This window comes from Pseudophryne corroboree, chromosome 2 (assembly GCF_028390025.1).
Source record: "Pseudophryne corroboree isolate aPseCor3 chromosome 2, aPseCor3.hap2, whole genome shotgun sequence".
Classification (NCBI taxonomy): Eukaryota; Metazoa; Chordata; class Amphibia; order Anura; family Myobatrachidae; genus Pseudophryne; species Pseudophryne corroboree.
In genome coordinates, this window is record NC_086445.1 from 691,335,613 (window position 1) to 691,623,970 (window position 288,358).

At 46.5% G+C, this 288,358-nt stretch overlaps 1 protein-coding gene across 1 annotated transcript; it reads left to right on the top strand.

Annotated features, from left to right (window-relative positions):
* The first annotated feature begins 62,573 nt into the window (after positions 1-62,573).
* SORT1 (sortilin 1) lies at positions 62,574-229,965 on the top strand. The gene is made up of 20 exons (XM_063955210.1): positions 62,574-62,877; positions 110,381-110,437; positions 171,715-171,788; positions 171,966-172,068; positions 173,255-173,419; positions 173,712-173,785; positions 173,907-173,959; positions 180,321-180,457; positions 180,549-180,696; positions 180,872-181,027; positions 181,124-181,230; positions 185,940-186,042; positions 186,120-186,288; positions 193,204-193,394; positions 193,560-193,749; positions 193,852-193,968; positions 194,140-194,245; positions 226,349-226,464; positions 228,932-229,052; positions 229,149-229,965. The coding sequence occupies exons 1-20, from the start codon at positions 62,632-62,634 to the stop codon at positions 229,161-229,163; spliced, it is 2,448 nt and encodes an 815-aa protein (XP_063811280.1). The 5' UTR covers positions 62,574-62,631; the 3' UTR covers positions 229,164-229,965.
* The last annotated feature ends 58,393 nt before the right edge of the window (positions 229,966-288,358 follow it).

Here is a 288,358-nt window from a genome sequence, read left to right on the forward strand (position 1 = left end):
GTGTGTGTAGGATTTGGGTGTGGCCAGTCTGTGTGTGTGTGTAATCAGTGTGTGTGGGATGTACTAATGGCCATTTACCGAAGAGAGATATGTATTAAACCACGGGCACTGAGATGCCCTTCTCACTCACCATCCAGCTGGGTGGGCGAGCCGGGCGGGTGGAAAGCCAGCAGCAGGGGCAGCATGCCGGATATCAGCAGCCGAGGGTGGGGGCTGTAATGCACATGCGGAGCCCAAAGCCGGAGATCAGCAGCATGCTGACCGGCAATAAGCAGCTTCTGCTTCCGCGTTCAACATGCTGCTGATCTCCGGCTTTGGGCTACGCAGGGTTCGGGGGATGGGTGTCCTCTGCCGGTGTACTGCAGCTCCGGGGGTGCAGGCTCCGGAGGCTTTCAGCACTGTTGAATATCCAGCTGCCTCAAGTATGTACAGCCCGCACCCTCTGCTGCTGATATCAGGCATGCTGCTGCTGGCTGTCCCCCCGCCCGGCTCGGCCACACAGCTGTATGGTGAGAAGGGCATCTCAGTTCCTGAGGTTTAACACATATGCCTCAGAAAATGGCCTCTGCGGTAAACGATACTAATGCTTACCGTGACAGTAACAGCGGGGAGGAAGGCGCACATCGGGATCCTGCAGCATGAAACAAGAACCCCTTCGGAGCGCAGCAGGCCACACTGAAAAGGGTGCATACCCGGTGCGGTGCTCTGCATCCCGGGTGGTGCCGAAGATGTGGAGTGTCGGAGGTGGCAGAAGCGCCGCAGCTTGGGGTGAGAAACCGCTGCAGCCCTTCCGCTGCTAAACTCTGCAATTAGTCTATTAAGGGGGTGGGCTCCCCTCATCATAGTGCCCCACAGGCCATGTTAATTCTGGGGGTAGGATCCCCTAACTCTATAATGGGAATTTTGGCTCATATCATGTGCTGTAACATGAATTTTGGCTAATACCGTGTGCTATAATGTGAATTTCGGCTCATACTATGTGGGGTAATGTGAATTTTGGCTCATTCCGTGTGCTGTAATGTGAATTTCGGCTCATACCGTGTGCTGTAATGTGAATTTCTGCTCATACCATGTGGGGAAATGTGAATTTTGGCTCATACCATGTGGAGTAATGTGAATTTTGGCTCATACCGTGTGCTATAATGTGAATTTCGGCTCATACCGTGTGCTATAATGTGAATTTTGGCTCATACCATGTGGGGTAATGTGAATTTCGGCTCATACTGTGTGCTATAATGTGAATTTCGGCTCATGCCGTGTGGGGCAATGTGAATTTCGGCTCATACTGTGTGCTATAATGTGAATTTCGGCTCATACCGTGTGCTATAATGTGAAAGGGGCACCAGTACTAGATAGTATAAGGGGTCCTACTACACTGAAGGACACGCCCCTTTTGAGTGACCACACCCCTTTTCCGGAGCGCGCGCGCCTTCGGCGCGCGCATAATTGCTATCTGCACTCTTTCATTCCACCTTCAAAAATTCAACTTCGACCACCGCACCTACATACACATACATACACACACACACCCTGACATCTTTATATGCAGTGACACCGGTGGCGTCTGCACATACTTTCCTTTTGTATTTTTATTTTTATTATCATTTTATTAATTTATTATTTTTATTAAGAAAAAAAATTATTTTTTTTTTGGGGGGGGCCATTATTGATCTTGCCCTGGGCTCCAAAAACCCTAGTTACGCCTCTGGACTTGAATCTGGTTTTTAGATTTCTTACAGTCTTTTTATTTTTGAACCCTTACAACAAGTGGATATTAAATTTCTCACTTGGGAAAACAATTTTTCGTTTAGCCTTAGCGTCAGCAAGGCGTGTTTCAGATTTGGGTGCTTTGTCGTGCAAGCCACCGTATTTAGTGTTTCATGATGACAGAGCGGAACTTCGGACGAATTCCGCTTTTCTACCAAAGGTAGTGTCATCTTTTCACATCAATCAACCAATAGTAGTTCCTGTGTTAACAGGAGTCTCTGGTAGGTTGGATGTGGTACGCGCATTACGCATTTATGTATCCCGAACGTCGACAGTTCGTAAGACGGATACGTTGTTTGCTCTCTATGATGCTGCCAAGATGGGTTGGCCAGCTTCTAGGCAGACCTTATCCAGTTAGATTAAACTGACCATACGTCAGGCTTACCTTCATGCTAAGTTACAGCCGCCTACATCAGTAACAGCTCATTCCACACGTGCTGTGGGAACGTCGTGGGCAGCGAGTCGTGGAACTTCTACGACACAGCTTTGCCGGGCGGCTACATGGTCTTCGGTGCACATGTTTGTGCGCTTCTACAAGTTTGATACGTTTGCGGCATCAGCATCTAGCTTTGGCCGCCTAGTGTTACAGGTGCCAAACAGCTCTCCCGCCCACGGGGGAAACTTTGGTACGTCCCAAGAGTACTCCAGTGACCCCTAGTGGATGAAAAAGAAAATAGGATTTTGGTACTTACCAGGTAAATCCTTTTCTTTGAATCCATAGGGGGCACTGGACGCCCACCCAGAGCAGTTTACCTGGTTTGGGGTAGGTTCAGTAGATCTTATGGTGACACATTTTCACCGACTGGTTCAGATTAACAAGTTCTAATCGGTTATGGTGTCAACTGTTTAGTTGTCAGTAATGTTGTGTCAACTTTTTTGTTGTCCGTTATGTTATATGTAATTCTCCATTGTCAACCTCTCTATCGCTCCTGTTCGGCTCAGTAAAAAACACTGAGGTACTCAGGGATATGGAGGGGAGGTGTAGTTTCAAAATTAATTTATTCAGTGCCTTCTTCCTATGGAAGCCGTCCATATCCCAAGAGTACACCAGTGCCCCCTATGGATTCAAAGAAAAGGATTTACCTGGTAAGTACCAAAATCCTATTTTCGTTGACGTAATTAACGTTGCTTCTGAGCATGGCCGGTTCTAGACCTTGTGGCGCCCAGGGCGAAAGTTTCCTTTGCCCCCTCCCCCCCGTGTAAAAATGGGAGTGTGGCTTCATAGGGAAGGGGTGGCCACAGTTATGCCCCCAGTAGTTATGCCCCCAGTAGTTGTGCCCCCTGTAGCTGTGCCTCCAGTAGATGTGCCCCTTAGTAGCAGCGCCACTCACAAACACAAAAAAAAATACTCACCTGCCCTGCTCCTGCGTCCTGACCACTGCTGCCCTCCATCTCTGGCCGCCCACTCCTTGGATCTATGGGAGAGATGACCTGCTCTGCTGTGTACCAGTGGACAAGCATCAAGCCGTGTCCCAGCTGTCTCAGCTATCCAGCTGTTCTGCTCTGCTGCATACATGTGGTCAAGCATCAAGCCATGTCCCGGTTATCTCAGCTATTCAGCTATCCTGCTCTGCTGTGCACCTGTGGTTAAGCATCAATCCGTATCCTGGCTATCTCAGCTGTCCAGCTACCCTGCTTCTCTGTGCACCAGTGGACAAGCATCAAGCCGTGTCCCAGCTATTTCAGCTGTCCAGCTACCCTGTTTCGCTGTGCACCAGTGGACAAGTATCAAGCAATGTCCCAGCTGTTTAGCTATCCTGCTCTGATGTGCACCTGTGGTTAAGCATCAATCCGTGTCCCAGCTATCTCAGCTATTCATCTAACCAGCTATATTGTGCATCAGTGCTCAAGTATCACGCCGTACTCCGCCCATCTCAGCTATTCAGCTACCCAGCTACACTGTTCATCTGTGTTCAAGCATTAAGCTGTGTTCTGGCTATCGAAATCTCCATCCACATACTTGTGGTCAAGAACTCTGTATAAGATTATTGTTTATGATTCTGTCCAGTGCCGTTTCTTGGGGCGAGCCATGCAACCGCACAGGGTGCCTGCCGCGGCACTTCTGCGGTCCTTGCTTCCCCCTCCTCCCTCTTCCTGAGTACTCCGCTCAGGGGCCGGAGTTTCACGTAATGACACGGTTGCGTCGTGACGTCACGACGCAATCGCGTCATTCCGCAAAACTCCGCCCACCGAGCGGAGCACTGATGACAAGAGGAGGGGGAGCCAAGCTACTAGAAGGACGCGGCGGCCGGCCTGAGGAGGGAGAGGCGGGCCAAAGAGCGGGAAGAACCTCTGGAAATGTAAGTAAGTCTCTCTCCCTTCCTTTCCCCCACTTGACACTTGCCTGCCTAACGTGTAAAATGGGGACACTTGCCTGCGTAACGTGTAAAGTGGGGACACTTGCCTGCGTAATGTGTAAAGTGGGGACACTTGCCTGTGTAATGTGTAAAATGGGGACTCTTGCCAGCTGTAATGTGTAAAATGGGGACTCTTGCCTGCCATAATGTGTAAAATGGGGACACTTGCCTGTATAATGTGTAAAATGGGGACTCTTGCCTGCGTAATGTGTAAAGTGGGGAAACTTGCCTGCGTAATGTGTAAAATGGGGACTCTTGCCTGCCTAATGTGTAAAATGGGGACACTTGCCTGCCGTAATGTGTAAAATGGGGATTCTTGCCTGCCGTAATGTGTAAAATGGGGACACTTGCCTGTGTAATGTGTAAAATGGGAACTCTTGCCTGCCGTAATAAGTAAAATGGGGACTCTTGCCTGCCGTGATGTGTAAAATGGGGACTCTTGCCTGCCGTGCAGAGGCGGAACTTGCGCCAGTGCAAGCGGTGCAGTGCACTGGGGCCCAGCGCTGTGAAGGGGCCCATAGCCGGCAGCAGTATAATGAGTCAGACTGACTCATTACACGCTGCCAGCGCTGAGCTGCTGCTGCGGGTCCTAACTGAGGAAGCCTGTTTGCGGTCCCCGGCACCAGTGATGTGAGAAGGGTGATCACATCACCCTTCATCTCGGCTGCAGCTCTCAGCTTCCTGGACTGACTGGACTGGAGTCCCTGCATACTGGACAGGGGGGCAGAGGGAGGGGGAGGGAGAGGAGAGTGTCACGGCAGCAGTGTGTGTATACAGAAGAGTGAGGACTGAGGAGACGTCACGTCAGTGCACTCAGCCCCTGCACAGTGAGGAGCCTTGCAGGAGCCAGAGCTAGCCTAGGAGGTGGAAACTTGTGGAAAATGAAAACATATGTAAAGTAAAGAGTTTGTGTTTTGCTGGCAATGTGTGTGTTTAGCTATGGGTGTGTGTGTGTTTCAGTGTATACTCTATATATTTTCCTATGTCTGTTTTGCTGTGTGCGTGTGTGTTTCTGTATATACTGTATATGTATTTTGCTGTGTGTGTGTGTGTGTGTGTGTGTGTGTGTGTGTGTGTGTGTTTAGCTATGGGTGTGTGTGTGTGTGTCTGTATATACTGTATGTGTATTTTGCTATGTCTGTTTAGCTGTGTGTGTGTGTGTGTGTGTGTGTGTGTGTGTGTGTGTGTGTGTGTGTGTGTATATACTGTATATGTATTTTGCTATGGGTGTTTAGCTGTATTTATGTGTTGTGTGTGTGTGTGTGTGTTTTCTGTGGATGTGTCTGTGTATATGTGTCTTGCTTTGCGTATGTTTTACTATGTGTGTGTGTGTATCCATATCTATAGATGTAGCCACACTCATCCAACCCGAGTTCGCATCACGGCATGGATGGCGCGACTAGTGTGCCCATGTCTATGAAGCGCGTGTGTGTGTACGCATGCAAGCCATAGACATCTATGGAGTGAATGGAGGCAGCGACTAGCCACAGCACGGCGTTCACTGCAGCTTGCTGTGATGCGTACGCCAGTTCCAACACATCGCGGCAACGATAAGGCTGTCTTCATCTGTATCTGTCTCACATTCCTGGTTGTAAATGTTGACGTGTGCGTCGCTCTACTGTGTGGCGTACCATGTATAAGCCTCTCTACTGTGTGGCGTACCGTGTATAAGCTTCTCTACTGTGTGGCGCAACGTGTATAAGCCTCTCTACTGTGTGGCGTAACGTGTATAAGCCTCTCTACTGTGTGGCGTACCGTGTATAAGCCTCTCTACTGTGTGGCGCAACGTGTATAAGCCTCTCTACTGTGTGGCGTACCGTGTATAAGCTTCTCTACTGTGTGGCGCAACGTGTATAAGCCTCTCTACTGTGTGGCGTAACGTGTATAAGCCTCTCTACTGTGTGGCGTAATGTGTATAAGCCTCTCTACTGTGTGGCGTAACGTGTATAAGCCTCTCTACTGTGTGGCGTAATGTGGATAAGCCTCTCTACTGTGTGGCGTAACGTGTATAAGCTTCTCTATTATGTGGGGTATTCAATTTCGGCTAGCCGAAAAAACTGTATAATTCGACCATGGGTATTTAATTGCGGGCGTTTTCGCCCAATTTTGAATCCCTTTTCGCCCATGAGGTTTCACTTTTTTTGTCGAATTGGCATGGGAGAAAACAGACCCAAAAAACGGGCGAAAATACCTGCAAATTCGTCAAAACACATGGCTCACCAGGAAATTCACAGATCCACGTGGTTTTCGTTAGTGCTGGATTTTTTGACCAGTTGAAAAATCCTGCACATGCATTGAATAGGGGGAATGTCATTCGCCCTAAAAATGACCAATAATTGACGATTTTTAGACTGGATGAAAAATCCGGCAATAATTGAATACCCCCCTATGTGTTGTAACATGTATAAGCTTCTCTACTGTGTGGCGCACCCTGTATAAGGATCTCTACTGTGTGGCGCACCCTGTGTAAGGCTCTCTACTGTGTGGCGAACCCTGTATAAGGCTCTCTACTGTGTGACGTACCGTGAATAAGCTTCTCTACTGTGTGGCGCAACGTGTATAAGGCGCTCTACTGTGTGGCGCAACGTGTATAAGGCGCTCTACTGTGGGGCGCAACGTGTATAAGGCTCTCTTCTGTGTGGTGTACTGTGTATAAGCTTCTCTACTGTGTGGCGTACTGTGTATAAGGCTCTCTTCTGTGTGGTGTACCGTGTACAAGGCTCTCTACTGTGTGGCGTACTGTGTATAAGGCTCTCTACTGTGAATTGGGAGTACTACTGTGTGGCGACACCCCTTGTTAGTGAGATAAAACACTGTATTTTGGGCGACGCCATTTCCCTGTTTTTAATATGGGAGGGAGCCTAATGCATATTGTTGCACCTGGGCCCACCATTCTCTAGTTCCGCCACTGCTGCCGTGATGTGTAAAATGGGGACACTTGCCTGCCGTGATGTGTAAAATGGGGACACTTGCCTGCCGTGATGTGTAAAATGGGGACTCTTGCCTGCCGTGATGTGTAAAATGGGGACACTTGCCTGTTGTAATGTGTAAAATGGGGATACTTGCCTGCGTAATGTGTAAAATGAGGATTTAATGTATCAAGGGCAATGCGGTGTGTGGCATAATAAATATATATATATATATATATATATATATATATAGATAGATAGATAGATAGATATATAGATATAGCTATATATATGTGTGTATTTTTATTTCTGTATTTTTTATTTCCTGTGGTGGCCGTGATCTGTTGGTGCAAGGTCAAAAATTGGTGTAAAGTAGTCTTTTCAGATGAGGCCACGCCCATTTTAACTAGACCACGCCCATTTTAATGAGGCCACATCCCCTTGCCGGGAGCACGCACTTTTTCTTTTTAGGTCTATGGGGGACGGACACTTTTTTTTATGTCAATGGGGGTGGGGCACATTTTTAAATCTCGCACCGGGAGACAAATTAGCTAGAAACAGCCTTGATTCTGTCTCTCTTTTATCATATTCTGTATACGGAGAAGTTACATTAAACCTCCTTGCTTTACTCCAAGGCTTCAGCATCCATTTCCTGGTACAAACCCTATTTTGGGTCCAACAGATTCTCAAAGTGTAACAATAAATAGTCAGTTGCCTACATTTGTCAACTGTATAGAGTCTCACATTATCACACCCTTTTTCAATGTCATGCAAACTTTTTTTTTCTACTACTGAAGCTTATACTTCTAGTGCCACCATGTGGTTCTGTGCAATACTGTGCCTACTAGCTGTTCTACAGTAAGAATATTGACTCACCATTCTCTAGATCCTGGGCTATCTACATCTTCATTACAATTTCTCTGTCAGGATAATATAACAAAATAAGTAGCTCTTTCTTTGTCTATCTGGAATTCTTATTGCTATACCTGCTCTTTTAATCTCAGTATTACAATACATCATGAACATGAATGCTGCTAGAGGACAGAAAGCACTCAACTGAGAATAATGCAGCACCTCTCCTGTCCTGATTCCAGGTAGTCTTCAGCAGGGGCGGATTGGCAGTAGACTTCACCGAGAGTGGGGCCGCTGAAATCATCTGTTTACTTTTCAGGTGTCTATTTTATTTTATTTTAATTGCTTTAAAATTTGTGCCCTGGCCAGCACTGATCGGGAGCCGGCCACAGCCTCATCACACAGAGTCGGAGCCGCAGAGAGGCCCCGCCTCCTGTTCTCACAGGTCAGCCTCACACTGATGGTGACTGCCTGAGACAGACAGCGGGGCTGGAAACAACGTAATTTCTTTTCCTCAGGCTCCCACTGAAAAGTTCTACACCGCCAGGGTGAGGCAGTGATCACTGGTAACCACCTCACGTATGCCAGATTGCAGCAGCAGCAGCATCTGAGGGCTGCTGTGCGAGAGCGCGGTGCTGCACAGCTAGCGTGCGGGACCAGGCATGCCAGGAATGGGACACCAGCAACACCAGGTTAGTGCTCATCCCAGTGTCTACCCCTTCTCCAGCACAGTGTCCCTGTCCAGTGGCGTAACTAGAAATTTTTCTCCCCCAAGCCAAAAAATTCTTCGGCCCCCCCCCCCCCCCATAACTGGCACTAGGAAAGGGACAAACATGTGCGCGCCGAAGGCGCGCGGCGCCAAAAAGGGGCGTGGTTTTGTTTAAATGGGCGTGGCTTCGCATAAAGAGGCGTGGCATTGCAGGAATAGACTACCTTATACCCCAGTTTTGCAACCTGCACGCCCAGACGTTAGCCACCACAGGAAAGAAAAATAATCCTGATTCATGCCCCTTCCATTATTTGTCATTTTTCCTCCTTATAGTAATGCCCAGTATACATTATGCCACATACTGCAAAGGCCCTCAGACATTATGCCACACACAATAATGCACATGACACAATATGCACACACCGTAATGCCCCCGACACATTATGCCACACACCGTAATGTCTGTGACACATTATGACAGGAATCGCAATGCCCGTTATACATTATGCTACACACTGCAATGCCCCTGATACATTATAGCACATACCACAATGCCCATGATATAGTATACCACACACCGCAATGTCCGTGATACATTATGACACACACCGCAATGCCCGTTATACATTATGCCACACTGCAATGACCCTGAGACATTATACCACAATGCCCGTGATATAGTATACAGACACCGTAATGCCTGACACATTATGCCACACACCGCAATGCCCATTATACATTATGCCACACACTGCAATGACCCTGAGACATTATACCACATACCACAATGCCCGTGATCTAGTATACCATACACCGTAATGCCTGTGACACATACCGCAATGCCCGTTATACCCTATGCCACACTGCAATGCCCCTGAGACATTATACCACATACCACAATGCCCGTGATATAGTTTGCCACACACCGTAATGCCTGTGACACATTCTGACACACACCGCAATGTCCGTGATACATTATGCCACACACCGTAATGCCCATTACATATTAAGTCCTACATTAAGGCTTCTAATTACTTTTAAATTACCTGCTCGTTGCCAGGGGTTTCATGCTCTTGGTTCCATGCACGGTGCCAGGGGTTTTCATGCTCAGGGTGTCATGCTCGTTGCCAGGTGTTTCATGCACTCGGTGTCATGCTCGTTGCCAGGGGTCTCATGCACTGGGTGTCATGCTCATTGCTAGGGGGTAGTGCTTGTTGCTAGGGCTGTGCTCCCAGTGCCACATATGTCCTCAGTGCCAGATATTCCCCCACGGTGCCAGGTACTCACATGCCCCCAGTGCCAAATATAGCCTCTCCCCCCAGTGCCACATATGCCCCCAGTGCCAGATATTCCCCCACAATGCCAGGTGCTCACGTGCCCCCAGTGCCAAATATAGCCCCCCATGTGCCAGGTACACATACAGTGCCATATATGCCCCCTCAGTGCCCCCCCAGTGCCATATATGCCCCCTCAGTGCCTCCCCAGTGCCATATATGCCCCCTCAGTGCCCCCCAGTGCCATATATGCCCCCTCAGTACCCCCCAGTGCCATATATGCCCCCTCAGTGCCCCCCCAGTGCCATATATGCCCCCTCAGTGCCCCACCAGTGCCATATATGCCCCCTCAGTGCCTCCCCAGTGCCATATATGCCCCCTCAGTGCCTCCCCAGTGCCATATATGCCCCCTCAGTGCCATCTATGCCCCCTCAGTGCCCCCCAGTGCCATATATGCCCTCAGTGCCCCCCAGTGCCATATATGCCCCCTCAGTGCCATATATGCCCCCTCAGTGCCCCCCGCAGTGCCATATATGCCCCCTCAGTGCCATATATGACCCCTCTGTGCCCCCCCAGTGCCATATATGCCCCCTCAGTGCCCCCAGTGCCATATATGCCCCCTCAGCGCCATATATGCCCCTCAGTGCCACCCCAGTGCCATATATGCCCCCTCAGGCCATATATGCCCCCTCAGTGCCCCCCCCCTGTTCCATATATGCCCCCTCAGTGCCCCCCCAGTGCCATATATGCATACCTCCCGCAGTGTCCCGCGATGGGGGGGGGCAGTTGGGAGGCTCCTACAGTCACTGCTCTGCATAGCAGAGCAGTAGTGAATAGACGCTGTGCGCATGCGTACAGCGTCTATTCAGCGCAGACAGTGGGAGAGAGGGCATGCCAGCAGCTCACAGAGCGCTGGGCATGCCCCCTCAGTGACGAAACGGGGGCGTGGCGCGAAGCCACGCCCCCTTTTCATAGGACACCCCTTCCGACACGCCGGAGACTCAGAGGGACACAGGAGAGGCGCACGTTGTGCCCTCCGTGTCCCTACTTCACAGCGGGGGGCTAGTGACAACAGATTGACATGCGGACGTTCGTCCGCATGTCAATCTGCTCTAAATCAGTGGCGGCGCCCCCGCAGCCCCTCGCCCCCAAGCCACCGCGAGGGCTGCGGGGGCAGTAGTTACGCCACTGTCCCTGTCCCCCACTATTACTGACTCCCCCATCCCAGTGTCTCCCTCCCTTCCATCCTCTACCAGCCCGTTGCAGCCATCTCACTGGCCCCGTTCCTAGAAACCTACTGCCAGTCCACTCACAATGTCCCCCTTCCATCATTAGCTCAGTTTCCCCCCTTCTCCAGCCTAATGCCCCCCCTCAAATTACCATTTCACTGCCCAACTTCCCATCCAGCCCAGTCTCCTCTCAATGCAGCCCCCTATTCCACCCATTGTCCCCCTGTATATCACTTGTATTCTCCATTGTGAAATTCCATTATTTCAAATAACCATTTACATACCAGCGTTAATATATACTGTGGACGCAAGGTGCATTTTATTATCTTATACGATAATAGTGCGCTGAACGTCGCAGCACTATGGGGGTCATTCTGAGTTGTTCGCTAGCTGCTTTCGTTCGCTGCACAGCAATCAGGCAAAAAAAGGCACTTCTGCGCATGCATCGCAATGCGCATGCGCGTCGTACTATTACAACGACCGATGTAGTTTCACACAAGGTCTAGCGAAGCTTTTCAGTCGCTCTGCTGGCCGCAGAGTGAGTGACAGGAAGAGGGCGTTTCTGGGTGTCAACTGACCGTTTTCAGGGAGTGTTCAGAAAAACGCAGGCATGTCAGGAAAAGCGCAGGCGTGGCTGGGCGAACGCAGGGCGTGTTCGTGACATCAAAACAGGAACTGAACAGTCTGAAGTGATCGCAAGCGCTGAGTAGGTCTGAAGCTACTCCGAAACTGCACAAAATTATTTTGTAGCCGCTCTGCGATCCTTTCGTTCGCACTTCTGCTAAGCTAAAATACTCTCCCAGTGGGAGGCGGCATAGCATTTGCACGGCTGCTAAAAACTGCTAGTGAGCGAACAACTCGGAATGACCACCTATGTCCCTTAAGAGAAAGCAAGTAGTCACACACATGGTATACTCAGGTCCAACGCTCAGATCTATCTATCTATCTATCTATCTATCTATCTATCTATATATAATATATATATATATATATATGTGTGTATTTGATATTAAAAGTTATGCATACAAAATAACATATGTACAGTATATCATGTATAAGCCTAAGTGAGTGGTACAGAGTTACAGTTACATAAGAAACAGTTGCAGCCAGTATACATCACCCTATCCCATAGGATATTCTTCCATGTCTTCATCTCAGCAACTAACTCTCTAAGCTCCAGAAACTACATATATCAAACAGTGGGAGTTAACAGGTTGTTGGTTTCGGTCTACTTCCATTGGTCCAGGAGAGGGAGGTTTCTCATTCATTGTGTGTTAATGGTCAGTTCATATGTAAGCAATGTCCGGTTTCAAGACGCAGGTACAGGGGTTAACCACTTTGCTTCTGCCCACATGCTTTCTCAAGAAGTCTTTTGTTCTCGTGGAATGTGACTTTATATTCATACATTTGATCATAACTAATCGTTGCAATGTGCTACAATTTACCCATAGCTATCAAATTAATCCACACATTCTCCTGAACTTTTTGACACTAAGCATGACATAATTAACTTGTTCCGTCCCCATAATACATATATATCTGGTTTTACACTATATTATATAAATACAATATAATACAAGTCTAGTGCTGGACATGTTTTGTCTATGTGTAATTTATGTGTTGTATGAATATGTGTCTGTATGCGTCTTTATGGCGTTTCTCAGTGATTGCGACTTTTACCGTATATACACCCACCACGCTGCAACACGCACGCAGTGCTACTCTATGTATGATGCACGGTAAAGAAGCATGGTGCATCCATATACGTCAATTGCATCCTTACGCCACCACCAAGAAGCGCCACTCTGTGTGTAGTTTGTATTATCTTCTTTTTCCGACTTCGACACCATGTAGTCTCATTGTCATGTATATCACTACAGTATATGTATTGCTGTGTCATGTGTATGTATATCTGCATACCTCCAACTGTCCTGATTTTCTCGGGACAGTCCCATTTTTTTGGGACTGTTCCACCCACGGATCGCAGTGTCCCACAGTGAAGGGGAGGGGCAGTTGGGAGGCTCCCGTCACCCACTGCTCTGCTAGGCAGAATATGAAAAACTCATACCAAAAAATGGTAGTATGACGTTCGTTTATTGTAATTGTCACATGAAATAACAATTTTTGTACTTTTGATGTTAAGTAATTTGGTGGCCTTGTCATCAGTTTGTCCATCTACAGAGTGCGCCTGCGCAGCCGCCGCACTGCGCGTGCGCACTCAGTGAGATGCGATGGCACCTCACTTCTGTGAACGCCTCTGCTTGATTGACAGGCAGAGGCGTTCATGGGGTGGGGGTGGCATGTTAGTGAAGTGAGTTGTAGTTTTGTGAACATTGTGTGGCCTCTCCTCATCTCTGCCATGAGAACACCAGGACCAGGCCTACCACCTCTCCGGCTGAGAACATCAGGACTGCCCCCGCCCTCACCTACCCCTCAAGGTGAGCAGAGAGCTGTGGGAAAACAGCACCAGGACCAGGCTCAGCAGGAACATTTCCATTGGACATTAGAGTGCTCCCCACATTCTCACACCCACCCTTACTGCTCCAATGAGACCAGGAGATGTATAATTCTTTCAAAATAATGTTATTCCTATTTTCTCCCTTTCATTGGTTACCTGCAAATGTGTTTTTGCCATGTGCTTTTTTTTCTTCTTACAGTGTACTTCCGCGCCCACTGCGTGCTATTCCTGTAATGTGTACCTCCACTGATAAGAATGCTAAATTGATTTCTCACAAATATTTAAAATGCCCGCTCTAATATATATTGCAGACGCCTGGCGCATCTTATTACCATATACGATAAAAGTGCGCTGTACATCGCAAAACACTGTATCCCATAAGAGAAAACAATACACCCACACATTATCTGAGTTCCAAAGCTCATTGAAGTATATATTTGCTATTAAAAGGATATGGGTTCAATATATATTACAAAGTACAGTATACCTATAGTTACATGAATACAACTCACACAGTAAGCAGTTAAAACATAGTTACATAAAATTACAAGTTACATGCCAGCGATACAATACCATTATCCTTAAGTTATATCTCTCTCTTTCTGTAAAATAATGCCAGGACTCCATCTTACGCTGAGACCAAAACAGGAACAGAGCTGGCAATAACTCCATCATCGTTTCAGACCTTACAGCAACTCTGAGACCAAAACAGGAACTACCTTCCTGTGTGACCAGCAAAATGTGTTAACTAGTTTCTGGGGGAGGGATTCACGATGAGTCACCAGTTTCTTTGTATATGGTAATCAGCTTCAGCCTTGAAGACATCCAAAGGGCTGGCCTGAGTTTCCTGTCCACTACTTGTTTGGAACGTCTATTGTTCTAATAAAAGTGATTTTAGCTTTTATACATGTAATCATAACTATTTGTTGCAATGTCCTACAACTTAATAACAAGTATCAAATTAATGTACACATTAAGCTGGTTGTTTTAATAGTAAATATGACAGGTCTATCTTGCTTCGTTCAAATAATACACATTCATGACATTAATTCATTAGATATCATTTTAAATCATCATGATGTCTGGCGCTTGATATTATTATAATTATGTACTGTATGAAATAAGTGTCGAATCCATCTCTGTGGCATGTCCGTGTAAATGCGTGTGTTACCATATATTGCTGTGCTCGCTGCGCATATTTGCAAGTATAGCGACTTAAATGTGTGTAGTTTGTATGTTCTCTTTATGTAATATTTTTGACTTCGACAGTCCACCCTTTGGCAGTAAACAATAACTGCCATCAATTATTAACATAAGAAAAAAATATTTCATACCATAATCGGTGACCTAGACACAAGTATGTATGCATTTCGCAAATCAGACACTTGACTATATTTGGGGAAGACAGGGAGGAGGACGAGACATCCTCTATATGCACTCGGCGGTCACGGGACCATTGGTTGGGTGTGGGACATCATTCAACCTATAGAGTATGCTGGGACAGTGCTTTGGCCTATAATGTCTGATTTGCGACGAACATTTCACACATACATGTACCTACGTCTTTGTAAACTGATGTTTGGATTCAATTGAGGTTCTGCTGGGTAGGTGAAGAAGACACAAACAAATCGTGACAGTGACATATAAAATTTTCATGATCTACATATTCCTATCATTTTCTGTGTTTCCATTTCTGGAACGTATGCTAGGTCTGTTTATTCATTGAACAAGGGTTATAAGTGTTATGAGCCACGGCTGTGGCTCATTCCTGTTTTGCATGTCAGTTAGGTATTTTATGTTTATAAGTTGTTTCGCAGGCCAGGATTTCCCGTTGCTCTGTTTAAGAGTACTCTTGGTTGCTGCCGCTGGTGAGTCTGTGTAATTGCAGCTTGTTCCCATGTGTTCAGCCTCACCTGGCTGCTAATTACATCTTGTCAGTTTGGAGTCATGCAACAGGGCAGCTGCATGAGATTATTAATTAGGCCTCTCTGTTATATGCTGGCTCAGTGCTATTCACAGACGCTGGTGATATTTCTTGGTTTCCAGTCTGCTTGAGTTCTGAGCTTGTTCCTGCCTATTCCTGAGCTCCTGTGTAGCAGTGTCTGTCGAACAGCTTCCTGTGTCGATTCCTGTGTCAGTCCCTGTGTCGATTCCTGTGTCTGATCCTGTGTCCTGCCGTGAAGTGTTCCTGTACAGAAGTCCAGTGGCTTTGCCTATGCCTGGTCGAGTTTCTGGCTTCTTGGTGTCCACCGGTCTGTCGTTTGGGATTCTGCCTGTCCTCCAGTTCTGAGAGTCTGTGTCGGCAGCATTGGGGGTTCCTGTCCATTTGCCAGTATTCGTACCGGTTCCGTGAGTAGCGGCTCTGCCGCGTCCGTCGGCCTAGGCCGCTGTATTCCGTTATTATTTCTGTCACTGGTGTTTTGCAGAGGGTTCTGCTTATGCTGTCACCGCCGGTACACAAAAGTATTGTGTCGGCGTGTGGTCAGCATTTCCTTTGTTGTTCTTTTCCTTTGGCGGCAAGCTGCACATACTTTGGTTTTAGGTTTGTTAGTAGCCCCTGGCCTTGTTGTTTAGTCAGAGGGCCCCTTGTTATCACCCTGTCTCGGTTCACTCTTTGTCTCTCATTAAGACCTGAGGGGGCATCGAAGTTGGGCAGACGTAATCCGCCCTTCAAACGCGGCTGCCATGGGCTCAAGCAACCATAGTCTCGCAAGAGTGTACTGACAGCACGGGCGAGACAACGGAGATAGGGCGCCAGGAGCTATTCCCTTTCCATTCCCCTTTCCCAGCATTACTGGTGCTCTGGACTCGCTTCATAACATCTCCCTTGTTCTGAGCACCAGGAACCTAACAATAAGTAGTGTCCTTCCTAAATAACGTAAACCTTCGGAGTTCGGGGAGAGCCACTCATAAACCTTTCTTCCACATATATTAATGAGCTCTTTATCTGCAATGTGTGAATAGCCATTGTCTGACTGTTCCTTATTACCTCTGAACTCCATAACTACTAGACCTTTGATTTTTCTCTGACTTTAACAAACTGATCGGCTAATCCTGGGATCCTATAAGGAGATCACTTCAGAACCAGTTCCAGTCCCACACTCGACTCCTCATAAAAAAAAAACCTTGCAAAAATAGAATATCCTGAAAGAAAATGTTTGTCAGCGGGAAAGAGAGAAAAGAGAAATAGAACAAAACAACTCTTGTTCATAACAAATCAATTACAATGACTGGTCTTTCTGCAGTCCTTTAGTACGCTCAGGTAGTGTTCAACAGTGCCGCCTCTCTGTCTTCACGGAACAGAGTCTCTGGTGATACTTTTACGATCTCTTTGCCTTGCTCTTTGAATACACAGTTCACTTGGAACACACAGTTCACTTTGCTCTCCGCCTTTCTCTTTGAACACACAGTTCACTTGGAACACACAGTTCACTACGAACACACAGTTCACAAACTCGATGAATGTGAGCAATAAACTACTTTGTCACGAGTTCTCTGCGGGTCAGCGACCTTCTTGCAGTGGGACAAGTGGACCCAAATCTCTCTTTCGGCGACCTTTAGTGCTGTCAACAAATCTTGGTATGGTCCATTCCACCTGTCTATTAGGCAACCTGAGCGTAAGAACAATCACACAGTCTCTTGGGTCACAATCAAGACAGTTAGCATTTGGCATACCAGCAATCAACAGTTTCAAGTTCTTTTGTCAAGTTCTCAAATGCTGGCTCATCTCAATAAAGTACTGTACTGTCACCTCATTGGTGTATTTCTGATCATTGTGCGGATCAATCATGACATGAGGTTGTCTTCCAAAAACAACCCAAAAAGACACAAATACCAAAACAAAAACAAATTTCGAAGAGGGTGATTCGTTGAGTGAAGATCTGGGAGTGGTTCCGAAGCTACATAATACTAGTGGCAGTATCTATGATTACAATAGTACAATTTCAAGCTTTGGTCCTACTTCTAGGGGTACCATTATCTACACACAAATTTCTGCGCAATTTTTTTTGTGGTAAACACAGCAGCATCCGTGGCGGCAGGAAATGCCTCTACGCAGTTTGAGAAAACATCAGTGCACACCAATACATAACAATAATTCCTAAAGGGTGTTAACTGTACGAAGTCGATTTGTATTTCCTGAAAAGATCTGTCTGCAGGAGGGATATGGGATGGCTCTGTTGGTATTGCTTTACCAATATTCTTCCTCAAACAAGTAAGACAGGTCATTGCTCTCTTACCTGCATGAGAATGGAATCCTGGCGCACACCAGTAGGCTCTCATCAGCCTGCACTTACCCTCTTTGCCTAGATGAGTCAGACCGTGTGCCACCTCAGCTAGACTTGGAAGGTATGCTCTGGGGGCTACTGGCTTACCGTGTCCACCTGCCCACAGTCCTGAGGACTCCTGGCCATACCCCTTTGTCCTCCAGACTGCCTCTTCCTGCAGGGAACACAAATTTTTGTATCTTAATTTAACTATCGTGTTTTTGCAATGTAGAGTACCAGGAGCATAACTCAAAAAAAAAAAAAAAAAAGAAACATCTCTAGAGGAGAGAAAGAAGAAGAAAATGAAAAAGAAAATGTCAGGTTTGCCATTCACCAACAGGCATATCAGTGTCTATACAAAATTTCCCTTAACCAGTATTCCCATTCTCCACCCTTTGTGCATGACAAGGCACACTGCAGTAATACTGGTGTTATCATGCTGTTGATATATACTGGGTTCGGGCAGAACTCTTAAGGACCTAGGCATGTGGAGTTTGAACTGTACTTGGGTCCATGTATTGTACCACCCTGTGTGAACGCAAAAGATCAAGAGGAAACTGTAGAGAAACACAATAGAGGTTGGTGACAGATGAGTTTGTAGAGGTGAAGAAGATTTTATAAAAATTTGACAACTGGATTGGGCACTACGGGGAAGTGATTCTCTACTTGGTCTACTCCCCTTAAAAATAATTTCTGTGTGTCTTATCTCTACTGGGACTATCCCAGCCATCAATCCAGTGTCCTGTCCATCCTAAGTTCATAGGGAACCCGGTATCTGTGAGATAATTTCCTCTACCTGTGATGGACATGCATCTAGAACAGCAGAATGCGACATTAGTAAGTTGCATTTATTCTGTTCTTCCCATTAACCGAATCTGTGTTTTCTATATGGCTCGTGATTCCTTACTATATGTCCCTTGGTCGCGTCTATGTGTTTAATAATGTGGCTTGTGTTTTCTGTCTAGGGGATCTATATTGACTATGTGTCCTACTACTCCTACAATCTCTGGCAAAATGCCCTTCCTTCCTACAAGTGTAACATATTATTGACCATTAGGGATCTGGGGTTTGGACTGATGGGTCTTTCCTGTATGTGCCAGCATACTTACCGTACTCAACCTCTCCACCTGTTGTTCTCTGCGCCTAACACTATTCTTGTGATGTTCAATAGCACACTATCGAAGATTAGCTACTGTGACCTTTCCAATTTTGCAAAGAAGTCTGCACCCTGACACTCAATGCCTTATTGAGCCCGTCCATTTGCACAGAGACAGCCACCTCCCATTTGCCGAATTAGTGTTTACCAGTGATCTTATCCAGATGGAGAGTTTTCTATTTCTGCAAAAGACAAAAACAAAAAAAAGTTTAACAAGCTTCTAGGTCATGCAAAGTATTTCATTCAATCCTTCTCATCCCGTATTAAGGGTCTGTACATGGTCCAACAAACATTTCCAAGCTCATCTTTACTAGGGGCATTACTAGGAATGAATACTTCTTATATGGTAACTGAAAGAAATACCCTGGGGTTACCTTGTCTCTGCCCGCTTTCCTACTGGCAAATACTAAATCTGCGGACAGGTTTTTCTCCATTTCTGACGTTACTTTCTTGATTTTTTTTTTTTTTTTTACTATATATGTACACGAATGATACCATACTTACCTGTTCCACTTGGCTCAGCCACTTCCCCCACAGGCTACTGCTCTTCTTTTACCGGTTGGATACTCCTCTGGGTGCATGAGAAATGGCTGACAACAATCAGGTCACCTTCTCCTCCTAAATAAAACTTCAACATTCATTAGTACATATATAGGTTACAGTCATATTTTTATTAATTTTATTATTTTCTATAGTTTGTATGCTGGCCGTAACTGCTTCCACATCTACATAAGGCGGTGTACTTGCATTCTCTTTTTTTTCTTCCTACTTATTTATTGTTGCTACAAGTTCAAACAGTTGTTATATTTCCATTCTTGTCTTATATGACTTTGGTTAGACATACCACCTGCAATACCTTAGGATCAAACTCTCCAACCACTCTTGCTGTCACAGGTTTAAACAATTTGTATGTCTGACCCTTTGTTTTTGGGATTTTATCAGACATATTCTTATCCTTAAGTTCTGCAATACCTCTGGTTCAAAGCTGCTCACCTTAGGGAATGGTACCCTATCTTTGTCAGTCATACATACCCATTCATTGCAAAAAGCCTCCGTGTGTGACCCATATTTTTCACACATAATAAACCTCGCTGACCCCCTGGGCCGCGGCACCTCAACCTGAACCCTAGTTTCTAAACGCCCACTGCTTGTGCAATTGGATCCCATCGCAGACTTTTTGGTAATAAACGCAATCCCCAATGCACACCGCAGATAAACGGTGAAAGACACCTAGCGCTTTCACTCGCTCACGCCCACATTGGCCAGTACTACCATACACTGTTGATAGCGAAGGCAATGTACCCAACCTAGGGCCCTATCTGACCTATATTTACTGGAAGTTTTTAGGAGTGACTTACCTATTCCAGTAAATATACACCGCTGGAGATTTTCCTGAGAGAGACCAGCGAAAACTCCCTATAACCTTATACACAAATCACACTTGCGTATGCTCTATACAGCGCTTATGGTACCGTGATTTTACGCAAAAGCTCGTAAAGGGGTATCCAGTTGCGCTATATATATCGCACCCACAAATGCGCGGTGCAATCGCACAGCATATAGGTACTTGTTACCTATCTGCCGTACAACCACGGGACCTTGTACAAACTGCAACCTTCAGCCCGGAGCGTAATACAAAAACCTTTTTACTTCAATACTTCGCAATACAATGCACTATCACGCTCCTCTACAAATCACCTCACGATTTGCGTATTTCAATCTATATTAACGTGAGTCAGCCACTTCACGCCACCAAGCCTCCTCTTACTTGATGTACCACGGGACCAGACTTCCGGGGTTCAGTTCCACTCACTCCTACGTTCGCTCTCTCAAGTGCACTTTGTCTTTTCTGTACAGAAAATTTGGATTCATTCAGGTTGGCAGCTTTACACCAGAGGCAATACAGTTTTTAAACTAAATTTAGAGTAACCTGCTTTTGAAATCTGATAGTTATGTGCTATTGTATTAAATGTCTACTATCCCACCTTTGAAGTAAACGACACTATTGTATAATTTGTACTTAGCGCCCGCATTCTTACGCACTTTGCGCAAACACGCGACCGTGCGTGTCCCTTACGTTGCGTGCGCAGTCCTTTACTTTGTCCGAGACACGTGTACAAAACCCTGCGTCCGCAATAAAACAAATCACACAGCTTCTATAAATGTGAACAATACTAACTACTATTGCCCACTAGACACAACTTGTTCTGTATAAACTTTTATGCAGACCTGCGTTTGTGTCTTTATACTTACTTCCTTAAACACTGTTATTTTAGTTTTAACTATATAGCAACAAATGTATCCTATTTCACACAGATCTATAATGACTCTAGCAATAATCAATAATTTAAATGATATGATTCAGATTGTATATTTATCTTGCAGAACATACACTGATATAAACACACACATAATTATAATAATATTATATATATGTATACCATTCACTGGTCTCCTATGAGACACCTTACCCATTCAGTGCTTCTAATTTGCATATCAACAGAGGTCCATATGCCTGTTCAAGAGGGTAGTGGGACAGGTTAATTAACATTTCAATGGTTATCCTAAACTAGCAAGCAGAGTTAACTGAATCCTAGAGGTAAAAGAAAAAAAAAACTTTTTTTTATATCTGTGTGTAATTCTTACACTAAGTATTCATCTATTAACTCTCACTAGGCCCAGCTGAAACTATTTGTAATTGACTATGGCATGGGTTAAATAAATGCATTGGTAACTCATAAATGGTGTTTGATGTGACCAAGGAGAGCTGATTATTCTGAGCAGTGAAAATCAGCCATTTAGAAAAATGACCTTCCCAAAATGGCCACTGCTCCTCCCCCTTCCACATCCATGAGGGTTACACAAAATGGTGGACAGACCATGTGGTTAGTCCAAAATGGAGGACAGACCATGCGGCTTCCTTTGTCACAAAGAAATCACACATCATACAAGCACCAGAAGTTATTTTAGGCCTGAGTTAAAAATAAAAACTATATCAAGGCTATGCAGCAACTTTTAAATGTACTTTTAACCCTACTTAACAGATAAGCAATCCAATCTGAATCAAACACAATATGACTTATTTGAACCTTGTTTTGCAACAATAAAAATAAATTTTAGCATCTTAAATATTATGAGAAATGCATTGTCCCTTGAATTTCATATCAGCGGCTTACTGATAACACAACAATACATTAACGTGGATGTTATTTTCATCAGCTTCTCGATGCGTCCATCGGAGCCGGTCAATTACAGCCACGTTTGTAATGTACAGTGCATCATTAAGAACGTGATATCGCGGACCAGCCCCATCTAAGAATGCTAAATTGATTTCTCACAAATATTTAAAATGCCCACTCTAATATATATTGCAGACGCCAGGCGCATCTTATTACCATATACGATAAAAGTGCGCTGTACATCGCAAAACACTGTATCCCATAAGAGAAAACAATACACCCACACATTATCTGAGTTCCAAAGCTCATTGAAGTATATATTTGCTATTAAAAGGATATGGGTTCAATATATATTACAAAGTACAGTATACCTATAGTTACATGAATACAACTCACACAGTAAGCAGTTAAAACATAGTTACATACAATTACATACAGTTACATGCCAGCGATACAATACCATTATCCTTAAGTTATATCTCTCTCTTTCTGTAAAATCATGCCGGGACTCGATCTTACGCTGAGACCAAAACAGGAACAGAGCTGGCAATAACTCCATCATCGTCTCAGACCTTACAGCAACTCTGAGACCAAAACAGGAACTACCTTCCTGTGTGACCAGCAAAATGTGTTAACTAGTTTCTGGGGGAGGGATTCACGATGAGTCACCAGTTTCTTTGTATATGGTAATCAGATTCAGCCTTGAAGACATCCAAAGGGCTGGCCTGAGTTTCCTGTCCACTACCTGTTTGGAACTTCTATTGTTCTAATAAAAGTGATTTTAGCTTTTATACATGTAATCATAACTATTTGTTGCAATGTCCTACAACTTAATAACAAGTATCAAATTAATCTACACATTAAGCTGGTTGTTTTAATAGTAAATATGACAGGTCTATCTTGCTTCGTTCAAATAATACACATTCATGACATTAATTCATTAGATATAATTTTAAATCATCATGATGTCTGGCGCTTGATATTATTATAATTATGTACTGTATGAAATAAGTGTTGAATCCATCTCTGTGGCATGTCCGTGTAAATGCGTGTGTTACCATATATTGCTGTGCTCGCTGCGCATATTTGCAAGTATAGTGACTTAAATGTGTGTAGTTTGTATGTTCTCTTTATGTAATATTTTTGACTTCGACACCGATTGCACACCCTGCCAGCTGAAACCTACGCAGTGCACCCCGGATGGTTGACTTGGATGGTTCCTCCATGGGCAGGATGTACTTCATGTGGATCTTTCTGTACAGGGTATATCATACTACTACACAAGTGTAAATTTTTCCATATATGCATTGGGTTCTTGTATGGCTCACCTCCCACAGTGGGCTTAACATGGCTGCCTCATCTGGTACGCTTGCGGATGGGATGAAAAATACATGGATCTGAAGGTTTTGTTGGGACCTTACTCTGAGCGTTAGATGCTGTAATCACCCCATTTTGTGTCATCTCTTCCTGGGTGGACTATTCCACCCCCGGTAATCCTATGCAGTGCGCCCAAGATGGCTGCCTTACCTAGTACCTTGTGAGGGTGGAATACACAACCCATGGAAGTTATTACCCAAAATGTATACACCAGTCCTGCATTTTACTTACGCTGTGTTCCAGGTTTTCCTTTTTATGTCTGTGGGCTTGTCTACTGCTGAGTTACTTAAATCTTCTGTATTATGTGCATTGTTTTATTGTAAAGCTCCTGGTGGAGAAAGAGTGCTATTTAAATAAAATTATTATTATTATTATTATTATTATTATTAATTATTAATTATTATTCATGCAGAATTATGGGCCCCTAACAAATTGTGATGCTGCCCCACCCCCACCCTTACATCCTTCAGAGAAGATTATTACAATTGCATATCTTAAAACCTAATTGTACAAATGATATTCATGGAAAATGTGATAAATAAATAATGAATAATTAAGTTTAATTGCAGCCCCAATACTTTATAAATCAGAGCAACTTCTATGAATCACTCCTAACCTACTCCCACGTCCTAATTTTCCCCAAAAAATTCTAGAGATGAGCGGGTTCGGTTTTACTCGGGTTTACTCGGTTCTCAAAACGGCAACTTATTGGCTATCCATAACATGGGACATCCGTGAGCCAATAAGATGCCGTTTTGAGAACTGAGTAAAACCGAACCTGCTCATCTCTAAAAAAATTCATGTTACATGGGATGAACTGACTCAAAGGCACCTAGTTTCTTCTCTCTGTCCACTCCTACTTGTTCTAAGATGAGGCAAGTTATACAGTCCCAGTCGCTCTTCCTAGCTACTCAGCACATTGTGACAGTGTCATGCCCATGCAATCACGTGGCATCATTAGAAGACGCCCGTGATCCGAAAACTGCTGGGAGCCAGGTTTGTGAAGGTGTAACTAAATAGTTCTGTCACTGACCTGGATTGGGAGTGTTGTGAACTCGGGGGCTCCTCCGATGGTCGGGAAGAGGCACCACAGCTGGGTCGGAGCAGAGAAGGCCAGATATAGGTTTTCCTCATACAGGACTCTGACAATTGTGTTTGATGAAGAAATGCTGAAGAACTTTATTTAGGGAAGGGAGCAATACAGCAACACATGGAAGAAAGAGGACTGGTGGGCAATGTCAAAGGCTACTGAAGAGTTTGTGAGCGATGTTTAAAGGTACATGAATAAAGAACTTGTGAGCGATGGTGAAAGACACTAAAGAATTCGTGAGCGATGTCTAAAGTCACTGATGATTGAAGAACTTGTGAGCGATGTTTAAAGACACTGATGAATGAAGAATTTGTGAGCGATGATACAGACACTAATGAATGAAGAACTTGTGAGCGATGATAAAGACACTGATGAATGAAGAACTTGTGAGCGGTGATAAAGACTGATGAATGAAGAACTTGTGAGCGATGATAAAGACACTGGTGAATGAAGAACTTGTAAGCAATGATAAAGACACTGATGAATGAAGAACTTGTGAGCGGTGATAAAGACTGATGAATGAAGACCTTGTGAGCGATGATAAAGACACTGGTGAATGAAGAACTTGTGAGCGATGATAAAGACACTGATGAATGAAGAACTTGTGAGCGATGATAAAGACACTGATGAATGAAGAACTTGTGAGCGATGATAAAGACACTGATGAATGAAGAACTTGTGAGCGATGATAAAGACACTGATGAATGAAGAACTTGTGAGCGATGATAAAGACACTGATGAATGAAGAACTTGTGAGCGATGATAAAGACACTGGTGAATGAAGAACTTGTGAGCGATGATAAAGACACTGATGAATGAAGAACTTGTGAGCGATGATTAAGACACTGAAGATTTTGTGAGCAGTGTTCAAAGACGCTGATGACTGAAGAACTCGTGAGCGATATTTAAAAACACTGAAGACTAGGTGAGTGAGCAGCACGATATGCTGGGAAAGCTGACTGGATGCTGGAAACTCTAGGAGGTAGCACAGCGGTCACAGGAGCACTGGAGATCACCTCTGGAAAATCGACGATACTCAGGCGCCGGAGCTCTGCCAGGTGTCTGGTTTTGAATCTCCCGCCCTAACAGGATTGGTGGAGCGGTTCTGTGACGCCACCCACTCCCGCCCACGTGACGCCGGGTGCAATGGCGGCGCCCACACTCCGGGGAACCAGACGCCGGGACCCGACGACCGCCGGAGGCGGGGACCTTCAGACGGACCAGCAGACACGCAGGGGTAAGCGCGGCGGCCGTTGCCTCTGGTGTGTGTCAGTACCCCCTCCTCCAGGAGTGGCCCCCGGACACTTCCCGGGCTTTGTTGGATGTCTGGAATGGAAGATCCGCACTAGTCGGGGAGCCATGACTTCAGCAGCTTTGACCCAGCTCCTCTCCTCAGGACCATAACCTTTCCATTCTACCAGATACTGTAGATTCTTGTGAAGATAACGAGAGTCAAGAATAGCTTTAATTTCAAATTCCGTTCCAGCTTCAGTCTCTACAGAGGTTGGCCTAGGAGATTCTAAATGGAACCGATTCAAAACAAGAGGACGAAGGAGAGAGACATGGAAAGAATTTGGTACCCGAAAGTGGGAAGGCAATCCCAATTTGCAGACAACCGGGTTCAGGACTTGCAACACGGGGTAAGGACCAATGAACCTTGGAGCAAACTTCATAGCAGGCACTCTTAAACGGAGATTGCGGGTAGAGAGCCATACCCTGTCACCCACTTTGTATTGGGGAGCTGCCCGTCACTTCCTATCCGCAAAGAATTTGTAGCGGCCGGAGATTTTCTTGAGGTTAGCATGAACCCTACTCCAGATTTGACTGAAGTGCCGGAGAGTAGAGGCTGCAGCAGGAACATCTTCCGGAGGACAGATGGGTAATTCTGGAACTTGAGGATGGAATCCATAATTAATAAAGAATGGAGACTCACCAGTGGAGGAATGGTACAGATGATTATGGGCAAACTCGGCCCAGGGTAACAGTTCCACCCAATTGTCTTGCGAAGGAGAGAGATAAACGCGGAGAAAAGTCTCTAAATCCTGATTGACGCGTTCAGTTTGCCTATTGGTTTGAGGATGGTAAGCAGATGAGAACTTGAGCTTTATTTGTAAGACAGAGCAGAGGGCCCTCCAGAATCTTGCCGTGAACTGCACCCCCCGATCAGAGACTATCTCCTGAGGTTACCCGTGCAGACGGAAGTGTTCACGAATGAATAAAGAAGCCAACTTGGGAGCTGACGGTAACACGGTCAATGGAATAAAATGTGCCAATTTAGAAAAGCGGTCAATAATCACCCAGATGGTATTATGACCCTTGGAGAAGGGTAATTCGGTAACAAAGTCCATCGAAATATGGGTCCAAGGTCTCTTAGGAATGGATAGTGGATGAAGCAACCCCGCAGGAGGCAGACGAAGAGTTTTGTGCTAAGCACATTGAGGACATGAGTTGACATAATCCTGTATATCCTTCTTCATAGTATCCCACCAGTATGACCTTCGTAGAAATTCCCACATTTTTTGAACTCCAGGATGACCGGAAAACTTGGAGATATGAGCCCACTGCAACAATTTTGGTCGAAATTTAGCTGGTACAGACATTCTCCCAGGAGGAGGAGCCAGAGTGGTAGGAGCTGCCAAAATAGAGACTGGACTGAGAATCAAAGCCTTTTCAACTGAATTTTCTTCATCCGAGGCCGTTAAGGAACGAGATAGAGCATCAGCCTTAGTGTTAAAAGTCCCGGCCCGGTACTTAATGATGAACGAGAAACGAGTGAAGAAGAGCGCCCATCTAGCTTGACGGGGATTCAAGCACTGGGCCGTCTTGAGATACAGCAAGTTCTTGTGATCGGTGTAAATCGTAATTAGATGTTTAGCACCTTCCAATAAGTACCTCCATTCTTCTAGGGCAGATTTTATCGCCAGAAGTTCCTGGTCTCCAATGGTGTAGTTTCGTTCAGCGGGAGAGAACTTGCGAGAATGGAAACCACATGGATGTAACTTCCCATCAGAGGAGTACTGGGAAAGTACGGCACCGATGCCTACCGAGGAAGCATCGACCTCCAAGAAGAATGGTTTTGAAAAATTTGGTTGCTGGAGTACCGGAGCGGACATAAAGGCTGCTTTCAATCGGGCGAACGCTGCTACCGCTTCAGAAGGCCAGTGACTTGGGTCAGACCCCTTTTTGGTTAGGGCAGTAATAGGTGCCACAATGGTAGAGAATCCCTTTATGAATTTCCGGTAGTAATTCGCAAAACCCAGAAATCTTTGTACCGCTTTCAAGGAGAGAGGCTGAGTCCAGTCCCGAATGGCAGTGAGTTTTTCCGGATCCATGCGGAGCTCCGTACCTGAGATGACATAGCCAAGAAATGGAATTGAAGGGACCTCAAAGGTACATTTGGAAATTTTGCCGTAGAGATGATTCCTTCGTAGGCGAAGAAGTACTTCCTTGACCTGTACTCTGTGCTCTGTGAGATTCTTAGAAAATATCAGAATGTCATCCAAATATACCACTACGCTTAGGTATAACATGTCCCGGAATATCTCATTCACAAATCCCTGGAAAACAGCAGGGGCATTGCTGAGGCCAAACGGCATTACCAAATATTCATAATGCCCGTCCCTGATATTGAAGGCCGTCTTCCATTCACCCCCCTGTCGGATGCGTATCAAATTATAGGCTCCCCTTAAATCGAGCTTAGTGAAGACGTGGGCTCCGCGAACCCTATCAAATAGCTCCGTGATGAGCGGCAAAGGGTATTTGTTCTTAACGGTGATATCGTTTAACCCCCGATAGTCAATACACGGTCTTAACCCTCCGTCCTTCTTCACAAAAAAGAAACCTGCTCCCGCCGGTGAGGTAGAGGGGCGAATGAATCCTTTCAGCAAATTAGACTTGATGTAGTCCGACATAGCTTGGGTCTCGGGTAAAGACAAGGGGTAAGTACGTCCCCGGGGTGGCATTTTCCCTGGGATGAGCTCAATGGGACAGTCCCAGGGTCTATGGGGTGGTAGCTGATCGGCTGCCTGCTCCAAAAAGACATCTGTGAACTCCCGATAGACCTCCGGAATGAGCTCTTCATCCGACTTGGAAGATACCCGGAGCGGGTAGACAGGAGTGAGACAATTAGAATGACAAAAATAACTGCAGGACAGTATTTGTGATGACTTCCAGTCGACGTGAGGGTTGTGAATTTTAAGCCAAGGAAGACCTAAAACCAGATCGTGGGGCATCTCCCGAATCACTAGGAACTCCAGATGTTCTTGATGCAGAGCTCCCACCTGCAGCCTGATTGGCGACTGGTAATAAGACCATTAGAAATTTGGGTACCATTGATGGCGGTCAACGTAATAGGCCGTTTGACAGACTGTAACTGTAAACCTAAGTTCTGGACACAAGAAAGGGAAACAAAATTCCCTGCAGCCCCAGAGTCCAGCAAAGCTTTAACAGGTTTGGCTATTGACTCAGGAAACAGAGACACGGAGAGTAAACAGTCCACTGTCGGAGAAGGTTTAGATGTCATTCCTAACTCGACTCCTCCGGAACAAGCTAGGACTGCCCGTTTCCCGGACGGGACTTGCAGAACTTGAGAAAATGATCCGCGGCTCCACAGTAGAGGCAGAGTCTACCCTCACAACGTCGCTGTCGTTCTTCCTGGGACAGCCGAGATCGATTGATTTGCATGGGTTCGTCTGGACCTGGAGTAACCGTTTGCTTAGACGGGAGAGACCGGAATCTGGATCGATCTGACCGACTACGTTCGCCTCCCCGTTCCTGCATGCGAAGATCCACCTTTACACAGAGTGAGATCAACTGTTCTAAGGAATCTGGCAGATCCCTAGTGATCAGTTCGTCCTTTAGGCGGTCGGAGAGCCCGTTCCAAAAGGCAGCCCGGAGAGCATCATTATTCCAGCATAGTTCTGAAGCTATGGTCTGGAAGTGAATCACATACTGCCCCACTGAACGGGAGCCTTGTCGGACTCGGAGCAAGTCTGAAGAAGCAGCGGTCGTTCTGCCGGGCTCATCAAAGATCCTTCGAAATGACGCAATAAAATTGGTGTAACTAGAAACCAAAGGATCAGATCGCTCCCACAATGGTGACACCCAATCCAACGCTGAACCTTCCAGTAAGGAAATAATGTACGCCACCTTGGACCGATCCATGGGGAAGTTGTGCAAAAGAAGTTCAAAATGCACCTCGCATTGGTTGAGAAAACCACGGCAATTCTTTGGATTCCCATTATAGCGAGAGGGAGTGGGAAGCTGAAGGCGTGACCTAGTTCCAGACAAGGATTGAACATTACTAGGGACAACCACTGGAGCGGGCACTGGAGCTGGAGCCGGAACTACTGAAGCCAGAGAAGCCTGAATTTGATCCAGCCGACCGGATAATTCCTGGAGATACTGCATCACCTGGCTCTGTGCAGCCTCCTGACTCTGAACTCGGGAAACCAAGTCCTGGATGGCACTTGCCTCTGGGTTCCGATCCCCCGGGTCCATGTGGCCTGAGTATACTGTCACTGACCTGGATTGGGAGTGTTGTGAACTCGGGGGCTCCTCCGATGGTCGGGAAGAGGCACCACAGCTGGGTCGGAGCAGAGAAGGCCAGATATAGGTTTTCCTCATACAGGACTCTGACAATTGTGTTTGATGAAGAAATGCTGAAGAACTTTATTTAGGGAAGGGAGCAATACAGCAACACATGGAAGAAAGAGGACTGGTGGGCAATGTCAAAGGCTACTGAAGAGTTTGTGAGCGATGTTTAAAGGTACATGAATAAAGAACTTGTGAGCGATGGTGAAAGACACTAAAGAATTCGTGAGCGATGTTTAAAGTCACTGATGATTGAAGAACTTGTGAGCGATGTTTAAAGACACTGATGAATGAAGAATTTTTGAGCGATGATACAGACACTGATGAATGAAGAACTTGTGAGCGGTGATAATGACACTGATGAATGAAGAACTTGTGAGCGATGATAAAGACACTGATGAATGAAGAACTTGTGAGCGATGATAAAGACACTGGTGAATGAAGAACTTGTGAGCGATGATAAAGACACTGATGAATGAAGAACTTGTGAGCGATGATAAAGACACTGAAGATTTTGTGAGCAGTGTTCAAAGACGCTGATGATTGAAGAACTCGTGAGCGATGTTTAAAAACACTGAAGACTAGGTGAGCGAGCAGCACGATATGCTGGGAAAGCTGACTGGATGCTGGAAACTCTAGGAGGTAGCACAGCGGTCACAGGAGCACTGGAGATCACCTCTGGAAAATCGACGATACTCAGGCGCCGGGGCTCTGCCCGGCGTCTGGTTTTGAATCTCCCGCCCTAACAGGATTGGTGGAGCGGTTCTGTGACGCCACCCACTCCCGCCCACGTGAAGCCGGGTGCAATGGCGGCGCCCACACTCCGGGGAACCGCCGGGAGCAGCGCCAGCCAGACGCCGGGACCCGACGACCGCCGGAGGCGGGGACCGCCAGACGGACCAGCAGACACGCAGGGGTAAGCGCGACGGCCGCTGCCTCAGGTGTGTGACAAGTTCTACTTCAGGACTGTAGCAGGGTACCTCTGATGAAACCGCCCCTTTAGAGGCGGAGAAACTCGTCAGGTGACCTACACACGTCAGTGGAACGCAGGTGGAACGCATCCGGAAGCCGGAAGCCCCGAACCCGGAAGCCGCGGAACGCGGCGATTCAGCGTCTCCTGTGGTCGAACCTGCTCCCCAGCCCCGGTACCGTGCGGCGCAAAAGGCCTAAACATCCAGCATCAGGATATAGTCTGGGGGAGCCGCCGCAGAGCGGCAGTCTTGGAACTGGTTAGTGACAATCACCTAATCCTATCCCAGACAGGGGCCAGTAAACACAAGTGTGGATACCACCAATTTAGAGGACTCACGCGTTCCCATGTTTCAGTGGACTCTGTAAAGATCAGCCCCACATTGGTGAAGTATATACAGGCTCACAATTATAAGAACTGTCCTGTCACACTAACATCCTGCTTGAGCTTTATGTGCAGTACTAATCAGTGGCTTTAACCTATAGTGCATGCATGCAAATTTATGTTTAACTAACCAGCAAATTATGCCATATTGGCAAGTTTTTAGATCTAAGATAAGTGTTCTAGTTCCAGCTAGTTGTTTTTACGGTGTGTAAGGATTATAAATTGTCTAATTTTTTAATTATTGTGAATAAAATTGTGATTTACAAAACCAGCAGCCGCCATTAAAGTATTTTTTCAGTGCGCCCACAAAATCTTTTTTCTTGCTGTAGCAGGGTAGATGTATTGAGGTTGCAGGTTGCACCCTCTCAAGACCTGGTGCCCCAGGCTGCTGCCTGGTGAGCCTAATTGTTGATCATGCCCAAGAGAGGGGGTCCTGGGACACATCCCCCTGTGCCAGGCAACCCCTTAGGCCAGCTCTGTTGACCCAGTCTCCACTGGATCCTAGGCAGGAGCCTAGGCTGTATAATGGATGATCTGGCTCTAGGATAGACATAGCAAGTGCCCATAAGGAGAACGGCAGGTGAAGGGGTAATACAAGGGTTGAACGCTACAAGGAGTTACAAGTACAGAGAAAATCAGAGCAGGAACAGTATCACTGGGGGCAGAGCTTCCAAACAGAAGAGAAAAGGGCCTGTAAATTGTAATTTTAATTAAGTAACTCAAAATATGGTTATGTGAGCCAAATTGCTTAATATAAACATATAGGGGGCAGAATGACTAATAATGAGGTTTAGTGCCATAGCAGTTTTTTACTTGAGTATCTACTAAAGTCTATCTATTGATTGGAGATATATATGTATCTTATGTCACAAACACAAATGGCCGGAATTTGTGACAGTAAAAGTTCTTCATAACCGCTAATGCTTAAATAAAATATACCGACGTGGACAAATTTGTTGGCACCCATGAAAAAATATGATTTTCACTGAAATAACTTTGAAGTGACAAAAGGAACTGGTGTCCATTATTGTTTATTCCATATTTAATAGGAATCAGACTTTGCATTAGATTTTTGATTCAACTGAATATTTTAAACAATTAAACAAATGAACATGGTATGGACAAAAATGATGGGACCCTTTACCTAATAGTTTCTTTCACAACTTTTACTGCAATCAATAGATTTCTGTAGCTAACAATGAGACTTCTGTACCTGCCAACAGGTAGTTTGGTCGACTCTTCCTTAGCAAACTGCTCCAGCTGATTGGTGCTCTCTCTAGATTGCATGCTTCAGATATTTACATAGATATTTGATAGGATTCAGATCAGGGCTCATAGAAGGCCACTTCAGAACAGTTCATTGTTCTGTTATCTATCCTGGGGGCTTTTACCTGTATGTTTTCGGTAGAGGCGCTGAGATGGGGTGAGTACTCTTTATCCGGGCCTGTTGGAGGGGTTCCCCTCCCTCTCCATGCGTGCACCGCTGCAGATGACGGACTTTGGGCAGTGAGAGAGAAAATTGACATGCTGCTGTGTGCTGTCAGTCCTCTCTCACTGCATAAATCGGGATGTGTGTGTGTGGGGGGGGGAGCGATCGCATCTGCCCCCACACTGCCCACCGTACCTGTCACCATCGACCCTCCAGCACAGATTCTATTTTATTTTTTTTCTAAGAAGGGGGTGTGGTCACACCTCCCCATGTTGGCCACACCTCCTCCTAGTGCAGGGGCCCAGCAGAGCGATCGGCGCCCCTGGTTTTGGGTCTTTGGGCCTAATTCAGAGTTGATCGCAGTGGCAAATTTGTTAGCAGTTGGGCAAAACCATGTGCACTGCAGGGGGGACAGATATAACATGTGCAGAGAGAGATAGATTTGGGTGGGTTGTGTCCCAACTGAAATCTAAATTGCAGTGTCAAAATAAAGTAGCCAGTATTTACCCTAAATGTAAACAAAATAACCCACCCAAATCTAACTGTCTCTGCAAATGTTATATCTGCCACACCTGCAGTGCACATGGTTTTGCCCAACTGCTAACAAATTTGCTGCTGCGATCAACTCAGAATTACCCCCTTTATCCTATAGGAGGAACCATGAGCTTTCTGACACTGGGCAGTATGTTACACTCCAAAAAGTCTTGATAGTCCTGATATTTCATTGTGCTCTGCACAAATTCAAGGCACCCCATGCTTGATGTTAGCACTTTTCAGGAGGAATGTAGCATTGTTTCAATGAGCTGTAAGGGTGCCAAAAAATGTGTCCATATATGCAAATGCTTCACATGAATGCTGGCTGGACTGGGTCATACATATTCTTCAATACATTTTTAAAAGACTTCACCCATACATGGTATTTAAAAAGGAAAATTATTGAATGGTCAAGATAATTTGTTATCACTGTGTACTTTAGAATCAATGGGGTAAATTTGCTAAATATTCTAAAACAGAGAATTGGTGCTGTTGCCCATAGTAACCAATCAAATGCTGTCTATCATTTTCAACAGAGAAATGATAGACAGCATCTGATTGGTTGCTATGGGCAACATCACCAATTCTGTTTTAGAAGCTTTAGTAAATTGACCCCACAATCTTTATATAGCAGAAGAATAAGACTAATTGGAGGTTTGTATAAAGATTGTATAAATTGTGACAAACGAGGATATACAAGATGTGTTTATTAAATACAATAACTATTTCATATTCATCAGTACTTCCCTCACTTTTTGTTCAGCAATACCAATGTAGCTATAACCTTACTATAGATACTGAGACACTATGGTCACCAATATGGTCCCAGTTTGCGCCTCAATCCAAGTAACACAAAACCACCTCTTCTTTTTGTAACTGAATGACGTCCTTGCTTAGGCAACAGTGCAGGTTGAGTGGCTGAGCTTTACATAGACGTTGGTCAGGAATGTCGAGCAAGCTCCTTCTGGCTGAGCAGGGCCCCCTGACCTGATGAGTCACCTCTGGTTCCTCCTATGGGCACCCCTGACAATGGGAACTTTCACTTTTACTGTAGCCTGAACATTGTAAAAAGATACTGTACAACCCAGACTGAGGATGTGAAAGCTGCCTATTAACATTATATTTGATTTTATTTATAAAATGCCACAAAGTGTCCATAGGACCATTCGGGGATAACAGTACACATTTTCATAAGAAGATATATACTGTGCTTCACCTAAGGAAAATTGTGTATATAGCTGAAATAAAGGGAGGGAAAGACACAATAAGAAAATAATAGAAAAATGGTGCCGCTGTATCCCGACCATATGAGTAGTGCTAAAGTTCAGGTGAGATACAGCGCAGTTCAAAGACGAAAAACAGGGGGGAGAAAGAAAGAAAGAGAAAGAAAAAAAGAAAGAAAGAAAGAAAAGGAAGGAATGAAAAAAAATGAAACACGGAAGAAGAGAAAAAAGAAGGAAGAATAGAACCAGTACCAATAAAGGACTGCGTATCTCGTGGATAGAATGAAGAGGAGGTGCAAGGATGAGAGAGAAAAAGGCTGTGAAGGATGAGCATTTGGAAAAGATGAGTGGAATAATCACAAAAGGGTGTTTTGTGAATGAAATTTGATATGTGAAGATGTAGTATGCTGCTTCTGAATAAAATCAGTAGATGGTGTATTTAAAAGTTTGTTATAATCTGGAAACGGAGTCACAGTGCTTCTAATGAGGTGAGTCGCAATGAGACTACCCTTTTGTATACCCTCCTGAATGGTATACTCCCACTTGTTTGGTGGTGGGGGGAGGAGATGAGGAGAGGGGGACCCCACAGTTGTGGGGTATCAGGTGATTCTTTAGGAATACCTTTACCATATGCACCCTAATCCTGGAGTTTATGTTGCCCCTTTTTTGTTCTGGTGTATGATATGTCCAATACTAACATTATGAAATGAATATATAATACAGAGTTCTACTATGAAAACACAGCTGTGAATTAGAGTACATAACAAATAATGCAAATAAGGACATTAATGAGAACAGCAAGCATACATAAACACAGATAAGCAGAATAATAAATGCATGGATGCAATTAGCAGAATAAATCACAAAGCATAGAGGAACAATGGATGAGCCACAATAGGCGCTAAAAGGATATTTAACTTAGCATTACAGCAGAGGATATGGAAGCTAAACAGCTGATAATGTAAGAGGATGGTTTCAAGTATTGGCAGATCTAAGGATGCTATAGGTGGCGCAGTGTGTGAGTTTAGTCCACTCGGGAGAAAACATCACAAGGTCTTAGGTTTATTAACAAGGCAAAAAAGGTTTACAGAGTTAAAAACATCAAGTATATTAAAGGTATACAGTGCAGTATATGATGTGTGCATCAGATCAATCCAAGAATGTAAAGGGGATTGCAAGCGGTGTGCGACAGGTTGGAGCACACACCTGTGTCTGTACTTGGGCCTTTAGAACAGTATGAAATTCTCACCATTAGTCTCAACAAGCACGTGCTCTTGAAACTCCAGTAGCTTGGACCGTACAATCTAAGGGGTCAATCCTATTAGCCGCGATGTTCTCAGCCCCGCGAGTAAGTGTGAGCCCTTCCTTGTGCTCAGCCATGTCAATCCAGCAGCAGCCTTAGTGTGGCAGATAGCTGTGGTACCACCAAGCCCGCTAGTTTTGGTTGGTAGAGGGACCTAGTGCTGGTTGCACTGCGCCCCCTAGCCGGCACTGCCCCCGTGCCCTCCCTGAACCCGGCTCTCTGGCTGTGGCATCATCTGAATGGAGGCTGTCACAAGTTAGTCTCAGCCAATAAGAATAAGCCTGATTCCTATTGGCTGTGCTCTCACAGTGACAGCGTACAGGCAGCTGTGGCTTCAGCTAGCCGTGGCTGCTTCAGTTTGGTGAAGCTAGCCAATAAGAATCCACCTGATTCTTTTCAGCTGCTGCAGAATGTCCTCCACGATCAACTGGTTGCATGTTCACGGTCAACCAGTCGATTGCGGTCGTCGCTTTGGCCACCTCTAGTGTAGGGTATAGAGGGGTGAGCAATGTAGTGGCTGGTATAAAGGGATCAGTAATGCAGTATAGGGCATAAAGGGGTCAATAATGTAGTGTAAGCAGAGGCGGATTGGCCATAGGGGTCACAGGGAAGATCCCCGGTGGGCCGAAGCACCAGTGGGGCCTGTTTTGTTTGAGGCCATGTGGTCCTATTTATAGACATAATGAATAAGATGCAAAATAATTTGCTTATATGAAAATTTCTTTGCCACTTACCTGTGATTGCAGATGATCTAGTGTATGCTCTGTCTGCCTGCTTGGCTGACATATAAGATTGAGTGAATAGTGATTGGGATACTCGGTTGGTGTAATAAGCAAGAAAATATATATTTCTAAAGAATTACATCGTTTCCTAAATTCTAAAGGTATATCATATAATGTGCTCATAATATTTAATTTTATTTCCTTTAACTTCCCTCTTGATGCTGGACATGCCCACTATCTGGACAGTCTTGGGGGGAGGGTGCTGCTGCCATGTCCCATGGCTAGACCTTACACCTCTGGTGCTGCCCATGTGGGGCCACTAGTACAAATTTTTCCAGGGCCACTTTTTGTTCCCAATCCGCCCTGAGTGTAAGGTATACAGGGGTCCATATTATAGTGTCGGGTATAGAGTGAAAAGATTTTTATCAATAGGATAAATCATGGGCGCTGGTGTGGGGAGTTATTCCACTAGCGGCTGCTAAGGCGAGAGTAGTCAGTTCTCATATAACAAAAGGCAACAAATATAACAGATAGCAGTGCTCATTTTTAATTTAAAATGTACTAATGACACATTACTTAGTAAAAAGATATTCACGTATTTAATAAAGACCAAAAAAATCTAAATATACTGTAAAATAAAAAGAAGTACATTGAATATGCATACTCCAATCTTTAAGAATTCACCCCTCAATTAATATGCCTCCCAATTTTGTCCAGCCAGTAGATATTGCTTGTCCTTATTTGGTGGACAGTTCTTTTGGACCAAAAAAAGGGCATTTGATTAGAAAACACTTGATTTCAGGGTAACGTTACCACACTTATACCGCTGCAGGATTGGTAGCTTTATCCGAATGTCACCTATAGGTGAGACCCCCCTCTCCACTTCTAACAGGCCCGGACGAATGATGTGTGCCTGATGCCGTGCAGGTGTCGTCACTCCACCCACCTGTGGCAACTCCCGTCACCGACGGTACTCTGACGCGTCAGGGAACTCCGCCTTCCGGATCAATCATCAGCACGAACACCTCCCCGCAGTGGTCGATGAAGGACCTAGGAGGAAAGAGTGTACCGGTTGAGATGTGCGTGCCGACCTCCGTCCGAGGTACAGGGCGCGTCAGGGGTAGCAGTGACCTTTACCGGCTGGGCGGAAGGTCATCACTGGCCGAAAGGCCTCAGCTACCCAGTTCTCGCACTCTCGCACGTTATGTGGTGAGAGGGATCCTCACGTCCGTGAGCGAACCCCCGACCGGTATACGGGGACAATGACAAAACAGACACAGAGTAATACTCACTCCCAACTTGCTGGTCACCTTGATAGTCGCACCTCTCTGCTCCTGTTGGGGCAAGAAGAGCAGCCTCCCTAACTGCAGGCTACACTAACGGCTAACAACAACTACAGCCAACTACGCCTGCCTGAACAAACTGTCTCCAACAACTGAGGCTACTGGTTCTATTCCGAACTAGCAGAGACCGGACTAACTAAACACATTCGATAACCAACAAGTCAGTAGAACAATTCCCCGGCCTAACAGGTTAACCCCGAATAACCAATTGCACTTACCAGGTGCTGATCACAGACTACTCCTCTCTGCTCTGGGTAGGGGACGTGAACGGGGTGTCCAGGGCGGACGGCCGTCCACTCCCGACTATCAGGGAATAGTGACGTGTGGGACGGGAACGTTACTCCACACTCTCTAATCCCCTGTAGTATACACCGCGTGGGGCCAGTCGGCTCCTCACGCCCGACCACGGACCCCTCGGGAGCTGCCACACGGCCCACTCCCAACCAATCCTGTCCGGGCCGGTCCGTAACAAATCACCCTGAGTCCTGGAAGATGCAGTAGGCGGAGCCTGGGTGAGGGCGCAGGCCTAGGAGCCTGGGTGAACACAGGCCGAGGCCTGAACTGGGCACAGGCCGAGAGACCTGAACTGAACACAGGCCGAGAGGCCTGGATATGGGCACAGGCCGGAGGCCTGGATATGGGCACAGGCCGGGGGCCTGGATATGGGCACAGGCCGGGGGCCTGGATATGGGCACAGGCGGAGGCCTGGATATGGGCACAGGCCGGAGGCCTGGATATGGGCACAGGCCGGAGGCCTGAATTGGGCACAGGCCGGAGGCCTGGATATGGGCACAGGCCGGAGGCCTGAATTGGGCACAGGCCGGAGGCCTGAATTGGGCACAGGCCGAAGCCTGGACTGGGGCACAGGCCGAAGCCTGGACCTGGGCACAGGCCGAAGCCTGGACTGGGGCACAGGCCGAAGCCTGAATTGGACACAGGCCGAGAGGCCTGGACTGGGGCACAGGCCGAAGGCCTGCCTACTGTGGTCACAGGCCGAGAGGGCCTGGTTATCCCCGCAGGCCTAGTGCCTGTCCCTGGTGCTCTAGGGTGGACTATATGTATGTATAGGTGGCCCAAGGCCGCCTACCTGTCTCGGTGGGAGAGGCTGCAGCGGGGAGCTTCGTTAGCTCTTTTGCTCTCCACACGCTGCAGCACTCTCCGCCGGACTTCCGCTGCTGGGAGCCTTCCTCCGCCGACATCTTCCTCCTCGCCGCCGGTTCCGTGGACTCCGCTTCCTCCGCCGCCGCCGCCGCCCGGTCTTCAGCCTTCTGCAAGGAGTCTTCTTTCTTCTTCAGGAGCTCCTCTTCTGTCTTCGTCCGGCGCCCGACTGACTGCTCCCGCTCCGCAGCGTCTCTTATATGATGCTGGGAGCGGGCGTAGCTATGATGCGGCGAGCTCCGATTGGCTCGCCGCGCCGTCTTCCCATTGGCGGCCAAGGCGCGAGCTCTGATTGGCTCGCGCTTGGCGCGCCATTCAAAATGCGGCGACGTGATTGGAGGGGCTTGAATCCTTACGGATGCAAGTCCCTCCAGGCTCCAGGCTGGGGCCTACCCGCCGCCGCGCCGAGGCCCGCCGTGTTGCCACCCGCCGCGACGCACGGGGGAAGGGGACAACCCCCTTCACATTTCCCCCCCTTTGTCCTTTGTGGTCCCCACAAAGCAAGAGTCCGACCACACAAAGTTTGGGTCTGCGTAGCGGGGGCCCGTAACACCCCTATTTGAACGCTGAGAACGTCTTGGTAAGGGAGAAGCGACTACGTCAGTTGGGGGTTGAGTCCTTGATGACTCATCCGGCTGATTCTCCTCGACAGGCAACCACCACTCTTCGTCTGGCAGGGGACCAGGAGCTTCCCAGGCAGGAGCTTCAACTCTGTCCGCCTCTTCAGGGGACCCAACATCAATAACCGGATCCAGGAAAGGACAAGGTCGCAGTTTACTCCGATGTAACGTGCGTAGACGTCCCGTCCCGTCAGTAGACTCCACTTGATACACTGGACCACCCGGGGACAAGCGACGGCGAACAATGTATGGGGTAACCTCCCACCATTCTGACAGTTTTCCCCCCGGGCGGACCTCCCGCACCAACACCCGCTGGCCCACGGCCAGCGGCCCAGGTTCGTGGGACCTCGCAGGCGCATGTTGTTGATCCGCGATAAGCCTTCCAACCAGCTCGTGGGCCGTCTTCAGCCGTAGTCGGTGTTCCTCTACCCATTCGGCAGGGGTTAGGGGAATTTCCTCTTCGGTTCTGGACAGCTGTAAGTCGTGCGCCTCCCGCCCCGGTCGACCAAACAACAAAAAAAAAAGGGGAAAATCCGGTGGTGTGATGAACTCTGTTGTTATAAGTCCAGACCAGTTCCTGTACATGTTCGGGCCATCGCTGCTTCTTAGCTCGTTCCAACACGCGGAGCATCTGCAGCAAAGTCCGGTTAAACCTCTCACAGGCTCCATTTCCCTGCGGGTGGTAAGGCGTCGTACGGGACTTTTGAACGCCATAAAGCTGGCAGAGACGTTCCATCAGCTGCCCCTGGAAGCAGGCCCCTTGATCAGAATGAATCCGCTCGGGGCAACCGTACTGCTGAATGAAATGCTCAATGATTGCCCGTGTTGCTGATTCCGCAGTTTGGTTTCGGGTCGGGACCACTACCGTGAACTTAGTGAAATGGTCAGTCATCACCAGGGCATACTGGTGTCCACTAACAGACTCTCCAATCAACACGTAGTCAATCATCAGCAACTCCAACGGCCGACTGGTCTGGATCGTCTGGATGGGCACGTGCTGTTCCTGTGGCTTAACTACCGCACACCTCCTGCACTCACGACACACCTGATCCACGACGCTTGCAGCCGGGGGGCGAAATATTGGCGTCTCAACCAATGGTATGTCTTATGGGGTCCCAAATGGGCCCCCTGCTCGTGCGCCTCTTCCACCAATGCCCGCACCCGGACTTCCGGCACCACCACCTGCTCAACAGTACGCATTTCCTGCTCCAAATAGCATTGCCTCGGCAAGGTACCAGCACAGACCCGCAATTGGTCCCAACGACGCACCACCTTCCTACAGAATCCGGTCAGCCCATCCTGCTCTCGTTGAGATGGCAGATGACCCCTCTGTATCCACTGCCGAATAAGGTCCAAACCCTCGTCAGCCTGTTGCTCCTGTGCCCAGTCCATTTCCGTGTACCTGAGTAAGGCAGTCCGGGCGTTCTGTTGACATAACTCTCTACCAACGGGCTGCCGCACACGAGTTAGATCCGGCATTTCCTCCCCACCGTCGTCTTCTTCCTCACCAGGCTCTGGGAGTTCCACTGGGAAGCCAGACAGGGCATCCGCGTTGGTATTACTCTTCCCCGAACGATAACGAATCTTGTAGGAAAACTTGGCCAACCTGGCCACCCATCGTTGCTCTAGGGCACCCAGCTTGGCAGTCTCCAGGTACGCCAAGGGGTTATTGTCCGTAAAGATGTCCACGTGAGCGGCGGTCAAGTATTCCGCAAATTTCTCAGTTACTGCCCACACCACCGCCAGCAATTCCAGCTTGAAGGAACTGTAGTTGTCTGCGTTCCTCTCGGTCTCTCGCAAGCTGCGACTGCCGTAAGCAATCACCCGCTCCTGTCCATCCTGAACTTGAGCCAAGACCGCACCCAACCCCTGCAGACTTCCATCCATGTATAAAATGAAGGGCTTCTCAAAATCTGCATTCCCTAACACCGGAGCTTCAGTGAGACTTTCCTTCAGTCGGTTAAAGGCCAGGTCCTGCGCTTCTCCCCATGTCTCCAGGGTGGCTTTCCTCGTTGTCGCAATCCCTCTAAGCAATGCATGTAGGGGTTCCGCGATCCGGGCAAAATCTTTGATGAAGCGTCGGTAATACCCCACCAAACCCAGGAACGCCCGCAGTTCCGTGACAGTGGTGGGCACCTTCCACTCCTGAACTGCCGCAACCTTGCTGGGGGTTGGGTATACCCCATCGCGGGACACCACATGCCCGAGGTACTCCAAACTGGATTTCAACAGATGGCACTTGCGAGGTTTAAGCTTCAGACCATACTCCTCCAACCACTGGAGAACCATGTCAAGTCGAGCAAAGTGTTCTTCCAAGGTTGCTGCAAACACGATGATGTCGTCCAGGTAAATCAGTAAGGCCTCAAAATTCAAATCTCCCAAACATCTCTCCATCATCCACAAGAAAAAGGATTTGGAGAGGAGTGTACAGCGCTAAAAACCCCTTAGATTCGGATAATATCTATATGTTAAACACAGTAAAAAAAAATTTTGTCCTTTACACATAAAAAACGGAAGCATATACAATGGTAAAAATTCCTTTAAATATCTTGGTGGATAATTAGTAAAAAGTATATGATATAAAGAGTGTTAAATTGAACATTTGGTAATTATTATGCAGACTTGATATCCAGCTGATTGTCAGTAGTGAGATCGGTTTAAGCAGAATCTCTGTTTTTTGCTGTGCTCACTATGAAACTGACACTCACTTTAAAGAAACCAATACCGTTCACTGAAAGGTATCTTTATATTCTTTGATCCCATCTGGCATCTTCAGGATTCAAGACTCCAACAGACCAATCACAAATGGATAAAAAGAAGTACCCCTTAGGGAATTTATTCACAAAAACTTAACAGATTTTTCTTTAAAAAGGACACAGAACGCATACCCGCTCCCAGACAGAGGCTGTGCTTCACTACTGAGATGTCCGGAATATCTCAGTCCGCTGTAACGGCAAACAGCCTCAGGCGTGCGGGTAAGTTACGACTCTCTCCTGGATCAGCTCCCACGTCACTACAGCATCAACGCATTTCGGGGGTCCGCCCCCTTTTTCAAGATACACTGTAGCAGATACGGATCTTCCTTATATGTTCTCAAAGGGGTTCTGATTGGATCATTCTCAATGAGGTCATTGTAGGCGGGTAGTTTTAAATTCAGTCACACACCCATTCAGAACTTACGTATTTCACTATTACATTGACACTCGTCTACATGTTTAACAGATACAATATAAATGGTAAGTTACACAATTGCGAATGTTAAAAAACATGTGTTTAATTAACAATAAATACTAAGACACATACAATAAAGAACTAGCTCGCATTTCATTCCCATTCATACTATTCCTCCATGAATGGGTTCCATATGCATAGGGGAAAGAAAGGAAAAGGAGACAATTATTAGTGATGGTTGTTATAAAAACCATTTGGTCTCAAATTATTTATTAAGGCCATCAGGTGACAAGGTTCTCATCTCAAAAATCGTTTGCATTTCCAACTTAGCAAGTCTAAGTGAACAGTGCTATAGAAACTCCTAAGCCCAATATGTCAATTATAACTAAGGGCTTTCATAGATGTGGGGAATGTGCCATGTGTAAAACCTGCAAAACAGAAAGAAAGATTGTAGAAGTAACATCAAGCAGTAACAATAAAAAAGAGAGGATTAATACCTTTATTACATGTAATAGCAAATATGTAATCTATTTGTTAGAATGTCAGTGCAACAAACAATATATTGGGCGAACGACACGCCCATTAAAAGATAGGCTGACAGAGCATGTCAGGAACATCAGACGGGGTTATGAAAACCATAATGTGTCAATGCACTTTAAGACCGCACATAATTGTGACCCAAAATATATTAAAATGTTTGCAGGGATAAAAGTTGCAAGATGCAACTGGAGGACTAGTGATAGATCCGTTAGACTTGCTAAGTTGGAAATGCAAACGATTTTTGAGATGAGAACCTTGTCACCTGATGGCCTTAATAAAGAATTTGAGACCAAATGGTTTTTATAACAACCATCACTAATAATTGTCTCCTTTTCCTTTCTTTCCCCTATGCATATGGAACCCATTCATGGAGGAATAGTATGAATGGGAATGAAATGCGAGCTAGTTCTTTATTGTATGTGTCTTAGTATTTATTGTTAATTAAACACATGTTTTTTAACATTCGCAATTGTGTAACTTACCATTTATATTGTATCTGTTAAACATGTAGACGAGTGTCAATGTAATAGTGAAATACGTAAGTTCTGAATGGGTGTGTGACTGAATTTAAAACTACCCGCCTACAATGACCTCATTGAGAATGATCCAATCAGAACCCCTTTGAGAACATATAAGGAAGATCCGTATCTGCTACAGTGTATCTTGAAAAAGGGGGCGGACCCCCGAAACGCGTTGATGCTGTAGTGACGTGGGAGCTGATCCAGGAGAGAGTCGTAACTTACCCGCACGCCTGAGGCTGTTTGCCGTTACAGCGGACTGAGATATTCCGGACATCTCAGTAGTGAAGCACAGCCTCTGTCTGGGAGCGGGTATGCGTTCTGTGTCCTTTTTAAAGAAAAATCTGTTAAGTTTTTGTGAATAAATTCCCTAAGGGGTACTTCTTTTTATCCATTTGTGATTGGTCTGTTGGAGTCTTGAATCCTGAAGATGCCAGATGGGATCAAAGAATATAAAGATACCTTTCAGTGAACGGTATTGGTTTCTTTAAAGTGAGTGTCAGTTTCATAGTGAGCACAGCAAAAACAGAGACTCTGCTTAAACCGATCTCACTACTGACAATCAGCTGGATATCAAGTCTGCATAATAATTACCAAATGTTCAATTTAACACTCTCTATATCATATGCTTTTTACTAATTATCCACCAAGATATTTATTAGAATTTTTACCATTGTATATTCTTCCGTTTTTTATGTGTAAAGGACAAATTTTTTTTTACTGTGTTTAACATATAGATATTATCCGAATCTAAGGGGTTTTTAGCGCTGTACACTCCTCTCCAAATCCTTTTTCTTGTGCAGTATTAACTACAGGTGTTGGTGTATACCTGGGATTGGAGTTGAGCAGCTGATTACCAGCGCTGTGAGGGGAAATAATTTCTTTTTTCAATCTCTCCATCATCCGTTGGAACGTGGCGGGCGCATTGTTCAACCCAAATGGCATGCGACAAAATTCGAACAATCCCATGGGAGTAACGAACGCGGTATTCTCTCTATCCTGTGGGACCACAGGTACTTGCCAGTATCCACTGGCTAGGTCCAAGGTTGAAAAGAATTTTGCATTGCCCAACGCGGCTAGTGACTCCTCGATCCTAGGGAGAGGGTAAGCTTCCCGGAAGGTGCAACTGTTCAACTTCCGATAGTCTACACAGAAACGGATGGTCCCATCCTTCTTTCGGACTAGAACTATGGGTGCAGCCCATGGACTCTTACTCTCCTGGATCACGTGATTGTCCAGCATCTGACGCAGCATTGTCTTTACTTCTTGATACAAACGGGGAGGTATCGGCCGATACCGTTCTCGAACAGGGGGGGCGTCTCCGGTGCGAATCTCATGTTGCAGGTCATCCGTGTATCCGAAATCCTCCTCATGTCGCGAGAAAACTTTCTGCTGATTCCAGAGCATCTGGTCCAACTTGGCCACGTCCCCGGCCGCGCACTCTTCCAGCGACACATCCATCTGTGTTCGGATAACCGTACCGTTCCACTCGGGGCTGGCCCCTTCCAGCTCTTCCACTCGGACAGACAATGCCCATGCTTCCGAAGCCTCTGGCTGTAGAGAGAGTTTTCGCATCCCCTGAATACTACCGTCACGAATCGCCACCACCTGAGCTATGACTGCCCCTGCCGGGATTCAACAAAGCTGGTCGGTGAGGTTACAGAAGCGGACGGAGATCTTCCCCCCGGTCACCACCGACACGGTACGCGCCACCATCACCCCAGACACTACCCCCAGCACATCTGTTGGCTCTACCATTACCTCCATGCCATTTAGGCTCTAGTGAGTCCGTACCTCCAAAGGGATAAGGATCTCTTGACGAGGGGGTAACTCCAGGCACTGGTGGTGACCAACCTTCAAAAGGCCCAGGTGTTCATCGATAGCCCCTAGGCCCCTGGCTCCTTGTTGTTGTCCCACCTGTTGGAGAGCCTGCTGGACAGGACGCTGAACTCCCAGACTCTTCCAATATCGTGGTCCATTTTCCTGGAATAACAGCTGATCGAGATGTCGGAGCACATTCATCCCGAGGATCACTGGGCCATGGCTCAGCCCGGGACTACTAACTACCAGCAGCCCCTTTCTGCCCAGGTTTTGGCCACAGACTTCTATTTCCATCCACACCACCCCCACCACGGGGATGGGCAGGTTATTAGCCGCCGTGAGGGTAATGAAGCTCTCGGACACCTCACCCTTGAGGTGAGCGTAGTGTGCCAGAAAACAGGCCTCAGACATGGTGGATACCTGAGAGCCGGTATCCAACAGGCAGGACTGATCTTTTTCCCCAAGGCGGCCGACTACTATGGGACACTCTCCTACCAATTCAGCCTGTTCGTTAATGGCTGACTTCCCCTCGTCGCTCTCCCTCATGGGTGGTCCCGTTACCGCGAGGGAGGTCAGTTTAACTGTGCCTCCGGGATCGCTTCCGTGCAGGTTCGGGCAATATGCCCGTACCGATTGCAGCGGTAACAACGAGGGCCCCGGCCCTCTCCAGGACGGCTATCTGGTCCAGTGCTCCGTCCACAGGGCCGTCTGGTGTCCCTCTCTCGGGACCTGGACTCCGTACCCTGGTGGTCCCGCCGGTACACTTCGTCCCGCAGTTGGGCGACTTCTTCCCTCATCTCTTTGGTCACCCGGAGGAAGGTTTCTTTTAGATCTTGCACACAGGTTTCCAATGGGTTAGTTTCCTTGCTAGCCACTGGCGCGGACACCGGTTGCACCCATTGAGGGAACATAGCGTGAGGTCCGTAATTGGCATTGCGATCCCTGGCTACGGCGTCAATTTGTACCTGATGGAAGGTTAAGGTGTCATCCTGGGATATTTTATCCAGCATGACCTGCCTCAAGGGCACATTCCTGAGTCCCATGGCGAACTGGTCCCGTAATATCTGGCTGGTGTTGGTGAGTGCCCCAAACCCATCAGGATCCTTTCGACGCACTTCTCCCATCATCTCCTGGAGTGCGTTGGCGTACTGGGGTATGGACTCGTCCTCCCTCTGGAACCGGCCAAACAGTCGCTGCCGGAGGGTTCCCGCTGAGGAGGCGTCCCTGTAGATATCCCCCAGTATGTCGTAGATCTCCTCCAGTTCCTCACGTTCATCTTCAGGTCGTAAGAGGATCGTCCGGCGAGCCTCGCCTTCCAGGGAATTCAGGGCGAGGGGCACGCGCAGGTCGTCGGGCACCCGGTAGACAAGGAAAGTCGCCTCTAGTCGGGCTTTCCAGTCCTCCAAGGTCATATTACCCCCGTCATACCGAGGTAGGTGGGTGAGGGCTGGCCCGAAGTTGAGTCGACGGGATGACCTCCGTCGCTCATCGTCCGTCATCCCCCGGGCCACCTGAGTGGAACTGACATCTGAGTCCCTCCGGACGGATCGTCGTGGCTCATCCTCCAACGTCTTCTCGGCGGCGAGGTGTGACTGCTCTTCGTCCATCCTGCCGACTACGCCAAATGTAACAGGCCCGGACGAATGATGTGTGCCTGCTGCCGTGCAGGTGTCGTCACTCCACCCACCTGTGGCAACTCCCGTCACCGACGGTACTCTGACGCGTCAGGGAACTCCGCCTTCCGGATCAATCGTCAGCACGAACACCTCCCCGCAGTGGTCGATGAAGTACCTAGGAGGAAAGAGTGTACTGGTTGAGACGTGCGTGCCGACCTCCGTCCGAGGTACAGGGCGCGTCAGGGGTAGCAGTGACCTTTACCGGCTGGGCGGAAGGTCATCACTGGCCGAAAGGCCTCAGCTACCCAGTTCTCACACACTCGCACTCTCGCACATTATGTGGTGAGAGGGATCCTCACGTCCGTGAGCGAACCCCCGACCGGTATACGGGGACGATGACAAAACAGACACAGAGTAATACTCACTCCCAACTTGCTGGTCACCTTGATAGTCGCACCTCTCTGCTCCTGTTGGGGCAAGAAGAGCAGCCTCCCTAACTGCAGGCTACACTAACGGCTAACAACAACTACAGCCAACTACGCCTGCCTGAACAAACTGTCTCCAACAACTGAGGCTACTGGTTCTATTCCAAACTAGCAGAGACCGGACTAACTAAACACATTCGATAACCAACAAGTCAGTAGAACAATTCCCCGGCCTAACAGGTTAACCCCGAATAACCAATTGCACTTACCGGGTGCTGATCACAGACTACTCCTCTCTGCTCTGGGTAGGGGACGTGAACGGGGTGTCCAGGGCGGACGGCCGTCCACTCCCGACTTTCGGGGAATAGTGACGTGTGGGACGGGAACGTTACTCCACACTCTCTAATCCCCTGTAGTATAAACCGCGTGGGGCCAGTCGGCTCCTCACGCCCGACCACGGACCCCTCGGGAGCTGCCACACGGCCCACTCCCAACCGATCCTGTCCGGGCCGGTCCGTAACAAATCACCCCGAGTCCTGGAAGATGCAGTAGGCGGAGCCTGGGTGAGGGCGCAGGCCTAGGAGCCTGGGTGAACACAGGCCGAGGCCTGAACTGGCCACAGGCCGAGAGGCCTGGACTGAACACAGGCCGAGAGGCCTGGATATGGGCACAGGCCGGAGGCCTGGATATGGGCACAGGCCGGAGGCCTGGATATGGGCACAGGCCGGAGGCCTGGATATGGGCACAGGCCGGAGGCCTGGATATGGGCACAGGCCGGAGGCCTGGATATGGGCACAGGCCGGAGGCCTGAATTGGGCACAGGCCGAAGCCTGGACTGGGGCACAGGCCGAAGCCTGGACTGGGGCACAGGCCGAAGCCTGAATTGGGCACAGGCCGAGAGGCCTGGACTGGGGCACAGGCCGAAGGCCTGCCTACTGTGGTCACAGGCCGAGAGGGCCTGGTTATCCCCGCAGGCCTAGTGCCTGTCCCTGGTGCTCTAGGGTGGACTATATGTATGTATAGGTGGCCCAAGGCCGCCTACCTGTCTCGGTGGGAGAGGCTGCAGCGGGGAGCTTCGTTACCTCTTTTGCTCTCCACACGCTGCAGCACTCTCCGCCGGACTTCCGCTGCTGGGCGCCTTCCTCCGCCGACGTCTTCCTCCTTGCCGCCGGTTCCGTGGACTCCGCTTCCTCCGCCGCCGCCGCCCGGTCTGCAGCCTTCTGCAAGGAGTCTTCTTTCTTCTTCAGGAGCTCCTCTTCTGTCTTCGTCCGGTGCCCAACTGACTGCTCCCGCTCCGCAGCGTCTCTTATATGACGCTGGGAGCGGGCGGAGCTATGACGCAGTGAGCTCCGATTGGCTCGCAGCGCCATCTTCCCATTGGCGGCCAAGGCGCAAGCTCTGATTGGCTCGCGCTTGGCGCGCCATTCAAAATGCGGCAACGTGATTGGAGGGGCTTGAATCCTTACGGATGCAAGTCCCTCCAGGCTGGGGCCTACCCGCCGCCGCGCCGAGGCCCGCCGTGTTGCCACCCGCCGCGACGCACAGGGGAAGGGGACAACCCCCTTCACACACTGACCAGAACCTCAGCAGAATTTATTGCTTGGACCAACAATGGATATCCTTTTGGACAACCATATGGACCACCAATCACGATGACCAGAGACCGCTGCTGACATTGGACACCGCAAAGCATAGTGAGGACTACCCGAGGAACATTTGGATGCAGCTACCAATCCTTCAGCGGTACAAGTGTGGTAACGTTACCCTGAAATCAAGTGTTTTTTAATCAAGTCCACATCCTCCTCTAGGGATCAGGTTCCAGACTGTACACTTGAATTGTGTATTATATATGTTACATTATACGGTACAGGACTATGGTGTATTTTCTACAGTGCAATGCTTTTATTAATCTGGTACATTATCATGCATGCACTCAGGGCCGGCCCGCCCCGCCCGTTACGCGGGTTACGCGGCCGAGTAAGGCGCCACAGTGAGAAGGGCGCCGCCGCCGGCAGCCTGGAGTGGATTATGGCTACCCGGAAGCGGAAGCTCAAGCTGCATACACACATAGCTTTCCAGTGGCGGCTCCTGGCAGAGACCAGCGTGAGAAGCGCCAGCTGGTGAGGGGGACTGTGTGACGGTGAGTGATAGGCCGGTTGGGTCCCCATGCAGCCTGGCATAGTTGTAAGCATAGGCGTGCGCACGGGGGCACAGGCATGCCCTAATGTCCAGCACCCCCACACGCTACGCCTGCTGCTCAGTCCTTCCTGACTCCTATACCACGCTGCCAGTAGCAGGACGCGCAGCTGGAGGAGCTCTCAGCTCAGGCAGTCTGGGCAGCGGGCTTCTCTCTTACACCGTACTGCATCAGCTGCCGCCGCGTCTCTGCAGTTATCGAGGGGGGTAAGCAGAGATGCAGCGGTTGATGCAGTACAGTGTAAGAGAGAAGCCCGCTGCCCAGACTGCCTGAGCTGAGAGCTCCTCCAGCTGCGCGTCCCACAAGATCAGCAAGCATACCGGTAAATCTGCTACTGGCAGCGCGGATTTACCGATACAGAGTTTAAGATGCAGGAGAAGGGGCTCCTGCATCTCTGATTTCCCTCCCTCCTCCCGGCTGCAGCAGTGACCCCACCGGAGACTACTTCCCACCAAAGCGCCTGACTGGAAGGTCCACGGAGCCTCCTCTCAACTTCCAGGTAAACTGCTCTCCCACTCCCTCCCTCCAATGCCCCTCTCTCTATCTCCCCCCATGCCCCCTCCCTCCAATGCCCCTCTCTCTATCTCCCCCCATGCCCCCTCCCTCCAATGCCCCTCTCTCTATCTCCCCCATGCCCCCTCCCTCCAATGCCCCTCTCTCTATCTCCCCCCATGCCCCCTCCCTCCAATGCCCCTCTCTCTATCTCCCCCCATGCCCCCTCCCTCCAATGCCCCTCTCTCTATCTCCCCCCATGCCCCCTCCTTCCAATGCCCCTCTCTCTATCTCCCCCATGCCCCCTCCCTCCAATGCCCCTCTCTCTATCTCCCCCCATGCCCCCTCCCTCCAATGCCCCTCTATCTCCCCCATGCCCCCCCTCTCCATGCCCCTCTCCCCATGCCCCCTCACCCTTCATGCCTGGCGCAATCTGTGTAATGTGCTCTACCTGGCGTAATCTGTGTAACGTGCTCTACCTGGCGTAATCTGTGTAACGTGCTCTACCTGGCGTAAACTGTGTAACGTGCTCTACCTGGTGCAATCTGTGTAACCTGCTCTACCTGGCACAATCTGTGTAACGTGTTCTACCTGGCGCAATCTGTGTAACGTGTTCTACCTGGCGCAATCTGTGTAACCTGCTCTACCTGGCGCAATCTGTGTAACCTGCTCTACCTGGCGCAATCTGTGTAACGTGTTCTACCTGGCGCAATCTGTGTAACGTGTTCTACCTGGCGCAATCTGTGTAACGTGCTCTACCTGGCGCAATCTGTGTAACGTGTTCTACCTGGCGCAATCTGTGTAACGTGCTCTACCTGGCGCAGTCTGTGTAACGTGCTCTACCTGGTGCAGTCTGTGTAACGTGCTCTACCTGGCGCAGTCTGTGTAACGTGCTCTACCTGGCGCAGTCTGTGTAACGTGCTCTACCTGGCGCAATCTGTGTAACGTGCTCTACCTGGCGCAGTCTGTGTAACATGCTCTACCTGGCGTAATGTGTATATAACGTGCTCTACCTGGTGCAATGTGTATATAACGTGCTCTACCTGTGTGGTGTAATGTGAATTTGTACTGTTATGTGGCCGTGCTCTCTCCCCATGAAGCCCCTAAATGTTGGGTGCGCGCCTTCGGCGCGCACTGTCCTTGGTTTAATGTATGGCAGGGGGAGCACCAATATACTTTCTGCCAAAGGGCACTGAAATGTCTAGTTACAGCTCTGGGGCAGAGTGTCCTGTATGCTACACAGCCCAGCAGCACTGTCACCTCCTCCTCCCCCTCGCAATACTTTTGTAGTGTCCAAATCAAGTCTGTTTTTAGATTTGAATAATTAATAAGATTAATATGAACCTTCATTCCGATGGGACCCAGAAAAGGACAGATAGGACCCCAATTTTTAAAAGTGAGGGGTCCGTGGGACCCACTTTTTTTTGGCTCAGCGCGATCACTGCACCCCTTTTAAAATTTGATCCCATGAAGGGGCGCCAAAGTCTAAACTCGCTTACCAAAAAAATTAAGCTCAGGCCGGCCCTGCATGCACTAGCAGTATTTACAATATAAATGTATCAAGATACCTAGGCATGCACTCTCTAATGGTTAGCCAAGCCTCTGTGGTGGCTGGACACACAACCTCTGGAGACTGGCCACAACCCTTATCATGGGCTCTACCGCTGCATTCCCCGGTGGGCCCTTCATGCCGCAGTCCAACATTGCACTGAGCCATATGTTGTCTGATCCGGCAGATCGTAAAGACATATCAAACACATCAGCGAAAATCAGGCAGTGTGTATATGCCCAATATGCGGTTGCCCTTGGTCGATAGTGTCAAAGTCAGAAAAATATCTCTATACACACTGCCATATTTGCACCTCATACACGTCCGCGCTGCGCATGCGTACGCTCTCCCGTGCGTGCGCATACTCACAGTCGCGGGCACCCGCAGGCGCACGGTATGCGTATTTACGGTAGAGTTTATGTGATCGTAGCGTGCGACTCAATCGTTACATATTTTCACTATATAATGTATTTTGTAGATCATGGTCCCTTTGATAGATTCTGAAAGTTTAGTTAATATAGCATGTTCCTGGACAGAGGGATCCCTCTTTGTATTGTACGAAGGGTCTAACAGGAGTCATACAGTGGTGTTTAGTACCCATCGGAAGAGTATTTAATTAGCAATATTCCGGTGTTGGTTTGGAGCGGATTAATCGCTCGTGCGAATAGTTATGGACATAAGAAGTTTATGTCCATTTACTATTATTTGCTCTTACTTAGCCATGTGGCGGGAAACCCAGTATCCCACCCACCTGAGCTGTTGGAAATCGTCACAGCCCACCTGTATGAATCAACCTATGACCTTTTGTTATAATGCGAAGCCGAATTCCTGTGTCCAATGAACAATGAGATTGTAGGGACCATTGAATTGTATTGTGTGTGGGGCATAAATAGACAAGCCGATCACATCCAGCTCACTCTTCAACGGTTATCATTGCTGAGAATCGGGAGCTGGATGTCCAGAGGCGCATGCGATCGTTTCCCCTTGTGCGTAAGTGTTTCTCCGCAACCATATTGTTCTTACTGTTATTGTGAGCCATTTCTCTCTCTCTCTCTTCTCCTCTTTCCCTCTTATTTTCCCTTAAAACGTAATTGTATTGTATTGTATTTCCTGTGTAGTTATCTGGTTAGTTAGTCTATGTTATATTGTAGTGTATGACTTGTATTGTGTTAATTCTTTTGCAAGTAATATCCATAATATATATATAAGGCGTTAGACCCTAAGCCCAGGTATCCGTGTATTTTCTATATAGTGTTAAGTAATCTCAGAGCGTCTGTGACGCTCAAACAGCTTCTAAGTTAATCAGGTTACACAAGGTTGCATCTACACACTATCACTACACTAAGGTTTTACTGCATAATATACTGTTTATGGTTTAGATATAAAAGGTTTAACATTGTGAGCGTCAGCGCCGCTGGTGATCTCCTCGTGGTCCCGAGCGTCCGCTACGCTATAGCAAACCATTACGTTAGTCGGCAGCCAATAGCGTGCCTGCCTGTGATCTCTTGGCCGTAAGCGAACGTGACGCTTGAGCGTCTCGACTACGGCTAAGCGATCGTTACGCAACGTGCGTACCCTTACGGTACTTAATACGTCAATAGCGTACAGTGTTCCTAGGCCTCTTAAAGGGTTTTATATACGATAAATATTCAGCTTTATCAATTGGCGGCTCGCCCGTCCTTCACATATCTGCACTAGGTAGATTCAGCAGACATTATCCATCAGCAAAGGGCGGGAGGTTATATTCCTCGTAGTGCTGACGGGATAAGCGTCTGTTTCACTTAGTAAAGGGTGCTGAAGGAATCCGGGAACCGGAGGCAAGAACAACACGCTAGTGTCTTTTAAAACTGTTTATTTTTCTGTCTTGCGTACACACGCACGCACATATATATATATATCTGCATTTCTTTTTCATTTGTGTATTTTCGTATATCACTCTCCTGGTTGCCAGTTTTATAGTTGATAAAAGTGCTAAGAGAGATTTGCCGCTATTTCAATAGTTTGAGTAAAGGTAATATAGTTAAAGTATAGACAAACACACAGCTTTGCCTGAGAGACGAGGAGGTCAGTGTGGTGCGCGGTAGATGATCGAGGATCATCTACATTGATAAACGTATAAGTTGTGTTACAGTGGATCTTTGCTTTGCGTACACGTGTCTCTAACAAAGGACTGAGACTTGCGTACGCAACCCAGAGGCCGACGCACGCAGCGTATATTACGCAACGGAGCGTCCGTGTACGCCCATGTAACTCAAATCACAAGTGTTATTTTTAAAAGGAGATAAATAGCGCAACGCGGTAAATAACGCAAGGCGATAAATAGCACAAATTGATTTCAGTTTTTCCAAAACTTAGTTTAAATACCTTACTTTACTGTAATGCCTCTGGGGACAGCTATCAGACTACGGGAAATGATTTTTCTGATCAGAAAACTATAAGAATGATAGTGGGTTGAAAACGGTATGAGTGTATTGAATCCCGCTTTGTGGACTTTGTGATCTGTGTGATAAAACGGTATTGAATCCCGCTTTGTGGACTTTGTGATCTGTGTGATCTTTGGTGGAACGTGATGAGCACGGTCTGAGTGAAAACGTGCAACAGAGTGTGATAAAGTTTTCGTTGTATTACGCTCTGGCTGTTTTGGAGCACAGTAGGGAGACTCCAATGATCCTACCATTTATGGGCAACAAGTGTCTATAAGTGGTACGATTGGACCGCACGGTTGTATGTGTGACCAATAACGCAACGTGATATGAGGTCGTATATCCATGCGTAAATCTTGCCCTCATACGTGTTGTAGGGAGCACATGCAAGCGTGATTTGTGTAAAGAAAAAGGAAGGGAATTTTCTCAGGAAAATCTCTAGAGATAGGGCCTGCAACGGCTACACGTGTCTGCTAGAAGGCGGACCGGAGATACTCGGAGCAGAAGAAGTTCAGTGGAAGAGCTTTAAGGATTTCCAACGTAAATTTCTGTGTTTGGTGCATTTTAGGAAGTTTTTCTGTGTTAAAAAAGGTCCACAATGGAAGCCAAGTGCACAACACAGGGACATTCAGCAGTCAGGGTTCAGACTGCAGAGGCTTGCAGACCCCGAGGGTCTGCTCGGTTAGTAATGTGGAGGAAATATGGTCCCCACACTGAGACCTTTTGTGATGAATGGACACGAATGACTGCGGGGGATAAGGCACCATTTCCCGGGATAGGTAGTTTTGACACAGAGGTGTTGCATAATTTAAGGCGGAGGATCTGTCTCATAAAATGCTGGAAACAACGAGTTAAACATGATGATTGTTTGCAGATATGGCTACAGGAAAGTGACATGCAAAGAAATGTAACTTACATACCTAACTTTCATCTTGAGAGGAGAGACATGGCAATGGAGAGGATTATGGTTGCGGAGAAAGGCACGATGGGGTGCGATAAAAGTGCACTTAGTAACTATATTAAGAATGAATGTAACAAACGTAATAAGGTTTATAAAAATGAAAGTGTTAAATGTACAACTATTAACCCATGCAAGTCGCACCCCTTGTTAAACTTTCCTCAGGAACACCAACAAGAAAGTGAGCCCAGCACAATGTCGGAGCCTTTTCCAGCAGCCATCACACAAGACATCCAGGTGGACGCGACCAAATCGGTAAAGACTGTAATCAAACCCCCTAACGGAGGGTCAGGTGAGGTCGTGTCCACAGGTACGTATGGTATTATACATCACGCACAAACAAATGTACCTCATATCGTAGAACCAATTCAGAATGACGTTACTGGACTTAATCCTGTCAGGGTAATTGCAGTACCGAATGGGAAAACTGACTCTTCAGGAGTCACTCCCGTCAGGAACATCGCCATGTACTGCCCCTTTTCCCGAACAGAATTAAGAACAATTCTGTCTGAATTTCCTGATCCCAGGAAAGACTTAGTTGCTTGTCAAAAATACATTAGAGTGCTAGGACATACTGCAGAGCCAAATAACAAAGATTGGAGGACAGTTTTGAGGACATGTTTACCCCCCGATGTTGATTCATTGAAATTTATCGCTGATTGTAAGCTAGATGAGGAAGTGCCACTAACAGACGAGTATAACCAAGATAATGTAAAAAGAATTAATCTACAGTTGAAAGAATATTTTCCTACAGTAGTAAAGTGGAATAAAATCTTTACAATAAAACAAAAAGAAGGTGAATCCGCATCAGAGTATTTTCACCGGGCTCTGCAGGATATGGCTAGGTACACGGGTATAGATGACACTGACACTAATGTACACCACAGAGAGGTAGCTGTGTCTGTATTAATGAACAACTTAAAAGACACACTAAAAATTAGGGTACAAACCTCGATACCTCATTGGAGAGGTATCTCGGTCGCTGCATTAAGAGAGTCCGCTATCGAGCATGACCGAAATATCCAAAGAACCAGGGAAGCGCAGGGAGAGCGGTTAATGGCACTGAACATCCAAGCACTAGAGGAGGCATCAAGTCGACCGGAACCCCAGGCCCCTAGCACATGGAGAAAGCCAAGGATTTGTTATCATTGTAGAAGAGAAGGGCATTATGCCAGCAACTGTAATAACCCACATAAAGTTAGCCCCCCTAGACCAAGAAATGAGCAAAATTATAACACACCAAATTATAATCAGGGATCATATAGGAAAATTTTTGGCCCACACCCATAATGTGCAGTCAGGAAAGGTGATCATTAGGACTGATGGTAAGCCTGAGGTTATAGTTAATAAATTGGGAGGTCATTCCCTGAAGACACAGGAATGACCGGGTGAAACGTTGTAAATGTATCTGTGAAATGTTTCTTTTTCTCTCTCCCCATCTCTGACGATTATTAGTAAGGACTCAAACATTGCATATCCGCTTGGTCTTTGCAGAAGTCTACCAAACCCCAGCATGACCTATCCGCACCAATGTATTCTGGCCAGATACAGACAATGGAATATGGAAGTGCTGGGGGGAGGGACTGCGCAAGGAAACCATTGGACATGTAGATATGACAGCCTGATGATCTGACAATGTTTTAGAAAATGTTTATGTTTGAAAAATGTTTCTTTTTTTTCTGTTGTTTATTGATGTGTTATGTTATATATACATATATGAATTGTTCTCTCTCTCTTTTGTTTTTTTTACTCTTCTCACTCATGTTTTATGTTTTAAAGATGGTATGTCACACCTCAGTTAGACAAATGGTAATGCAAGATTTTTTTTTGCTCCTTACAGAAAGATCGCTGGTTTGGAGGGAATATTGCATCACCGGAATGTTCGTTTGGAAGACTGAGAGACAGCACCTTTGAGATGACAGCAGAACAAGAAGAACAACAAGACTAGAGAACTTAATTATCGTGACAAGTTTCTCTCCCCCTCAAACTGTTTTTCTGTACCCCCATTACAAATTTCTTCTTTTCTCCTCCTGTAAGATGGACTTGCCCAAAGAGACTGTGATATGGATTTTCCTGTTGACCATGATGTTGACCAGAGCAGTCTGTTCCGGCGAGAGTACCAGTGAGGTCGAGAAAGGAGCCAGAAAGGTTCTGATGACTGAGACGGAGGTGTAAATTTCCAATAGCAACACAACCACCAAGCAAAAGGCGAGTACCGGAAACGATCCAGCAGCCATGTTATTTGTAAACATTGTTAGCTGAAAGGAAAACTGTATCTGTAGGCTCTGTGACCATGTAGTGGAGGATGGGTGCATTAAGAAATGCCAATCGAGTTTTAATATCCATATGGACCGGCATCCATTGAGTGACTATCACTCCTTAGTGGGTAGTGTGTTAAATAAAACAGATTGTTGGGTATGCTCTCAAGTACCTCAAGGTCATAGCAAATCAGGGCTAGTACCATTTCCTTTAACGTTAGGGGAGGTACTTGAGTTAAGCGGTGGGAGACCGGTGGACAGGAGGTTTAATATCTCCAGCCCTCCCAGTTTGAAGCTCCACCAATACCATGTGGATAGGTCCCTATTATGTTTTAACATCTCCAATTCCCGAAAGCCGGAAAATTGGGAAGTGTCATGGAGTAACCAAACCATGACCTTTTCGCATAGAGCAGATAGAATGCCTACAGATACAGAGCTTATACGCCACATAGCCAGTAGAGGAAAATCTTTCCGGTATAGGTATACCTTAGGAAATAGGATTACGAGAGTTGGAGAGGTATCACCAGGATACTGTGCACATATCGTACAACCTGATACGTGCACTAAGCAGATGGAAGAATTAGGGTTAGGAGATTTCACATGGAAGGTGTGTAATATGGTAATGTCCTACTCCGTCCCATATGTTCTCCCCGATGATGCATATTTCATATGCGGGAGGAAGGCGTATAAAGTGGCTTGCCCCAAACTCTGAAGGATTGTGTTATATTGGAAAAGTACTACCTGAGGTAATGAGTCTAAGGAGTGAGGAAATTGTAATTCCAATAGATTTGATTTATGACCCAAATGTAGAAACAATGATGTGATGAAAATGCGATTTCTACGGTCCGTTTCTTTCACCTGTTTTTCCGTTTCCTCCAAGGTAAAAAGACCCACTTGGACGAGGAATTTGATGAGCCGATATACAGACAACAGATGGATTAAAGAAGAAGTTTTGACAACCCGATACACAGATTTTTGATGAACTTTGCCATAGATCCCCAGTTTCCCTAGAAATTTTAAAATTACGCTAGCCCAACACTTTTGTAAATCTATGGACATTGACAAAGCTTTTGCTCGCACCTTATGGGCAAAAGCACAAAGAAGACTGCATTCAACAGACACCGAACAAGACTTCAACCGACAAATGTTCATTTACCTGACATAGAATACCACTGCATTTACCGTAATTATGTCTTTTCTTCATCTCTACAACCTTCAGGTAATTACACACATAGTATAGGGAATACAGGCACAGATATCAGCAATCACATATTCCCCCATTCATGTATCATCAACTAAAATGTGCTCCCCCATTTTGTTACAACCAAAAGCCGAAAAGAGCTCGGTAAAGTTTGACAGCCCATCCACAGACCCGTACCACGGGATAAGAAGGAATTCAAATGTATACTTCGCAATGCCTCGAAGCTTGATGTACAACACGTACGGCACGATGATACATGACCCCCCCAAACATGGATTCATACACACTTGCTTCTACTATCTCACTAGGTCATACCCTCTTCACACCTTCTCCACTCTCCTCCCTTACCCAACCATGGAAATGTATTAACCCCTGACATATATTTTTCTCTTTTTGAAATGTTTTAGAAGGTGGCAGTTATTGTTGACTGCCAAAGGGTGGACTGTCAAAGTCAGAAAAATATCTCTATACACACTGCCATATTTGCACCTCATACACGTCCGCGCTGCGCATGCGTACGCTCTCCCGTGCGTGCGCATACTCACAGTCGCGGGCACCCGCAGGCGCACGGTATGCGTATTTACGGTAGAGTTTATGTGATCGTAGCGTGCGACTCAATCGTTACATATTTTCACTATATAATGTATTTTGTAGATCATGGTCCCTTTGATAGATTCTGAAAGTTTAGTTAATATAGCATGTTCCTGGACAGAGGGATCCCTCTTTGTATTGTACGAAGGGTCTAACAGGAGTCATACAGTGGTGTTTAGTACCCATCGGAAGAGTATTTAATTAGCAATATTCCGGTGTTGGTTTGGAGCGGATTAATCGCTCGTGCGAATAGTTATGGACATAAGAAGTTTATGTCCATTTACTATTATTTGCTCTTACTTAGCCATGCGGCGGGAAACCCAGTATCCCACCCACCTGAGCTGTTGGAAATCGTCACAGCCCACCTGTATGAATCAACCTATGACCTTTTGTTATAATGCGAAGCCGAATTCCTGTGTCCAATGAACAATGAGATTGTAGGGACCATTGAATTGTATTGTGTGTGGGGCATAAATAGACAAGCCGATCACATCCAGCTCACTCTTCAACGGTTATCATTGCTGAGAATCGGGAGCTGGATGTCCAGAGGCGCATGCGATCGTTTCCCCTTGTGCGTAAGTGTTTCTCCGCAACCATATTGTTCTTACTGTTATTGTGAGCCATTTCTCTCTCTTCTCCTCTTTCCCTCTTATTTTCCCTTAAAACGTAATTGTATTGTATTGTATTTCCTGTGTAGTTATCTGGTTAGTTAGTCTATGTTATATTGTAGTGTATGACTTGTATTGTGTTAATTCTTTTGCAAGTAATATCCATAATATATATATAAGGCGTTAGACCCTAAGCCCAGGTATCCGTGTATTTTCTATATAGTGTTAAGTAATCTCAGAGCGTCGGTGACGCTCAAACAGCTTCTAAGTTAATCAGGTTACACAAGGTTGCATCTACACACTATCACTACACTAAGGTTTTACTGCATAATATACTGTTTATGGTTTAGATATAAAGGTTTAACATTGTGAGCGTCAGCGCCGCTGGTGATCTCCTCGTGGTCCCGAGCGTCCGCTACGCTATAGCGAACCATTACGTTAGTCGGCAGCCAATAGCGTGCCTGCCTGTGATCTCTTGGCCGTAAGCGAACGTGACGCTTGAGCGTCTCGACTACGGCTAAGCGATCGTTACGCAACGTGCGTACCCTTACGGTACTTAATACGTCAATAGCGTACAGTGTTCCTAGGCCTCTTAAAGGGTTTTATATACGATTTATATTCAGCTTTATCAATAGGGACACCGGGGGTCATTCCGAGTTGATCGCTTGCTAGCTAGTTTTAGCAGCCGTGCAAACGCTATGCCGCCGCCCACTGGGAGTGTATTTTAGCTTAGCAGAAATGCGAACGATTGTATCGCGTTGTGGCTACAATTTTTTTGTGTGTAGTTTAAGAGTAGCTCAAAACCTACTCCGCACTTGCGATCACTTCTGACTGTTCAGTTCCTGATTTGACGTAACAAACGCCCTACGTTCGCCCAGCCACGCCTGCGTTTTTCCTGGCAAGCCTGTGTTTTTCTGCACACTCCCTGAAAACGGTCAGTTGACACCCAGAAACGCCCACTTCATGTCAATCACTCTGCGGCAAGCAGTGCGACTGAAATGCATCGCTAGACCCTGTGCAAAACGACATCGTTCGTTGTGCCCATACGTCTCGCGTGCGCATTGTGCCGCATACGCAGAACTGCCGATTTTTAGCCTGATCGCTGCGCTGCGAACAAATTCAGCTAGCGATCAACTCGGAATAACCCCCACTGTCAGGTTTGATGTGCTGCACATCAAACCTGACAATATTGCTAGCGTCCTGTAGTATGCTAATAAAGGATTGAACATGATCATTCCATCCTTCATTAACATCGTTCCAGTATGTACAGTCAGTCTGGGCTGGCTGGAATTCGTTAGTGTTGGAACGAAGGCCCATCACTTACTGTAACGGTATACTGGAAAGGGTGGTAACCACAGGTGCGGAACATGCACAGTTTGCAATTGCTTTCTATGGCGCACATGCAGTTTGCAGATATGTGCAGGATCCACTGGCATTTGGATAGGCAAACAAATAAAAAATCAGGCCCTTTAGATGGGTATCCGTTCAGATGGTCGACCATGTTATGGTCGACAGTCATTAGGTCGACCACTATTGGTCGACATTGACATGGTCGACATGGACACATGGTCGACACATGAAAATGGTCGACACATGAAAGGTCGACACATGAAAAAGTCGACATGGGTTTTTTTAACTTTTTTTTCTTTTGGGGAACTTTTCCATACTTTACGATCTACGTGGACTACGATTGGAACGGTAATCTGTGCCGAGCGAAGCGAAGGCACCATGCCCGAAGCATGGCGAGCGAAGCGAGCCATGCGAGGGGACGCGGTGCACTAATTGGGATTCCCAGTCACTTTACGCAAAAAACGACACCAAAAAAAGTTAAAAAACTCATGTCGACCTTTTCATGTGTCGACCATTTTCATGTGTCGACCATGTGCCCATGTCGACCATGCCAATGTCGACCAATAGTGGTCGACCTAATGACTGTCGACCATAACATGGTCGACCATTCATACCGGAACCCTTTAAATGCACCCACCGCACTCTGCTGCAAAATATACATGGAAATATTTACACAATGTTGCCAGACATGACAAGTTATCACCAAACTGATATTAAAGGTTCTTAATAAGTAATGTTACATGACACAATGTTGCAGGACACTGTCCACTCCCTGCAATCCAATTAACACCTCCCGTGTGAGCAATCAGCCTGGAACAACATGCCTGCGTCTGCCTGGCACCTGCTTAGCACGGATGTTGTCTGTAGGCGTGGCCAGGGAGTGCTGAGTAACATTGCAGCCAATCGGTGACATTACAGAGTTAGAGTGACCGGAGTCTCCGCCAATAAGCGCCGGACCGTATAGCACCTGTCAGTCTGCTGGCAGTCAGCAGTGGCTTCGGGCAGCTCGTAGTATGGGGATGTGTCCGTGTTTGGGGCCGGGTGGACTCCGGGCCCTGGTGTTCCTGCTCGCCCTGTGCACAGCCCACTCCCTTCGTTCCCGGGACCAGCTGGAACCGCGCTCCGCTGTGTGGCGCCGCGATGCGGCATGGCTCTCCCGGGTGCGGAGGAGCGCAGTGTCCGACACTTCGCCGAGCAGCGATGGGACCTGCGAGCAGCCATTGGCTTTCCATGACATCCTGGGGAAGGACACACACCAGGTGAGGCTGCGGCTCAGGTGCAGTGCCCGCCGGGGGGAAGTGGTGCTAGTGAGTGTAGAGCGGAGCTGTGTGTAAGGCAGTGTCCATACAGGACAACACTGGCCGTGTGTGTGTGTGATAGAGGGAAAGCAGTCTCTATAATGGGGCAATTTCCTGCAGGGCAGTAACAGCCTATACGCACGGCAGCTGTATTCGGTACCGGAAATAAAATACTCTCCCAGCCCCGCACCTATGGGAATGAAACTGGGAATCGGAGTTATAACAATATATCGTCCTATAATGCATCTCTGATGACTCGTCAACACACAGATGTCTGATCTGCTGTACACATACAGCTACTACTGTATGCAAACACAATATTGGGAGTCGCTGCATTAAAGCTTGTAATACTGTAAACGTGCAGCTTACTATATACTCCTAAATTTAGCTGCTGTGTATCCTGGGAAATACTCATTACTGTACAATGGAGAAAAGTGTTCTCAATTGTCCTAATATTCTAGCCCAAGATGGTCACACAATACTACATGATATATTTATATTATACGCCTTCTGTTGCATCTATGAGCAATTTTTAAATCTGTGCAGGCTTTGCAGGAAATTACATGGTAACGGTTTTAAGCTATAATTAACTAAATCGGTGATCTATTGCCTTTAAGTACCCAGTGTTTCTTTATATTATCAATAGAAAAACAGAGTAAGGTACAACTCGCAGATGTTTACAAAATACTATAGACTGAGAAACCAAGGATGGTCTAGTTTGTCAATAAATTGGTATCAATGCAAACTATAATTTTGTTCACTTTTATTTATTCTAGTTATTGGATAAATATCTATTAATTATTATTTTATTAATCTTACCTCTTTTCAATCTTTAGCTTACTGGTCCCTATTTAGGGTACATTATTTTACCTCTGATTGAATATAGCATATTGAGCATTGGTTATTGCATTAATAAAGTACCTTGATAATACATTTCTATTACTCTAATTTAAATACATGTCTAATATTTAATAAGTTTAATGTGTTACAGCAAAGTAATGCAGATAAAACATGCAAATAATAAAAAAATAGAATTAAAGCACAATGTATAACATACTGTATGTAACCCCAATGCAGAGCGTTCTAGCCAGACAGGTAAACTGAAATACAGGGACTACTGTACTCCGCTAATGGGTTTGCTCGCACAGTATGCAAGCCAAAGGTTCCCCCCACTATACTAACATTTCATATACTGGAGTGTATGTCAGGATATCCTGATACAGTATTACGGAGTGTATGTTATACTTTACATTTTTATTTCATAGTTTGTTTTATCTGTATATTTATAATAATGTATGCTAAATTTAAGTGCTCTGAAGTAATTAGTCAGGACTAAAAATTATGCTGCTGATATGAGTTGATACAATATATTGGGCACAATTTAATTGTTTCTGGGAATTTAGGTCCCATTTAAAATTCTGTGGAGCTATTCAGTTGTTCTGTACGCCCAGCTCCAAGGCTGCTCTGATTGCTGCTTGCACCCTCCTGAGGTGTGAACAGAAATCCGCATAAAGTAGGGCTATGGGGATGGTCGCAAATGTCGGGAGTGCTGTGTCTGCAGCGCGCTTGACACAGGAGAAACTGCTTAACACAGGGGGTCATTCAGACCCGATCGCACTCTGCAGTTTTTTTTGCAGCCGTGGAATCGGGTCTGAACGGCGCATGCACGTGGGCCGCAATGCGCAGGCGCAGCGACGAAAGGAACGAAGAAAGCGATTGCAAGAAGATTGACAGACAGAAGACGTTCGTGGGCGGCAACTCACCGTTTTCTGAGAGTGGTTGGAAAAACGCAGGCGTGCCAAGTCGTTTTCAGGGAGGGATCCTGACGTCCGCTTCTTCCTGGATCATCGCAGTGGTTGAGTAAGTCCTGGGCTGTGCAGAAACTGCATAAACTTTTGTTTGTGCAGCTAACTGCACAGCCTAACGCATCTCTGCAAAGCCCTAACCCCCTCCCCTGTAGGCGGCGATTACCTGGTCGCAGCAGTGCAAAAAATAGCCTGCGTGCGACCAGGTCTGAATTACCCCCACAGCTAATTCAGGGCATTTGGGTGTGAAAAAGCGCCCATTCTGGGATTTTAATTCATGAACATCGATTGAAGCGCCCCAGTTGTATCAATATATGATTATTGATTGTTGCTCTGTCCCTTTTGCATTCGATGGTTTTCCTGCACATTATCATGACCCACGTTGTTTTCTAAGGCACTGGAAAAGGCAGGATTACAAGCCATTCAAAGTGCAGTCACACATTAAAGAGAGCAAGTACAGGGGAGGATGATGAAGGATGTGCAGACTTGAGCTAGATGAGTCTAGGGCTCTAGGTAGAGGAGGCAGTGTGACAGAATGGCAGTAGGAGCTAATGCAGTGATGGGCAACAGGTGGGCAAGGGCCACATACAGCCCTCTGAGCTGCCTCTATCGTTCCCCCCCCCTTTTTTTCACATTTGTATGCTTCTGCATGTAAATCTAGCCTGCTGATTATTTTACAGTTAGATGTCTCTTTCTTAAAATTAAATATATTTATGACTACTTAACGAAATTAAGGGAAGTGTCCAGCCATTGTGAACGGATCACCTATGAGTCCCCAGAAGTATATCAGGTTGTTTATCACTGAGCAAGTGGGACAAAGGAGGGACTGATGGCAGAGTCAGCAGCAGCTGCAGCTGGTAGTCCATGCATGGTGAGTACTATCAGGTAGTGTAGGCTATCACAGAGGTTCCCAAACTCTCTCTCTCAAGTCACCCTAACAGTCCCGGTCTAAAGGATATACATGCTTGAACCCGGGTGACTTATAAGTGCCTCAGTCAATTTTGATTTTACAGTCTGTGCTCAACAATGAATATCCTTAAACCCTGGACTGTTCAGATGCCTTGAGGACCAGGCTTGGAAACCACTGGGCTATAGTGAAGAGGAGGATTCTGAGGGAGTGCATAGGAGCTCGATATGTACATATTCTATCTAACTTTGCAGGTTTTTTTTTTTGTGTGTGTGTTCCCTATTATTGATTGATCAAGGATTAGTATGCTTGCAGAACCAGGAAATCCAATCTGAAATATGCAGACTGGCAGTAACGTACTCTTTTTGCTATCACCTTTGCTCATTATGACAGTGGATTTTTAAAGCAGTAACCCCTTTTAAAGCAATTATCTTGAATTTGTCTTTTCTTCTTGGCTTGGTTTTTAATGTTTTACAATTGGAAAGCGTGTTGCATGCCACATTATGCAGTGAGCAGAGATACTTTGGAATACCACTCTGAGCTGTGGGACTGTTTCAGAGTTCTAAGTAAACCTAATGGTGTACTTAAAACTCTTATGCAAATTTCCTGATCCCAGCAGAAGAGTTCCGTCAGCTATTCAGACTTATTCTGCGTACACACTGGCCGATATATCTCCCGTTCTGTTGAACAACCGATATATCTCTGGCCCATCAGTCAGTGTGTACCAATGATATGTCTGTCTCATTCAGACATCGCGTCGGCCCTGCTGACATGCAATATTGTGTGTGTTTGTGTGTACGGGCGGTGAGCCGACCCCTCCGTACACATGCCGCAAAGGCCGCTGGTGATTAATGGCTGAACTGGGCGGATGCGGGTGTATAGCATAAGCAACTTCTTCACTGGCTCACTTCTCCACACTTTTCACTAATTCATGAATAGACCAATGGTTATTCAAACACATTGCTTTGATTTAACAAATTTATCCTAACAATTGTTTTTGTCCATTTTTGGGGTCTTAGGCATTTTTTTTTTTTTGTGTGTTTGTTTTCTTCAGACACTTAATGTTGCATTAGCATATTTTTTGCATTGCTACTGCGTCCAAAGACACAGCAGGATGCAAATAACTTCCACATCTGATTCAGGCCATATATCTGCACTGTGACATCCTCCCCTTCCATCACATGATCTGCTGAAAGCTGTGAGCACCTGTTCTTGTAGCCATGCTTGGTGTTTTTCTCACAGAGATGTTGGAAGGAGAGAATGATTTGTAGGAGGATAGTTAATTAGAAAAATAGGATGCATGGTTAAAAGGTTATTACTTGCTATTTAAAGAAGAAGAAAAAAATGAAAGCACTTTGTGACATTGCTGCTTTAACCAGAAAGACTTGATATTTGTTTTAAAATACACTTTCTTAAGATTAATTACTGGTGGTAGAGGTCATACTAACATTTTAGTGTAACCGGTGACTGCTATTTGACTTCTGAATGTGCTTTATCTCTCTATTTCCTGCGGGATGGCCATGTATGACTTGCAGTGGGAAGTCATGCTCCATTTACATGTGTTTAGATCATGTATATACACTTGCTTGTTTTGATGTGCTCTGCTGAGGTTGGATAATAAGAACACACACATTGTAATAATACCAGTAGCCTGCTTTGCCAGTGTGTTTAAGATTTGCAGATGTAGGCATTCTGGAACAATCTCTGGTCTGTTAGAGATAATTGTACGTTCACATTGTAACACTTGTGGTCAAGTGCCTCGTAACCAATTGTTCCAGCAGCACACACCTAACAGTGTGACCACATCTTGTGATAAGCACTGCATTGCATCAGTACAGTCGTTGAAGTGCTGGTGTTTTTTTTTTTTTTTTTTTTATTACAATGTATTCAGTTCCATTATACACTGAGTTCAGTAAACTGTTGTAGTGTCAAAGTTCAATAGAATGATGTTTCCATATGGAATCTTAGTTATGCAGATTATAAATTATAGCTGTTTTATAGCTGTGTGTGTGTTTGAAGCCATCTTTACTGTTCTACAACTTGTATGTCTGGTTTTGTAAGTGTTACGCAACTGACCTCTTTGCCAGATGAACTACCCTAAGGCGCTGTGCCCTATGTCGTCTGTGTGGTGATGTTTTCTATACACTATGGAAATGAAAAATTGAAAGGGGGTCTATGCTATCTGTGGTGATTGTGTATTATTTGATTGTGATCAGTTTCTTCCTTTGTGTTCTTTCTAACAACATATCTGCAGCCCTGCCTTACAATTATACAGCTATTTATAGCACAAGGAAAAAAAAAATCCTGTATTGTGTTTGTTCATTACTTACTGGCAGCATAGGCATTACTATATGGAATAGCTTAAGATATTCAAAATATAGACTGCTGTACATAGTTGCCAATTCAGCTTATAACAAGCGAAATTGGGCTTGGTTTATTTTTTTTTTTTCAAGTTGCTTTATTTTTTTGATGGTTGCTTGTTTTTGGGCTTATAATTATTTTTGCAGCTTGTTTGGGCTTTTTTTTTTTTTTTTAAAGGTACCACTGGCACCAACCGTCAAAGGTAGTCATTCATACAGTCATTCAACACAGATACCCACAAAGACATAGGTGAGAAGCTGTGGATGAATAGATGAATTGGAGGGTCTTAAATTGTGTCAAATGGGTGTGACGTGACAGTGAAAAAATTATAGTAAGCAAGTGCTTTTCTGCAAGCTAAGAAGATTATTCAGAGTTTGTCGCAGATTTTGCTATTTTAGCAAAATCTGCGACCACCAAAATCGCACGCATGTGTGGTGCTGCCCTGCAATGCGATCTCAACTCAAATAGTGATTAACCGCCGCCACCATGTTTCCAATCGCAGAAACGCAGGCGACATCATTGGCCAGCCCTGAAAACAGCCATGACACGTCTGTGTTTACTGTGACCCCCCCCCCAATGGTGCAACACTGCCCACTGACACCCATTGCCTGTCAATTATGATGTGGATGCATCCTTCCGGGATGCGATCCCATCATGATAGCATGCGCAGGTGGCTGAAAATCAGTCTGTGTCAGGGTCTGAATAAGGCCCATAATGTCTACCACTAACTGGAGGGGATGTAGTTAACCCGGCTGTCGGCATCCCGGCATTAAGTCTCCTGATGTCGAAATCCTGACAGACTGGAATGCCGACAGCGCTCGCCACGGGTTTTCCCATTCGACACCCATAGAGGAACAATAAAACCTGTGGTGAGTGCAGTGAGCCACTTTGCCATGGCGACCGCACTCTTTGCGCTTGCCTCACTGCCGGTATTCTGGCGGCCAGGATGCCGCTGTTTGTATATTGACAGCTGGCATCCTGTCCGCCGGGATATAATTATTATCCCGACTGGAGAACCAGATACCAGAAGAAAAAGTTCAAGAAACTGAAAGCTATCCACTTGACTTCAAGTTCCAGAACTTATCTTCAGTCCATGCAGCAGCCAGACATAACACTAATAATTATATGCATTTTAATTAGGAAACCAAAAACTTAAGTTGGGCTTTTTTGGCAGCTTTTTAGGAAGGGTTTGGGCTTGGTTTTTAGTCATCGGTTGCTCGTTTTTCATTTAGTAGTTGGCAACACTGCTGCTGTACAGCACATCTGAAACAGAAAAATGTGACCATCTCCTATGTGTAAAACAAGGGCAAATATAGTGTTCAGCACTGTAAATGCTTTAACCACTTAATACCCCTTTTCCACCTACTAAGCACGGGTCGCAGCTGGGAGCCTGACACGGGTGCTACCCGGCTGCGGCACGTGCTCAGCCCCCTTTCCCACTGCGCTCACCAACCCGGCATATTGCCAGGTTGGTGACGCTATTAGCGACGTGGCAGGGGCGGCGCTGAGAGATCACATGATCTCCTAGCGCCGCCTTTCCATAGACTGTGAACGGTAGCCATGTTGCATCGACACGGCTTCCGTTTACACTGCACAACTTACCGGGTTAAACTTGTGTTCAACCTGGTAAGCTACCCGGGTAGGATTCCCGGATCACTTGATCCGGGTTGACCCTTTTCCACTAGCAAAAAACACTGTTAAATGCGCGCCCCGGTGTATTTGCCCGTGTTTTTTGAGCTAGTGGAAAAGGAGTATAACTGACTGACTATTCCCCCCCCCCCCCCCCCCCCCAAAAAAAAAACACGCACAGAAATAGAAAATTGTCATTTCTTTTATAAGTGAAGAACATGAATTTAACCTTTTATCCAAAATCATTATAGTTAAAGTGTGTGTGTGTGTGTGTGTGTGTGTATGTGTGTGTATATATGTGTGTGTGTGTGTATATATATGTGTGTGTGTGTATGTATATATATATATGTGTGTGTGTGTGTGTGTGTGTGTGTGTGTATATATATATATATATATATATATATATATATATATATATATATATATATATATATATATATATATATATATATATATATATGTGTGTGTGTGTATATATATATATATATATATATATATATATATATATATATATATATATATAAAAAAAAAAAAAATTCTAGGCATAAAATTATATAATTTTTTAAACATCTGTAACATCGCGCGACCACCACAACATTACTTTGTGCAACACACACAGCTGCCAGGTTTACAGGGGGGGGGGGGGGGGGTTTGGTTTACACTTCTCCAGTGGCTGCTATTGTCTGCAGCTGCTGGGTGGGGATCCTGCTGTGCTTACTGATCAGCAATGATTGGCATCACAGCAACACTGGCATCACGGCAACACTGAGCGGAGGGTGCTGGGAGGCCAGAGGGACCCTCTGACAGCAGCAGTGGAAGGAAGTTTCCCTTCCCTGCCGCTGCTAATACTGTTTATTTGACTTAACATTGTAGACTGTTTTACTGCCAACATGTGCTTTTTTTTATGGTCAATGATCGCAAAAACGCGCTATAGCGCGTTTTTTACCCCAAAATGAGGACTGGGGACTCACTTTGTAAGAATGGGCGGGTCCCCGGGGACGCGCTCCGTTGAAATTGCTCTCTGGCGCCTGATTGGTTACTAGCTGACTTTTCTCTGACCTTATTGGTCAGAAGTCAGCGGCGGCTGCTGCTGCTGCTGGGCGGGAAGATGCGGTGCCGGGAGTCAGACAGGAACACGCTGAGAGGACTGACAGGAAGCTGCAGCGCGGCGCTCCCGGGCTTGATCCACACTTCTCACCCTCTCCCCGGCTGCACTAGTCCACGGGAGGGGGGAGGGGAGAGCCCGCTAGATTACAGATGATACGGGAGATGCCGGAGCCGCCGCAAGATGACATCACCCAGCAGAGTGATGAAGTCGGACCCGCCACCTGTGAACAAATCCCTGCTCAGAGCTGGCAGGGCAGAGGTAATTTAGCTGAGCCAGTGTGCGGGGCCAGGCAGAAACTGAACAGCGGCAGGCTAATGCTGCCTTAACAGTGTCTGCCAGCCCAGTGTTTCCACCTTCCCTCCCCAACCAGCCCACTGTGTTTTCTCACTGCCTTCCCATCTAGAACCACCCTGTCAGTCCAGACACACTGATTCCCCTCCCTAACTCAGCCCAGTGTTACCTCCTCACACCCCTATATCTCTGCCCCTCTACCTGGCGCAATGTGTATAACGTGCTCTACCTGGCTCAGTGTGTAGAACGTGCTCTACCTGGCGCAGTGTGTATAACGTGCTCTGCCTGGCTCAGTGTGTATAACGTACTCTACCTGGCGCAGTGTGTATAACGTGCTCTGCCTGGCGCAGTGTGTATAACGTGCTCTGCCTGGCGCAGTGTGTATAACGTGCTCTGCCTGGCGCAGTGTGTATAACGTGCTCTACCTGGCGCAGTGTGTATAACGTGCTCTGCCTGGCGCAGTGTGTATAACGTGCTCTGCCTGGCTCAGTGTGGATAACGTGCTCTACCTGGCTCAGTGTGTATAACGTGCTCTACCTGGCTCAGTGTGTATAACGTGCTCTACCTGGCGCAGTGTGTATAACGTGCTCTACCTGGCGCAGTGTGTATAACGTGCTCTACCTGGCGCAGTGTGTATAACGTGCTCTACCTGGCGCAGTGTGTATAACGTGCTCTACCTGGCGCAGTGTGTATAACGTGCTCTACCTGGCGCAGTGTGTGTAACGTGCTCTGACTGGCTCAGTGTGTGTAACGTGCTCTGACTGGCTCAGTGTGTGTAACGTGCTCTGACTGGCTCAGTGTGTGTAACGTGCTCTACCTGGCGCAGTGTGTGTAATGTGCTCTACCTGGCGCAGTGTGTGTAACCTGCACTACCTGGCACAGTGTGTGTAACGTGCTCTACCTGGCTCAGTGTGTATAACGTGCTCTACCTGGTGCAATGTGCATATTGTCAGCTACCTGGTGCAATATGTATAATATGCTCTGCCTGGCGCTAATAACGTGCTGTACCTGGAGCAATATGTATAACGTGCTCTACCTGGTGCAGTGTGTATAGGAGGTTCTACCTGGTGCAATGTGTATAAGCGGCACTACTGTGTGGTATAATGTGAATTGGTACAATTATGTGGCCACGCCCCTTCTCCATTAAGCCATGCCCCTAATTTTTTGCACGCGCCTTCGGCGCGCACTGCCTATACTTAAGGTTCTGGGAGATGGAGAACCGATTCACTTTCTGCCAAGGGGCACCAAAATGTCTAGTTACAGCTCTGGTGCAGGGTGTCCTGCATGCTACACAGCCCAGCAGCACTGTCACCCCCATCCCACCACCTTGCAACAAGATTAAGATTAATAAAAACCTTCATTCCGATGGGACCCAGAAAAGGACCGGTAGGAACCCAATTTTTAAAAGTGAGGGGTCCCTGGGACCCACTTTTTTTTGGCCTCAGCGCGATCACTGATGGTGCCCATACACTTGTGCGATGCCCCACGATGCGACATCGCGGGGCATCGCACCTGAACTGCCAAAGTGATTACCATGCGATCATGCCTCTGGCCGCTCCTGGTGGGTGCCCATCGCACATAGCAGTGCGATATATAGCATGTGTTTCTAGAAACACATGCAATCGCACTGCGATGCGATAAATATTATGTGCAGCACATAATATCTTGAGACGCCGAAAGGTACTAAAATGTGCATACAATCCTTCAATTTCTCTCACAGATGTGGTCGCTGAGATAGGGACAACACATGCAAGGGGTCCCTCCTACTAGAATGGAAACCGGTTCCAGGCTAGAATGACTGGGATGAGTCACACTGCTAATGGCGAGACTAGCAGCATGTGCTCCCTCTATTCTAGTGGGAACAAGATCCAGCCTGAGAACAGGATAGCTATAGGGGGGTACTGACGGACGAGATGTGTGCTGAGCGATCTTAACACAGACCGCTCAGCACAGCGCGATGTGCTGAGCGAGGGGACGGACGGGGGTCCGCTCACTTCACACAACGGTGAAGTGAGCGACCCGCTAGATTGAGCCTGCATGCAGGCTCAATCTAGCACCGAATATAAGCGCATAGCTATCGTTGGGGGGCATACACACGGCAGATCTGTGCTTAAAATCTAAGCAATCTAGTCAGATTGCTTAGATTTTAAACACTGATCTCTCCGTGTGTACCCCCCTTAAGGGTAAGAAATGAGCAGCTCCATCCCACTCCAGGATATTCCAGTATAATAGTGTAAGAAAGTAATTACAAACACGTAAAGGTTAAAGTTTTATTTATAAAAAAGACTGGGGGGGGGGGGGGGGGGAGGGGGGACTGCCCTTATTCTCATCTGTATTCTAAAATGTTATTGCTTCTCTTGATGTAATGCAATGTTGGGAAAAAGTTCACAGCTGATACTAATAGCTGTCTAAAGAGTATGAGGCTTTTTTTTTTTTTTTTTTTTTGGTGTTTTCTTCGTAAAGTGACGAGGAACCCCAATTAGTGCACCGTGTCCCCTCGCATGGCTCGCTTCACTCGCAAGGTTACCGTTCCCAATTGTAGTCCACGTGGATCGTAAAGTATGAAAAAGTGAAAAAAAATGTATTTAAAAACCGAAAACCTCATGTCGACCTAATGACCGTAAGCCCTCTCTAAGGGGGCGATTCAGTTAGCATAGGAGGGATGTAGCTCCCAGATTTAGTCCCGAAACTATTCGGTTGACTGGTTTGTGCCTGGCACTTAACACTGGAGGTTCGCTGTACTGCAACTAATATCGTTGTTGTGGTAAAGTGTACCTCCTAAGTTAAGTGCTGGGCTTGATGCTGCTACCGCACCTGGTAATTCTGCGACTAGCCCTGAGACACTAGTTAATGCAGATTTCTTCAAGTACACTCTGGGGGGTGTGAGTAGATATCCATTAGTCTCTTCATTACTGTGGGTGCAATAGAATAGCTCTGAAAACTAAACCTGGGCACGACAGCCCTGCTACAGAATGACTTTGAACTGAATCGTCCTGGCCTCTTCTACATTGGCCAGCCAATAACCAGATGTTTTCACATCATGATTGTAGTGTGAAACTCCTTGTAATTTGCTGAGCTGCAAATGCAAAACTGGGTGTTTCTCCTGCAGGGTCCACACTTTATCCACAGGATAATATTGGGATATGAGTTAGCGTCAGCGGAATGGCACCAATTGATCAAAGCTTTTGCCTTCCCAGAATGCAACGCGCCAGTCTCCTGTATCCCCGCCTCCTGGCTCAGGCAATTCAGTTATTTGTTTGGTGCTGCAGGAGCTGGACCATGGTCATGGGGCTGCTGGTTTTTTGCAGCCATAAGCTTTTTATTTTATTTTTATAGTCTTATTTCTCTATCGTCCTAGTGGATGCTGGGGTTCCTGAAAGGACCATGGGGGAATAGCGGCTCCGCAGGAGACAGGGCACAAAAAGTAAAGCTTTAGGATCAGGTGGTGTGCACTGGCTCCTCCCCCTATGACCCTCCTCCAAGCCTCAGTTAGATTTTTGTGCCCGGCCGAGAAGGGTGCAATCTAGGTGGCTCTCCTGAGCTGCTTAGAAAAGTTTAGCTTAGGTTTTTTTATTTTACAGTGAGTCCTGCTGGCAACAGGATCACTGCAACGAGGGACTTAGGGGAGAAGAAGTGAACTCACCTGCGTGCAGGATGGATTGGCTTCTTTGGCTACTGGACATTAGCTCCAGAGGGACGATCACAGGTACAGCCTGGATGGTCACCGGAGCCTCGCCGCCGGCCCCCTTGCAGATGCTGAAACGAGAAGAGGTCCAGAATCGGCGGCAGAAGACTCCTCAGTCTTCTTAAGGTAGCGCACAGCACTGCAGCTGTGCGCCATTTTCCTCTCAGCACACTTCACACGGCAGTCACTGAGGGTGCAGGGCGCTGGGAGGGGGGCGCCCTGGGAGGCAAATGAAAACCTTTTTTGGCTAAAAATACCTCACATATAGCCTCCGGGGGCTATATGGAGATATTTAACCCCTGCCAGAATCCGTTAAGAGCGGGAGACGAGGCCGCCGAAAAAGGGGCGGGGCCTATCTCCTCAGCACACAGCGCCATTTTCCCTCACAGAAAGGCTGGAGGGAAGGCTCCCAGGCTCTCCCCTGCACTGCACTACAGAAACAGGGTTAAAACAGAGAGGGGGGGCACTAATTTGGCGTTAGAAATATATAAAAAAGATGCTATAAGGGAAAACACTTATATAAGGTTGTCCCTATATAATTATAGCATTTTTGGTGTGTGCTGGCAAACTCTCCCTCTGTCTCTCCAAAGGGCTAGTAGGTCCTGTCCTCTATCAGAGCATTCCCTGTGTGTGCTGTGTGTCGGTACGTGTGTGTCGACATGTATGAGGACGATGTTGGTGAGGAGGCGGAGCAATTGCCTGTAATGGTGATGTCACTCTCTAGGGAGTCGACACCGGAATGGATGGCTTATTTAGGGAATTACGTGATAATGTCAACACGCGCCAAGGTCGGTTGATGACATGAGACGGCCGACAAACAATTAGTACCGGTCCAGACGTCTCAAAAACACCGTCAGGGGTTTTAAAACGCCCGTTTACTTTAGTCGGTCGACACAGACACAGACAGGGACACTGAATCCAGTGTCGACGGTGAATAAACAAACGTATTCCTTATTAGGGCCACACGTTAAGGGCAATGAAGGAGGTGTTACATATTTCTGATACTACAAGTACCACAAAAGAGGGTATTATGTGGGATGTGAAAAAACTACCGTAGTTTCTCTATCGTCCTAGTGGATGCTGGGGTTCCTGAAAGGACCATGGGGAATAGCGGCTCCGCAGGAGACAGGGCACAAAAAAAGTAAAGCTTTTACCAGATCAGGTGGTGTGCACTGGCTCCTCCCCCTATGACCCTCCTCCAGACTCCAGTTAGATTTTGTGCCCGAACGAGAAGGGTGCAATCTAGGTGGCTCTCCTAAAGAGCTGCTTAGAGAAAGTTTAGCTTAGGTTTTTTACTTTACAGTGAGTCCTGCTGGCAACAGGATCACTGCAACGAGGGACTTAGGGGAGAAGTAGTGAACTCACCTGCGTGCAGAGTGGATTTGCTGCTTGGCTACTGGACACTAGCTCCAGAGGGACGATCACAGGTACAGCCTGGATGGTCACCGGAGCCGCGCCGCCGGCCCCCTTGCAGACGCTGAAGAGAGAAGAGGTCCAAAATCGGCGGCTGAAGACTCCTGAGTCTTCATAAAGGTAGCGCACAGCACTGCAGCTGTGCGCCATTTTCCTCTCAGCACACTTCACACAACAGTCACTGAGGGTGCAGAGCGCTGGGGGGGGCGCTCTGAGAGGCAAATAAAAACCTTATTAGAGGCAAAAAATACCTCACATATAGCCCACAGAGGCTATATGGAGATATTTAACCCCTGCCTAACTTCAAAAATAGCGGGAGACGAGCCCGCCGAAAAAGGGGCGGGGCCTATCTCCTCAGCACACAGCGCCATTTTCTCTCACAGAAAAGCTGGAGAGAAGGCTCCCAGGCTCTCCCCTGCACTGCACTACAGAAACAGGGTTAAAACAGAGAGGGGGGGCACTGATTTTGGCGATATTGTATATATATAAAAGATGCTATAAGGGAGAAACACTTATATAAGGTTGTCCCTATATAATTATAGCGTTTTTGGTGTGTGCTGGCAGACTCTCCCTCTGTCTCCCCAAAGGGCTAGTGGGTCCTGTCCTCTGTCAGAGCATTCCCGGTGTGTGTGCTGTGTGTCGGTACGTGTGTGTCGACATGTATGAGGACGATGTTGGTGAGGAGGCGGAGAAATTGCCTGTAATGGTGATGTCACTCTCTAGGGAGTCGACACCGGAATGGATGGCTTATTTAGAGAATTACGTGAGAATGTCAACACGCTGCAAGGTCGGTTGACGACATGAGACGGCCGACAATCTATTAGGACCGGTCCAGGCGTCTCAGAAACACCGTCAGGGGTTTTAAAAACGCCCATTTACCTCAGTCGGTCGACACAGACACAGACACGGACACTGAATACAGTGTCGACGGTGAATAAACAAACGTATTTCTCATTAGGGCCACACGTTAAGGGCAATGAAGGAGGTGTTACGTGTTTCTGATACTACAAGTACCACAAGAAAGGGTATTATGTGGGAGTGAAAAAACTACCTGTAGTTTTTCCTGAATCAGATAAAATAAAATGAAGTGTGTGATGATGCGTAGGGTTACCCCGATAGCAAATATTGGCGTTATACCCTTTCCCGCCAGAAATTAGGGTACGTTGGGAAACACCCCTTAGGGTGATAAGGCGCTCACACGCTTATCAAATGGCGTTACCGTCTCCAGATACGGCCGCCCTCAAGGAGCCAGCTGATAGGAAGCTGGAAAAATATCCTAAAAAGTATATACACACATACGGTGGTTATACTGCGACCAGCGATCGCCATCAGCCTGGAGATGCAGTGCTGGGTTGGCTTGGTCGGATTCCCTGACTGAAAATATTTTATTCATGTAGAGCATTTAATAGGATGCATTCTATATATATGTATGTGAGATGCACAGAGGGATATTTGCTCTCTGGCATCAAGATAAGTGCGTTGTCCATATCTCCCAGAAGATGTCAGGGACACGACAGTGGTCAGGTGATACAGATCCCATACGGCAGATGGAAGTATTGCTGTATAAAGGGAAGGAGTTATTTGGGGGTCGGTCCATCGGACCTGGGGACCACAGCAACAGCTGGGAAATCCAACCTTTTTTACCCCAAGTTACATCTCAGCTAAAAAAGACACCGTCTTTTCAGCCTCAATCTTTCCTTTCCCATGAGGGCATGCAGGCAAAAGGCCAGTCATATCTGCCCAGACATAGAGGTAAGGGAAGTAGACTGCAGCAGGCAGCCCTTTCCCAGGAAAAGAAGCCCTCCACCGCGTCTGCCAAGTCCTCAGCATGACGCTGGGGCCGTGCAAGCGGACTCAAGGTGGGGGGGTAGTCTCAAGAGTCTCAGGGCGCAGTGGGATCACTCGCAAGTTGACCCCTAGATCGTACGAGTATTATCCCAGGGGTAAAGATTGGAGAGTCGAGACATCTTCTCCTCGCAGGTTCCTGAAGTCTGCTTTACCAACGGCTCCCTCCGACAGGGAGGCAGCATTGGAAACAATTCACAAGCTGTATATCCAGCAGGTGATAATCAAAGTACCCCTCCTACGACAAGGAAAAGGGTATTATTTTTCCACACTATATTGTGGTACTGAAGCCAGACGGCTTGGTGACACATAGTCTAAATCTAAAATGTTTTGAACACTTACATAAAAGGTTCAAATCGAGATAAAGTCACTCAGAGCAGTGATAGCGAACCGGAAAAAAGGGGACTATATGGTGTCCCTGGACATCAAGGATTACCTCCATGTCCAAATTTTGTCCTTCTCATCAAGGGTACCTCTGGTTCGTGGTACAGAACTGTCAATATCAGTTTCAGACGATGCCGTTTGAATTATCCACGGCACCCCGGGCCTTTTTACCAAGGTAATGGCCGAAAAGATGTTTCTTCAAAGAAAAAAGGCATCTAAATTATCCCTTACTTGCACGACCTAAAAAGGGCAAGTTCCAGAGAACAGTTGGAGGTCGGAAGAGCACTATCTAAAGTAGTTCTTCGACGGCACGACTGGATTCTAAATATTCCAAGAATCGCAGCTGTTTTCCGACGATACGTCTGCTGTTCCTAGGGATGATTCTGGACACGGTTCAGAAAAAGGGTTTTTCTTCCCGAGGAAAAAGCCAAGGAGTTATCCGACCTGTCAGGAACCTCCTAAAACCAGGAAAGGTGTCTGTACATCAATGCACAAGAGTCCTGGGAAAAATGGTGGCTTTTTACGAAGCAATTCCATTCGGCAGATTCCATGCAAGAATTTTCCAAAGGGATCTGTTGGACAAATGGTCAGGGTCGCATCCTCAGATGCACCTGCGAATAACCCTGTCGCCAAGGACAAGGGTATATCTTCTGTGGTGGTTGCAAAAGGCTCATCTATTGGAGGGCCGCAGATTCGGCATACAGGATTTGATCCTGGTGACCACGGACGCCAGCCTGAGAGGTTGGGGAGCAGTCACACAAGGAAGAAACTTCCAGGGGGTATGGACGAACCTGGAAAAGTCTCTTCACATAAACATTCTGGTACTAAGAGCAATCTAAAATGCTCTAAGCCAGGCGGAACCACTCCTGCAAGGAAAACCGGTGTTGATTCAGTCGGACAACATCACGGCGGTCGCCCATGTAAACAGACAGGGCGGCACAAGAAGCAGGAGTGCAATGGCAGAAGCTGCCAAGATTCTTCGCTGGGCGGAGAATCACGTAATAGCACTGTCAGCAGTGTTCTTCCCGGGCGTGGACAACTGGGAAGCAGACTTCCTCAGCAGACACGATATTCACCCGGGAGAGGGGGGTCTTCATCCAGAAGTCTTCCACATGCTAATAAACTGTTGGGAAAGACCAATGGTAGACATGATGGCGTCTCGCCTCAACAAGAAACTGGACAAGTATTGCGCCAGGTCAAGAGATCCACAGGCAATAGCTGTGGACGCACTGGTAACACCTTGGGTGTACAAATCAGTATATGTGTTTCCTCCTCTGCCTCTCATACCAAAGGTATTGAAGATTATACGGTGAGGAGGAGTAAGAACAATACTAGTGGCTCCGGATTGGCCAAGAAGGACTTGGTACCCGGAACTTCAAGAGTTGGTCACGGACGACCCGTGCCCTCTACTTCTGAGAAGGGACCTGCTACAACAGGGTCCCTGTCTCTTTCAAGACTTACCGCGGCTGCGTTTGACGGCATGGCGGTTGAACGCCAGATCCTAAAAGGGAAAGGCATTCCAGAAGAAGTCATTCCTACCTTGATTAAGGCAAGGAAGGAAGTCACCGCGAAACATTATCACCGCATTTGGCGAAAATATGTCGCGTGGTGCGAGGATCGGAGTGTTCCGACGGAGGAATTTCAACTGGGTCGTTTCCTACATTTCCTACAATCAGGATTGTCTATGGGTCTCAAATTGAGATCTATTAAGGTTCAAATTTCGGCCCTGTCAATATTCTTCCAAAAAGAATTGGCCTCAGTTCCTGAGGTACAGACTTTTGTTAAAGGAGTACTGCATATACAGCCTCCTGTGGTGCCTCCGGTGGCACCGTGGGATCTAAATGTAGTTTTAGATTTCCTCAAATCCCATTGGTTTGAACCATTGAAAAAGGTGGATTTTAAATATCTCACATGGAAAGTGACTATGTTACTGGCCCTGGCTTCCGCCAGGAGAGTATCTGAATTGGCGGCTTTATCTTATAAAAGCCCTTATCTAATCTTCCATTCGGATAGGGCAGAACTGAGGACTCGTCCGCATTTTCTCCCTAAGGTGGTATCAGCGTTTCACCTGAAGCAACCTATTGTGGTGCCTGCGGCCACTGGCGACTTGGAGGACTCCAAGTTGTTGGACGTTGTCAGAGCCTTAAAAATATACATTTCAAGGACGGCTGAAGTCAGAAAATCTGACTCGCTGTTGATACTATATGCACCCAACAAGTTGGGTGCCCCTGCTTCTAAGCAGACGATTGCTCGTTGGATTTGTAACACAATTCAACTTGCTCATTCTGTGGCAGGCCTGCCACAGCCTAAATCTGTTAAGGCCCATTCCACAAGGAAGGTGGGCTCATCTTGGGCGGCTGCCCGAGGGGTCTCGGCATTACAATTCTGCCGAGCAGCTACGTGGTCGGGGGAAAACACGTTTGTAAAATTCTACAAATTTGATACCCTGGCTAAGGAGGACCTGGAGTTCTCTCATTCGGTGCTGCAGAGTCATCCGCACTCTCCCGCCCGTTTGGGAGCTTTGGTATAATCCCCATGGTCCTTTCAGGAACCCCAGCATCCACTAGGACGATAGAGAAAATAAGAATTTACTTACCGATAATTCTATTTCTCGGAGTCCGTAGTGGATGCTGGGCGCCCATCCCAAGTGCGGATTATCTGCAATACTGTACATAGTTATTGTTAACAAATTCGGGTTATATTGTTAAGGAGCCATCTTTAAGAGGCTCTTTCTGTTATCATACTGTTAACTGGGTTTAGATCACAAGTTGTACGGTGTGATTGGTGTGGCTGGTATGAGTCTTACCCGGGATTCAAATTGCCTCCCTTATTGTGTACGCTCGTCCGGGCACAGTACCTAACTGGAGTCTGGAGGAGGGTCATAGGGGGAGGAGCCAGTGCACACCACCTGATCTGGTAAAAGCTTTACTTTTTTTGTGCCCTGTCTCCTGCGGAGCCGCTATTCCCCATGGTCCTTTCAGGAACCCCAGCATCCACTACGGACTCCGAGAAATAGAATTATCGGTAAGTAAATTCTTATTTTTTCCTGAATCAGATAAATTAAATGAAGTGTGTGATGATGCGTGGGTTCCCCCCGATAGAAAATATGGGCGGTATACCCTTTCCCGCCAGAAGTTAGGGCGCGTTGGGAAGCACCCCTTAGGGTGGATAAGGCGCTCACACGCTTATCAGAACAAGTGGCGGTACCGTCTATAGATAGGGCCGTCCTCAAGGAGCCAGCTGACAGGAGGCTGGAAAAATATCATAAAAAGTATATACACACATACTGGTGTTATACTGCGACCAGCGATCGCCTCAGCCTGGATGTGCAGAGCTGGGGTGGCTTGGTCGGATTCCCTGACTAAAAATATTGATACCCTTGACAGGGACAGTATTTTATTGACTATAGAGCATTTAAAGGATGTATTTCTATATATGCGAGATGCACAGAGGGATATTTGCACTCTGGCATCAAGAGTAAGTGCGATGTCCATATCTGCCAGAAGATGTTTATGGACACGACAGTGGTCAGGTGATGCAGATTCCAAACGGCACAAAGGTGTATTGCCGTATAAAGGAAGAGGAGTTATTTGGGGTCGGTCCATCGGACCTGGTGGCCACGGCAACTGCTGGAAAATCCACCGTTTTTACCCTAAGTCACATCTCTGCAGAAAAAGACACCGTCTTTTCAGCCTCAGTCCTTTCGTCCCTAGAAGAGTCATATCTGCCCATGGATAGAGGAAAGGGAAGAAGACTGCAGCAGGCAGCCCATTCCCAGGAACAGAAGCGTTCCACCGCTTCTGACAAGCTCTCAGCATGACGCTGAGACCGTACAGGACCCCTGGATCCTACAAGTAGTATCCCAGGGGTACAGTTTGGAATGTCGAGACGTTTCCCCTGCGCAGGCTCCTGAAGTCTGCTTTACCAAGGTCTCCCTCCGACAAGGAGGCAGTATGGGAAAAAATTCACGAGCTGTATTCCCAGCAGGTGATAATTAAATTACCCCTCCTACAACAAGAAAAGGGGTATTATTCCACACTATATTGTGGTACTGAAGCCAGAAGGCTAGGTGAGACCTATTCTAAATCTAAAAAAATTTGAACACTTACAAAGGTTCAAATCAAGATGGAGTCACTCAGAGCAGTGATAACGAACCGGGAAGAAGGGGACTATCTGGTGTCCCGAGACATCAGGGATGCTTACCTCCATGTCCCAAATTTGCTCTGATCACTAAGGGTACCTCAGGTTCGTGGTACAGAACTGTCACTATCAGTTTCAGACGCTGCCGTTTGGATTGTCTACGGCACCCCGGGTCTTTACCAAGGTAATGGCCGAAATGATGGTTCTTCTTCGAAGAAAAGGCGTCTTAATTATCCCTTACTTGGACGATCTCCTGATAAGGGCAAAGTCCAGGGAACAGTTGGAGGTCGGAGTAGCACTATCTCGGATACTGTTACAACAGCAGGGGTGGATTCTAAATATTCCAAAATCGCAGCTGATCCCGACAACAAGTCTCCTGTGCTTAGGGATGATTCTGGACACAGTCCAGAAAAAGGTGTTTCTCCCGGAAGAGAAAGCCAGGGAGTTATCCGAGCTAGTCAGGAACCTCCTAAAATCAGTGCATCATTGCACAAGGGCCATGGTAAAAAAAAAAATGGTGACTTCCTTCGAAGCAATTCCAGTCGGCAGATTTCATGCAAGAACTTTTCAGTGGGATCTGCTGGACAAATGGTCCGGATCGCATCTTCAGATGCATCAGCGGATAACCCTATATCCAAGGACAAGGGTGTCTCTCCTGTGGTGGTTACAGAGTGCTCATCTTCTAGAGGGCCGCAGATTCGGCATTCAGTTTTGGATGTTGGTGACCACGGAGGCCAGCCCGAGAGGCTGGGGAGCAGTCACACAAGGAAAAAATTTCCAGGGAGTGTGATCAAGTCTGGAGACTTTTCTCCACATAAATATAGCTAAGGGTAAAATTATAATGCTCTAAGCTTAGCAAGACCTCTGCTTCAAGGTCAGCCGGTATTGATCCAGTGGGATAAAACATCACGGCAGTCGCCCACGTAAATAGACAGGGCGGCACAAGAAGCAGGAGGGCAGTGGCAAAAACTGCAAGGACTTTTCGCTGGGCGGAAAATCATGTGATAGCACTGTCAGCAGTGTTTCATTCCGGGAATGGAAACTGGGAAGCAGACTTCCTCAGTAGGCACGACCTCCACCCGGCAGAGTGGGAACTTCATGGGGAAGTTTTCCACATAATTGTAAACCGTTGGGAATTACCAAAGGTGGACATGATGGCGTCCCGTCTGAACAAAAAACGGGACAGGTATTGCGCCAGGTTAAGAGACCCTCAGGCAATAGCTGTGGACGTTCTGGTAACACCGTGGGTGTACCAGTCGGTGTATGTGTTCCATCCTCTGCTTTTCATACCTAAGGTACTGAGAATTATAAGACGTAGAGGAGTAAGAACTATACTCATGGCTCCGGATTGGCCAAGAAGGACTTGGTACCCGGAACTTCAAGAGATGCTCACAGAGGACTTATGGCCTCTGCCGCTAAGAAGGGACTTGTTTCAGCAAGTACCATGTCTGTTCCAAGACTTACCGCAGCTGCGTTTGACGGCATGGCGGTGGAACGCCGGATCCTAAGGGAAAAGGCATTCAGGAAGAGGTCATTCCTACCCTGGTCAAAGCCAGAAAGGAGGTGACCGCACAACATTATCACCACATGTGGCGAAAATATGTTGCGTGGTGTGAGGCCAGGAAGGCCCCACGAAGAAATTTCAACTCGGTCGATTCCTGCATTTCTTGCAAACAGGAGTGTCTATGGGCCTCAAATTGGGGTCCATTAAGGTTCAAATTTCGGCCCTGTCGATTTTTCTTCCAGAAAGAATTGGCTTCAGTTCCTGAAGTCCAGAAGTTTGTCAAGGGAGTATTGCATATACAACCCCCTTTTGTGCCTCCAGTGGCACTGTGGGATCTCAACGTAGTTCTGGGATTCCTCAAAACACATTGGTTTAAAACCAGTCAAATCTGTGGATTTGAAGCATCTCACATGAAAAGTGAACATGCTCTTGGACCTGGCCTGGACCAGGCGAGTGTCAAATTTGGTGTTTTTTTTCTCAAAAAAGCCCATATCTGTTTGTCCATTCGGACAGGGCAGAGCTGCGGACTCGTCCCCAGTTCTCTCCCTAAGGTGGTGTCAGTGTTTCACCTGAACCAGCTTATTGGGGTGTCTTGCGCCTACTAGGGACTTGGAGGACTCCAAGTTGCTAGATGTGGTCAGGGCCCTGAAAATATAGGTTCCAGGACGGCTGGAGTCAGGAAAACTGACTTGCTGTTATCCTGTATGCACCCAACAAACTGGGTGCTCTTGCTTTTAAGCAGACTTTTGCTAGTTGGATGTGTAATACAATTCAGCTTGCACTTTCTGTGGCAGGCCTGCCACAGCCAAAATATGTAAATGCCCATTCCACAAGGAAGGTGGGCTCATCTTGGGCGGCTGCCCGAGGGGTCTCGGCTTTACAACTTTGCCGAGCGGCTATTTAGTCAGGGGCAAACACGTTTGTAAAATCCTACAAATTTGATACCCTGGCTAAGGAGGACCTGGAGTTCTCTCATTCGGTGCTGCAGAGTCATCCGCACTCTCCCGCCCGTTTGGGAGCTTTGGTATAATCCCCATGGTCCTTTCAGGAACCCCAGCATCCACTAGGACGATAGAGAAAATAAGAATTTACTTACCGATAATTCTATTTCTCGGAGTCCGTAGTGGATGCTGGGCGCCCATCCCAAGTGCGGATTATCTGCATTACTTGTACATAGTTACAAAAATCGGGTTATTATTGTTGTGAGCCATCCTTTCAGAGGCTCCGCTGTTATCTTACTGTTAACTGGGTTCAGATCACAGGTTGTACAGTGTGATTGGTGTGGCTGGTATGAGTCTTACCCGGGATTCATAAATCCTTCCTTATTGTGTACGCTCGTCCGGGCACAGTACCTAACTGAGGCTTGGAGGAGGGTCATAGGGGGAGGAGCCAGTGCACACCACCTGATCCTAAAGCTTTACTTTTTGTGCCCTGTCTCCTGCGGAGCCGCTATTCCCCCATGGTCCTTTCAGGAACCCCAGCATCCACTACGGACTCCGAGAAATAGAATTATCGGTAAGTAAATTCTTATTTTTTTTTGAGTGATCTTTCTAAAAAGAGTCGTATACGCACCTTTTTAGAAAGAGTCGCTCCAACATCTCTCCGCCGGGTCGCAACAGCGCTTACCCAAGTGTACAGTGCTGTTTTGGCGGAGATGGAGACTATTGAACAGGCGCTGACGCGGCTGTCGCCTATGGTGCCCCAGCACTAGACCTCAGGGATCATAGGCTCCAGGGGTTAGTGTGAGGCGTGATCCCTGGGGTTGATGTCGCAGTGGTGAGTAAGACGTTCCCCTAGCCGCCCCTCATGCCCCCCGGTTCATGACCAGTGTCCTCAGAGTTTCCCGCCATGAACTGATTTTCCGCTTCCGATGCTAGATGTCTAACTGGCCCAGTCGCAGCATAGGTGGCTGTGTCACTGGTGCGTTTGTGTTCACTTGGGCGTCTGTGTTCACTGTTAACGTAGGTGTTTACTTGGGCCTTGGTGTTCACTATTTGTGTCTGGATCCACTCGGCATTGGATGACGTATTGATTGATCCTGGAAGCAGGGTTAAGTCTCCCTGTATACCGCTCTCCTCAGGCAGGTTATACAGCACGAAGTCTCTACCTACCATTGGGATACGAGAGGTTGGATAAGTGCCTGATGCAGGAGTCTGATAAACTGTTATTGCTGTTTCTTTTGCTGTGCGACTGAATATGTTAAGTCCTATATAAGGTAATCTGTTTTTCCTACATACCTGAAATGTATCTGTAGTTGAATATATGCTCATTTTGCTTATTATACTAATGTATAACTTGTGAGTGATTGCTAGTGCGGCTGCGGACTTTTTTTTTTTTTCTTTTCCCTCTATGCTATACTATACTATATTATATTTCCGTCAGTTCAGCTGTCTTAGTATATACCGATCCTCAATGCTGGTGCAAGGCAGGGAGGGATCGGATTGTATATCACTTTCGCAAGCTTAAAATGAATACGGTCACAAAATGTGTAGTTAAGACCATACAAGTGTGTGATTTGTTCACCATGTCTAAGAGGCAAGGGTGAGGAGGGCACACTCTCTACAGCAGCACCAACATTGATATCATGCTTGCCATGCAAAGCAGGGTTAACCTCAAGATCTGGTACAAAATGGATTACGTGTGAATTGTTATAGCTTTCACCAAAGCCTCCTTAATAATCCAAGACAGGCACAGGTTCAGTCAAAAACCCCCATGGGCTTTATTTGCGCAAACAATATCCAGTAGACCTGAGCGGATGATGCCAGCTCCCATACCAGGCATAGGTTACCCAGTTAACCCTAACATGCAACATTTCCCCCTGGGTCTTATCACATCCAGTCCAGGAATCTGCAGCCTTTCAACAAAAATAGGCTGAGACCTGTGGAAAGTAAATCACACAGACATGAAACCTCTTCATAGTCTACACATGTTTCAGAAGGGGACACTTCAGAGGATGAGGCTGATTGGAAGACTACTTTTCATTGGCGTCTAGAGAACAAAAGTCCCATATTGCAAATATTAATCAAGCAGTTGTCTTTATGGAAAAAGAAGATATGGGTATACTAGCTTCTCGGGCATCGGCCCCAGCAGTAGCAACACGCAGAGCTGTCTCGCTATGTATATAGAAGGCTAAGTCCAAAATGGTACTAGAGTCTTTGCCTTTTGCTTGAGATATTCTTTTTGGTAAAGAGTTAAACAATATTCTGGAGTCAGAAACAGACTCTAAGAAAGTGAAGTTTCCTTCTACTTACAAGTCTAAACCTAATTTTCCAGCTTTTCGGACCCAAGGAAAAGTGAAAGGTAAGGGTTACAGCAAACCAGTCCCAAACGGATAAGTCTGGAAAGACTAAAAAGCATTGGGCTACAGAAGGCCTGCTTCTAAACCAGAAGATAAGTCATCAGCCTGATGGCACGGGCCTCCACCAGGGGGACCCCAGGGTGGGCGGCAGACTTCTATTTGCAGCAGACCACCACAGATGCCTGGGTGCAAGAAGCGGTATATCTCAGTTATGCGTTTGCCTTCAAGAAACATCCTCTGCAAAGATTTTTTTTTTTTTTTGTACCAGCCCGTTGTCTGTGGAAACAAAGGCCAGGACTTTACAAGAGGCAGTTCAGAAGTTGCTACAATCAGGGGTGATAGTACCGGTCCCTCCTGCTCAGCAGGGACAAGGTTTCTATTCCAACCTGTTTCTAGTACAAAAATCAAATTGGTCAAACCAGCTCAATCTCAAAGCTCTGAAAAAATACATTTGGGTTCCTTGTTTTCATATGGAGACTTTACGTTCCATTATCTTGGCCATGGAGCCGGGGGATTTTATGGTATCCCTAGATATCCAGGTTGCTTACCTGCATGTACCTATAGCACCATCCAATCGGTGTTATCAGGTTTGCTATCCTCCGGCAACATTTTCAGTTTCAGGCCCTACCATTTGGACTGGCTACAGCTCCAAGAGTGTTTACCAAAATTATGGTGTGATGGCGGCTTATATCCATCATCAGGGGATAAGAATTTTCCCATACCTGGACGATCTGTTAATCCTGACTCATTCCCAGGGCCATATGCAATTGATAATAGCCTGTCTACAAAGCCACGTCTGGCTCATAAATTGGGCAAAGTCATCCCTGGCTCCTTCGCAACGCATGACGCACCTGGGGTCTGTATTGGATTCCAGGCTTCAGAGAGGATTTTCTACCTCTGAACAAAATATCCTCAATACAGACAAGGATTCAGGAGCTACTACACAGTTGAAGAGTATCCATTCATGCAGCAATGCGAGTGATGGGATCTATGGTGTCAACGTTCGACATGGTGGAATATGCTCAATTCCACTCGAGGCTCCTTCAATGTCTGATTCTTTCCAGATGGAATGGTCTACATCAGACGATAAAAAATCAGACTATGGTCCTTCCTCTGGAAGTATGGAGGTTGTTAACCTGGTGGCTACAGACATCCCATCTGGACAAAGGGCGACCCTTTTGGATATCTGAGTGGTAGATTCTGACAACAGACGCCAGTCTTCAGGGCTAGGGAGCAGTGTCAGAAAAGTGTTTCTTCCAGGTGCAGTGGATGAAGGAAGAAAGTTGCCTGCCAATAAATATGTTGGAACTTCGGGCCATATTTATGGCACTTACTCAGGCAAAAGGACATACTTCAAGGAAAAACGGTGCAGAGTCGCTCTTAGCATGCAGCACCAGTAGTGTACCTCAATCATCAGGGAGGAAATCGCATCCAAAAGGCAATAAAGGAGGTAAGGTGCACGTTAAGGTGTGCAGAACTTCATCATCCAGTCTTGTACGCAGTGTTCATTCCGGGAGTCTTAAACTGGGAAGCGGATTTTTTCAGTTGACACGCATTCAGGCAAACAAATGGGCTTTACACCCAGAGGTTTTCCAGATTCTGGTAAAGAAGTGGGGCCTGCTGGAGATAAACCTCATGGCTTCTCGTCAGAACAACAGTTCCCGCATACGGGTCAAGGACAAAGTATCCCAAAGCGACCTTTGTGGATGCTCTGTCAGGCTAGACGCAAGTCCCATCTTACTATGTGTTTCCACCGATCGCCCTGTTGACCAGGGTGATGCGAAAAGTCAAACAGGGAAAGGGCGCCGTAATACGAATAGCTCCGGCTTGGCCCAGAGGATATTGGTACACCGAGGCTGTCGGCAGATACTCCGTTTCTACTCCCTCAACGTCCAGATCTACGGTCTCCGGGTCCTTATTACAAGCACCTGGATCGGCTTTCACAACCGGTAATACAAATAATTCTTTGAGCAAGGAAACAGTTCTCTGCTCGCATTTATTGCAGAATATGGCATGCTTCTATTAAATGGTGCAGTGCGAGGAAGCTTGACCCTAGGTCTTTCAGAGTTTCCAGAGTCCTAGAATTCCTTCAGGCAGGATGGATAAAGGTCTACAGGTGGCTTCCTTGAGAGTTCAGGTATTAGCACTGAACTGTATGGTTTCAAAAGAAAATTGCTAACCTACTAGATGTTTGCACCTTTTTTTTTTTTTTTTTTTTTTTTTAACTTTCCAAGGAATGCTTCACATCCAATCTCCTTTTTGTTCCTCCTACAGCTCCTTGGGAGCTAAATTTAGTCCTAAAGGCACTTCAAGTTGCCCAATTTGAACCACTGAGTCAAGTGGATCTTAAATGGTTGACAGCTAAGATTCTCTTTCTACTGGCTATTGCTTCAGCTAGAAGAGTCTCAGACTTCGGGGCGTTATTATTTCGCTCTTCTCTTATATTTTTTTTTTTTCCATCCAGATAGAGCAGTTCTCAGAACCAAATCTGGATATCTTCCTAAGGTCTCCAAGTTCCACCTTAACGAAGAAATTGTAGTTCCGGCTTTCCAAGGGCCGGACCTTTCTGTGGGAAATGCATCATTGGACATAAGGCCTAATTCAGAGTTGATTGCAGCAATAACATGTGCAGAGAGAATTAGATTTGGGTGGGGTGTGTTCAAACTGAAATTTTAAATTGCAGTGTAAAAATAAAGCAGCCAGTATTTACCCTGCACAGAAACAAAATAACCCACCCAAATCTAACTCTCTCTGCAAATGTTATATTTGCCACACTTGCAGTGCACATGGTTTTGCCCAACTGCTAATAAATTTCTCTAACCCAATTATACTGGCACTGTGGCTGATCCAAACTGAATCCAGCAGTCTCACAAGGATTATTGGTATTAACCCCTTCTATAGCAAACCAAAAGCAAAAATTGAGAGTGTGCTTATTCCATCTGGTGTGGATTTTGATTTTTAAAGATAAATATTACACATACAGTTTACAAATGCCGGCCAGCATTACAATAAACAAATAATACACTTAAAACCCACATAATTTATAAAAACTTATATTAAGAAATAGAACAGCTCCTTTTATAAGAATAGAAAAAGTTATGCTAGCTTTCTATATTATGTTAAGCATATATAATCTAATGATGGCTACTGCTTTAGATTGCTGATCAAATGGAACATGCAAAGTATTCTTAAAGTCCAAGCAAGGGTTAATAGTAGTAGTATCCGGATTAATCATGCATTTTTAGTAACAATCATTCATGGCCATGCAGCTGCTTGGTTAGTAATCAAGCAATGTTTGCAACAGTGTAATGCTTATATTATGAAGCAGTCCGTATCCTCTTAGATCCTGCTGCTGACAATAATGGTTTTGAGCTACTGTGAGATAAGTGTATAACCTGTAGAGATGCAGGCAGTTTGAAAGTCTTCCTCCCGGCTGGATCGTTCCCTCACAGCCTTATCCGGAGTTGACAGCTCACAGGCAATGATATGGTGTGCTCACCCGACCCCCCTCGACACCGGCCAAAGCGTATCAGCTGGTTTAAAAGATATGCTGCTGATATGGAGTTTCCGACAGACTCGTTTCTCCGCCTCCTCTACGTGTCAGCGGCTTCCTCAGTGCACACTACTATTAACCCTTGCTTGGATACTTGGACATTTTAAGAATAGTTTGCATGTTCCATTTGATCAGCAATATAAAGCAGTAGCCATCATTAGATTATATATGCTTAACATAATATAGAAAGCTAGTATAAGTTTTTCTATTCTTATAAAAGGAGCTGTTCTATTTCTTAATATAAGTTTTTATAACTTATGTGTGTTTTAAGTGTCTTATTTGTTTATTGTAATGCTGGCCGGCATTTGTAAACTATGTGTAATATTAATATTTTTAAAAATTAAAATCCACACCAGATGGAATAAGCGCACTCTCTCTCAATTTTTTGCTTTTGGTTTGCTAACAAATTTGCTGCTGCCATCAACTCTGAATTACCCCCGTAGTCCGTGCTTTAAGGATCTACGTGGATCGCACCAGTGCTATCGGAAGGACAGATACTCTTTGTTCTCTGCGGATTTCACAAGACGATGCCCTGCTGACAAGCAGACACTGGCGAGGTGGCTTTGGATGACTATTTCAGAAGCATATTCTCAAGCTGATCTCCCTATTTTGGGTATGGGTCATTAGGTTGACCACACTTAGGTCGACATGAGGAGGTGTGTGGGTTTTTATTTTTTTGGTATCGTTTTCTCCGTACAGTGACAGGGACCCCCAATTAGTGCACAATGGGGGCTGCAGACAGATAGTTGCCGCCTATAGGGCAGTGTATTTTCACTTTGCAAGTGTGCGATCGCATGTGCAGCTGCACAAAAAAGTTTTGTGCAGTTTCTGAGTCGCTCAGAAGTTACTCAGCCGCTGCGATCACTTCAGCCTTTTCTTGCCCGGAATTGACGTCAGACACCCGCCCTACAAACGCTTCGACATGCTTGCGTATTTCCAACCACTCCCAGAAAACTGTCAGTTGGTACCCACAAACGCCCTCTTCCTGTCAATCTCCTTGCGATCGGCTGTGCGAATGGATTCTTCGTAAAATCCATCGCTCAGCAACGATCTGCTTTGTACCCGTACAATGCGCCTGCGCATTATGGTGCATGCGCAGTTCTGATCGCAACGAAAAATCCTAGCGTGCGATCAAGTCTGACCCCCAATGTCCCCTCGCATGGCTCGCTTTGCTCGCCATGCTTCTGGCAAGGTGCCTCGCTACGCTTGACACAGGTTACTATTCCCAATCATAATCCACATGGAACGAAGTTGAAAAAATTGTGACAAATGCATGTCTACCTTTTTCCATGTCGACCAATAGTGGTCGACCTAGTGACCATATCCCCCTATTCTGGCTAATGTCTCTGCTCATTCTACTCGTAAGGTAGGTCCTTCATGGGCAGCACAACGTGGTGCCTCAGCTGAACAGGTATGTAAGGCAGCCACATGGTCTTCCATTAACACATTCATTAGACATTATGCCTTTGATACCTTTGCCTCTCAGGATGCTGCATTTGGGTGAAGGATTCTTCTGTCCAATCGGGAGCGTTCCCTCCACTAATATTGCTTTGGGACATCCCAATGTTATACTGTGGACCCTGCTGGAGAAATATTCGTTATGGTAAAACTTACCATTTGTCGAAGTTGAAAATATAGGCACATGCATCACGTACAAACACCACACAGATGGCCTCCGTGCGGGTTACTTGTTCTGCCGTGCGTGCGCGTACTCGCACGTTGCGTATATTGGCTCACAAGGTCCTGCGTATTAGAGCGTGGTATGAGTAAATACAGTAGCATACGCATTCTCATGGAAAATCCACAAAGACATAACTCATATTTAATCCACATAGTACATAATTTACACACAGCCTACATGCACCACACCAGCAAGTTTCCTTTACTTTGAAAAGGGAACAATGGAGAGATTCAACTTTACAGGATATGAGGGGACAGAATTAGGTTAGGAGGTGGTGTTTGGTATCCAGCTGTACAGTATTTCAAGGGCAATATTCCGATGGCAGTTTGCAGAAAGTAGCACGCTCCTGCGCATAGATATGCGCAGAAATATATATTAATATCACACTGTATGTACTGTACTCTTGATATTCGGAGGGAACCCAGTGGAAGACATCTGCAAGTGCACCTGGACCAGGCATCGCCCACCTATTCAAACCAACCTATGACCCCCTCATGTACTGTAAATGACTAGCCCTTTAACCTATGGATGAAGAGATTAGTTTCCTTTGTTTCATGCTTTTGGACCATTGTATAAAACCAAGCCTCCTGGCTGTCCTCAGTCTCTTTCTCTGAAGGTCATCTATTCAGATTGACTGAGGACCGGAATCCGGGTTGCGCAGGAGAACAAACGTATGTATCCATTGATTGTAGCCTCTTCTCTTCTTTTTTTTTTTAAAGTTAGAATTTTTATTGAGAGTGATCGGTAACCAAAACAGTAACAAGGTTGTACAGGTTAGGATATTGAACATGTAGATAAAGAATTTACATACCACATCAGAACCAAATATACAGTTCAATGACAATATAGGCTATCAGGTATTAGCAGTATGCGCCCTGCGTAAATCCAAACGTGTACGTGATCAGTCTCAATTTATTTTTCAGTTATAGTATAGAATCTATACCAAAACAGAGAATAATCCTGTGAAAAGTAAAAGTAAAAGCAAGAAAGAGGAGGAAAGGAGAGAAGAAGCAAGAAAACATACATTAATAGAGGGGGAACGTTGAAAAAGTTACATGTAGGGAAGCGAGAGGTTGGTTACAGTCCTCTGTATTGATAACAGAGGGGGAGAGAACAGAGGTATTAGAGGTACTAGCAGAGTCCGGGCATCAATAAAGAGCGCGCGATGTACCATGGAGACCAGATGTTGTGGAATTGGACCACAGTGTTATTCCTCAGGCTTGTAATGTATTCCATACTGGCTATATAATTAATCTTGGTCATCAGTAAAGCCTTGGAGGGTGGTTTATGGTCTTTCCAACATTTAGCGATCAGAGATTTAGCCGCCATGCAGAGTTGCATAGTAAGCTTGTTTTGGGTAGTGACGATATGGGGGCATGAAGTAAAGCAATTTCAGGGGAGAGATCTAGGTTATGTCCACAGGTTTGAGCAATAAGTGCTCCAACCGTGTTCCAAAAGGGGCGAATAGAGGGGCAAGTCCACCATATGTGGAAAAAGGTGCCCTCCTCTCCACAGAGTCTCCAACACAAATTTGAGGTCGCGGGGAAAATGGAATGAAGTCTGGAGGGGACCAGATACCACCTGGCGTAGACCTTATAACATGTTTCCCTAAGTGCCACACTAATGGAAGCTTTAGCAATGCGCAATCTAATTTCTTCCCATTGTTCGTCTTCCAACGGATGGGAGAGATCTTATTCCCAAGCTAGTTCATGGGCAGGAGGATCTGGAGTCAAAATAGAGTTGTATATTGTTGAGATATTCCCCTTTTTGCCAATCGAAAGTAAACACATATGTTCAAAGGAGGTGGGTGATCTCAAAGGTGTAGTTTTAAGCTGAGATTTGAGAAAGCTAAGAATTTGAATATAATGGTAATGACACGAGGATGGAATACCGAGGCGCTCCTGAAAATCTCCAAAAGAGGTCGGTGCTGAGTGGCCTTTAACATGGATAAATATCGTGACACCCTGAGATTGCCATGGGGCCGTTATTTTTCGTTCGCAGCCTGGGGGGAAGGCAGGGTGACCCCCGATAGGTGATAAAGGTGAGGGGTATGAAGATAGATTATGGGTGCTGCGGAGTTTGTCCCACAATCCAAGTGTGAATTTAATCGTGGGGACTGAATAGGCCGAGGCTGGTCTGCAGGACCTGGGGAGCCACAGAAGTGAGTCGAGGGGGATACCCTGATATATTGAGTTCTCAATATCGACCCATTTTCTGTTCCCTTGGGGGGATTGCCAGGACACTATGTGGTTAAGGTGACAGGCGTTAAAATAAGCCTGGAGATTAGGATATCCCAAGCCGCCTGAGGTAGCACTCTTAGTCAACAGTGTTCGTCTTAATCGAGATTTACGGTGAGCCCAAATAAATTTGTTACACAGTGCTTGCAGGGAAGCCAAAGTCACTCGGGGCACCATTATCGGAATGGTCTGGAACAGGTAAAGAATACGGGGAAGGAAATTAATTTTTAGGGCGTTAATCCGTCCAATCCACTAAATGAATAATCGGTCCCATTTATCTAGGTCTTGAGTGAGAGTTTTAATCATAGGAACATAATTAGCCTGGTATAGGCTGGTGTAGGATTTAGTGATAAATATGCCAAGGTATTTGATAGCCGAGGGTCTCCAAAGAAAGGGGAAAGAGGAGGTTAAAATCAAATAAGTATGGGCTGGAACATTAAATGTGAGGGCCTCAGATTTGGTATGGTTTATTTTGTAACCAGAGAGGGAACCATACAGGAGTAATTCTTTCTGTAGATTAGGAAGAGAAATCAGAGGGTTAGAGTCAAGAGCACATTATCCGCAAACAAAGATATTTTATACGAGCTCTGCCCCACAGTAACACCCCCAATGTCAGTGTTAAGTCTAATACGGGCCGCAAGAGGTTCAATGCATAAAGCAAAAAGTAGGGGTGAAAGAGGGCAGCCCTGTCGAGTACCGTTCTTCAAACTAAACCGAGGCGAGCTTAATCCATTGGTCAGGACCGTAGATGAGGGGTTAGAATAGAGGGCCGCTATTGCAGTGATGAAATGACCATGGAGGCCAAACGTAGATAAGGTAGAAAACAAAATGGGGCAAAGGGATGCGGTCAAATGCCTTTTCGGCGTCTAGCGCCAAAGCAATCGCTGGTGTGTTCGTCGGATTTATTTGATGAATCCAATTAACAATACGTCTGGTGTTGTCCGAGGCCTGGCGGCCAGGAACAAATCCCACTTGATCAGGGTCTATTAATGATGGCAACACAGAGTTCAGGCGAGACGCCAGTATTTTGGCAAAAAGCTTGAGATCGGTATTTATCAAAGATATGGGTCTATAATTTGAGCAATGCGAGGGATCTTTTCCGGGTTTCGGGATTACTATAATGCGGGAAGTCGTGGAGTCAGTGTGATAAGGTGTACCCTGCAATATTTTATTAAACAAAGAGACCATATGAGGAATGAGTTGAGGGGCGAAGGTTTTGTAGTACACCATCGGATAGCCATCCGGGCCAGGTGCTTTAGAAGGTTTCTGGGTTTTTAGTGCAGCCTCAATTTCCTCAGCAGAAATATCAGCATTGAGAGCAGAGTTAGTTTCCTCGTCTAAACGAGGAAGAGCGCACGAATCTAGATACTGTTGTGCCTGGCCGGCTTGTGCCAAGGGGTCGGACGGGGGATCAAGGTTATAGAGTGTCCTACAATAGTCAAAAAAGATACTATTGATTTTCTTGGGGTCGTAGGTAATGTTACCTGAGGGTTTTCTAATAGTATGGATGCATTGGTTAGCCTTTTTGGCACGTAAGCGATTAGCCAACAAAGTATGTGCTTTGTTACTTTTGTCGTAAAACGATTGGTTAGCCCATCGAAGTGAGCGCTCAATATTCTCCGCCAAAAGAGATTGTAGGTCCTCACATGCTTTAGAAAGTTCGGCTAGAGTTTTCTTAGAACGTGTGCGTTTGTGCTCCTGATCCAATGTTGCAATGTTGTCTGTTAACAGAGCAATTTGGTTTTCTCGATTTCTCTTACGGCGGGATGCAAATTGGATAATGGATCCTCTGATGACCGCCTTATGGGCTTCCCATATATTGGCTATACTGCAGTCGTCTTCTACATTAACCGCAAAATATTCCTGAAGCTCCGTTTTAATTAAGTCCTGAAACTTGGGGATCTTCAATAGCGTTTCGTTAAGTCTCCATGTCGGTCTACGTCAGGGATATCAAATATGTCAAATGTCGCAGCTAAAGCCGCGTGGTCAGTCCAGGTAAGTGGGACTATCGAGGAAGAGCAAGCGGTCCGGGAGAGAGGTGCACAGCTCAAGAACATATCAATGCGAGAGTACACATCATGCGGATTGGAATAAAAAGTGTAGTCCCTGGTGGTCGGATTAAGGAAACGCCATACATCGAACAAACCAGCCTCGGCCATACTCCTGTGTAGTATTGAGGAGTTTGGGGTTTGACTACTACGCATGGGGCCAGACCTGTCCATGCACGTGAGAGCTATATTGAAATTGCCACCGACAAGTGTCTTACCTCGTCTATATGAGTAAAGGTCGTGAAAGAATTTGGATTGGGCAGTGTTTGGAGAGTACAGATTAGCCAAGGTAACCTCCTCGTGTCCAATTTTTCCTCTCACCATTACATAACGACCTTCATTGTCGCATTTACAGTCTAGGAATTGGAAAGGGACGGATCCTCTTACTAGGATGGCCACCCCATGTCTTTTTGCTGTATTATTGGAGTACCAGGCCATGGGAAATTGTTTAGATGTCAGGGAGGGATGGGAGTCCGATTTCAAGTGTGTCTCCTGTAAAAAAAATCACATCACCTTTTAAAGTTTTAAGAGACATGTGGAGATGAGAACGCTTCTGGGGAGTGTTCAGCCCCTTGACATTAATGGACAGGCATGTTAGCGGCATGGTTGAAGAAAAAAGAGGGAGTAAGTCGCTGGAAATCTCTAGGGTCCCGGACTCTGCTAGGATGGACGAGAGAAACAGAAAGGAAAAAATAAAAAGAGAAAAATAGAAATGTATAAGTCTATATACGAACAATATTAGATAAGTGGATCTATCTGTGTATACAGAAATGTCAACTAGCAGATGTACTGTAACAGGGGTCTAAGAGAGGAGGAGAACAGGAGAAAGAGAAAAAAAAGCAGACGTAGTATCCAATAGGCAGGATACTCGCTTGCCAAGATTGAGCTCTAAAAAAAAAAAAAGAGCTCGCTGGCGGGATATAAATGCAATATAACAGATGAGGGTATTGACCCACTATGTTTGGGAAATAACTTTAATCCCTAAAATTCGGGGGAGGAAGTGTCAAGACAGGGCACTGACGCCCCCCACCCGAAACCAATCATAAACAAAAAGGATGGACAGTCGTGTAGCAAATTAAGACCCACCACAGGGGCGGGACAGTCCTAAATACAGAACACTAAAGAAAAAGTGATTATATAACAGACAGTATCAATATGGTAATAACAATAGATCAAATGGTAAAGTCGCAGGACAGGTCGGTAGCCAGAGACAGGCCCCACGGCATCTGAAAAGGATCCAATCCAGTACCCCATCCATAAGGCAGTGTCTCCGAGCCACCGACCAGGACAGCAAAATAAAAACATAGCAATACGTGGAGTATACAGGTCCGCCAATAAGAACATTCTGAGAAGAAAGTAAATGGACATTTGTGTATGAAATGGTACCTAAAACAGGAATTACATAGCAGTTGAGCAAGGTTGAGAACAAAATCAAGTAAACTAAACGTTACAAAAACACAGAATTTAAACGGAAGGAGCTTCACATCTGCGAAGTAGCAGCTGGAGACAGCTGCAACTTTCGAAGCAGCTTGTCCCCGTCATCAGGAGAGCGAATGGTGTGAACTTTGCCATCAATCTCCACAATGAGGCGAAAAGGAAAACCCCAGCGATATTTGTAACCATTGTTGCGCAATGTGAGGTAACAGAACGTAGATCGCTTCGTTTAGCAATGGTCACCGGTGACAAGTCTTGGTAGATCTGAATCCGAGAGTCTTCGAATAAAATTGAGGTTGAATTTCTGCACGCCAATGTAATACTATTTTTAATCTTGAAGGACAGAAACCGAAGGATAACATCGCGGGGAGGTTCCGAGTCCTTCGGTTTAGGCCTCAGGGCGCGGTGAGCTCTTTCTATCGAGATGGCAGAATCTGAGAGCGACGGGACCAGGTACAGAAACAGGCGTTGAAGGTATGGTTCCAGTTCGGAGGCTGAGACAGATTCAGGGACATTACGGATGCGTAGATTATTCCGCGCCTCGCGATTTTCGCTATCCTCAACTTTATCCTTAAGGAGTTCCAACTCGCTGGATAGATAGCTCATGTCCTCATCCACTTGCTTGTGGAAGTCCTGTTGGGGTTCCACCCGTGATTCCAGCGCGGTTGTGCGGGAATCCAGAGCTGCCATATCAGATTTTAATTCACCAATCGCTGACTGGAGAGCTGTCGTGAAGGAACTCTTAAGGTCCAATATCATATTTTGAAGGGATTGAATGTCCGCCTTGGTTGAGGGTGTATCCGTCGGATCCATAATGGGGGTGGACAGTGGTGAGAATGGAGATGAAGTTTCAGCTGGTTTTTCCCGGCGTGAAAAGTGTTGTGAAATATCTTGTGAAGCTCCTGATTTTTTTTGCTCGGGTGTTCGCTCTGCTCATAATATCTGGTGAGATTAAAACGTCCGTTTAGGGAGTGGTAACAAGAATGGTCCACCGGGATGTTACGTGTTCAACAGTTGGTTCGGGTGGGGGGGGGAAGTCAGTCAGGCATCCGTGAAATTACATCATTTATAGGACCTAGGTCCCATTAATCCATTAAAACAGTGAGAGGGATCCACAGGCGAGCGTCCTGATTCACAGCACACTTTTCCGTGAGTAGATGAGATGTAGTATAAGAAATAAATAACAGCAGCTGCAGGGTTGAGGTTCTAATTTGATTCCCTGCTAAGATAGGGAGCTCGTTTCCTCACAGCTCCAGCAGGGGCAGCACAATACAGAGAAGAGGAGCCTGTCCTGCCACCTCCAAGATGGCCGCTGTCAGCAAAACTTAATGTGCTCTCCCACAAGCTCTCAGCTTTGTAATCGGGGGTTTATAGATCCTCCTGTCCCCCCAGCGCCCTCAGCCAATCCTCCCAGCTAGTTACCGCGGCCAGCGGGCTGATTGTAGCGCCTGTGTCCCGTCAGACGCCACACCCAATATGGCCGCCACCAGACCTCCGCAATTCAGCTCGGCTCTGGCCCCGTAGCTCCAGGAATACTTGCTATCACCTCGGCCTCCCGTCTGGGTCTCCCCAGGTAAGGAGCATGCAGCGGGGTAGGTCGTGCAGCGATACGCGGCGTCCGGAAGTCGTCCGATCTCGGGCGGGGGTGGTGGCAAATTGAGGCCCCGGCTTCACCACTGTGGGAATGCCGCAACCTGCAAGCACAGGACAGGCCTGTGCTCCGGCTCCGCAGCTCACTCCCGGAATGCACTGAGTAACAAGGGCTGCTGTGGGATGTTATAGGGGAGAGATAGGTAGGGTTAGGACTGTTTTTAAGGGGTTATAGGGGCTTGATCCAGCAGGAGCTCTCCAGGGACACGTCCTCTCATACAGGCCACGCCCCCCGTAACCTCTTCTCTTATGTGATTCTATTATTGTTGTAACCCCCTTTTGAGTAAATATATGTTGGTGGGTTGGATCTCAATATTTTGATGTCGTATTCCTTTCCTGCTAGGGGTTATAAAGTATTCCGCCTCACGTGTAGCTACTCTGTGCTTACAACGTGATGGCGTGCTTACGCAACGTGTACGCATCTGTTAGGGGTTTTACACACACACACACACACACACACACACACACACACACACACACACACACACACACACACACACGCTTAGCGGTCGCAGCGGCCTGAACAGATATATATTTAAGGTATTGCTATTCTTCCTGAACGTTAATCAGCTTTTACACATTGGTAACGTTATTTCTCCTAAGTCCACAGTATCCACAGGGATCCCACCCTGACTCACCTGATTTGAGGATCCTTATACTTACTAACCTCCTTCCTTCCTGTATGTAAATGTGTATGTATGTTTTTCTTGCCTGATTAGGGCTCTCTATGATGCTCCTGTCTTGAGCTATGGAAAATAACGGATACCCCTTTCACACTGCCAATGCTGGATCCCACCCGGGAATTGGAAACGGGGTCCCTACCAGGTGGGATCCGGCATTGGCAGCTGCTGCAGACTTCCCCCGACCGTGCAATATGCCGGGCGGGTTACCATAGCAGCGTGGGGCGGAGCCGGTGGTGCTGGTGGAGGCGGCGCTGGGAGATGAGATCATCTCTGCGCCGCCTCTCCCTGCTGCAGTAAACGGGTCCCGGGACGCAGCCACTGACCCGGTATTCAACCCGGGTATAACACGGCTTTATTCCCGGGTTGAATTGCCGGGTCAGGCGTCCCGCGATTTCGGCTATGCCTCTTTCACACCGCATGGCGACACGGCAATATGCCGGGTCGATACTGGGTTATTTGTGCGGTTTGAAAGGGGTATGAATTGCCTGAGCCAGGAAGTGGGGATATAGGAGACTGGCCGTTGCATTCAGGGGTGCCGAAAGCCTTGATCGATTGGTGCCATTCCGCTGGCGCTACTTCATATCCCAATGTTATCCTGTGGATACTGTGGACTTTGGAGAAATAGATTTATCGACTATAAGTCTACCATAACTGCATATTATTATTATTATTATTATTATTATTATTATTATTATTATTATTATTATTATTTTTTAAATTCTTTATTTGTTATAGGAGAAACAATCAGGTGCACAAAATACGATCAGATGTACAGCAAAAAAAATGCAAAAGTTCTCCTAGACCGTTTTTAAAACATTTTTCGAAGGGTAAGTTTAGAAGTCAGGGAGCAGGGGAGTCCTGCTAGGGGGGACAGCAGACGAGGGGGATGAAAACGAAGAAGAGCAGAGGAGAAGAAAAAGGAGGAAACGGGGAGGGGAGAAGAAGAAAGGAAAAAGAGGCAGATATAGTTGAGCCAAATCAGGCCGAGCTAAGCCATAGGTAGAGGGTTATACTAAACGTAACAATATGCAGTTTATAAATATAACTGCTACTTATTAATCGAAAGACTGCTATGGAAAGTAGGTAGGTGTCCGGAGGGAGGATCCAGGTATAGAGTGGTGAGTATCTCCAGAGGGTCTGAACATAGGGGCAGTTAGAGTATCAGGTAGAGGGAGACATCTTAAGCAACCAGGGACTCCAAACGAGTTAGAATTTGTGTGGACAGTCATGCAGGTAATAAGTGATCCTTTCCATATTAGCAACAAACCAGATGTAATAATTTAGCGCGGAGACAGTAGGGGCAGCGGGAGTCTTCCAGTTCTTGGCTATCAAGGATTTAGCTGCTACCACTATATGGGAAAACAATTTATTCAGAAGCGGGTCAAGGTCTGGATACGGACGTGCCAACAAAAATACCCAAGGGTCCAACGCGAGGGGAAGGCCAGAGGGATTTCAATAAATCGAGCACCTTATTCCAGAAGTGAGCTATACGGGGACATGTCCACCAAATGTGGAGGAGAGTTCCCTGATGTCCACATCCTCGCCAGCAAACCGGGGTAGCAGAAGGGAACATCCTAGACCGTTTATCTGGGGTGTAATACCACCGGTAATACAGTTTATAGGATGTTTTCCTTGAGTCGAGTTGAGATGGAGCTTTTAGCTATGCCCTCCCGGACTTCCTCCTAACAGGCATCGTCCGGCGGGGAAACCCAAGTCCCGCTTATGGCGAGTCTGTGGCCCTGAGGAGGCCCCAACCAACAATTAGTATATTAGCGAGATTAGGCCTCTACCTATGGGTTTTTTGGAGCATAAAGATTCAAAAGGGGTAAGATCCCGCTGAACGTCGGGTTGAGGTAAGGAGAGTAGGAAGTGTCGTATCTGAAAATATTCAAAGAGAGAGAGGAGAACTGACCGTTGATATAGTCTAACGTCATCCAATGATCTCTGAGATAAAGATCATGTACCACATGAACTCCTGCGCTGTACTAGGGAGTGAAACGAAGGGTCGAAACCCGAGCGGGAAATGCAGAGTTATCCCAGAGGGGGGTGAGAGGGGAGCAGGGGGAGGACAATTTATATTTCACGAGGGAGTTATGCCAGATAGAGAGAGAGAATTTGAGAGAAGGAGAAGAGTTCGTCAGAGTGAGCTGGTATGGTTTGCCCAGACCCCATAGCGAAGCCAAATCCCCAAGGAGAGATCTGCCACGTCCACCCAGGCAATAGAGCCACGGGGTACAAAGGAGGTCACGATTTGGCTCAGGTGGCTAGCCAGATAATAAAATTTAACATCTGGGAATCCCCGGCCACCCGCGGAACGAGGGAGTTGAAGAACTGTAAAAGCAATTCTTGGAGGTTTATCGTTCCACACAAACTTCACAAATGAGGTCTGGGCATCCCTAAGAACCCTCTCCGGAACCTTAACCGGTAAAGTTTGAAAGAGGTAGAGAAGTTGCGGCATGACTGTCATTTTGAGGGCAACTCGCCAGGTCATATTTAATCTTGGTGAACATACGCGGGAAGTTTTCTTAATATAAGGAGCTATAGTGAGATGTGATATAGACTCCTAGATATTTGATCTTGTTTGTTTGCCAGCGAAGGTCATAGGAGGACTGTAGAGCGCATCTGAGATCCCCTGACATGTGTAACAACATGGCTTCAGATTTGACAAAATTGATTTTATATCCCGATAGGGAACCATAGTCCTCTATAATCTGATACAAGGCGGGGAGCGAAGACTGTGGCTGAGTGAGGGACAGCAGTACATCATCTGCAAAAAGAGAGATCTTAAACTCCTGCGAGCCCACCCTCACTCCCCGAATTCTACCAGAGTTCCTTATCACAGCAGCCAGGGGTTCTATGACCATGGCAAATACCAGGGGGGAGAGGGGACAGCCCTGCCTCGTACCATTGGATAAGGGGAAGGGAGCGGACAGCACTCCGTTAGTAAGAACCTTAGCTATAGGGGAGGAATAGAGAGCTGAGACCCCCGTCAAAAATTCGGCCGATATCCCAAACGCCTGAAGAGTCTGAAACAAGAAGGGCCACGATATACGGTCGAACGCTTTTTCAGCGTCAAGTGAAAGGACAATAGATGGGGTGTGCTGCAGTTCAGTTGCTGTATTAGATCTATCGCTCTTCTAGTGTTATCCCTGGCCTGACGGCCAGGAATAAAACCAACCTGATCATAATGGATCAGGCCGGGGAGCACACCATTGAGACGGGTAGCTAAAATTTTAGCATAGAGCTTAATGTCCAGATTCAATAGGGATATCGGCCGATAGCTAGCGCAGTCTCGAGGGTCCCTGCCCTCTTTGTGGATAACAATTATTCTTGCCTCCAGCATGGTGTTTGGGAAAGGTGTGCCATGTAGTACTTTATTGAACAATACTCTGAGGTGTGGGATTAAAATGGGGGCAAATTTCTTATAGTACGATGCTGAGAAGCCATCGGGCCCTGGCGCTTTAGAGGACTTAAAGGACTTTAGGACGGCAGCAATTTCCTCATCTGTTATATCTTTATTCAGATCCGAAGAAGCACAGTCAGACAATCTGGGAGGTTTAGCCCTACGCAGGAATTCCGAAATTAAGACGTCCGGGGGGCCAGAACCTGGATTAATAGGGTTTAAATTATAGAGCCGAGCGTAAAATTCCTGCAATGTCTTGTTTATGGCATCCGGGGCATACGTGATCTCTCCTGACGCAGTATGCACTGCCAGGATATTATTCAGAGATCGTTGTGCTAGCAGACGGGACGCCAGCATCCTATCCGCTTTATCGCCTTTCTCATAAAAGGACTGATTAAGTCTCTGAAGGGTCTTAGCTGTGCGCTCTGATAAGGAAAGAGACCACTCAGATCGCGCCCTCAGCAAGATCTCTAAATTAGCAGGGGTAGGGGAGAGCTTATGTTGTCTTTCAAGCACCTGGAGTGTAGTGGATAGGGAGAGGAAATTTGATTCCTGTTACTTTTTGTACCTAGCTGACTGACTTATCAAATGGCCGCGGAGAACAGCTTTATGTGCTTCCCATAAGATGATAGGTGAGGTCTCTGGGAGGCCGTTAAATAAAAAATAATCGGTAATGTGACTTTTGCTCAAATTAGTAATTTCCGGATTATGTAGCAGGGAGTCATTCAATCGCCAAGAGGCAGGAGGGGGACTGGAGGCAATAGAATGGAGCTCGGCAGTGATCGGACAATGGTCAGACCATACCATAGGGAGTATACGTGTAGACTTCAGTTTAGAGGAAAGGTCCCGGCTAAGTAGGATCATGTCGATCCTAGAGTAGGATTTATGTACAGAGGAGTAGAAAGTATAGTCCCTAGTAAGTGGGTCAGTGAGTCTAAAGGAATCAAATAATAAGTGGAGCCTCAAAAGTTCTAATAGGGCGAGAGATCCCGGGGATGAACGTTTGGAGGTAGGAGAAAGAGAGGGGGGAGGGGAGGACCTGTCCAACGAGGCATCCAGAACCTCATTAAAGTCACCGGCCACCATGACCTCCCCTCGGCGGAGCCTAGTTCAAACTCCTAAAAAAGGCAGCCTGATTTTGGTTCGGAGCATAGACCTTAACAAGAGTACACAGGGTGCTATTTAGGTTCCCTACAGGGATTGGCCATCTCCCAGATTTATCCGCATGACTGTCCAACAACTCAAACGTGAGGTGAGCAGCGAGCAAGATGGAGATTCCCCTTTTTTTTTTTTTTTTTATGTGTCGCATCACATGCATGAAATGTAGGGCCTAATTCTGAGTTGATCGCAGCAGCAATTTTGTTAGCAATTGGGCAAAACCATGTGCACTGCAGGAGGGGCAGATATAACATGTGCAGAGAGAGTTAGATTTGGGTGGGGTGTATTCAAACTGAAATCTAAATTGCAGTGTAAACATAAAGCAGCCAGTATTTACCCTGCACAGAAACAAAATAACCCACCCAAATCTAACTCTCTCTGCAAATGTTATATCTGCCCCCCCCCCCCCTCCAGGGCACATGGTTTTGCCCAATTGCCAAGAAACTTGCTGCTGCGATCAACTCAGAATTACCCCTGTAAATGGGAAGGATTTCGATTTTAAGTTAGGGTGGAGGGACTTTTTAAAATGGTTTTCCTGCAAGAAAACCAAATCCACCTCTGGCCTGTTTAAGGGAAAGAAAGAGCTTAGTGCGTTTGGCGGGGCTGTTCAAACCTTTGACATTGTGTGAATATATCCTAAGAGCCATGACTATCAACTCTATGGAGTGCCGCGTCTCTTCCCTCCGGACACCGTCCCACTGCAACAGACCAGACAAAAAACATTGTAAACATTAGATATTGACATGGCAATCGGCATACAGCAATGAACGTGAAAGAAAAGAGAACTAGAAAGATAGAGTTCGGGGTAAGCAGGTAAGAGGGGAACATTGGGGACCAGAAGAAACAACATCTGGTCTAACATGCCGGTCAGGAAACGACAGAGAAGAGTCACTAAGTGACATCGACCGGACTTGGGTATAAGACCCAATAGAGGGGACGCGGCCCAGCCAGGCCAGGCGCATCAAGCACATTGGACACTCAACAACATGTGTCCTGAGTCTAGGGACCAGTGGTAGGGAGGAAAAATGATGAAAAGAAAAAATATACGGAACGAAGTGTCCCAAGACCTACTACCGCATAAGGCAGCTTGTAACAAAAACAGAACTACCCAGGGCTAAAACAAGTCTAGTCTTGGGCAGGTAACAGAACTAAACTACAATGCAAGGGGCGTTGGTTCCCACACAGGTGGAGTACGACCCCCGTAAGGGGGCGGGCGAGGCATAGTATATACCTAACATGTCCTAATACAGAGGCGTAGGGCTTTAGATCTCATACGCACCTAAAAGGTGCGGAGCAGAGCGGATCCAACAGCTGAGGCTGAAAATAAAGAAATTAGCCCACACAACATATGCATAGACAGAAGTAAGAAAACACAGAATGAAACCGCATTAAGACATATGCAACATCAGGTGGCAGGGCCAGCGGAGGTAGATTTCCGTGCGGAGGGTACTTTCGTCCAGTCCCGGTTCAAGGATCGTCGGGGGGTGGCAGTCAACCCCATAGGCGAGGCCACGTGCCCACTGCGGGGAACCAGACGGGACCGGTGGAGGGGAGAGGCCCAAGGTGTGCAAAAGTCCGTGCGCTTCGGCCAGGTCTCTAGCTGAATGGAGGCGGTTCTGATGCCACACCAAAATGCGAAAGGGGAAACCCCATCTGTAGCGAATGCCATTGTCCCGGAGCACCGAGGTTATAGGCCTGAAATCTTTCCTCTTGACCAGGGTAGCAGGAGCAATGTCTTGGAATATTTGAAGTGGATGACCCAGGAATAGCAAGTTGGAGATCTTCCTAGATTCCCTAAGGATGGCCTCCTTAGTCGTAAAGTAGTGGCATCTCAGGATGACATCCCTAGGTAGAGCAGATTCTTGCGATCGAGGGCCCAAAGCCCTATGGGCCCTATCCAACAAGAGCTGGTCCTCCGGAGTCGATGGCGATAAATGCACAAACAGTTTTTTGTGGTAATCTTGCAGGGACGTCAAAATCAACGTCCTCAGGGACGCCTCTAATGCGAAGATTATTACGTAGTGCCCGGTTATCTTGGTCTTCTTGGTGTTCCAGGATAAGCTGTATCTCCTTCTTTAGACCATGTATATCATCACCGATACTCTGTTGGGAGGTGATCACTTCATCCACTCTAGTTTCCAGGTGGTCCGTTCTGCCCCCAAGGTCGGCAACATCTGTTTTGAGAGAAGCAATTGCAGCATGCACCTCCGCCTGTACTGCTTGGATGGATTTCCTTGTCTCTCGTATCTTGCGGAAGAGCAGTTGTAAATCTTTCCGAGTCAGTGGGGAATGGTCTGAGTCCTCCGAATCCAAGATCTCAGGGTGCAAGGGGGTTTCTGGACCTGGAGAAGTAGTATGGGAGTAGGCAAATTTTTTTTAATGCTTTGGGTCAGTTCCGCTCCACGCTGTTTTTTGTTATTTCTAGGTATGGTTGGACTTAGAGACAGAACCCCTGAGAAGAGTCACTGCAGTATAAGCTAGGTTAAATCTTGGTAGCAGGGAGACAGTTCTGTAGCTATTATGACATAGAAACCGGGTTTAGAAAGTCCCAAGACTCAGGGCATGTCCCAAAGGATCACATGTTAAGGGAAACAAGCTCACTCAGGCAAAGTAAGCCAAACTAGAAAAGTCACCAGCAGGTGGAGCTCCAGTGTTAGTTATCATAGGTGACGTGACACAGCCAGGCTCTGAAGATGTATAATAGAAATAACCCAGCATGGCATGTGGGGCCCAATCAAGGAGCGGGGGTCCCCACCAATATCCCCCAACAGCAGAGATGTTATAGGGACGGGTCCAGTCAGGATGGGTAGAGGGATGCGTGTAATGAGGGATGAAGGTCCCCTTTATGACCCCACGTCACACTTTTTGCAATGCTCCCAGATGACGGGGCAGCGCCGAAGAGGTGGGGGACCCCAGCCACGGACCAGCCAGTAGCTAGGGCACCCCACAATTACCTCTAGCAGCCTGGGGAAGCAGGAGCTCCATGGTTCCCAATTCCAAGATGGCCACCGGCGTCAGGAGAGGGTGAAGCTTCCAGGGCCCAGCACCTCCCGGGTCCCGCTGACCGGGCACCTGGGGTCAAGGAACAGGCAGCGCCGGACTGATGGTGGAGAGGGGAGCACTTCACGCCCAGCCACTGCGATGTCCGGTTCGATCGCGGGTCCCTGGAAGTACGTGGCGGCCGCCGCCATCACCACATCCCCCGGCTCAGCGGGCGGAAGCAGGCCTGGGGGCGGACGGAGAGCACGGTGGCCGCTCCACCTGGCGGACACAGGAGGGAGAAACAGGTTAGCGCAGTGGTGGAGGGAGCCGCATACAATAGGAGGCCGGGTGCCGGGATGGTCAGTCGTAGCTACAGCCTCCACGGTGGGGAATGCCTGATACGGGTTACAGTGAAAATTGACCCCCCCGGCTTCTAGAGTGTGCAGGCCCCAACCCGCAAGGAGGCAGGGGGCCCCCTCCGGCTCCGGGACCCTGCACACCGGGAACATGGGAGGTAGGGGTGTGATGCAGGGAGAGATGGATGTGTGTGTGTGTGTGTGTGTGTGTGTGTGTGTATATATATATATATATATATATATATATATATATATGTGTATATGTGTGTGTGTGTGTATGTATGTATGTATGTATGTATGTATGTATATATATATATATATATATATATATATATAGTGTTTATGTGTACATACATACATACATACATACATACATACATACATACATACATATACACACACGATCCAAAAGGTGTCTTTAGGAGGTTCAGTGCAGGAGCTCCCCTTAGACATGTCCTCTCTGCTTGCCTGCCAGGCCACGCCCCCCATAACTGCATATTTTGAAGGGTCTTATGTATATGTGTGTATATAATAATATTATGTGTGTGTGTGTGTATATATATATATATATATATATATATATATATATATATATATATATATAATCATATCTGTATATATACACATATACACATAATATTATTATATACACACATATACATAAGACCCTTCAAAATATGCAGTTATGGGGGGCGTGGCCTGGCAGGCAAGCAGAGAGGACATGTCTAAGGGGAGCTCCTGCACTGAACCTCCTAAAGACACCTTTTGGATTGTGTGTGTATGTAATAAATATATATATATATATATATATATATATATATATATATATATATATATATATATATATATATATATATATATATATATATATATTATATAATTTTTTTTTTTCCCAAAAAAATAAAGGGAACACTAAAATAACACATCCTAGATATGAATGAATGAAAATATTCTTATTAAATACTTTGTTCTTTACATAGTTGAATGTGCTGACAACAAAATCACACAAAAATGATCAATGGAATTCAAATCTATTAACCCATGGAGGTCTGGATTTGGAGTCACACTCAAAATTAAAGTGGAAAAACACACTACAGGCTGATCCAACTTTGATGTAATGTCCTTAAAACAAGTCAAAATGAGGCTCAGTAGGCGGCACTCTGGTAAATAATACATACAACAGCAGGTCTGCAGCCTGCTGTTGTATGTATTTACCAGAGTGCCGCCTACTGGATTGTGTATTTGACCCGTAGCCATGCGGGTTTAGGAGGGCACCGGGCATTTACTGTTTGTTATAAATCTCTCATGCTGGTGTGGTCCTGAGGAAGGGGCGGAGACCCCAAAAACATTTGGCTATGTACCCGTGACATATATGTCCTTTGGCTGATACAAAAGTCTCCTGAGTTCCATTTATTATTGGATTGTGTATGCTGTTACCAAGTGTGCACCTGGAGCTGATGCCTTTCATTGATGGAGTGCCGACTCTTCTCCATAGACCCGAAAGTATTATTTTTTTATTTTTCGTTTTAATTAGCATGAGATCTTCATGCACATCGACATCTTGTTAATATCTGCTTTGTGCTTCAGCGCCCTTTCCATCATGTCCCTTTCCTGAATCTCCCTAATAAGAGACTATACCCCTAAGCAATATTTTGAAGGCCAGGTTAAAGAAAGGGTTTGGGTCATGGAGACTATTTTGATACATTCAGTCACATATATGGATGGTTCTATTAGGGATACTTGTGTTAATTGCTTTGTTAACTTTATTTACTGTCGCATAATCATTTGCTTTGACTATATGCTTAATTCAGTTATGCAGGTGTGTAATGTTATGATGTAATGTTTCAGAATTGTCATTTTTGTCCTTAACTTTTTATATATATTTTTTTTTTATTGTTTTAACATCCAGGCTATCTTTGATCAAGGTAAAGAACTGTCTTTGGTTTGGGTTGGCGATGGAACAGGTGTAAGTACTTTAGAATTCATACATCTATTATATACTGAGAATCCTATGATTTGTGTTGTATTTGGTACCAAGCACATTGTTCTATGCTGGTACTGGATCCGTATCTGCTTTTATATTTGGGGGTCTCTCCTGTTTGACCTTTTTTCCATGCCAGGGACTTCAAGGAGCTTGGGCATTACGAAGATGTGCACTATTGGCAACAATGGAACATACTGTGCCCTAACCTTCGCTTATGGGCATAACCACAAATGCCTAAGAGCAAAATTGTTATATAAAGTAGTCTTATCCTCCACATCTTAGAACTGCCTGAATAATTTCATTAAGCTTTATGGATTGCTGTAATAACCCTGTCCAGGCTGCATTGTCCTTTCTTTTGAGTTCATAACTGTAACAGAGTTTCAGTCCTAGTGTACATTGTTAAAATATCACCTAGGAGGAAATGTGAGTTTAGATCGATTAGAAGGTAATTTCATTTCTGTAAGAAAATTATTTCATCAGAAGGGCAGCACACTGATATGAAGCGAACGTCTTCTGACTAAATACTAGAATTTTTTTTTTTTTTTTCCTTTTGTTTTTTCTTTCTTTCTTTGTTATGGACTGACAGTGTAGCTTTCACAGGATGCACAAAAGAAGCATAGTAGGTCCTTCGGTATCGGCATTATGATCACCAGGATCCCATGCGGCGGTACGGTAACCGCATACCGATACAGAGTGCCCTTGGGACCATACACAAGTATTTGAATTAATCTATTACGAATTCACCATTATGGTGATTATAGCTTTAAATGCAGCAAATAATTTTTTTTTTTTTTTTAAACTAAATGAGAAAGAAAAGCGGTTTATTTTTTCTTGTGCAATATACATCATTTTCAAGAGATTTGCTGATTTTGGTTTTCATAGTACACACATATTCAAGTTACATATTATGCACCTGATTCTGAGTCTCGCACAAAGCAGATTCAAGTGAGAACGCCAGCTGCAGGCAGATTTAGTATGTTATGCTAATGTCCGTATCCGCGCTGCATCATGCGGAAAGTCGCAGCGGCCACTGTTTTACTTCAGCAGCTGCACCCAGATTCCTTTTCTCATCACTTACACCTATCCAGTGCTGGGTGCAAAAGTTTCATCCAAAACAGGTGTCCCTTAGTCATACACCTCATAACACAAAACCAATTTATTGCTCGTATGCGCATGATATCTGTGCAGTTGGCATCCAGAAACTCCCATTTCTGCAGCGGGGTACACTCTGTTCCACAGGGAATACATTGGAGTATAGAGATGAATCTTGATCCAGGCACCAACTGGTTAAAGCTTTAGCTGTCCCAAGATGCATTGGGGCCTCCTCTATAACCCCGCCTCCAGGCGCTGTGAGCTCCATTTTCAGTTGGTGTCTGCAGAAGCAGGTCACTTAACAGGTGGGCTGCACTGGGCAGCCCTGAAAAAGCTTTTTCTGACAGAAAATTTCTTCAAAACTGGGCTGTCAGCGCTGTATGTCAGGGTGTCACTTCAGCACTGCAGCTCCATCACCTCCCAAGCGGCGTTGCATACTCCCGCTGGCTCCGTTCCCGGGTACTTGCGGCAGAGATGCTCCGCCTTAAGCTCACAGTCGCAGACGCTCTCCTGGTTCGCGTGGTGGAAGAGGTAAGAGGGTCCCCTAGGTGGGACCCGCCATTAAATCGTGTTCTGATCGCAGTCTAGGGAGACGGACTGCGACGCTGGCATGGACATTGTGACCAAGCAGGGATTCCACTATATCCACCAGGGCATAGGAGTACAGGTCGGATATACTAATTTCCACTTTTAATAAGACTCCACAGTACCAGGTGGTGAAGTCCAGCATAGGGGAGCCGGCGCTTGACCTGTAGCCCATCCCCCGGCCCAGGGAGATATCTACAGCTGCCTCGCACTCTCTCCCTCCCTGACTGAGACGCTGGGTTCCATTTTCTAAAATAGTTGTGACTGGTCTCCGGGACTGCATGGCAAGGTCTCCTTTGTAAACCCACCTGTACATCAGCGCCGTGGTTTTACAAACACTTAAGTATTTTACATGTCAATATTAAGACAGTGTTGGTTAAGAACAAGTGAACCTGTGGCAGAATATATTGTGCGAGTATTCTGATATCTACATCCGGTCTCAGACCACGCATTGAGGTATGTATGTGTGTGTATGTGTATATATGTATGTATGTGTATATATGTATGTGTGTGTGTGTGTGTGTGTGTGTATATATATATATATATATATGTATGTATGTATGTATGTATGTATGTATATATATATATATACACATATATACAATTTTTATTTTTATTTTTTTAAATCGCCATGCTTACCTCTTTCTCAGACTACACACATATATATATATATATATATATATATATATATATATATAAAAATTTTTTTTTACATGTGTTCATATATTAATCTAATGCAATTTTATTGCCATGAGAATAATTACCTGCATTGCAAACCTGACTGTGTGCCTATATCTGCTATGCGATTTCACTGCGGTGTATTCCAGATACACTGTACCCTAGGGGACTAGGTGCGTCTGGGTCAATATATAGTGCGTCACAGTATTTACCTATTACGTGTAATCTACGGTGTTCTCGGTCACTTAATACCGGATTTATTCGCAGGTGTGGTGTACTGGGTACTCGGTCACATGCTAACGGATTTATTCGCAGGTATTGTACTCCGTCTGGCTTCATCATACTAAATCGCTCTCTGTTTGTGTGTGTGTGTGTGTGTATATGTGTGATATATATATATATATATATATATATATATATATATATATATATATATATATATATATATATATATATATATATATATATATATATATATATATATATATATATATATATACACACACACACACACACACACACACACACACACACACACACACACACACACACACACACACACACACACACACACACACCATATATATATACACACCGGTGTGTGTATGTGTATATATATATATATAAATTTATTTATTTGTATTTAATTTATATTAACATGTAGGGCAGTAAATCTGGGGACGCTCCTGCATCCTGCAGAGCAATGACAACGGATTTGCGCATCCCGCAGAGCATGCGCAACAGAAGTTTTGTGTGATGGTCTGTGTACTATGTCTCATACATCTCCCACTCAGTCCGCAGCTCCTGTAATCAATCTGGAGCAAACCTGGGCTGCGTTCTCAAACCTGCTGGGTACTCTAGTTGAACGCTTTATGCCCCCTATGGGACCACCTGTAACATTAGTCACTGATGTCCCCATGATTACTCCGCTTTGGGCGGGAAAATTTTACCTCACGGGTTATAGCGTATGACTCATTCCTTGGTCAGGCAAAACACTATTCCAGGTCACTCTTTTGTCTCTGTGTCATCTAAGCGGGCTGCTCCTTCCTCCCTATCCAATAATTGCTCTGATATTTTATCTGAAGAGAGGGGGATCATGCTGTCCTGTCAGTCCCTATATTAGGTGTTTCTGACAAGGATCTTTCATTGCTAAATGATACCACTGCCCTTGTGGTTACTGGGAAACAAATCCTACAAATCACTGATAAGAGGATTCCCCTACTGTGGTTAAACAAACTGATATGTTCACACGTCAGAGGGTAAATAAAACTCTGTTACCACAATCTGACCATTAGTGTACATCGGACAAGAACCCTGATCTAATCCAGGGAAGACAACGGGCATTGGCTCGATATCTTCCTCCTGCAGAGTTATATAACAAGTAGGTAATTCACTGCTAGTGAACTCATGTGTCACCCATCGGGTGTCGTCCACTCTGCCTCTCACCACTGTCCGCTCACTGTGGGATCCGACCTTTAAGCATGTGGAGGGATGCCTGAAGTCTATTACTCCCTTAACGGTGTTGTACATAGACCACGATTGCGTCCTCTTGGGGCTGCAAAATAGAATGATCCATTTATCAGTCATTAGAGGAAGAGCTGCCAGAGGATATATCTGACAATGCCAGACATTCCCTGTCTCACAATACCACCGCCACCTTTTTTCTACACCAGGAGGCGGGTGTGTTGGCTGCCAAGGAGTCCAATACGCCTGTTCTGGCTCGCCGTATTCTGTGGTTGAGGTCATGGAAGGTGAATCTGGACTTCAAAAGTCCTTGGAGGTATTCCCCTTTACTGGGGACATCTTATTTGGGGAAGACCTAATTAAAAATTGGGTCTGAATAGGTGGCTACTATGACTGCCTTTCTCCCAAATGCTAATCCTTCTGCACAGAAGGAATAAGGTACCACTTTTCCCTGCTTTCGGCCTTAAGGGAAAGCGAAGGTCAGGCATACCCGCGATTGTCGTGCTCCATCCACTAAGCCCAAGGCCTAACTATCCTGGGCTGCTCGTCGGCCTGCTTCTCATGACAAGCCTGCTGCATGATTGGACAGGCCTCCCCCTTGGGGATCGACTTCTTCTACGATTCATCCAGGTCTGGTTAATGATAGTGATGAGCGGGTTCGGTTTCCGAGAAACCGAACCCCCCCGAACGTCACCCTTTTTACACGGGTCCGAGCCATACTCGGATTCTCTCGTATGGCTCGGTTAACCCGAGCGCGCCCGAACGTCATCATCCTGCTGTCGGATTCTCGCGAGATTCGGATTCTATATAAGCAGCCGTGCGTCGCCGCCATTTTCACACGTGCATTGTGATTGATAGGGAGAGGACGTGGCTGGCGTCCTCTCCGTACTAATACGAGACAGTTGGTTGATCTGATTGCTTATTTTATTTTACTATAATTGTGGGGAGGATTGGGGAGCAGCTGTTAGGAGGAGTACAGTACAGTGCAGAGTTTTGCTGATAAGTGAGTCGTGACCACCAGTTTTTTATCCGTTCTCTGCCTGAAAAAAAACGCTCCATACCATATCTGTGCTCAGTGTGCTGCATGATATATCTGTGCTGAGTGCTCACACTGCTTAATTGTGGGGACTGGGGAGCAGCTATAGCAGGAGTACAGTGCACAGTTTTGCCGACCGTGACCACCAGTATACGTTTGTCTGCCTGAAAAACACTCCTGTGGTGGCTTTTTTTTTATACTAGTTTAGCAGTTTGCTGACAGTGTCCACCAGGTCCATTATACTGTATATAGCAGTACGGTAGGCCACTGCCGTACCTACCTCTGTGTCGTCACTCGTCATCCATAAGTATACTATCCATCCATCTACATTGTATACCTGTGGTGGCTTTTTTGTTTTTTTTTTATACTAGTTTTAGCAGTTTGCTGACAGTGTCCACCAGGTCCATTTATTATACTGTATATAGCAGTACGGTAGTCCACTGCTGTACCTACCTCTGTGTCGTCACTCGTCATCCATTAAGTATACTATCCATCAATCTACATTGTATACCTGTGGTGCCTTTTAGTTGTGCGCATTAAAATATGGAGAACAAAAATGTGGAGATTAAAAAAATAGGGAAAGATCAAGATCCACTTCCACCTCGTGCTGAAGCTGCTGCCACTAGTCATGGCCGAGACGATGAAATGCCATCAACGTCGTCTGCCAAGGCCGATGCCCAATGTCATAGTACAGAGCATGTAAAATCCAAAACACAAAAGATCAGTAAAATGCCTCAAATCAAAATTAAAAGCGTCTGAGGAGAAGCGTAAACTTGCCAATATGCCATTTACGACACGGAGTGGCAAGGAACGGCTGAGGCCCTGGCCTATGTTCATGGCTAGTGGTTCAGCTTCACATGAGGATGAAAGCACTCATCCTCTCGCTAGAAAAAAGAAAAGACTTAAGCTGGCAAAAGCACAGCAAAGAACTGTGCATTCTTCGAAATCACAAATCCCCAAGGAGAGTCCAATTGTGTCGGTTGCGATGCCTGACCTTCCCAACACTGGACGGGAAGTGCTTGCGCCTTCCACCATTTGCACGCCCCCTGCAAGTGCTGGAAGGAGCACCCGCAGTCCAGTTCCTGATAGTCAAATTGAAGATGTCAGTGTTGAAGTACACCAGGATGAGGATATGGGTGTTGCTGGCGCTGGGGAGGAAATTGACAAGGAGGATTCTGACGGTGAGGTGGTTTGTTTAAGTCAGGCACCCGGGGAGACACCTGTTGTCCGTGGGAGGAATATGGCCATTGACATACCTGGTCAAAATACTAAAAAAATCAGCTCTTCGGTGTGGAATTATTTCAACACAAATGCGGACAACAGGTGTCAAGCCGTGTGTTGCCTTTGTCAAGCTGTAATAAGTAGGGGTAAGGACGTTAACCACCTCGGAACATCCTCCCTTATACGTCACCTGCAGCGCATTCATCATAAGTCAGTGACAAGTTCAAAAACTTTGGGCGACAGCGGAAGCAGTCCACTGACCAGTAAATCCCTTCCTCTTGTAACCAAGCTCCTGCAAACCACACCACCAACTCCCTCAGTGTCAATTTCCTCCTTACCCAGGAAAGCCAATAGTCCTGCAGGCCATGTCACTGGCAAGTCTGACGAGTCCTCTCCTGCCTGGGATTCCTCCGATGCATCCTTGAGTGTAATGCCTACTGCTGCTGGCGCTGCTGTTGTTGCTGCTTGGAGTCGATCGTCATCCCAGAGGGGAAGTCGGAAGACCACTTGTACTACTTCCAGTAAGCAATTGACTGTACAACAGTCCTTTGCGAGGAAGATGAAATATCACAGCAGTCATCCTGCTGCAAAGCGGATAACTGAGGCCTTGGCAGCCTGGGCGGTGAGAAACGTGGTTCCGGTATCCATCGTTAATTCAGAGCCAACTATAGACTTGATTGAGGTACTGTGTCCCCGGTACCAAATACCATCTAGGTTCCATTTCTCTAGGCAGGCGATACCGAAAATGTACACAGACCTCAGAAAAAGACTCACCAGTGTCCTAAAAAATGCAGTTGTACCCAATGTCCACTTAACCACGGACATGTGGAGAAGGGCAGACTCAGGACTATATGACTGTGACAGCCCACTGGGTAGATGTATTGCCTCCCGCTGCAAGAACAGCAGCGGCGGCACCAGTAGCAGCATCTCGCAAACGCCAACTCGTTCCTAGGCAGGCTACGCTTTGTATCACCGCTTTCCAGAATACGCACACAGCTGAAAACCTCTTACGGCAACTGAGGAAGATCATCGCAGAATGGCTTACCCCAATTGGACTCTCCTGGGGATTTGTGACATCGGACAACGCCAGCAATATTGTGCGTGCATTACATCTGGGCAAATTCCAGCACGTCCCATGTTTTGCACATACCTTGAATTTGGTGGTGCAGAATTATTTAAAAAACGACAGGGGTGTGCAAGAGATGCTGTCGGTTGCCCGAAGAACTGCGGGCCACTTTCGGCGTTCAGGCACCGCGTATAGAAGACTGGAGCACCACCAAAAATACCTGAACCTGCCCTGCCATCATCTGAAGCAAGAGGTGGTAACGAGGTGGAATTCAACCCTCTATATGCTTCAGAGGATGGAGGAGCAGCAAAAGGCCATTCAAGCCTATACATCTGGCCACGATATAGGCAAAGGAGGTGGAATGCACCTGTCTCAAGCGTAGTGGAGATTGATTTCAACGTTGTGCAAGGTTCTGCAACCCTTTGAACTTGCCACACGTGAAGTCAGTTCAGACACTGCCAGCCTGAGTCAGGTCATTCCCCTCATCAGGCTTTTGCAGAAGAAGCTGGAGAGATTGAAGGAGGAGCTAAAGCAGAGCGATTCCGCTAGGCATGTGGGACTTGTGGATGGAGCCCTTCATTCGCTTAACCAGGATTCACGGGTGGTCAATCTGTTGAAATCAGAGCACTACATTTTGGCCACCGTGCTCGATCCTAGATTTAAAACCTACGTTGTATCTCTCTCTTTCCGGCAGACACAAGTCTGCAGGGGTTCAAAGACCTGCTGGTGAGAAAATTGTCAAGTCAGGCGGAACGTGACCCGTCAACAGCTCCTCCTTCACATTCTCCCGCAACTGGGGGTGCGAGGAAAAGGCTAAGAATTCCGAGCCCACCCGCTGGCGGTGATGCAGGGCAGTCTGGAGCGAGTGCGGACATCTGGTCCGGACTGAAGGACCTGCCAACGATTACTGACATGTCGTCTACTGTCACTGCATATGATTCTCTCACCATTGAAAGAATGGTGGAGGATTATATGAGTGACCGCATCCAAGTAGGCACGTCAGACAGTCCGTACGTATACTGGCAGGAAAAAGAGGCAATTTGGAGGCCCTTGCAGAAACTGGCTTTATTCTACCTAAGTTGCCCTCCCTCCAGTGTGTACTCCGAAAGAGTGTTTAGTGCCGCCGCTCACCTTGTCAGCAATCGGCGTACGAGGTTACTTCCAGAAAATGTGGAGAAGATGATGTTCATTAAAATTAATTATAATCAATTCCCCCGTGGAGACATTCACCAGCAGCAATTGCCTCCAGAAAGTACACGGGGACCTGAGATGGTGGATTCCAGTGGGGACGAATTAATAATCTGTGAGGAGGGGGATGTACACAGTGAAAGGGGTGATGAATCGGACGATGATGATGAGGTGGACATCTTGCCTCTGTAGAGCCAGTTTGTGCAAGGAGAGATTGATTGCTTCTTTTTTGGTGGGGGCCCAAACCAACCAGTCATTTCAGTCACAGTCGTGTGGCAGACCCTGTCGCTGAAATGATGGGTTCGTTAAAGTGTGCATGTCCTGTTTATACAACATAAGGGTGGGTGGGAGGGCCCAAGGACAATTCCATCTTGCACCTCCTTTTTTCTTTCATTTTTCTTTGCATCATGTGCTGTTTGGGGAGTATTTTTTTGAAGGGCCATCCTGTCTGACACTGCAGTGCCACTCCTAGATGGGCCAGGTGTTTGTGTCGGCCACTTGTGTCGCTTAGCTTAGCCATCCAGCGACCTCGGTGCAAATTTTAGGACTAAAAATAATATTGTGAGGTGTGAGGTGTTCAGAATAGACTGGAAATGAGTGGAAATTATGGTTATTGAGGTCAATAATACTATGGGATCAAAATGACCCCTAAATTCTATGATTTAAGCTGTTTTTTAGTGTTTTTTTGAAAAAACACCCGAATCCAAAACACACCCGAATCCGACAAAAAATTTCCGGTGAGGTTTTGCCAAAACGCGTCCGAAACCAAAACACGGCCGCGGAACCGAACCCAAAACCAAAACACAAAACCCGAAAAATTTCCGGTGCACATCACTAGTTAATGACCACTTCAGATGCATGGGTGCGAGAAGTTGTCTCTCACGGGTACGCAGTCTCTTTCAAGAGATGTCCCATTCGCCAGTTCTGCACAACAGTTATCCCTTCAAATCCGGTAAAGGCGCAAGCTCTACAGATGGTTGTGCATTCCCTACTGGATACAGGAGTGGTAGTGCCGGTACCTCTGTCCCAGAGTGGCAGAGGATACTTCTCAACCCTGTTTCTAGTCCCGAAACCTGATGGGTCTTTCCGGCCTATTCTCAACCTCAAATCACTGAACAAGTTTGTGAGAGTGTGCAAGTTCCGTATGGAAACACTGCGCTCAATTGTACTGGCCATGGAACCCGGAGGCTATATGGTATCCTTGGATATACAAGATGCTTACCTGCATATGCCTATTGCCGTATCGCATCAGTAATATTTGCTGTTTGCTACTGGCAACCTTCACTATCAATTCCAGGCTCTGCCGTTTGGACTGGCCACGGTCACTCGGATCTTCACCAAGGTTATGGCGGGAGTCAGGATCCTATCGTATCTGAACGATTTGCTGATTCTGGCAAACTCCCACGATGTTCTCCTCTGTCATCTACAACTGACAGTAAACTTCCTACAAGCCCACGGGTGGCTCATCAACTGGAAGAAGTCCTTGCTGGTCCCTGGCTCAGAGAATGGTGCACCTGGGGGCACTACCGGAAACACACAGCCAACAATTGTTTCCGTCTCCAGAGAAGGTCCTGAAACTTCTGGACAAAATCAGATACTTCTTTTCTCACCCAAGAGTGTCGATACACTCTGCGATGCAAGTACTAGGCCTCATGGTGTGGGCTTTCGACATGGTAGAGTTACGTTACAGAGGTTAATCCTTTCTAAGTGGAATGGCCTCATCGGATCAGGTCTCTCATTGATCTCCTTGACTCTGGAGGTTCGTCTGTCGCTGACCTGGTGGCTACAGGACCAGCAGTTGAGCAGGGGCTGTCCTTTCCTGATCCCCAACTGGGTCCTACTGACTATGGACGCCAGTCTGAGGGGTTGGGACGCGGTGTTGGAGCATCACTCTCCTCCATGGTCCACCGACTCTGGAAAATCACTCCTCCCGATAAACATTCTGGAATTGCGGGCAGTGTTCAATGCTTTGTCTCTCGCCCTCTGATGCAGAGCAGGCCTGTTCAAGTACGGTCAGACAATGCCACCACGGTGGCATACATAAACCATCAAGGCAGCACTCGAAGCCGCATGGCAATGATAGAAGTGTCAAAAAGCCTTCGTTGGGCGGAACGCCTTCTGACGGCAATATCGGCAGTGTTTATTCCAGGAGTCCTCAACTGGGAAGGTGATTACCTTAGTCGTCAGGACGTGCACGCCGGAGAGTGGAATCTTCATCAGGAATTCTTTCAACTCCTAATGAACAAGTGGGGCCTACCAGATGTATACCTGATAGCGTCTCAACACAATCACAAAGTTCCGGTCTTCGAATCAAGAACCAGGGATCCTCATGCAGCATTCGTGGACGCACTGGCAATTCCATGGAACTTTCGGCTGCCCTACGTGTTCCCTCCAGTGTCACTCCTGCCCAGGGTACTATGGAAGTTCAAACAAGTAGGAGGAATACTACTTCTAGTTGCTCCAGCATTGCCCAGACGGCATTGGTTCTCAGACATGCAGGGTCTATCATTCGTTCGTCCTCTTCTACTTCCTCAACGCCCAGACCTCCTCGTTCAGGGCCCTTGTGTCTATCCAGACCTGGCCAGACTGGCTTTGATGGCATGGTTCTTGAAGCTTTACTCCTGAGGGCAAAGGATTCTCTGAGGCGGTCATCCAAACTATACTGAAGGCCCGCAAACCGGCATCTGCGCATATTTATTATAGGGTCTGGAATTCTTACTTCACTTGCTGTGCTTCTAAGAATTACGAGGCTTACAAATTCAGTACTTCCAGACTTCCGGCTTTTCTGCAACAAGGCCTGGCCTTAGTCCTTCGTCTGGCCTCCCTCAAGGTTCATAGCCCTGGCTTGTTGGTGTGGTTTCGGAGAAAAATTGCGTCTATTCCTGAAGTTCATATTTTCACTCAGTGTGTATTACGGTTTCAGCCTCCCTATGTCCCTCCTGTGGCTCCATGGGATCTGTCTGTTGTTCTGAATGCCCTGCAAGAGTCTCCATTTGAACCTCTTGACTCAGTGGACTTTAAATGGCTCACGGTCAAGGTCCAGTTCCTACTGGCTATTGCCTCTTCTAGGAGGGTGTCGGACCTAGGCGCTTTGTCCTGTCGTCCACCCTTTCTAATATTTCAGTGACTGGTCCGTTCTTAGAACTCGCCCTAGTTATATGCTTAAGGTGGTGTTATTTTTTCACCTTAACCAAGAGATTGTGGTTCCGGCCTTCATCTCTTCTGGTTTGTCCTACAAAGTGCGGTCTTTGGATGTGGTATGGGCTGTCCGTATAAACGTGGAGAGGACTGCCTCTATCAGGAGGTCAGATTCCCTTTTTGTACTTTTTGGTTTTCACAATCGTACCTGGCCTGCGACTAAGCAAACCTTGGCCAGATGGATTAGAATGGTGATTGCACAAGCTTATGCAGAGGCTGGACCTCAAGCTCCAGCTGCTATTAAAGCCCATTCTGCTCGGTCTATTGGACACTCTTGGGCGGCCTGCCATGGCGCATCCGTAGAAAATTTGTGCAAGGCGGCTACGTGGTCCTCGGTGAACACATTCATTAGGTTCTATGCCTTTGATACTTCCACCTCCCATGATGCTTCCTTAGGACGCCGGGTTCTCATACCCGCTATGGCACATCCCCTTTCTTGAGGAACTGCTTTGGGACATCCTCTAATGTATTCCCTGTGGAACACAGTGTACCCCGATGCAGAAAATAGGATTTTATATACCTACCGGTAAAGCCTTTTCTCGTAGTCCGTAGAGGATGCTGGTATTCCATTTAGTACCATGGGGTATAGACGGGTCCACTAGGAGCCAGTGGCATTTTAAGAGTTTAATAGTGTGCGCTGGCCCCTCCCTCTATGCCCCTCCCATCAGACTCTGCCTAGAAACTGTGCCCGAGGAGACTGACAGCTTCGAGAGAAGGATTTTACACAGATAGTGGTGAGATCCACACCAGCTTACACATACCTTAAGGAAAGTCCAGCTAACCAACTTGAAACAATTCAGCAACGACTGAACCAACAACACTTAACCAAGTAACAATGCAGGAATACGAAGCACTGGGCGGGCGCCCAGCATCCTCTACGAACTGCGAGTAAAGGATTTACCGGTAGGTATATAAAATCCTATTTTCTCTTGCGTCCTAGAGGATGCTGGGGTTCCATTTAGTACCATGGGGATGTACCAAAGCTCCCAGTACGGGAGGGAGAGTGCTGAGGTTCCCGCAGAACAGATTGACCAAACTTAAGGTCCTCAGAGGCCAAAGTATCGAACTTGTAGAACTTGGCAAACGTGTTCGACCCAGACCAAGTAGCCGCTCGGCAAAGCTGAATAGCCGAGACACCCCGCGCAACCAGCCAGGAAAAACACACTTTACGGGAAGAGTGGGCCTGAACAGATTTTGGAATCTGCAATCCTGCCATAGAATAAGCATGCTGGATAGTAAGTCTAATCCAGCGAGAAATTGTCTGCTTAGAAGCAGGACACCCAATCTTGTTGGGATCATAAAGGACAAATAGTGCGTCCGACTTCCTGTGAGGCGCAGTTCTCTTCACATATATTTTCAAAGCCTGCACAACATCTAAGGACTTTGAGGTAATCGAGGTGTCAGTAGCCACTGGCACTACAATAGGTTGGTTGATATGAAAAGCCGATACAACCTTTGGAAGAAATTACCAACGCATTCTGAACACTGCTCTATCCTCATGGAAAATCAAGTAGGGGTTCTTGTGCGACAATGCTGACACACGTCGTGCAGATGCCAATGCCAACAGTGTGACCGCCTTCCAAGTAAGAAACTTTACGTCTACCTCCTGTAAAGGTTCGAACCAATCCGATTACAGAAACTGCAGCACCACATTAAGATACCAAGGTGCCGTAGGAGGCACAAAGGGAGGTTGGATGTGCAGAACTCCCTTCAAGAATGTCTGAACCTCGTGGAGAGCAGCCAATTGTTTCTGGAAGAAAATGGACGAGGCCGAAATCTGGACCTTTATGGAGCGCAAGCGTAGGCCCATCCACACTTGCTTGTAGAAAGAGGAGAAAACATCCTAGTTGAAACTCCACCGTTGGAAACTTCTTGAATTCACACCAAGACACGTACTTTTTCCCCCAAATCCAATGGTAATGCTTAGACGTTACTCCCTTACTAGCTTGGATCAGAGTAGGAATGCCCTTCCGAGCTAAGATCTGGCGTTCAACCTCCATGATGTCAAACATAGCCGTGATAAGTCTTGATAGGTGAACGGCCCCTGTTGTAGAAGGTCCTCGCAAAGATTAAGAGTAATTCCAGACAATCCGCGTACCAAGCCCTTCTTGGCCAGTCCGTAGCAATGAGGATCGCCTGAACTCTTGTTCTTTTTATTAGTTTGAGAATCCTTGGGTTGAGTGGAAGAGGAGGGAACACATACACCAACTGGAACACCCACGGAGTTACCAGGGTGGCCACCGCCAGTGCTTGTGGGTCTCGTGTCCTGGAACAGTACCTCCTGAAGCTTCTTGTTGAGGCGAGAGGCCATCATGTCTATCTGGTTTACCCCTCATCGGCTTGTTACCTCTGTGGAGGCCCCATTCTCCTGGATGGAGATCATGTCTGCTGATGAAGTCCGCTTCCCTGTTGTCCACTCCCGGAATGAAGATCGCCGACAGTGCCACCGCGTGCCTTTCTGCCCAGAGGAGGAGTCTTGTTACCTCTGACATTGCAGCTCTGCTCTTCATTCCGCCCTGCCTGTTTATGTAGGACACCGGTGTGATGTCCGACTGAACCTGAATGGCTTGATCTTGCAGAAGATGTGCCGCTTGTAGAAGGCTGTTGTAGATGGCCCTTAGTTCCAGAATGTTTATTGGAAGGATAGATTCCTGACTTGACCACTTTCCTTGGAAGTTTCCCCCCTGGGTGACTGCTCCCCAACTTCTGAGACTTGCATCCGTGGTTGGAAGAATCGAATTCTGAATCCCGAACCTGCAGCCCTCGAGTAGGTGAGGAGTTTGCAGCCACCAGAGGAGTGAAATTCTGGCTTTCGGCGACATGTGTATCCGCCGGTGCATGTGAAGATGTGATCCTGACTACTTGTCCAAGAGATCCAGCTGGAAGAACCTTGCATGGAATCTTCCATATTGCAGAGCCTCGTAGGACGCTACCATCTTTCCCAGAAGGCGAATGCACTGATGAACCAATACCCAGGCTGGCTTCAAGACATCCCGGACCATTGATTTGGATCACCAACGCTTTCTCCACTGGTAGAAACAGCCTCTGTATTTCCGTGTCGAGTATCATCCCCAGGAAGGGCAGTCTCCTTGGTGGCTCCAAATGTGACTTTGGAAGGTTTACGGTCCACCCATGATCCCGGAGTAGTTTAGTTGAGAGAGCAATACTCTGCAACAGCCTCTCCCTGGAGGATGCCTTTATCAGTAGATCGTCCAGATATTGAATTATGTTAACTCCCTGGTTGCGGAGGAGGAGCATCATCTCTGCCATGTCCTTGGTGAACACACTCTGTGCTGTGGAGGGGCCAAATGGCAATGACTGGAACTGATAGTGACAGTCCTGTAGTGCAAACCTTAGATAGGCCTGGTGAGGCAGCGAGATCGGAATGTGAAGGTACGCATCCTTGATATCCAGGGATACTAGGAATTCCCCCTCCTCCATACCTGAGATCACCGCTCTCGGACTCCATCTTCAATTTGAATACCTTCAAGTGGGGGTTCAATGTCTTTAGGTTCAATATTGGTCTTACTAAACCGTCCAGTTTCGATACCACAAACAGGTTTGAGTAATAACCCCTGTTTTGTAGGTGAGGTGGAATTGGAACAATGACATTTTGTTTGTACCAATTTTTGAATGGCTTCCTGCAAGATTGTACTTTCGGTCAGCGAAGCTTGTAAGCCTGACTTGAAGAATCTGTGGGTTTTTTTTTTTTTTTTGACAAAGTAGTGGGGGCTGAATACATCATATCCTCCACAGATTTGCTGAAAAACTGCGTCTCCTTCTCAGTATGTGACACTCTTGTTGAAATCAGGGACATCATTCCCCTTCAAGAATCCCCCCCCCCCCCCCCCCCATGGGCCTTCGGATCCAGAAGGAGGCTGTTGTTATGCGTTAACTAGCACACTCCCCACACCGGGGTGTCTATAACACCCTGGTACCGCAGAGGTAATGCTGGAGTTATGTGGAGGGCAGCGCTCCCCGGCAGCGTCCTGTTCTTATGATCTGTGCATGGAGAAAATGGTGCTGGGTCCGCTCAGAGAGGAAGCTATGCCCCCTATAATGGCGCAAGGCTTCCCGCACTTAGTCTTTTTACTATCCTGAGGTTTTCTATGTGTTAACAGCTGGATTAGCTCCTGTTAACTAATGTGACCAGTGTAGAGTTAATGCGCTGGCTCAGGACGCCTCTCAAGCGTCTACATTGCATGTCCTGCGCTCCAACCCTTGTGCCGCCTTACCCGCCGGCGCTGTACTCACCACTCTATCTTCTGGCTCTATTAGGGGGTGGCGGCCGTGCTGCGGTAGTGGTCGGTCACCTCGTGGGTTTGCGATCAGTTCCCTCAGGAGCTCAGTGTCCTGTCAACTGAGTAGAGAACCATTTAACTCTCTTTATTAAGTTTGTTCCTACTCTCTCCCCCCAAGTCCCACGAAGCAGGGAGACTGTTGCCAGCAGCCTTCCCAGGGAGACTGTTGCCAGCAGCCTTCCTGTAAAATAACAAACTCTCTCTAAATAAAAAACTAAGAGAACTCCTAGGAGCTCCCCTAGCTGTGACCGGCTCCTCAGGGCACATTTTCTAAACGGAGTCTGATAGGAGGGGCCAGCCCACACTTAAACGCTTTAAAGGGACAGTGGCTCCTAGTGGACCCGTCTATACCCCGTGGTACTAAATGGAACCCCAGCATCCTCTAAGACGTAAGAGAAATTAGATTTATGGTAGACTTATAATTGTTACATCTCTTTCTGCGAGGTACACTGGGTTCCACAGGGCGCCCACCCTGACGCACTTAGCTTCTATGGGTTTGTACGGCATTAGTCGCTGGTCCCTTCTCCTGTCATGAGAATGTGGTTTTATGTGACTAACATCTGCCTTCTCTTTTACCTGATCCTGCATTGGACTGGTTAACGAAATTGAGCTCACAGTGCCTGGAGGCGGGGTTATAGAGGAGGCCCCAATGCATCTTGGGACAGCTAAAGCTTTAACCTGTTGGTGCCTGGATCAAGATCCATCTCTACATCCCAATGTATTCCCTGTAGAACCTAGTGTACCTCGTAGAAAGAGATTTAACAATGGTAAGTCTACCATAAATCTCCTTTTTACAGAGCTCCTGCCCCACACAGGAATCCTCCATTATGGTGTGCATGCGCAGTTTGCTGAAAATCACCAGACGTGTCCGCTTTTTGACTTGTATCTGGCCCTATATCTGTATCTGAAAGGGACATGGGTAACAATGTCTAAAGTAGCACTTTCTTTTGGCATTTCCCAGTAGATTTCATGTTATTCTACTTGGATTAACTATGTCCCTTTTTAACTCCCCAACAGTATTTATATATGTGTGTATTTCAGAAATAATCTGTTTGTTATTACAGGGCCTGATGCATATTGTACCTTTTTATTGCTGCCACAGCTGCATTTTTTTTTTTTTTTTGTAGCGGTGGATGTGTGAAAAAATGCTAATGCAACAGTCTTTCGAAGCCATAGCCGCTGTCCGCAGCTGCATTCTCATATGCAGCATCAGATGTAGATCATGCAAACATGAGTCTCTCTGGTCATTCAAAATGGCCGACGCAACTAAGGCGCTAAGTCAATTCTATCTGCGTATTAGATCAGTCACAGTCTAAGAGACTTAACAATAAAGGTTGCGACATGACTGCAATTTTGCTGCCACTCCCCTTAACTGCCCACAGACTGTCCCTGTCAATCACTTTGCAAATAAATCCTCCATGCAAGATACATTGCTAAGGCACATGGGTAGTGTGACAGTGGTGCATGGGCAATCGGCCGATAATAGCTCATCTGCATAAATATTGGCATAGCATACATATAGCGTAATAAGTCCTCATTAGCCAGCATTTCTTAATGCACTGTCTTTTGGCTCCCATGTCTAATGAGTAGGGGGTCTCCTGTTTTGATATGTGGCCTGTTCAATACATTTCCCTATAATGTTTCCAGTTTAGCAATTTGTATATTCATTTGTGGGAAAAGCCCAGAAAATGTTCCTTTTAAAAGTAAAGTGATCATGTAAGGACTACGTAATAGCTTTACTTCTTGTTTCGGATCTGGCTTTACTAATGGCAATGAAAATAAATAGAGTAACATATGATATAATGTGCTAACACCAACTAAAGATCTCTTGTATCTCCTGCACTTGTCAGATACTAAAATCAGTTAAGAACAGTCACTTCCACAAGATTTTCAGGGAAATGTAATAAATAGGCACCAAACTATTATACACTACTCAAAAAAATAAAGGGAACACGAAAATAACACATACTAGATCTGAATGAATGAAATATTCTTATTAAATGCTTTGTTCTTTACATGGTTGAATGTGCCGACAACAAAATCACACAAAAATTATCAATGGAAATCAAATTTATTACCCCATGGAGGTCTGGATTTGGAGTCGCACTCAAAATTAAAGTGGAAAAACACACTACAGGCTGATCCAACTTTGATGTAATGTCCTTAAAACAAGTCAAAATGAGGCTCAGTAGTGTGTGTGGCCTCCACGTGCCTGTATGATCTCCCTACAACGCCTGGGCATGCTCCTGATGAGGTGGCGGATGGTCTCCTAAAGGGATCTCCTCCCAGACCTGGACTAAAGCATCCGCCAACACCTGGACAGTCTGTGGTGCAACGTGGCGTTGGTGGATGGAGCGAGACATGATGTCCCAGATGTGCTCAAATGGATTTAGGTCTGGGGAACGGGTGGGCCAGTCCATAGCATCAATGCCGTTGTCTTGCAGGAACTGCTGACACACTCCAGCCACATGAGGTCTAGCATTGTCTTGCATTAGGAGGAACCCAGGGCCAACCGCACCAGCATATGGTCTCACAAGGGGTCTGAGGATCTCATCTCTGTACCTAATGGCAGTCAGGCTACCTCTGGCGAGCACATGGAGGGCTGTGCGGCCCCCCAAAGAAATGCCATCCCACACCATTACTGACTCACTGCCAAACCGGTCATGCTGGAGGATGTTGCAGGCAGCAGAACGTTCTCCTTGGCGTCTCCAGACTCTGTCACGTCTGTCACATGTGCTCAGTGAGAACCTGCTTTCATCTGTGAAGAGCACAGGGCGCCAGTGGCGAATTTGCCAATCTTGGTCTTCTCTGGCAAATGCCAAACGTCCTGCACGGTGTTGGGCTGTAAGCACAACCCCCACCTGTGGACGTCGGGCCCTCATACCACCCTCATGGAGTCTGTTTCTGATCGTTTGAGTAGACACATGCACATTTGTGGCTTGCTGGAGGTCATTTTGCAGGGCTCTGGCAGTGCTCCTCCTGTTCCTCCTTGCACAAAGGCGGAGGTAGCGGTCCTGCTGCTGGGTTGTTGCCCTCCTACGGCCTCCTCCACGTCTCCTGATGTACTGGCCTGTCTCCTGGTAGCGCCTCCATGCTCTGGACACTACGCTGACAGACACAGCAAACATTCTTGCCACAGCTCGCATTGATGTGCCATCCTGGATGAGCGGCACTACCTGAGCCACTTTTGTGGGTTGTAGACTCCGTCTCATGCTACCACTAGAGTGAAAGCACCGTCCGCTTTCAAAAGTGACCAAAACCTCAGCCAGAAACCATAGGAGCTGAGAAGTGGTCTGTGGTCACCACCTGCAGAACAACTCCTTTATTGGTGGTGTCTTGCTAATTGCCTATAATTTCCACCTGTTGTCTATTCCATTTGCACAACAGCATGTGAAATTGATTGTCAATCAGTGTTGCTTCCTAAGTGGACAGTTTGATTTCACAGAAGTGTGATTGACTTGGAGTTACATTGTGTTGTTTAAGTGTTCCCTTTATTTTTTTGAGCAGTGTAGATGCCTGCAGTAAGTCAGTTCATATATGCAGCATTGATTGGCTCAGGATTTATCTTGGCACCACACCTTACTGGATTGCTTATACGCAGTTTTTCGTGTAGGGTTAACCTCTTTACTTCATGTCGCCATCACAAATTGGATACTGTTCTCCCTAAAATGATTGTAGTAAGAAGTCCAGTGGGATTAAAGTCACATGCCTTGCTTTCTTAGAATACACAGGTTCTAATTTTGTGCCTAGCTGCACAGAAACTACTATTGTTTCTATCAAATATTTACTTCATGTATGGGGTTGTATCTGTGGTACACACCATAGGGCAGAACACACTGCTCTGAGGGGGAAATTCCATTCTGAGTGATTTGGGTACTGTATAACGGTAGCGCAACATTACCGATTTCTCTATTATGGGGTCCAAGGCAAAATGGTCAGTGCTCCTGTTCGCATTGTGCTGTTCCAGAATGCACATCCCTGTCATTGCGCAGGTTTGTTTGTCCCCTGAGAATGCTGTAGTTTTTCGTGTCTCAGTTGTAACACTAGGATCTGTTTCCTTCCGTCAAATAAAACTTGAATTCACAAAGGCATCATGTACTTAATCTGATGATATTACTTCTGATAATGACAGTATAAAGTTCCTGTCGGATGGACCGGTCACACTAAATAATTCTTGAAGTATTCGCACTCCTTGCATAGCTTAGCCATTTCCGCACTCGGTGATTGCTTAAAGCACCTGAAATAATCCGTACTGATTCATTGAGAATGTGTAATATCCTGGGCAAATCTGTTACAGCCCAGCATTTGTAGTACCAAAGAATATCGAAATGCATTCTCTCTTCAATATATACTGACATATCACATATTTTGTAAGCAGAATGTGTCCCTAATGCATTTACTGAATGCCTGAAATAACAGCATGCGATCACCATAGTCATTAATTGGGATTCATTCTCCCATGTAACATAGCCTTTCTGTACTCGGGGAGTAAAATCAGTTGTCCTTATACCAACACTACTGATAAGCTGCTCACTTAGATCAAGTCATTTTTCAATTGTAATAATGTGTGTTCATCATTGTCGCAGTCCTAGTTTGCAGAGATGATCACAATTAAACTGCACATACCTCTGCAAGTATTGGATCAGTTGCAGACATTCATGTCGGATCTTCAGCTTGCAGGTTAGACACACTTTCTAATCTGTACTAGTATTGCAGTTTACATTCACCAGTCACATGTTTCAGTAAGTACACAGCTCAATTATACATACACGTTTTTGTTGTTGCTTTGCAAAGGCTGAACTGATTATGAATATTCTCAGGGATTAAATCACTGGTATATGCCGTCATCTGAATGCTGGCCAATCATGTCAAGGTCTACTTAATGATGACAACTGAGACACGAGGAATGATGACGCTTCGTAAGTGGTGACTACTTTACCCATTCTTTATTCAGCACTATAGTAAATACAAGGGATATATAAATCAGAAATATGGAGTAAGGAAATAGATGACACAGCACAGAGCTGCTAATAGTGTGTCCCACATGCACACAAAGTACAATTTAATTTGCTTATATTCTTTCTTGGACGCAAGTAATGCAGTGTATGTAAAAGCTACGCAATTTCTTCCTACTCTGATCTTGAGTGAGAAATGTGTACAGCATGTGAGAATGTACAGTATGAAGGAGATAGGACTCTACACGGGCTACACATATGCTAAACTGGAAACATTATAGGAAAAGGTGTTATGCATGTACAGTATCTAACAGCTCACAAATCCCATTCATTAGACATTTGAAATATAAACGGGGTATCTGTAAATGCTGGCTAATAAGGAATTACTATGCTAATAATAGTTAATTGTTCCTTCATTGCAAATAGGACACACCCAGTTGTCGAAGAAAGTGCAGACATTGGCAGTAAAATAGTGCCAAGGGAAAACTTAGGTATAACAGTGAGCGGCACTCTTGGGTTATATATATATATATATATATATATATATATATATATATATATATATATAATATATAATATATATGTCCTAAATATGCAGCGGCACTCAGAGACTCAAGGTAGGTGAAAAAACGTGTAAAATTTATTCCATGTTAGAAATTAATCAGGCCAACGTTTCGGGGCACATCCGCCCCTTTGTCAAGGTGAACCACAAGACTTGTGGTTCACCTTGACAAAGGGGCGGATGTGCCCCGAAACGTTGGCCTGATTAATTTCTAACATGGAATAAATTTTACACGTTTTTTCACCTACCTTGAGTCTCTGAGTGCCGCTGCATATTTAGGACATTTGGATATCGATCACTCGCAGAGGGCACCGGAGCAAAGAATACGTGAGAGGTGAGTGCCGGTCCGATCAGACAGTTATATATATATATATATATATATATATATATATATATATATATAACTAACAAAAGGGTCCTGTACTCGCATCAGTTATTCAAGGGTGGGTGCTATCCCAACAGAACAAAGTCCGCTGAATATATCGAAGTCCACATAAGTGGCGGGCGCACTCTCACTAGTACAACGCTTCTTCAATGATAATTTTCTTTATTGTAGCCTCAGACAATCGACGTTTCGATCCTTCCACAGGATCTTTTTCAAGAAAGGCAATACGATATCATTTGTTCTCAGTTTATACAATCATTAGAAAATGCCTATAAAGATACAAAATGAGAAAAAACTCAGCCTCCCAGGCCCCATATGCGATGGCAGAAAATCTCTATAGTCTGGGAATCAATGCCCCATTCATATAGTGACTATATTATTTTAAAAAAGAATGTGCTTAGTGTCAGATAGTATTTTAAAGTATTACACACCGCCGACACAGGTGCCACTCATCACCCAGAATAGAAGGAAAAAAAGAAGAAAAAGACACCCTATTCCTTTAAATGCATAATGTGCCTAATTTTACCAATGCACCCTCAGGTGTGGGGGGTATATACCATGAGAAAGGTCTAAGCCTCATCACTTACTCATGAGCTCAGCAACAGCCGTGTGAATATCCAGCAGGCTATCAACAACATACATGATCCCATAGCAACTGGGAACAACAAAAAACTGTTAGACCTCCCATTAGTGTTCTATTATCATAAATAAACATTAGCTCTCTGGACAGGTTTTTACCTATTGAGATCACAATCCCAGTATGCCGTATCCTGGGGTCTCAGTAGTTCCTATGTACCAATTAGTCCAGCCTGTTCAGAATGATATATATCAATGCAATGCTCACTATATACAGCAAATGATAAGGCACAAATGGCTCAGAAAAAAGGGTGCTTACCAGGAGTCACTATCAGCCATGTGTTCCCAGGAGACATGCTGTGGACTTCCATGCCCCGGATGTTTATATACTCCCAAACCGGAAGTAGATCCGCAGGGACTGAAAAGACGCCTCACACAAAAGGGCACTTTTCAGGTGTAATAATGGATGTAATTCAATATACACTGGCTTCCATGTCAGGCCATTCATATGCAACTTGTACTAGCTCGCATGGTGCTACAGACGCTGGAACTGGGATGTGAAACTTATTCGCCGCGTCTTGCGTTCCAACTCCCGGAAGTGGTGCGTTCCACATACCGGAAGTGAACGCGCGTCATGTCACAGACTGACGCTGCGGCTGCAGTGGCTCACATATTCACTGATCAACGGAGGGAGAGAAGTAAAGGCTGATCTATGTCACCTGAATTCTCTGTATTAACCCCACATATTCTGTTCTAACCTCCAAATCAGACAAAATTGGCATTTCCCAGATGTGTCTCAGCAGTCAGGGCTTAAAGCCTGCTGATTAGATGTTCAAAGGGTGGCATACGTGTCTCTAATGTGTAACGGCTGATTTACACATTGCATATACACCCAGCCGTTACACATTAGAGACACGTATGCCACCCTTTGAACATCTAATCAGCAGGCTTTAAGCCCTGACTGCTGAGACACATCTGGGAAATGCCAATTTTGTCTGATTTGGAGGTTAGAACAGAATATGTGGGGTTAATACAGAGAATTCAGGTGACATAGATCAGCCTTTACTTCTCTCCCTCCGTTGATCAGTGAATATGTGAGCCACTGCAGCCGCAGCGTCAGTCTGTGACATGACGCGCGTTCACTTCCGGTATGTGGAACGCACCACTTCCGGGAGTTGGAACGCAAGACGCGGCGAATAAGTTTCACATCCCAGTTCCAGCGTCTGTAGCACCATGCGAGCTAGTACAAGTTGCATATGAATGGCCTGACATGGAAGCCAGTGTATATTGAATTACATCCATTATTACACCTGAAAAGTGCCCTTTTGTGTGAGGCGTCTTTTCAGTCCCTGCGGATCTACTTCCGGCTTGGGAGTATATAAACATCCGGGGCATGGAAGTCCACAGCATGTCTCCTGGGAACACATGGCTGATAGTGACTCCTGGTAAGCACCCTTTTTTCTGAGCCATTTGTGCCTTATCATTTGCTGTATATAGTGAGCATTGCATTGATATATATCATTCTGAACAGGCTGGACTAATTGGTACATAGGAACTACTGAGACCCCAGGATACGGCATACTGGGATTGTGATCTCAATAGGTAAAAACCTGTCCAGAGAGCTAATGTTTATTTATGATAATAGAACACTAATGGGAGGTCTAACAGTTTTTTGTTGTTCCCAGTTGCTATGGGATCATGTATGTTGTTGATAGCCTGCTGGATATTCACACGGCTGTTGCTGAGCTCATGAGTAAGTGATGAGGCTTAGACCTTTCTCATGGTATATACCCCCCACACCTGAGGGTGCATTGGTAAAATTAGGCACATTATGCATTTAAAGGAATAGGGTGTCTTTTTCTTCTTTTTTTCCTTCTATTCTGGGTGATGAGTGGCACCTGTGTCGGCGGTGTGTAATACTTTAAAATACTATCTGACACTAAGCACATTCTTTTTTAAAATAATATAGTCACTATATGAATGGGGCATTGATTCCCAGTCTATAGAGATTTTCTGCCATCGCATATGGGGCCTGGGAGGCTGAGTTTTTTCTCATTTTGTATCTTTATAGGCATTTTCTAATGATTGTATAAACTGAGAACAAATGATATCGTATTGCCTTTCTTGAAAAAGATCCTGTGGAAGGATCGAAACGTCGATTGTCTGAGGCTACAATAAAGAAAATTATCATTGAAGAAGCGTTGTACTAGTGAGAGTGCGCCCGCCACTTATGTGGACTTCGATATATATATATATATATATATATATATATATATATATATATATATATATATATATATATATATATATACATACACATACACACTCCTCCAATACGGCACTCCACGGGACTCCTCTTATACCGCTGATGTTACAATAAATACTGCTATAACATCAACATGTTTCGAGGCGTCAGCCTCTTCCTCAGGACATACCAGCTATGGCTGGTATGTCCTGAGGAAGAGGCTGACGCCTCGAAACATGTTGATGTAATACTGCTGATGTTACAATAAATACTGCTATAAGAGGAGTGCCGTGCTGTATTGGAGGAATGTATTTGAGTTGCACCAGGCACCGCGACCAGCTGAACAAAAGCGCGGAGTACCGGCTGATTTGGAGGAGTGTGTGTGTGTGTGTGTATATATATATATATATATATATATATATATATATATATATATATATATATATATATATATATATATATATATATATATATATATATATATATATATATATATAATCTCGGCAACAGTAAGCGGCACTCTTGGGTCTTATTCATATAAATCAACAGGTCATCATCCTGGAAGTTACAGCAACGTTTCCATTTATCTGACGACGATTGAAATAAATGAAAACGTTGCATTAACTTCCAGGATGATGACCTGTTGATTTATATGAATAAGACCCAAGAGTGCCGCTTACTTTTGCTGCTATACATACCTATATGTTCAAGAAGGCACTGGGCTAATTGGATTCTACTCCTTGCATTTTGGAGTGGCGAGTACCTGCATGTGATATATATATATATATATATATATATATATATATATATATATATATATATATATATATACACATACACACTGCTCAAAAAAATAAAGGGAACACTAAAATATCACATCCTAGATCTGAATGAATGAAATATTCTTATTAAATACTTTGTTCTTTACATAGTTGAATGTGCTGACAACAAAATCGCACAAAAATTATCAATGGAAATCAAATGTATGTATTTGTATGCTCTCGCTGCCTCCCATCCACATTTAACACAGCAAAAATTATTAACAAAATACAAAGCAGAAATCTATGACACAGAATCTGTGTCATAAATAGCTTCTTTGTATTATTTGAATAATTATGACCGGGGAGGCACTGCCTCCCCTGACTGCACGTCCCTGATAGATATAGTTATATTATATTGTACATACATACACTATAACCACTGAAGTGTTTAAAAGCGACATCGTTGATCCCAGTAGATTTCCAAAATTTCCAAAGTACTTACTAGGAAATGCAAAAGGGATAGTGCTGCTTGAAATGAGCTAGTCGAAATATGTTTGTAATGTGGAGAGCGAGAATAATACAACTCCCCATATCTCTTGGAAATGTACTAAATGATTGATATTTCATGGGAGATTTAGAGCCACTTTTCTTTCTTGTGTTATCGCCTATTTAATTTATTTGTTATTTTGGTACATTATGCATTTATTAAGTTGTGTTTTAGTCAAATACTTGTGTATGATCACAAATGCACTCCGTACCAACGGCCCTAATATCTGTCTTTTGTGCATACTGTAAATACTAATTTAGGGCAAGGCTTGTCACCTTCTTATAGCTCTAAAGAAAGAGTTGATCTGAACACCAAACCTTCACTCCTTTCTCTTCTGACCTGTAGCTTTGGGCCTGAGGTGGATGCAGTGGCAGTGTTTGCAGATATGAGCAGTGTTTTAGGACTGCGTGTGCATCAGTCACACTGCACACACATTGATTTGCGATGGTGGGTACAGTCAGGATTTTATTTACAGAGTAATTGACAGTAGGCCTTTTATGGGAGGGAATGGGGATGGCTTGCCAAACGTCGGTATGTCGCAAACGTTTTTAGAGTGTGTCTTACCAAGCACCTACAACTTCATTCACAGTTGTACTGACCCTGTCGTTCTAGTTCCGACAATCTGATGTTGGTTATTGTTATTATTATTATTATTATTATTATTTTCTCTGGCTGGGTCCACAGGTTATCCACAGGATAACATTGGGATATGCCGGAGCGACAGCGGAAATGGCACCAAACGGTCACAAGCTTTCTGGCCTCCCAGGATGCATCGGGGCTTCTCCTTATAATCCCGCCCACTGACTCAGTCAAATCAGTTTTTTGTTTGGTGCGGCAGGAGCCGGACCATGGTCACAGGGCTGCGATTAAATAACCCGAAGCTTTTATTTTATTTTTATAGTCTTACTATGTTTGTTTTTTTTTCTCTCTCTTGAGTGACTTTTCTTAACAGCGTCTTAAACGCATACTAGAAAGAGTCGCTCCAACAACTCTCCACCGGGTCGCAACAAGGCTTACCTTCACGGTATAGTGCTGTCTCGACGTGCGTCTGTGTCGGATGATTCTAGCAGGTCCAGCAGACGTAACCAGGCTGTGGCCGGAGCATGGGGAGAAGGTAAGGCATCGGTTTCCTCTTACTAGGGGGTCCGGACACAGCTTCACACTATTGGAGGAGACTACAAACCGTGGTTGATGCGCCGCCACTCTTAAGTGCAACAGCGCTATGCTTTAGGGATCATAGGCGCCAGGACTAGGTATGGCCGCGATCCTTAGAGTTTAAGTCAACGGGGGGAATTAGACGCTCTCCTGGCCGCCCCTCCCCCAAGTTCATGACCAGTTTCCGTGCGTCTCCCGTCCATAAACTAATGACCTCACTTCCGGCTCAGACGCTACCACGAGGGTACTTGGTCGCAGCTTAGACGCTGCGATGGTGTACACTAGACTTTCCGCCTAGACCTGGTCGCAGACAGGAGCGTCTGCATACACTTATCGTTCAGTGAGCGTCTGTGTCCATTAAAGAGCGTCTATGTCTCTCATCAGTCATTAAGAGCGGCAGTGTACACTAGTAGCGTCTGAATCCACTTAGCGTCTTGCGAGCGTATTGATGGATATGGAAGTGTGGTGAGTCTCCCTGTATCCCACTCTATATAGAGAAATGGGTTATACAGTACTAAAAATTCTCTCTACTTGTTAGTATGAATTGGTAATTTCTCTATCGTCCTAGTGGATGCTGGGGTTCCTGAAAGGACCATGGGGAATAGCGGCTCCGCAGGAGACAGGGCACAAAAGTAAAGCTTTCCGATCAGGTGGTGTGCACTGGCTCCTCCCCCTATGACCCTCCTCCAAGCCAGTTAGATTTTTGTGCCCGGCCGAGAAGGGTGCAATCTAGGTGGCTCTCCTAAAGAGCTGCTTAGAGAAAGTTTAGCTTAGGTTTTTTATTTTACAGTGAGTCCTGCTGGCAACAGGATCACTGCAACGAGGGACTTAGGGGAGAAGAAGTGAACTCACCTGCGTGCAGGATGGATTGGCTTCTTGGCTACTGGACATCAGCTCCAGAGGGACGATCACAGGTACAGCCTGGATGGTCACCGGAGCCTCGCCGCCGGCCCCCTTGCAGATGCTGAAACATGAAGAGGTCCAGAATCGGCGGCAGAAGACTCCTCAGTCTTCTAAAGGTAGCGCACAGCACTGCAGCTGTGCGCCATTTTCCTCTCAGCACACTTCACACGGCAGTCACTGAGGGTGCAGGGCGCTGGGAGGGGAGCGCCCTGGGAGGCAAATGAAAACCTATTTGGCTAAAAAATACCTCACATATAGCCTCCGGGGCTATATGGAGATATTTAACCCCTGCCAGAATACACTAAAGAGCGGGAGACGAGCCCGCCGGAAAAGGGGCGGGGCCTATCTCCTCAGCACACAGCGCCATTTTCCTTACACAGCTCCGCTGGTCAGGACGGCTCCCAGGTCTCTCCCCTGCACTGCACTACAGAAACAGGGTAAAACGAGAGGGGGGGCAAAATAGTGGCAAAAATTATATTATAAAAGCAGCTATACAGGGAGCACTTATTATAAGGCTATCCCTGTCATATATAGCGCTTTTGGTGTGTGCTGGCAAACTCTCCCTCTGTCTCCCCAAAGGGCTAGTGGGGTCCTGTCTTCGTTAAGAGCATTCCCTGTGTGTCTGCTGTGTGTCGGTACGTGTGTGTCGACATGTATGAGGACGATATTGGTGTGGAGGCGGAGCAATTGCCAAATATGGGGATGTCACCTCCTAGGGGGTCGACACCAGAATGGATGCCTTTATTTATGGAATTACGGGATAGTGTCAACACGCTAAAGCAGTCGTTTGTCGACATGAGACGGCCGGACAATCAGTTAGTGCCTGTCCAGGCGCCTCAAACACCGTCAGGGGCTGTAAAACGCCCTTTGCCTCAGTCGGTCGACACAGACCCAGACACAGGCACTGATTCCAGTGGCGACGGTGACGAATCAACCGTATTTTCCAGTAGGGCCACACGTTATATGATTTTGGCAATGAAGGAGGCGTTACATTTAGCTGATACTACTGGTACCACTAAACAGGGTATTATGTGGGGTGTGAAAAAACTACCTATAGTTTTTCCTGAATCAGAAGAACTAAATGATGTATGTGATGAAGCGTGGGTTGCCCCCGATAAAAAGATGCTAATTTCAAAGAAGTTATTAGCTTTATACCCTTTCCCGTCAGAGGTTAGGGCGCGCTGGGAAACACCTCCTAGGGTGGATAAGGCGCTCACACGCTTATCTAAACAAGTGGCGTTACCCTCTCCTGAGACGGCCGCACTTAAAGATCCAACAGATAGGAGGATGGAAAATATCCAAAAAAGTATATACACACATACAGGTGTTATACTACGACCAGCTATAGCGTCAGCCTGGATGTGCAGTGCTGGAGTAGTTTGGTCAGAGTCCCTGATTGAAAATATTGATACCCTGGATAGGGACAATGTTTTACTGTCTTTAGAGCAAATAAAGGATGCATTTCTTTATATGCGTGATGCACAGAGGGATATCTGCACACTGGCATCACGGGTAAGTGCTATGTCCATTTCGGCCAGAAGAAGTTTATGGACGCGACAGTGGTCAGGCGATGCGGACTCAAAACGGCATATGGAAGTTTTGCCGTATAAAGGGGAGGAGTTATTTGGAGTCGGTCTATCAGATTTGGTGGCCACGGCTACAGCCGGGAAATCCACCTTTTTACCTCAAGCTACTCCCCAACAGAAAAAGGCACCGACTTTTCAACCGCAGCCCTTTCGTTCCTTTAAAAACAAGAGAGCAAAGGGATATTCATATCTGCCACGAGGCAGAGGAAGGGGGAAGAGACACCAACAGGCAGCTCCTTCCCAGGAACAGAAGCCCTCCCCCGCTTCTACAAAAGCCTCAGCATGACGCTGGGGCTTCTCAAGCGGACTCGTGGGCGGTCGTCTCAAGAATTTCAGCGCGCAGTGGGCTCACTCGCAGGTAGATCCCTGGATCCTGCAGATAATATCTCAGGGGTACAGGTTGGAACTAGAGACAGATCCGCCTCGCCGTTTCCTGAAGTCTGCTTTACCAACGTCCCCCTCCGAAAGGGAGACGGTTTTGGAAGCCATTCACAAGCTGTACTCTCAGCAGGTGATAGTCAAGGTACCTCTTCTACAACAGGGAAAGGGGTATTATTCCACTCTATTTGTGGTACCGAAGCCGGACGGCTCGGTAAGACCTATTCTAAATCTGAAGTCCTTGAACCTGTACATAAAGAAGTTCAAGTTCAAAATGGAGTCACTCAGAGCAGTGATAGCGAACCTGGAAGAAGGGGACTTTATGGTGTCCTTGGACATCAAGGATGCGTACCTCCACGTTCCAATTTACCCCTCACACCAGGGGTACCTCAGGTTCGTTGTACAAAACTGTCACTATCAGTTTCAGACGCTGCCGTTCGGATTGTCCACGGCACCTCGGGTCTTTACAAAGGTAATGGCCGAGATGATGATTCTTCTTCGAAGAAAAGGCGTATTAATTATCCCATACTTGGACGATCTCCTAATAAGGGCAAGGTCCAGAGAACAGCTAGAGAGGGGATTAGCACTGTCTCAAGAAGTGCTAAAACAGCACGGCTGGATTCTGAATATTCCAAAATCCCAGTTAATGCCGACAACTCGTCTGCTGTTCCTAGGGATGATTCTGGACACGGTTCAGAAAAAGGTTTTTCTCCCGGAGGAAAAAGCCAAGGAGTTGTCCGAGCTTGTCAGGAACCTCCTAAAACCAGGAAAGGTGTCTGTACATCAATGCACAAGAGTCCTGGGAAAAATGGTGGCTTCTTACGAAGCAATTCCATTCGGCAGATTCCATGCACAAATTTTCCAGAGGGATCTGTTAGACAAATGGTCAGGGTCGCATCTTCAGATGCACCAGCGGATAACCCTGTCTCCAAGGACAAGGGTATCTCTTCTGTGGTGGTTGCAGAGTGCTCATCTATTGGAGGGCCGCAGATTCGGCATACAGGATTGGATCCTGGTGACCACGGACGCCAGCCTGAGAGGCTGGGGAGCAGTCACACAAGGAAGAAACTTCCAGGGAGTGTGGACGAGCCTGGAAACGTCTCTTCACATAAACATTCTGGAACTAAGAGCAATCTACAATGCTCTAAGCCAGGCAGAACCTCTGCTTCAAGGAAAACCGGTGTTGATCCAGTCGGACAACATCACGGCAGTCGCCCTTGTAAACAGACAGGGCGGCACAAGAAGCAGGAGTGCAATGGCAGAAGCTGCAAGGATTCTTCGCTGGGCAGAGAATCATGTGATAGCACTGTCAGCAGTGTTCATCCCGGGAGTGGACAACTGGGAAGCAGACTTCCTCAGCAGACACGACCTTCACCCGGGAGAGTGGGGACTTCATCCGGAAGTCTTCCACATGCTGGTAACCCGTTGGGAAAGACCAATGGTGGACATGATGGCGTCTCGCCTCAACAAAAAACTGGACAGGTATTGCGCCAGGTCAAGAGATCCGCAGGCAATAGCTGTGGACGCGCTGGTAACGCCTTGGGTGTACCAGTCGGTGTATGTGTTTCCTCCTCTGCCTCTCATACCAAAAGTATTGAGAATTATACGGCAAAGAGGCGTAAGAACGATACTAGTGGTTCCGGATTGGCCAAGAAGGACTTGGTACCCGGAACTTCAAGAGATGATCACGGAAGATCCGTGGCCTCTACCTCTAAGGAGGGACTTGCTTCAGCAGGGTCCCTGTCTGTTTCAAGACTTACCGCGGCTGCGTTTGACGGCATGGCGGTTGAACGCCGGATCCTAAAGGAAAAAGGCATGCCGGAAGAAGTCATTCCTACTTTGATTAAAGCAAGGAAGGAAGTAACCGTGCAACACTATCACCGCATTTGGCGAAGATATGTTGCGTGGTGCGAGGATCGGAGTGCTCCGACGGAGGAATTTCAACTGGGTCGATTCCTACATTTCCTGCAATCAGGATTGTCTATGGGTCTCAAATTGGGATCTATTAAGGTTCAAATTTCGGCCCTGTCGATTTTCTTTCAAAAAGAATTGGCTTCAGTTCCTGAAGTCCAGACTTTTGTTAAGGGAGTGCTGCATATACAGCCTCCTGTGGTGCCTCCAGTGGCACCGTGGGATCTCAATGTGGTTTTGGAATTTCTAAAATCTCATTGGTTTGAACCACTAAAAAAGGTGGATTTAAAATATCTCACATGGAAAGTGACCATGTTACTAGCCCTGGCTTCGGCCAGGAGAGTGTCAGAACTGGCAGCTTTATCTTACAAAAGCCCATATCTGATTTTCCATTCGGACAGGGCAGAACTGCGGACTCGTCCGCATTTTCTCCCTAAGGTGGTGTCAGCATTTCATCTGAACCAGCCTATTGTAGTGCCTGCGGCTACAAGTGACTTGGAGGACTCCAAGTTACTGGACGTTGTCAGAGCATTAAAAATATATATTGCAAGGACAGCTGGAGTCAGAAAATCTGACTCGTTGTTTATATTGTATGCACCCAACAAGATGGGTGCTCCTGCGTCTAAGCAGACGATTGCTCGTTGGATCTGTAGCACAATCCAACTTGCACATTCTGTGGCAGGCCTGCCACAGCCTAAATCTGTAAAGGCCCACTCCACAAGGAAGGTGGGCTCATCTTGGGCGGCTGCCCGAGGGGTCTCGGCATTACAACTTTGCTGAGCAGCTACGTGGTCAGGGGAGAACACGTTTGTAAAATTTTACAAATTTGATACTCTGGCTAAGGAGGACCTGGAGTTCTCTCATTCGGTGCTGCAGAGTCATCCGCACTCTCCCGCCCGTTTGGGAGCTTTGGTATAATCCCCATGGTCCTTTCAGGAACCCCAGCATCCACTAGGACGATAGAGAAAATAAGAATTTACTTACCGATAATTCTATTTCTCGGAGTCCGTAGTGGATGCTGGGCGCCCATCCCAAGTGCGGATTATCTGCAATAATTGTACATAGTTATTGTTAACTAATTCGGGTTATTGTTTAGGAAGCCATCTTTCAGAGGCTCCTCTGTTATCATACTGTTAACTGGGTTTGATCACAAGTTGTACGGTGTGATTGGTGTGGCTGGTATGAGTCTTACCTGGGATTCAAAATTCCTCCCTTATTGTGTACGCTCGTCCGGGCACAGTACCTAACTGGCTTGGAGGAGGGTCATAGGGGGAGGAGCCAGTGCACACCACCTGATCGGAAAGCTTTACTTTTGTGCCCTGTCTCCTGCGGAGCCGCTATTCCCCATGGTCCTTTCAGGAACCCCAGCATCCACTACGGACTCCGAGAAATAGAATTATCGGTAAGTAAATTCTTATTTTTTGGTACATATTGCATATGAGGCTTGTTTTCTGCATGATATGTCTGAAAAACTGGTTAAAAACAGAAATACAATTTTCCCACTTGTAAGTTATTATGATGGTGGTTATATTCTCATTTGACAATGTCTAATATTTTAACATGTGACTGACTGCTAGTATGTGTGCTGACTTTTATATGTTGTCAGTTCTGTTCTGAACCTCAATTCAGGTGCACGGTTGTGGTCAGATTGATCTCACTTCTATATATTTATATATAGGTGATTTTCGGTCACAAATTGTGTAGTCATAAAAACAGATTATTACCATGTCTGTGAGCGGCAAAAGTGATTAGGAGAACTTATCAGGCACTTCTACATCCTTCACATGTTTGTCTTGTAAAACAGGGTTAATTGGAATAGGCCAGTTGGTCACTTATGAGGGGTTATGTGCAAACTGTTTTGCTTTTCAGCAAAGTAAAAAGCAGGAATTGGTGAAACAACCAACAGAGCCACCATGGAGTATGTTTGCGCAGACTTTGTCTTCAATAGCAGACAGATTAACTCCTGCAGCTCCACCCCAGGGAATAGGTTACACTATTAACCCATACATGCAGCTCCCTCCCTATGGTTTGGTTCCAGTAGCCTCTACAAGTAACCAGGCTATTAACCAGGGTACAGGTAAGACTAAAGTAGATACGTCTGTTACAGACTACACAAGATGATACAACAGATGATGATACAGTATATTCAAATACTCCGTATGATGATCAGTCACAGAGTTTCAGCTCAGAGGATGTAGCTGAACTTATTGATGCAATGAAGGCTATTCTCTCTGTGGAGGAGTCAGCCAAAACAGTGTCAAAATCTAAAGCACCTGTGTTTAACCAAACAAAAACAGTTAAGACTGAATTCCCGGCGTCAGAGGATCTGACGGAAATGATGGAAGAACCTTGGGCGACGCCCAGTAAAAATAAGATTCCGAAAAAATGGGATTCTTATCCATTTCCAGCTGCGGATTGTTCAAAAAGAGAAGTTCCTCCTAAAGTAGATGCACATGTACTGCGACTTGTGCATAAATCTGCTTTGCCATTGTCTTCTACCTCACTAAATGATGTCACAGACAGAAGGGTAGATAGCTTCTTGAAAAATATATTTTCTCTCTCAGGAGCAGTGGTAAGGCCTGCTATGGCTTCAGCCTGGATGGCAAGGGCAATGGTAGAATGGGTGGAGGAACTAGAGAATGGCCTCGCCCCTCCTAACAGGGAGCAGGAGTATCATCTAGGCCGTTTAAGACAAGATGCCCAATACTTGGAAGAAGCAGCAATTGATATGGGTACGATTGCTTCTAAAGCATCAGCCTTGACAGTAGCCGCTCGTAGAGCAGTTTGGCTACGCACTTGGAAAGCAGATGCAGAATCCAAGAAAGCTCTGGAAGCATTGCCTTTTCATTGGTAATATATTGTTTGGGAAACAATTGTCAGATATTCTAGAATCGGAAGCTGAATCCAGAAAAGTCAGATTTCCGGCTAGTTATAACCCTAAGACTAGGGGTTCAAAATTTCGGCCATTTCAATGGCAAAGCAAAAGCTAAAGAGGAGTCTAAGCAACCTCGGTTCAATAGATCAGCCAGGGGTAGGATGCAATGGGCTAGTAGAAAGCCAGCTTCCAAGCCTGAACAGAAACCATCAGCATGAAGAGACGGGCCTCCGCCTGGAGGATTCCAGGGTTGGAGGCCGACTCCTTCATTTTGCACACATATGGCAATAGTCGACGACAGATGCTTGGGTGCGGAAGGTGGTATCTCTCGGTTATGGGTTCCCATTCAGGAGGCAGCCTCCTCAAAGGTTTTTTTTGCACCAGCCCATCTCGTATAGAGTCGAAGGCCAGTGCCTTGCAAGAAGCAGTTCAGAAATTGCTTCAGTCGGGTGTGATTGTCCCGGTTCCCCCATCACAAAGGGGACAGGGTTTTTACTCCAACTTATTTTAGATTCAACAGCCAAATGGGTCATTCTGACCAATTCTCAATCTCAAAATGTTAAACAAATACATTTGGATCCCAAGGTTCCACATGGAGATGTTACGCTCCATAGTGTTGGCTATGGAACCGGGAGATTACATGGTATCTCTGGATATACAGGATGCTTACCTACATGTGCCCACAGCACGGTTTCATCAATGTTACCTCAGGTTTGCCATCCTCCAGCAACATTTTCAGTTCCAAGCCTTGCCCTTCGGGCTAGCAACAGCACCCAGGGTATTTACCAAAACGATGGTGGTTATGGCAGCTTATCTCCGCAAGCAGGGGATAAGAATATTTCCATACCTCGACGACCTTTTAATCCTAGCACATTCGCAGGAATTACTTTTGAGCCATCTTCAACAGACAGTAGTTTGTCTACAAAGACACGGGTGGCTCATAAACTGGGAAACGTCGTCTCTGAATCCATCACAACGGATGGTTCATTTGGGGGCCATATTGGAATTTTACAGAGAATTTTCTTACCAGAGAAAAAGATAGCCACGGTGCAGGTCATGAATCAGGAGGCGTTGCACACTCAGACAACGTCAGTCCATGCAGCAATGCGACTGTTGGGTTTGATGGTGTCAAACTTCCACATGGTGGAATATGCACAATTGCACTCCAGACCACTACAGCACCTCATTCTGAACAAATGGAACGGAAATCATCTGACAATAAAAAAACAGATGATAAAGTTTCCGGTAAACGTAAAAAGGTCTCTAGCTTGGTGGCTACAGAGGGACCATTTAAACAAGGGGAGACCCTTTTGGATAAAAGAATGGCAAGTCCTGACAACAGATGCCAGCCTTCAAGGCTGGGGAGCGGTGCTCGAAAGCCTTTGGTTCCAGGGAAAATGGACCATAAGGGAAAGTCGCCTGCCAATAAATCTGTTGGAAATAAGGGCCATTCATATGGCTCTAGTTCAGGCAAAGGACAGTCTGCAAGGAAGACCAGTTCAGATTCGCTCAGACAATGCAACAGCAGTAGCGTACCTCAATCATCAGGGAGGAACTCACAGCAAAAGATTGATGGAGGAAGTAACTCCCATACTAAGGTGGGCAGAACTCCATCTTCCAGCATTGTCAGCAGTGTTTGTTCCAGGTGTACTGAACTGGGAAGCGGATTTTCTCAGTCGACACACCATTCAGGAAACCGAATGGGCATTACACTCAGAAGTGTTTCAGACTATAGTGAACAGATGGGGTCTGCCAGAGATAAACCTCATGGCGTCTCGTCTAAACAACAAAGTTCCGAGGTACGGATCAAGAACAAAGGATCCCAGAGCGATCTTTGTAGACGCACTGTCAGTAAAATGGAAATTTCATCTGGCATATCAGTTCCCTCCAATATCTCTATTACCCAGAGTAGTGAGGAAAATAAAGCAAGCAAAGGGAGCCATAATTCTAATAGCTCCAGCTTGGCCAAGAAGGCATTGGTATACAGATCTACTAAGGATGTCCGTGGAAGCACCAATATTGCTCCCTCAACGTCCAGATCTGCTAATGCAGGGTCCTTGTCACAGCCATCTGGATCGTCTGTCTTTGACGGCGTGGCTGTTGAAACCTCTATCCTAGAAGCTAGAGGATTTTCAAAACAAGTAATTCAATCTATGCTTAGAGCAAGAAAACCTTCAGCTCGTATTTATCATCGAATATGGCAAGCCTATATTCATTTGTGTAGTAAAAAAAAGTTTGAATCCAAGATCTTTTAAAGTATCCAGGATTTTGGATTTTCTTCAAGCAGGATTGGATAAGGGGTTGAAAGTAGCTTCCTTGAGGGTTCAAGTATCAGCATTAACTGTGTGGTTTCAGCGAAAGATTGCTGACTTACAGGATGTGCGTACTTTCTTTCAGGGAGTTGTACACATTCAACCTCCATTTGTTCCTCCTGCAGTTCCCTGGGATTTGAATCTGGTTCTTTAAAATCCTTCAGGGACCTCCGTTTGAACTACTTAACAGAGCAGATCTTAAATGGTTGACTGCTAAGGTGCGTTTTCTGCTGGCAATAGCGTCAGCTAGAAGAGTGTCAGATTTAGGAGCACTGTCGTGTAAGTCTCCTTTTCTAACTTTTTTTTCCAGATAAGGCAGTTCTCGGAACTAGATCTGGTTATCTCTGAAGGTGGTTTCAAAATTTCACATTAACAAAGAGATTGTAGTCCCAGCTTTTCAGGTATCGGGACTTTCTGCGGGAGAAGCGTCGCTGGACGTGGTCCGAGCGTTAAGAATCTACATAGATCGTACTAGTGCCATCAGAAAAACAGATTCTCTCTTCATACTCTACGGATTTCATAGAAGAGGATGGCCTGCTAGTAAACAGACGTTGGCAAGATGGCTCCGAATGACAATTTCAGAAGCTTATTCTCGTGCTGATCTCCCTACTCCGGCAAATGTCTCTGCTCACTCTACACGTAAGGTAGGTCCTTCATGGACAGCACAACATGGTGCTTCAGCAGAACAGATTTGTAAGGCAGCCACATGGTCTTCCATTAACACTTTTTCATTAGACATTATGTCTTGGATACTTTTGCCTCTCATGACGCTGAATTCGGGCGAAAGGTTCTCCTGTCTAATCAGGAGCGTCCCCACCACTAAAACTGGCTTTGGGAATCCCAATGTTATCCTGTGGATAACCTGTGGACCCAGCCAGAAAAATATACGTTATGGTAAAAACTTACCGTTGATAACGTGATTTCTCTTACGTCCACAGGTATCCACAGGGGTCCCACCCTGACGCACCTGATTTGAGGATCTTTACAATCACTAAACCTTTTCCCTCTTGCATGGAAGGGTGTGCATGTGTGTTCTTATCACCTGAATAGGTTTCTACCTGATGCTCCTGCCTAAATTGCTGTGGAAAGAACTGATTTGACTGAGTCAGTGGGCGGGTTTATATGGAGAAGCCCCGATGCATCGTGGGAGGCCAGAAAGCTTGTGACCATTTGGTGCCATGTCCACTGTCGCTCCGGCATATCCCAATGTTATCCTGTGAATATAAGAGAAATCACGTTATCAACGGTAAGTTCTTACCAAGTTCTTACCATAACGTATATATTACATTTTATTTATAAGGCCACAATTGTTTTGCAGTGCCGTACAAAGGACAGTACATGGAGACAATACTGTAGCATTACAGTAAATAAATAACAAAAATAGAGTACAGGTAACAAAGAGCACCACAATTCTCAAAACATAATACAGCTAAGATGTAAGTAGCGAGGGAGTGATCATCATACTACTTGGGGCTGGCGACCATAGGTAGAGATGAGACTTTACCAGCAGGATGAAAAAGCTGGTCGCTGAGTAGGAGAGAACTGTGAGTGAAATGTGTCGAGACGAGGGCTTTGACAATCTAGTGGGAAGTGGTGACAGACAGATGACATGAGGTGCAAGCAAGCGGGAAGTAGCCTGATGGCAGTATGTAAGCAAAGCTGAGATGTTCAAGGCATGAGGCAGGGGGGGATGGAGGAGCAGCCTCAGGACTAGGTTATGCATCGGGATGGTATGCTTTGATGACTAGGTGGGTTTTTAGTGCCCGTTTGAAGTTTTGCAAGGTCGGGGAGAGTCTAATGGAGCGGGGGAGTGCGTTCCACTGAAGGGGTGCAGCACTGGCAAAATCTTGAACTTGAGCATGGGAAGCAGTGACCAGGGCAGAGAAGAGGCGATGGTCATTGGCTGAGTGTAGGGGGCAGGAGGCAGTATGAAGGGAGAGGAGGTTGGAGATGTAGGGAGCAGTGGAATTAGAGATGGCCTTGTATATGAGGGTGAGGAGTTGGAAGAGGCTTCTGTAGGGGAATGGGAGAAAGTGTAGATTTTGTCGAAGGGGAGTGGCAGATGTGGAGTGGAGGGAGAGGAAGATAAACCTAGCTGCGGAGTTCAGGATGGATTAGAGGGTCGCAAGATTGGAGCGAGTGAGGCCAGTGAGGAGAACATTGCAGGATTGGATTGGATTGCGCCAGAGCTTGGATGTGGGGTGCAAAGGAAAGGGAGGAGTCAAGGTGTGTCGCTATATATGTATGTATGTATGTATGTATGTATGTATGAATGAGGCGGATTAGAGATGGTGCCGGTGGGGTCTCATTTAGCATATTTTCGCAGATCCGCTGCTTTTGTGTCCACCTGAGTCAGGCCCTTTTTCACTACTGCAAAACAAAGCGGTTATGATATTACGCAGCGCTATGAACTGGATATAGAAATACACAGTTTATTAAAAGGAAAATAGTTGCAACATATAAGTACTGTAATTTGTAAAAATTATTGATGAACGGTAAATGCTTTTAAATTTGTCAATATAAAACGAATAGGGCAGACTCAACACAGCAGATTTGAATAAATGTTATCACATATAGAAGTCTCACATGATATCTTGTTTAAAGTCCATGGAAGTAAAGCCACAGTCCCGGGGGTGCATTAGACACTTGTCAGATGTTGTTAGTCCTTACGGAGTAAGATGCACAGACCTTTGTTGCTTGATTCCGGACACCAGGGTCCTATTGAAAGCTTGGTCCTATGCTCCTTGTTTGGACAGCAATGTATTCCCCGTTTTTGCTGAGAATGGACTTCTAGGCGTGTTCCAGGATATCTGTGAGATCTGTGGTGGAAGACTTCTTAAAACCGACGCGTTTCGCTGTGTCAACAGCTTCATCAAGGTGACGGTGTGTCCATTGTGAGAGTGCCCCTTATAAAGGCTGTGTTGATTGCCCAGTGAGTACAGCTGTAACTCATTACAAACAACATGAAGTTTAAAAAATACATAAAATAAAACTATATCCAGTTAGGTTTAGTTATAATTAGTGGAGACAAGGGAATATGTATTAAAAAAAACTTTATTTGAATCATAGTTAGTCATTTATATAGCTTAAAATGCCTGAAACACTTCCTGGATGTATCTAATGGTCACATGACCGCGGGCAAGTGTTTCCGGTCTCTGGAACGCATACCAGAGCCTCATAGGTTAGTTTGCGGGATGACGCCGATCACGTGACCCCGCGTCCGTCCACGTGATCGGCTGAGATCCCGCGATAGTGACAGAGCTCCTCTGTCATGCGAGAAAGCTATAGTCTTGTGACCGGGCCTTTAACCAGTGACGCAGATCACAGGAAGTGCGTCACACCCTTATTTGTACACCGTTGCGGTCACGTGATCGGACCCGCAAAAGGGCATGTTTTGCCCTTAGTTAAATAAACTGTTTTATCCCAAGAAAAAGATAGCGTTTTTCATGTCCCCTATACACAATGTGTTTATGATAGTCTTAGCAGCAAGTTGTTGTTATAATATTGTACCCAAATAAATACAGACTTTACCACATATATTTCTATATCCAGTTCATAGCGCTGCATACTTTCCCTTCACAAATTGTTCTATAAGGGGTTAACTATCCCTTAAGCAGCTGCTCTAGGACAAACATCTCAATTTGTAAGCGCCGGACCTTTGCGGTTATGATATTACGCTTGGCAGTTTTGCCCAAGCAAAATGAGCATATGTCTGTAAGCTTCCAGCTTGCGTTACAAGGCAAATATAAATCATAGGACCCATAAAAAGATTCTACAATTTCATCCTTTCTTAGTTCATCATACAACCGTATTAAGGGGGTAATTCCAAGTTGATCGCAGCAGGATTTTTGTTAGCAATTGGGCAAAACCATGTGGACGGCAGGGGAAGCAGATATAACATGTGCAGAGAGAGTTAGATTTGGGTGGGGTGTGTTCAATCTGCAATCTAATTTGCAGTGTAAAAATAAAGCAGACAGTATTTACCCTGCACAGAAACAAAATAACCCACCCAAATCTAACTCTCTCTGCACATGTTATATCGGCCATACACTAGTGCGGTTGTGGCCGATTTCATCGGATTCCGATGTTTCGGGCCGATAAATCGGATAAAAACTGGCAGATCGCATGTGTTTTACCTCCTATCCGATGCGTGGTCCTGTGTGCATTGGATCGGAGCCGGAGATCGCAAGTACGCACTATAGATATATTTGATTCCGCAGGCATGGCTGGGATCGCATACGATACATCGTAGGAAAAGGACTGCATATGATGTATTGTATGCGATCTTGCCGCCCGGGAAGCTGCCAGGCGGTTCAAGGGAAATCGATTGCGTTGTGTTGCACCTTCTGCATCTCTTCCATGCCAAGTTCCGTTGTGCTTCGTAAACAAACTAAGTCACACGCCTGTCAAATTAATCGGCATAGTCTCCTGGTGCATCCTAGTTGTCTTCTGTTTTGACTGAGACGAACTATCTGCAAAAAATACGCCTAATGCTAGCATGTTTACCCAGGACCTGGTGGCTCATTCATGCCAGGCATCGCCTGCTGTGTGACGTATTGTATTGAGGCTAGATCTATGAGGACACATCTGTAAGTACCAGAGATCAGGAAACTGTTAGAGTGTATGTATAATATAGGCTGAGTCACATTATTATGACCATGGACCTCCTGTATTTGACGTGCCAGCGTGTAGCCCATGAAGTACGTCACGTGTGATGCGCTGGATTGGTGGGGTTATAAGGTGCGCGATAGACCATCTGTACCCATGTCACCTGTTGTTGTCCTGGGTAAAAGGGGCGATTTATCAGCGTTGCAAAAAGGGATGATTATCGGGCCAAGGGTGGCAGTATTTCTGAAACAGCGCAGTTTGTAAACTGTTTGCGTGCTGCTGTGGTGAAGGTGTATTGTGACTGGACAAATGGCACCATTGCGAATTACAGATGTGGAATCTGCGCAGCTCCACGTGCCATTGATGTGAAAGTAGTCTACGAAGGTGTGTGAGAACCGACACGCTACAGTGGATCAGCTCACCATAAGAATGAACCAGGGGGCTACCAGACGTGTCTAAAATTACAGTTCAGCGAACCCTGCGTATTGGCGGTTACTCTGGCTATTAGCTGGTGGTCAAAATAATGTGACTCAACTGTGTGTGTGTGTGTATGTACTATATATGGGTGTACCTCACTGACTCTCCACAATAAGAAAAGCTAAAACCTCTCATTTTTTAAACTTTTCAGTTTTAAAAATTCCTTTCTTAAGTATTTTCTCTTACGTCCTAGAGGATGCTGGGGACTCCGTAAGGACCATGGGGATAGACTGGCTCCGCAGGAGACAAGGGCACTTTAAGAAAGAACTTTAGGTATGGGTGTGCACTGGCTCCTCCCTCTATGCCCCTCCTCCAGACCCCAGTTTACTACTGTGCCCAGAGGAGACTGGGTGCATTACAGGGAGCTCTCCTGAGTTTCCTGAAAGAAAGTATATTTGTTAGGTGTTTTATTTTCATGGAGCCTGCTGGCAACAGACTCCCTGCATCGAGGGACTGAGGAGAGAGAAACAGACCTGCTTTAATGTTAGGCTCTGTTTCTTAGGCTACTGGACACCATTAGCTCCAGAGGGATCGGTACGCAGGTCTCACCCTCACCGTCCGTCCCAGAGCCGCCGTCCTCCTCGCAGAGCCGGAAGATAGAAGCCGGGTGAGTATGAGAAGAAAGAAGACTTCAGAGGCGGCAGAAGACTTCAGATCTTCACTGAGGTAACGCACAGCAGTAAAGCTGTGCGCCATTGCTCCCACACAGCACACACAAACGGCAGTCACTGTAAGGGCGCAGGGGGGGCGCCCTGGGCAGCAATAAAACCTCTTTCTGGCAAATGTGTATATATACAGCTGGGCACTAATATATATATATATATATATATATATATATATATATATTATACCCCAGCCAGGTTTTTCGATATTTGAGCGGGACAGAAGCCCGCCGCCGAGGGGGCGGGGCTTCTTCCTCAGCACTCACTAGCGCCATTTTCTCCACAGCACAGCGCTGAGAGGAAGCTCCCCGGACTCTCCCCTGCTTATCTACGGTGAAAGAGGGTTTTAAAGAAGGGGGGGGGCACATAATTGGCGCAATATACAGATTACAGCGCTGTCTGGGTAAACATATTGTGTGTTTTTTCCTGGGTCATTGGCGCTGGGTGTGTGCTGGCATACTTTCTCTCTCTGTCTCTCCAGAGGGCCTTGTGGGGGAACTGTCTTCAGATAAGAGGATACCCTGTGTGTGTGGTGTGTCGGTACGCGTGTGTCGACATGTCTGAAGTAGAAGGCTCTCCTAGGGAGGAGGTGGAGCAAATGAATGTGGTGTATCCGTCGACGCCGCCGACTGGATGGATATGTGGAATGTTTTAAGTGCTAATGTGAATTTGTTGCACAAAAGATTAGACAAAGCTGAGGCTAGGGAACAGCCAGGGAGTCAACCCATGTCTGTCCCTATGTCGCAGGGACCTTCGGGGTCTCAAAAGCGCCCACTATCCCAAATAGTAGACACTGATACCGACACGGATTCTGACTCCAGTGTCGACTACGATGATGCAAAGTTACAGCCAAAATTGGCTAAATGTATTCGATATATGATTATTGCATTAAAAGATGTTTTGCATATCACAGAGGAACCCCCTGTCCCTGACACGAGGGTACACATGTATAAGGGAAAGAAACCTGAGGTAACCTTTCCCCCTTCTCATGAGCTGAACGAGTTGTGGGAATCTCCAGACAAAAAACTGCAGATTTCCAAAAGGATTCTTATGGCGTATCCTTTCCTGGCAAAGGACAGGATACGGTGGGAATCCTCCCCTAGGGTGGACAAAGCGTTGACACGCTTATCCAAAAAGGTAGCGCTGCCATCCCAAGATACGGCTACCCTAAGGGATCCTGCGGATCGCAAGCAGGAGGTTATTTTGGAGTCTAATTACACACATTCTGGTACTTTACTCAGACCGGCTATTGCGTCGGCTTGGGTTTGTAGCGCTGTAGCAGCGTGGACAGATACCTTATCAGCGGAGATTGAGACCCTGGATAAGGTACCATCTTATTGACCCTAGGACATATAAAAGATGCTGTCTTATATATGAGAGATGCTCAAAGAGACATTGGTTTACTCAGTTCTAGAGTCAACGCTATGTCGATTTCTGCTAGACGAGTCCTATGGACCCGGCAATGGACAGGTGATGCCGACTCAAAACGGCAGATGGAGGTTTTACATTACAAGGGTGAGGAATTGTTTGGAGAAGGTCTCTCGGACCTGGTCTCCACAGCTACAGCTGGTAAATCCAATTTTTTGCCTTATATTCCCTCACAGCCTAAGAAAGCGCCACAGTATCAAATGCAGTCCTTTCGGTCACAGAGAAACAAAGTACGAGGTGCGTCTTTTCTTGCCAGAGGTAAGGGCAGAGGGAAAAAGCTGCACAACACAGCTAGTTCCCAGGAACAGAAGTCCTCCCCGGCCTCTACAAAATCCACCGCATGACGCTGGGGCCCTGCTAAAGTAGTCCACCCCAGTGAGGGCACGTCTTCGACTTTTCAGCCACATTTGGGTTCACTCACAGGTGGATCCCTGGGCAATAGAAATTGTTTCTCAGGGTTACAAGCTGGAATTCGAAGAGGTGCCTCCTCGCCGGTTTTTCAAATCTGCACTGCCGGCTTGTCCCCCAGAAAGGGAGTTAGTGTTAAATGCAATTCACAAATTGTATCTTCAACAGGTGGTGGTCAAGATTCCCCTACTTCAACAAGGGAGGGGATATTACTCAACTCTGTTTGTAGTCCCGAAACCGGACGGTTCGGTCAGACCCATTTTAAATTTAAAATCCCTGAACCTATACTTGAAAAGGTTCAAGTTTAAAATGGAATCGCTCAGAGCGGTCATCGCCAGCCTGGAGGGGGGGATTTTATGGTATCCCTGGACATAAAGGATGCATACCTTCATGTTCCCATATAGCCACCTCATCAGGCGTACCTGAGATTTGCGGTACAGGATTGTCACTACCAATTTCAGATGTTGCCGTTTGGGCTTTCCACGGCCCCGAGGATTTTCACCAAGGTAATGGCGGAAATGATGGTGCTCCTGCGCAAGCAGGGTGTCACAATTATCCCGTACTTGGATGATCTCCTCATAAAAGCTAGATCAAGAGAGCAGTTGCTGAACAGCGTGTCACTTTGACTGAAAGTGTTACAGCAACACGGCTGGATTCTCAATATCTCGAAGTCGCAGTTGGTTCCTACGACTCGTCTGACCTTCTTGGGCATGATTCTGGATACGGACCAGAAAAGGGTTTATCTTCCGATAGAAAAGGCTCAGGAACTCATGACCCTGGTCAGGAACCTATTGAAGCCAAAACAGGTGTCAGTGCATCACTGCACTCGAGTCCTGGAAAAGATGGTGGCATCGTACGAGGCCATTCCCTTCGGCAGATTCCATGTGAGGACCTTCCAATGGGACCTACTGGACAAGTGGTCCGGGTCACATCTACAGATTCATCAGTTGATCGCCCTGTCCCCCAGGGCCAGGGTATCTCTCCTGTGGTGGCTACAGAGTGCTCACCTTCTTGAGGGCCGCAGGTTCGGCATTCAGGACTGGGTTCTGGTGACCACGGACGCAAGCCTCCGAGGTTGGGGAGCAGTCACACAGGGAAGAAACTTCCATGGACTTTGGACAAGTCAAGAGACTTGTCTTCACATCAACGTCCTGGAGCTGAGGGCCATATACAACGCCCTTCGTCAAGCGGAGACCTTACTTCGCGACCTACTGGTTCTGATTCAGACATCACCGCAGTGGCTCATGTAAACCGCCAAGGCGGCACAAGGAGCAGAGTGGCAATGGCGGAAGCCACCAGGATTCTTCGCTGGGCGGAAAATCATGTAAGCGCACTGTCAGCAGTGTTCATTCCGGGAGTGGACAACTGGGAAGCAGACTCCCTCAGCAGGCACGACCTGCATCCAGGAGAGTGGGGACTTCATCAGGAAGTCTTCGCACAGATTGCAAGTCAGTGGGGACTACCCCAGATAGACATGATGGCGTCCCGCCTCAACAAAAAGCTACAGAGGTATTGCGCCAGGTCAAGAGACCCTCCGGCGTTAGCGGTGGACGCCCTAGTGACACCGTGGGTGTTCCAGTCAGTTTGTGTTTCCTCCTCTTCCTCTCATCCCAAAGGTTTTGAGAATAATAAGAAAGAGGAGTACAGACGATTCTCATTGTTCCAGATTGGCCACGAAGGGCCTGGTATCCGGATCTGCAGGAGATGCTCACAGAAGATCCGTGGCCTCTTCCTCCAAGGCAGGACCTGTTACAACAGGGGCCCTGTCTGTTCCAAGACTTACCGCGGCTGCGTTTGACGGCATGGCGGTTGAACGCCGGATCCTAGCGGAAAAGGGCGTTCCGGATGAGGTCATTCCTACTCTGATCAAGGCTAGGAAGGACGTGACGGCTAAACATTATCACTGTATATGGCGAAAGTATGTTTCTTGGTGTGAGGCCAGGAATGCTCCTACGGAAGAATTCCATCTGGTCCGTTTCCTTCACTGCCTACAAACTGGAGTGAATTTGGGCCTAAAATTAGGCTCCATTAAGTTTCAGAATTCGGCCTTATCCATTTTCTTTCAGAAGGAATTAGCTTCTCTCCCAGAAGTACAGACTTTTGTGAAGGGAGTGCTGCATATTCAGCCTCCTTTTGTACCTCCAGTGGTGCCTTGGGACCTTAATGTGGTGTTGAGTTTCCTTAGTCGCACTGGTTTGAACCACTTAAAACAGTGGAGTTAAAATATCTCACTTGGAAGGTGGTCATGTTGTTAGCCTTTGCTTCGGCTAGGCGAGTGTCGGAATTGGCGGCTTTGTCTCATAAAAGCCCCTATCTGGTTTTCCATATGGATAGAGCGGAATTGCGGACCCGTCCTCAATTTTTGCCTAAGGTGGTGTCATTTTTTCATATGAACCAACCTATTGTGGTGCTTGTGGCTACGCGAGACTTGGAGGATTCCGAGTCCCTTGATGTGGTCAGGGCTTTGAAAATTAACGTGGCCAGAACGGCTAGAGTCAGAAAAACAGAAGCACTGTTTGTCCTGTATGCAGCCAACAAGGTTGGCGCTTCTGCTTCAAAGCAGACTATTGCTCGCTGGATCTGTAACATGATTCAGCAGGCTCATTCTATGGCTGGATTGCCGTTACCAAAATCGGTCAAGGCCCATTCCACTAGGAAGGTGGGCTCTTCTTGGGCGGCTGCCCGAGGGGTCTCGGCACTACAGCTGTGCCGAGCTGCTACTTGGTCGGGTTCAAACACCTTTGCAAAATTCTATAAGTTTGATACCCTGGCTGAGGAGGACCTCCTGTTTGCTCAGTCGGTGCTGCAGAGTCATCCGCACTCTCCCGCCCATTTGGGAGCTTTGGTATAATCCCCATGGTCCTTACGGAGTCCCCAGCATCCTCTAGGACGTAAAGAGAAAATAAGATTTTAAACCTACCGGTAAATCTTTTTCTCGTAGTCCGTAGAGGATGCTGGGCGCCCGTCCCAAGTGCGGACTACTTCTGCAAGACTTGTATATAGTTTTGCTTAATAAAGGGTTATGTTATAGTTTCATCGGTCTCGGACTGATGCTATGTTGTTTTCACACTGTTGACTGGTTAGTATATCACAAGTTATACGGTGTGGGCTGGTGTGAATCTTGCCCTTGGATTAACAAAAATCCTTTCCTCGTACTGTCCGTCTCCTCTGGGCACAGTTTCTCTAACTGAGGTCTGGAGGAGGGGCATAGAGGGAGGAGCCAGTGCATACCCATACCTAAAGTTCTTTCTTAAAGTGCCAATGTCTCCTGCGGAGCCCATCTATCCCCATGGTCCTTATGGAGTCCCCGGCATCCTCTACGGACTACGAGAAAAAGATTTACCGGTAGGTTTAAAATCTTATTTTTAGGCTCTTTTGATATTTTGTCTTTTTTGAAAAAGCATTTTTATGTACTTCTAAGAATAAAATTGTGCAACTTTTTACTATAGCTATTATTTCTTCAGGAATAGTTAATCGGATACCGTTGGTCGCTGACACCCCTCCCAGGCCCCTGTTAATTACCCATTCTAAATTTAGAAAAAGCGCCAGTCCTGCCCCACATAGGGAATGTAGGTGTGCTGACTAGCTTGAAACGTACACCTGGAACGCACAGGTCACTTCCGGTAATATCGGAATTGCCTCAACGGATCATAAGGTACACCAGTGTTTAAATAGTTCAATGTACTAATGTGTTAAACTTGCATATAGGCAGTGACAGAAGTATAGAGGCAGCAAGGGACGGCTGGCGCCACAGTGTTAGGCACCGCAATCGCCAGACTCATCTAGCGTTTGCGTTCCACCGGCTGGAAGTGCTGATGTCACTTCCGGTACGATCGGGACTTCGCGAGGTGTGAATACCATAATATGACCTAGTATTGGGTCATCAAGACAATAGAGGCATGGAAATATTAATATGATAGTAATGTTGTTGAAACGATATTGGTATAATAACATAAAAATTAAATAAATGTAAATCCACATAAACTCTTAAGTGTTAGCGCCACTTAGTGGTACGGGGGTATAACACAACTACTGCGCCACCCTTATCGGCTGGTCTGATTTACAATACTACTGTCCTGTTTCAAAAGTGACAGGGCACTGTAAATGTTGATTTACTTACAGGACTAAAAGCAACACTCTAAAAAGACATTCAATACACTTTAAATGGAGCCACTGCGGCCGCTGTAATCAATCCTTAGCTTATGTACTTTTTACCCAGTTTGTGTACAAAGCCCCATACTGTGTACGCACTTTTCGTACAAACGCCGCAATGGTCGTACAAGGTACACGCGGTGCGTACACACACAGACACGCCGTGAGCACTTTGCAGCTACACGTGTGACTAGATTACACTTATATAACACTAGCAGGGAAAGAGAGACACGACACCAATTTGTATTTCAAAGACTATGTTGGGATCTCACCCACCAACGGTTCTTTACTAGCAGGGGGTTACAATAACAACAATACAATACAATAAGAAAATGGCTACAGTCAATGCTACATACGCTTTGGTTTCACCTGCGCTTCCCGGTCCGGTCCTCAATCATCAAGGTTGATGATCTTCAGAGATTGAGAGAGTGACCTGGCCTGCAGCTGGCTATTTATACATTTGTCCAAAACCTAACACAATGGGAACTGTAATCTCTTTATCCATTGGACACAGGGATGGTCATTTACAGTACAGGAGAGGTCATAGGTCAGTTTGAATAGGTGGGCGATGTCTGTTCCAGGTGCACTTGCAGATGGTCTCCTCTGGGTTCCCGCCGCATATCAAGTGTACAGTAAATACAGTTAATATTTATATTCTGCTCCTGCGCATAACTATTCGCAGGAGCGTGCGATCTTCTGCAAACTAACACCGGAATATTGCTCTTAAAATACCCTACAGCTGGATACCAAACACCTCCTTATAACAACCTAGTTCTGTCCCCTCCTGTCCTGTAAAGGTGAATCCCTTTTTTCTTATACCATTTAAACATGTGTAACTCACTGGTGTGGTGCAGGGAGACTATGTGTACATTGTGCACTATTTGGATTTAAATATGTAATGTGCTTTTCCATGCGATTACAAACACTACCGTAATTACTCATACCACGCGCTAATGCGCAGGACCGCGGGAGCGACCATACGCAAATTGCGAATATACGCACGGCAGAGCAAGTACGCGCACGGAGGCCATCTGTGTGTAGTTTGTACGTGATGTGTGTACTGCAATATTTTTCGACTTCGACAGCACGTCGTTCCATTTTGGATAAATTGTCAAAACGTGTATTGGGAGTGGCAGTGAGGATATCCTGCTCAACCATGCAGATAAAAGTTTGACTTGACCTGTTTTAGACTGCTTTCTCCCTGGTGGTAGTACTGTGCCTCCTTTACAGCACATCATATATTTTCTCCCTTCTTTTCTTGTGCTTAGTTGGTAGAGTGTGGATTCATATCCTTATATATAACTTTTGTAGTCTATAGCTGTATTAGAATATGCTTGATATTTGTTTTGTATGTTTTCTAAGCAATTGCCTGCTCTCAGGTCCCTGTTATACCCCCGTACCACTAGGTGTCGCTAACACTCCAGTATGGAGTGGGTGGCAGTTACGCTAGAGAAGGAAACCAGAACTGAGAGGTGTTCAGGATTTGGTATAGCGTCAAAATGACCCTGTCAACAGCCATACAAACGGTTTCATAATTCTCTGTGCAATACCTGCTGATATCTTTTTGCGTATGGTGGAAGGCAGAGGTTAAAGTGAGCCGGAAAGGGGCGGAATTGCGTTCTGTCAGTTCCACTTGGAGACGGAACTCAATTCCTCCTCCAGCTCGCCTAACCCGATGTGTGCCCGTCGCTGCAGGGAGTTGCCGGGCGCCCGCTGAGATTGTGTTACCAGCGGGCGCCCGGCTCTCTCTCCACAGCGGAAGCCGGCGGCAGGAGCTCACTACTGAGCTCCGGCTTCTGGCTCTGTCAGTGTGCACTATGGGAGAGATGTCATGACGTCTCTCTTAGTGCTGAGGAGCGGACGCCAGGAGGACTGCAGCGGTCGGGAGCGGGGCTTGGTAAGTAGTTTTTTATTTATTTTTTAAACATGTTAGTGTTTTAGCAGCGCGTCTACTGGGGGGGCAAGCTACTAAAGGACATTACTACTTGGGGGTAAACTACTGGGGGCATAACTGCAGGGCCTAAACTACTGGGGGCATTACCACTGGGCGCTAAACTACATGGGGCAAACTACATGAGGACTAAACTAAAGGGGCCAAACTACTGGGCGCATTTACCACTGGGAGGCTAAACTAAAGTGGGGGTAAACTACTGGGGTCATAACTGCAGGGGCATTACCACTGGGGGCTAAACTACTGGGGGCATTACTACAGGTGACATTACTACTGGGGGCAATACTACACAGGGGCATTACCATTAAGGGCATTATTAATGGGGGCACTACTAATGAGGGCATTGTATAGGGGCACTTCATAAGGGGCATCACTCCTGGGGACATAAGGGGCGCTACTACAGTGGACATTGCATAAGGAGCACTACTTCTGTGGGCATTGTAAAAGGGGCACTACTGCTGTGGGCATTGTGTATTAGGGGTGCTACTACTGTGGGTATTATTACTATTGTGTGACCATGCCCCCTTTTTTCGGGAGGCGCGAGCAATACCTTTATTGCCTGGGCACCGGGGGGAGGGGGGGGGGGTGAGTTCCACCACCTCTCTAGGACCACTTTAAGGTGATCCTCCTGTTATTGTGTGAACTTGAGGGGCCAGCAGGTTTGCTGTTTATTGCGTCTGCCAATTTCTTGAAATATTTTTATACTGTACATTTTTGTTCTTCTTTTTGCTCATTGTTCCCTATAGCTTCCGGATGCATTTGAGCATGTTATGTTAAGATATGTATGATTGTGATCTCGCATCATCTGCTTCCTGAAATATTTTATCATTTTCCTGTACCTGCCACTCGAATATTCTCTGTATCGTTCTCTGCATTGTAATGCATTATTTGGCCAGATTGGACCCTGCGGAAATGTCTATATCCCTGTACACCTTATTGAGTTTCTAATACGGATTGTAACACTCATTGCTTCAATGAAAGGTTTTGTGTGTGTGTGTGTTGGGGGGGTTGGGTGGGGGTGTTTAATTATTGCTCTTTCTCTCATAAGGTCCCTTACACTACCTTGAATTCTACGAGGGGAGAAGTCGCATACATCTCCTTTGTACTGCTCACCAGCTTCCCGGGCGGCAGGATCACCTATGATGTATTGTATGCGATCCCAGCCAAAGCTGCCGGATCCGAGAAATCTATAGTGCAGCCCTTGCGATCTACAGGATCCGATCCAATGAGCATGGGACCACGCCTCGGATCGGTCCGGATAAAAAGGGCCCAAATCGCACTAGTGTAGTGGCACCTATAGGTTTTCATTAAAAAAAGAATAGGCTCTTAATACAAATATATCTTTTATTGGTTATGCAAGCCTCTGTGGAGCCTGGCCACACCCCTGAATATGGGCCCTTCACGCCCCAGTCCGACACTGTTTCCAGTTCACATCAATGATTTAGAATCCCAACAGGGGAAAGGGGAAGGTAAGTATACTTACCCTGCACCCCCCACCCTGGCCCCCTAACCCTAGACCTCCCTTTGCATAGCCTAATCCTAACCCTCCCTCCCCGCAGTTTAACCCTAAACCTCCCTGGGGGGTGCCTAATCCTAAACCCCCCCCCCCCCCCCCCCTTCCTCTCCGCGGCTTACTTGTACAGCGCAGTGGTCTCTGCTCGTTTGGGACCCTGGCTGTTAGGATGCCGGTGTCGGCATTCCGAATAGTGTCTGTATTCCGGCATCAGTAGTCTGACTGCAGCCTCATTTCAGCACATGCATTTATTCTGTCCTTATTATTCTTCTTTTCTCTGACGTCCTAGTGGATGCTGGGACTCCGTCAGGACCATGGGGATTAGCGGCTCCGCAGGAGACAGGGCACAAAAATAAAAGCTTTAGGACTAGGTGGTGTGCACTGGCTCCTCCCCCCATGACGACCCTCCAAGCCTCAGTTAGGTTTTTGTGCCCGTCCGAGCAGGGTGCAATCTAGGTGGCTCTCCTAAAGAGCTGCTTAGAAAAAGTTATTAGGTTTTTTATTTTCAGTGAGTCCTGCTGGCAACAGGCTCACTGCAACGAGGGACTTAGGGGAGAAGAAGTGAACTCACCTGCGTGCAGGATGGATTGGCTTCTTAGGCTACTGGACACCATTAGCTCCAGAGGGATCAAACACAGGCCCAGCCATGGAGTCCGGTCCCGGAGCCGCGCCGCCGACCCCCTTGCAGATGCCGAAAAGTGAAGAGGTCCAGAAACCGGCGGCAGAAGACTTTTCAGTCTTCATGAGGTAGCGCACAGCACTGCAGCTGTGCGCCATTGTTGTCAGCACACTTCACACCAGCGGTCACTGAGGGTGCAGGGCGCTGGGGGGGGGGCGCCCTGGGCAGCAATGATAATACCTTGTTCTGGCTAAAAATACATCACATTTAGCCCCTGGGGCTATATGGATGTATTTAACCCCTGCCAGGTCTCACAAACACCGGGAGAAGAGCCCGCCGAAATAGGGGGCGGGGCCTATCTCCTCAGCACACAGCGCCATTTTCCTGCACAGCTCCGCTGCGAGGAAGGCTCCCAGGACTCTCCCCTGCACTGCACTACAGAAACAGGGTAAAAAAAGAGAGGGGGGGCACTTTTTTGGCGATATTGATATATTAAGCTGCTATAAAGGAAACACTTCTGTAGGGTTGTTCCTATATATTTATAGCGCTTGGGTGTGTGCTGGCAAACTCTCCCTCTGTCTCCCCAAAGGGCTAGTGGGGTCCTGTCTTCGATAAGAGCATTCCCTGTGTGTCTGTACGTGTGTGTCGACATGTATGAGGACGATGTTGGTGTGGAGGCGGAGCAATTGCCGGTAATGGTGATGTCACCCCCTAGGGAGTCGACACCGGAATGGATGGCTTTGTTTATGGAATTACGTGATAATGTCAGCACGTTACAAAAATCAGTTGACGACATGAGACGGCCGGCAAACCAGTTAGTACCTGTCCAGGCGTCTCAGACACCGTCAGGGGCTGTAAAACGCCCTTTACCTCAGTCGGTCGACACAGACCCAGACACGGACACCGAATCTAGTGTCGACGGTGAAGAAACAAACGTATTTTCCAGTAGGGCCACACGTTATATGATCACGGCAATGAAGGAGGCTTTGCATATCTCTGATACTGCAAGTACCACAAAAAGGGGTATTATGTGGGGTCTGAAAAAACTACCTGTAGTTTTTCCTGAATCAGAGGAATTGAATGAAGTGTGTGATGAAGCGTGGGTTAACCCCGATAGAAAACTGCTAATTTCAAAGAAGTTATTGGCATTATATCCTTTCCCGCCAGAGGTTAGGGCGTGCTGGGAAACACCCCCTAGGGTGGATAAGGCACTCACACGCTTATCAAAACAAGTGGCGTTACCGTCTCCTGAAACGGCCGCCCTCAAGGATCCAGCTGATAGGAGGCTGGAAACTACCCTGAAAAGTATATACACTCATACTGGTGTTATACTGCGACCAGCCATCGCCTCTGCATGGATGTGCAGTGCTGGGGTGGTTTGGTCGGATTCCCTGACTGAAAATATTGATACCCTGGATAGGGACAGTATTTTATTGACTATAGAGCAATTAAAGGATGCTTTTCTTTATATGCGAGATGCTCAGAGGGATATTTGCACTCTGGCATCGAGAGTAAGTGCGATGTCCATATCTGCCAGAAGAAGTTTATGGACGCGACAGTGGTCAGGTGATGCGGATTCCAAACGGCATAGGGAAGTATTGCCGTATAAAGAGGAGGAATTATTTGGGGTCGGTCTATCGGATTTGGTGGCCACGGCAACAGCCGGGAAATCCACCTTTTTACCTCAGGTCCCCTCCCAACAGAAAAAGACACCGTCTTTTCAGCCGCAGTCCTTTCGTTCCTATAAGAACAAGCGGGCAAAAGGACAGTCATATCTGCCCCGAGGCAAAGGAAAGGGTAAGAGAGTGCACCAAGCAGCTCCCTCCCAGGAGCAGAAGCCCTCCCCGGCTTCTGCAAAGCCCTCAGCATGACGTTGGGGCTTTACAAGCGGACTCAGGGGCGGTGGGGGGGTCGACTCAAGAATTTCAGCGCACAGTGGGCTCACTCACAGGTGGACCCCTGGATCCTGCAGGTAGTATCTCAGGGTTACAGGTTGGAATTTGAGAAGTCTCCCCCTCGCCGGTTCCTAAAGTCTGCTCTGCCAACGTCTCCCTCAGACAGGGCGACTGTATTGGAAGCCATTCACAAGCTGTATTCTCAGCAGGTGATAGTCAAGGTACCCCTCCCACAGGGAAAGGGGTATTATTCCACACTATTTGTGGTACCGAAGCCGGACGGCTCGGTAAGACCTATTCTAAATCTGAAATCTTTGAACCTGTACATACAAAAATTCAAGTTCAAGATGGAGTCACTCAGAGCAGTGATAGCGAATCTGGAAGAAGGGGACTTATGGTGTCCCTGGACATCAAGGATGCTTACCTGCATGTCCCAATTTGCCCTTCACATCAAGGGTACCTCAGGTTCGTGGTGCAAAACTGTCATTATCAGTTTCAGACGCTGCCGTTTGGATTGTCCACGGCACCTCGGGTCTTTACCAAGGTAATGGCCGAAATGATGTTTCTTCTGCGAAGAAAAGGCGTATTAATTATCCCTTACTTGGACGATCTCCTGATAAGGGCAAGGTCCAGAGAACAGCTGGGGGACGTAGTAGCACTAACCCAAGTAGTGCTGCAACAGCACGGGTGGATTCTGAATTTTCCAAAATCTCAATTGACCCCGACGACACGTCTGCTGTTCCTGGGAATGATTCTGGACATGGTTCAGAAAAAGGTGTTTCTTCCGGAGGAGAAAGCCAGGGAGTTATCCGAACTTGTCAGGAACCTCCTAAAACCAGGAAAAGTGTCTGTGCATCAATGCACAAGAGTCCTGGGAAAAATGGTGGCTTCTTACGAAGCGATTCCATTCGGCAGATTCCACGCACGAACTTTTCAGTGGGATCTGCTGGACAAATGGTCCGGATCGCATCTGCAGATGCATCAGCGGATAACTTTGTCTCCACGGACAAGGGTGTCTCTTCTGTGGTGGTTGCAGAGTGCTCATCTGTTAGAGGGCCGCAGATTCGGCATACAGGACTGGGTCCTGGTGACCACGGATGCCAGTCTGAGAGGCTGGGGAGCGGTCACACAGGGAAGAAACTTCCAGGGAGTGTGGTCAAGCCTGGAGATGTCTCTTCACATAAATATACTGGAGCTAAGAGCGATTTACAATGCTCTAAGCCTGGCAAAACCCCTGCTTCAGGGTCAGCCGGTGTTGATCCAGTCGGACAACATCACGGCAGTCGCCCACGTAAACAGACAGGGCGGCACAAGAAGCAGGAGGGCAATGGCAGAAGCTGCAAGGATTCTTCGCTGGGCGGAAGATCATGTGATAGCACTGTCAGCAGTGTTCATTCCGGGAGTGGACAACTGGGAAGCGGACTTCCTCAGCAGACACGATCTACACCCGGAAGAGTGGGGACTTCATCCAGAAGTCTTCCACATGATTGTGAACCGTTGGGAAAAACCAAAGGTGGATATGATGGCGTCCCGCCTCAACAAAAAACTGGACAGGTATTGCGCCAGGTCAAGAGACCCTCAGGCAATAGCTGTGGACGCTCTGGTAACACCGTGGGTGTTCCAGTCAGTGTATGTGTTTCCTCCTCTGCCTCTCATACCAAAAGTACTGAGAATTATACGGCAAAGGGGAGTAAGAACGATACTCGTGGCTCCGGATTGGCCAAGAAGAACTTGGTACCCGGAACTTCAGGAGATGCTCACGGAAGATCCGTGGCCTCTACCTCTAAGACGGGACCTGCTTCAGCAGGGACCGTGTCTATTCCAAGACTTACGGCGGCTGCGTTTGACGGCATGGCGGTTGAACGCCGAATTCTAAGGGAAAAAGGCATTCCGGAAGAGGTCATCCCTACCCTGGTAAAAGCCAGGAAGGAGGTGACTGCACAACATTATCACCGCATTTGGAGAAAATATGTTGCGTGGTGTGAGGCCAGGAAGGCCCCGACGGAGGAATTTCAACTGGGTCGATTCCTACATTTCCTGCAAACAGGATTGTCTATGGGCCTCAAATTAGGGTCCATTAAGGTTCAAATTTCGGCCCTGTCGATTTTCTTCCAGAAAGAATTGGCTTCAGTTCCTGAAGTCCAGACTTTTGTAAAAGGAGTACTACATATACAGCCCCCGGTTGTGCCCCCAGTGGCTCCGTGGGATCTTAATGTAGTTTTGGATTTTCTCAAATCCCATTGGTTTGAGCCACTCAAATCGGTGGATTTGAAATATCTTACATGGAAAGTAACCATGCTACTGGCCCTGGCTTCAGCCAGGAGAGTGTCAGAATTGGCGGCTTTATCGTATAAAAGCCCATATCTGATTTTCCATTCGGACAGGGCAGAACTGCGGACGCGTCCTCAGTTTCTGCCTAAGGTGGTTTCAGCGTTTCACCTGAACCAGCCTATTGTGGTGCCTGCGGCTACTAGCGATTTGGAGGATTCCAAGTTGCTGGACGTTGTCAGGGCATTGAAAATATATATTTCAAGGACGGCTGGAGTCAGAAAATCTGACTCGCTGTTTATACTGTATGCACCCAACAAGCTGGGTGCTCCTGCTTCTAAGCAGACGATTGCTCGTTGGATTTGTAGCACAATTCAACTTGCACATTCTGTGGCAGGCCTGCCACAGCCTAAATCTATCAAGGCCCATTCCACAAGGAAGGTGGGCTCATCTTGGGCGGCTCAGCTACGTGGTCGGGGGAGAACACGTTTGTAAAATTCTACAAATTTGATACCCTGGCTAAAGAGGACCTGGAGTTCTCTCATTCGGTGCTGCAGAGTCATCCGCACTCTCCCGCCCGTTTGGGAGCTTTGGTATAATCCCCATGGTACTGACGGAGTCCCAGCATCCACTAGGACGTCAGAGAAAATAAGATTTTACTTACCGATAAATCTATTTCTCGTAGTCCGTAGTGGATGCTGGGCGCCCATCCCAAGTGCGGATTGTCTGCAATACTTGTACATAGTTATTGTTACAAAAAAAACGGGTTGTTATTGTTGTGAGCTGTCTGTTCAGAGGCTCCTACGTTTGTCATACTGTTAACTGGGTTCAGATCACAAGTTGTACGGTGTGATTGGTGTGGCTGGTATGAGTCTTACCCGGGATTCAAAATCCTTCCTTATTGTGTACGCTCGTCCGGGCACAGTATCCTAACTGAGGCTTGGAGGAGGGTCATGGGGGGAGGAGCCAGTGCACACCACCTAGTCCTAAAGCTTTTATTTTTGTGCCCTGTCTCCTGCGGAGCCGCTAATCCCCATGGTCCTGACGGAGTCCCAGCATCCACTACGGACTACGAGAAATAGATTTATCGGTAAGTAAAATCTTATTTTTTTCTTCTTTTCTTTTTCTGATGGTATGATGATACACCCACGTGTGGTGGGGTGTGTGTTGTGTTTTTTTTTTTTGTTTTTTTTTTTTAAATCTTTCTTTCATTTTTAATTCTTATCAGAAATTATTGCAGTAATTTTAATAAATGAGTAAAATAAGGGTCTGAAGACTTTTTTTTTTGTTTTTTTTCCAGAATGCGGAGGCTACTATGCTGCATATTCAGTTAACCATGTTGACTCGATGTGTGAGTTAACATAGCCAGATGTGAGGCTTTTTGAATCCATATATCTCTTGTAATGTCCAATAGACTTTAACACAGCTTCTTTATCGCAGCCCCAGTGCAGGCGCAAAGTTGGGCAAAACTTCTATTTTTAGGTGAAAAATCTTGGGACTTGGGGGGCAATTCTGAGTTGATCGCAGCAGGATTTTTGTTAGCAGTTGGGCAAAACCATGTGCACTGCAAGGGAGGCAGATATAACGTGCAGAGAGAGTTAGATTTGGGTGGGTTATTTTGTTTCTGTGCAGGGTAAATACTGGCTGCTTTATTTTACACTGCAATTTAGATTGCAGATTGAACACACCACACCCAAATCGAACTCTCTCTGCACGTTATATCTGCCTCCCCTGCAGTGCACATGGTTTTGCCCAACTGCTAACAAAGATCCTGCTGCGATCAACTCAGAATTACCCCCTTGGTCCAGAACCCCAGGGTACCAATTGTTCTTCGGGAAAAATCTGTCTGTAATATTTCAATGAAATAAAATGGCAAATTTTCAAATGGACCCCAGAGTGCGAGCTTTGTGGCATTTTGTGACTTAAGAACTTCCCATTTTAGTTTGGTAAAATAGGATTTTAATACCGACCGGTAAATCCTTTTCTCTTAGTCCGTAGAGGATGCTTCAAGAACCATGGGGTATAGACGGGATCCGCAGGAGACATGGGCACACTATAAGACTTTAAATGGGTGTGAGCTGGCTCCTCCCTCTATGTCCCTCCTCCAGACTCCATTTAGATTCTGTGCCCAGGGAGACTGGTCACAAACAGGGGAGCTCTACTGAGTTTCTCTGAAAAAAGACTTATGTTAGGTTTTTTTATGTTCAGGGAGCACTGCTGGCAACAGGCTCCCTGCTTCGAGGGACTGAGGGGAGAGAAGCAGACCTACTTCTGTGAGTTCAAAGGCTCTGCTTCTTAGGCTACTGGACACCATTCGCTCCAGAGGGTTCGATCACTTGGTGCGCCTAGCTGCTCGTTCCCGGAGCCGCGCCGTCACCCCCCCTCACGCTGTGCTGAGCGGGGGGAGAGATGTGTGCTGAGCGGTCTGTGTTAAGATCGCTCAGTACACATCTCTCACGTCAGTTCTGGCCTTTAATGTGTCCGATTTTCACCCCACACTGGCACCTTCTGTGAGAACTGAGGAGCTCTTACTTTTAAAAATTGTGAACCCCCCCCCCCCTTAGTTTATTTTCCAGTGATCATTAGACAATGACTGTCCATACAACAGAAAGATTTAACAATTCCCAGGCATAAATAAATATGAAGGTCCAGTCATTTAATGCTGTAGGTGAGGCATTCCCAACCTCTGTCCTCAATGCACACTAATACCCCAGCCGCCAGTGGCGGCTCCAGAGTTAGGGCTGCAGCATTTGGGGTGGCAGTTGGTGTGGCTCCTCTAATTAGAATTTTGGAGTGTTCTGCAACTGGAGAAGAGCTATTTATCTCTCCCCTTTTTGTGTGTTTTTTTTTTTTTAAACAAACCATCTACAGAAAACCTTAATATCACATTCCTGTTTTTTATTTATTTATTTATTTATTTATTTATTTTAAATAAATGATAAAATGTATATAACTGGTATTTCTATGGGTGCTGTGTGAATAAATATTGATGTTAGAATGTGACCAGCCCCAAAAGTGTCTTTAAATAGAATCGGCAGTGAAGGTGTTTAAAAAAAAAAAAAAAAAAACAACCTAAACACACAACTTCAGCAAGATGGTATTTCAGAAACCAAATTAATTTATAGAATGTGATTCAAGTATATTATCTATATCCCAACTGACATCTGGTTTACTTTGTTAATTTGCACAAAATTATGATTAAACTTTAGTTTATAGTGCATCCACAAAAGGACAACCGTGCATTCCAGATCGCATATACACTTTATAGATCTAGTACAACCATAGCAGGCCCTTAATGGCAAAAGTGATCAAAGGAAGAGTACACTAGGGAAGAAAGCCATGCTCATGAGAGCTTACACTTTTTAAGTGGGGAGACACAGCAAGAGGTTAAAGGTTTGATTGGTAGGAGAGTGTTCCAGTGGTATGGAATACCTTGGGTGGGAGTGGGAAGAGTGGTAATGGTCATTAGCAGAGCAAAGTGTATTAGTAGGCATACCCTTAGCAGGACAATGGTGGGAGATGAGGTTCTAATCTACACGTTTAGGGGAAAACAGAGCAGCTAAGGACTGTATGGGAGTGAGGAATTTAAATTTGGACTCTGTAAGGAGGGGGAGGGGAGCCAGTGTAGTGCTTAGCAGAGGCAAAATCACATTTTTCATTTATTTTTATTTTTTCATTTTTAAGACTGAACAAAAAAAAAATTTCCTACAAACTTGTCAGATGTACTGTGCACCTAAACAGAACACTTTTTTTGCTTTCATTTCCTCTTGTGATAGATGTATTTTTAAGAAGCTGTATAGGTTATAAAATCTGGTGTACTATATGGATAGCAGTCTTCCAAAACATTGGACACAAGTGAACATAACAGGCCTGTAAGTTTCCATCTTGTGCTTGGTTAACATATATTCCACACAGCTTTTGCTTCTGTGACTTTCAAATCTTATTCCATTTTATTTATGACCTGGTGGTGCACTCCATTGCTGGTATGAGTCCTAGGCACCATAATATGCTAACCCCCCCCAGCGGAGTGTAAATAGTAATTAGCAATTTAAACTCTACATACTGCTAATATATTGGATCACTGTTGAATATTGTTGGACAGATGTGGATTGTGGATAATTGAATTGTGAGCTGTAGAACCCTGAGACATTAAAAAGAAATTTGAAATGCTCCAATCACCTTGGCATAAGTTTACTACTGTCTTTGTTATAAAACTAAGCTCATATTGTGATTTAACATGTCATTTCCAATTTTACCTGCACACTCTAACTTTTTTTTATAATTATCACCTTTTTTAGGTTATCCTTGTGCTAACCACTTTTCAGATTCCATTGATTATAACTACATATGGACAGTCCACTCTATACAGGAGGTGAGTCTCCTACAAGGGTTTTTCCACCAACAGTACAGTTTTTCCACTTTCAGTATTTCTTTATTGTATTAGACGTTGATATACACCTTGGCAGTTGTCTGACATCCATGTAGCGTTCAGGTCATCAATCTTAAAAATCTTTGTAAAATTTGTCTAACGTTTTGTTTATCCTTTCAGCAATGATTATGGGAAGACTTTCCAGGAAATAACATCTCTCATAAACAACACATACATACGCACAGAGTTTGGCATGAGTCTTGGGCCTGAGAATTCTGGACGGGTGAGATTGTTGGTTAAGGGACTGCAGTGTGACTTTGTTTGAGCTAATTACATAGTTAAGCTTAGCAGTTTTTTTTTTTTTAAATACTATATTGAGTCAATGGAAGGCAAAAAAGACTCTAGTGAAGGACTAACAAGTAGGGTAACTCCCAGCATTAAAAAGGAGATTGGCAGGTAAGGGAAGAGGATGTCCAAGCTATCTGCTGTGTTAGGGAGTTCTCATGTTAAAGAGCCACCCAGTCCGTTTAAAATGCACTTGATAAATCTGCAATAAACACCTTCTGTTAAGCGTTCCACAGCCACCCTGATCTTGCCGTGATAAATCTTTATGGGGACATTGATCCTGCTTCCGAGTTGCATACAACGCTGATGAAATGCTGTATGCAGGCTGTGAACGGAAGTCTAATAATCTGATTATAAGCCTGTATTCTGAGACGAACAGATCTCTGCAGTTCCCTGGCCTCCACCTGCTAGAGCACCCACCATCACTGCTATCAGCACCCCATGCTAGGTGCAAGAGATAGGCATCCCCTCCGCATACGCGTTATTCCGGAATGTGGGGTGACTCTGGCTACTTGCCCGGGACACTGTTCTCTTACGGGTATACACCCAGTTGCCACCCCGTTTCACCCATTTGAAGGGTGGAGAAAAATGACAAGTGCATTGATATCTGAATCGCTGGAACAGATGTAAAGATGTGTATGTTTGCTGCTGCACATGTCTGCTAACAGTCTCTAGATGTGGCTGTATTGGTCTTGTGGGTTCAACTGTGAATCGGATTCACTGTTTTTCTATATTTGCAGTAAATGTAGCCTAGCTACAAGTCGTGTATAGGCTAAGAGGATGACCAATCTAGACTAACACCAGATGTCCCTAGGCCCAGTAGCTGTTTTTTTGTAAATGCTCATTGATGTGGGCACTCGGCATTTGGTTCTTGTAATTAGATCTACATATGGATAGGTTTATATGCATTCTTTTCCCAACAGAATAATATAATTTGTCTAGCATTATGTTTATAAAGAAACAAAAATAAAGAGGTTATAACCAGTTCTCTTATGTCTCATATAGCCAAGTGGCCATATTAAAAATGCATTCTAATCGGCTATTCATAAACTAGTAACACTGTTTTTGCTTCTCTCCCAGCTTTCCATCCGTTCCTCTGGTTTCATTTTGCTCTTTTCTTCTAGGTTGTCTTGGTTAGTGAAGTGTCTGGAGGAAGCCTTGGTGGTCGTATCTTCAGATCCTTAGACTTTGCAAAGACCTTTGTTAAAACGGATTTGCCTTTTCACCCATTGAAGCCTGTATCATACAACCCTGAAGATCCTAACAGTCTGCTGCTCATTAGTATACATGTGAGTTGGAATATAGTTCTAAATTGCATGCCAACTGGTAATTTATATGTAAAAACTAAAAAGAATATGCAGAAACTGTTATCTATTCATGTTTAATACAGGTATTATGCACCTTTAAACCTGCCTGGCTAGTGTATTGATTGGTGGGGTGACACTTATCTGTTTTTATATTGTGCAGAGAGTGGGCACTGTTGCATATGTATAGTTTAAAGGTATCTCCATCATGCACTCCTATCTATTTATTTATTTATTTATTTATTTATTAATTAATTTATTTATGTATTTATTGCAGTTTGATTTGTGGATATCCAAAGATTTTGGGGAATCTTGGAACCTAATCCATACGTCTGTCTGTTCTGCTAAATGGTGAGGAATTTTAGATGCAGCAAACTAGTGATCAGCAGAGGAGTTTCTGTAATATTATTTTATTCATTTGGACTATTACTAGAGTACTTTTTTTCTTTTTTACCTCTCCCTTCACTTTAAGGGGACCTGAAAACATGATCTTATTCACCACATCTGCTGGAAATGAGTCCTGTTGTAAGTACTGTATGATGGAAAGTATGAGTTTGACTGTAAGCACTTAATGGGCTAAAAAAATAAATAAATCACAAACTACTCAAATTGTCTGGTTTTATTTATGATTGAATTAGGTTGAGAACCTCTTTTTAAAAACTTATCCCACACTGTTTTATATATAAAATATATAAAAAAAAAAATCAAAAACATTTTACACCTCGAAATAACTTTTTTTTTCCTCTAACGTCCTAGTGGATGCTGGGGACTCCGTAAGGACCATGGGGAATAGACGGGCTCCGCAGGAGACAGGGCACTTTAAGAAAGAAATTGGATACTGGTGTGCTCTGGCTCCTCCCTCTATGTCCCTCCTCCAGACCTCAGTTTGAATCTGTGCCCGGACGAGCTGGGTGCTATTTAGTGAGCTCTCCTGAGCTTGCTATAAGAAAGTATTTTGTTAGTTTTTTTTATTTTCAGGGAGATCTGCTGGCAACAGACTCCCTGCAGCGTGGGACTGAGGGGAGAGAAGCAGCCCTACTCTCTGAAGATAGGTCCTGCTTCTTAGGCTACTGGACATCATTAGCTCCAGAGGGATCGTACACAGGATCTCACCCTTTGTCGTCCGATCCCGGAGCCGCGCCGCCGTCCCCCTCGCAGAGCCGGAAGACAGAAGCCGGGTGTAAGAAGCAAGAAGACTTCAAAATCGGCGGCAGAAGACTCCAGTCTTCAAACTGAGGTAGCGCACAGCACTGCAGCTGTGCGCCATTGCTTTCACACTAAACCCACATACTCCGGTCACTGTAGGGTGCAGGGGGGGGCACCCTGGGCAGCAATTAGGACCTCTTGGCAAACGTTGGGCATATATACAGTTGGGCACTGTATATATGCATGAGCCCCCGCCATAATTTTACACAGAAACGCGGGACAGAAGCCCGCCGCTGAGGGGGCGGGGCTTCTTCCTCAGCACTCACCAGCGCCATTTTCTCTCCACAGCTCCGCTGAGAGGAAGCTCCCCAGGCTCTCCCCTGCAGATTCACGGTAGAAGAGGGTAAAAAGAGAGGGGGGGCACATAAATTAGGCGCAAAAACATTATATACAGCAGCTACTGGGTTAACACTAAGTTACTGTGTGATACCTGGGACATATAGCGCTGGGGTGTGTGCTGGCATACTCTCTCTCTGTCTCTCCAAAGGGCCTTGTGGGGAACTGTCTTCAAAAAGAGCATCCCCTGTGTGTGTGGTGTGTTGGTACGCTTGTGTCGACATGTTTGACGAAGAAGGCTATGTGGAAGCAGAGCGGGAGCAAATGAATGAGGTGTCTCCGCCGACTGCGCCGACACTTGACTGGATGGATATGTGGAAGGTTTTAAATGATAATGTTAATTCCTTGCATAAAAGGTTGGATAAAGCTGAAACCTTAGGGCAGTCGGGGTCTCAGCCCATGCCTGATCCTATGTCGCAGAGGCCGTCAGGGTCTCACAAGCACCCACTATCCCAAAGTGTTGACACAGATACCGACACGGATTCTGACTCCAGTGTCTACTATGATGATGCAAAGTTACAGCCTAAATTGGTTAAAGCTATACGTTATATGATTATAGCAATGAAGGAGGTGTTGCACATCACAGGGGAAACCCCAGTCCCTGACAAGAGGGTTCATATGTATGGGGAAAAAAGGCAGGTAGTGACCTTTCCCCCTTCACATGAGCTAAATGAGTTATGTGAAAAAGCTTGGGAATCTCCAGATAAAAAACTGCAGATTTCCAAACGGATGCTTATGGCGTATCCTTTCCCGCCAACGGACAGGCTACGCTGGGAATCCTCCCAATAGGGTGGACAAAGCTCTAACACGCTTATCCAAGAAGGTGGCCCTACCGTCACAGGATACGGCCACCCTAAAAGATGCTGCGGATAGAAAGCAAGAGGGTACCCTGAAGTCCATTTATACACATTCAGGTACCTTACTAAGGCCGACAATTGCGTCGGCCAGGGTGTGTAGTGCTGTAGCAGCATGGACGGATACCTTGTCTGAGGATCTGGATACCTTAGACAAGGATACTATATTAATGACCCTGGGGCATATAAAAGACGCTGTCCTGTATATGAGAGATGCTCAAAGAGACATTAGCCTACTGGGCTCTAGAATAAATGCAAAGTCTATTTCTGCCAGAAGGGTCCTGTGGACTCGGCAATGGACAGGCGATGCCGACTCAAAAAGGCACATGGAGGTTTTATCTTACAAGGGTGAGGAATTGTTTAGGGAGGGTCTCTCGGACCTGGTCTCCACAGCTACTGCTGGAAAGTCACATTTTTTGCCATATGTTCCCTCACAACCTAAGAAAGCACCGTATTGCCAAATGCAGTCCTTTCGTTCACAAAAAGGCAAGAAAGTCCGAGGTGCGTCCTTTCTTGCCAGAGGCAGGGGCAGAGGAAAGAAGCTGCTCAGCACAGCTAGTTCCCAGGAACAGAAGTCCTCCCCGGCTTCCACTAAATCCACCGCATGACACTGGGGCTCCACGGGCGGAGCTAGGCCCGGTGGGGGCGCGTCTCCGAAATTTCAGCCACAAGTGGGTTCACTCCCAGGTGGATCCCTGGGCAATAGAGATTGTCTCAGGGATGCAAGCTGGAATTCGAGGAGATGCCCCCTCACCGATACCTCAAATCGGCCCTGCCAGCTTCCCCCTTAGAGAGGGAAATAGTGTTAGCTGCAATTCACAAATTGTATCTTCAGCAGGTGGTGGTCAAGGTTCCCCTCCTTCAACAAGGAAAGGGTTATTATTCGACCATGTTTGTGGTACCGAAACCGGACGGTTCGGTCAGACCCATATTGAATTTAAAATCCCTGAACATATACCTGAAATGATTCAAGTTAAAGATGGAATCGCTCAGAGCGATCATCGCAAGCCTGGAAGGGGGGGATTTTATGGTGTCTCTGGACATAAAGGATGCATACCTTCATGTCCCCATTTATCCACCTCATCAGGCGTACCTCAGATTTGTGGTACAGGATTGTCATTACCAATTCCAGACGTTGCCGTTTGGTCTCTCCACGGCACCAAGAATATTTACCAAGGTAATGGCGGAAATGATTGTGCTCCTGCGAAAGCAGGGGGTCACAATTATCCCATACTTGGACGATCTCCTCATAAAGGCGAGGTCCAGAGAGCAGTTGCTGATCAGCGTAGCACGCTCTCGGGAAGTGTTACAACAGCACGGCTGGATTCTAAATATTCCGAAGTCGCAGTTGATTCCTACGACTCGTCTGCACTTCTTGGGCATGATTCTGGACACAGACCAGAAGAGGGTTTATCTCCCGATGGAGAAGGCTCAGGAGCTCATGACACTGGTCAGAGACCTATTAAAACCAAAACAGGTGTCTGTGCATCACTGCACGCGAGTCCTGGGAAAGATGGTGGCATCATACGAGGCCATTCCCTTCGGCAGGTTCCATGCGAGGACCTTTCAATGGGATCTGTTGGACAAGTGGTCCGGATCACATCTTCAGATGCACCGGCTGATCACCCTATCCCCCAGGGCCAGGGTGTCTCTCCTGTGGTGGCTGCAGAGTGCTCACCTTCTCGAGGGCCGCAGATTTGGCATTCAGGACTGGGTCCTGGTGACCACGGATGCAAGCCTCCGAGGGTGGGGGGGCAGTCACACAGGGAAGAAATTTCCAAGGTCTGTGGTCAAGTCAGGAGACTTGCCTTCACATCAATATCCGGGAACTAAGGGCCATGTACAACGCCCTACGTCAAGCGGAGACCCTGCTTCGTGACCAATCCGTTCTGATTCAGTCAGACAACATCACCGCAGTGGCTCATGTAAACCGCCAAGGCGGCACAAGGAGCAGGGTGGCGATGGCGGAAGCCAACAGAATTCTTCGCTGGGCGGAGAATCACGTAAGCGCACTGTCAGCAGTGTTCATTCCGGGAGTGGACAACTGGGAAGCAGACTTCCTCAGCAGCCACGACCTCCACCCGGGAGAGTGGGGACTTCATCAAGAAGTCTTCACGCAGATTGCAAGTCGGTGGGAACTGCCACAGGTGGACATGATGGCATCCCGCCTCAACAAAAAGCTACAGAGGTATTGCGCTAGGTCAGGAGACCCTCAGGCGATAGCTGTAGACGCACTAGTGACACCATGGGTGTTCCAGTCGGTTTATGTATTTCCTCCTCTTCCTCTCATACCCAAGGTGCTGAGAATCATAAGAAAAAGAGGAGTGAGAACAATACTCATTGTTCCGGATTGGCCAAGAAGGACTTGGTATCCAGATCTGCAAGAAATGCTCAGAGAGGACCCATGGCCTCTGCCTCTAAGACAGGAATTGTTGCAACAGGGGCCCTGTCTGTTCCAAGACTTACCGCGGCTGTGTTTGACGGCATGGCAGTTGAACGCCGGATACTAGCAGAAAAAGGCATTCCGGATGAAGTTATTCCTACGCTGATAAAGGCTAGGAAGGACGTGACGGCTAAACATTATCACCGTATATGGCGAAAATATGTTGCTTGGTGTGAGGCCAGGAATGCCCCCACCGAGGAATTCCAGCTGGGCCGTTTCCTTCACTTCCTACAGGCGGGAGTGACTTTGGGCCTAAAATTGGGTTCCATTAAGGTCCAGATTTCGGCCCTGTCTATTTTCTTTCAAAAACAACTGGCTTCTCTGCCTGAAGTGCAGACGTTTGTAAAGGGAGTGCTGCATATTCAGCCCCCTTTTGTGCCTCCAGTGGCACCTTGGGATCTGAACGTGGTGTTGAGTTTCCTGAAGTCACACTGGTTTGAACCACTTAAAACCGTGGAGTTAAAATATCTCACGTGGAAGGTGGTCATGCTATTAGCCTTGGCTTCGGCTAGGCGTGTCAGAATTAGCGGCTTTATCACATAAAAGCCCCTATCTGGTTTTCCATATGGACAGAGCAGAATTGAGGACCCGTCCACAATTTCTGCCTAAGGTGGTGTCGTCTTTTCATATGAACCAACCTATTGTGGTGCCTGTGGCTACTCGTGACTTGGAGGATTCCGAGTTACTAGATGTGGTCAGGGCTTTGAAGGTTTATGTAGCCAGAACGGCTAGAGTCAGGAAAACTGAGTCGCTGTTTATCCTGTATGCATCCTACAAGCTGGGTGCTCCTGCTTCAAAGCAGACTATTGCTCGCTGGATCTGTAACACGCTTCAGCAGGCTCATTCTGCGGCAGGATTGCCGCTGCCAAAATCGGTAAAGGCCCACTCCACAAGGAAGGTGGGCTCTTCTTGGGCGGCTGCCCGAGGGGTCTCGGCATTACAGCTTTGCCGAGCAGCTACTTGGTCAGGTTCAAACACTTTTGCAAAGTTCTACAAGTTTGATACCCTGGCTGAGGAGGACCTTGTGTTTGCTCATTCGGTGCTGCAGAGTCATCCGCACTCTCCCGCCCGTTTGGGAGCTTTGGTATAATCCCCATGGTCCTTACGGAGTCCCCAGTATCCACTAGGACGTTAGAGAAAATAAGATTTTACTTACCGGTAAATCTATTTCTCGTAGTCCGTAGTGGATGCTGGGCGCCCGTCCCAAGTGCGGACTACTTCTGCAATACTTGTATATAGTTATTGCTTGCATAAGGGTTATGTTATGGTGCATCAGGGTTGATCTGATGCTCTGTTGTTGTTCATACTGTTAACTGGGTAGGTTTATCACAAGTTATACGGTGTGATTGGTGTGGCTGGTATGAGTCTTGCCCTGGATTCCAAAATCCTTTCCTTGTACTGTCAGCTCTTCCAGGGCACAGTTTCTCTAACTGAGGTCTGGAGGAGGGACATAGAGGGAGGAGCCAGAGCACACCAGTATCCAATTTCTTTCTTAAAGTGCCCTGTCTCCTGCGGAGCCCGTCTATTCCCCATGGTCCTTACGGAGTCCCCAGCATCCACTACGGACTACGAGAAATAGATTTACCGGTAAGTAAAATCTTATTTTTTTTTTTTTTAATAGAACATTGGTAACTGATATATCGGTCTACTGATGTCCGGCCTGTGGTGACTTTACATTTTCTGGGCAGCTGCTTCTCTCTGTACACATTTGCGTCTTTTACATTTCCCCAGCAGATGCTCATCTCTGCAGCCACTGGGTGACGGGTGCTGCGGGGCGCCTGATCAGCAATGGTCGGCTGCCCAGTAGGACCTTGGGGAGGAAATAAGGAAGCAGAGAGGCCGGGATGTTCCTTTGAGAGTGGCAGCTTCTGGAAGATTCTCTTCCATCAGCTGCTTAGTGGTAGTTTCTGACTGTCCACATCACATGCGAATATGTCAAGCCCAACCTGGTGTGGTTGCATCTGATGGGATCATGCCAGGCAAGTGGTTAAAGTCATATGCAAATGGCAATAATATTGTGTTTGATTTTTTTTATTTTTTTTTAAAGCTTTGTTGTCCGAAGTGGTATGGGCACTAACTATGAAAAGGACCTCAGATTTTGGAAAAACGTTCAAGGTTCTGAAGGAAAACGTCCATTCCTTTGGACAATGGGGTCGTTTTTTACTTGCCTCTGTAATGGAAGACGTAAGGCTTTTTTTTTTTTTTTTTTTATTATTTGGAGGCAATAATAACATGAATATACATGTATACCTTGTTCTTTGTGTGACTATTGCAGGATAGACTGAAGAGAAGAATCCACATATCTCAAGACCACGGGGATACATGGAATGTTGCTCAGCTCCCATCCGTTACACATGAGCAGTTTTACTCTGTGTTGGCAGCCAGTGATGACATGGTGTTCATACATGTAGATGATGAAGGAGGTGTGTACACAGGAGTCCTAAATTAAATTGCAAACTATAGCTCGGGGAGAAAAAAAGCCATTTCTGTTTTACAATTGACTAGGTGAAATCGATTTCTATTTGCAGATTATAATGAGAGAGTCACAAGTTAATAACATGCACATGTTTTAGTATTGAAGTTATTCATTTCCCACAGACACAGGATTTGGAACCATATACACATCTGATAATCGAGGCATTGTGTATTCCAAATCTCTGGAGAGGCATCTTTACACCCACACAGGAGGAGACACTGATTTTGCCAATGTAACATCCCTACGTGGCGTATTCATTACCAGTGTGCTCGCAGAAGGTTAGCAAAAAGAGATTGTGGTGGTTGTCGTCTGAAGACTGGTATGGCAAAGGGCTAAGCTTTATTATGTTGATGTATATCTTCTTATGCTTCCAGATAACTCTGTCCATTCTGTAATTACCTTTGATCAAGGCGGTGAATGGAGCATGATCAGGAAACCAGAAAATGCAGAATGTGACTCGACAGCCAAAGACAAGGAGAAGGTGGGGTGCTAGATGTGTAATTTACGACATGTGTCCAGTGTTCAAACATTGATGAAAAAAAGAGGCTTTTTGGTACATTACCGTTGAATCCTTTTCTCTGATGCAGGCTGGGGAACACTGGACCATGGGATTGCAGGTTGGGTTTGGAGCTGGCACATAAATTAAACTGTAGCTCTAAAAGTAAACTCTTTCCCCCTGCAACCCTAGAATTCCAGAACTTCTTTAAAAGAGTCTGTAAAGGAGTAGCAGTAACCCAATGAAACTGTTGGAACAATCAAACAAACCAGTAGGGAAAAGACTGTCAAGAAGCAAACTTTGCATGACTGAGAATGAAGAAGGGAATGCAGTGTTCCCCAGCCTGCTTCAGAGAAAAGGATTCAACGGTAAGTGACCAAATGTCCTCTTTTCTCTTTCAGCAAGGCTGGGGAACACTGGACCATGGTACATTAAACAGTCGCCACCAGGGGGAGGGCGTTCTCAGGCTACCTGACTGGAGAATTGTACGTCCAGAATGAGTGCTGCCAGAGGCAAAAACCTGAAACGTGTGGACAGAGAACCAGATGGTAGCACGACAGACTTGTTCTGCCGAAGACCCTGATTGCTCTGCCTAGGAGGTAGCCACCACCCTTTGGTGTGGTGTATGTCTCCCAGCACTAAAATAGGCTTGAGTTATTACTGAGCGGAGAAACACGCATTGGCCTGCGTAGCAGTCGTCCAACCACCTTTATGTGTAGAGAATCTGTGCATCAGACAGAAGAAGCCTTGTACAAGAAAATAAGCAGAGCTCGGCTGCAAATAGCTAGAATATTTCTGTTTTGGGAAATCATCAATGGAGGAGAAACTGGAAAGACAATTTCCTGATTTAAGTGGGAGGCTGGAACATAGGAACTGTACAGAGAACCCCTTTGTCGTCCTGGAAGATGAGAAAAAGTGTTTGGGAAAACAAAACTCCTAACTCTGAAACACACCGAGTTGAGGCAATTTGTCAAGGAAAACCAGCTTCTAAGTAACGAATCGAAGATCTGCTGAATGTAAGAACTGAATATTCTGTGTAAGCCGATAAGACCAGAACTTTCTACGGTTCCACGCCAGACAAAACGGCGATGGAATACCATGGTTTGGTCTTTCGGAAGAAAGGCCAAATGCCACTGAAAAATAAATTGATGGCGCTGAAATCTGTCCTCTTACAAAACAAAGCTGTATATGGCTACCAAACCCCCCCTGAAGGGAGGCCATGAAACCAGATATGAAACTTGGAGATATAACCTTTGCCCTACACCCCACAAGATATAAAGTATCCAAACTCTGAGGTAATAGCGAAACTAGTTTCTATGCTTGCCGCATATGGTAGTATGGACTACCAAGAGAAAAAAAACGTTTTGCTTATAAAATCTTGTTAAAATTAATGAAACCGGTAAAGCTAATCGAAGAAGGACATCATGTAGTAACAGACCATGTTGCAGTAGTCCTGGTCTTGAGTGGAAGACGCCACCTGGGACCTGACGACCTACGTGGTCAGTCTGGATTCGATAGTATTACCAACATCTGGTAATCCCTGATGTGCCTGAGAACCCGAAGCAACATTGGATCAGTGGAAACGGATACGCTTAGACGAAAATTCCCCCAAAAAGGCATGGAATTCCCAGGGTAAGGTACCAGATACCTGGAACTCGTGCAAAACTGTGGAACTTTGAAGGAGTGTTGAGAGGTTATGAGATCCACTTGTCGATGGCTTCCCTTGCAAAGTAACTGTTGGATGACAACTGGGTTGAGAGACCCGTCTCCCGGTAGAAACGTGGTTTTCCTGAAGAAGTCAGTTTGTCAAGTTCCCACACTCTGTATAAACATGCAAAGAATGTGGAACAAAGGTCTATGCCCAAGAAAAGATACTGGCTGACTTTGCTATTGTATCAGTATTGAATGTGCCTTCATGATTTACATATGACACCACCTCGGCGTGACACTACTGAACAGACTGTTGGAGTATGGGGGAAAAGCATCCGAGCTCCTAAAGAGTTTTTGATGTGCAATGCCATCCGCGACTGTGTCTAAAAGGTTCTGAAGCCAAAAGTATAGTTTCAAAGCACAAAAGTGTAGGAGACCCACTCCTGTAGTCAGTGACCAAATTTGAAGTGACCAATGATTCTTCTTGGAATATACAAATGTAACCTAGCCACCAATGGAGACCGATGAATGTTGTCAGACAGAACGAGAGACTAGAGCCAAAAGGCATGCAGAGCAACCCTCCCAATTATGGAGAATTACCCACTAGAACTCCAGTGAGAGAACTTGGCATACTGAATAGTGTCAATGGTTGGGACTAGAGATGTGCGGTTTGGATTTGGCTCAGATTTTCCCGCCAAACTCAGATTCCAAAACTTCATCTTTTGGCACCAAAACATAATTTTTGTCCATGGCAGATGACGTTTTGGCAGGAAAACGTCCTCTTCCATGGACAAAAAATAAGTTTTGGCGCCAAAATATAAAGTTTTGGAATCTTCAGTTTGGCGGGAGAATCTGAGCCAAATCCGAACTGCACATCTCTAGTGGGGACCATCGTGCTGAACAACGTCACACACCACAAGATGGACGGACGAGTCCCTGACAGAGATGTGGTATCCACAGTCTGTATTGTAGTAAGGTGTCAGACTACCCGAAGAGCTGAACGAGTTGACAAGAGATCAATTGAGCTGTGATTGAGAAGTATGAAAACCATGCGATCTAGGCTGTTATGTAACCAGGCAGTTAACTTGATGTAAACTATCAGACCAGTTAAAGAATGTATGATTGAGATACTGTAATCGGAGAAAAGGATAACCTGCTGAAAATGAATTATGAAGACACTGTTTGTGACATTTAGTGAGGCCAAACTTTGTGGTCTCCATGCTGTGGCTTAGCGGTCGGAGATTCCCCTCAAATTGAACTACTCACTACTTGGTGATCATGGCGTAAATAATTAATATCTGCCAGAACAAACTGTCTGACTGCAAAACAAGGAACAAGATGGAAAAGAACCCCAGTTTCCGTGTCTGCTGTGGAACTGGGCAATAACGACTTTGAGAGGAGTAATGCAGATTTCCGGGTTTGAGGATGGAACCATTTTCAAATGATGACCATAACCCGGCCGTCTGACGAAAACGTCATGGAACAGTCACTGTGCAACCAAATTTGTCTAGAAAAAGACAGCAGTAGGTACTAAGCTTCTTTTAACCCTTGCCCCCTATCGCTTGCCGTTACAAACTGAACGTTTGAGAAGAAACAGCCTATGTAGAATGACCTCGCGTCAATTCTCTACCCGGACAAGAGGACCCCGCTGATAGGGCAGTCACTGTAAGAAAAAAATACGTAGTCCTCCGGAAGGAAAAATATCCAGTTCTAGACCGTTTTAAGTTTATATAGCTGAAAACCACCCTTGCAAGGCTGTAAAATGGACTGATAAAAACCTTTAGAATCTGCCACAATAAACTTGAGACAACTGTCCTACGATTAGCTAGGGGCAGACTAGATGGGCCAAGTGGTTCTTATCTGCCGTCAAATTCTATGTTTCTATGGATCTCTAAATGACGCTGAACCCAAAACAGGAGAGCTTTGAGATAAACTTGCAAATGCAGCGACCACCGTGGGAGCAAGTTCCACTAGTGCACATAACGGGTTATTCAGGTTTGTTAGCAAACCAAAAAAGTAAGCAACTGGGCAAAACCATGTTGCACTGCAGCTGTAATGTGCAGAGAGATTTTAGATTTGGGTGGGTTATATTGTTTCTGTGCAGGGTAAATACTGGCTGCTTAATTTTTAAACTGCAATTTAGATTTGTTTGAACACACCCACCCCAAATCTAAATCTCTCTGCCCCACCTGCAGTGCAGCATGGCTTTTGCCCAGTTGCTTGCTTTTTTTTGTTTGCTAACAAACCTGAATAAGGCCCATAATCCTTTGGAAGCAAAATGTACCAGGAACAGAAAACAGGAGAATGGGAAGAGCAGAAAAAAGAAATAACTACTTTCCCACTTGGCGATCCATGTTCAGGAAGTGGCGCACAGTAGCCATGAGGTCTGTCACGCTACGAGAAAACCGCAGCTTATAACGCAGGAGGTCGCATCTTATGTGCTGCATATGCGACCTCCCGATCCCCTTAGGGGAGCCGCTATGCCCACCTCAAAAGGAGACCCCACTAGATACACACACAGACCGGGTGACCGAGAGTATATTACCCAATCAGCCGGAGATCGAACACGTGTGTACCCAGCTTTAAGCCTTGTTTCTTTGGGGTGGTCACTCAATCAGTGAAGTAAGCAGGAAATCTGAAACTTTCCATGTGGGCAGACCCATGCTTCAGTAAAATGATCCTCTAACTGATGAAAGAGGGAAAAGATAAAGTTTTCTTTAAACAGCAATATGTCTGGAGCTTCAGTCTTCTCATTTTGACTATGGTTTGGAGCACATAAAATTGCTCCCACACCGTACATGCTGGTAGGATCCTCCTCTGGTTACTGAGAAGAGTGCAGGATCTGAGTAGAATACATCCACACCATGCTCTAGATGCCATATGTCCCCGGCATTGTACAAGGAGGTGTTCTTCATATCTTCTGATCGCCATCAATTGTGTGTGTGTGTGTGTGTTACAATTTATGTATTTTGGTATATCACAGTGCCATATCCATGTAAATGACTCTTCCTTTTTTTTTCTTCCTATTTATATCTATGCCACAGTGTAGTTTGCATTTACATGCCCAGTACAGCATGTCGCAGAATCTTCCAGTCCCACTACCACCACTGTCTGAGCCCAATGCTGTGGGAATAGTTATTGCACATGGTAAGTGATCTTCCCCAACAGAGTAATGTGATTATTTTGCATTATTGTTTGAATCACTGTGTATTCTCTTATCGCAGGTAGTGTGGGGGATGCAGTGTCAATCTCTACTCCAAGTGTATATCTCTCAGATGACGGCGGATACTCATGGAACCGGGTGTTGGATGGCCCCCATCATTATGCCATCCTGGACTCTGGAGGACTTATTGTGGCAGTAGAGCAAAGTGAGATGCCTATCAACACTATCAAGTGAGTGGAATGTGGTTCATGGGATTTGGGTAAATACTGAACTGGCAATGTGAATTACAGGAGAATTCCAAATATCTTATTATCAAGCTTGATCCATCCACTTTCCGTGCAAGGTTCTGTGACAGATGCTTGTTGGTGTTTTCCATGAAGCATCTGTCTGGGACACCTAAACAGTGCTGTTAGTATTCCAAATGACAACCTGGAGTTTGCATATTGCAAGTGCTGTTAGGCACTAGGCATTAGGATATCCCAAACTGCATGGTTTTCCAGGTACAGGAACCCCACTGTTTTAGTTAATTATTTGAATACTAGCGATCATGTTGCAAAAGTTTATATTTTGTTTAGTGTTCCCCTTTTAACATGCTTACATGTATACATTTCTGTATGTTGATGCAAGTAAGGAGTAAAATGCATATTGGCTGTTGAAGTCAGCCAATAAGATATTTAAATGTTGGTTATGTGAATAGTCCAACAAGAGGCTGAATATTTCCAATAGACATGGTTTGTGTCATTTCTATGCTCTTCTTATTTTACTATTGCTGCCAGAAAGATTGGCAAGCACATTAGTAGTCTTACGGCATGTGGGCAATAACACTTTTAGCATATCCTGAGCATTTTAGATGTTGAATCACACCACTCCTTCAAATGCGGTGGTCATATGGTTACAGCAGTTATGGAGCCACCTGCTGACAGAATACTTTGACCAATAAATAATGGTGGACTCTTTCAGCACCACAGTCAGTAAAGCATTATTCATCCTACTTCAATGAGGGACAATACAGCTCGTAATTACTAATGCATATACACAGCAGTAATGGAGAAACAAACCGGGACCACAGAAATGGGTTAAGAAAAGGGAAATCGGGAAAAGGTTAAACTAAGAGCCTAGTGGAAAAGTGACTAGTATTCTTTTTAAGTGGAGGATAAACTGGAACAAGTGTAATGCAGTCCATTTTTATTTTATGGGGACAGAGAATAAATACAGTGCATTGGTCAAAATATTTTCTATTGTTGGCAGTTGCTAACCCTGATGCCACTAAAGTGTCTGTGAGACATACAGTATTTCTTTTTCATCCACTAGGGGTCACTGGAGTACTCTTGGGATATGGACGGTGTTAGCAAGGACTGGGCACTGAATATTCAAATTTCAGTAACACTCCTCCCCTCCATACTCCCAGAATACCCCAGTGTTTTTTCGGTGCTCACATGGACAGGAAGCACAAGTGTGGACCTCCAGAGGGGGACATACATTTTTTACTTTTAAATATTTTTGTTTTTATTTTTTATACATTACAATCCTTTCCCAGCTTACACAAAAGCTCTGGGTACGGGATTATAGAAGCTGCTGCGTGCAGCTCTTGGCGTGTCGGGCCTCACAAAGGAGCCCCCTCACAGCCACAAGCAGCTCAGCTAACAACAGCTGAGGCTGCAGAAAGGACTGAACGGAACTTGTTGGAGAAGCCCCGTCAGAGTCCAGGAGCACTGGATCGCAGGTATTTATGCCCCGCCGTGTGTGGTACCTGCCGCCGGCCGTTACTTCCCTGCTGCCTGCCTCTTGTCACAGGCTCCATAGCGCCCGCACTACCCGCCGCTCCCGACCCGCCGGCCAGTGTAACATCATGCCTGTTGCCGCCACTACCCAGCCCGGACTGATGGTATTAGCAGCCGCAGCTGGGCGCTCCCCACCGCTCGGCTCCCTGCGCCGCTGCTCTTCCCCCTCCCTCCCGTTTCAGAGCTCTGGGCCGCGAACGCCGGCTGGCGCGGCTCTGTCTGCCGGTGGAGGAGAGAGGGGAGACTGACCGCGGACAGTGCTTGCTGCCGCGGTTCGTCTGTGAGGGGGAGGTCGCGCGGGAGAGTGGAGGATTGTGCTCGCATTGAAGCGAGAGGCCCTATAAACTAAGTTGCATTTTAATGCAGCAGCACATGCACAGCACACATTCAGGCTTTTAAGCCTATATTGCATGTAACTTTAAATGTGTGTGTGTGTGTGTGTGTGTGTGTGTGTGTGTGTGTATGTGTGTGTATATATATATATATATATATATATATATATATATATATATATATATATATATATATATATAATGGATGTAGGTATACATATCTTTGTATATATTAAGCACATGGCAGGACGCCATTTTAACTCTACTTCCTGCTTCTTTTTTTCAGGAAGTTGCTGTCCTACTACACTCGGCCATCGGATGGAGCATGGGTGTTACTAGGAATTTTGCAGAGATCAGGTTTCATGTAGTGTAGCCTATGTGCACTGCACTTCAGGCTTATATACACTTTAGTAACATTTACTGAGTCGTGGGACTTGTTATCTTTCTCTACTTGTCTGTATCTGTACATAATAAGTCAGGCTAATGCTAACTCAAAGGCAGCTTAACTGCAACGTCTGTGTGTGACACAATATGTTTGTAAATACAACAAATATGTTCCCTTCCCCTCAGCCTCCATACCAAGGCTGGAGGATGTTATGTCGGGTTTACAATCAAAAATGGCCACGGCAGGTAAGGAACGTGTGACGGCGAGATCTGAGGCTAGGACAATGCCTCCTGAGATACCAGTAGGGGCTCAGGAGTCGTCCAGCACTTTGCACAAAAGTCTAGTTCTATTCCGAAAAAATAGTTATGACGATTCAATGCCATACCTCCATATTGCAAGAAGAATATGAGGAGGGTGAGGTGTGCCAGTAGTCAGATAGTGAGGGTACTATTAACGCCGCCGCACGTCAGGTTCTAGATTGTACAGACTGAAGAACCTATTTCAAATGAAGTGTTATTTGCTAAACAACAGAGATCTTCAGTATGTTTTCCTTATTCAGATTCTCTTAATAAACCAGAGTCCATGAATGGGAAAATCCACCGGCTGTGGATTCGCTGGTGTCAAAACTTTCACAGTTACCCATTCCTTCTGCTACTACGCTTAAAGACCCGTCAGAGTGTAAGCTAGAAGCTATACTAAAGTCAATGTATACAGCAGCCGGGGTGTTGCTTAGACCTACTTTAGGGGGAATTTGGGAGAATAAGGCTATAGTTGCGTGGCACACAGCTCAGGTCAGCCTACAAAAAGACCACATTATAATTCTCACTGATCATGCGGCACGACGTGCCCTCTGGCTGCGTTCTTGGCAGACGGAGGCAGAGGTTAAACGAGGTATAGAAGCGTTACCTTACGCTGGCGAGAAATTGTTTGGTCCTGAAGTGGACATATGGATTTCTGAGGTACCTAGACGGTAATACTCTGAACCAGCGTTCCAATCCTTTAGACCTCAGCCCTATCAAGGCCGTGATACAGGAACAACCACACATGGTAGACGTGGTAGAGGACGTGGTTTCAACAAACCACTAACCGTCGTCAGGACGCTAAGACCATCAACAAGCCAGTGGCATGACGGGCTCCCAGCCATCTCGGATCTCCAGTTGTGGGGGCACGCCTTCAGACGTTCCATTTGGCGTGGTTCCAGACATCCACAGATGGGTAAATCCGCAATTTAATGTAAAAAGGTTACAAAATACAGTTCGACTGTCTCCCGCCACTGCGGTTTTTCAAGACAGGACTGCCTGTGTCGAACGACAAGAGGGCGGTTCTGCAAATTGCCATTCAGTCTCTGCTGGATTCCGCAGTTTTGATTCCGGTCTCTGTACACCAACAAGGTCAGGGTTATTATTCCAGTTTGTTTGTGGCTCCAAAGCCGGATGGCTCGGTCAGGCCAATATTGAACTTACAGGGTCTCATTCAGTACGTCACTCACTACAGATTCAAGTTGGAATCTCTGCGGTCAGTAATTGCAGGTTTAGAGCCACAGGAATTCAGGATTGCGCTGGATCTCAAGGAGGCGTACTTACACATTCCGATTTGGCCACCTCATCAGAGGTTCTTGCGTTTTGCGATACGGCAGAACCATTACCAGTTTCAGGCTCTACCGTTTGGCCTCTCGTCAGTGACTCGGGTATTCACCAAAGTGATGTCTGTGATGATAGCTCATCTCAGATCCTTGGGAGTGATAATAGTTCCGTACTTGGACGATCTGCTCATCAAAGCTCCGTCTCAACAGATACTCCTCCAACATGCGTTGTTAACGTACAATGTACTAGTTCAGCACGGTTGGATTGTCAACTTCAAGAAATCACATCTAATTCCGTCTCAACGACTTCAATTCCTAGGTATGATTCTCGATACGGTAACTCAAAGAATTTACCTACCACAACAGAAGGTACAGATTATTCGTCATCTGGTACAATTAGTGCTCAAGCCACGCACAGTCTCGGTACATTTGTCCATTCGCCTCTTAGGCACAATGGTAGTGGCTTTCGAAGCGCTTCAGGTCGGAAGATTTCACTCGCGTCCTTTTCAACTGGATGTGCTCGCAGGTCGGGCTCGCATCTGCAGATTCACCACAGGGTGAGGTTGTCGCCACGGACCAGAGTATCTCTACTCTGGTGGCTCAAAGTACACAATCTAACCGCAGGGAAACGGTTCAACGCCTGGAATTGGATAATTCTAACGACGGACGCGAGTCTCAGAGGTTGGGGAGCTGTGGTTCAAAATTGTCAGCTCCAGGGTCTCTGGGCAGATCACGAAAGATTGCTGTTTCTAAATGTCCTGGAACTCCAGGTAATTTACAATGGGCTACGACAAGTAGTGCACATGCTCCGGTCTCAGACTGTCCAGATGCAGTCAGACAACGCGACGGCGGTCGCGTACATTAACAAACAAAGAGGAACGAGAAGCCACATGGCAATGCGGGGAAGTAGCTAGAATCCTCATTTGGCCCGAGCATCTCCAAGTGATATTGTCGGCAGTGTTCATTCCGGGAGTAGACAACTGGGAGGCGGATTATCTCAGTCGTCGGGATTTTCATCCAGGAAAATAGGCATTAAATCCAGAAGGGTTTCACATGTTGGTCCAAAGGTGGGGTTACCCTCAAGTGGATCTGAGGGCATCTCGCCACAATCACCAAACGCCCAGTATGTGTTCAGGACAAGAGATCCAAAGGCAGTGGCGGTGGATGCTCTCACAATGGCGTGGCCGTACAGCCTCGTGTATCTGTTTCCACCATTTCCGCTGCTCCCTCTGTTGCTAAAACGGATCGAAAGCGTCCGCCACAGTCATACTAGTGGCGCCTCATTGGCCTCGGAGAGCTTAGTTCTCGGATCTCCGCGGATTACTCGCAGACTATCCTTGGCCGCTCCCACTACGTCCGGACTTGTTACAACAGGGTCCGTTCCTTTACCCCGATTTAGCGCGGCTGCGTTTGACGGGGTGACTGTGGAGACCGCCCTCTTAAGAAGAGAGGGCATTCCAGAATCTGTTATACCAACCATGTTACGTGCTAGGAAGCCAGTTACGGCAGCTCATTATTACAGAATTTGGCGTGCCTATATAGGTTGGTGTGAAGCTCGGAAGTTTCCGACATCATCTTTCAAGTTATCCCGTCTTTTGTTATTTCTACAGACGGGGTTAGATGGAGGACTGCGTTTATCTACACTAAAGGTGTAGGTCTCTGCTTTGTCAATTTACTTTCAAAGACGTTTGGCTCTATTGCCGACTGTACACACCTTTCTGTAAGGTGTCCTCCGAGTACAGCCTCCATTCATTCCACCTACAGCGCCATGGGACTTGAATCTGGTTTTAGATTTCTTACAGTTGTCATATTTTGAACCCTTACAGCAAGTGGATATTAAGTTTCTCACTTGGAAAACAATTTTTCTTCTAGCCTTAGCTTCGGCAAGGCGTGTTTCAGATTTGGGTGCCTTGTCATGCAAGCCACCGTTTTTTGGGGTTTCATGATGACAGAGCGGAACTTCGGACGAATTCTGTTTTATTGCCAAGGGTAGTGTCATCTTTTTCACATCATTCAACCAATGGTAGTTTCTGTGTGAACAGGTAATTCGGGAACTTTGGATGTGGTACGCTCATTACGCGTTTAGGTATCCTGAACGTCTACAGTTCGTAAGACGGATACGTTGTTTGTTCTCTATCATGCTGCCAAGACCAAAATGGGTTGGCCAGCTTCTAAGCAGACCTTATCCAGATGGATAAAACGGACCATACGTCAGGCTTCCCTTCATGCTAGGTTACAGCCGCCTACATCAGGAACAGCTCATTCCACACGTTCTGTGGGAACTTCATGGGCAGCTGGTCATGGAGCTTCTACGACGCAGCTTTGCCGTGCGGCTACAGGCTCATCAGTGCACACGTTTGTGCGCTTTTACAAGTTTGATACGTTTGCGGCATCAGCATATAGCTTTGGCCGCTTAGTGTTACAGGTGCCAAACAGCTCTCCCGCCCACAGGGGAAGCTTTGGTACGTCCCAAGAGTACTCCAGTGACCCCTAGTGGATGAAAAAGAAAATAGGATTTTGGTACTTACCAGGTAAATCCTTTTCTTTGAATCCATAGGGGGCACTGGACGCCCACCCAGAGCAGTTTTACCTGGTTGTGGTAAGTTCAGTGGATCTTATGGTTGGTAACACATTCTCACCGATCTATCGGTTATGGTATCAACTGGTTAGTTGTCAGTTACGTTATGTGTAAACTTTATTGTTGTCCATTATGTTATAATGTTATAGGTAATTCTCCATTGTTCATCCTCTCTATCCTGTTTGCCTCAGGAAAAAACACTGAGGTATTCTGGGAGTATGGAGGGGAGGAGAGTTACTGAAATTTGAATATTCAGTGCCCAGTCCTTGCTAACACCGTCCATATCCCAAGAGTACTCCAGTGCCCCCTATGGATTCAAAGAAAAGGATTTACCTGGTAAGTACCAAAATCCTATTTTCTCTCTCTTCTTGCGTATTGTAATAGCCAAATATTAAAATAGGCAACCATTTCAATCCGTAGGTAACGTTTATTTTGTATGTGTATGACCGTTTGATCATTCATATGTGTGTACCTTTTTCCCATCTAGGTTTTCAACAGATGAAGGCCAGTGTTGGTTTTCTTATAACTTCTCCAAAGATCCTTTGATTTTCACTGGCCTGGCTTCAGAGCCAGGTGCTCGTTCCCTGAATGTCACTGTATGGGGGTATCCGCCTACTTTTCTAAGACACTACTGGATGTCCTATACTATAGACTTTGCTTCTCTTCTAAAACAGAATTGTGAGTATAAAGCAAGAGTTCTGTTGTCCTGTCACTGTGCTCCTATCTGCTTGTATTTCACAGACTGCTTTATTGCAACACCGTTATTTATGGTAACTGGCTGATATATATGTATTTTATATTTATCTGGTGTTCAATATGTCTGTCTCTGATGCCCTTAATTAGGTGAAGATAAGGATTATATTAAGTGGTTGGCACACTCTACAGATCCTGAGGCCCCATCTGATGGTTGTGTTTTGGGATATAAAGAACAGTATCTGCGTTTGCGAAAAGCCTCCATGTGCCAGAATGGACGGAATTACCTAGTGAGCCGAGAACCTGTGTACTGTACTTGTACACTGGATGACTATATGTGGTAATTTCATACGTGTACATACTATCATTATGTGTTGACCAAAGTATGCCTGTCTGATCACCAATGAAAGTAATTGAATAAGTTTCCACTCTTCTTATACAGCGACTTTGGATATTTCCGTAAGGAAAATGAGTCGACATGTGAGGAACAGCCTGAACTCAAGGGCCATGAGCTAGAACTGTGTGTATATGGAAAGGAAGAAAAATTGAAGACAAACGGGTAACGATGAGCATCTTGACTACTTCTTAACTTTTATACTACTGTCTTTTCTGTATCAGTCAAACCCCATTACAAATCTGTAGGCTCATTTCTTCAAGATGATCTTCCACAATTGTTGCTTTTATATTAAAGTTTTTTTTTAATGTATACTACCAACTCTTCGACCTACAGGTACCGTAAGATTCCTGGTGATAAGTGCATTGGTGGAGTAAATCCTATGCGGGAAGAGATGGATATGAAACAGAAATGTACAAATGACATGTCTTCAAAACCACAGGTATTGTATTTCCTACTGCCTATTACATTTTCTGAGTTTTACTAGCGTCGGACATTACAGTAGATCCTACAGTAGTAGGAACCTACTGCCTACTGCTCCTTTCTGGTCCCCCCCGATCTCTCGTTTTCCCACTTCAATCTATACAAAAAAATAAGAATTTACTTACCGATAATTCTATTTCTCGTAGTCCGTAGTGGATGCTGGGGACTCCGTCAGGACCATGGGGAATAGCGGGCTCCGCAGGAGACAGGGCACATCTAAAAAAGCTTTTAGGTCACATGGTGTGTACTGGCTCCTCCCCCTATGACCCTCCTCCAAGCCTCAGTTAGGTACTGTGCCCGGACGAGCGTACACAATAAGGAAGGATCTTGAATCCCGGGTAAGACTCATACCAGCCACACCAATCACACTGTACCACTTGTGATCTGAACCCAGTTAACAGTATGATAACAAAACGAAGTAGCCTCTGAAAAGATGGCTCACAACAAGAATAACCCGATTTTTGTAACAATAACTATGTACATGCATTGCAGACAATCCGCACTTGGGATGGGCGCCCAGCATCCACTACGGACTACGAGAAATAGAATTATCGGTAAGTAAATTCTTATTTTCTCTAACGTCCTAGTGGATGCTGGGGACTCCGTCAGGACCATGGGGATTATACCAAAGCTCCCAAACGGGCGGGAGAGTGCGGATGACTCTGCAGCACCGAATGAGAGAACTCCAGGTCCTCCTTAGCCAGAGTATCAAATTTGTAAAATTTTACAAACGTGTTCTCCCCTGACCACGTAGCTGCTCGGCAAAGTTGTAATGTCGAGACCCCTCGGGCAGCCGCCCAAGATGCGCCCACTTTCCTAGTGGAGTGGGCCTTTACAGATTTAGGCTGTGGCACGCCTGCCACAGAATGTGCAAGTTGGATTGTGCTACAGATCCAACGTGCAATCGTCTGTTTAGACGCAGGAGCACCCATCTTGTTGGGTGCATACAATATAAACAGCAAGTCAGACTTTCTGACTCCAGCCGTCCTAAACTATATATATATATATATATATATATATATATATATATATATATATATATATATATATATATATATATATATATATAGGGTCCTGACAACGTCTATTAACCTGGAGTCCTCCAAGTCCCTAGAAGCCGCAGGCACCATAATAGGTTGTTTCAGGTGAAAAACCTGACACCCCCTTAGGAAGAAAACTGGAGACGAGTCCCAGTTCTGCCCTGTCCGAATGGAAAATTAAATATGGGCTTTTGTAAGACAAAGCCGCCCATTCTGACAATCGCCTGGCCGAGGCCAGGACCAACAGCATGGTCACTGTCCATGTGAGATATTGGTCAACAGCATGTTCACTTTCCATGTGATATATTTCAAATCCACAGATTTGAGCGGTTCAAACCAATATGATTTTAAGGAATCCCAACATTATGTTGAGATCCCACGGTGCCACTAGAGGCACAAAAAGGGGTGTATATGCAATACTCCCTTGACAATCTGGACTTCAGGAACTGAAGTCAATTCTTTTCGGAAGAAATTCTACAGGGCCGAAACTTAAAACCTTAAAGAAACCCAATTTTAGGCTCAAAACACTCCTGTTTTCAGGAAGTGTAGAATTCGACCTAGTTGAATTTTCTTCGTGGGGCCTTCCTGGCCTCACCCACGCAACATATTTTCACCACATGTGGTGATGACGTTGTGCGGTCACCTCCTTCCTGGCTTTGACCAGGGTAGGTATGACCTCTTATGGAATGCCTTTTTCCTTCAGGATCCGGCATTCAACCGCCATGCCGTCAAACGCAGCCGCGGTAAGTCTTGGAATAGACATGGTACCTGCTGAAGCAAGTCCCTTCTTAGCTCCCCAGGCCCTTAGTCCTCTGAGAGCATCTCTTGAAGTTCCGGGTACCAAGTCCCTCTTGGCCAATCCGGAGTCACGAGTATAGTTCATACTCCTCTATCTTATAATTCTCAATACCTTGGTTATGAGAAGCAGAGGAGGGAACACATACACCGACTGTTACACCCACGGTGTTACCAGGACATCCACAGCTATCGCCTGAAGGTCTCATGACCTGGCGCAATACCTGTCCCGTTTTTTGTTCGGGCGGGACGCCATCATTTCCACCTTTGGTCTTTGCCAATGGCTCACAATCATGCGGAAAAACTTCCCTATGAAGTTCCCACTCTCCCAGGTGGAGGTCATGCCTGCTGATGAAGTCTGCTTCCCAGTCGTCCACTCCCGGAGAGAACACTGCTGACAGTGCTATCACATGATTTTCCGCCTAGCGAAAAATCCTTGCAGTTTTTTCACTGCCCTCCAGCTTCTTGTGTCGCCCTTTCTGTTTACGTGGGCGACTGCCGTGATGTTATCCCACTGGATCAATACCGGCTGACCTTGAAGCAGAGGTCTTGCTAAGTTTAGAGCCTTATAATTTTGCTCTTAGCTCCATTTATGTGGAGAGAATTCTCCAGACTTGATCACACTTTCTTGGAAATTTTTTCCCTGTGTGACTGCTCCCCAGCCTCTCAGGCTGGCCTCCGTGGTCACCAGCATCCAATCCTGAATGCTGAATCTGTGGCCCTCTAGAAGATGAGCACTCTGTAATCACCACAGGAGAGACACCCTTGTCCTTGGATATAGGGTTATCCGCTGATGCATCTGAAGATGCGATCCGGACCATTTGTCCAGCAGATCCCACTGAAGAGTTCTTGCGTGAAATCTGCCGAATGGAATTGCTTCGTAATAAGCCACCATTTTTACCAGGACTCTTGTGCAATGATGCACTGACACTTTTCCTGGTTTTAGGAGGATCCCGATTAGCTCGGATAACTCCCTGGCTTTCTCCTCTGGGAGAAGCACCTTTTTCTGGACTGTGTCCAGAATCATCCCTAGGAACAGTAGACGTGTCCTCGGAAAAGCTACGATTTTGGAATATTTAGAATCCACTCGTGCTGTCGTAGAACTATTAAAGATAGTGCTACTCCGACCTCCAACTGTTCTCTGGACCTTGCCCTTATCAGGAAAGCGTCCAAGTTTCTTTTAAGAAGAATCATCATTTCGGCCATTTACCTTGGTAAAGACCCGGGGCGCCGTGGACAATCCAAACGGCAGCGTCTGAACTGATAGTGACAGTTCTGTACCACGAACCTGAAGTACCCTTGGTGAGAAGGGCAAATTTGGACATGTAGGTAAATGTCCCTGATATCCAGTGACACCATCTCGTCCCCTTCTTCCTGGTTCGCTATCACTGCTCTGAGTGACTCCATCTTGATTTGAACGCTTGTATGTAAGTGTTCAAATATTTCAGATCTCACCGAGCCGTTTGGCTTCAGTACCACAATATAGTGTGGAATAATACCCCCTCCCTTGTTATAGGAGGGGTACTTTGATTATCACCTGCTGGGAATACAGCCTGTGAATTGTTTCCAATACTGCCTCCCTGTCGGAGGTAGACGTTGGTAAAGCAGATTTCCGGAACTTGTGAGGAGGAGACGTCTCGAATTTCCAATGTACACCTGGGATACTACATGTAGGATCCAGGAGTCCCCTTGCGAGTGAGCCCACTGCGTGCTGAAACTCTTGAGATGACCCCCTACCGCACCTGAGTCCGCTTGTACTGCCCCAGCGTCATGCTGCGGACTTGGCAGAAGCTGTGAAGGGCTTCTGTTCCTGGGAATGGGCTGCTTGCTGCAGTCTTCTTCCCGTTCCTCTACCCCTGGGCAGATATGACTGGCCTTTGCCCGCCTGCCCGTATGGGGACGAAAGGACTGAGACTGAAAAGACTGTGTCCTTTTCTGCTGAGATGTGACTCGGGGAACAAAAGGTGGATTTTTCAGCTGTTGCCATGGCCACCAGGTCCGATGGACCGCCCCTTTATACGGCAATACTTCCATGTGCCGTCTGGAATCTGCCTCACCTGACCACTGTCGTGTCTTCGTCTGGCAGATATGGACATCACATTTACTCTTGATGCCAGAATGCAAATATCCCTCTGCGCATCACGCATATATAGAAATGCATCCTTAAAATGCTCTATAGACAATAAAATCTTGTCCCTGTCAAGGGTATCAAAATTTTCAGTCAGGAAATCCGACCAAGCCCCCTCAGCGCTGCACATCCAGTCTGAGGCGATTGCTGGTCGTAGTATAACACCAGTATGTGTGTATATACTTCTTAGGCTATTTTTCAGCTTCCTATCAGCTGGCTCCTTGAGGGCGGCCGTATCTGGAGACGGTAACGCCACTTGTTTTTATAAGCGTGTGAGCGCCTTATCCACCCTAAGGTGTGTTTCCCAACTCGCCCTTACTTCTGGCGGGAAAGGGTATACCGCCCATAACTTTCTATCGGAGGAAACCCACGTATCATCACACACTTCATTTAATTTATCTGATTCAGGCAAAACTACAAGTAGTTTATTCACACCCTACAAAATACCCTTATTTGTGGTACTTGTAGTATCAGAAATATGTAACACCTCCTTCATGCCCTTAACATGTAACGTGTGGCCCTAAAGGAAAATACGTTTGTTTCTTCACCGTCGACACTGGAGTCAGTGTCCGTGAGGTAAATGGGCGTTTTTACAAGCCCCTGACGGTGTCTGAGACGCCTGGACAGGTACTAATTTGTTTGCCGGTCGTCTCATGTCGTCAACCGGCTCGCAGCGTGTTGACATGATCACGTACTTCCACAAGTAAGCCATCCATTCCGGTGTCGACTCCCTAGAGAGTGACATCACCATTACAGGCAATTTGCTCCGCCTCCTCACCAACATTTTCCTCATATATGTCGACACACACGTACCGACATACAGCACAGACACAGGGAATGCTCTGATAGAGGACAGGACCCACTAGCCCTTTGGGGAGACAGAGGGAGAGTTTGCCAGCACACACCAAAATGCTATAATTATACAGGGACAACCTTTATAAAAGTGTTCCTCCCTTATAGCATTTAATATATATTTATATCGCCAAATCAGTGCCCCCCCTCTCTGTTTTAACCCTGTTTCTGTAGTGCAGTGCTGGGGAGAGCATGGGAGCCTTCCCCTCAGCCTTTCTGTGAGGGAAAATGGCGCTGTGTGCTGAGGAGAATAAGCTCCGCCCCCTTTTCGGCGGGCTTTTTCTCCCGGTTTTTAAGAACTGGCCTGGGTTAAAATACATACATATAGCCTTAATGGCTATATGTGATGTATTTATTTTGCCAATAAGGTACTTATATTGCTGCCCAGGGCGCCCCCAGCAGCGCCCTGCACCCTCCGTGACTAGGTCAGTGAGCCGTGTGACAACAATGGCGCACAGCTGCAGTGCTGTGCGCTACCTTCATGAAGACTGTGAAGTCTTCTGCCGCCTGTTTCCGGACCTCCGTTCTGCCGTCTTCTTCAGCGTCTGTAAGGGGGATCGGCGGCGCGGCTCCGGGACGAACCCCAGGCTGACCTGTGTTCCGACTCCCTCTGGAGCTCAGTGTCCAGTAGCCTAAGATCCCAATCCATCCTGCACGCAGGTGAGTTGGAGATCTCTCCCCTAAGTCCCTCGTTGCAGTGATCCTGTTGCCAGCAGGAATCACTGAATGAAACCTAAAAAAAAAAAACTTTTCTAAACAGCTCTTTAAGAGAGCCACCTAGATTGCACCCTTCTCGGACGGGCACAAAAACCTAACTGAGGCTTGGAGGAGGGTCATAGGGGGAGGAGCCAGTACACACCATGTGACCTAAAAGCTTTTTTAGATGTGCCCTGTCTCCTGCGGAGCCCGCTATTCCCCATGGTCCTGACGGAGTCCCCAGCATCCACTAGGACGTTAGAGAAAGTTGATGAGCTTCTTTTTTTTTCTTTTCTTCTTCTTCTTTCGCTCTTTGTCAGATTTCCCTTCTCTGTATCCAGCTTTCCTTGCTCCTTATTCCCCTCATACCCCTTTCACATCTCCAATGATGAATCCCACCCGGGAATTGGAAACTGGTCCTTTCTCCGGCAGGGTCCTCAGGTTACCCACAGGATAACAATGGGATATGATGGAGCGTGAGCAGATTGGCACCAATCGATCAAACCTTTCTGGCCTCCCAGGATGAAACTGGCCCGTCTATATATCCCCGCCCACTGGCTCAGGCAAATCAGTTTTTTGTTTTGTGCGGCAGGAGCCGGACCATGGTCAGAGGGCTGTGGTTATTTAGCAGCCCTAAGCTTTCTTATTTTTCTTTTTATAGTCATACTATTTTTTTTTTTTGAGTGATCTTTCTAAACAGCATCTTATACGTACATTAGAAAGAGTCGCTCCAACAACTCTCCGCTGGGTCACGACAATGCTTACCCACGAGTACAGTGTTTCGGCGGGCGTCTGTGTCGAATATACTAGCAGGTCTATCAGACGTTACCAGGCTGTGGCTGGAGCACAGGGAGAAGGTAAGGCATCGGTTCCACTTAGTAGATGGAATACGGACACAGCCGCACTGTTTTGTGAGGAGACTACCAAACAGTAGCTGACGCGGCTGCCACCGCGGGTGCACCAGCCCTAGGCCTTAGGGATCATAGGCTCCAGGAATAGTATGAGGCCACAATTATGGTGGCCAATCCCGGGATCGGGATCCCGGGATTCAGGCCCAAAAATGTCCGGGATTCAATCCCGGGATTGGAAGCTCCAATCCCGGGGATTGAGGGATCAGCGTTGAGCGTCCACAGGACGCTCAAACGCTGCCCGGCTTCCTGCTTCCGGGTCCCCAGCGCAACGTGCGAGGTCACGCTGCGCTGTTAGCTGCTGCTGGGAGACGCCAGCAGCGTTCACACGGTGTTCCCCTCCCGCCCGCTCCCGGTATATGGTGAGTTATATGTGCCGGGCGGGGCGGGGTGGGGCGAGGGGGCGGCCACCTAGGTAAAAGCCAATCCCGGGATTCCATTTTTCAATCCCGATACCCGGGATTGAAAAAATGGCCCCGGATTGGCTTCCCTAGGGTTGATGTCAGCAGGGGGAGTCAGACGCTCTCCTGGTCGCCCCTCCCCCCGGTTCATGACCAGTTTCCGCCAAGTCTCCCACCATGAACTGTTTCTAAGCTTCTGTCCCAGACGCTACCACGAGGGGACCAGGTTGCAGCATAGGCGGCTGTGTAACCGGTGCGTCTGTGTTCACTGAGCGTCTGTGTTCACTATAGGTTCATGGAGTGGCAGTGTACACTAGTAGCGTCTGGATCCACTCAGTGAACGCTAACGTATTGATCGATCCTGGAAGCGAGGTGAGTCTCCCTGTATCCTACTCTACTGAGTACGGGTTATACAGCACGAAAATCTCTACCTTTTTGAGTACAAATAGTTAGATAAGTGCCTATTGCATATGAGCCTGTATACATTTACTGTTGTTTCTGTCGCATTGTGTCTGAATACGCTAGATCAGTTTAAACATGACAGTAATTTGCTCTCCTACATACTTAAAAGATATGTTTGTTGTTGATGTTCTCATATTGCTTATTATACTAATGTATAACATGTGACTGACTGCTAGTGTGATTGCCGACTTTACTGTATGTCTGTTAATTGTTCTTTCTGATCCTCAATGCTGGTGCATGGGTAGGGTCAGATTGTAGGTCATTTTAGATTCTTTAAAGTGATTACAGTCACAAATTGTGTAGTACACTGTGAAAGTGCTGATTATTTATCATGTCTAAGAGCAGCAAGGGCGAAGAAGGTACACTCACAGCAACACCAACATTCATTTCATGTTTGTCTTGCAAAAATGTATTATCCTCTCAGGATCTGGTTCAGGATGGTTTGTGTACAAATTGCTTTAGTTTTCAGCAAAATACAAGGCAGATCCCGGTACAAATGGATCCACCTTGGGCTATGTTTGCACAGACCTTATCCAGTATAGCTGAACGGATAATTCCTACCCCATCTTTACCAGGTATAGGTTACACTATTAACCCATACATGCAGCTCCTTACCTACGGTATATCGTTTCCACCTTCTCAAAAGAAACGGGTGGATAAACCGAGGGTAAGTAAATATTCACCTTCACAGGCTACACATGAGACAGAGGAAGATTCATCGGAAGATGAAAGCTCAGATAATGCTACTTCGGCATACGAAGAAGAGGAGAAAGGTCTCAGCTCAGTTGATATAGCTGAGTTAATTAGAGCTATGAAAGCCATCCTTTCCTTAGAGGATTCAGCAGAGCCTGTGTTAAAAACTAAGGCACCTGTGTTTAAACGTCCTGAAACAGTTAAGACTGAGTTTCCAGGGTCAGATCAACTGACGGAAATCACGGAAAAGGCTTGGGCAACGCCCAGTAAGAGGTTTAGAATTCCAAAGAAATGGGATTCCGATTATCCTCTTCCACCTGGGGAATGTTTAAAAAGGGAGGTGGCTCCTAAAGTAGATACGCATGTGATTCGATTAGTGCAGAAATCTATTTTACCTCCTTTGCCTTCAACATCATTAAATGATGTCACGGATAGGAGAGTGGATGGGTTTCTTAAAAGCATTTTTTCCCTGTCTGGGGCAGTCATAAGGCCAGCCATGGCTTCAGCTTGGATGGCAAAGGCAGTGGCCGCCTGGGACTGACACATTGGAAGGGAATTTTCCAGTATCCTCAAGAGAGCAAAAATCCCATGTAGCACATATAAAACAGGCTGCAATATTCTTGGAAGAAGCAGCATTAGATATGGGTACTATTGCCTCCAGGGCTTCCGCTTCAACAATAGCTGCTTGCAGAGCAGTTTGGTTACGTACATGGAAAGCTGATTCAGAGTCCAAGAGGGTTTTGGAATCTTTGCCTTTTTCTGGAAATATTCTTTTTGGTAAAGAATTGACAGATATTCTAGAGGCAGAAGCAGACTCCAAAAAGGTAAAGTTTCCTTCCACATTCAAATACAAACCTAAAGCTCCGGGTTTTCGGCCCTTTCAGTCTCAAAGAAAGGGTAAGGGAAAAAGTGATCGCAGCCCCAATACAATATGTCTGGTAAGACTAAAAAACATTGGGCTACCAGAGGCCCGGCTTCCAAATCAGAGGATAAACCATCAGCCTGATGGTGCGAGCCTCCACCTGGGGGACTCCAGGGTAGGGGGCCGACTTCTTCAGTTTGCACAGATTTGGCAACAGTCTACAGTAGATGTCTGGGTGCAGGAAGTGGTGTCTCTAGGTTATGCTTTTCCCTTCAAGAAGCATCCTCAAAGGTTTTTCTGTACCAGCCCATCTCGGGTCGAGGGCTTTGCAAGAAGCAGTTCAGAAATTGCTTCAGTCAGGAGTAATTATTCTAGTACCCCTGGCACAGCGAGGACAGGGGTTTTACTCCAACCTATTTTTGGTTCAGAAGCCAAATGTATCCTTTCGGCCCATTCTCAATCTCGAAATGCTGAACAAATACATTTGGGTACCTCTGTTTCACATGGAGACGTTACGTTCCATAATCTTGGCCATGGAGCCAGGAGATTATATGGTATCCCTGGATAATAAGATTTTACTCACCGGTAAATCTATTTCTCGTAGTCCGTAGTGGATGCTGGGACTCCGTAAGGACCATGGGGAATAGCGGCTCCGCAGGAGACTGGGCACAACTAAAGAAAGCTTTAGGACTACCTGGTGTGCACTGGCTCCTCCCACTATGACCCTCCTCCAGACCTCAGTTAGGATACTGTGCCCGGAAGAGCTGACACAATAAGGAAGGATTTTGAATCCCGGGTAAGACTCATACCAGCCACACCAATCACACCGTATAACTCGTGATACTATACCCAGTTAACAGTATGAAATATAACTGAGCCTCTCAACAGATGGCTCAACAATAACCCTTTAGTTAAACAATAACTATATACAAGTATTGCAGACAATCCGCACTTGGGATGGGCGCCCAGCATCCACTACGGACTACGAGAAATAGATTTACCGGTGAGTAAAATCTTATTTTCTCTGACGTCCTAAGTGGATGCTGGGACTCCGTAAGGACCATGGGGATTATACCAAAGCTCCCAAACGGGCGGAAGAGTGCGGTTGACTCTGCAGCACCGAATGAGCAAACTCAAGGTCCTCCTCAGCCAGGGTATCAAACTTTTGCAAAAATGTTTGAACCCGACCAAGTAACAGCTCGGCCAAGTTGTAAAGCCGAGACCCCTCGGGCAGCCGCCCAAGAAGAGCCCACTTTCCTCGTAGAATGGGCTTTTACAGATTTAGGGTGCGGCAGTCCAGCCGCAGAATGTGCAAGTTGAATCGTGCTATAGATCCAGCGAGCAATAGTCTGCTTAGAAGCAGGAGCACCCAGCTTGTTGGGTGCATACAGGATAAATAGCGAGTCAGTTTTCCTGACTCCAGCCGTCCTGGAACATATATTTTCAGGGCCCTGACTACGTCCAGTAACTTGGAGTCCTCCAAGTCCCACGTAGCCGCAGGCACCACAATAAGTTGGTTCACATGAAAAGCTGATACCACCTTAGGAAGGAATTGGGAACGAGTCCTCAATTCCGCCCTATCCATATGAAAATCAGATAAGGGCTTTTGCATGACAAAACCTCCAATTCTGATACACGCCTGGCCGACGCCAAGGCCAACAGCATGACCACTTTCCACGTGAGGTATTTTAGCTCTACGGATTTAAGTGGCTCAACCCAATGCGACTTCAGGAAATCCAACACCACGTTGAGATCCCACGGTGCCACTAGAGGCACAAACGGGGCTGAATATGCAGCACTCCCTTAACAAAAGTCTGAACTTCAGGCAGTGAAGCCAGTTCTTTTTGGAAGAAAATGTACAGAGCCGAAATCTGGACATTAATGGAACCCAATTTTAGGCCCGTAGTCACTCCTGACCGTAGGAATTGCAGAAATCGACCCAGTTGAAATTCCTCCGTTGGGGCCTTCCTGGCCGCACACCAAGCAACATATTTTTGCCATATGCGGTGTTTTTCGATCACATCTTTCCTAGCCTCAATCAGCGTAGGAATGACTTCCTCCGGAATGCCTTTTTCCTTTAGGATCCGGTGTTCAACCGCCATGCCGTCAAACACAGCCGTGGTAAGTCTAGGACCAGGCAGGGCCCCTGCTGCAGCAGGTCCTGTCTGAACGGCAGAGGCCATGGGTCCTCTGAGATAATTTCTTGAAGTTCTGGGTACCAAGCTCTTCTTGGCCAATCCGGAACCACGAGTATAGTTCTCACTCCTCTCCGTCTTAGTATTCATAGTACCTAGGGTATGAGAGGCAAAGGAAGGAACACATACACCGACTGGCACACCCACGGTGTTACCAGAGCGTCCACAGCTATCGCCTGAGGGTCCCTTGACCTGGCGCAATATTTTTTTAGCTTTTTGTTGAGGCGGGACGCCATCATGTCCACCTGTGGCCTTTCCCAAAGGTGTACAATCATTTTGAAGACTTCTGGATGAAGTCCCCACTCTCCCGGGTGGAGGTCGTGCCTGCTGAGAACGTCTGCTTCCCAGTTGTCCACTCCGGGAATGAACACTGCTGACAGTACTAACCCATGATTTTCCGCCCATCGGAAAATCCTTGTGGCTTCTGCCATCACCATCCTGCTTCTTGTGCCGCTTTGCTGGTTTACATGGGCGACCGCCGTGATGTTGTCTGACTGGATCAGCACCGGCTGGTGTTGAAGCAGGGGTCTAGCCTGACTTAGGGCATTGTGAATGGCCCTTAGTCCCAGAATATTTATGTGTAGGGAAGTCTCCTGACTTGACCATAGTCCTTGGAAGTTTCTTCCCTGTGTGACTGCCCCCCCAGCCTCGAAGGCTGGCATCCGTGGTCACCAGGACCCAATCCTGTATGCCGAATCTGCGGCCCTCTAGAAGATGAGCACTCTGCAGCCACCACAACAGCGACACCCTGGCCCTTGGGGACTTCAGGATAGCCTCCTGCTTTTTATCAGCAGGCTCCTTCAAAGTGGCCGTATTCTAAGACGGCAGTGTCACCTTTTTTGACAAACGTGTGAGCGCCTTATCCACCCTAGGGGATCTCTCCCAACGTGACCTATCCACTGGCGGGAAAGGGTACGCCATCAGTAACTTTAGAAATTACTAGTTTCTTATCGGGGGAACCCACGCTTCTTCACACACTTCATTCACTCATCTGATGGGGGAACAAAACACTGTCTGCTTTTTCTCCCCAACATAAAACCCCTTTTGGTACCTGGGTTAATGTCAGAAATGTGTAACACATTTTTCATTGCCGAGATCTGTGTCAGCCATCTGAGGTAGCGGGCGTTTTTGAGCCCCTGATGGCCTTTTGAGATGCCTGGGCAGGCGCGGGTTGAGAAGCCGGCTGTCCCACAGCTGTTACGTCATCCAGCTGTCCCACAGCTGTTACGTCATCCAGCCTTTTATGTAAGGAGTTGACACTGTCGGTTAATACCTTCCACCTATCCATCCACTCTGCTGTCGGCCCCACAGGGGGCGACATCACATTTATCGGCATCTGCTCCGCCTCCACATAAGCCTCCTCATCAACCATGTCGACACAGCCGTACCGACACACCGCACACACACAGGGAATGCTCTGACTGAGGACAGGACCCCACAAAGTCCTTTGGGGAGACAGAGAGAGAGTATGCCAGCACACACCAGAGCGCTATATAATGCAGGGATTCACACTACCCACAGTGATTTTTCCCTTATAGCTGCTATAATACACAGATTTGCGCCTAAATTTAGTGCCCCCCCTCTCTTTTTAACCCTTTGAGCCTGAACACTACAGGGGAGAGCCTGGGGAGCTGTCTTCCAGCTGCACTGAAGAGAAAATGGCGCCAGTGTGCTGAGGGAGATAGCCCCGCCCCTTTTTCGGCTGACTTTTCTCCCGCTTTTTTTATGGATTCTGGCAGGGGTATTTATCACATATATAGCCTCTGGGACTATATATTGTGATTTTTTTGCCAGTCAAGGTGTTAATATTGCTGCTCAGGGCGCCCCCCCCCAGCGCCCTGCACCCATCAGTGACCGGAGTGTGAGGTGTGCATGAGTAGCAATGGCGCACAGCTGCAGTGCTGTGCGCTACCTTGTTGAAGACCGAAGTCTTCTGCCGCCGATTTCCAGGACCATCTTCATGCTTCTGGCTCTGTAAGGGGGACGGCGGCGCGGCTCCGGAACCGAACGATCGAGGTCGGGTCCTGTGTTCGATCCCTCTGGAGCTAATGGTGTCCAGTAGCCTAAGAAGCCCAAACTATCTCCAGTCAGGTAGGTTCGCTTCTTCTCCCCTTAGTCCCTCGTAGCAGTGAGTCTGTTGCCAGCAGATCTCACTGAAAATAAAAAACCTAACATTTACTTTCTTTTCTAGGAGCTCAGGGGAGCCCCTAGTGTGCATCCAGCTCAGCCAGGCACAAGATTCTAACTGAGGCCTGGAGGAGGGTCATAGTGGGAGGAGCCAGTGCACACCAGGTAGTCCTAAAGCTTTCTTTAGTTGTGCCCAGTCTCCTGCGGAGCCGCTATTCCCCATGGTCCTTACGGAGTCCCAGCATCCACTTAGGACGTCAGAGAAATACAGGATGCTTACCTGCATGTTCCCATAGCACTGTCCCATCAGTGTTATCTCAGGTTCACTATCCTCGAACAGCATTTTCAGTTCCAGGCTCTACCCTTTGGGTTAGCCACAGCCCCCAGAATATTTACCAAGAATATGGTAGTTATGGCAGCATATATCTCCGCCAGCAGGGGATAAGAATTTTTCCATATCTAGACAATCTTTTAATCCTAGCAGTCACAGGAGTTGCTCCTAGGTCATCTCCAACAGACAATAACTTGTCTGCAGAGACATGGGTGGCTCATAAATTGGGCAAAATCGTCTCTAGTTCTGTCACAGCGGATGACTCACTTGGGGGCTGTACTGGATTCAGGTCTGCAGAGAGTAATTTTACCTAGGAACAAGATATCCAAGGTACATTCAAGGATTCAAGACTTGATACACAGGCAAACGGTATCCATTCACGCAGCAATGCGGGTGATGGGTTTGATGGTGTCAACATTCAACCTGGTGGAGTATGCACCATTCCACTCCAGGCCTCTGCAGTGTCTGATTCTTGCCAAATGGATTAGGTTGCATCAGACAATAAAGAAACAGACTATGGTACTTTCGGTAAAAGTAACAAGGTCATTAGCCTGGTGGCTACAGACATCCCATCTGGACAAGGGGAGACCCTTTTGGATATCTGATTGGGAGATACCGACAACAGATGCCAGTCTCCAGGGCTGGGGAGCAGTGTCCAGAAGATTGTGCCTCCAGGGACTATGGACCAAAGAAGAATGTTGCCTGCCAATAAATGTGTTGGAACTTTGGGCCATATGCATGGCACTGATTCGGGCAAAAGACATTCTTCAGGGAAAACGAGTCCAGATCCGCTTGTACAATGCGACGGCAGTAGCGTACCTCAACCATCAGGGAGGAACTCGCAGCCAAAAAGCAATGAAGGACGTAAGTCACATACTAAAGTGGGCAGAACTTCATCATCCAGCCTTGTCCGCAGTGTTCATACCGGGAGTACTAAACTGGGAAGCGGACTTTCTCAGTCGACACACACCATTCAAACAAATGAATGGGCTCTACACCCGGAGGTCTTCCAGATTCTAGTAGACAAGTGGGGATTGCTAGAGATAGATCTCATGGCGTCCCGCCTGAACAACAAAGTGGCCGCATACGGTTCAAGAACAAAGGACCCCAGAGCAATCATTGTGGACGCCTTGTCGGTGAGACGGGACTTTCATCTAGCTTATGTGTTTCCTCCAATCACCCCGTTACCCAGGGTGGTGAGAAAAATAAAGCAAGGAAAGGGTGCCGTGATACTAATAGCTCCGGCTTGGCCCAGAAGACATTGGTACACAGATCTGCAGAGAATGTTAGTGGAGGTTCCACTTCTGCTTTCTCAACGTCCAGATCTACTGATGCAGGGTCGTTGTTATCACAGACCTCTGGACCGACTGTCTTTGATGGCGTGGCTCTTGAAACCTCTATCCTAAAGTCAAGAGGATTCTCACAACAGGTAATTAAAAACAATGCTCAGAGCAAGGAAACCTTCCTCCGCTCGTATTTATCACCGAATATGGCAAGCCTATATTCATTGGTGCAGTGAAAAAAATGTGGACAATAAATCTTTCAGAGTTTCCAGGGTCTTAGCATTCCTTCAGGCAGGAATGGATAAAGAATAAAAATAATTCAGCGCTAAAGATAAAAACATTCAATGTTTATTACACATAAATAGTGCTAGTCATATATATGACATACGTTTAGAGATTATATATAAATATACTGTTGCAACAGGAAAAATAAAAATATAAACACCAATAAATGTGGGGCAAGGAGCAACACTGCTAAAAAATAAATATTTCAGTAAATACTGATCTGTTTAGCTGGGAGAATTCATATGAAGGCCTGCTTCCTAGAGAAATGTATTAAGCCAGAGATTACCAGTTCCATTTGAGTCCTCCAATAGGTTAGCACTCCTGTGTAGTAATGGAGATCATCTTACTTACATTTATTGGTGTTTTTTTATATCTTTATTTTTCCTGTTGCAACAGTATATTTATATATAATCTCTAAATGTATGTCATATATATGACTAGCACTATTTATGTGTAATAAACATTGAATGTTTTTATCTTTAGCGCTGAATTATTTTTATTCTTTTTGTTCTGTTGCAAGGGTCTGACTAGCCCTTTATATTCAGCAGCTTGAAGTCTTACAGCACTTGTCAGCGCCAATTCTACCTTGGTAGTTTTTGCCTTAAGGAATGGATAAAGGTTTGAAGGTGGCTTCCTTGAGAGTGCACGTATCGGCATTGACTGTATGGTTCCAAAAGAAAATTGCCAATTTGCAGGATGTGCGTACTTTCTTCCAAGGAATGCTGCGCATTCAACCTCCATTGTTCCGCCTACAGTGCCGTGGGACTTATGTGTAGTCCTAAAAGCCCTTCAAGTTACCCCATTTGAACCACTTGATAAAGTGGATCTTAAATGGTTGACAGCTAAAGTACTCTTTCTGCTGACTATGGCATCAGCTAGAAGAGTATCAGATTTAGGAGCGCTGTCATGTCGTTCCTCATTTCTGATTTTCTTTCCAGATAAAGCAGTTCTCAGAACTAGATCTAGGTATCTTCCTAAGGTGGTGTCTTTATTCCACATTAATGAAGAAATTGTAGTCCCGGCTTTTCAGGTATCGGGACTTTCTGCGGGCGATGCATTGCTGGATGTGGTCCGTGCATTAAGGATCTACGTGGACCATACCAGTGCCATCAGAAAGACAGATTCTCTCTTCATTCTCTACAGATTTCACAAGAGAGGATGGCCTGCTAGTAAGCAGACGCTGGCAAGATGGCTTCGGATGACTATTTCAGAAGCATATTCTCAGGCTGATCTCCCTGTTCCGGCTAATGTCTCTGCTCACTCTACTCGTAAGGTAGGTCCATCATGGGCAGCACAGCGTGGTGCTTCAGCAGAACATATATATAAGGCAGCCACATGGTCTACCATTAACACATGCATTAGACATTATGCCGTGGATACCTTTTGCCTCTCAGGATGCTGAATTCGGGCAAAGGTTTCTCGTGTCCAATCAGGAGCGTCCCCACCACTAAATTGCTTTGGGAAATCCCAGTGTTATCCTGTGGATAACCTGTGGACCCGGCTGGAGAAATATACGTTATGGTAAGAACTTACCATTGATAATGGTATTTCTCCTAAGTCCACAGGGATCCCACCCTGACACACCTGGTTTGAGGATCCTTTTACTCACTAACCTCCTCCTTCTTGTACGGAAGGGTATGCATGTGTGTTCTTCTCGCCTGATTAGGGCTATCTATGATGCTCCTGCCGTAAGCTTTGGGAACACAACTGATTTGTCTGAGCCAGGAGGCGGGGATATATGAACGGGCCCGTTGCATGCTGGGAGGCTGAAAAGCTTGACTGATTGGTGCAAATCTGCTGTCGCTTCATCATATCCAAATGTTATCCTGTGGACTTAAGAGAAATACCAGTATCAACGCTAAGTTCTTACCATAAAGTATATATTCCTTCTGGGATCTTAAAAATCACTTAAATCAAGAAGCAATGTGTTTTGTAAAATGTTTCTATGCTATATGGAATCCATCGGTCATTTGAGTTTAGGAGTTTAATTTACTAACTCAATACATTATTGTACAATCAATAACGGTCCTATGCAATTACGTGTGTGTGTGTGTGTGTGTGTGTGTGTGTGTGTCTGGAATGGCAACTTTGTGGAATAGGTTATCAAAGACTGATTTTTGCAGCTCATGTGTTAAGGGTGGCACTATTAAATATATCTCTGATGTACTAATTATGCACTTTCAGTACATTTCTAGAGCAACAAATAGTACAATACTTTGTACAGTTTAATATTGAATTATTAATTGAACAAATAGCAGTGCATGCAAAACTGCTTTACAGTGTACTATGTACTGGTATATAAAACAAACAGTAGTGTGTACAAACTATTTTTTTACAGTAAGTACAGTATAAACGAAACGGGTACTACGTGTACTGTATATTAAACAAACAGTATATGTACCGTATCATCCGGAGTGGCATCCTGACAGCGGCATCCCAATGGCTACCCCTAAATCTCCCGCAGCCTAAATCCCCATACACACTAGACAGGAAAGTAAAAGATCTCGCTCAGAAGGGCCAATCTGAGCGAGATCTTTTACAAGTGTGTACACTCAATGCTATTAACTATGTGTGCTCCCGCGCATCGTTAACGACCCCCTCCCTCGTCGGATCATGTACAGACAAGGGAGGTCCTCGTTAACGACAGCTGCAGCATGGGCGTCACACACACACACACACACACACATATACACACCCCTTCGCTCCCTTACCCGCCGGCATCGGCAAGTGTGTATGCAATTGCCAATTTCGGCGGTGTCGAGGACTTGTTTAGTGATTACTGGGCTTAACTATAACCCTCCCGCAGCTCAACTTCAAGCCTAACCTAAAAGGTGCTGAGGATTACTAGGTCTTTCTCCCATGTAAACTATCATTTTGCAAGGCCATCTGAAAGTTCTCCTACTTTGAAAATCTTGCATGTTTTTATTGTCCTTTAAAACATGTCTGAGCTGGAAATATCTATAAGTTGTCCCTGGAGTTTAGTTGTCCTGACTTTGTCACTTCATATTTAATCCATATATGTCTATTCCTATCATTTGAGTATTTCCTCATATAGGTGTGACCAGATTCTATCTCTAGTATCTTTCTAATGCTGGGCATACACTATACAATTATCTGGCAGATAATCTGGTAGAACTGGCTGGTTGGAAAGAAAATCTGGTGATGGATGAGAGCAAATGACAATTGACCATTTGCTCCCAAACACTGGAAAATGGACAAAACCTGTCGTTCTGACTACTTGGTTAAATCGCAGATTTAACCAGTTTGTATGAATTACAGTTTGTGTCCATTTTCCAGTGCTTAGGAGAAAATGGTCAATTGTAATTTTCTCTCATCCATTACGAGATACCAGCCAGTTCTACCAGATTATCTGACATAATTGTAAAGTGTATGCCCATCACAAGTGTTATGTTCTAGCCAGGGCCGGTTCTAGATCTTGTGGCGCCCAGGGCAAAAGTTTCCTTTGGCGCGCCCCCCCCCCCCCAGTAGCTGTTGTGCCCCCTGCAGCTGTGCCCCCAGTAGCTGTTGTGCCCCCTGCAGCTGTGCCCCCAGTAGCTGTTATGCCCCCCTTCAGCTGTGCCCCCAGTAGCTGCTGTGCCCCCATTAGTTGTGCCCCCATTAGTTGTGCCCCCATTAGTTGTGCCCCCATTAGTTGTGGCCCCTGCAGCTGTGCCCCCATTAGTTGTGGCCCCAATAGTTGTGCCCCCTGCAGCTGTGCTCCCATTAGTTGTATAAAAAATACTTACCAGCCCCGTTCCTGTTCCCGACCACTGCACTCTGTCTCCGCCGCCGGCGCCGCTCCTCTGATCTATGGGAGAGACGTCATGACGTCTCTCCCATAGCGCTGTACAGAAAGGTCCTCTCCGCGAAGGGAAACTAGACGCTACCTCACTGCGCGTCTAGATTCCCTTCGCGGAGAGGACCTTTTCAAACCCACCGCTGCCGCCATCCTAGTAAGTAGCGGCTCTTGCCACGGCGGCAGCGCCCCTAGGACAGCGGCGCCCCGGGCAAAAGTACTGCTTGCCCGTGGCAAGAGCCGCTACTGCTTCTAGCCTATACAGCTTGCAAGATGAGATGTGCACTGTCTTGTACATTTTCCTAAATCTCATTGTACATGTAAAACCAAAATGTTAAACATATATATAGGACAGTGTTTCCCAACACTAGTGGATCCTATCAGTGCATGTTTTCCATCTCTCCTTGCTGAGAGGTACATTTTTGACTACCACAATAAAAGATCCACAAATTGCATTGATTATTTCACTTGTGATTATCTGAGAAGACCTGAAAATATGCACTGTCCGTGTTCCATGAGGACTGGTGTTGGGAAACCCTGATCTATATACTTGGGTTGTACCATTATTTCTCATACGTCCTAGAGGATGCTGGGGATGCTTCTAGAACCAAGGGGTATAGACGGGATCCGCAGGAGACATGGGCACTTTAAGACTTTAAAAGGGGTGTGAACTGGCTTCTCCCTCTATGCACCTCCTCCAGACTCCAGTTAGATTCTGTGCCCAGTGAGACTGGATGCACACTGAGGAGCTCTCCAGAGTTTCTCAGAAAAAAATACTTTTTGTTAGGTTTATTATTTTCAGGGAGACCTGCTGGCAACAGGCTCCCTGCATCGTGGGACTGAGGGGAGAGAAACAGACCTACTTCGATGAGGTTCAGGGCTCTGCTTCTTAGGCTACTGGACACCATTAGCTCCAGAGGGTCTGATCGCTAGGTACGCCTAGATGCTCGTTCCCGACCCCGCGCCGTCAACCCCCTTGCAGAGCCAGAAGTCAGAAGCCGGGTGAGTAGAAGAAGATCAGAAGACTTCAGAAGATTTCAGTGACGGCTTTTGAGGTACCGCGCAGCGGCCGTGCTGCGCGCCATGCTCCTACATACAAAACGGCACTGCAGGGCACACTGGGCAGCATAACACCTCAATAGCGACTGGCACAAGTGTATACAGTGCCTAGGCACTAAATACAGACCCCGCCAGTATAAATATGTTAAAATAAGCGGGACTGAAGCGTGCCATTAAGGGGGCGTGGCTTAGCTCTCACAGCTCTGACCAGCGCCATTTTCTCTTCACAGCTGCAGAGACGCTGAGCCTGGCCTCCCACACTACTGTATAAGTAACAGGGTGCAAAACGGGGGGGGGGGGGGGGGGGCACAAGAGATTGGTGCTAATTTATTGAATTGAAAAGCGCTAAAAGGTCTGGGCAGTATATTACTCGCTTCAGAACCGGGGTAGGCGCTGGGTTGTGAGCTGGCAGAACTCCCTCTGTGTTTCTCTAACGGGCTTTGCCGTGGGTCTGTCCCAGCCCCAGTGTGGTTGTGGGTGTCGGTACGCGTGTGTCGACATGTCTGAGGCTGAGTGCTCTTCCCAGGAGTGGCTGGAGTGGGGACAGAAAAGGCTGTGGGAGTGACCGTGTCGGCACCGCCGACGGATGATTGGGTAAATATGTTGTGTTTTGAATGCAAATGTGGCTCGGTTAACTAAGAGATTAAATAAATCTGAGTCTAAAAACCAGACATGGAGGATGCATTGTCGCAAGCACAGACCCCCTTCGGGGTCACAGAAACGTCCATTTACCCAGATAGCAGATACCGACACGGACTCTGATTCCAGTGTCGACTATAGTGATGCCAGATTGAATCCTAAACTGGCTAAGAGCATTCAGTACATGATTGTGGCGATAAAAGACGTATTACATATCACGGAGGACCCTGCTGTTCCTGATACTAGGGTCTGTATGTTTAAAGTAAAGAAACCTGAGGTAACGTTTCCTCCCTCTCATGAACTGAACGCACTTTTTGAAAACGCTTGGGAAAATCCTGACAAGAAGGTACAGGTTCCCAAAAGAATTCCAGTGGCATATCCGTTCCCCTCTGGGGACAGGGAAAAGTGGGAGTCAACCCCCACGGTGGACAAAGCTCTGTCGCGTCTGTCCGAAAAAGTAGCGCTTCCGTCTCCTGACACGGCAGCCCTAAAGGATCCTGCGGATCGTAAGCAGGAAAATACATTAAAATCCATTTATGTCACTACAGGTTCGCTACTCAGGCCTGCCGTTGCTTCGGCATGGGTGAGTAGCGCTATTGAAAAGTGGGCAGATAACTTGTCATCTGAGATAGATACCCTGGATAGGGATAGTGTGCTTTTGACTCTGGGTCATATCAGGGACGCTGCAGCATATTTAAAAGAAGCTGCAAGGGATATTGGCCTTTTGGGATCAAGGGCCAATGCCATGGCAGTCTCGGCTAGGAGGGCATTGTGGATTCATCAATGGAATGCTGATGCTGACTCTAAGAAGACTATGGAGTCTCTACCGTTTAACGGTAGTGTCTTGTTTGGTAACTGCCTCACTGACCTGGTATCTATGGCTACCGCGGGTAAGTCGTCATTTTTACCTTATGTTCCTGAACAACAAAAGAAAACACCCCACTATCAGATGCAGTCCTTTCAGCCCAATAAATACAAAAAAGGACGAGGGTCCTCCTTCCTTGCTGCGAGAGGAAGAGGAAAGGGAAAAAGGTCACAGGCTGTGGCAAGTTCCCAAGAACAGAAGTCCTCCCCGGCTTCTACCAAATCCACAGCATGACGCTGGGGCTCCTCTGCGGGAGTCCGCACCGGTAGGGGCACGTCTCAAACTCTTCAGTCAGGTCTGGGTTCACTCTGCCCTGGATCCTTGGATATTAGAAATAGTAACCCAAGGGTACAAATTAGCGTTTCAAGACGTGCCCCCTCACCGATTTTTCAAATCGGCCTTGCCAGCTTCTCTTCCAGAAAGGTAGGTAGTATGCGCTGCAATACTAAAGCTGTGTCAAAATCAAGTCATTGTTACAGTACCCCCGTCACAACATGGGGAGGGCTTTTATTCGAGTCTGTTCGTGGTCCCGAAGCCAGATGGCTCAGTCAGACCGATTCTGAACCTAAAATCCCTCAATTTCTTTCTAAAAAAAAATTCAAATTCAAGATGGAATCTCTCCGAGCAGTGATCTCCAGTCTGGAGGAGGGGGATTTTATGGTGTCGGTCGACATAAAGGATGCCTACTTACACGTCCCCATATATCCTCCACATCAGGCTTAACTGAGGTTTGCTGTTCAGGATTGTCATTACCAATTTCAGACGTTGCCGTTTGGTCTGTCCACGGCTCCGAGGATTTTCACCAAGGTTATGGCGGAAATGATGGTTCTCCTGCGCAAGCAGAGAATCACAATTATCCCGTACTTGGACGATCTCCTCATAAAGGCGAGATCCAAGGAGCAATTGCTGAAAAACGTTGCGCTCTCACTGACGATTCTGCAACAACATGGTTGCCTCCTAAACTTGCCAAAATCACAGTTGGTTCCGACGACACGGCTGTCGTTCCTGGGTATGATTCTGGATACAGAATTACAGAGAGTTTTTCTTCCAGTGGAAAAGGCTCTGGAAATACAGAACATGGTAAAACAGATTCTGAAACCGGCAAGTGTGTCGATTCATCAATGCACTCGGTTGTGGGGGAAGATGGTAGCGGCCTACGAGGCCATTCAGTATGGCAGGTTCCATGCCAGGGTGTTTCAGTGGGACCTGTTGGACAAGTGGTCCGGGTCTCACCTGGATATGCACCGGAAAATAATCCTATCTTCCAGGACCAGGATCTCCCTCCTGTGGTGGCTGCACAGTTCTCACCTTCTGGAGGGACGCAGGTTCGGGATTCGGGATTGTATCCTGGTGACCACAGATGCAAGTCTCCGAGGCTGGGGAGCAGTCACACAGGGGAGAAATTTTCAGGGAAAATGGTCAAGCCAGGAAGCTTGTCTGCACATAAAAAGTCTGGAATTAAGGGCCATTTACAACGGCTTTCTGCAAGCGGAACATCTTCGCGGTCTGCCCGTCTTGATTCAGTCAGACAACATAACAGCAGTGGCGTACATAAACCACCAGGGCGGAACAAAGAGCAGAGCAGCGATGGCCGGGGCCACGAAAGTTCTTCGCTGGGCGGAGAGACATGCAAGCGCTCTGTCAGCAGTCTTCATTCCAGGAGTGGACAACTGGGAAGCAGACTTCCTCAGCAGACACGATCTCCATCCAGGAGAGTGGGGTCTTCATCAAGAGGTCTTTGCAGAAGTGACAAGTCGTTGGGGAATTCCTCAAATAGACATGATGGCGTCTCGCCTCAACAAGAAACTTCAGAGATATTGTTCCAGGTCGAGGGACCCTCAAGCAATAGCGGTGGACGCCCTAGTGACACCGTGGGGGTTTCCGTCGGTCTATGTGTTCCTTCCACTCATTCCAAAGGTGATAAAGATTATAAGAAGAACAAGGGTTTAGGCGATACTCATTGTTCCAGACTGGCCAAAGAGGGCCTGGTATCCAGATCTTCAGGAGTTGCTCATAGAAGATCCGTGGCCTCTTCCTCTACGGGAGGACCTGTTACAACAAGGACCGTGCATGTATCAAGACTTACCGCGGCTGCGTTTGACGGCATGGCGGTTGAACGCCAAATCCTAGCCCGAAAGGGTATTCCCAGTGGAGTCATTCCCACACTTCTTCAGGCTAGAAAAGAAGTAACGGCAAAGCATTACCACCGTATTTGGAGGAAATGTGTGTCTTGGTGTGAATCCAAGGAGGCTCCTACGGAGGATTTTTAACTGGGGCGTTTGCTCCATTTTTTGCAAGCAGGTGTGGATGCGTGCCTAAAGTTAGGCTCCATTAAAGTACAAATTTTGGCCTTATCAATCTTTTCAGAAAGAATTGGCCTCCCTTCCAGAAGTTCAGACCTTCATGAAAGGCGTGCTGCCCATCCAACCTCCATTTGTTTTCCCTGTGGCACCGTGGGATCTTAATGTGGTATTGCAGTTCCTGCAATCTCATTGGTTTAAACCTTTACGTAAGGTTGAGTTCAAATTCCTTACTTGGAAAGTAGTCATGTTGTTGGCCTTGGCATCTGCAAGGCGGGTATTTGAGTTGGCGGCTTTGTCTCACAAAAGCCCCTATTTAATCTTCCATGCTGATAGAGCGGAGTTAAGAACTCGTCAGCAATTTCTGCCAAAAGTGGTTTCATCATTTCACGTAAACCAGCCTATTGTACCAGCGGCTACTGACGCGTTGGCGGAATCAAAGTCTCTCGATGTGGTCAGAGCTTTGAAAATCTATGTCGCCAGAACGGCGAAGATTAGGAAAACAGAGGCTCTGTTTGTCCTGTGGGCTCCCAACAAGATTGGGGCTCCAGCTTCCAAGCAGACTATTGCGCACTGGATCTGTAATACGATTCAGCAGGCTCATTCTACGGCAGGATTGCCGTTACCGAAATCGGTGAAAGCCATTCTACCAGAAAGGTGGGCTCATCCTGGGCGGCTGCCCGAGGGGTCTCGGCATTACAGCTTTGCTGAGCTGCTACTTGGTCGGGTTCAAACACCTTTTCGAAGTTTTACAAGTTTGATACCCTGGCTGAGGAGGACCTCTTGTTTGGTCAGTCAGTGCTGCAGTCATCCGCACTCCCCCGCCCGTTCTAGAGCTTTGGTATAAACCCCATGGTTCTTGAAGCATCCCCAGCATCCTCTAGGACGTATGAGAAAATAGGATTTTAATACCTACCGGTAAATCCTTTTCTCTTAGTCCGTAGAGGATGCTGGGCGCCCGTCCCAGTGCGGGCTGTATCTGCAGTTGGGTTATGGTTACACTCATGTTGAGTTAAGTTCAGTCAGTCTGTGGCTGATGTTGGTCATGCCGTTGCATGCGTTGTTGTTGAATCCCATGTTGTACGGCGTGTTTGAGGTGTGAGCTGGTATGTATCTCACCTTAGTTTTAAAAATTAAATAAATCCTTTTCCTCGAAATGTCCGTCTCCCTGGGCACAGTTCCTATAACTGGAGTCTGGAGGAGGGGCATAGAGGGAGGAGCCAGTTCACCCCCCTTTTAAAGTCTTTAGAGTGCCCATGTCTCCTGCGGATCCTGTCTATACCCCATGGTTCTTGAAGCATCCCCAGCATCCTCTACGGACTAAGAGAAAAGGATTTACCAGTAGGTATTAAAATCCTATTTAATATTAGGTTGGTTTGATCTTCATGTAAGGGGGTGTTTTTCAATGTACAGTACTGTGCAAAAGTTTTAGGCAGGTGTGGGAAAAATTGCTGCAACCTAAGAATGCTTTCAAAAATAGAAGTTTTAATAGTTTATTTTGCTCAATTAACAAAATGCAAAATGAATGAAAAGAAGAGAAATGTAAAGCAAATAAATATTTGGTGTGACCACCCTTAGCCTTCAAAACAGCATCAGTTCTTCTAGGTACACTTGCACACAGTTTTTTAAGGAACTCTGCAGGGAGGTTGTTCCAAACATCTTCGAGAACTAACCACAGATCTTCTGTGGATGTAGGCTTGCTCTGATCCTTCTGTCTCTTCATGTAATCCCAGACAGACTCCATGATGTTGGGATGAGGGCTCTGTGGGGGCCATATCATCAGTTCCAGGACTCCTTGTTCTTCTTTATGAGGACAGTAGTTCTTAAATACATTGGCTGTATGTTTGGGGTCGTTCTACTGCTGCAGAATAAATTTGGAGCCAATCGGATGCCTCTCTGATGGTACTGCATGATGGATAAGGACCATCGGAGTAACCCTATAGTAGCTCAGAATGGCTGAGATGCTGGTGCCATTGTTGCATGCATACGGGATTGCAGCTGAAGGCAGTGACATGTCCCGAAAGCTGTTGTAAAACGCCTACGTTTGTGCCGTCACTCCTACTTACCTCCCCCAAATGGTCCCTGACTGTAATTCAGTTAGCAAATAAATCGACTTTGCAAAGCTACCTTGGCGACCGTGATGCATGCGCAGTCGGATGATGATGTCTCATTTCTATAAAAAAAATCAACATTGCGTATAGCTCTGAATCAGTCCATCAATATCCGCGGGCAAAAAAACATCCTCACTGCACTATTACCACTTTAAAACTTTTGAAAATGGTGGCTGGGCGCTCAGATTTGATCATTGACGTAGGGCCTGAATGATGGTTGAAAGCAAAGCAAACAATTAAGTAATTTTGTCTGGGACAAACCATGTTGCCATACAAGGTGAGGGGGAATACATTTATATTGTTTCTGTGCAGTAATACTACTTTCTCTAACGTCCTAGTGGATGCTGGGGACTCCGAAAGGACCATGGGGAATAGCGGGCTCCGCAGGAGACTGGGCACAAAAGTAAAAAGCTTTAGGACTACCTGGTGTGCACTGGCTCCTCCCCCTATGACCCTCCTCCAAGCCTCAGTTAGATTTTTGTGCCCGAACGAGACGGGTGCAGGCTAAGGGGCTCTCCTGAGCTGCTTAGTGTAAAAGTTTAAAGTAGGTTTTTTATTTTCAGTGAGACCTGCTGGCAACAGGCTCACTGCACCGAGGGACTAAGGGGAGAAGAAGCGAACTCACCTGCGTGCAGAGTGGATTGGGCTTCTTAGGCTACTGGACATTAGCTCCAGAGGGACGATCACAGGCCCAGCCATGGATGGGTCCCGGAGCCGCGCCGCCGGCCCCCTTACAGAGCCAGAAGAGTGAAGAGGTCCGGAAAATCGGCGGCAGAAGACGTCCTGTCTTCAATAAGGTAGCGCACAGCACCGCAGCTGTGCGCCATTGCTCTCAGCACACTTCACACTCCGGTCACTGAGGGTGCAGGGCGCTGGGGGGGGCGCCCTGAGACGCAATAAAAAACCTTTTTTTGGCAAAAAATACATCACATATAGCTCCTGGGCTATATGGATGCATTTAACCCCTGCCAATTTTTCCATTAAAAAGCGGGAGAAAGGCTCCGCCCCCTTCTCGGCGGCCTTTCTCCTCAGCACACTGGCGCCATTTTTTCCTCACAGCTCCGTTGGAGGAAGGCTCCCTGACTCTCCCCTGCAGTCCTGCACTACAGAAACAGGGTAAAACAAGAGAGGGGGGGCACTAAATTGGCATATTAATATATACAGCAGCTATATTAGGGAAAAACACTTATATAAGGTTATCCCTGTGTGTATATATATAGCGCTCTGGTGTGTGCTGGCAAACTCTCCCTCTGTCTCCCCAAAGGGCTAGTGGGGTCCTGTCCTCTATCAGAGCATTCCCTGTGTGTGTGCTGTGTGTCGGTACGCTGTGTCGACATGTATGAGGAGGAAAATGGTGTGGAGGCGGAGCAATTGCCTGTGTTAGTGATGTCACCCCCTAGGGAGTTGACACCTGACTGGATGGTCTTATGGAAAGAATTACGTGATAGTGTCGGCACTTTGCAAAAGACTGTTGACGACATGAGACAGCCGGCAAATCAGTTAATACATGTACAGGCGTCTCAAACACCGTAAGGGGCTATAAAACGCCCGTTACCTCAGGTCGATACAGACACTGACACGGACACTGACTCCAGTGTCGACGGTGAGGAAACAAACGTATTTTCCAGTAGGGCCACACGTTACATGATCACGGCAATGAAGGAGCTTTTGAACATTTCTGATACTACAAGTACCACAAAAAAGGGTATTATGTGGGGTGTGAAAAAACTACCCGTAGTTTTTCCTGAATCAGATGAATTAAATGAAGTGTGTGATGAAGCGTGGGTTTCCCCCGATAAAAAACTGCTAATTTCTAAAAAATTATTGGCATTATACCCTTTCCCGCCAGAGGTTAGGGTGCGTTGGGAAACACCCCCTAGAGTGGATAAGGCGCTCACACGCTTATCAAAACAAGTGGCGTTACCGTCTCCTGATACGGCCGCCCTCAAGGAACCAGCTGATAGAAAGCTGGAAAATATCCTAAAAAGTATATACACACATACTGGTATTATACTGCGACCAGCAATCGCCTCAGCCTGGATGTGCAGTGCTGGGGTGTCTTGGTCGGATTCCCTGACTGAAAATATTGATACCCTGGACAGGGACAATATATTATTGACTATAGAGCATTTAAAAGATGCATTTCTATATATGCGTGATGCACAGAGGGATATTTGCACTCTGGCATCAAGAGTAAGTGCAATGTCCATTTCTGCCAGAAGAGGGTTATGGACGCGACAGTGGTCAGGTGATGCGGATTCCAAACGGCATATGGAAGTATTGCCGTATAAAGGGGAGGAGTTATTTGGGGTCGGTCTATCGGACCTGGTGGCCACGGCAACGGCTGGGAAATCCACCTTTTTACCCCAAGTCACCTCACAGCAGAAAAAGATACCGTCTTTTCAGGCTCAGTCCTTTCGTCCCCATAAGGACAAGCGGGCAAAAGGCCACTCATATCTGCCCCGGGGCAGAGGAAGGGGAAAAAGACTGCAGCAGGCAGCCTCTTCCCACGAGCAGAAGCCCTCCCCCGCTTCTGCCAAGTCCTCAGCATGACGCTGGGGCCTTACAAGCGGACTCAGGCACGGTGGGGGCCCGTCTCAAGAATTTCAGCGCGCAGTGGGCTCACTCGCAAGTGGACCCCTGGATCCTGCAGGTAGTATCTCAGGGGTACAAATTGGAATTCGAGACGTCTCCCCCTCGCCGGTTCCTGAAGTCTGCTTTACCAACGTCTCCCCCCGACAGGGAGGCGGTATTGGAAGCCATTCGCAAGCTGTATTCCCAGCAAGTGATAATCAAGGTACCCCTCCTACAACAGGGAAAGGGGTATTATTCCACGCTGTTTGTGGTACCGAAGCCGGACGGCTCGGTGAGACCCATTTTAAATCTGAAATCCTTGAACACTTACATAAAAAGGTTCAAGTTCAAGATGGAGTCACTCAGAGCAGTGATAGCGAACCTGGAAGAAGGGGACTATATGGTGTCTCTGGACATCAAGGATGCTTACCTCCATGTCCCAATTTGCCCTTCTCACCAAGGGTACCTCAGGTTTGTGGTACAGAACTGTCACTATCAGTTTCAGACGCTGCCGTTTGGATTGTCCACGGCACCCCGGGTCTTTACCAAGGTAATGGCCGAAATGATGATTCTTCTTCGAAGAAAAGGCGTCTTAATTATCCCTTACTTGGACGATCTCCTGATAAGGGCAAGGTCCAGAGAACAGTTAGAGGTCGGAGTAGCACTATCTCAAGTAGTACTACGACAGCACGGATGGATTCTAAATGTTCCAAAATCGCAGCTGATTCCGACGACACGTCTGCTGTTCCTAGGAATGATTCTGGACACAGTACAGAAAAAGGTGTTTCTCCCGGAAGAGAAAGCCAGGGAGTTATCCGACCTAGTCAGGAACCTCCTAAGACCAGGCCAAGTGTCAGTACATCAATGCACAAGGGTCCTGGGAATGATGGTGGCTTCTTACGAAGCGATTCCATTCGGCAGATTCCACGCAAGAACTTTTCAGTGGGATCTGCTGGACAAATGGTCCGGATCGCATCTTCAAAGGCATCAGCGGATAACCCTGTCTCCAAGGACAAGGGTGTCTCTCCTGTGGTGGTTACAGAGTGCTCATCTCCTAGAGGGCCGCAGATTCGGCATTCAGGATTGGGTCCTGGTGACCACGGATGCCAGCCTAAGGGGCTGTGGAGCAGTCACACAGGGAAGAAATTTCCAGGGCTTGTGGTCAAGCATGGAAACGTCACTTCACATAAATATCCTGGAACTCAGGGCCATTTACAATGCCCTAAGTCAGGCAAGACCTCTGCTTCAGGGTCAGCCGGTGTTGATCCAGTCGGACAACATCACGGCAGTCGCCCATGTAAACAGACAGGGCGGCACAAGAAGCAGGAGGGCAATGACGGAAGTGGCAAGGATTCTTCGCTGGGCGGAAAATCATGTGATAGCACGGTCAGCAGTGTTCATTCCGGGAGTGGACAACTGGGAAGCAGACTTCCTCAGCAGACACGATCTTCACCCGGGGGAGTGGGGACTTCACCCAGAAGTCTTCCACATGATTGTGAACCGTTGGGAAAAACCAAAGGTGGACATGATGGCGTCCCGCCTCAACAAAAAACTGGACAGATATTGCGCCAGGTCAAGGGACCCTCAGGCAATAGCTGTGGACGCTCTGGTAACACCGTGGGTGTACCAGTCAGTGTATGTGTTCCCTCCTCTTCCTCTCATACCAAAAGTACTGAGAATCATAAGAAGGAGAGGAGTAAAGACTATACTCGTGGCTCCGGATTGGCCAAGAAGGACTTGGTACCCGGAAATTCAAGAGATGCTCACGGAAGACCCGTGGCCTCTACCTCTAAGAAAGGACCTGCTCCAGCAGGGACCATGTCTGTTCCGTTTGACGGCATGGCGGTTGAACGCCGGATCCTGAAGAAAAAAGGCATTCCGGATGAAGTCATCCCTACCCTGATCAAAGCCAGGAAGGATGTGACCGTACAACATTATCACCGTATTTGGCGAAAATATGTTGCGTGGTGCGAGGCCAGGAAGGCCCCTACAGAGGAATTTCAACTGGGTCGATTCCTGCATTTCCTGCAAACAGGACTGTCTATGGGCCTAAAATTAGGGTCCATTAAGGTTCAAATTTCGGCCCTGTCAATATTCTTCCAAAAAGAACTAGCTTCTGTTCCTGAAGTTCAGACGTTTGTAAAGGGAGTACTGCATATACAGCCTCCTTTTGTGCCTCCAGTGGCACCTTGGGATCTCAATGTAGTTTTGGGATTCCTGAAATCACATTGGTTTGAACCACTCACCACTGTGGACTTAAAATATCTCACATGGAAAGTGGTATAATGCTGTTAGCCCTGGCTTCAGCCAGGCGTGTTTCAGAATTGGCGGCTTTATCCTATAAAAGCCCTTACCTAATTTTTCATACGGACAGGGCAGAATTGAGGACTCGTCCTCAATTTCTCCCTAAGGTGGTTTCAGCATTTCACTTGAACCAGCCTATTGTGGTGCCTGCGGCTACTAGGGACTTGGAGGATTCCAAGTTGCTGGACGTAGTCAGGGCCCTGAAAATATATGTTTCCTGGACGGCTGGAGTCAGAAAATCTGACTCGCTGTTTATCCTGTATGCACCCAACAAGCTGGGTGCTCCTGCTTCTAAGCAGACGATTGCTCGTTGGATTTGTAGTACAATTCAGCTTGCACATTCTGTGGCAGGCCTGCCACAGCCAAAATCTGTAAAAGCCCATTCCACACGGAAAGTGGGCTCATCTTGGGCGGCTGCCCGAGGGGTCTCGGCTTTACAACTTTGCCGAGCTGCTACTTGGTCAGGGGCAAATACGTTTGCTAAATTCTACAAATTTGATACCCTGGCTGAGGAGGACCTGGAGTTCTCTCATTCGGTGCTGCAGAGTCATCCGCACTCTCCCGCCCGTTTGGGAGCTTTGGTATAATCCCCATGGTCCTTTCGGAGTCCCCAGCATCCACTAGGACGTTAGAGAAAATAAGAATTTACTTACCGATAATTCTATTTCTCATAGTCCGTAGTGGATGCTGGGCGCCCATCCCAAGTGCGGATTGTCTGCATTACTTGTACATAGTTATTGTTACAAAAATCTGGTTTTTTTGTTGTTGTGAGCCATCTTTTCAGAGGCTCCTCTGTTATCATGCTGTTAACTGGGTTCAGATCACAAGTTGTACGGTGTGATTGGTGTGGCTGGTAAGAGTCTTACCCGGGATTCAAGATCCTTCCTTATTGTGTACGCTCGTCCGGGCACAGTATCCTAACTGAGGCTTGGAGGAGGGTCATAGGGGGAGGAGCCAGTGCACACCAGGTAGTCCTAAAGCTTTTTACTTTTGTGCCCAGTCTCCTGCGGAGCCGCTATTCCCCATGGTCCTTTCGGAGTCCCCAGCATCCACTACGGACTATGAGAAATAGAATTATCGGTAAGTAAATTCTTATTTTTGCATGTAGTCCACAGATGTTAGACAGCTTTGTTTTTACAGTGTTATTTACATTTCAGTTTTAACACGCCCCACCCAAATCTCTCTCGTCACATCTCCCATTTGCTTTTTTGCTTCAACTATGCATCAGGCCCATGGTATGGCGTGTGGCCAAGAATCTATTTTTATATTAAAATGATATTTGTTCATTAACCTTTTATATTCTAGTGTCTCTAATTACTTATTTTGTACATTATATATTTTTGTGTCTTTCTGCAGGAGAAAACATCCACAAACACTAGCTACATTGCAGTGATTCTTTCTGCAGTTGTTGTTGTCTTAGTGGCTGTAGCTGCTGCAATCATGATAATCAAGAAATATGTTTGTGGTGGAAGGTAAGAGAAAAATGAGCGATATTGCTTACTATGTCGCCAAGTGTGTATGCACCTTTAGTCTCTGAATCTGTATACAAAGTGCTACAATGTAGCAGCCACAGCTTTTTTTTTGCAATCCAAGTTGTGTTGTGCTCCGTATACAGACTCACAATACAAATGCCATATATCAAATTAATTAGCAGAGTCTGCTTGTGCGTCATAGTCATATTGCACTGTGCCTAAGATGGATTTTCGGCAATATGAGATGCCTGGCATCAGCAGAGATGCATGTGTCCTGGAGGATCCTGCTGCAAGGCGTATTGAGGCCCAATGTTCGAGGACACATTTGCGGCACTTAAACCTCTTTATAAAAATAAAAAAGGGGAAAAAAAGGATAAATCTATCTACATAGATGAGAAAAAAAAGTGGCTTGCAGAGGACTTCCCACTGCAGGGCTCTACAATGACATAACGGAAGCGTTTCAGGGTAATCCAACTTTAATTTTTCATAGAACCTTTTTCCATATTTGTTTTGCTGTCATTTTCCTCTTTTCCCCTCCTGAGCGATATCATTTTACTATATTGCCCAGTGTGTAGGGGATACGGTCGTTAGGTCGACACAGCTTAGGTCGACAGGTCAAAAGGTCGACATGAGTTTTTTCACATTTAAAAAAAATTTTGGGGACTTTTTCATACTTGACGATCCACGTGGACTACAATTGGGAACCTTGCCTGAAGCATGGAGAGCGAAGCGAGCATGCGAGGGGACACTGTGCACTAATTGGGGTTCCCCGTCACTTTACGAAGAAAATGACACCAAAAAAAGTCTACCTTTTGACCTGTCTACCTAGTACATGTCGACCTAATGTCCATGTCGCCCTATTGTCCCTGTCGACCTTCCATGGTCGACCTAATGACTGTCGACCTAAGTTGAGTCGACCCAACGACTCATACCCGTGTGACTGTGTAGGCAGCTGACAACAGCCAATGCACGGCGCTGTGGGTCGTTAATGACCCTCAGTGTCTGCCGTATATACAGCTCAATTTGGACTCATCGGCCGAAGCTGTATGTACAGCCCAGCCGACGTCACTGTGCAATATCACACAGTCTGTATGCCTGCCGGGGCTGGTAGGGGACACACTAGGCGATGTCGCTCACGTAGCACATTGCTTAGTGTGTACTCTCCTTCAGTCGCATAGAGATATATAGGTGTCATACAGTATATCACATTAATCGGCACAGTCTCCTCGTGCATCCTAGTTGCAGTGTCGCGACTAAGATGCATTGTTTGCAAAAAAAGATGCCTGACGCTAGTAGATTCACGTGACCTAGCGTGCCAAGGGGGGCTGTTTGGTGTGACTACAGCCAAGCTGTATGAGGACATATCTGTTTGTTACATTAATCAAATTGTGGGAGTGCACAGGAGACCTACAGTTTTCCTTTTCTTTTTTTTTCATGGTACTATATGATATATTTATATAATAACTACTGTAGTGTGAAAGAATGCAGAATGTTCTACTGTATTACAGGATGAGAGGTAATATGCAATTAGTAGTGCTGGGAAAGTGGCAATGTATAGAGCATCGAGACAACCACAAGGCTATGATGCTTTAAATGGTCATTCTAGGAGTACATGAATCATTCTGTAGTTTTCCTACCAAACACTGCTGGTATAAGGATGGAACCAGCAGTTACAGGATTGTCACAATCTGTTGCCATAGATTATTGGTGACTTACTTTGCGTCACACAAAAATGTTTAGTTGTAACTCAAGTTACCTGTATGAATGGTAAATGATGCTGTGGGCCACTTACTGAAGTGCAAATTTGGGGAGAGCAGCACAGGATCACATTGAGGAACATCAACTCGATTTGTAGAACTATGCTCAGAAATCAACTAAAGCGCATGGACTTGCAGAGCAGATGGGACGGTCTAGTTGAGTTGCGCTCATTGCATAGTTTGGAAAGACTACATATAACTTTACTTAAATGAGATAAAAGGATGAAGGAGGCACATTTATGACAGTACTGCTTCATTTATGCGACTATCACCTGTAAAAAGACAGTCCTTCACTTTAATGTTTATTCACGTTGACAATTAAGACGTTAATGGTGTTAATCCATGGAATATTTTAGAAAAATTGTTCTGTTTAGTGAAAGGGATATTTTTAAAGTAGAAGAAGGTTGGATTTTGGATATGACCTGTACACTGGCAGAGTGCTTCTTGATGTGTTCTAGGTATACCATGGGTGTTCTGAGAGAAAGAAAAGTGACATCTAATGTGCGTTGTATGAATATTCTATTGTCAATTTTTTTCTGTGCAACAGACAGGTTCACGAGTGAGTTATTGCTGTGTTAGCAACAGCTAGAAATATAGATATACATAACTGTTGTCTAATGTGCTAGTCTGCTAAATCCAGCCTGGTCAGGTCTAATATAGAGTGAAGTAAATAAGCCTTATGTCTGTTGTCCATCTGTTTTTTTCTACAGGTTCCTAGTCCACCGATATTCGGTACTGAGGCAGCATGTGGACACACAGGGTGACGAGCATTTGGATTCTAGCATTGGGCAATCTCTCAGGAGTAGTGGCTATCATGATGATTCAGATGAGGTAAGAGGAGGTGGCTGCATGTTGGTAGTATTTTAAAAAGCTACTCTGATTATACTAGGAACTTGAGAGACGTGTCTCATTCCTCTGTTCTTTTAGGATCTTTTGGAGTGACAGTGCTATACTGCAAAAACATGGAGTGTGATACTTCACCAGGACTCTGCAATTTGTGCTGAATTGTTTTACCGGGAGATGAAGCTCCGGTGAGTCAGAGAGCACAGAGCAAGGATTCGCATTGTTCATTCCTCTCCTGGGTACCCTGGTGGTTGCAGTTCAAAGAGTTCTTTCTGAGAGGAAAACAATATTGATGTAAAAGAATGGAACATTAAAATAGCTTTTTTCCGGTGTGCTACAGTTCTGGGAAGCGCAACAATTTCTCCTTCTCCACTATTTGCTCAATTTTAGATTTTATTTTTTTCTTTCTTTTTTTAAACAAGATCATTTGGGAAATTTAATTTTGGAGGCTAAGAAAATGGTATACAAAATGTTCTAATTGATAATATCCAGCTGCTTTATTTAAGCTTATTTATTACACCAAGGTCTGGTTCAGGTCGCAAAAAATCCTTTTATTTATATGTGAATGCACACTATGTTCTGGTAAATCTCAATCATGCGAGTTCACTCGTTCATGTTGGACACCTGTGTCCTCACTGATGCCGGGTGTCTCATTTTGTTATTTGGCAATTTATTTTTCTTTTATATTCTCATTAAATTGGACTCTGCATCTCTGAGTTCTTTGCCTTAATGTAAGAGCCAGGCTGTTATTAATATAGACCTATTCTGCTTGGTAATATACTATAGATATGTTTTACACTTGTTTTACACTTGGAAAGAAAGGGTGTTAATAAGCAGGATAACTTTCTCTGTATATTTTGTGATTTACAATTGGTAAAAAAATAAACTGATTACATTTTTATTCCTTTTTGGATCATTTTGATTCTCATACACCAGTATTTACACAGGTATAAATTTAATTACTAACAAAAATAAGAATTTACTTACCGATAATTCTATTTCTCGTAGTCCGTAGTGGATGCTGGGGACTCCGTAAGGACCATGGGGATTAGCGGCTCCGCAGGGGACTGGGCACATCTAAAGAAAGCTTTAGGACTATCTGGTGTGCACTGGCTCCTCCCCCTATGACCCTCCTCCAAGCCTCAGTTAGGATACTGTGCCCGGACGAGCGTACACAATAAGGAAGGATCTTGAATCCCGGGTAAGACTCATACCAGCCACACCAATCACACCGTACAACTTGTGATCTGAACCCAGTTAACAGCATGATAACAGAGGAGCCTCTAGAAAAGATGGCTCACTACAGCAATAACCCGATTTTTTTGGTAACAATAACTATGTACCAGTATTGCAGACAATCCGCACTTGGGATGGGCGCCCAGCATCCACTACGGACTACGAGAAATAGAATTATCGGTAAGTAAATTCTTATTTTCTCTAACGTCCTAAGTGGATGCTGGGGACTCCGTAAGGACCATGGGGATTATACCAAAGCTCCCAAACGGGCGGGAGAGTGCGGATGACTCTGCAGCACCAAATGAGAGAACTCCAGGTCCTCCTCAGCCAGGGTATCAATTTTGTAGAATTTTACAAACGTATTTGCTCCTGACCAAGTAGCTGCTCGGCAAAGTTGTAAAGCCGAGACCCTCGGGCAGCCGCCCAAGATGAGCCCACCTTCCTTGTGGAGTGGGCATTTACAGATTTTTGGCTGTGGCAGGCCTGCCACCGAATGTGCAAGCTGAATTGTACTACAAATCCAACCAGCAATAGTCTGCTTAGAAGCAGGAGCACCCAGCATGTTGGGTGCATACAGGATAAACAGCGAGTCAGTTTTCCTGACTCCAGCCGTCCTGGAAACATATATTTTCAGGGCCCCGACAACGTCTAGCAACTTGGAGTCCTCCAAGTCCCTAGTAGCCGCAGGCACCACAATAGGTTGGTTCAGGTGACACGCTGAAACCACCTTAGGGAGAAACTGAGGACGAGTCCTCAATTCCGCCCTGTCCGAATGGAAAATCAGATAAGGGCTTTTACAGGATAAAGCCGCCAATTCTGACACGCGCCTGGCCCAGGCCAGGGCCAACAGCATGACCACTTTCCATGTGAGATATTTTAACTCCACAGATTTAAGTGGTTCAAACCAATGTGACTTTTGGAACCCAAAAACTACATTGAGATCCCAAAGTGCCACTGAAGGCACAAAAGGAGGCTGTATATGCAGAACCCCTTTTACAAACGTCTGAACTTCAGGGACTGAAGCTAGTTCTTTTTGGAAGAAAATTGACAGGGCCGAAATTTGAACCTTAATGGACCCCAATTTCAGGCCCATAGACACTCCTGTTTGCAGGAAATGTAGGAAATGACCCAGTTGAATTTCCTCCGTCGGGCCTTACTGGCCTCGCACCACGCAACATATTTTCGCCAAATGCGGTGATAATGTTTTGCGGTTACATCCTTCCTGGCTTTGATCAGGATAGGGATGACTTCATCCGGAATGCCTTTTCAGGATCCGGCGTTCAACCGCCATGCCGTCAAACGCAGCCGCGGTAAGTCTTGGAACAGACAGGGTCCTTGCTGGAGCAGGTCCCTTCTTAGAGGTAGAGGCCACGGATCCTCCGTGAGCATCTCTTGAAGTTCCGGTTACCAAGTCCTTCTTGGCCAATCCGGAGCCACGAATATAGTGCTTACTCCTCTCCATCTTATCAATCTCAGTACCTTGGGTATGAGAGGCAGAGGAGGGAACACATACACTGACTGGTACACCCACGGTGTTACCAGAACGTCTACAGCTATTGCCTGAGGGTCCCCTGACCTGGCGCAATACCTGTCGAGTTTTTCCCAACGGTTTATAATCATGTGGAAGACTTCTGGGTGAAGTCCCCACTCTCCCGGGTGGAGGTCGTGCTGAGGAAGTCTGCTTCCCAGTTGTCCACTCTCGGAATGAATACTGCTGACAGTGCTATCACATGATTTTCCGCCCAGCGAAGAATCCTTGCAGCTTCTGCCATTGCCCTCCTGCTTCTTGTGCCACCCTGTCTGTTTACGTGGGTGACTGCCGTGATGTTGTCCGACTGGATCAACACCGGCTGACCTTGAAGCAGAGGTCTTGCTAAGCTTAGAGCATTGTAAATGGCCCTTAGCTTCAGGATATTTATGTGAAGTGATGTCTCCAGACTTGACCATAAGCCCTGGATATACCTTCCCTGTGTGACTGCTCCCCAGCCTCGCAGGCTGGCATCCGTGGTCACCAGGACCCAGTCCTGAATGCCGAATCTGCGGCCCTCTAGAAGATGAGCACTCTGCAACCACCACAGGAGGGACACCCTTGTCCTTGGTGACAGGGTTATCCGCTGATGCATTTGAAGATGCGACCCGGACCATTTGTTCAGCAGGTCCCACTGGAAAGTTCTTGCGTGGAATCTGCCGAATAGGATTGCTTCGTAGGAAGCCACCATTTTACCCAGAACCCTTGTGCATTGATGCACTGAGACTTGGCTCGGTTTTAGGAGGTTCCTGACTAGCTCGGATAACTCCCTGGCTTTCTCCTCCGGGAGAAAAGCCTTTTTCTGGACTGTGTCCAGGATCATCCCTAGGAAACAGAAGACAAGTCGTCGGAACCAGCTGCGATTTTGGAATATTGAGAATCCAATCGTGCTGCCGCAACACTACCTGAAATAGTGCTACACCGACCTCCAACTGTTCCCTGGATCTTACCCTTATCAGGGAATCGTCCAAGTAAAGGATAACTAAAATTCCCTTCCCTCGAAGGAATATCATCATTTCGGCCATTACCTTGGTAAAGACTCGGGGTGCCGTGGACCATCCATACGGCAGCGTCTGAACTGATAGTGACAGTTCTGTACCATAAACCTGAGGTACCCTTGGTGAGAAGGGTAAATTTTGACATGAAGGTAAGCATCCTTGATGTCCCGAGACATCATGTAGTCCCCTTCTTCCAGGTTCGCAATCACTGCTCTGAGTGACTCAATCTTGAATTTGAACCTCTGTATGTAAGTGTTCAAAGATTTTAGATTTAGAATCGGTCTCACCGAGCCGTCCGGCTTCGGTACCACAACGGTGTGGAATAATACCCCGTTCCCTGTTGCAGGAGGGGTACCTTGTTATCACCTGCTGGGAATACAGCTTGTGAATGGCTTCCAAAACAGTCTCCCTGTCAGAAGGAGACATCGGTAAAGCCGACTTTAGGAAACGGCGAGGGGGAGACGTCTCGAATTCTAATTTGTACCCCTGAGATATCACCTGAAGGATCCAGGGGTCTACTTGCGAGTGAGCCCACTGCGCGCTGAAATTCATTGAGACGGGCCCCCCACCGTGCCTGATTCTGCTTGTAAAGCCCCAGCGTCATACTGAGGGCTTGGCAGAGGCGGGATAGGGTTTCTGTTCCTGGGAACTGGCTGATATCTGCAGCCTTTTTCCTCTCCCTCTGTCACGGGGCAGAAATGAGGAATCTTTTGCCCGCTTGTCCACGAAAAGACTGCGCCTGATAATACGGCGTCTTCTCATGTTGAGAGGCGACCTGGGGTACAAACGTGGATTTCCCAGCTGTTGCCGTGGCCACCAGGTCTGAAAGACCGACCCCAAATAACTCCTCCCTTTAATAAAAAATGCTGTTTGGAATACGCATCACCTGACCGCTGACGTGTCCATAACCCTCTACTGGTAGAAATGGACAACGCACTTAGACTTGATGCCAGTCGGCAAATATTCCGCTGTGCATCACGCATATATAGAAATGCATCTTTTAAATGCTCTATAGGCAAAAATATACTGTCCCTATCTAGGGTATCAATATTTTCAGTCAGGGAATCCGACCACGCCAACCCAGCACTGCACATCCAGGCTGAGGCGATTGCTGGTCGCAGTATAACACCAGGATGTGTGTAAATACATTTTAGGATACCCTCCTGCTTTCTATCAGCAGGATCCTTAAGGGCGGCCATCTCAGGAGAGGGTAGAGCCCTTACAAGCGTGTGAGCGCTTTATCCACCCTAGGGGTGTTTCCCAACGCACCCTAACCTCTGGCGGGAAAGGATATAATGCCAATAACATTTTAGAAATTATCAGTTGTTATCGGGGGGAAACCACGCATCATCACACACCTCATTTAATTTCTCAGATTCAGGAAAACTACAGGTAGTTTTTCCTCACCGAACATAATACCCCTTTTTGGTGGTACTCGTATTATCAGAAATGTGTAAAAACATTTTTCATTGCCTCAATCATGTAACGTGTGGCCCTACTGGAAGTAACATTTGTCTCTTCACCGTCGACACTGGAGTCAGTATCCGTGTCGGCGTCTATATCTGCCATCTGAGGTAACGGGCGCTTTAGAGCCCCTGACGGCCTATGAGACGTCTGGACAGGCACAAGCTGAGTAGCCGGCTGTCTCATGTCAACCACTGTCTTTTATACAGAGCTGACACTGTCATGTAATTCCTTCCAACAGTTCATCCACTCAGGTGTCGACCCCCTAGGGGGTGACATCACTATTACAGGCAATCTGCTCCGTCTCCACATCATTTTTCTCCTCATACATGTCGACACAAATGTACCGACATACAGCACACACACAGGGAATGCTCTGATAGAGGACAGGACCCCACTAGCCCTTTGGGGAGACAGAGGGAGAGTTTGCCAGCACACACCAGAGCGCTATATATATACAGGGATAACCTTATATAAGTGTTTTTCCCCTTATAGCTGCTGTATATTTAATACTGCGCGTAATTAGTGCCCCCCCTCTCTTTTATAACCCTTTCTGTAGTGTAGTGACTGCAGGGGAGAGACAGGGAGCTTCCCTCCAACGGAGCTGTGAGGGAAAATGGCGCCAGTGTGCTGAGGAGATAGGCTCCGCCCCCTTATCGGCGGCCTTATCTCCCGTTTTTCTATGTATTTTGGCAGGGGTTAAATGCATCCATATAGCCCAGGAGCTATATGTGATGCATTTTTTTGCCATCCAAGGTGTTTATTATTGCGTCTCAGGGCGCTCCCCCCCAGCGCCCTGCACCCTCAGTGACCGGAGTGTGAAGTGTGCTGAGAGCAATGGCGCACAGCTGCAGTGCTGTGCGCTACCTTGTTGAAGACAGGACGTCTTCTGCCGCCGATTTTCCGGACCTCTTCTGCCTTCTGGCTCTGTAAGGGGGCCGGCGGCGCGGCTCTGGGACCCATCCAGGCTGGGCCTGTGATCGTCCCTCTGGAGCTAATGTCCAGTAGCCTAAGAAGCCCAATCCACTCTGCACGCAGGTGAGTTCGCTTCTTCTCCCCTTAGTCCCTCGATGCAGTGAGCCTGTTGCCAGCAGGTCTCACTGAAAATAAAAAACCTAAACTAAAACTTTCACTAAGAAGCTCAGGAGAGCCCCTAGTGTGCACCCTTCTCGTTCGGGCACAGAAATCTAACTGAGGCTTGGAGGAGGGTCATAGGGGGAGGAGCCAGTGCACACCAGATAGTCCTAAAGCTTTCTTTAGATGTGCCCAGTCTCCTGCGGAGCCGCTATTCCCCATGGTCCTTACGGAGTCCCCAGCATCCACTTAGGATGTTAGAGAAATATATATTCATTACGTCATTAAGTTCTGACAAGATACTGACAAAAGGCATGTTCAGTATAGTGGACTCTTTCAATAACTGTTGAGCAATAACAAAATGAATGCACAACATAACAAACTAGGATTTTGGTTTTCATATACAAATATCAGAGATTCTTTTGTAGAAGTGACTGGCATATGTATTAGGGCAGTAACAAGTTATGAGGCTAAAAGTCTTTGGTGGTCATTCCGAGTTGATCGCAGACAGCAACTTTTTGCTGCTGCTGCAATGAACTAGTCCATGCCTATGGGGGAGTGTATTTTAGCTTAGCAGGGCTGCGATCGCTTGTGCAGCCCTGCTAAGCAAAAAAATTTTCAAGCAGAAGAAGACCAGCCCTATACCTACTTACCCTGTGTGACGATCTCTGCGATGCTGGAGCTGGCTTTGACGTCAGACATCTGCCCTCCGTTCTCCTGGACACGCCTGCGTTTTCTTCTCCACTCCCCGAAAACGGTCTCATACGGTCCGGATCCACCCAGGTACGACTTCTTTCTGTCAATCCTCTTTGCGGTCGGCTCTGCGACCGCTTCCATCGTAGGACGTGCCGTAACTCGCCGGGCAACGTTGTGCACACGCATTGCGGCCGCAGCGCATGCGCATTCCGGACCAGTTTGCACCGCAGCGATAAACCGCTATGTGCGAACGAGTCGGAATGACCCCCTTTACTCAGCCCTTGGGTGCCATTGGAAGGGCACACCCTTTTCTGTAGAATAGACCCACAGATCTCTTTATGACCAGTGATCGCAAAGACGTGCCATAGCGCGTATTTTACCCGATATTGTGGACCAGGGACTCGCTTTTTCTGAATGGGTGGGTCCCCGGGGACGCGCTCCACTGGGATTGGCAATAGGTTTAGTGATTGAGGTCTCACTTGCCTGGCTGCAGAGAAGACTGAAAAAGTGGAGGAGGAGCCAGCTGGGCAAGGGAGACATCCAGCACTAAACCTCTAGTCAGTCCCAATGGAGCACATCACGGTGGACCCACCCATAGGGGCCAGGGATAGTCGCATGCTCGCAGAGCTACCATCCTCAGCCCCAGGGATTCACGGCCTACTGCCCCCTCTCCTGCCGTGATCTGCAGGGCCGCCACCATGGGGGACCCACCGGGTGCCTAGAGACGCCTGCCGGCTGCAGCGACGTGTTCTGCTGCTACGGGGACTGGGAGCTGCGCTGCGGCCCCCGCTACCTCCCAGAGCTCACCAGCCTCAGCATCCCCTGCACACTTCACCCGCTAGTCTCCTGCTCTTGAGATCCTCATTCCGGCAGCTTGGCGGTTGACTTTCCACCCGCAGTGTGTGTCAGTGTACTGCGTGCCCCTTCCCTCCCTCCTTCCAATGTGTCGGTGTACTGCGCACCCCCTCCCTCCAAAGTGTCAGTGTACTGTCCCCCCCCCCCTTCCATGCGTCCGTGTACTGCCCCCTTCTCCCTCCAGTGTGTCAGTGTACTGCCCCTCTCCCCCCCATGTGTCTGTGAACTATCTCCCCCCATGCCCTCTCCCTTCAATGTGTCAGTGCACTGCCCTCCCCTCTACCTCCCATGTGTCAGTGTACTGCCCCCCCTCCCTCCACCATGGCAAATGCAGGATTTCTAGAGGGCGGTTTCCAAATGCAATCCACAGCCTCCCACTCTGCAGATCATTGGAGCAAGTGTGGGAGTCTGGGGGAGCGGTAGAAGAACCTAGTAACGACTTTGAACATTGGTCTTTTTATAACTGGACACTGTATGCAATACAGTATTTATATTTAACACTATAGATGGTCTATAGTACAGGCTGTATAAAACATACTTAAATAATATGATAAGTGGTCAGGAAAAGGTTAAACATACCATAATAAATAAATACACAAACATAATAGAACCAGTATTGCACTTTCTAAGAACACATTCTTCCACCTCATGGTAATGCTCCTGTCTCTTCCTGGCAGCTGCTCTCTGGTCCAGTGCACTTATTCAGGACTCAGATCCACACACTTGGTAGAAGAAGCTGCTACCACTGGGCACGTGCAGCAGCTCTGCTCTGTCCCTTACACTGCATGATGTGGCGGCAGTTCTAGTAATGGGTGTAGTATGGTTTGCCGGCGGCTGGGTTCCCGGTGCCCAGCATACCGGCGCCAGGATCCCAACCGCCAGCATGCAGACAGCGGGGTGAGCGCAAATGAACCCCTTGAGGGCTCGCCACGCTGCGGGCACGATACACACGCCACGCTATTCTCCCTCCAGGGGGGTTCGTGGACCCCCAAGAGGGAGAATAGATGTCGGTATGCCGGGTGTCGGGATTCCGGTGCCGGTATACTGAGCGCCGGTATACTGAACACCACCCCTAGTAAAAGTATATATTATTACTATTCTTGTCATAATTTGAGCCACTTGCGTTTGCCTAGGCTCCAATGTGTCGGTGTACTGCCCCCCCCCCCCTCTCCTTCCCATGTGTCGGTGTACTGCCCCCCCTCTTCCTCCCATGTGTCAGTGTACTGTCGTCGTCGTCCCCCCTCCCATGTGTCAGTGTACTGTCCCCCCCCCCCCCCCCCTCCCCCCCAATGTATCAGTGACCGCCTGGATACCCAGTGCCGGCATTTCATACTGGACCAAGGAACAGCTCCTTGATGCTGAGCAGGATTGAATAGTTTTTAGAACAAGGTGCCCCACAGAGGGTATCACCCTGCCCTTCCTGTCTGATCTCAGTTCCCCCTTATCAACTGTTACCCAGTGTCTCCCTAGTCACCCACTATCTGCCTGTCACCCCCAGTACTGCCCCAGCTCCTGTCTGCACTAACCCCTCCCTACCCCTAGCACTGACTACGCCTACGCCTTCCTACCCCCAGCACTGCCTGCCCTTACCCCCAGGTCCCCCACCCCATAATATGTGATGGGACCCAGAATCAGTGGAGTAGGACCCCAATTTCTTAAAGTAATGTGTCCCTGGGACCCACAATTTTTTTCGCTCAGCGCGATCACTGATGACTATATATTTAAAATAGTCATTGAGATTGGTGTGAGAGGCTGAATGAGATCTGTAATGTTCATGAGTGGCTAGCATGGCTACATTCACCTTCTATAATGTGTCTGAGAGGAGAGGGGGAAAAGATGCAGCCCTGGGGTTCCAATGAGAGGAGCTTTGGCTTCTGTGATTTAATTTACTTTCACTGCATGCTGGCGCTGGCTTTTAAATAAAATCGAATTGTTAGTGACAAAAAAGCATTCCGTAATTTAAGATTTTAGCAGCGGGTGCTTTTTCCCTATAGATTACAGCATACAGAAGTACTCTGCAAAAAATGAGCTGTATGTCAATCCTGTTGACAATTTTGAATGTGTAAATATAAAACCTGCAATATAATTGGTAAATGTAATTATTTTATTCAGAAAACAGACCTTTTTCTTTGTATTCATTATAGTGACCTTGTCATATTAAACTGCTTTCTAATTTATCACATACAATTCCTGCTTTATTTGCATATACTACAGCTGCAGAGTTTAAGGCTGACCATACATGGAATGCTTCTCATTCTAACCAGCCAACTTGTTTGCTGGACACACACATACACACACACAAACCAGGCAGTGTCCGAAATAAGCAAAACAGTCCCAGCTGGGAGCCTCTGAACTACCTGCCTGTCTTTAACATGGGTACTTTATTTAACACGTGGTCCCAGGATTATCTCTGTTCAAAACTGATGTATTACTAAAACCAGATCCAGCAGCAAAAACTCTTGGACCAGCAATTGACAACTTCAGCCTAGACATTTGGAGCTCATTCCTAATCTACCCTGTTCTGGTTATCCAGATCCCTGTGTGTACTTCCTCCTCTATCCTCCGTACGTTATGAGTCGTGTTACACAGGATGCTTGAGAGCTGCCAGCTCCCGTGCGACATGGCCAGTGTCGGTGTCTTTTTACCCCCACCCTAAAATGTGTCTTATTTGCATTGCTATATGAATAAGACACAGAAGCAAACTGTGCAGATTTAAAATATGCGGCATGTGTATATTCTGTGTGCGACTGCAGCTGTATCTGTGTACGAAATGTACACTTCCCTGCTTCGGTAATGAGACGAAGCAGGAAGTGTTATAGCAGCACGAACTATGCAGCTTTTTGTTTGCTGGTCCCCTCTGTTTACACTTCAACAACTACTGCCCTGGAACAATTCACCAGTTTTGCCAATGTTTACACCGCTGCTGTGAGTGCCAACAATTATTTCACATTCCTTCATATCACATAGTTTATCCATCATTTCATGAGTGATGGACTTCATTAGTGGCTTCGCCTTTCCATTCTTATGTAGATTGAGACATCCTTTGTCCACTTGAGGTCCTGCCAACTTTTGAATTAACCAGCAATAGGCTTGCCAGCCAGAACACACACCTGAAAAACACCTTTAATTAAATTTGTAAAGGCTTCCCTCGTCTCTCATTCACCAGTTTATTACTTGGATCGTCTACTGTGATGGGCATAATCGAGAAAGCATTTTCTGTTCTAGAGAGCCTGATTTCCGAGGTAAATGCAAATGCTGTGTCTACTGCAATCGTGTACACGGCAGACCTGCGAGAATATGCTAATGCCACAGCCTTGTCCAGATGTCAACTGATGGTATCTGTTCTGCTGCTTGCATACAGAGATGCACCATCCGTTGCACCCTATGCGTGCTCAGAATGTCTGTTGCAAAGTAAGTGGCTGGAGCCTTCACGACTGCATACAGATTTGCAGTCACAGGCTCAGCCACGCCCCTGAAACACGCCTTCATTTTTGAAACCCCTCCTGTTACCTCCCACAGACTGTCACTACCTGTCACTCACATATGCCTCCCCACATATCATCTTACTACCCCACATGCCCTACAGACTATGGGAAGTCACACTCATATTTTCAGTATAGATGTAATGTTTATAAATACATTGCCTTTATCACGCATAGTCAACAGGTGCAGTATTGGGGGCAGAGAGGGGGTTGAGGTCATTGAAGCAATTGGGACAGTGCTGGGGGTGGGGTCAGGTTGAGCAGTGCTGGGGGCAGATAGCAGTTGGAATAGAGGGGGTTAAGTGCAGGCAGCAGTTGGGATAGAGCTGAGGCTTGAGGCAGGGCATGTGGCAGTTGCGGTAGGAAAGGGGGGATAAGAGTAGATAGCTGGGGGGCAGGCAGTACTTGGGGGTAGGGAGGGACTAAGGGTAGATAGATGTGGCAGTGCTGGGGGTGGGTTCACGTGGCAGCTAAGGGAGTGCCTGAGGCAGGTAGGTAGCAGTAAGCAGGTAGGGGTAAAGGCAGGGAACATTTTGGGCAGAAGGGGGTAAGGGCATGTGGCATTTTAGGTAAGAAGAGTGGGACAAGGGTAGATAGCAGTTGGAGCAGTATTGGGGGCAAGGAGGGGGTTTTGGTATATAGCAGCTGCTTCACTGTTCCGCCATTGCTAAACAGTCACCATGCATGCTCGATGCATGCATAAGCAGTACGAATAAAAAAACATTGGCTATGCTTACATCTCTGAATCAGGCCCATAGTATCCTGCACATCAGATGGGTCCTGGAACGAAGAGGGCTCAGAGCATCATGGCCCATCCCTCTTGGCTCCTGTGGTCCCACAATATAATGTGCTGGGGTTTTGGGGCATAATTCAGACTTGTATGCTAAGCCAATGGTGGAGACGCTGCATGTGCAGAACGGGTACTGCTTCCTCGCACACAGTGCCCCCTAAGCCCCAGTCTGACTGACAGGCTGTGGATGTTTGGGGGCAGGGAAAGGACGGTGACTAGCTCCGCCAATGCATTGCCAGTGCCAATGTCAGTGTCTGGCAATGCAGATTTACTGACCTCAGCAGCAGGTCAGAAATAGCCATTTACACCAGACATGTCCTGCTGCAGTAACATATTAGTGTACAGTTTTGCACAGCCACTTTGTGTGTATTAATGTACAGCTGTGTAATAATGTACAACTCTGTATGAGGCCCTTGGTCAGACATTTCAACTTGCTGCTGCTGAATGCATTTTCTTTCTACTTTAACCAGAGTATCATTGAGCCAGGAAAAAACCAAGGCTCCGTGGTGGGAAATATGCTTCTCATTGTCAATGCATCATTACTAGTCTGTAGATTTGGGGGCGGATTCTGAGTTGGCTGTACTTGTGGGTAGCTACAGAAGGCAGATTTATGACTTAAATTCCCTATATGCACAACTCCTAATCGCACTGAGCTTTTAATACACACCCGTTGCAAGTTTGGATGGTTCTGTGCAATTGCATTATCAACGTCCGTTTCCCACACCGAATTGGCCAATTTTACGGGATAACAGATCTGGCCAAGTTACGCCCGACTCTGAATAGGATGGCAATAAGCATGCACTGTATGAAAAAATCACCAAGATCTATCTCACTTATTTTTCAAGTTCTACAGAAATCTGATAATCAGTGGTGAAACTGAGCTGTGTTTTTGAGTAATGGGTGACCTTAAAAAGTAAACCTTTTGCAGGGAGCCCAAGCGTGCCCTTGTTTCTGACAGTTGTCTCTCACTCACATCTTTCTGCCACAGCATACTCTCTGTTAGAGGAAGAAGGATTGCGCCTCACTGCACATGGATGTCATCTGCAGAATAGTCAGTAGGTGCTGGAGTCCCCATATGTAAGTGTGGGGAGGAAACCGGGTCTTTGACTGATCACTCAGGTAAACAGTAACTTATACCCCTTTCACACCGCACAAGTAACCCAGTTTCGACCCAGCATATTGCCGGGTCTACACGGGTCAGTGTGTGGTGTGAAAGCGTCAAGTCCGAATTCCCGGGTCGCCTGACCTGGTAATTCAACCTGGGTTATAAGCAATGTTATTCCCGGGTTGAATACCGGGTCAGTGTCTGCATAAACGGGACCCGTTTACTAGATAGGGAGAGGTGGCGTGGAGATGAGCTCATCTCCCAGCACTACCTCCGCCCCCCACCGCTATGGCAACCGATCCGGCATATTGCAGGGTCTGGAAGCCAGCGAAAGGGGTAGGAGAGTCTCCAATGCCGGACACCACCCGGGAAGGACCAGTTTCCAATTCCCGGGTGGGATCTGGCATTGGAGATGTGAAAGGGGTAATAGTAACATAGTTTCTGAGGTTGAAAAAAGACAATTTGTCCATAGAGTTCAACCAGTTAGTATGGAAGCCCATTTCCGCCACTGTAATGAAAAAAACAAAGATCCAGTATCCCAAAATATTGACTAAGTATCTCAAACTGGGCAGCACAGATGGTGTAATGGTTAGCATTACTGGCTCACAGCACTGAGGTCATGCGTTTGATTCCTACCATGGCCCTAACTGTGTGGAGTTTGTATATTCTACCCGTACTTGTGTGGGTTTCCTCCCACAATCCAAAAATATACTGGTAGGTTAATTGGATCCCAACAAAATTAACCCTAGGGTGAATGTGTGTACATGTGATAGGGAATATAGAGTGTAAGCTCCACTGGGGCAGGGACTGATGTGAATGGGCAAATGTTCTCTGTAAAGCGCTGCGGAATATGTGTGCGCTATATAAATAACTGGTAATAAATAAATAATAAAATATTGAGAAACTTTCTCAAAATATTGACTTGGTGTCTCAAAATATTGACTTAGTGGACGGGATTCAATTCTTGAAAAAGACCCAAAATAAGGGTTGAAACACGTTGGCGTCCTGCAGGTGATCCCTTTTATGTGGAGTTGGAGGTGTGGCATTGCCATAGAGGAGGAGACCCGTGATACCTTACCTAGGAGGACACAGGACCCTACCGAGTTAAAATCTACTTGAGAACTGATTGCCGGTTCTCAAGCCAGCTGGTAATTACTACATCCATTTCACTTTTGGGACCCTGCTTAAATATTATTCATGTGTGCTGGTTTGGCAACAAAACAGAAAGTGTGGTGCTTTCTACATACAAAAGAGAGACCACAGTGACCACATGCATTTGTTTTATATGTTTTTAATATGTCCAATGTATATGTATTCTGTATGTGAATTTTTTATGAATGTTAGCATTAAACTGTATTACACTATGCACATTCTTCATTCTATTTTGTATGTATACACCATGAGGATCTACTGACTTAAAAGTATCTATCCACCTATATTGTGTGAACCATATGCCATTCATTCCCTGGGTAATACTGGATAAAAGGAATGTGTAGTATATACTTATTACGATCTTTCTTATTTTGATCTAGAATAAGTGATTCTCTGAACTTGGAGGCGACAGTTAAGCCTTGTGTCAAACACTTTAGCATACTAAGAGATGAGCGGTCTCCAACTCTCCAGTGAGTTTCCTGTAAGAGCATGATGTCAGGGTTGAATCTTTTAAGGTGTGTAATTACTTTCCGTCGTTTAATGGGAGAATTAAGGCCTCAGACAGTCCATGAAAAACATTTAATTGATTCACTAGGAGGAGAATAGGGTAATAATTGTACATTGTGCCATTACCCAATCCCAGTTTTTGTTTCACAAAATTTGATGATAGATAACAAAAGGTAGTAATGGGACTCCCCATCCCAGTGAGTGGGGAGCAACCCTCTGGATATAGCCACAACTCCATTTCCCCGATCCTTATGTGTCATAACATAAAAGCATAGTAACAAAAAGAGGAAATTCAAACCTTTGAATGGACAATATGAAATAACACACATAGGTAGGTGCTTCAATAACTTTTTCAACTTTTTTCCTAACCAGAAATCAACATGGAAGGCTTCAGTGGGGACCAAACATTCCTTCATAAAACAAACCATTAACTTATAAAGAAAAAACATTTACAAAGACAAAATCAGTGTTGCAATCGACATCTCAGGGTGAATACAGTAAAATGTAAACCATAGGGCCCAACCATTAAGGGGGATGTCACAAAAGGGATTTATCACTGAGCAATAATAATGGCCCTCAGCAATTAGGTGTCCGTGTAGAGTTGGAAGTTGGTGGAGCTCAGAGGGGTAGAGGAAGATAAATGTTTGCGAGCATCATCCGAGTCATCAAATAATAAGGTGTGCCCATTATCTGTGACTTGAAATTTGGCTGGGTACAAAAGTGCAAAGCGTTTTTGTGATTCAACCAAAAATTTACAGACTGATGAGAAAGCTTTGCGCTTTTGGGTGACTGCTGCTGAGGAATCTTTGAAAACCAAGATACAGATGTATCCTCATACACCGTTGCTCATAGCGCGCTATTTAGGGTCCTGAATCGCGAGTTGTAATAACGTTATGGCGTGCGTTGTGTCCCACGCCATGTAATACACATTTTCACCGCTAGGTGGCGAATGCTCCATGTTAAGCATGGTGCCGCGCGTTCACTAAGAGTAGAACACATCATATATTTACCTGGAGAGCCAGCTCATATCGTCGTCAGCAGTGGCATAATGGTTACAGTGTCTGCTTGCAATGTGTGTATCCTGTGTTCGAATCCTGCTGAGACCGGAATTTTTTTTTTTTTCTGGTGAATTTATTTTTATATTTTTTTTTAAAATAAATACACTTGTTTGGTCTGTTTTTTCTTTCCCGCTGGGCTCCATTATGTTTTGTACACAGACACCGGATAAAAATCCGTTATGGGTATACCACATTGCAGGCGGTGGGGAAGCAAATTCAGTTTGCACGCATTGTGGGCTACAGATTCAATCCACGGTTTGTGGACTGCATCCGGCGTCTTACTGTACATCAGGCAAAAATGGCAGGGAGACGCTACGTTAGAGGGGAGCTTCTGATCCTGCTTAGGTGGCGGGACCGGCCATTTACTACGAACTCGGAGAAGCGGCGGGCTTACAATAAAGCCCGCCTTGAGATCCGAGCAAAATAGGGCCAGTCCTGCAGCCTCAGGTCACTCCAGAGGAAGTGGAGTGATCTGGTCACCAGGGAGCCCAGGAAACTGGAATTACTGCGGCTGTCCCTGAGGAGTAAGTACAGTCCAGTACTGCACATTATTACTACTGTATTTAAGTAATGTACATTTCTCTAATGTCCTAGAGGATGCTGGGGTCCATTTAGTACCATGGGGTATAGACAGGTCTGTAGGAGCCATCGGCACTAAATGACTTTAAACGTGTGGGCTGGCCCCTCCCTCTATGCCCCTCCTCCAGACATCAGTTTAGAAATTGTGCCCGGAGGAATCTGTTTGGATGGGCGACCATGTTAAGGTCGACAGTCATTAGGTCATTAGGTCGACCACTATTGGTCAACAGTGACATGGTCGACATGGACTCATGGTTGACACATGAAAATGGTCGACATGACAGGTCAGCATATGAAAGGTCTCCAGTGATGAATACTCACCACTCTTCTGACTTCTGGCTCTGTTAGGGGGTGGCGGCAGTGCTGCGGGAGTGAGCACTGGCCAGGCTTGGGCTATGTTCAGTACCCTCAGGAGCTAATGGTGTCCGGTCAGCGGAAGCAGAGCCATGGAACTTAATGAGAAGTTGGTTCCTACTTCATACCTCCCAACTTTCTTATATTCTAAGGAGGGACACATGCGTGGCGAACCCGCGTGCTCCCGAAAAGGGGATAGGGCCTATGAAAAGGGGCGTGGCTTCGCGGATGCCCCGCAATTGCTAGCCACGCTAAGCAGGGCAGCGAGATCTAGCATGCAGGCCAATCTAGCACCAGCGATAGCGATGCGCAGAGCTGCGCATCGCTATCGCAGTGGGAGGTACACACGGAGCGATCATGCGTAAAATCTAAGCAATCTAGTCAAATCTAAGTGATCGCTCCGTGAGTACCCCCCTTAAGTCCCACAAAGCAGGGAGACTTGCCAGCAGCATCCTCTAGGATGTTAGAGAAATACAGGCGTTCCGAAACATACTGTACAGTATCTGAGTGAGCCTAATAATGAGTATACTGTGAGATACTGTATGACATACTGTACAGTATGCTGTATCCGAAGTGGTGCATTCATGAACAAACTCCATATGCAGTAACCTTTTTGGTTGCTTTAAGAAATATCCTTCACAATATGGCAATCCCTGCCCCCCAGTCAAAACCTGTTTCTGTAGACACTAGTGTTCAATTAGCAGCAATTGAATGTGTATTCAGATTAAAGTGGATTAACTAGTGTCTGCAGGAATGGTGTTTGATTGGGGGGAGGGACAGCCATACAATACTGTATAGCAGTGATTTTCAACCTTTTTTTAGTCACGGCACACCAAATAATATTTTAAAATTCCCAGGGCACACCATCAGTTCCCCACAGAAAAAAAACAAAAAACACACATTGGCCCTCACAGTAAAGAAAAATCCACACATACATTGGCCTACACAGTTGCTCCCCACATAAATCATGTTGCTCACACATAAATCAATCACATTTCTCCCCACATAAATCGTATTGCTCCCCACATTAATTATTCACATTGTTCCCCCCATAAATCCATATAAATCCTTATTCTCCCCACATAAATCTTATTGTTCCCCACAGGAGAAAAAAAATAACAAATATTAGCCCCTACCGGTCAGCTGTCCTCCTCCCTGTCCCTAGGTTACGGGCGTTCATAGTGGAGTGCTGCAAATACTGAGCAGGGGGCGGTTGGGCAGGTGTGGATGTGGGTTGGCAAGGAAAGCTGTGTATGCAGGCGGGAACTGGAAGATGTGTAAGCAGGCAAGTGGGCTGGCTGGGTGGTAGACGCAGCAGCAGTGACCTATGATATCACACCGCCGCGTCTTCAAGTCATAGGACACGGCCGAAGCATGACTGATCCTCTAAAAAGAGCTCGGGCCAACAGTTCACTCTGAAGGTGCAGGACACTGCTCTGGCTCCGCGGCACACCTTGCAACTGGTCGCGGCACACTAGTGTGCCACGGCACACTGGTTGAAAAAGCCTGCTGTATAGTATACTGTAAATGACATTTCTTAGCAAACAGAAAGCCCTCCTTGTGATACATTTCTCTGTGAGTGAAAAATTGCACCAGCAAATCAGCTCATACAGTAACTGTCAATTTTCAAAAACAGTCTGTACCATGACAGTTAGGAGCTGATTGGCAATGGCTGAAACATTACTTACCGAGTAACAATGCAGTGGTACTGATCATCAGGGCAGCGGGCGGCAGTGGAGCATAAACCGAGAGGAGCAGCTGCAGCAGTTTATCACTGCTGCTGGGCTGCCCCTGTCACCCCAGGATCAGAGTTGGCAGCAGGTGTTGTGGCAGCCTGGATGGTGTGCATGGCTTATTACACCTGTATTAAAATAAATGTTGCCAGCATGAGGGGTATCAAATGCAAAAAGGATATACAGCATATTCTCTTGCATACTGTATATCAGTGTGCCTAAGTTCACGGCTCCCTTATATTATAAATTATCATATGTCACTTCAAATGCTGCCATAATATCTAAAAGGGGGAGCTCTGCCTGCCGTAATATCTAAAAGGGTACTCCACCTGCCGTAATGTCTAAAAGGGGGCTCCGCCTGCCATACTGTGTAAAAGGGGGCTCCACCTACATACTGTACTGTAGGGGTGTCCCTTATTCATGTTATGACACACATTAGTGCCCCTCATACACAAAGCCCACAGCAGTAGCACCCCTAATACACATAATGCCCACAGCAGTACCGGCCCTTATACAATGCCCACAGTAGTATTGCCCCTTATGCTATGGCCACTGTACTGTTAGTGCCCCTTATGTACAGTAGAGCCCATAAAAGAAATGCCCCCAGTAGTAGTGCCCTTTATGTCCCCAGGAGTGCCCCTTATGTCCCGCTTATAAAGTGACTCCTATGCAATGCCCGTAAATCTCAAAAATAAAAATAGACGCTTGCAGGGGTGATCAAATATTTATTGTCACTGTAATAGGCACTGGAACTTGGCCGGTACCTGTTTTATGGGGGGGGGGGGGGAAATGACTGTAAATACTGTACTGTACCAGGCCCCCAAGGAACCCTATAAAGCACAGTTTACATGACATCATGATGGTCCACAGCAGAGACATGGGGAGGCTCAGCCACAGGAGCAGGGAAAGGCTAAAGGGGAAGCTGAGGCACAGTGGGAGGTGTAGGATAAGAGGCACAGGGTGGGGAATAAGGTTTAGAAACAGTGGTGAAATGAGCCTTAACTTAACAAAAATGTCTTACCAGGACGAGGCGGGTCCGCAAATGCCGGCGGCGGAGGAATTGGTCCAGGGGTGCCTGTATTAAACACATTGGCCACAGCATTACCATTGTCCCCAGCAGTAATCAAACAAAAGCATTCATACCCTCATGGTTTACTGTACATTTCACAAGGTGCAAATCGCACCTGGGGCCTAATTCAGATCAGATCGTAGATGTGCTAAATTTAGCACATCTATGATCAGTTTCACAGACACTGGTAAATCTCAAAAATAAAAATAGACGCTTGCAGGGGTGATCAAGAACCAATTCAAATATTTATTGTCACTGTAATAGGCTAAATCAGTGCTGGGGTCTTCCAATCATAAATTACAGTACAGTATTTACTGTTACAGCATTCAGTATGTGCAGTAATGTACTGTACCCAGGGCGTCAGCAGCGGATAAGATGGCGGAGGGCCCAGCAGCAGATAAGGTGGCGAAGGGCTCGGCACCACTCTTTCACTGCCATAGCAGTACAGTATTTGGGCAATCAGAAGTGAATCCTGTCCCTCACCACATACAGTAATTGAACCTTAAGGATGACATACAGTACTGTACAAGCACATTTTACTTTTGTTTATTTATTTGTTTCTAAATTTCTCAATAAGAAACTTTTGGCCTAGGGGTGCCGTGACTCAAAAACGTTTGGGAACCACTGGTATAAAGAGTACCCAACAAAGAGAGTACAAGACTTACTGCTTGTGGCGCTGGTCCCCGCTATGGCAGTGAAAGAGTGGTGACGAGCCCTTCGCCACCTTACCTGCTGCTGGGCCCTTCGCCATCTTATCCGCTGCTGACGCCCTGGGTACAGTACATTACTGCACATACTGAATGTTGTAACAGTAAATACTGTACTGTAATTTATGATTGGAAGACCCCAGCACTGATTTTGCCTATTACAGTGACAATAAATATTTGAATTGGTTCTTGATCACCCCTGAAAGCGTCTATTTTTATTTTTGAGATTTACCAGTGTCTGTGAAACGGATCATAGATGTGCTAAATTTAGCACATCTACGATCTGATCTGAATTAGGCCCCAGGTGCGATTTGCACCTTGTGAAATGTACAGTAAACCATGAGGGTATGAATGCTTTTGTTTGATTACTGCTGGGGACAATGGTAATGCTGTGGCCAATGTGTTTAATACAGGCACCCCTGGACCAATTCCTCCGCCGCCGGCATTTGCGGACCCGCCTCGTCCTGGTAAGACATTTTTGTTAAGTTAAGGCTCATTTCACCACTGTTTCTAAACCTTATTCCCCACCCTGTGCCTCTTATCCTACACCTCCCACTGTGCCTCAGCTTCCCCTTTAGCCTTTCCCTGCTCCTGTGGCTGAGCCTCCCCATGTCTCTGCTGTGGACCATCATGATGTCACGTAAACTGTGCTTTAATAGGGTTCCTTGGGGGCCTGGTACAGTACAGTATTTACAGTCATTTCCCCCCCCCCCCCCATAAAACAGGTACCGGCCAAGTTCCAGTGCCTATTACAGTGACAATAAATATTTGATCACCCCTGCAAGCGTCTATTTTTATTTTTGAGATTTACGGGCATTGCATAGGAGTCACCTTATAAGCGGGACATAAGGGGCACTCCTGGGGACATAAAGGGCACTACTACTGGGGGCATTTCTTTTATGGGCTCTACTGTACATAAGGGGCACTAACAGTACAGTGGCCATAGCATAAGGGGCAATACTACTGTGGACATTGTATAAGGGGCGGTACTGCTGTGGGCATTATGTGTATTAGGCGTGCTACTGCTGTGGGCTTTGTGTATGAGGGGCACTAATGTGTGTCATAACATGAATAAGGGACACCCCTACAGTACAGTATGTAGGTGGAGCCCCCTTTTACACAGTATGGCAGGCGGAGCCCCCTTTTAGACATTACGGCAGGTGGAGTACCCTTTTAGATATTACGGCAGGCAGAGCTCCCCCTTTTAGATATTATGGCAGCATTTGAAGTGACATATGATAATTTATAATATAAGGGAGCCGTGAACTTAGGCACACTGATATACAGTATGCAAGAGAATATGCTGTATATCCTTTTTGCATTTGATACCCCTCATGCTGGCAACATTTATTTTAATGCAGGTGTAATAAGCCATGCACACCATCCAGGCTGCCACAACACCTGCTGCCAACTCTGATCCTGGGGTGACAGGGGCAGCCCAGCAGCAGTGATAAACTGCTGCAGCTGCTCCTCTCGGTTTATGCTCCACTGCCGCCCGCTGCCCTGATGATCAGTACCACTGCATTGTTACTCGGTAAGTAATGTTTCAGCCATTGCCAATCAGCTCCTAACTGTCATGGTACAGACTGTTTTTGAAAATTGACAGTTACTGTATGAGCTGATTTGCTGGTGCAATTTTTCACTCACAGAAATGTATCACAAGGAGGGCTTTCTGTTTGCTAAGAAATGTCATTTACAGTATACTATACAGCAGGCTTTTTCAACCAGTGTGCCGTGGCACACTAGTGTGCCGCGACCAGTTGCAAGGTGTGCCGCAGAGCCAGAGCAGTGTCCTGCACCTTCAGAGTGAACTGTTGGCCCGGGCTCTTTTTAGAGGATCAGTCATGCTCCGGCCGTGACCTATGACTTGAAGACGCGGCGGTGTGATATCATAGGTCACTGCTGCCGCGTCTACCACCCAGCCAGCCCACTTGCCTGCTTACACATCTTCCAGTTCCCGCCTGCATACACAGCTTTCCTTGCCAACCCACATCCACACCTGCCCAACCGCCCCCTGCTCAGTATTTGCAGCACTCCACTATGAACGCCCGCAACCGAGGGACAGGGAGGAGGACAGCTGACCGGTAGGGGCTAATATTTGTTATTCTATTTCCCCTGTGGGGAACAATAAGATTTATGTGGGGAGAATAAGGATTTATATGGATTTATGGGGGGAACAATGTGAATAATTAATGTGGGGAGCAATACGATTTATGTGGGGAGAAATGTGATTGATTTATGTGTGAGCAACATGATTTATGTGGGGAGCAACTGTGTAGGCCAATGTATGTGTGGATTTTTCTTTACTGTGAGGGCCAATGTGTGTTTTTTTTCTGTGGGGAACTGATGGTGTGCCCTGGGAATTTTAAAATATTATTCGGTGTGCCGTGACTAAAAAAAGGTTGAAAATCACTGCTATACAGTATTGTATGGCTGTCCCTCCCCCCAGTCAAACACCATTTCTGCAGACACTAGTTAATCCACTTTAATCTGAATACACATTCAATTGCTGCTAATTGAACACTAGTGTCTACAGAAACAGGTTTTGACTGGGGGGCAGGGATTGCCATATTGTGAAGGATATTTCTTAAAGCAACCAAAAAGGTTACTGCATATGGAGTTTGTTCATGAATGCACCACTTCGGATACAGCATACTGTACAGTATGTCATACAGTATCTCACAGTATACTCATTATTAGGCTCACTCAGATACTGTACAGTATGTTTCGGAACGCCTGTATTTCTCTAACATCCTAGAGGATGCTGCTGGCAAGTCTCCCTGCTTTGTGGGACTTAAGGGGGGTACTCACGGAGCGATCACTTAGATTTGACTAGATTGCTTAGATTTTCTCTGACGTCCTAGTGGATGCTGGGAACTCCGTAAGGACCATGGGGAATAGCGGCTCCGCAGGAGACTGGGCACAACTAAAGAAAGCTTTAGGTCACCTGGTGTGCACTGGCTCCTCCCACTATGACCCTCCTCCAAGCCTCAGTTAGATTTTGTGCCCGGCCGAGGTTGGATGCACACTAGGGGCTCTCCTGAGCCCTTAGAAAGAAAGTATAGATTTAGGTTTTTTATTTTCAGTGAGACCTGCTGGCAACAGGCTCACTGCAGCGAGGGACTAAGGGGAGAAGAAGTGAACTCGCCTGCTTGCAGCCGGATTGGGCTTCTTAGGCTACTGGACACCATTAGCTCCAGAGGGATCGACCGCAGGCCCAGTCCTTGGTGTTCGGTCCCGGAGCCGCGCCGCCGTCCCCCTTACAGAGCCAGAAGAGGTCCGGAAAATCGGCGGCAGAAGACATCAGTCTTCACCAAGGTAGCGCACAGCACTGCAGCTGTGCGTCATTGCTCCTCATGTACACCTCACACTCCGGTCACTGAGGGTGCAGGGCGCTGGGGGGGGGGCGCCCTGAGCAGCAATATTAACACCTTGGCTGGCAAAAATACCACAATATATAGCCCCAGAGGCTATATATGTGGTAAATACCCCTGCCAGAATCCAGAAAAAAGCGGGAGAAAAGTCCGCGATAAAGGGGCGGAGCTATCTCCCTCAGACACACTGGCGCCATTTTCTCTTCACAGTGCAGCTGGAAGAAAGCTCCCCAGGCTCTCCCCTGTAGTTTTCAGGCTCAAAGGGTTAAAAAGAGAGGGGGGGCACTAAATTTAGGCGCAATATTATATATACAAGCAGCTATTGGGGAAATTTCACTCAGTTATAGTGTTAATCCCCACATTATATAGCGCTCTGGTGTGTGCTGGCATACTCTCTCTCTGTCTCCCCAAAGGGCTTTGTGGGGTCCTGTCCTCAGTCAGAGCATTCCCTGTGTGTGTGCGGTGTGTCGGTACAGCTGTGTCGACATGTTTAATGAGGAGGCTTATATGGTGACGGAGCAGATGCCGATAAATGTGATGTCGCCCCCTGTGGGGCCGACACCAGAGTGGATGGTTAGGTGAAAGGTATTAACCGACAGTGTCAACTCCTTACATAAAAGGGTGGATGACGTAACAGCTGTGGGACAGCCGGCTTCTCAGTCCGCGCCTGCCCAGGCGTCTCAAAGGCCATCAGGGGCTCAAAAAACGCCCGCTCACTCAGATGGCAGACACAGATGTCGACACGGAGTCTGACTCCAGTGTCGACAAGGTTGAGACATATACACAATCCACTAGGAACATCCGTGACTTAATCCCGGCAATAAAAAATGTGTTACACATTTCTGACATTAACCCAAGTACCACTAAAAAAAAAAAAAAAAAAAAAAAAGGGTTTTATGTTTGGGGAGAAAAAGCAGGCAGTGTTTTGTTCCCCCATCAGATGAATCAATGAAGTGTGTGAAAAGCGTGGGTTCCCCCCGATAAGAAACTGGTAATTTCTAAAAAGTTACTGATGGCGTACCCTTTCCCGCCAGAGGATAAGTTACGCTGGGAGATATCCCCTAGGGTGGATAAGGCGCTCACACGGTTGTCAAAAAAGGTGGCACTGCCGTTTTAGGAACGCCCACTTTGAAGGTACCTGTTGATAAAAAGCAGGAGGCTATCCTGAAGTCTGTATTTACACACTCAGGTACTAGACTGAGACCTGCAGATCGTGCTGCTGCAGCGTGGTCGGTGACCCTGTCACACATGAGAACATATTAAAGATGTCGTCTTATATATGAGGGATGCACAGAGGGATATTTTGCCGGCTGGCATCCAAAATGAATGTAATGACCATTCTGTCAGGAGGGTATTAGAGACCTGTCACTGGACAGGTGATGCTGACTTTAAAAGGCGCATAGAGACTCTGCCTTATAAGGGTGAGGAATTATTTGGGGATGGTCTCTGGGACCTCGTATCCATTACCTCAGGTTTCCTCACAGACTAAGAAAGCACTGTATTATCAGGTACAGTCCTTTCGGCTTCAGAAAAGCAAGCGGGTCAAAGGCTCTTCCTTTCTGTACAGAGACATGGGGAGAGGGAAAAAGCTGCACCAGTCAGCCTGTTCCCAGAATCAAAATTCTTCTCTCGCTTCCTCTGAGTCCACAGCATGACGTGGGGGCTCCACAGGTGTAGCCAGGTACGGTGGGGGGCCGTCTCAAAAATTTCAGCGATCAGTGGGCTCGCTCACAGGTGGATCCCTGTTTCATTCAAGTAGTATTTCAGGGGTACAAGCTGGAATTCGAGATGTCTCCCCCCCGCCGTTTCCTCAAATATGCCTTGCCGACAACTCCCTCAGGCAGGGAGGCTGCGCTAGAGGCAATTAATAAGCTGTATTCCCAGCAGGTAATACTCAAGGTGCCCCTACTTCAACAAGGACGGGGTTACTATTCCACACGGTTTGGGGTACCGAAACCGCATGGTTCGGTGTGACCCATTTTATATTTAAAATCCTTGAACACATACATAAAAAAATTCAAGTTCAAGATGGAATCGCTCAGGGCGGTTATTGCAAGCCTGGACGAGTGGGATTACATGGGATCCCGGGACATCAAGGATGCTTACCTGCATGTCCCCATTTACCATCCTCGCCAGGAGTACCTCAGATTTGTGGTACAGGATTACCATTACCAAGTCCAGACACTGCCGTTTGGACTGTACATGGCACCGAGGGTGTTTACCAAGGTAATGGCCAAAATGATGATACTCCTTCGAAAAAAGGGAGTTTTAATTATCCCGTACTTGGACAATATCCTTATAAGGGCAAGGTCCAAGGAGCAGTTGCTAGTCGGGGTAGCACTATTTTGGAAAGTGCTACAACAGCACGGTTGGATTCTAAACAGTCCAAAGTCACAGCTGGTTCCTACGACACGTCTACTGTTCCTGGGGATGGTTCTGGACACAGAACAGAAATAAGTGTTTCTCCCGGAGGAGAAAGCCAAGGAACTGTCATCTCTAGTCAGAGACCTCCTGAAGCAAAAACAGGTATCGGTGCATCATTGCACGCGAGTCCTGGAAAAAAAATGGTAGCTTCCTACGAAGCAATCCCATTCGGCAGGTTCCATGCAAGAGGGCCGCAGGTTCGGCATACAGGACTAGGTCCTAGTGACCATGGATGCCAGCCTTTGAGGCTGGGGGGCAGTCACACAGGGAAAAAACTTCCAGGGACTTTGGTCAAGTCAAGTGACTTCCCTACACATAAATATTCTGGAACTAAGGGCCATTTACAATGCCCTGAGTCAGGCAAGGCCTCTGCTTCAAAACCAGCCGGTACTGATCCAATCAGACAACATCACGGCAGTCGCCCATGTAAACCAACGGGGCGGCACAAGAAGCAGGATGGCGATGGCAGAAGCCACAAGGATTCTCTGATGGGCGGAAAATCATGTGTTAACACGGTCAGCAGTGTTCATTCCCGGAGTGGACGACTGGGAAGCAGATCTTCTCAGCGGACACGACCTCCACCCGGGAGAGTGGGGATTTCATCCAGAAGTCTTCCAAAGGATTGTACACCATTGGGAAAGGCCACAGGTGGACATGATGGCGTCCCGCCTCAACAAAAAGCTATAAAAGATATTGCGCCAGGTCAAAGGACCCTCAAGCGATAGCTGTGGACGCTCTGGTAACACCGTGGGTGTACCAGTCGGTTTATGTGTTCCTCCCTCTGCCTCTCATACAAAAGGTACTGAGAATAATAGGAAGGCGAGGAGTAAGAACGATACTCGTGGTTCCGGATTGGCCAAGAAGAGCTTGGTACCCAGAACTTCAAGAAATTATATCAGAGGACCCATGGCCTCTGCCGCTCAGACAGGACCTGCGGCAGCAGGGGCCCTGTCTGTTCCAAGACTTATCGCGGCTACGTTTTGACGGCATGGCGGTTGAACGCCGGATCCTAAAGGAAAAGGGCATTCCGGAGGAAGTCATTCCTACGCTGATTCAAGCCAGGAAAGATGTAACTGCAAAACATTATCACCGCATATGGCGAAAATATGTTGCTTGGTGTGAGGCCAAAAAGGCCCCAACAGAGGAATTTCAACTAGGTCGATTTCTGCATTTCCTACAAGCAGGAGTGTCTATGGGCCTAAAATTAGGCTCCATTAAGGTACAGATCTCGGCTCTGTCGATTTTCTTCCAAAAAGAACTAGCTTCAGTACCTGAAGTTCAGACATTGTAAAAGGAGTGCTGCATATTCAGCCCCCGGTTGTGCCTCCAGTGGCACCTTGGGTTCTCAACGTGGTGTTGAGTTTCTTAAAATCACATTGGTGTGAGCCACTAAAAACCGTGGATCTAAAATATCTCACGCGGAAAGTGGTCATGTTATTGGCCTTGGCTTCGGCCAGGCGTGTATCAGAATTGGCGGCTTTGTCATATAAAAGTCCTTATCTGATTTTCCATATGGATAGGGCAGAATTGAGGACTCGTCCCCAGTTTCTCCCTAAGGTGATATCAGCTTTTCACTTGAACCAACTATTGTAGTGCCTGCGGCTACTAGGGACTTGGAGGATTCCAAGTTACTGGACGTAGTCAGGCCCTTGAAAAATTATGTTTCCAGGACGGCTAGAGTCAGGAGAACTGACTCGCTGTTTATCCTGTATGCACCCAGCAAACTGGGTGCTCCTGCTTCTAAGCAGACTATTGCTCGCTGGATTTGTAGCACACTTCAGCTGGCGCATTCTGCGGCTGGACTACCGCAGCCAAAATCTGTAAAAGCCCATTCCACAAGGAAGGTGGGCTCATCTTGGGCAGCTGCCCGAGGGGTCTCGGCTTTCCAACTTTGCCGAGCTGCAACTTGGTCAGGGGCAAACACGTTTGCTAAATTCTACAAAATTGATACCCTGGCTGAGGAGGACCTGGAGTTCTCTCATTCGGTGCTGCAGAGTCATCCGCACTCTCCCGCCCGTTTGGGAGCTTTGGTATAATCCCCATGGTCCTTACGGAGTTCCCAGCATCCACTAGGACGTCAGAGAAAATAAGATTTTACTCACTGGTAAATCTATTTCTCGTAGTCCGTAGTGGATGCTGGGCGCCCATCCCAAGTGCGGATTGTCTGCAATACTTGTATATAGTTATTGCCTAACTAAAGGGTTATTGTTGAGCCATCTGTTGAGAGGCTCAGTTATATTCATACTGTTAACTGGGTATAGTATCACGAGTTATACGGTGTGATTGGTGTGGCTGGTATGAGTCTTACCCGGGATTCAAAATCCTTCCTTATTATGTCAGCTCGTCCGGGCACAGTGTCCTAACTGAGGCTTGGAGGAGGGTCATAGTGGGAGGAGCCAGTGCACACCAGGTGACCTAAAGCTTTCTTTAGTTGTGCCCAGTCTCCTGCGGAGCCGCTATACCCCATGGTCCTTACGGAGTTCCCAGCATCCACTACGGACTACGAGAAATAGATTTACCGGTGAGTAAAATCTTATTTTACGCATGATCGCTCCGTGTGTACCTCCCACTGCGATAGCGATGCGCAGAGGTGCTAGATTGGCCTGCATGCTAGATCTCGCTGCCCTGCTTAGCGTGGCTAAGCCACGCCCCTTATCATAGGCCCTATCCCCTTTTCGGGAGCACGCGGGTTCGCCACGCATGTGTCCCTCCTTAGAACATAAGAAAGTTGGGAGGTATGAAGTAGGAACCAACTTCTCATTAAGTTCCATGGCTCTGCTTCCGCTGAAAGGACACCATTAGCTCCTGAGGGTACTGAACATAGCCCAAGCCTGGCCAGTGCTCACTCCCGCAGCACTGCCGCCACCCCCTAACAGCATAGGTAAGTATGTATGTGTGTCGACATGTGTGAAATAAAGTTTTACTGTCACGGTGTGTGTCTCCTGTTTTTGTTTGGATATTTTTTTTCCAGTAGAACTACAGGTACCAGCGGGCCCGTTTTTCTCCCGCATGCTGGTACTTGTGGTTCTCCAAGTACCAGCTTGCGGGGGAGGCTTGCTGGGACTTGTAGTACTACTGGAAAAAACAATATTCTGTCATTTTTCTCAAGGCTATCAGCCTCCCATCCGCAGCCCTTGGATGGGGGGGGACAGCCTCGGGCTTCACCCCTGGCCCTTGGGTGGCTGGGGGGGGGGACCCCTTGATTGAAGGGGTCCCCACTCCCCCAGGGTACCCCGGCCAGGGGTGACTAGTTGGATATTTAATGCCACGGCCGCAGGGCACTGTATAAAAGTGACCCCCGGCTGTGGCATTATCTGTCCAGCTAGTGGAGCCCGATGCTGGTGTAAAAAATACGGGGGACCCCTACTCTTTTTGTCCCCCGTATTTTTTGCACCAGCACCAGGCGCAGAGCCCGGTGCTGGTTTTAAAAATACGGGGGATCCCCTGTCCGTTTTCCCTCCGGATTTTTAGAACCAGGACCGGCTCGAAGAGCCCGAGGCTGGTTATGCTTTGGAGGGGGGACCCCACGCATTTTTTTTTCTGACTTTTCCCATTCCATTAAAAATGACATTAAATAAATTCACAAAAAAAAAAAAAATTCTAGTCTCAACAGGATTCGAACACGGGATACACGCATTGCAAGCAGACACTGTAACCATAATGCCACTGCTGACCATGATATGAGTTGGTACTCCAGGTAAATATATGATGTGTTTTGATGTGGTGTACTATTAACGGATTTTGTCCGGTGTCTGTGTACAAACCATATTTATATTAGAAGGGATTAGGTACTTGGTTTGTCTTTTTTGGAGGCACAAGTATTATTTATATATTTTTAAAAAGATTTTTATTTTTATTTTTTTAAATGGAATGGGAAAAACCCGAAAAAAAATGGCGTGGGGTCCCCCCTCCAAAGCATAACCAGCCTCGGGCTCTTCGAGCCGGTCCTGGTTCTAAAAATCCGAGGGGAAAACGAACAGGGGATCCCCCGTATTTTTAAAACCAGCACCGGGCTCTGCGCCTGGTGCAAAAAATACGGGGGACAAAAAGAGTAGGGGTCCCCCGTATTTTTTACACCAGCATCGGGCTCCACTAGCTGGACAGATAATGCCACAGCCGGGGGTCACTTTTATACAGTGCCCTGCGGCCGTGGCATTAAATATCCAACTAGTCACCCCTGGCCGGGGTACCCTGGGGGAGTGGGGACCCCTTCAATCAAGGGGTCCACCCCCCCAGCCACCCAAGGGCCAGGGGTGAAGCCCGAGGCTGTCCCCCCCATCCAAGGGCTGCGGATGGGAGGCTGATAGCCTTGAGAATAATGACAGAATATTGTTTTTTTTTCAGTAGTACTACAAGTCCCAGCAAGCCTCCCCGCAAGCTGGTACTTGGAGAACCACAAGTACCAGCATGCGGGAGAAAAACGGGCCCGCTGGTACCTGTAGTTCTACTGGAAAAAAAATACCCAAATAAAAACAGGAGACACACACCGTGACAGTAAAACTTTATTTCACACCTGCCGACACATACATACTTACCTATGTTGACCCGCCGACTGCCACGTCTCCCTCGTCACTGTAGAATCCGGGGTACCTGTGAATAAAATTATACTCACCTGATCCAGGGTCCAGAGTATAATCCACGGACTTGTAAAAACAAACAAACCGCAATTACCCGTGCCAGCGGACTGAAAGGGGTCCCATGTTTACACATGGGACCCCTTTCCTCGAATGCAAAGACACCCCCATGACTGCTGTCACAGAAGTGTCTCTTCAGCCAATCAGCGAGCGCAACGTCCTTGCACTCTGCTGATTGGCTGTATGCGCCTCTGAAGTGACAGAAGCGCATCGCACAACTCCCTCCATTAGTTTCAATGGTGGGAACCTTCCGGTCAGCGGTGGGGTTACCCGCGGTCAGCCGCTGACCGCGGGTGACCTCACCGCTGCCCGGAAAGTTCCCACCATTGAAAGTAATGGAGAGGCTTTGCGATGCGCTGTCTGACCTCAGACGCGAGACAGCCAATCAGGTGAGCGCCACGAAGTAGCGCTTCCTGATTGGCTGAAGGGACCTCAGTGACAGGAGTCACGTGGGGTCCCGGCATTCGGAGAAAGGGGTCCCATGTGTCAACATGGGACCCCTTTCAGTCCGCTGGCACAGGTAATTGCGGTTTGTTTTTTTGCCAAGTACGTGGATTATCTCCCGGACCCTGGATCAGGTGAGCCTAATTTTTTTCACAGGTACCCCGGATCGTCGGAGACGAGACGTGCCGGTCGGCGGGTCAACATAGGTAAGTATGTATGTGTGTCGACATGTGTGAAATAAAGTTTTACTGTCACGGTGTGTGTCTCCTGTTTTTATTTGGATATTTTTTTTCCAGTAGAACTACAGGTACCAGCGGGCCCGTTTTTCTCCCGCATGCTGGTACTTGTGGTTCTCCAAGTACCAGCTTGCGGGGGGAGGCTTGCTGGGACTTGTAGTACTACTGGAAAAAACAATATTCTGTCATTTTTCTCAAGGCTATCAGCCTCCCATCCGCAGCCCTTGGATGGGGGGGACAGCCTCGGGCTTCACCCCTGGCCCTTGGGTGGCTGGGGGGGGACCCCTTGATTGAAGGGGTCCCCACTCCCCCAGGGTACCCTGGCCAGGGGTGACTAGTTGGATATTTAATGCCACGGCCGCAGGGCACTGTATAAAAGTGACCCCCGGCTGTGGCATTATCTGTCCAGCTAGTGGAGCCCGATGCTGGTGTAAAAAATACGGGGGACCCCTACTCTTTTTGTCCCCCGTATTTTTTGCACCAGCACCAGGCGCAGAGCCCGGTGCTGGTTTTAAAAATACGGGGGATCCCCTGTCCGTTTCCCCCCCGGACTTTTAGAACCAGGACCGGCTCGAAGAGCCCGAGGCTGGTTATGCTTTGGAGGGGGGACCCCACGCATTTTTTTTCTGACTTTTCCCAAAAAAATAAATAATTCTGGTCCCTCTAGGATTCGAACCCATCAGCCAATCAGCAGGTAGCGCTACGAAGGGTCCGTTGGCTATTTGAGGCATTCGCCATAGAGTTTAGGAAAAACGACATCTGGTGGACAGAAAGTAGAATGCATGTTACAATTATAACGTGACGTCACATTTACAACGCATCTTATAACGGGAGTTATAGCGCAAGGAGCTGGCGCGAGTTGCATGGCGCCCGCTATGCGGTACGCAGCTACGTTATAGCAGGACATATCTGTATGATTATCATCAATGACTAATTGACCCAGTTTTTTATATGCTCTTAGTATCATTTCCTTGGGCCTAAAATCAAAATAGCGTGCTACCACTGGTCTGGGGCGAGAGTTAGGGCCTTCCCTTTCCATCCCCACCCTATGTACCCGTTTAATTTGTGGGAATTCCACTGTGTCAGGGACATGTAAAGCACGGGCCAGTTTGGAGGATAGATATTCTCCCAGGGCCGAGGGTTTCACGTGCTCCGAGATGCCGATAAATCAGCAATTGTTTCTTCGATTTCTGTTCTCCAGATCATCTAATTTGTCTTGAAGTTCCCGGACATTGTGATTGAAGAATCAGCTAAGGATTGTATAGCCTGGGCCGTATCCTCCACATCACTTACCCTTTGTTCCAATTCTGAGATTCTTGAAGTATGAGGATACTTCTCTCAGGGTAAATTGAAATGAATCCTTGAATTCGTCCAGTTTTTTTTATCAATGTGGGGCATAAGCACTGAGATAATTTCTTTAGCAGTTTGAGACACTGAGATTGAGGATTTCAGCTGGAGGATTGCATCAGAATCCGCAGCCATTGTAGCTGTAGATTGTGAGTCCAGGCAGGACGAACCACCCTGTTTTTGAGACTTTGTTCTGACCATATTATCTGAGGTATTCTTGTTCAGGAATTTCTCCATCAACTGGTAAAAGTTAACAAGGTAAGCCAAGGAAAAAGCAAGTGGAGCTCACCAACAGAATAAATCTAGTATTCAAGGTACATTACTGAAAAGAAGGGCATGATCCCCCTTAAGGATGTGTTAAAATAAAGAGTGTTACATTGGAGGTTTTGGGTACTAGTAGTATAGTACTAAAGTGAGTACTCAGATGAAATGGCACAAATGTAAAGTAATTAGTCAACTCCTACGAAGGCTATAACAGGGTGTAATCCTATCGCACAGTTTTACATTATATATGAGGGAACATTTCTGCTAATAGAAGTAGTACCAGTAGAGAAATGGAGGATAACTCAAGGGAAATATCACAAATACAATGCAACTGTTTCTTCTTGTTTGTTTTGTTTTTTTGGCTCCCTGATGGGGTCAAGATGTCAAATGAAAATATTATCTCATATATATGACAGTCAAGGACATGACCAAGGAGCGGGTCAGTATTTTACACAATCCGCTATACACTATTTTAAGTGATACAGAGCAAAATTTGATTTGCAATATTATTTATCACCAGTAGGCGGCGTAACGTATGACCACCAATGAGCAGAGTAGCTCCTGATAAGATCCTAGGTGCATATACAATAGGCCATGGATGTAATATAAATGCTAGCCACTAAGGCAGTGATGGCTAACCTTGACACTCCAGCTGTTGTTGAACTACACATCCCAGCATGCCCTGCATCAGTTTTAGCATGGCCAAATAGCAAAACTAGCAGGGCATGCTGGGATGTGTAGTTCAACAAAAGCTGGAGTGTCAAGGTTAGCCATCACTGCACTAGGGGGCAGTGTATATTAGTGATGTGTTATCACAGCAAACATCAATATCGGCAAATATGAACTCTTGAAGTACAATGTCAGGAGTTATGGATATACCCTTGTACATACCCTGGGATCAGAGTAGCACCATTACAAAGTTTAACATTTGGCCCTATTGCTTATGTGTGGGCAATATAATTCAGTTGTAGTAGGTATTCTATTAGGGAAGCACTAAACAATAACCATAAGACATATACTGTTATACAGTGCGCCAAACAGCACACGTAGGTTATGAAGATTATAGTTTTGCAGATAATTATAGGTCAATGGTGTTTGTCCCACAATGATGATATCAATGTGAAAGGTAATAGAAGCAGTCACAATATTAAAATATACACAAGGAGAGCAGTTGTAATGGAAACATCAGGTACTGCTCATCTCGAGCTATAGAGCAATTTAGCAAAGTGTGGATGGTCATTTGGGGAGAGAGCAAAGGTGGGGAAGGGTAGAAAGGGCAGGTGTAAAAAGAGATGGAAAGAAAGGCGTTAGTGGGGCATGGATAATACACAAGGGGGGGCGGAAGAAAGAAAGGGTATGAGCAGCGTGTAGAAAAAGGGTAGAGTTAGCAATAAAAGAGAAAGGGACAAACAAAAGTATTATCATGCAGAGTGCAGATCGCCCAGACACAGTCATCGGAGAGTGCTCCATTTTCTCCTGGGGAGAGCAGCATCCGGGGGTTCGAGGACAGATCAGACACTGGATTCCCTAAGCAGCAACAGTTCAAAGAGCATATAGGAATGGTCTCACCGCAGGGTCTGAGAAGCAGGAGAGGTTAGAAAAGCACCACCGCTGTTCCACTGTCTCCACAGCAGCGACCTCCAGTCGATCTCGGTACAGTCAGATCCCCCACTGCATCAGGTAAAGCCAGCTCGGGGGCGCTATCAAGCACTTCAGGTCTTGCCATCCACAGGTGCAGTCTAGTCGGGAGGAGAAGCAGGAGCCGCCTGGAGATCACAAGGAGCCACGGCTACCCCCACCCCACCAATCATGGGCACAGCCAGGTTGAGAGGAGAGAAAAGAGCCACCCGGAGGATACACAGAGCCGTGGCTGTCGCAGCCCCACCAGTCACCGGTACAGGCGGGTTGGGAGCAGATGTAAGATCCACCAGGAGGGTACACAGAGCCGTGGCTACAGCATCCCAGGACAGATGTAGCAGGCGTCAGGAGGGGAGGCAGGTTCGCAGCCAATTCGGGTCCCGCTAACCACCGACACAACCCATTCAGGAATGCTCGTGGCAGGCGGTCTCTGTGCATCTGGTACCAAAGTAGGGAGAAAAGGTCTCACCACGGGACTCCAGATGTAGGGGCAACTCACGGGACATCCCCTCCAGTTCAGAATCGTCAGGAGAAGGTCCGGGCTCGCAGTTTCTTCGGGTCCTGCTAACCACTGATACCGCCAGGTCAGGACCACCCATGGCAAGTGCAGGAACTGCCAGGAGGACCCACGAAGCAGTTGCCACTGCAACCACGTCGAAATCGGGTGCTGTCAGGGCAACAAGAGCCACAATAGGTGCAGGGGCTGTCAGCAGGAGGCACGGATCCGTGGACGCCCGGGTCTCACCGACCAGCGTTCCACAGCCAGCAGGGCATCAGCGGAGAAACTCCACCCTGCTAATGGAAGACCTTGAGGATAGGAGGGTGGTAGGTATCCTCGCACTTGGGGACCAGGGTGAGTAAGGCAGTGTTAGATTATAGCAATGTGGGCGCCACCACATATAGGTCTCACTCCACGCGGCGGCCCGTCTTCGAGCTAGACTCCGGCGAACGAGGCTCTCAAGCCATCCAGCCACATGAGAAAGACTACAAATCATTCTCCACAATGTGAGGAGATAGTCCCTGCTGGTAAATCTTGTGGGAGTGGGAATGAAACAGGTGGATGGATGTAGATAGAGCTAGTTGAGCGGAGCTCAGTTAAAATGTGGCCATCTTGAATGCGCCACCCACCGGAAGTCCCATTCTTTTCTTCTTATTACTCTTATGTTGCTGATAAATACATAGTGTAAAATAGATTATGCTTTGTGTGAAGATGTGGCCTAGGTGAATCCTTGAACAACCTGGTGTGGTGGAGGAAAACTATTACGGGTGTGTAGACGACTGAGACACAACACACAGCAAAGAGAAAAAACTTTCTAACTAATTCGAAATTTATTTTAAAATTGTTGCAAAGCTGGCATGTATCGAACAATGTAGAAAAAGTCAGCAAAGCTATTAATTCCAAAATGTAACTTTGGTAGTATTAACTTTATATAAAAAAAGCTAAACACATTGTTTTCATAGATATTAATAAATAAGATTATTTAGTAATTGTGCCATGAAAAGTTATTTGAATGTACATCTTTGCCCTCCTTGAAATTTATTAGCATAACGTTATTATGTCCTGGTGTTATTCCAACACCTTGTTCATCTCAGATCTGAAGTCAGGGTAGCTGTCATAATGGACTGACAGCTCTAGCACACAACCACATGTATGGTCAACAGGTCTCCTCTGAAAACCTTGAATCTTGGTAAAGTCAATAATGATGTTCTTTCCAAGGAATAAATCTGACCCTGTGCAGAACCTGAGGACAAACACAAGTGCTGCATTCAGCATTCTTTAAGTATGTGGTAAGGTACTTCTGTATGTCCTTCTGGTGGACATTTATTGTCTCTGGGAATGTGAGGGACTTCACAACGTTTTTCATAGTTTGTTGCAGGGTTTCATCAACTGTTGTGAGATTCTGAAAGCTTTGCCTGGTGGTGCTAAGTATTTTGGCCCATTGTTCGATTACGTAGGCAGGCTCTTGGACAAGTGTTTTGTGGGAAAGCTTCTGGAGGATTTCAGTGACATTGCTGGCTGTTGGTATCCTTCTGCAGCTGTGGTTATCTAGGACCTCAATTAATTCTTCTTGGTCGACACTGTTAACATCGGATCGCCATAATTCAAACATTGTACGCTCTGATTCAGGCATGTATTTGAGGAAATTATCCAATACATCACTCTTCACAATTCCCAAGGCAGCTTGTTCTAATATGGCATGCGCGATCTTCACTGGAAGATATTTCTCCCTCGCCCATCCAAAAGCAATTATTCGGCCTACACTCTCCCACTGCTGCTGTCCAAAATCATGCTTTGGGAATGGCACTTTAAAAGCATTTCCTGTCTTGCATTGGTCATAGAATTCATGCCAGAATTCTGAGAGACAGTCTTTCACAACTCCTCCATCATAATACCCCATCTCAGGTGTTCCATCTGGCAGTACAAGCTGGATTTTGATATCAACTTCCTGAAGTCCATCATCACAGAAATGTACAATGAGCTCCGGCAGTACCTGCCCACTGTAAACAATCAATATTCTCTTCCCACTGTCACTTGATGGCATGGTTTGTGATGAAATAGGTAGTGTATCATCCAAACTCTGTGGCTCATTTTCAGAAAAGTCTCCTATAAAAACAACATTGCTGTTCTCCAAAACATCCTCACTCCCACCCTCTGTGGAATATAGTGAAAAGTCTAAATTGTCATTAATTGGAGTGCTTCCAAGAAATATAATTTCAGGGCTGAATGTTTCAAAGACAGTAGATAGTGGAGCTGTAGCAGCACTGGGAATAGTGGAAGAATGATTTTAAGAGCTCTCCTGTTCCTCTAAAGATGAAGCTAGGCCATGACTGTGTGGACTTTTTTCCCCTTTGTGGTCAAATAAAACCTAAGAAGAGCAAGTTTTGTGTCACTGTACAGTTGTCCAACTGTGACTGCATCGTCAACTGTCACCTCTTGATAGTCTTTGAGATCTAACTCAAAATCTGTTAAGGGCAACTGACTACTTCTCCCATCTGGAAAGAACATGCCAATTGCTTCTGTATCAAATCCCTTTTCTGAGCATCTTTGGAAATGTCAACTTCTCTTGTTTCCCCCTCCTCGTTTGGCTCTCACCTGCTTGAAAGACTCTTTCATTATAATACATCCATCCCATTTCTATTTTTCTCATTTTCGTCAGAACATTTATTTTCTGAAATGGTTGGGAATGCTCTCCTTGGTTTGTGCTGCTGCCTCCTTCATCACAATGTTTTCTTTTGGCCAACTTTGATTTTAGGCACTCAAAAAGCTTTGATTTTCTAGTGGTGTGGCTGTTTTCCGTCCGTCTACAAAATCCTAACACTGCTAGGCAATCACCGTGTGATTGAAAATAAGGGGATAATTCAGACATGATCGCTAGGCTGCGTTTTCGTACAGCCTGTGATCAGGTCTAAACTGCGCATGCGTATGCATCGCAATGCGCAGGCGCATTGCCCTGGTACAAAGCGGATCGCCGCTTAGCGATGGCTTTGTGCGAAGAATGCATTCGCACGGGCGATCGCAAGGCGATTGACAGGAAGAGGGCATTTGTGGGTGGCAACTGACCATTTTCAGGGAGTGGTTGGAAAAACACAGGAGTGTCCAAGCGTTTGCAGGGAGGGTTCCTGACGTCAATTCTGCTCCCGGTCAGGCTGAAGTGATCGCAGCGGCTGCGTAAGTCCTGTGCTGTGGAGAGACTACAGAAGATCTGTTTGTACAGCTCTGCTACACATGCGTTCGCACACTTGCACATCTAAATGTATGGTGCTGGTATCAATCTAAAAATGGAAAATATGTTATGTCCCTGTCCTCCTTCTAGCTGTTTATGTGCCCCTCCCCCCCCCCCCCCCCCCTTACTCTCCTGATGTTCTAAAGAAGGCTGCTGGGTTCATGGCCTCATTCCCCGGGATATCTGTTATTTGCTTTGGGGACTTCAATAATGTGCTAGATGCGGCGAAGGACAGGCTCTCTATATCTCCATCTGCTGCGTGTCCTGGGAGATCCACTTTTGCAAATGTGGTGTCGGGGTTGGGCCTGGTCGATCCTTGGAGATTGAGACATCCGTCTCTTAAACAATACTCCTGTTTCTCTCACTCTCATCTTCGTTCTCCAGGATTGACCTGGCCCTCCTCTCGAGTGATATGGTTCCCCGGGTTGGTAGTATTAGATATGAGACTAGGGGTATATCAGATCACTCCCCCTTGACCTTTACTTTAGACTTTAACTGCTCTAGGGGTCAAGCTGTATGGAAATTTAATCCATTTTGGCCCGTACACATGGGGGACGGCTCTGACTTAGTGGCTGCATTGCGGGAATTCTTTGAACTAAACAGTGCCGAAAAAGCTATCTCTATTTTATGGGACACATTCAAGGCTTTTCTGAGGGGGAAGTCCTTTTATAGGCGACGGGAGGCTGAGCTGGAGGCCCAGAGTGTCGCTGCAGAATTACAATACTTACAAGATTCTTTGAACAGTTCTAAGCTAGCCTGGTTATCGGCTCAGAGGGAATGGAAAGATTACCTAATGGAAAAGACTCAGCATAGACTCCTTTTCTCCTCCCATACCTTTTACGCTACTGGTGATAGGCCGGGGACATACCTGGCCTCCCTGGCCCGGGGTGATAGACCTACTAGTGTTGTGGTTGAGATTGTGAACTCTGATGGTGTTCCCCTGACACAGACTCCACAAATGGCGTCTGAATCTGTATCCAACTATAGACGCTTGTACGAATCCAAACTGGATTGTACTTCATCGCAACCGAACGATTATTTAGACAGCGTTTGTTTCCCCACCTTATCCAGCGAGGCTTGTGACCTGTTTGAGGCACCTATCTCATCTGATGAAATTATGGTCGCTGTTAGGGCCTCCCCTAGTGGTAAAGCCTCGGGTTTGGATGCCATACCTTCGGAGGTCTATAAGCAACACTTGGATTTCTTTGTCCCTCATCTACTTGAGTTGTATGGCCAAATCTTTGCACAGGAGTCTCCCCCCCCCACCCCCCTGTCTATGGCTAAGGCAGTGATTGTGGTTCTCCCTAAACCTGACAAGGATCTTAGGAGAGTTGAGTCCTATCGCCCTATATCCCTCTTACCCACTGATATTAAAATTTTGGATAAGGTGCTGGCTGGCAGATTAAATGCAGTTATTTCTCACATAATACACCCGGATCAGACGAGATTTATGCCCAATAAATCGACTTCCACTAACCTTAGACGTCTGTTTACTCACCTACAAATCCGCCGCAGGGACCCCTCCTCCTCCGTAGTCGTTTCGTTGGATGCTGCTAAGGATTTTGATTCTGTCGAGTGGGATTATCTGTGGGAAGTTATGCGTAGATTTAGTATAGGCCCAAACTTTATTAAATATGTTCGATTGATGTATTCCTCTCCTTCGGCGAGGGTGGCAGTAAATGGTTTCGTATCTCACTCCTTTCCCCTATTTAGGGGTACACGACAGGGATGCCCACTGTCCCCTACTCTGTTTGCTATGGCCATCGAACCTCTTGTATGCCTCCTGAGGGCGGACGTGGGGATCTCTGGCTTTAAGGTGGGTGCCCGTGAGGACAGGGTGGCCTTATATGCCGATGACGTTTTGTTGTTTGTGGATCGCTATGCTGAGTCTATGCCTAGGATTTTGGAAATTATTATTGAGTTCGGGCGATACTCTGGGCTCCTGATTAATTGGGAGAAATCCTTCATTACCCCACTTCGGGGCGAAGTTCCTACTTCCCCGTTAGTAGCTCTCCCATTGCGGTGGGTGGACTCCTTCAAATATCTGGGCATTTGGGTGTCTAATAATCCTCAGAAATTTTCCTCCCTAAATATTACTCCACAAATAACGTATCTTCGTAGCCGGGTGAAGGCCTGGGGGAAGTTACCTCTAACGGTCACGGGGAGGGTTAACATGGTAAAAATGGTTTTCCAGCCCAAACTTCTATATGTTTCGCGGCACTCTCCCGTTTATATTCCGCAGAAGATTTTTAAACAAATAAATGGGTTGCTTTCCTCCCTGGTGTGGGCTAGTAAGCGTGCACGTTTGAGACTGGATACCCTGACCAGGTCACGAGAATTGGGTGGTTTGGCTTTCCCCAACTTCCGTTTTTACTACTATGCGGCGCAGCTGACACATGTCTGGGAGTGGGTTAGCGACATCGATGCCCTGGCTTTGCACTCGCTGATGATGCACCATGACTATCCTGGTGGCTCCCCATTACAGCTACTTCTTTGCGGTAGCGTCAAAATGTCCACACTGCCACTGATTAAACAATCCATCCTAATATGGAAATTGGTGCACTCTGTGATGCATGGTCACGGTGTTGATCCTGATACCCCACTGGATAATGCTTATGGGTTGCCGGAACTGTGTCAACTTCAAGTCCGGGAAGTCTGGGGTAACTGGGGAGTGTATTCTTTGGGCCATTTATATAGTGATGGGACCCTTAACTCATTCCAACAACTTCAACAGGCGCACAATGTCCCCTCAGGGTTCTTCTTTAGATTTCTTCAGCTGAGACACGCTTTGGCTGCCCAGTTTCCGAATGGCCCTCCGGTCCTCGTTGATTCCCCGGTCAAATTAATGTTGCGGACGCTGGACTCGGGACACCTAGTTTCTAAGATATATGGTCGCATTCTTCAGATGCACCATACTGACCCTCTAACTTCTCTTCGGGGTAGGTGGGAGGCGAATGTGGGTCTGTTATCAGATGATGCATGGAACACTGCTATGGGATCCCATCGGATCTCCACTTCCTCTGTTAGATACCAGCAAATACAATTATATATTCTGCATAGGGTGTATATGACCCCGGTGAGGTTAGCACATATTGGGGGGTCTCATAGCTCACGGTGCCCTAAGAGTGGAGCCAAGGGTGCCGACTTCTGGCATCTGCTTTGGTTGTGCCCTAACGTATCTCTGTTCTGGAAGGCTGTTATACGTACCATAATTGATACAGGTATTCCCTCTTCCATATGTACGCCTGTGCTGTGTACACTGCTGATTGTGGACGAGGAAGCTTTAGATCCGCCCAGCAGGCGATATGTCATCAATTTATGTGCCCTGGCTAGGGTCTGCATAGCCCGGCTGTGGCTGGCTGGTGAGGCCCCGGCACCTAAGGCTTGGATATCTCTGGTTAACTAAACTATTGCACACGAAAATTTGTGTTCCTGGCTAGGAAGGTGGAAAGGAAATTGTTTACAATATGGGGCAGGTGGATGGACTCTAGATATTTTAAGGATAAATAAAGTTTAGATTTGTATTTCTTTCCTTATTTTATTCTGGGATGTGTTGGAGGTGGATGCCCTCGCGGCCGGCCTTGCTATGTTGTATTTCGATATACTGCCCTTACTCTGCTATGCTTATGCGTATATTGGAGGTAGCGTGTTTGGGATGTGCTACTCCCAGACGCCGACGCTGTGCGACTTATGAGACATTTTATCTGTTTGTTGTACCATGTGCCTTTTAAATGTACAGCTGTTTATGTGTATTTTGTGTATGTTTGTAGTTTTAAGTTTGTTTTTTGTGTAAGTTGTTAATGCAAAATCAAAAACTCAAATAAAAATGATTGAAATAAAAAAATAAAAATGGAAAATATGACTGATTTGAAAAGGGTGTAATGTTGTGTAATGAAACAGTAATAAAAGAAAGTTTATGTTTTGGAGAAACAATCATTTGGTAGTCATATAAGCGGTTGCAGTTGAGTACCTTGACATGCTCCAGGGTCTCTATTATTTCCTCGGGAACATTTCTCTGTCTTAAGAAGTCACTTAAGTCACCCATCCTGTAAGCTTGCACTACAAAATTTTTTATTGTAGGCTATCATCATATATCCATCATTCAGTGTATATACAGCAAGAGTGGGGAACAGATGAGCTATGATTTTGAAAAGAAAGTGGGTATTGTAACTTTGCTTTGGGACCGTTCTAAATACTCGAGTCAATCTTAATATGAAATGCTAGTTTTCTCAAATCACATGAGTAACACCATGTTCTGCAGTGCATCAAAGCATGATGCATGTCACGATCCGGGTAACTGGACGCCATTTTCTACCAGTTAGGTGTCTCCTGAGATTGGCTCAGCGTGCCAAGGCCGGGTCATAACTATGTTTTGTTTTGCATTACATCTGGTGTTACCCGCAGCGCTGGCTCAGCGGCCTTCTTAGTGTTTTCACTTAACTTTAGTATAGCGCTCTCAGTCCCGCCGCGGCCGTCACCGCCGCGCCCGTGATCTTGCCGCGTGGAAGCTGAGTGTGGCGTCCTCTGTGTGCCGCGGCCATTCCTGTGGCTGCTGTGCATGTGTGAGAGAGCGTGGAGCCTTCTGCTACTGCGGCCTCTGCCGCCATTGCTGTTTGGCACATGGTTCTTCAGATCATCTTTCCCCTTCAAACTCTGTCAAGGACGCAGCCATGTTGGATGAAATCACATGTCACTCTTCTCACCAATCTGCAGCGCTGCTGGTGCCTGTGTGTAATTGTCAGCCAATGCCTGCTTCCCAGCAGGTATAAATATCCTGTCCCAGCACCCAGGAAGCTGTCAGTGCTTCAATTGTCTTCCCAGTGATTCCAGTCTTCAGCTTCACTAGAGATTCTCCTGTGATTATACTCTGCGGTGCAGCCTGACTCTCCTGTGATTATACTCTGCGGTGCAGCCTGACTCTCCTGTGATTACACTCTCTGGAGCTCCTTATAAGGAGACTTTTTGATTGATGATAAAAAAGTTTGTTTTATTTCTATTCACTCTGATTGTGTTTCAAAATCCTGGATAAGGCACCAAAGTAATTACCTGTTTATTCTACACCTGTTATTTAATGGACAATGCCTTTTGATTGGATGGCCACTGTATAAATATCTTCCAAAGTGGACACTGAGTATACCTTCTGATGAAACTGCTACTCTACCTATAGCAGAGAAACGCGTCAAGGAACCTACAATATCTCTGTGGAAATCAACTTATATCTATCCGTCACCACTTTGCTCCAAGCTGCCTGCATCCAGCTCTCTCCCCTAGTCTGCAAATCAGGCTCCACATCACTGCCGGAGACGTCCGGCTGTGCGGCCACGGTTCATCAGCGCACACTGGTAAGCCTGCAGGGGAGACGGGGACACCGCTGAACAGCAATAGATGGGAGTTTGGAAACACTTCCAACAGCGGTGAGCTTAAATTTAAGTGGCATTGGACTGCTACAGTACATCTTTTTACAGTTAAAAGCTACTTGCTGGTGACATTAATGATACACTAGGATTCTGGACTTGCTCAGCAATTATTGGCTAAATAGCCTAATCTGGACCCTTTAACACCAGCAACTGAGTTGTTTATTTCCACGAGAGATGTCCATTTGATATGGTTTTTAATTTTTTAATTGATATATCTTATTATTATTAAATTGTGCATTGTCATTCTATTTTTTATTGTCTAAATAAATTAGATAATTATGAATATTTAGCGCTCCCTGTGTACACATGTATGTATACATTATTGTAATTTCTTGTTTGGTTTGAATAATTGCAGATTATTCATTGGGAGCAGCATTGTAGATCTTCCTTATCCAGGTTATTTAAAGTTGGTAATAAGTGCGCCTGATTGCCTCTTTCTAAGTAAAATTAGTGTGAGTTTTATAATATATATTACTCTCTGGTGCAGCCTGACTCTCTTGCTATTGCACCCTGCGTTGGCAGAGTGTATGCCTCGGCTTCCAGCAGCTCTTCTCCAGCGGTACTTTGCTCTCACTGTCGTCAAGAATCCGCTATTACAGTTAAGTGCTATCTCTGCAATCCCTAGCATCACTTAACTGCTTTATCTACGATCTCTAGCATCATAAAGCACCTTAAGCCAACCCCTAGTTACTGGTCTCAAACCAGTAGGAACGCAGAGACTCTCTTTGACGGTTATTGTTTTGTTGCACCTTCTATGACTTTTTTGTTATTTAATAAAAACCTTAATGTCACCTTCAGTTGTCATGGTCATGCCTTTGGGCATTGGTACTGCAGTCCCTGCGCATGTCTAGGAGTCTCATCTCACCTCCTAAGTTCAGGTACCCGTCAGCCCCTACAACTGAGGCTTCCCGCTACCAACACCAGCCCTCAGTTGTGATAATGCGGATTTGGCTCATGACCGTTTACAGTCTACAACATTAGCAATCCTCTCCTAAATCTGAAAACAAGCTAATCCTCCTTTTCATATAGGAGTCTCAAACGACGACATAGATGGATACCGAGTGTGGTCCCTGATGAACATATTAGGTTGGAACACAGCTTAAAAAAATTGTCAGCAATAGTAAATTAATACAGCTATTGGCTCCTTTTCAGCAAACGTTTGCTTAATAAATCAATATGAAACCCAAGCCCTCAAACTTGGGTCCCTAGAAAAATACCAGCTAAATGGTACCACCTACTGACATAATTTAAAGAGCATAACATGACATAAAATGGTCAGCGTGGCCAATGTTGCTATGTTAGTCACAAATATATTTTTGTTCTTATTTTAAGACAAACAGAAAACAACTTTGTAGCCTATATGAATATAGGGGGTCATTCCGAGTTGATCGCTAGCTGCCGTTGTTCGCTGCGTAGCGATCAGTGAAAAAAACGGCTAGTCTGCGCATGCGTATGCACCGCAATGCGCACGTGCGTCGTACGGGTACAAAGTCCTTTGTGGTTTTGCAGTGGTTCTAGCGACGATTCCAATCTCACAGCCGAACGCAAGGAGATTGACGGGAAGTGGGAGTCTCTGGGTGGCAACTGACAGTTTTCTGGGAGTGTTTGGAAAAACGCAGGCGTGGCCGGGCATTTGCTGGGCGGGTATCTGACGTCATTACCGCGTCATTCGTCGCAGCAATCATCGCACAGAATAAGTAACTACAGGCCTGGTCTTGTTCTGCACAAAATGTGCTTGCTGCCGTGCGCCTGCACAGGCGTTCGCACTTCTGCAAAGCGAAAATACACTCTCCCCTGGGCAGCAACTATGCGTTTGCACGGCTGCAAAAAACTGCTAGCGAGCGATCAACTCGGAATGACCCCCATAATTCCTTTGTTAATGTGACTGCAAAGTAGCCTACATGGTGCAACAACGTATTAAAGCTTAACATAGCCTATAAATTCAGGGATGCAAACACATGTATGGTGAAAAAAGAGAGACCTTTGACCCTGTAGTCGTACACTTGTTTTTTACATTTAAATGCATCAATCTCATGCACTTAAAAGATTAATGGTAAACACTTAATGGTCAACACTAATATCCTATAACCATATGTCAAAAGCCTGTGCTGTATGCTTAAAAAAGTTGGTTGCTCTTTTCCACACACTCACGTAGCCATCTCTGTACTGGATGTGCGATCACACATAGGTACTGGTAGTTTAAGCCTGGGACTTTCCCTTTCTTTACAACCTCTGGGGCTTTCTGAGAGAGGGTTGTCCTTTGACGATCTGTGCAACACTGTGTTGTTATAACTGTAGTAACTACTTGTAGATGTCTGTCTGACAGTGTGCCAACAAGGCGCGTAAGCCCCGTCTGCCATACTTAGTTTCTTTAATACAGAGTGCATCTTGCACATCCTTTTTTCAACTTTTTTGAAAAAGTGAAAAAGTGTGCTTGACTGACTTCACCTCAATCGTGCCATAGCTAGCTTTATCCATGACCACTTTCAACTGCACTTGCTATCTGCATCCAAATGTTAACAAGAAGTGCATCCTTTTCCTCAAACTCTATCTTAAACGAGATTCTGAAATGCAAAGTTAATTGACCTGTTAACTTCTCTAATGTTATAAGATTTCAATAACGTTCACTTCTTCCCTTATAAAATGTGCCCTCAGACTATTGTTGAATTCTATAGAACTGCTGACTAACGTTAGATCACGACAGCCAGCATAGCTTGCCCTAATACGATGTTGTCTGAATGTTACGGTGGAAATGTAGGTAAGAGAATCTGCTATGACACTGATTAACGTTAGCGCAAAATTCACAAGAAGCATAACCTACATGGCTGATGTTAAAAGTCGAAATCATATGAAATAGTCAGACCAACACAAAAAAGACGTGATCTTGCAACAAGCCGCCGCAAAATGAGAGCGCAGAAAGAGCTGAAATAACCACGTAACCTGGTGCACAAAAGATTGACAGTTGATTTTATGCTTACTTTGCTTCTTTTTTTGTTCAACGCGTTCAAATAAATATGGTAGATACCAGCACTACCCCAGCCCCCCCACCCCAAAAAAACAAACAAAAAACTTTACGGAACTGGACGATTCACAGAAGTCATCCAAATTGACAATAAAGAAGCAACATTCACCGAAAAGCGAGTTGTTTGCACCTCTGATAATAGGATTTTAATTACTTACCGGTAAATCCTTTTCTCGTAGTCCGTAGAGGATGCTGGGATCCACATTAGTACCATGGGGGTATAGACGGGTCCACTAGGAGCCACTGGCACTTTAAGAGTTTGAGAGTGTGGGCTGGCTCCTCCCTCTATGCCCCTCCTACCAGACTCCGTCTAGAAACTGCGCTCGAGGAGACGGACAACTTTGAGAGAAGGATTATACACAGATAATGGCGAGATTCACACCAGCTCACACAAACAAGGCAAACCAGGCTAACTAGCTTGAAACTCATACACGCAAAAGGTGGGCGGACTGCGCACAGATGTACACTATGTTACGGGGAGTGCTGCTAATGTTTAACAAGTCGGTCCCTTCCTGTTGTAACAATAATGTCCAAATGTGTGTTTACACTGCGCTCAACCCCGATTTCTAGTTAACAATGTATATATATATGTATAAACAAATAATGCACTGTTTGAATACGTTGCACAATTAACGTTTATTATATTGCAATATAAGTTGTTAGTAACGAGGTTCTGAAACTCTGTTATAATAAATTGTCCAAACTGAGCATATTGAGCATGCTGTGCTGGGTTTAATTAAGTAATAAACTGAATGTCCAGGGGCACAGTACCTCTTGGGGATGTTGTTTGAAAAAAAGGGAAGAAGAGAAAAAAAAAAAAAAATCAGTTTGTTTAAAATCCAGACTGCGGCGTCCCGCTGGTCTGTATATGAATTAATGCACTTATAGGATGTATGCCTTATTGGAAGCTTTAGACAGTTTTGGAGGATAAAATCAAAGAAAAGGGACTCCGGACTGGCTTTTCCCCCTGGCTCCTGTCACCGGCACTGTGACTGTGTTCAGTCACACGCCGGAGACCGGTCAGCCTGGGTTCACTGCCTGTCTTGGGGGGGTGGGATGCACGCACAGCGATCGCTCTCAGAGCGGTTCGTTGCTGCACTCCCTCCACCTACAGAGACTCACCTTGATTCTCCTCCTCTGCTGCTAACCGCATCTGTGTCAGGCTCTCTCCAGGAGCACTCCATCAATATGACTGATAACAGCGACACGACTAAGCAGCACCAGCTACACCAGAGAGGGCACCCGGTCACGTGACTGAAGACCAGGAAGTGACTGACGGCTACGATCGGAAGAGAAGCACCGAGGAGAGAGCCTGACACTGATGCGGTACATCACATAGGAGGCCGAGCAGCTCCTTTTATTAATTACTTTCTCTTTCAATAATCCCCAGTGAAAGTTTACTTTGGTTTATAAATGTGACTATTTAAAATAAGAATTTACTCACCGGTAATTCTATTTCTCGTAGTCCGTAGTGGATGCTGGGAACTCCGTAAGGACCATGGGGAATAGCGGGCTCCGAAGGAGGCTGGGCACTCTAGAAAGATCTTAGACTACCTGGTGTGCACTGGCTCCTCCCACTATGACCCTCCTCCAAGCCTCAGTTAGGACACCGTGCCCGGACGAGCGTACACAATAAGGAAGGATTTTGAATCCCGAGTAAGACTCATACCAGCCACACCATTCACACCGTATAACTCGTGATATGAAACCCAGTTAACAGTATGAAACAACTGAGCCTCTCAACAGACGGCTCAACAATAACCCGATTTAGTTAACAATAACTATGTACAAGTATTGCAGATACACCGCACTTGGGACGGGCGCCCAGCATCCACTACGGACTACGAGAAATAGAATTACCGGTGAGTAAATTCTTATTTTCTCTGACGTCCTAGTGGATGCTGGGAACTCCGTAAGGACCATGGGGATTATACCAAAGCTCCCAAACGGGCGGGAGAGTGCGGATGACTCTGCAACACCGAATGAGAGAACTCCAGGTCCTCCTCAGCCAGGGTATCAAATTTATAGAATTTTGCAAACGTGTTTGCCCCTGACCAAGTAGCAGCTCGGCAAAGTTGTAAAGCCGAGACCCCTCGGGCAGCCGCCCAAGATGAGCCCACCTTCCTTGTGGAATGGGCATTGACAGATTTTGGCTGTGGCAGGCCTGCCACAGAATGTGCAAGCTGAATTGTACTACAAATCCAACGAGCAATAGTCTGCTTAGAAGCAGGAGCACCCAGCTTGTTGGGTGCATATAGGATAAATAGCGAGTCAGATTTTCTGACTCCAGCCGTCCTGGAAACATATATTTTCAGGGCCCTGACCACGTCTAACAACTTGGAGTCCTCCAAGTCCCTAGTAGCCGCAGGCACCACAATAGGCTGGTTCAGGTGAAACGCTGACACCACCTTAGGGAGAAACTGGGAACAAGTCCTCAATTCTGCCCTATCCATATGGAAAATCAGATAAGGGCTTTTACAGGACAAAGCCGCCAATTCTGATACTCGCCTGGCCAAAGCCAAGGCCAACAACACGACCACCTTCCACGTGAGATATTTCAGATCCACGGTTTTAGTGGTTCAAACCAATGTGATTTTAAGAAACTCAACCCCACGTTGAGATCCCAAGGTGCCACAGGGGGCACAAACGGGGGCTGAATATGCAGCACTCCCTTTACAAATGTCTGAACTTCAGGTACTGAAGCTAGTTATTTTTGAAAGAAAATCGACAGAGCCGAGATCTGTACCTTAATGGAGCCCAGTTTTAGGCCCATATTCACTCCTGCTTGCAGGAAATGCAGAAATCGACCTAGTTGAAATTCCTCTGTTGGGGCCTTTTCGGCCTCACACCATGCAACATACTTCCGCCATATGCGGTGATAATGATTTGCTGTAACCTCTTTCCTAGCTTTAATAAGCGTAGGAATGACTTCCTCCGGAATGCCCTTTTCCTTCAGGATCCGGCGTTCAACCGCCATGCCGTCAAACGCAGCCGCGGTAAGTTTTGGAACAGACAGGGCCCCTGCTGCCGCAGGTCCTGTCTGAGCGGCAGAGGCCATGGGTCCTCTGATATAATTTCTTGAAGTTCTGGGTACCAAGCTCTTCTTGGCCAATCCGGAACCACGAGTATCGTTCTTACTCCTCGCCTTCTTATTATTATCATCCGGGAATGAACACTACTGACAGTGCTAACACATGATTTTCCGCCCATCGGAGAATCCTTGTGGCTTCTGCCATCGCCATCCTGCTTCTTGTGTCGCCCTGTTGGTTTACATGGGCGACCGCCGTGATGTTGTCTGATTGGATCAGTACCGGCTGGTTTTGAAGCAGAGGCCTTGCCTGACCCAGGGCATTGTAACTGGCCCTCAGTTCCTTCTTGCATGGAACCTGCCGAATGGGATTGCTTCGTAGGAAGCTACCATTTTTCCCAGGATTCGCGTGCAATGATGCACCGATACCTGTTTTGGCTTCAGGAGGTCTCTGACTAGAGATGACAGCTCCTTGGCTTTCTCCTCCCGGAGAAACACCTATTTCTGGTCTGTGTCCAGAACCATCCCCAGGAACAGTAGACGTGTCATAGGAACCAGCTGTGACTTTGGACTGTTTAGAATCCAACCCTGCTGTTGTAGCACTTTCCAAAATAGTGCTACCCCGACTAGCAACTGCTCTTTGGACCTCGCCCTTATAAGGAGATTGTCCAAGTACGGGATAATTAAAACTCCCTTTTTTCGAAGGAGTATCATCATTTCGGCCATTACCCCGGTAAACACCCTCGGTGCCTTGTACAGTCCTGTCTGGACTTGGTAATGGTAATCCTGTACCACAAATCTGAGGTACTCCTGGCGAGGATGGTAAATGGGGACATGCAGGTAAGCATCCTTGATGTCCCGGGATACCATGTAATCCCCCTCGTCCAGGCTTGCTATAACCGCCCCGAGCGATTCCATCTTGAACTTGAATTTTTTTTTATGTATGTGTTCAAGGATTTTAATATAAATGGGTCACACCGAACCATGCGGTTTCGGTACCCCAACCCGTGTAGAATAGTAACCCCGTCCTTGTTGAAGTAGGGGCACTTGAGTATTACCTTTGGGAATACTGCTTATTAATTGCCTCTAGTACAGCCTCCCTGCCTGAGGGAGTTGTCGGCAAGCCATAATCTAGGAAACGGCTGGGGGGAGATATCTCGAATTCCAGTACCCCTGACATACTATTTGAAAGAAACAGGGATCCACCTGTGAGCGAGCCCACTGATCGCTGAAATTTTGGAGACGGCCCCCCACCGTACCTGGCTACACCTGTGGAGCCCCCGCGTCATGCTGTGGGCTCAGAGGAAGCAAGAGAAGAATGTTGATTCTGGGAGCAGGCTGACAGGTGCAGCTTTTTCCCTCTTCCCTTGTCTCTGTACAGAAGGGAAACGCCTTTGACCCGCTTGCTTTTCTGAAGCCGAAAGGACTGTACCTGATAATACAGTGCTTTCTGAGTCCGTGAGGAAACCTGAGGTAAAATATTTCTTCCCAGCTGTGGCTGTGGATACGAGGTCCCAGAGACCATCCCCAAATAATTCCTCACCCTTATAAGGCAGAATCTTTTTAAAGTCAGCATCACCTGTCCCGTGACAGGTCTCTAATACCCTCCTGACAGAATGGACATTACATTCATTTTGGATGCCAGCCGGCAAAATATCCCTCTATGCATCCCTCATATATAAGACGACGTCTTTAATATGTTCTCATGTTTGACAGGGTCACCGACCACGCTGCAGCAGCACGATCTGCAGGTCTCCGTCTAGTACCTGAGTGTGTAAATACAGACTTCAGGATAGCCTCCTACTTTTTATCAACAGGTACCTTCAAAGTGGCCGTTCCTAAAACGGCAGTGCCACCTTTTTTGACAACCGTGTAAGCGCCTTATCCACCCTAGGGGATATCTCCCAGCGTAACTTATCCTCCTGGCGGGAAAGGGTACGCCATCAGTAACTCTTTAGAAATTACCAGTTTCTAAACGGGGGAACCCACGCTTTTCACACACTTCATTTATTCATCTGATGGGGGAACAAAACACTGCCTGTTTTTTCTCCCCAACCTAAAAACCCATTTTTAGAGGTGCTTGGGTTAATGTCAGAAATGTGTAACACATTTTTTATTGCCGGGATCAAGTCACGGATGTTCCTAGTGGATTGTGTATATGTCTCAACCTTGGCGACCCTGGAGTCAGACTCCGTGTCGACATCTGTGTCTGCCATCTGAGAGAGCGGGCGTTTTTGAGCCCCTGATGGCCTTTGAGACGCCTGGGCAGGCGCGGGCTGAGAAGCCGGCTGTCCCACAGCTGTTACGTCATCCACCCTTTTATGTAAGGAGTTGACACTGTCGGTTAATACCTTTCACCTATCCATCCACTCTGGTGTCGGCCCCACAGGGGGCTACATCACATATATCGGCCTCTGTTCCGTCACCATATAAGCCTCCTCATTCAACATGTCGACACAGCCGTACCGACACACCGCAGACACACAGGGAATGCTCTAAACGAGGACAGGACCCACAAAAGCCCTTTGGGGGGACAGAGTGAGAGTATGCCAGCACACACCAGAGCGCTATATATATACAGGGACTAACTGAGTTATGTCCCTAATAGCTGCTTTTCATATAATATATATATACTGCCAAATTTAATGCCCCCCCTCTCTTTTCCCTCTTACTGTACTGTAGATTGCAGGGAAGAGCCAGGGAGCTTCCTTCCAGCCGAGCTGTGAGGGAAAAATGGCGCCAGTGTGCTGAGGAGATAGGCTCCGCCCCTTTTTCGCGGCCTATTCTCCCGGTTTTTATGGAATTCTGGCAGGGGTATTTTCCTCATATATAGCCCCTGGGGCTATATATTGAGGTATTTTAGCCAGCCAAGGTGTTTTTATTGCTGCCTCAGGGCGCCCCCCCCAGCGCCCTGCACCCTCAGTGACCGGAGTGTGAAGTGTGTGAGAGGAGCAATGGCGCACAGCTGCAGTGCTGTGCGCTACCTTGGTGAAGACAGAGTCTTCATGCCGCCGATTTTCCGGACCATCTTCTTGCTTCTGGCTCTGTAAGGGGGACGGTGGCGCGGCTCCGGGACCGAACACCAAGGACTGGGCCTGCGGTCGATCCCTCTGGAGCTAATGGTGTCCAGTAGCCTAAGAAGCCCAATCCGGCTGCAAGCAGGCGAGTTCGCTTCTTCTCCCCTTAGTCCCTCGCTGCAGTGAGCCTGTTGCCAGCAGGTCTCACTGAAAATAAAAAACCTAAGTCTATTCTTTCTAAGAGCTCAGGAGAGCCCCTAGTGTGCATCCAACCTCGGCCGGGCACGAATTCTAACTGAGGCTTGGAGGAGGGTCATAGTGGGAGGAGCCAGTGCACACCAGGTAGTCTAAGATCTTTCTAGAGTGCCCAGCCTCCTTCGGAGCCCGCTATTCCCCATGGTCCTTACGGAGTTCCCAGCATCCACTAGGACGTCAGAGAAATAAGCTTTGTTTTATGTTAGTAACAAAGCTTTCTGGCCGCAAGTAGCGCCACTTCCTGTATATAGACTACATTACCCAGGAAGCCTAGCGGCTTCCGGTCACGGACGTTTTTTTCATGAATTACTCCCATTTTTGACTACATGTCCCACAATCCATAGGTAGAGTTGATCCTTATTTTTAACTGGTATTATTCCAAATGAGCATTGTTTATGTCAATAATGGAGCATTTTATATGGTAACACATATCCTAAACAGTAAGAAGAACTTTTTATTAATTCTTTTAATTTCTGAACTTTCAGCATCTAGTTCCGGTCATGTGACCAGAAGTGATGTCACTATGTCTTGCTATAAATAGGGGAACCTGTTTGTTTGGACCCTCATGCCTTGAAAAAGAGTCTCCTGACTCGAAACGCGTTGGTTTAGAGGGGGCTCTTCAACAGCGGACCTGTCTATTGGACTGTGAAGGAAGGTAGGACCTTGTCATAATTACTTTTTTTTGGAACCTCAAAGTTGGCCACTTATTGTTCCAAGACGGTTCTCACTTCCATCAGAGCCGGACTCTTACGCTAAGATCAGCCTGTTTTTTATGTTATGTACTTTGAATAAATTTTACTTATTACTACTCTTGGATCGAGGTCCTTGAAAGAAACCGCTATATGAGGACACTAACCGTTTTGCACGTGAGTGTTAGGTACGCCTCCCTCACTATTATAAGTTTGGCTATCGACCACTGACTGATAGAGAACCCCATATTTCATGAAAGATACTGTTATGGGCATCCAGACACCTATCTCTATGTAAGTCAGGTGTGTTTATAGGAATTCTATGGTTTCGTTACCAGCATAGAAAGATACTTGTAATTTTGAAATTAAGTACGCCTATAAACAGTGGTAAAGATACCACACGTTCTTTGGATATACTACACATTGTGTACTTCTGTTTCACATTTCATATATGGTCGAGTATTCCAGCATCGGATATTTAACCACCATGGTAACCCCTTTAGAACGATGTCCTTGAAAGAAACCGCTATATGAGGATATCGACTGTCCCTCACGTGAGTGTTAGGCACGCCCCTCTCTCACAATAGCAGATACCATTTAGACCCTGGTCTTCAACCACCAATCGATAAAGAGCACGTCACACCTTGAAAAGATACCCTTATGGGCATGCCAACACCTGTCTTTTTGTAAGTCAGGTCTGTTTATATGAGAATACTGTTTCCATATTTTGGTTTAAAAAGATCACCATTTCTTTGACCATTTAAATTGCCTAGGAAGCCTACTAGCCTATATCGGCAAAAACCATAGACTACGTATTTCTTCATTTTGTTTCACGCGACAATACTACACATTGTATACTTCTGTTTCCTTTCCTATTTTTCAAACACGGTTGAGCTCTCCATCAAACATTGAACATAGAACATCCTTGACTTTTCGTCCGGAGACGGCACAGCTAAGTATTTTTTTGAGCACTCGCATATTCACCATCACCACTTGAGCGATAAAGCCATCTAGTCCACACCACCACAACTCTTTCTGTTCCACTTTTGGACTACCTGGGATAAGTCCACCGTTGGACCAAGAAACATAGAATTTGATGGCAGATAAGAACCACTTGGCCCATCTAGTCTGCCCCTTTTTTTTTATCCTTTAGGTAATCTCAACCCTTTTTGAACCTTAATTCTTTGTAAGGATATTCATATGCCTATCCCAAGCATGTTTGAATTGCTCTACAGTCTTAGCCTCTACCACCTCTGATGGTAGACTATTCCACTTATCCACTACCCTTTCTGTGAAGTAATTTTTCCTTAAATTTCCCCTGAACCTCCCCCCCTCCAGTTTCAGTGTATGTCCTCGAATTCTAATATTTCTCTTCCTTTGAAGAATGTTTCCTTCCTGAACTTTGTTAAGACCCTTGATATATTTGAAAGTTTCTATCATGTCCCCCCTTTCCCTTCTCTCCTCCAAACTATACATGTTAAGATCTTTTAGCCTTTCCGGGTACGTTTTGTGATGTAGGCCATGCACCATTTTAGTTGCCCTTCTTTGTACACTCTCTAATGTATTTATATCCTTCTGGAGATATGGTCTCCAGAACTGGACACAGTATTCCAGATGGGGCCGCACCAATGACCTATATAGTGGCATTATCACTTCTTTTTTCCTACTACTGATTCCTCTCCCTATGCAACCAAGCATCTGACTTGCCTTTCTCATTGCTTTGTTGCATTGCTTTCCTGCCTTCAATTCACTTGAAATAGTGACTCCTAAATCCCTTTCCTCCTCAGTAGTTTCCATTATAGTACCCTTGATACTATATTTAGCCTTTGGGTTTTTGAGACCCAAGTGCATGATTTTGCATTTTTTAGCATTAAACTGTAGTTGCCACGTTCTTGACCATTTCTCAAGCCTACCTAGGTCATCAATCATTTGTTTTACCTCTCCCGGTGTGTCTACCCTGTTGCATATCTTTGTATCATCTGCAAAAAGGCATACCTTCCCTTCAATACCATCTGCAATGTCACCAACAAAGATATTAAAGAGAACTGGACCAAGTACAGATCCCTGGAGTACTCCACTGGTAACATTTCCCTCCATAGATTGCACTCCATTAACTACAACTGTCTGTTTCCTATCCTGCAACCAGGTTCTTATCCATTTAACTGTTTTATAATCCACCCCCACGCTTTCAAGTTTATTTAGCAGTCTGCGATGTGGGACAGTGTCAAATGCCTTACTAAAGTCTAGATATGCTACATCTACAGCTCCCCCTTGATCTATTATTTTTGTCACAGAGTCAAAAAAGTCAATAAGATTTGTTTGGCATGATCTACCACCAGAAAATCCATGATGTTTTGGATCCTGTAAGTGGTTTGATTTAAGACATTCCACAACTCTTTCTTTTAATAGTTTTTCCATTACTTTCCCCACTACTGATGTAAGGCTTACTGGTCTGTAGTTACTTGCTTCTTCCTTGCTTCCACTTTTGTGCAGTGGAACTACATTTTCTCTTTTCCAGTCCTCTGGAATAGCACCTGTATTTAGTGATAAAGCTGAATATTTATCTTATATAAAACCCTTTATGAGGTCTAAGAACACTGTACGCTATTTACGTATGAAGTACCGTAAGGGTACGCACGTTGCGTAACAATCGCTTAGCCGTAGTCGAGACGCTCAAGCGTCACGTTCGCTCACGGCCAAGAGATCACGGGCAGGCACGCTATTGGCTGCTGACTAACTTAATGATTCGCTATAGCGTAGCGGACACTCGGGACCACGAGGAGATCACCAGCGGCGCTGACGCTCACAATGTTAAACCTTTGTATCTAAACCATAAACAGTGTATTGTGCAGTAAAACCTTTGTGTAATGATAGAGTGTAAATGCAACACAGTATAACCTTAATACCTTTAAAGCTGTTCTAGCGTCACCGATGCTCTGAGAATACTTAACACTATAAGAAATACACAGATACCGTGCTCAGGGTCCAACGCCTAATATATATATTATGAATGATATACTTGCAAAAGAATTAATACAAATACAAATCATACACTACAATATAACATAGACTACCTAACCAGATAACTACACAGGAAATACAATACAATTACTATTTAAGGGAAAATAAGAGAGAAAGAGGAGAAGAGAGAGAGAGAGAGAGAGAGAGAAATTGGCCCACAATAACAAGAAGATCAATATAGTTGCGGAGAAACACTTACGCACAAGGGGAAACGATCGCATGCGCCTCGATATCCAGCTCCCGATTATCAGCAATGAGAACCGTTGAAGAGAGTGAACTGGATATGGTCGGCCTGCCTATTTATGCCCCACACACAATACAATTCAATGGTCCCTACAATCTCATTGTTCATTGGACACAGGAATTCGGCTTCGCTTTATAACAAAAGGTCATAGGTTGATTCATACAGGTGGGCTGTGACTGCTTCCAACTGTTCAGGTGGGTGGGATACTGGGTTTCCCGCCGCATGACTAAATAAGAACAAATAATAGTAAATGGACATAAACTTCTTATGTCCATAACTATTCGCACGAGCGATTAATCCGCTCCAAACCAACACCGGAATATTGCTATTTAAATACTCTTCCGATGGGTACCAAACACCACTGTATGACCCCTGTTAGACCCTTCGTACAATACAAAGAGGGATCTCTCTGTTCAGGAACATGCTATGTTAACTAAACTTTCAGAATCTATCAAAGGGACCATGATCTACAAAATACATTATATAGTGAAAATATGTAATGATTGAGTCGCACGCTACGATCACATAAACTCTACCGTAAATACGTATACCGTGCGCCTGCGGGTGCCCGCGACTGTGAGTATGCGCACGTATGGGAGAGCGTACGCATGCGCAGCACGGACCTGTGTGAGGTGAAAATATGGTAGTGTGCATAGAGATATTTTTCTGACTTTGACAGTCCACCCTTTGGCAGTCAACAATAACTGCCACCTTCTAAAACATTTCAAAAAGAGAAAAATATATGTCAGGGGTTAATACATTTACATGGTTGGGTAGGGGAGGAGAGGAGAAGGTAGGAAAAGGGTATGACCTAGTGAGATAGCAGAAGCATGTGTGTATGAATCCGTGTTTGGGGGTCATGTATCATCATGCCGTACGTGTTTTAAATCAAGCTTCGAGGTATTGCGAAGTATACATTTGAATTCCTTCTTATCCCGTGGTACGGGTCTGTGGATGGGCTGTCAAACTTTACCGAGCTCTTTTCGGCTTTGGTTGTAACAAAATGGGGGAGCAAATTTTAGTTGATGATACATGAATGGGGGAGATATGTGATTGCTGATATCTGTGCCTGTATTCCCTATCGACTATGTGTGTCATTACCTGAGGGTTGTAGAAATGAAGAAGAGACATAATTACGGTAAATGCGGTGGTATTCTATGTCAGGTAAATGTACATTCGTCGATTGAGGTCTTGTTTGGTGTCTGTTGAATGCAGTCTTCTTTGTGCTTTTGCCCATAAGGTGCGAGCAAAAGCTGTCAATGTCCATAGATTTACAAAAGTGTTGGGCTAGCGTAATTTTAAAATTTCTAGGGAAACTGGGGATCCATGGCATAGTTCATCAAAAATCTGTGTATCAGGTTGTCAAAACTTCTTCTTTAATCCCTCTGTTGTCTGTATATCGGCTCATCAAATTCCTCGTCCAAGTGGGTCTTTTTACCTTGGAGGAAACGGAAAAACAGGTGAAAGAAACGGACCGTAGAAATCGCATTTTCATCACATCATTGTTTCTACATTTGGGTCATAAATCAAGTCCATTGGAATTACAGTTTCCTCACTCCTTAAACTCATTACTGTCAGAGTCGGTTTAGTTTGTGTCCCCGGAGGGGGCGCTAGTGGGTCAGTGGAGGTAGGTGGAATGAAGTGAGGAGGCAGTATTGGGTTTCTGCGCATGTGCACAATGTAGATTTATTAATAACAGAAAGTCCAGATAATAATGCAGCAGAAAGTAAAACAAACGAATGCAATGGAAATGACAATGGTAACGGCAATGGTAATGGCAATGATATAATATGGTTTGAAACTGAAAGTCTATGGCAGAGTTTGTAATGCAGAAATGGAACCAGAGTAATTAAAACGTGGAGCCAGCAGAGGTGGAATAATGGTAGCAAACCTGGTAGCAATGCAGGAGACTGGATGGTAATGTTCACTGTGCTGTTGGAAGTGCACAATCAGCATGCAGGCTGAATCACAGGTGAGATGACGGAATGCACCTGGAGAGGGAGTCTCTACTGCTGTAGGCTGGAGCACACTGCAGGTGTAGAAGGTGTGAAGCCAGAAAGGTATTGCTGGTGCTGGTACTTGTAGTTCCACGGAAGTAACAGGTACAGAGGAATATCCAGGAACACGG

Coding starts and splice junctions, on each gene's coding strand:
- SORT1 (XM_063955210.1), top strand. CDS start 62,632: ATGGGGATGTGTCCGTGTTTGGGGCCGGGTGGACTCCGGGCCCTGGTG. Junction 193,750..193,851: donor ACACTGGATGACTATATGTG/GTAATTTCATAC, acceptor CTTCTTATACAG/CGACTTTGGATATTTCCGTA. Junction 193,969..194,139: donor GAAAAATTGAAGACAAACGG/GTAACGATGAGC, acceptor TTCGACCTACAG/GTACCGTAAGATTCCTGGTG.